This window comes from Aythya marila (genome assembly GCF_965140915.1).
Source record: "Aythya marila genome assembly, chromosome: 21".
Classification (NCBI taxonomy): domain Eukaryota; kingdom Metazoa; phylum Chordata; class Aves; order Anseriformes; family Anatidae; genus Aythya; species Aythya marila.
The window spans coordinates 13,496-251,059 of record NC_139062.1 but is presented as its reverse complement, the minus strand read 5'-3'; the positions used below and the strand labels follow the sequence as shown (position 1 = coordinate 251,059).

The 237,564-nt window shown below is 39.0% G+C and overlaps 9 protein-coding genes across 24 annotated transcripts; 6 read left to right on the top strand and 3 right to left on the bottom strand.

Annotated features, from left to right (window-relative positions):
- Window positions 1-2,898: 2,898 nt before the first annotated feature.
- GABRD (gamma-aminobutyric acid type A receptor subunit delta) lies at window positions 2,899-18,831 on the bottom strand. Of its 2 annotated transcripts, none has more exons than XM_082776819.1 (9): window positions 18,341-18,831; window positions 10,221-10,333; window positions 9,595-9,662; window positions 9,136-9,356; window positions 8,332-8,414; window positions 6,455-6,592; window positions 5,380-5,535; window positions 4,575-4,786; window positions 2,899-3,803 (listed from the first exon to the last, which is right to left on the bottom strand). In XM_082776819.1, exons 1-9 carry the CDS (start codon window positions 18,406-18,408, stop codon window positions 3,504-3,506), a joined length of 1,359 nt encoding a protein of 452 aa, XP_082632945.1. In that variant the 5' UTR covers window positions 18,409-18,831; the 3' UTR covers window positions 2,899-3,503. The 2 variants fall into 2 exon arrangements, with proteins under 2 accessions (XP_082632945.1, XP_082632946.1); XM_082776820.1 differs by having other exon boundaries at window positions 5,380-5,532.
- Window positions 18,832-25,067: 6,236 nt separating this feature from the next.
- Window positions 25,068-66,353, top strand: CFAP74 (cilia and flagella associated protein 74; the record flags this gene model as incomplete). Its single annotated transcript, XM_082776843.1, has 37 exons — window positions 25,068-25,191; window positions 26,126-26,216; window positions 27,499-27,636; window positions 28,286-28,384; window positions 30,258-30,362; window positions 31,508-31,681; window positions 32,209-32,319; window positions 33,463-33,565; window positions 34,275-34,432; window positions 35,608-35,818; window positions 36,460-36,621; window positions 37,656-37,829; window positions 39,212-39,330; window positions 40,909-40,975; window positions 41,351-41,440; window positions 42,220-42,421; window positions 42,690-42,799; window positions 43,559-43,681; window positions 45,846-45,967; window positions 48,823-48,951; window positions 51,968-52,055; window positions 52,655-52,828; window positions 54,150-54,283; window positions 54,894-55,170; window positions 55,658-55,765; window positions 56,431-56,585; window positions 57,883-58,017; window positions 58,455-58,564; window positions 58,939-58,994; window positions 59,350-59,469; window positions 59,799-59,951; window positions 60,810-60,939; window positions 61,357-61,511; window positions 62,552-62,690; window positions 63,959-64,086; window positions 64,658-64,792; window positions 65,923-66,353. The coding sequence occupies 37 exons, from the start codon at window positions 25,068-25,070 to the stop codon at window positions 66,034-66,036; spliced, it is 4,923 nt and encodes a 1,640-aa protein (XP_082632969.1). The 3' UTR covers window positions 66,037-66,353.
- A 2,984-nt stretch (window positions 66,354-69,337) lies between these two features.
- TMEM52 (transmembrane protein 52) lies at window positions 69,338-74,679 on the top strand. 2 transcript variants are annotated; one of them, XM_082776918.1, is made up of 4 exons: window positions 69,338-69,451; window positions 70,244-70,288; window positions 71,773-71,942; window positions 72,597-74,677. In XM_082776918.1, exons 2-4 carry the CDS (start codon window positions 70,257-70,259, stop codon window positions 72,914-72,916), a joined length of 522 nt encoding a protein of 173 aa, XP_082633044.1. In that variant the 5' UTR covers window positions 69,338-69,451; window positions 70,244-70,256; the 3' UTR covers window positions 72,917-74,677. The 2 variants fall into 2 exon arrangements, with proteins under 2 accessions (XP_082633044.1, XP_082633043.1); XM_082776917.1 differs by lacking the exons at window positions 69,338-69,451; window positions 70,244-70,288 and adding an exon at window positions 70,641-70,750 and having other exon boundaries at window positions 72,597-74,679.
- Window positions 74,680-95,975: 21,296 nt separating this feature from the next.
- Window positions 95,976-113,700, bottom strand: LOC309886206 (uncharacterized protein; the record flags this gene model as incomplete). Its single annotated transcript, XM_082776842.1, has 3 exons — window positions 95,976-96,639; window positions 112,962-112,996; window positions 113,662-113,700. 3 exons carry the CDS (start codon window positions 113,698-113,700, stop codon window positions 95,976-95,978), a joined length of 738 nt encoding a protein of 245 aa, XP_082632968.1.
- On the top strand, window positions 96,494-141,019 carry GNB1 (G protein subunit beta 1). 6 transcript variants are annotated; one of them, XM_082776913.1, is made up of 14 exons: window positions 96,501-96,639; window positions 102,525-102,684; window positions 103,581-103,613; window positions 114,748-114,799; window positions 121,572-121,679; window positions 125,466-125,504; window positions 126,810-126,916; window positions 128,161-128,224; window positions 130,228-130,390; window positions 133,032-133,098; window positions 134,578-134,779; window positions 135,289-135,505; window positions 138,788-138,895; window positions 139,316-141,019. In XM_082776913.1, the coding sequence occupies exons 5-13, from the start codon at window positions 121,623-121,625 to the stop codon at window positions 138,892-138,894; spliced, it is 1,023 nt and encodes a 340-aa protein (XP_082633039.1). In that variant the 5' UTR covers window positions 96,501-96,639; window positions 102,525-102,684; window positions 103,581-103,613; window positions 114,748-114,799; window positions 121,572-121,622; the 3' UTR covers window position 138,895; window positions 139,316-141,019. The 6 variants fall into 6 exon arrangements, with proteins under 6 accessions (XP_082633038.1, XP_082633042.1, XP_082633037.1 ...); XM_082776914.1 differs by lacking the exon at window positions 103,581-103,613; XM_082776916.1 differs by lacking the exons at window positions 102,525-102,684; window positions 103,581-103,613 and having other exon boundaries at window positions 96,498-96,639; window positions 139,319-141,019.
- A 17,048-nt stretch (window positions 141,020-158,067) lies between these two features.
- On the top strand, window positions 158,068-180,330 carry NADK (NAD kinase). The gene is made up of 12 exons (XM_082777244.1): window positions 158,068-158,222; window positions 162,530-162,743; window positions 168,070-168,153; window positions 171,566-171,695; window positions 171,907-172,015; window positions 172,258-172,343; window positions 172,651-172,753; window positions 173,586-173,737; window positions 174,269-174,368; window positions 175,026-175,183; window positions 176,288-176,370; window positions 176,991-180,330. The coding sequence occupies exons 2-12, from the start codon at window positions 162,571-162,573 to the stop codon at window positions 177,130-177,132; spliced, it is 1,320 nt and encodes a 439-aa protein (XP_082633370.1). The 5' UTR covers window positions 158,068-158,222; window positions 162,530-162,570; the 3' UTR covers window positions 177,133-180,330.
- Window positions 180,331-189,275: 8,945 nt separating this feature from the next.
- SLC35E2B (solute carrier family 35 member E2B) lies at window positions 189,276-201,195 on the top strand. Of its 4 annotated transcripts, none has more exons than XM_082776904.1 (11): window positions 189,276-189,400; window positions 190,271-190,409; window positions 192,125-192,365; window positions 193,661-194,173; window positions 194,891-195,026; window positions 195,915-196,042; window positions 196,919-197,039; window positions 197,812-197,865; window positions 198,251-198,323; window positions 198,973-199,118; window positions 199,779-201,195. In XM_082776904.1, exons 4-11 carry the CDS (start codon window positions 193,849-193,851, stop codon window positions 200,023-200,025), a joined length of 1,230 nt encoding a protein of 409 aa, XP_082633030.1. In that variant the 5' UTR covers window positions 189,276-189,400; window positions 190,271-190,409; window positions 192,125-192,365; window positions 193,661-193,848; the 3' UTR covers window positions 200,026-201,195. The 4 variants fall into 4 exon arrangements, with proteins under 4 accessions (XP_082633030.1, XP_082633027.1, XP_082633028.1 ...); XM_082776901.1 differs by lacking the exon at window positions 189,276-189,400 and adding an exon at window positions 189,665-189,800; XM_082776902.1 differs by lacking the exon at window positions 189,276-189,400 and adding an exon at window positions 189,665-189,800 and having other exon boundaries at window positions 190,271-190,423.
- Window positions 201,196-201,342: 147 nt separating this feature from the next.
- Window positions 201,343-218,125, top strand: LOC309886238 (cyclin-dependent kinase 11B). Of its 5 annotated transcripts, XM_082776896.1 has the most exons (20): window positions 201,343-203,678; window positions 203,766-203,898; window positions 204,558-204,673; window positions 205,198-205,322; window positions 205,923-206,061; window positions 206,572-206,702; window positions 207,852-207,974; window positions 209,153-209,248; window positions 209,358-209,489; window positions 210,248-210,313; window positions 210,912-211,087; window positions 211,484-211,574; window positions 213,602-213,723; window positions 214,065-214,170; window positions 214,772-214,893; window positions 215,057-215,164; window positions 215,692-215,808; window positions 216,090-216,238; window positions 217,141-217,330; window positions 217,710-218,125. In XM_082776896.1, the coding sequence occupies exons 2-20, from the start codon at window positions 203,788-203,790 to the stop codon at window positions 217,800-217,802; spliced, it is 2,313 nt and encodes a 770-aa protein (XP_082633022.1). In that variant the 5' UTR covers window positions 201,343-203,678; window positions 203,766-203,787; the 3' UTR covers window positions 217,803-218,125. The 5 variants fall into 5 exon arrangements, with proteins under 5 accessions (XP_082633022.1, XP_082633023.1, XP_082633025.1 ...); XM_082776897.1 differs by lacking the exon at window positions 201,343-203,678 and having other exon boundaries at window positions 203,743-203,898; window positions 210,918-211,087; XM_082776899.1 differs by lacking the exons at window positions 201,343-203,678; window positions 207,852-207,974 and having other exon boundaries at window positions 203,743-203,898; window positions 210,918-211,087.
- Window positions 218,126-218,255: 130 nt separating this feature from the next.
- MMP23B (matrix metallopeptidase 23B) lies at window positions 218,256-233,196 on the bottom strand. 2 transcript variants are annotated; one of them, XR_014318904.1, is made up of 9 exons: window positions 232,532-233,196; window positions 229,273-229,421; window positions 227,319-227,458; window positions 226,279-226,446; window positions 225,112-225,276; window positions 224,121-224,231; window positions 223,006-223,132; window positions 221,720-222,305; window positions 218,256-220,917 (listed from the first exon to the last, which is right to left on the bottom strand). XR_014318904.1 is itself a non-coding variant. In XM_082776907.1 (8 exons), the coding sequence occupies exons 1-8, from the start codon at window positions 232,703-232,705 to the stop codon at window positions 222,131-222,133; spliced, it is 1,209 nt and encodes a 402-aa protein (XP_082633033.1). In that variant the 5' UTR covers window positions 232,706-233,196; the 3' UTR covers window positions 218,256-222,130. The 2 variants fall into 2 exon arrangements, 1 of the variants encoding a protein (XP_082633033.1); XM_082776907.1 differs by having other exon boundaries at window positions 218,256-222,305.
- Window positions 233,197-237,564: the final 4,368 nt, after the last annotated feature.

Sequence of the window (237,564 nt, the reverse complement as noted above, 5' to 3'; positions counted from 1 at the left end):
GAAATCTCTGAGGTTATTTTGATTTTCCTTATAATGCCTTTTATCTTTCGGTTCAATAGTTGGAACATCTATTTTGTCTGCTTATAGAAGCTACAATTTCCTTATAATCTACACTTTATTAACACTTCACATTTAGAATGATCCCATTAATATGTACCCCACTTTCTTTGTCACAGACACACCAGTCCATAGAGCAGTACTCTAGTGTGCTGAAAGGAACACAAATACTCTCAGGTACAGCACAGAAACAATTCCTTCTATGCACTGTTTTTTCCTCCTTGGCATTAGTACAACCTATGCAAAGCTTGGATAGCCTTCAGCAGATAGCAGATTTAATTTAAGTGTACTATAAAGTTAGAATTGATTAGGGTATTGGTTTTGGATGTTAACACTGCATTATGGTTTTTAAATAAAAACAAAACAAAAAAAGGTAAAACACTTCCAAAAGTACAGAAGCTTCAGGTTTGTGCAAAACTCCAATCATTACAGAATGCTCCTATACTGAAGTTCCTCCTTAGAAGAGTTTGTATGGCATCTGACTTTTATATCTCTGGGTTTGGAAACTCTTTTTAAAAAATGCCACTCTTCACAATGGAAGTGTTTTGTCTTGTGCTGCTCATGCAAGTACAGTAATGGGAGCTGAAACACCTGTTCTCCTCTCTGAGTCACCTCATTCCTGGAATGGACACAATTGCCATATGTGTGCTCACATTCTGGCTTCCTGAAATATTCTGAGTTGTGTATATATATATATATATATATATATATATATATATATATATATTAGGTGACAGCCTAGCATTCTAGCTTTGGTTTTGGGGTGGTTTTGTTGTTGTTGTTGCTGGTGGTGGTGGTGTTTTCTTTGAGGGAAGGATTGCTGCCACCTTTTACTTTGATCAGTCACAAGCGCACCTTGAAGATCTGCAATCAAACTGCAGAAAAATTCTTTGAATATATCTTTTGAAGAAGTCAGCAGGGCACGCAGCCTGTGACTGTCTCCCAGATGGAGAAGCAACTAATTTTGTCCAATAACCCCATGTGATTAACTCACTTGGTTTCAGGGTAAGGAGTGATGTCAGGTGCATGATTACAAACTATTACTGCTGAAATAATTAGATTAGACATTGCCTTTATAATATATGTGGCTGCCTTTTCACTAATTACTCTAAATAACCAGCCATTGTACACTAGAGGGACCGGGTCACTGTTTTTTCTCTGTTCTTCAATAACTTTAATCCCAAAATCATGGATTACTTTCTTATGATTTATGCTCCTTGGAAACTTGCTACAAGTATTTCCTCTGCTGGATTTAGTCAACAATTTCACTTGTAGCAGTAATTCCTGACCCCAAAAGGCAATGAATTAAGCTAATAGGTAGACAGACCAGCAGGATACAAAAAGGTCAGACTGCATTCACAGCAGTAGTTATCTACTGGTATTAAAAAAGGATTATTTCTGATTTATGCAAGTATAATAGACGAGTAAAGCACTATGACCTTTCTAAAACATGCTGTAGTGATATGGTTCAAAGTGCTGAGCAGAATGTTTCAGACATGCCCACTACATCGCCTTGCCTATGAAAGTGCACATTTAAGCTTCCTTTGCTTCAGAGACCAAACAAATAGGTCAGGTGTAAATTGAAACAGCTCAGTTCCAGTGGAAAGGAGGCATAGAAAGGGGAGGCAAGATAAGTCAAGGACTTGACCCAGGAACATGGAAAAAGCAACAGCTTAGTAAGGAGAAGCCATTATAAAGTCACACTTCTGCTGTTTGCATCCCACTCTACTTAATCATAAACCAGTAAGCGTGATTGAGAAGAGAACAGAAGGGGTTGCAGCTCCAGCTGTTGAACTTTCTTTGGAAGAAAGTGATCTTAACTAAGAATAAACTTAGAAAAAAAAAAATGGTGTGTTTCTGTAATTTAACATTTCAACACCCTGAACAGAAAAAATAAAAAAGAAGGATGATAAGCTGAGGGGAGAAGAGAACCCTGATTACCTTAATTCATTAAAGCTTTCTGGATAAGATGAAAATTGCGTGATACAACAAGTCAGTGGCAAGAGCTTGGAGCAGAATCCAGGTGGCTCAGACCAGGGCTAGGCTGGTAAGAACTTTGTGGAAGAATGATGGCTTGATGTCAGTTTGTGCCTCCCAGCACACAGTTGGCAGAAAGTTTTTCCATTACAGCAGAAACTAACGATCCTAACGGTGAACCTAAGCCTGACTTATGATGGGAGCATATTTTCTGTTACAGCTCAGTTCAGGATCATTAATTTTTTTTCAGAGCATTCTCTTTACTTCAGTGATGTTGAACAAATCTCGTTTTAAGTTATTAATCTGTGTTAAAATGCTCTTTCAGTTCTGGTCATGTGAAATCAGACCATGTGTCACAAATATATGTAAGGCAGGAGGAATGCGTGCAGTGCACTGTGATTAAATGCTTGTTTCCTCCTCAGTGCAATTGCAACTACCACTCAGCAACCACTGCATTCAAGATACCCATCTTCAAAGCCCAGCACAGCTCTTCTCATATCTACATCTTTTGTCTTGTTTAATCTTGCACCTTCCCATGCTCCCTTCTTTCAGTCACTGCCTTAGTCAGATGCAAAAAGGAGATTTTCAGAGGCACAGATGGCAAACTGTCCCTGGAAACTAACAGCAAATTCTCAAGTCCTTCCCGAAATCAGAGTCTGAGTTCTTTTGTTACCAAGCACCTTTGAAATTTTTCGCAATCCAACATAGAAAGCTTGCGTTTCTAAGCCACTTTTGTCTACTTTGGGGCATATTAAAGCAATAAACATTACTTTGCTTAAGTGTTTAAACTTTCATTAGTGTAGATCTGAAATGTAATGCAATCATTATCAACAATTGTGTAGAATTCCGTGTAGTATATTTTATTTCATGCTGTGACTAAGAGCATTTAAATGTTTTCAATACTTGTATCCAAGACAAATAATAATTCAAGAAGAATCCTCCACTCACCTCTATTCCCTTTTTACTTTGATCATGAGATTTTTATGATTAAAATCTCCAACTTTACCACTAGTGTTAAACCTGGCCCATCTCCCAGAAAGCAAGATGCAGAAAATCACTTGTGAGGAAGTGAGGAATTAGCTGTTCCATTAAGAAAAAGGAAATGCTCTGAGTGTGAAAAGCTAAACCTTCATTACTTACCAACTCTTCAGGTGGAGGAAAATCATGGTAATTTAAGATTTAAACATTTGCTGCAAATATATACATATTAAAAACTGTCTCATGGCAAGTGAGGAAACAAAAGGAGCTGGGACTATTTGGCAGAGTACTGTTATTAATGTATCAAATCAGATCCGTAACAAATTGTTCCTCTTGCTGCTTTTAGTAGGAATTGATTGTAGGAGTTTCTTGACTAGAAGTGTCTCAAGCTCATCAGAAAATATTTTGAGAAGAGATGGAACAGTACAGTTTCAGCAAGGACTTTTCAGTGTGTAGGTATTGTTCAATTTGTAGCTCTTCATATAGTTTTTTTACATTGTGTAGGCAACCCAGTATATAACATTGACTGCTGCAAAGGCTGCTGGAAACACTGCTCTGGCATATATGTCAATGGTATCAGCATCAATGGGCTTAAAGAGGGACTTCAGACCACTCTTTCTATCCAGTTTCATTTCTGGCCGCAGTTTTGTCTCTCCAGTTTCTATTTCTATTGTGCCGTATGATCCAGGCAAACTTCTGGGAATGCGGTGGTGCCTGTTGGAAATGGCCAGTTCCTGGTGCACACCAGCTATGGAAAGGGAAAACAGAACGATGGCATTCTTCACATTTACCTGCAAAGGAAAGAGGAGAACCTGTAACAGTAATTTATAAGGCAAAGGTATTTTGGCCAAGCTAGACATCGCTGAGACAGCACGTTGAGGCACTCCTGACTGCATATTGACTGTCTTCGAGATGAAAGTTATATCACTGTGTGGCCAAAGCTAGCAGGCAGTTTACAGGCTCTTGTCAAAGCCAAGAGAATGTGGAAGTGGGACAGAAAATGAATGCTGATCAGTCATATCTGCTACAGTTTCCTAAAACGAAGTAATAATAAGAAGACTACAAGCCTACTTTTCTGTTTTTGCAATGGCTGTAGAAGACCTAAAAGAGCCTTAGCAGAAGAAACTACGAAATAATGTTTTGATAAAAGGCTTTTCTTCCCCATCTTGTATAATAATGTCATATTGATATTGCCCAACCCTAAAGGAGTAACTCTAGGTTACCTTAACTTACACCGAGGACTGGACAAATATCAAATGCTCTAAATATATTCTCCAAGTATAAGATGTAAAAATCTGGCTCAAGAAATACTTTGCATCTCCTCTTACTCATTCTCTCTTATTCTCCATTTTCTATCTGAAATACAGCAACAAATCATGTAAGAATATGTTGCATTTAGTGTAATGCTAACCATGCTGCATGGGAAAATTAACAGCTGCTTTTAGCTGCTTGTTATATTAACGTGACAGAAGTGTTAAGTAAGAAATCTTCCAAAGAAGACAAAAGTTGTAATGCAGAGCCATTGCTTTTGCAAATCTTTTCACAGTATTTAACTTACTGACCTCTCCACTCTGCCTTCTTGCCTTGAGCTTGTTCTTTTGCTTTTTCATGTAGTCAGCATTGAAATGTGCAAATGCGTATTCTACAAGTGCAGCGAAGACAAACACGTAGCATATCCAGAAGTAAACATCAAGTGCCTTGATGGCAGATGCTCGTGGAAGTGAAGACCGGGCACTGACCATCAGTGTAGTCATAGTAAGAACAGTAGTTATACCTGCAGTGAGGTGTGAGAAAGTTCCTTTAGTATACCTGACTAAGCATATTTACTCATCTGAAACTGAGGAATACTTTTCACAGTAGGAGACCCTTAACGGTATGGTTTCTGATTTTCCAAACGGGATTTAAAGAGCTTGTAAAGACTGTGGATTTCTATGACTAACACAGCTTTGAACATCTTATCCTTGGTTTTGCTCTAGTTCTGGACAAACAAAGCCAGAAGATTTAACTTGTCTCAAAAACATTTGGATCTGGACTTGCAACCCTTACTCAGACAAACGGATTAACAAGCTCTAGGAACACTTCTGTCACGGTTCCAGTTCCTTCAAATCAATTATTTCATACAACTGCCTTATACTCACTACTGCTTTTAACCACCTTTAGATGTTCTTTATTGAGGCAGCTGCTCTGATAGCATGACAGAAATCAAAGCACGAAAGAAATATTTTAAAGGACACTCCCTTCTGCAAATTTTAACACAGCATTCATAAATGTACATTCATAGAAAATGAGTTCTATTAGAAAGCATAATTGTATAATTACAATTTCAGCATAACCTTCCCTGTTAATTCCCCAAACTATCTGCTTTACCTAATGACACTCTGGCAGGCACCGCTGACTGGCTGATCCAGAAGGATACCCATGACATGGCCACTAGTAAGATAGAAGGAACATAAGACTGAATGATGTAAACTCCTCGATTTCGCCGAAGGTGGAAGTGGAGACTGAGCCTGGGAAACTGACCTGCTGATAAAAAGAGCAGACAAAGAAAGATTTTGACTGTGTAAATTGCAGTTAAACTGGTATTTAAAATAACATTTCCTATAATGATGCAGAGTGACATTCTTAAACAAAATTATTTTGGCTAGGGATCACAAAAAGCTTCTATGCATCTTTTTCAATTAGTCCTCATAAACCCGGCACGAGGTAGTGCGGTTCTCATCAGCACAGTTAGCTAAGAATAGGTCAAATGATTTGTCTCAGGTCATATCAATGCCAGATCTGAAAATAAAATCATGAGTCTTCTCGAATAACAGTATTGCTTCAAAATGTGTACTGTCTTATCATCTGCTGTAGAAAGTCCTCCAGATCCTAAATTTAGATTTTTTAAAAGGCCAAGTTAATTTCAAACTCAAAAAAGAGCTTAGAGGAGATGTGCAGCATAAATGAGGATCTGAATACATGAAAGAGGATGAAAAATCAGCAGGAAAGAAATGACTCCAGTCTTTTACAAACATTGCAATAAAGCCAGTGATATGCATACACACCACTGACTTCTACTGGATAGAATTAGAATGATCTGACTGTACGTCATAAGCCTCATAACATCAGGCCTAATGGAAATTTTTCTTTATCCGAAGTTGCAAATTAGGTCAGGAAAATGTGAGCTATACCTCAAGTGTTTTTTGTCAAGTGCTGTCTGGCTATTCCATGCAGTATTTTATCAAGCACGTAGAGCTAAAGGACATAATATGCTACAGTGGCTACCTGAAAGTACAAGGTTAGAGTTTTTTACAAGTATGAGCTAAAAAAAAAATATCAGGAACCTGAAAGATTATTTAAATTAGTTACTGAAGAGGAAGGATTTTCTATTATACATATAGGAGGCTTCCCCATGCAGGAAAAGATCTGCTACTGTCCCTGAATCGAAGACTGATCCTGTTACCAGATTTGAAGTTCATCATTTCTGTTGTGAACTGGTAATTGGTGATTGTGAATTGAGCAAGCTGCAGCTTATCCAGCCCATGGATTTCATCTTGGTTTTCTGACCAGTGGTAGACAATGTCCTCTGAAGAATAGCCATCTGCCAAAAGAAAGCTGAATAAATACAAAGCTTGGGGAAGAAATTAAGAACCTGGGAGGCTCATTGTGGAAGTCTTGTAGTTCCTTTGCTACACTGATTTTCATTGGTCCCAATACAAACATACTGTGATTCAGTCTACATAATTCACTATCCTGGCAAAACCAGTGTTTCCAGGATCCCATCAAGAGTAGCTTTCCTACAGGGAGAATAATCCAAGTTGATTCACACTGACTAACACTATGTGGTATGGCACAGTGCACTTCAGTGTCATGAGAAATATTCCAACTCTCTCAAAAAGTTTCTTTGTGTACAAGATGCAAGATTCTTGCAAGTTTGGTAAGAAATGGTGTGTTGAGAACAGAAAATCAAATTAGTGCATCCAGTAAGAGAAAAGATTATAACACAGACCCATGTCCATTCTGAGATGCAGAAGCTAGGTTGACAATCACCATGTATATTGACCTATAATTGTTGCAGTTTGGCATGGGTGGCAGCTGGCAAATAACTGCTAGGGAGAGGTGCAGGGTACCAGGGACATGAGAGAAGGGTGGGATATGCAAGAGTGGATTTATATAACATGTAAATCCATGGGAAATCAGTCTCTGCTAGGTGTGATTTTTGTTAATGCACAACTTGCTACTAAACCATTCATTGGTTTAAAGAGGCTTTATTTCAACTTTTATTGTTGCACTGAAATCAAAATCCTCAAATTCAATTAAAAAATTCAACCACCATCAAAATTCCCTGCAGAACTTGCTGGGAGAGAGAATTGATCACTGCTTCACTGTCTGCTGCCTCTGCATTTGGTGATTACATAAGTGAAACTGTAGATTGCTATTTTTGACAGGATAAAATGGTATTGTGGTTAATCACCTAGCAAACAAAGTCCTTGTTAAAAAAGAAGAAAAACTTGCATCAAAGGCTCATGCTTCTGGTCAGAAATTGCTGTTCACAAATCTCTGGAACTTCCAGGACCTCTGAGCCCGGACCCAGAGGACTCCCAGTCTTGCAGACTCCTTCTAATATAAAAATCACAAAAAGCCAAATTCATTGCTAGTAATTGAGTGTCCCCTGCTTCTGTCAGTGAACTTCATTCAAAAGTATTAATGCTCATGGGAATGCCAATCATACATAAAATACAGTTTGGACAAAATATAAATTAATTCTTCACTCACCTTTCTGAGTATAAATAAATTTAAGCCAATCTCTGCAGTATACTGACTGATTTTGGTGTAACATGCAAGAATGCCTAGGCAAACTAAATGGCTATGCAAGAGTTAGTCACAATCTCATTCATTAAAAACAGAATTCTTTCTTTTTCCTATTTTCTCACAAAGGAAAAATAGCACACCAAATTTTGCCTGTGGGCTTCTTTACTTCTACTCACTGGATTTGGTGGAAACCTCAGTAATGCTACTAAAAAGACTGTCACAGTTCCTCTAGGTTTTACAAGCACTAAGTTCCAGACATCTGTCATCAGCAGGACTGTAGGTTGTTCATCTTCGCTGGATTAAATCCTACACTTTTGAATTGGAACAGAGCTGAACCATCATTGAAACGTCCACAATCTAATGCCCAACAGAGAATGAAGGCATTCATGTTTGTACCCTTTATTTGTAAATCCTAAGCACCCCTTACATTTCAGTGACTAAAGCAGAATCACTCCAGCGAGCGAAGTACCATATATGCAAGCTTTAAGCAACATGTAGGTTATACAAAACACTGTATTCAGCCCTTACAGCTCTCCAAATCCAACATGCATTCTTGCTCATCCATTGGGTACTTGGAAAGGTCCATGTCGCAGGCCACCGTTGAGGTAATCCTGTCCCAAGCAAAATGAACAGCAGTTAGCTGCGTGCAGATAGAGCTGTCGACTTCATTTTTTTCTCAGAACCCAAAGTCTAAATGGAAAACTGAAAACCTTAATAATACTAATACAACACACTCTTTCCAAAATTCTTAGGGCTATTGTCTTTGCTAAGAATGTGGGAAACCCAAAGATTGGGAGGGGACAAGGAGCTGAAAAGTCAAGTGACTTGTCTAATGTCAGAGTCAAGTCTGCGTGCTGATAAATGGACTTTTCTGAGCCAAGTTTGGTCCCTTCCACTGTCTCTAAGATCATAACCAGTATCATAAGGATGGCTCTGGACCTTCTGCTTTTTCTGTTCATAAGATGCAGAAGCTGAACCTAAATCAGACTCATGGTTCCCATGGAAAACACCAAGAAAGTGGAGAGCAGAATCTTTGCACTCAGCATCTCCCTACGTGGTGCCCAAATAGTTATGAGAAGCTTCTTTTTCATTTTGAAAAGTAATTAGTGGTTACTCAGTGGAAAATCTGGTAGTGTTGCTGAGGATACATTTTGGGCAGTGTAATCCTTGTAAAGCAAAGGGATCTTTCAATAGTAGTGAGCAACCAACTTGGTTTTGCTTTGAATTAGTAGTTATTTTATGAAATTATTGTGGGAAAAATGAAAGAGTACTTTGAAGTCTGTTCAAAAAGTTAATACATGACCAATTACACTTGCACCCTCTCTTGCTCACCTTATGCTGTATAAAATGACCCCATCTGGCTGGAGCCTGATAAGTTTGTTTTCCACAGTCACATCATGGAACCAAGCAGACTTGGCATTGACTATGAAAGTGTCTGGCAGCCAGAGCTTGTCCACAAACCGGCTGTCTAAGCCCAGAGTTTCATTGGTGTGGTTGTAAGACAGACGCTCATCTCGCCAGCTCTGGTGCAGAAATACTGTCATGGTATATTCCTACGCAAAGAGAAATCCCAATTAACAAGTAATGCTAAACAAACACAATGATGCCTTGGGAGGTGGTCAAAAATCATTGGATTGGTTTAGAAATGTCCTAGCTGTTTCCTGTGCACATTTTATACTCAGCCCATTTTAATTTAAACAATCAATTACCTCTCTCTTTAGTTAGCCACCTTCACTTTCTGCCATTGCAGTACTTATGGTCACAACTTGGTGAGTTTAACTCATAACGTACCATGTTCACCTCTGAGATGTGGTCGATGCTGGCTACTTCAATTGCAAGAGCAACGTTAACAGGAGGACCTAAGAAAAAACATTTGAATAGCATGATGTACATCATCAGAGCAAGTTAAGTATGTAGATGACCAAGGACTGTTAATTCTTTCATACGGAGTGAATTCGTCAAAGTGTTTTCCATGGAAAATTGCACTTTCCAAATGAAATCCGCATTAAAGCAAGAGACTCCCATCTTCTGCAGACTGCATCCTCAGTTTTCAACAGAACACCTCCCTTCAGTGATAAGGGAAATGAAATACAAGCACAACTACTGAAACTTGTGGAATCTCTTCTGGAAACCACGTCCTCTGGCTTAATGACTTCAAGCAATTGCAGAAATTACTGTCACGATACAATCCAAAATGACTTCAACTTAGTTATCAGGCATCTAAGAACTATATTAGCGAGAAGACTGCATTGCTAATTGTGTTGTACAGCAGAATGGGCAAATTGCTGATTGTTACTTTTTCCAGTATCCAAGTATAAGATAACTACAAATTTTTAATCATGTAGAAAATGAAGTTCTGATAAACATTAGAGGGTAGAAGAATTGCAAGAAATAAAAGACAATTCTCAGTGTCTCACCTCCAATCCCAGGCCTGAAATTCCGTGCATAACCTTTCATCAAATCATCTAGGTTGGGTAACCAGGATATTTCGATGTTGGAGCCTATGTAATCTCCAATGTCAGTCATAGCTCTAGGTAAAGAGAGTAAATATATTTTAAAACTTGCCTGTGTTTACAGACATAAAAATAACAGAAGACAACACCTCTTTTACTCCAGAGATCACCGACAGTGTAATCAGCTAAGCATGACTGGCAGTTGAGTGGAACAATACTGTATATAGATGGGAAGACTGTTTCAGATATTTCTGTTTATATCAAAACATATTTCAGGCAAGAACACCGCCTCTTTCTGAGATAAAAGCACGTACTTTTTTTTTTTTTTCTTAAAAAAAATAAAGTTTTAGAAATGTAAAGAAAGCATAAGGAAAAGCAGGATACTTTGCATACTGCCTGAAATGCATGTGTGGATGCTGAAATGCAGCTACCTGGTAGCAGGACACAGCAGCTGTGACAGCTCCTAGCACCACTATGGAACAGTCGAGAACAAGAAGGGACGTGTGTCTTCAAATGTGATGTGCACAGTCTGCAGCAGTGAGCTGTCTGTCAAACCAACACATCTCTGTCCCACTCCACCTTCCCCCAGGGGCCCCAGAGCTCTGGGCACAGAGGGACGGTTCCATCATTCTGGGAGGCCCCCAGCTTCTGCTGTTCTCCCCTTGCCAGCATCAGGCAGCACAGGTGTTTGGCCTTATGTCCTCAGGTCAGGAATGTGGGATGCTGCAATGGACATGTCCTTCTGCAGTCACTCTTGGGACACAAGTGGTCCACCAGCAGTCAGTGGGCTTTCCTGGGGAGGTGATGTGCTGCTGCCACATCTGTGCAACATGCCACAGGCCCCCTCCCAGAAACAAGGCTCCTTCTCTTGGGTACAAGGAATACACTTCTTTCTGACCCAGTGACACTCACTGAAGATATTAGCATGTTTTTTTGTTGCCTTTCCAGCACCTGGCACATACCAGCCCCTCAACCCCCTGGTAGAAGGAGCTATTCCGTAATCTCTTAGAAGCAAAGGCAAACTCAAATTGTCTTCATTAACTGTTTAAACTGAGCTAGCAGACTTCCTTTGGAGCAGATCTGTGCCTGCTCACATAAATCCCTCTTGCCAGCACTGTGATTGACATGACAGGAATAGATAAGGGAAGGACTGTGACAATGTCTACCACAACTATTTACAAAGAGGAATATTGCTAGTGGTTTGAAAGAGGCACGGATCTGAATGCAAGTACTACAGTGGAGCTGTATGAGCACTGTTTTAGCAGTTTTTTCCACTGAGGCCAGCAATAAATGTGGCATTTGAGAGATATATGTCACTAGTAACAGAAGAGAAGCTTGTTAAACACTGACGGAAGACTGCAGAGTAATATACCATAAATATATTCTGCCTTGGTACTTACATAACTTTCTTATAGTGTTCATGTGACATTGACCCACATAAAGCACGTGTTTTTTCTCTCCAAAATATGCCAGTCCGGGCATTCGGCTTAGCCCCTGCAGTCACTGCTAGCACGGTAACAGAGTATCCTACAATAACCAACTCTTCTCACAGGGAACTGAAAGAAAAGTCTTTGATCACCCTGGTGATGAAATTCTTGCCCCATGTGTATGGAATCAATTATAAAAGGGAGGAGTTGTGGGATAACAATGTATAAATGTAAGTCCTGAGCAGCTGAGACACTTAAAATTTGCATTAACAAAGTTGTTAATGCCTAAGTGACTTTAAATATAGGGACATGGCTCATGAGTGAAACTTCGTTAGCTCACTGCAAGATGTTGAAATTGGGGATATATATTAAACACATTTGTAACACTGCCTTGCCATAAGCAGATTGCTGTTTGTTCACCTAAAATGACAGTCCCAGACATTTCTCACTTCTCCTTGTCTCTTCTGAGTACGGATCTTGGGAGACTCAGCCATATTCTCAACTATATACATTGGAATAACATAATTGATTTAAAGAAAAGCTTTGAATATTTATAATAGGTGTCGATAAAGAATTTTCCTTCTTCATTGCATCCCACCAACTGTATCAAACACGTCTATCAGACTGCCATTTCCTATGCTCTGATCTTCCACATGTCAGTTGTAACTTAAAGAAAATCACTGTTTCATAATCCGTGACAAGGGCTAAGGTATGGCTTTCTTCTGCAAGACCCTCAACCGCTGCAGTTCAGAAATCCTTTAATTTATTTCCTTTTACATCCACCATCCTATTTCTGGAAATACTAAGGCTGTCAGTTAATGCAGAAAACAAAGAATTATTTAAATTAAGACCTTGGCAAATTAGAGAATGAGACCATCTTTAAAGTATTTTGTTTAGAAATGTACTCATTTATAAGATGTAAGTCTCAGCCATAGATTTAGTGGTATTACTAATCAGTAAAATATATAAACCTCTTTTATAGGCAGATACACCTGAATGAATATACACTATCTATCTGCCAAAAATCTATTTGTCTTTTCAGTTGAAGACGGTGCTTTTTGATGTATCTTTCTAAAACTGCAGCCAAGTTCCTCAGAGTGTTTTTAAAACGACACTTAAGTCAAAAGGTGGCTGCAGTACGGTGAGCTGTGAGGGTGGCAGAATGTAACTTATGCTTCCTCCATACACAGTGGCAGTGCTAGATACAAGTTGTAAAATTAGAATGCCATGAGTAATCAAGCTGACAAAAATAATAGAAAAAAAATCTGCTTCTCCCCTTCCACATTAGGTATCTCTACATGCATGCATCAAGAAATCATTCCCAGATAAACGATTTACAATCAGTCACTTGCTGTAAGAGAAATAATGCCATAAGAACTGCCTCAAACCTCATCTTTTTTTGTTTGAAAGTGCATTTACAGTGTGCAGCAATTATCCTGTGCCAGTAGTCTATTGTAATGGCATTATGGAGAGCCACAGAGCTGAAAGCGAGTTCAGATGACAGAGCTGGGTTAAAAACTGTGGGCTAGAGCTTGCCATGTGTTTTAAGCAGATTACAATCTAGAGGGAGTTTTACTTAAATATCCATGACACAATTAAAAGAATCTTGTTTCTATTATTAATAAAGCCTTAGGGTCAGATCATCAGTGTAACAAATCTACTGAAGTTAATAGTGCTATATGCACTTAATACCAGTGGGGGTTGTTAAAAGTATTACAGCTGAAATAATTTTATGGCTAGATTAAACATTGTTTATGTTTATACTGCTGGTTCATTTTTAAATTTCTACAAATGGGCAGCAAAATTCCTCAGTTACTGCTGTTCTCACACACTGGCATGGTGTTGGCTGAATAGCTTCTAAATACTCAAAGAGAAGCTGGGAACCACAATCACCTACAGTTGCATTTACAGACAGCTATCAGTGAGTTAACAAAAGCTTTTGCTAACATTAGGCTTTTCCAGGAAGATGAATACGGGACTAGAGCACAGCAACAGACACAGGAGGGATGGATCCGGGGCTGTATGCTTGGGTGTGTGATTCAGACTGGTGGAAATGCGTCCAAGTCCTGCTTGTGTCAGCCTGAAGTGCGCTCCTCATGTCTAAAGTTATCCCGGGTCCTCTAGCATCATAGAAATTTCCCATTCCCCTCTTTTTTTCCCTCAAGAATATTGAAGGGGAAGAAAAAGACCAAATTCAAAAATATTCTACATATAATCTGTTTTTGGTTCTTGTTTTTTGTTTTTTTAATCTGGTCAGAAAGGGTGACTTGGAAAGCAGGCCTTCAGCTTCACGGCACTTTACAGACCAGTCTGGGGTAACTCCACTGAGCTAACGCTCTGTACATCACACCCAGTGCTTTCAAGTTACATGAAGGATGGTGGAAGAATGTCATTAATCCTTGATAAGCAGTAGGGATTATAATGGCCTAAAATACTGTTCATGTGTTTTACCTGAAAAAGCAAGACCAGCATATAAAATACTCATTGGAAGGGATTAACTTTTTGTAATGTAAGCAGTAAAGATTAAAAGAAAGGAAACTATTAGTGGAATTAGCAAGTTTGCTTCCTGATGTAGGCTGCTCTAGAGCTTGTTTTAGTAAGAAAAGGAATTTCTAAAATTAAGCTATTGATTTGTTAAGTTCAAGGGGTGTAACAGCTCATCAAAAGCTAACCTTTACTTTGCACCAGGCCAGAGCGGGGTGCCTAGGTGACCTAACCACAGTATATGCTGTTCACTAATATCTCTCTGGAAATCATTCCCAAATCTGAAGCTGAGAAGGATGTTTTTTTATCTACATTCTCACTCTGCACCCATCTCATTTCAAGCAGATATTTCAGAGAATGTATTTTCATCCATCCACATGTGGAGTTTCAGCATTTTGAGAACTTCAACAGAGCTGGTTGTTAACAGTAGAAAACTAATTTCTGCTGTTCAAACTCTGAAAAAAAAATAATTTTCTTGCATAGTAGACAAAGTAAAGAGGAAGCCGCCACTGATAATCCTGGGAAGGCTGTAAAGTTCTTCTTTGCCTAACAGAACTGTCCTTGACACAGGTTAGGAAAGCAACTCTAAGCAATGGATAGTGAACGACAGAGCAATGAAATCCATCTCCTTTAGAGCTCAGTATTGTCAGTTCTAGAATCAAAAGTAGGTATATCCTAGAATCATTTCTATTCAAGCTGACACCTTTCTCCCAGCTGCTGTGGCACCAAGGCATTCTGCTCATCTGGAATGCTCTGGAGGAGAAGCATCGATCAACTCGGACAGCACGTCTCAAAGAGGCTTGTCATGCAAGCGAGATGTTAGCCTGTCTTCACTGTCTTCAAGAACACTGCTTGAAAATGGTTGCTGGATATTTATCAACATTACTGGAAAAAATCTGCTAAGTCTTTAAATTAAACCAATGAAAGAGGCAACCTATATATTCTGTGTGCACTACAGCAGCTGAGTAAGATACAACATTAGCAATATTATTTTTGCACAGCAGTGCCAAAAGCTCTAACAGCAGTGCCAACAGCTCAACAGCATCTCTGAGTTAGTGGCCAATGAGATACCGATTTTAGGTCACACTTGTAGGGAGAGTGTGCTAACCTTTTGACAAATTTATACTGCAGCATGATGTGGAAAGCGACTTTTTGCATCTCTGTTGCTTCTTTAAATCTGCTAGCTTGGCTGATTCTGTTTGGGGAGGTGACATAGATGTTGTATGAATCTTTTAACCTGGAAGATGGAAATGCCAGTTCGACTGATGCTAAGGACTGGGATGGAGTACGATTCCTCTCCTTTGAGATAATCTCTTTTTGGGGGCAAAAGTCCCAGATGTCACTGCCACTCAAGAAAACCTTTTCTTGAGAAAAACACAAGGAATATCCAGCAAGGTCAGTGAACAATCTGGCCTCTGTCAAGCTCCAGGATTATCCAGGGTAGCGTGTGTGTCCTTCCCATCTGCCATTCCAGACTCCTAAGTGAAGCTCACTGTAAATATGCTCTGTATTTTGAAATGTAATTGAAAAAGCATTAGGCTAAATTCATGGCAACCTTTTGAACATTAAAGCCCCATCAAAGCACTAAAATTCGGTGAGTTTTAAGCTACAGAAAATAGACCACTCTTTGCATATATTCACGTGTTAAAGCTCCTCCATTTCCATGACTAGAAGTAAAAGACTGAGGGAGACACAGTACAGGACAATTTTATGCGAATGTATAAAAGCCATTTAATATAGTACAGTCTTAAATAGAAATGATACACCTGTTTTTAATTAAAAAATCATTCTTCTGACATTTTTGTTATTGTGACACCCACAGCATATCAAACTGATAAAATGGTCTTTGCCCCAAAGAGCTCTCAATCATATAACTGCCAAATTTCTTGCCACTAATCACTGACAAAAGCAGACCAAAAAGTACTACTTTTATAGAACTGTTTACGTGAAAACAATATTGGCATAAGTAGACTGTGCTGACTTAGGTTGAATTTGGCTCATTCACTTCAGTCAAACAGCACAGGACAGAGAAATTGCATCAAGTACAGCTCTTTTAAGCACCCTCAAAGGGTACTCAAAAATGCCATGAGGAAGCAGGCTGCATGTGTTCCTCACTTCTCTCCTCTGCCAGACCTTAGTGTTATTTTAATAGGTAGCTTACCCTTTGGAACATCTTATGTCATACTACTGAGTTCAGAATTCTCTGAAATATTCCTCTTTTTTGATACGTTTTTGCTTACAGCTGTCAATATACAGGCTGTAGAACTCATGGTCAGAGAATTTTGTGGTTTTGGATTGCCTCTGTCATCATAACTATGAATGACGTTACATTTAGAAAGCAAAATCAGAGCAATACCAATGTAGCTATTGGTAGTTTTGCACATTATTCTAAAACCACAGTATTTTACTAATACTGCTCTTTGTAAAAGCACCTCTGACCAAAAATGTCATCTTATAGGACTCCAAGAAAGAAAAATAAGAGTTAATGTGCTTCTTGGGCTCTTAGAAGGGGAATTATTTCATAGGTCAAGAGTCATCTGTGTATGAGCAATTTTACTGATGCAAGGGCAAAGTTTTGTTTTAATTCCATATAATTAACTCATCAAAAGTACACATGCAAGCAAGCTGACTCAATTTTTACAGGATTAAACAATATTCTCCCATAGCCTTGCTAAATCCTGAATCTTCAGAAAGCTGTGTTGTACTAACCAGTGCAGCTTGCTTTGAGCACTGCATGTCTTACACTTTCGCATATTTGAAAAACTACTAAGAACCAGGCAGTTTGAATTTCACAAGATAGAATTTGCCTTTCCTTGCTTTCTGCCATGAGTATATATATTTCTAACAAACAACTCGTCACTATTGTGCAACTGGAGGAAGAAAGTCAAGTAACTAAGCAATTAATCCAGTGACAATTTACCTAAAAAATTGCAGGTTGCACATATCCTGGCAGTTTCTGTGCCTAGAAACAGAAGCTGAGAAGACTGATTGTTCCATAACACTCTTTTTAAAATTATGTTTTACTCCAACACTACTTTTTAACCAAAATAGTGAGTGCTAGCCCAAGTGCAGTTAGAGAAACAGGACCACTGAAATTAGGGGCAAGATATTTATGCCCTTTGGTTATAAGCAGTATCTTCTTCTCTGCCTTTAGAGTTCTGCCTTTAGATTGTTTCAGAGCATGAAGGTGGCAGGATCTAGCCCTGGTTAACAAATTCAAGGTCACAGGATAAGTCATTGTGCCAGTCCTGGATAAGAGCAGTTGACTTGACACTTCCTCTAATGCAAGATCTTTTTTCTTCCCAGTGAAAAAAAGAGCTCACGAATTAATTCCAAAGACTGCGACCGCAGTGTTGTGTCTTCCTACAGTAATCGCTTTGCCTCTTCTACTCCTCTGAAGTTATTAGCAATGTCTATAAAGCAGAAGTAGGAAGACCCCTTTAACATCACAGCCACCTCTGCTCTGGATGATGTGGGCATGTTTTTCCATGCAGCAAGTCCTTTTTTACTCCCCCTTCTGTTTTCATTGCATAATCATGGCAAGCTTTCTCCACATCCAGCCTCCAGATCTGTACAGAATATATAGAGAACATAGCTGGTTGCCTAGCTAACACCTCCTGAATAAATGCGACTGAGGATCACAAACATTTATCTTTGAATTTGATTATAGAAAGAAATGGCTGGTGCTCTTCAAACTTCCTGTAAGATCTTTGCCAGGCCCATCCTCTCATCCCAGGTCCAGGAGCCATCCCGAGCCCATCACCAAGGGGATGTCAGTGTGGGGTATTGCCAGAGGGATGTCGGTTTGGGCTTTGTCGCTGGGGCAGTGCCCTGCTCCTGCTGGGCTCTGCGGGCTCAAGCGGGCACCCTCCGGGGCTGCTCCGGGCTGCGTGGAGCCACCGCACCCAGCGATCGCCCCCCGCTTCGGGTGGGTGCCTCAGGAGAAGTCCTCCAGCGGCGTCCCGCTGAGAACACCCCTTCCGTTCCCTCCGCTTGGTAGAGGAGCATCCTCACGCGGGGGAAGCAGGGGTCCCTTACCCGGGAGGACCACGGGTCCCCAGCCGGCAGGAGCCGGGGACACGGCACCGGAGCCCGCGGTGCCCTCTCCCCGCCGAGCGCGCTCCCCCTCGGGGCAGCCCTCGCCGCTAAGCCCGCGGAGCGGCTCTGCCTTACCTGATGCACCTGTGCTGCTGGGTGCACAGCAGGACCAAAGCGGGGAAAAGCCAGGTGAGAAATTCCATCTTAGCGCCGGTCGTTAGGCAGCGGAGCACGGCACCCAGCTCCCCCGGCTGTCCGTCGGCACCCCGCGGCTCTCCCGGCGGCTCGGCAGCCCGGGCAGCGCTGCCATCCTCCCTTAAGTTGCTGCCGGCTCCGTCCCGCCGGGGACAGCGAGGATCTCCTCGCAGCCTGCTGCCCCAAAACGGCCCCCGAGCTCCCCGGGCTGGTCCCGAGGCGAAGTGGCCCCCCTGGGGCGTCCTGCGCGGCCGGGCGGGCGGCAGGAAAATGGAGGGAGGGCGGCAGCGCGGCCCCGCCACCTCAGCCACCTCAGCTCGCAGCCACCTCAGCTCGCAGCCACCTCAGGCGGCGGGCAGGGGGCTTGGCGCCGCCTTTTACCCCCTCACACGCGCCCCAACGCCGCCCCCGGGGGGCTCGGAGGGGCTCCCCGCTTCCTCCGAGCTCGCAAAGTTGTGCCCGGCCGTCTGCCGTCGCTGAGGGGCCCGAGGCAGGCAGCGGGAGCGGGCTCAGGGAAGTTGGGCGCCGGGGCAGGCTGGCTTTTCTCCTCCGTGTCCGCGCCTTCCTCTTCTCTCCTCCTCCTCCTCCTCCTCTGCCTTTTGCTGCCGCTCAATCCACAACGGCAATTTTAGAAGCAGCCCACGAAGGGAGCGCCGCGGAGGAGACATTTTAAAGAAATTGTAAAGGAAAAGTGGATGTGCAGATACTTAAAGGATATGCCTGGGGTAAAGTCCTTTATCTTTTCCTGTGCTCGATTTGATCCTTACTAATTAGTACCAATATTTTAAATGGCAACAAAGGGCTGATGGATGAGGGGAGTAAGAGAGTGCATTCAGGAGAATAAATGTACAGATTGAATGAAGGAGATTAAATGTACAGATCTGAACACAGGCTGTGTGCAGATGTAGTCAGTACATGAACAAAAGTACATACACACATACAGAAGTATACGTCATAAATGTCTAAGACTGAAGTGGGCTTTCATTTTCTTTCTGATCTCTTCCTTTCTCTGCACATTCCAGTGGTCGTGCCTGCACCTAGTGCGTGCTAAGGAGGAAAAGACCTGAATTTAGTCATTGGGTTGTTAGATGAAAACTGGTGGTGGTGGAGGAGGGAAACCACAAGATCTTTAATGGATTTTACAGGATGATACAGAGAACAGAATGATTTTGCCTCTATAATAGAGCAGATTTACGCCTTTCAGGATATTTCCAGTTGACATTTTTCCAACTCAAGGATGGCTTTCCAATGAGCTTGTACCTACTCTGAGAATTCCTTGGTGCTGCTTTTCAGCTGTCATCTCGTTCACTAGTAAAATATGAACACAGATTTCTATACCTTTAGGATACAATTGTTAAAATAGCAAAAAAATAAGTGAAGGCAATTTGAACATTTAGAATGAGCGTTGGTATATGTATGGTATGTAGCCAAGCGTGTGAATATGTGTATTTAAGACCATGGCAGCATATGCTCTAAGGGGATGGACCTTGCTAAGAATTTGACCATGGAAACAAGTGAAAATACAATGGGGATTCTCTAAACTGATCATTACCAAAATAATCATATTTCCACACCAAATACACTTTCCTTACTGATTGACTTTGCTTCCATTAAAAAGTTCTCTGATGTCAGTGGTTCTGATATTGGGGGAAAAAAAGAAGAATATCATGTACATATTTTCTCTGAAATAATTAAGCAAGGTCTTTTTCTTACTTCTTCACCTACCATTTTGCTCCTTTTTCAGCAGCTCCGTAGCCAAAACTGGTAAGTAACTGCCCACAAAATCTTCAATGGAATTGTGATAGGAATGTGTTTGTGTTCAGGAGTGTAATAACTTATGATAATCAAGGTATATTATCAGGGTTCTGATTATCCCAGGAAAAATTAACTATCCCATTCATATCACTGGGCATTGCATACGGATATTTATCCATTTCTGTAATCATCTTGAATGATCAAGGTCCTATACTACAGATTTGGATTAATAATGACAGCATGAATGAGAGCAATATACATGGGGAGTCTTCCAGCATCACCATGATAGTGCCTGGGCTTAACAGGATGCTGTGTTATTTTCACAAGACTGATTTAGCTGCCACTTTGTGTCCATATTTCAGAAAAAGAGATGTTCTAAGATTCATTCGCACAAAATCCTAAAATAAACGTGTAACTTCTCTCAAATAAGTAAACTACATTTGATGTAAATGGGCCTTAATTATATCATCTGTATTATATAGAAGAAGGACAAATGCTAGGTCACTCAGCCTTGGGTTTAATTGATTTTGCCTACAAATACATACTTAAGCAAAATATGCGATTTTCATATATATATGTATATATATATATATACAACCCACTCAAAATAAGTAATTCCTCTTCGCCAAAGGGAAGAGAGGGGATAAAATAATAATGATCAACAATATATTTAATTTCCTACAATTCTAGCAGAATATCCCAAACTCTTTACAGTCAATGACAGATTAAAATTGCTTGAGAGATTAAAAAACAATTAAAATTGCTATTAAAACATCAAAACAAAAACAAAAAAGCTCCCCAAATCTTTCTCATCTAATCCTCTTGAACATAATTGAAGCTTTCCTTTAGCTACTGGCTTGTAACTGTCCAACAGTCTTAAAAAGATGGCCCATGATAGCACATTTTTCTTAAGCTTTTGTGTCATTCTGCTAAATTGCTAACTCTCCTCCATCCATATGGCTGCAGGCACTAACTTTTATTAAAGTATTTGTGTGGTCTGACCTTGCATATGGAGTTCAGACAGATAATAGGACTGCACGGTGGTCCAACAAAGCCAGGTTTTCACTTCAGAATCTGACAGTTTGGAGCTGCCTTCCACATTTGCTGTTGTACTCATGGAGAACCAGCAGAGCTGGCCAAGCAGTGTGGCAGTGACCAACGTGATACCCAAGTCAGTGTTTCTATCCCATCGGACCATGTCAGTCTATGAAAAGTTGGTGGGCTCCTCCCATGTCTGCACAATTTTGCAAGTAAATATAATTTAAGCCATTATTATTTATTAAATGTTATTTTTGCTATGTTAATAATAAACATTTTTACAGTATTTACATTTTCTCAAGTAGTAAGCGAAGATCACAACTTTGAAATAATATTTTGCTATAATTGAAAATTAGAAGCCCATGTTTCAAAAGCTGTCAAGTTTGGTTTTTTTTTGTTCCTGAACATGTAATGTGTGCGACTCCTTCCTGACTATAGTGCTCAATTCTTTTGTAACTGCTGCTGTAAAGTAATTTATTGGAGAGCATAATTTGGTGGGATTCAGAAGAAATATGCTCAGTGCTAAATAACAAGTTTTCATAGTCCTTTATTACCTCACAATTTCGGGAGCATATCAAAAGAACATTATTTAAATTAATTTTACAGTTGCACTGCATTACCTGATATTCTTAATAGATCATTTTCTAAAAGGGACAGGTGGTTTTGCAGCCAGCAAAGTAAAGATGTCATATTGCCATATATAATTTTTAGAGGCAAAAAAATGTACCACATGGATAATTAGTTTCATTCTCCCACGATTCCACATAAACAGCTCGTGAAAGACTGTTGTGGCAACGTCGCCAAATGTCTCTAGATATATAAATTACACACATATGCCTATTTTTATAAATGAGATTTGGAAATAACGGTAGCAATCATATGGTGGAAATATTTAGCTTATTTCAGAGGTTGTACAAAAATGATTCTTTGTGCTGTATCAATGTCCCATGGCCCCAGCACAACTGTGTCTGTATTTAAATATAAGTATAACCACAATATTATCGTTCCTTTCACCTAAAGCCCAGGATCAGAAACAGAGTTTTTAACTGCTTCCAAATGTTCTGCAGAACATCCAGTTCCTTCCCAAATCTGTTTATATTTTTTTAACACTCATGAAGTGCAGTGTGGCCACTTGGCCCTCCTCTTCTCTCCTCTGTGCAGAAGACCTGGGACAACATTCCCCACTCTCCCCCAAGCCAGGGCTAGCTCCAGGACTGGAGATGGTTCCCTCACTGCAGCTGTGCTGCTCGCAGTGCTGCGCTCTCATCCAGTGGCATCTGGCTGTCCTGCTGTGGGGTGCACTGACAGATGTGCCCCACTCAGTCTTCCTCGTAACATCTGTAGCAATGACTCATTGGTAAGGTGCTTGTCAATGTTTTGGCATTGTTTACACTCAAATGTTGATCTGTATCATAGAATATGGGCAGAGAAATTGGTTTATGTAATCTGATGAGAGCCACACTGCAAAAATTAAGATGCCATTATTGGCATGTCTTCATGCCTAAATGCTAGAAATCTCCATATATGAGCTGCTGTCACCTTGGAAACGTTCAGAAAAGAAATACCAACTGCCTGAAGAAGCACAGTATGTAGCCATATAGCAAACCGAACTGTCCAGTTCTACCATTTCAAATTGATCATGAGTTGCTACTAAAGTAACTTCACTGAAATGCCTCTAAATTTAATTTCACAGGGAGAGAACAGCAGGATCTTCATTTATACGTGCTCACTTTTGTACCCAAATTCTCAGAGGTGTATCACTGGTGGTCAGTGCCTACAGGATCTAGAACAGCAGCATCACTGATGCCTTTTTTTGTAAATCTCCAGGAGCTGAAAGCTGGAACAGATTCACTGATTTCAAGTTGATAAACTGTGATTTGGGAGATACAAGCTTGTCTGGGGAGGCATCATTTAGCACCTTCAGAGGAAGTGCAGATATCTCCTCTCTTCTCGCATCTATGTGTGAGAGGAAAATCTAGACTACCTTGCCCTGGTGACAATTATTCACCCGACATAAAATCACAACCGGCAGCGTGGCTAGGAGATGGTGCAGTCAGATATAACGGGTAGCGTGCCCTGAAATGACCGGTGCTGATGGGAAGGGGGCTGTTGTAAAACTTAATAATAATCTTTCACATACTAATTATGAGAGTGTGAGAACAGGCGGGCTTAGAGTTAACAACAGAATCTATTCTAGATCTGCAGAGACATCTATACAGTTAATCACTGAATATTTTTAGCCTATATCTTGTAGCTTTAATCCTGCAAATGTCTGGAGGTAACTTGTTTCATGTAATAGGAATAGATGCCATAAAATCAGCAGTTCATTGTATTTTGTGTAAAGAGGTAAGAATGTCCATACATTGCTAAAGAATGAGGACCTGTAGCACAATTGTAGGAAAGGAATTGGTGGCTGTGATATGTACTGTACATGTTAAATATGTAAATTAAATACTTAAGATTAGCAGCATGTGCTTTCATGTTTAATATAAAAAAAAATGACCTTCTCTTAGCAAGTATAGGAAAACAAAGAAATATTGCCTACAATGGAGTAACATTTTCAATATACCCTAAGTAAATCTGGGAATGCCTCATGTACACAGCAGTGTTTATTCCAACATAGAGCATTGCTCAAGGAACGATGTCCCAGTGTTTCAATAATTTAATCACTCTGAAACTTTGATCAGCTGCACTTCCATAGCATGCCTAGTGCCAAGAGTAATGGGACAAGATTCTGCTTTTCTGTGAATTTAATGGCATAATTCTTTGACTTTGTCCAGATAATATGTGGAATAGAATAGGAAGGAAAGTTAACTAGTTAACACTCGAAAACTAAAATCTGGCAACTGAGTGCCTGGTAGCAAGAACGCAGGTTCAGATGGTTCCTCTGAGGGAGTATTCCAACTGGGGCACATTTTATGAATAGTGGCATTTAGCTTTACTATGCAAATTACTCAAATATCATCTAAACACTTTTCCACTTTGTGTTTTTGTGCATTCGTGTAACGGTTATTGAGGTGTTGCAAGTGTCCTCCAGGTCGGCAGTTTCTGCTGAAGCGAGGGGAAGCGTTGAGAGTGGGAGATTATGATGGGCTGAACGATCACTACGCGTGATTTTTGCTGTAATAACCTTTAATTAGAACTAACGGTGAAACCCTATTGTCCGACTAGGACACGCTTATTCCCGAAAAGACCGAAAACTCGGACGCCGAGGACCCGCCGCCTTCCAGGACCCAACTCCCTCAGGCGCCGTCCCTCCCAGCTGCCACCACCCGCCCAGGCACGCACCACTCCGCGGGGTTGGGGGGGGTCACGGGGCGAGCACCGCCGGACGGCTCCAGCGGCTGCAGGGGGGGCTTCACGGGGGCGCCCCCGCGACGCGCCCCCGCTGTGGTTTGCTCCGTTGCCGGGGCAACGCATCCAACGGGCGCGCAGAGCGGCGGCTCTGAGGGGACGCCCTGAGTGGATGTGGCGGGGCTGTGAGGGGAGGCGAGGACCCGGGACCAAGAAAGTGTTCAAGGACGCTCAGGATAGCTGTTTTTTTGAGCCATTCCTTATGAATTTTAGGTCAACTGGTTGCCTAAGTGGAGAAAGTGTGTTTGGAAGGTGTGTTTTATTACTCAACTGCTTGTTATATAGATATATATAAATGCTTTGGCAGTGTGCTCTATAAGTGATTTGTTGAAGTTAATACCCAAAATGTGTGTTTAGTAGAAAGCCATGTGATGGTTTCCAGTTATTTTGTGTGAATTAAGTACTTACTAAATGCTATTAATTCATCTGGAAATATAGTCATCACTATTGTGAGTTCTTGGAGATATTTGTGTGTGTAAATATGGACTCTTGTCTTTGTTAGCCTGTTTTTTAAAGAACCATGAATATTGAAGATAGCAAGTTCAGTGATAATAATGAAGAGGACCAAAAAACTCCTTTACCATTTCTGGAAGAGGAAGAAGACCAGGCTGGTCAGTGCTCTGATGTGAAAGAATGCTGGAGAGGTGAAAATGAGTAATCATATTGATAATATACAAAAAGCCTCAGTTCTAGGAGTGACACGATATTCCAAATAAACGCAATTGTTCCAGTAGTCTTTTTTTTTTTTTTTCTTCTAGTATTACACTGCATCAGGTGTAACTAGTTCAAATCTAACCTTTTTTTTTTTTTTTTTTTTTTTTTTCCTGTAGTATTAAATTTTCACCTTAACTCTGAAAGGCATTTTTTGTTCAGAGTAATTGATGGTGAAAATCAGTATTTATATGGGTTTGATTCAGCCACGAATACATTAGGATCTAGAGCCACTTGGGGTGCTCTAGACATCTAGCATAGTGGTGGCATAGGTCTTCCACTGATCCTGATCCAACTCTGTGAAGTGGCCGGGTGGATTCAGATATCTAAGCTGACAACAGCTGCCTGTCAATAGGCAACTGATTTCTCTAATTGCGTCCAAAAGTATGTTTATGGATGTTATATCAAGCAAAGTATCTACCATTTTATGGGTTATCATGTGTGGTATAGAGCTGGATACAGATTTTTATGTTAAGAAAGTGTTCTTAGGCTGTTCTTTTTTTCCCCTGTCCTTTTCTTGACTACATAAATATTTAACAGTATATAAATAATACTTATTAAATAAAGCTTAATAAATACTTCTATCTTCAATGCAGATCAGAATAATGAGACGTGGAGCAGGGTGTTAATGTAAGATAAACATAGTAGACTTGGCATTCTCTTGCTTTGGTTTCGAGGTGTACAGTAGCAGTCCTGTGTGGTTGTTTTGTGTTTTCTTTTTTTTTTTTTTTTGACATATACTGCAGTAATGCTATAATACATCATCCCTGGATCTCTACATATTTTGACTTGGCAGCAAATAGACGAGAGCTTTGCATTTTGAAGCTCAAAGTCTCTTTATTAAACTGTTGTTTTGTTTTCTATTAGAATACCAGCTTGAAGAAGAGTTGGCTGATGGTGGTAAGATGTGGAACAAGGTCACTTCTGAAGGAGCTGGAGACAAGTCTGAATCTAGCATGTAAATAATTCATTGTTTTGTTAGCAGCTCTAACAACAGCTTCTTTATAGTGGTAATTTACCTTTTCCAGAGAAGGTTTGGTTAATTCAGCTGTATTTTTTTGTCAAATTAGTCATAGGCAATATGCATTTATCTAACACAGTGGTTGCACTACGTTCATGTGGCTTAATCATCTGCCCTTAAAGGAGCAGTTATTAGCCTGGGTGGTTTTATACCAAGCAATTTACACTTGTAAAACCCAGCCAGTTCTCTGTAATAATATGCTATGTTCGTATCCCTATAGAACATTAGGAGTTGTTAGAAAAAGAGGATTTTGTCTTATGAAGAATATCAGTGTTGGATTGTAAGTTTCTGAATACATACGGAGTTTTGCACCACTGTGTAAAGTGGATTAGCATAGAACTGGTGAGATGATAGGTTGGTTTTAAAGAAAGTGATAGAGCAGTTTTATTCCTGGTGAAATAAATTTACACGTAACAAAGGTCACGTATGAAAAATAATTCAGTGATTTGAATGTGGCCTTAAGTAGCTGCTGCTTTCTTGACAAAGAAAGATCAAAGCACAGTTTGGCCTACTTTGACAAGACTCTTGATCTCTGCCCTGGAGTGACCTGGCACAGGGTTACAGAGCATGATGAAAAACTGAAATAATGTTTATTAATATATGTATGTGGGAAGTTGCATAGCACATATGCCTACTGCCAGTACATGTTGACAGTGTTGCTGTACTCAACAGAGGAAGTCAAAATATGCCATGATTTTTAAAAATAAACAAACATCAACAAAACAAATAAACAACAACAAAAACCCACTACCTTCAGCCCTTTTCTTTCTGGATGTTTAAGTAGACCAAAATGGTAAGATTACCTCACTTGCAGACTGAAGCATTCTGTACGATGTTCTGAACTAATTTAGAATGTTCCCTTTAAAGTTTAAAACTACCGTTCAGGAAAACTGGAATTTGAAAACCTTAGGTATAATCAAGAGGAACTACAGGCATTTAAAAACAAAGACGTGCAATTAATGCATTAAATGTGCGAGTAAACATTCAACATTAGATACTTAAGTCTGGAAAATCTTGGCTTAAGTGCATGTACTCAAGCTTTTTGTACTGATTACCTTCATTTTTTTTCTTATTATATTGATTATATTTGTATCAGTTTGCTAGAATGAGTAAAACTGAAATAAAGAACCCATGAATGCATAAATGGATGATGCACAAACTTTGCATACCTTTTAAACTTGTCATGTTTTCATTATTCATCATGTCTTTCAATTCAAAGAGAACACTGTTGGAGTGACGTTAATGATATTGGGGCTATGAAGTATGCAGATAGAATTTCCATAGTAGCCTTATACAGGAACCTAAAACAGCTCAACAATGTAGCCAAAGAAAAGGAACTTGTGGTCACAAAAATCAGGTTAGTGTTGAAGCAAACATAAGGCATCAGCATAAATGTGCCATCAAATGCTGGGTTACTTTACCTGTTTTGCATATGGTTATAGTAATAATAATTTACACTTTTCAAAAAAATAAAACATTAATATTGATATTAAAGAAGAGGGGTTTGATCTGGAAGAATTACATGTTAATTCCTCTGCTATGTTTGCACAATTCTGTGGGTTCAACAGTCAGAAACAATAAATGGAAAAATCATTGTAAACGTTTTCTTAACTGTGATGGAAATGTTACATTGGAATTGGTGAAGTTACTCACCTACTTTAAAATAAGCACCTGCTATGAGTGTTTTGCTGTGTAAAGGTCAAAAAACTTTCATTGGCAGCAAATGTATCTGAAGAAGGCTAGTGTAAAAGTGCTGTTTATGCTGTTGTCTTTTTTGGTAATATAGATGACGTTAGACTAAACTCTTGTTACTCTTCTGGATTTTTAGAGAAAATAATTGAAATTAACAGGGGCTTCTAAAGAACCTCATAGGATGTAAACGTGGGATGGTAGTGGGGAGTTGGGGGGCTTGAAGGAATCCCAGCTGTGATTCTTGACCTTCAAAGAGTTTAATGGGACAGAGCAGAGAACTTGGAAAATGTAAACAATCTGTTTATTTGTTTCAGAGACGAGCTGACTACCTGCCAGCTGCGGATCAAAATGCTAGGAAAGCAGCTGGAGTACATAGACGTTGAAATACAAAAAGAGAAGGAGGCTGGCAATGTGTAGGTAGAGAATATTTCTAGATGCCAAAGACATCCATATAAAATCCAAAATAAAGACATCCGCTGTCTTTATCGGTGTGTAATTGATGAGCTAGTTTCCTTTTTTCACCGTGTCATGTTGTTGAAAACCTGATAGAATATTTAAGCATGTACAATTGAGATATTGATTGGTCAGTGACAAACCCCCAAAGTGTTGCATCTTGTGCTGAGAATGGCAATAGCTTGGAAGGCTGTTGTGATACAAGCTCTGTTGTGTGTGTGTTCAGCCAGCCAGCAGAGCAGTGCGTTCACTCCCAGCTTGGTGAATGCTAATACTGCAGTCACCTTCCAGGTGACTTGGTGTTTTCAGCAATAGCTCCTCCTTCTGAAATAAATAGTGGTGCATTAGTTGGGAATCATCAGTCTCTTTGCTTTCAGCTCTAGAGGTAATATTTGGTTAGTTAAATCAGAGTGCCATAAGAGGTGGGGATTTACAAATGGATAGGGAAGAGGTATGTGTTTTGAAGTGGAATCTAGCAACAACTGGTTATTAGATCAGCCTCATTCATTAATCTCAGTTACGTTTATCAGTCTCAATCAATTCTGTTCAGTATAGTCAACCAATACCAGTGTGCTATGTCACTTTGAGAGGTCATGGTTTTCCTTCTGATAGCTATTCCAACCATGGTTTATATGTATGCTATTTTAAAAATTGTTTTATGTTGTGAAATGCACGAATGCCTTTCAGGAGTGGTTCTGCATGCAGGAGTTGTTCTAAAACACTTTTGCTAGGAAGTAGGAGGCAATTTACTGTACTCCTCACATTTGGTTTAAATAGAAAGAAGTGGGTGGCTTGTGTACCGGGAGCCAGTGTATTGTGAACAAACTTTGCAGCTGCATTTTCTGACCTGTGTTATTCTTAAAGTTAGTGTATCAATGAATGACAGAATAAATAAAGGTAGGTTAATTGCCAAAATGGAATGGAACAAAAATAATGAGTTGAGTGCTAATGAGACTTCTGTGGTGGGTGCTAGTACTCCCCGTTCAGGGTATCTCAGACACTCTTAATAAGGAAGACCAACAAGAAAGACTGAAAAGCATTGTATGAGGTTTCTATACTTATGACAGGTCAAATTGTGAGGACTAGATATGCAGGAAAATACCACTTTTTGCATTCTATTATATTTACCAAATTAATAGTGAAGAAAGAAGACCTTGTAAGTTTCTGGCTTCTGAAGCTCAAATGCATCCTCTTTTAATGCTAATGAAAAATACTAGCTGCCATTAGCGTTACTGACACCTAGTACAAAAGTGTGAAGTTAGAGTAGTAACTACAGGTGGAAGATCCATTTCCAGTTTTTATTTTTGGGATGGAGTTTGTTAATATAGTCAGCTCAGTGCCTGTGGATGCTGTACTATCTGTGCACTAATTTTCCTGTGTAGAAAAGTCCAAGGGAGATAAGTGTGTTGCTATACTGCAATTGTAGCCAAAGTGTAGGGAGGATTATATTGCCATTTTAAAGGTGAAAGCAGTCATGGTTCTCTAGGTTTGCCTAAACTTAATAATGGTACTTCTTTTATTAGTTTAAGAAATCAGTTAAGAATTAGTTTAGTTGCTTCAAACTACTAGTCGGTGCTTTTTAAAGAAATACTTTTCTGTAAATTTCAACTGATGTGTAATAGTTTAAAGAAAGCTATGCCTTTGAAGGAACAATGGACACTTATACAAAGTCTCTTACTTTGCTTTCTAAATTAGTGGAATTCTAATACATAAATGTCAACTTCAAGCCATTATTTATTGTTGCTGATTTCATTGGGGGAGGGGGGGGGGTTCTTTCTTTAATATTCATTAGTTCCATTTTCTTTCTCATTGTTTCTTTTTTTAATGTACCAGTGCAGCCCTGTTCCGCCTACGGGCAGTGCACAGGCGACTGTGCACTGAACTGGAGGATGAGAAGGATTTTGAGTTGAAAATTGCTTTGATGCTGAAAGAAAACATGTAAGTGAGGGAATGAGAAAACAGTGTGATGGGAGTCAATCTTTATTATGCTCTTCATATGGTGTTTAGAGAGAAACTCATGAATCCATTAGAAATTGTTTGTAAATACTAACTTATGTGATTTGAGGTCATGAGGTTCACTGCAAAGCCTTTTAGCTTAAACTGTTTCATTGCTTAGGAAATGGATTCCGTGGCCCATGTCCTGAGTTTGTTTTTCACACATAAAGTATTTATTTATTTATTCACAAATTGTGGCTCTAAACAAGTCCCAGTTTAACTGGAAAATAAAATGGATTAAAGGAGACCAACTTCTGAGGAAGCATAAATACTTCTAATCTATGCTTCTTACTGGTTCTCAAAGAACATAAAGGAAAAGGTAGAAATTGAGAATGATGGAAATGATGTAGTAGTACTTTGTATCTTTATGCTAAGTTGATACTGCCACTTGCAACTGATTGCTCATACATGCTACGTTATTCATTTATATGAGACTTGGTAAAACTGTCTTCCACAGAAGGTAACAGGCAAATGTGTTTGTATTTTTGTACTAGAGGTACAACTACTGATGCAACTACATTGGAGAAGATCATAAGCATGAGCTTATAGGCACATTTAACCAAGTGATTAACAAGACTACAGTACATTCTGCTGCAATGTTGCATAATAGCTTTAAAATGCTTGACTATTTATTGTGAGATTAGTGATAACTATATTAATCTGTTTATATGTATGTGTCATATAAATTCCTGCAAAGCATGGAAGAATAAAAACTTACAACTTGTCCTTGAAGCTATTTCCTCTTGAAAAGGGTGGCAGAGAGAGAGGAGGGGAGCTGTTTCTCTGTTTTTTTTTTTTTTTTTTTTTTTTTTTTAATATGTTTTCTGGGTGAATGTAAAAGACAGAAGAAGCTTGAACTTTTTTTTTTTTTTTTGACCAATGTTTTTGATGTCTTTAAAACTAGATATGCTGTTACATGTGAGCCTTAGTCTGAAAGGTACAATTCCCAGGTAAGTAACAGTATGGTTTAAAACATAAAAAATGGATAGATTGTCATGGTCACCATAGAGCCTTAGCTACTCAGTAACCTCAAGTAAGTGAAAGAATGCCAATATTTTGGTGCAAACAGATCACACTTTGTTTTAAAGGCTTGAGATGTGGCGGATAGAAACTGAGCAGGGAAAATATGAAGCCCTCCATAAACAACTTCAAAAAGATGAGGAGGAGCTAGAGACTCAATACCAAGAAAAAGCAGAAGCACGGATTCATAAGGAAAAAATAGCAGCACTGCAAGCAGAAGAAAATCAGCTGTCAAGAAAAAAGTAAGCGCCTACCAGTCAGACTCTGCTTCCTTTCTCTCTTTTACTTTTAGCTAGTTTGTTATTTTTAGGAGTTGAAAAGATTAGTTAATGGAAGTAATAGTGGTATTGTGTTTCTGAGCCAGGTGTTGGCTCTGAAATATTGTTACGAGCAGAAAGAATTAACATAAGAATTGCTCACGGTCTTATAGTTACACAGGTAAAGATTTCTGACATAATCAACTTACTAAAGAAAAAAAAGAATGACTTTTGACTAAGGAAACCAAATTTATTAGACCAGACTAACTGCATATGTCTGCATTATTGTTGGATGCTGGGACCTTCTACATTTGGGATCAAGTTCATTGAAGCCTGGAGAGAAAATGGACAGCAGTTTAGCAATTTGTATGGTTTCTGAAAATGAGACTGTACAGAGGGCAGAAAACAGGCTGACCCCATTTAAGTACATATTGATAGACTCTTCAACATTAAATATCATGATGATGGGATAAAGGTTTCCTTAATCCTGTTTGTTTGCCTGTCTTTTGTAGAAAAGAAGAAGAAGCCCAGAAAGAATGTGAAGAAAGGCATAAAAAAATGCTTGAAGTAGCCAAAAAGAACCGTGAAAAAGCAGTCTCTTTCCTGAGAAAAAGCATGGCAAGGTAATCATTAACTCCTCCTCCCCCCTCCCCTCCATCATTGTTCTTTCTCTGATGTACAACTGTCTACCCTGTAGTCTTTGAGAAGTCAAAATTTTTCTGCTAGACGTGTCCTCTATGTTACGCTTGGGAAGTTTCTTCCCAGCACTGGCACAGTGGCAGCCCTCAAATCTTACATGGCACAAAAGGACGTTTTTGATGAGATGCAGGGGCTTCTGACCACGTGTAGGCATTACAAATTATTTGAAAAACTTTTATATGTGTGTGGGTTATTAACTGTAACAGAATCCCAGGTTTGAAACTTTGCCAGGTGTGAAAGCATTCTGCCTTTCTATTATTACCTCTGAAATGTGGTAACATAGCTGTCTTGCTGTCTGGCAAAATAGATTCATATGGCATTTCTCTGTGTTCCTATTCTCTTATGGAGGATGGCAAATTAAATGTTTCCTTCATAGGTTTTTGTTTATATAATTACTATGATATTAAATTATTTTGCATCTAAATAAACTGTAAGCATTTGTTACTTTAACTTGTATATTAGGACTTAATTGAAAAAGTGATTGAAATAATTGTGCTGTTTTTATGGTAGTTTATTTTTCTTTAAATGACATGTACAAACTCACAGTAATTAAGATAAACAAACTGAACCAAATCAGCTGATCTTTTTTTGCTGAATAATGTATCAAATATATACGTTAGTAATTATTTTCTAGTTTACCATTAAATTAACTTGACTTGATTCATGCTAACATATTTCTAGGTCTTACAGTTTCTAGGGTTTATTTTTAGCGTGGCTACAAATGGTTGGCTTGTATAAAGTTCAATATGTAATTGTTTAGATGTCGATTATATGAGCAACACCTGTTTTCTAGACATATATCATAATGTGAAACGCATTCTTCGTATTCAAAATTTGAGTTGTTGAGCAAAATGGTTGAAAGCCTGTTGGCACTTTTAATTTGAGTGATACTGTATATAGAAGATTCAACTGTTCCACTTTACCCACACCCAGTATCATAGTAAACACAGAGACTTACAGAGAGTATGTTTGGTGGTGATATACACAATTACTATCTGTCAGGTTAAACATTCTAATACTAAAATCTTCCCAGGATTTGAGCCTGAAAGATTTTACTCTGCTTACAGAATTCATGAAGAGAATGCAAAGGAAGAAGTGAAAACTCAGGAGCATATGGAGAGAAGGATACAAGCTGTGCTCTCCCTGAAAAACAGCATAACTTCCAATAGGGTACTGCTGCTGTGGCTTAGATGGGGAATGAGGAAATTAACTTGTTAGACTGTGAGGTTTTAGTGAAAGTAATTCAGTTTTCACTGCAGAGTTGTTATGTGATGATGCCGTATTGTAGACCAAATCTCTTTTTAAACAGGAGAATTTAACTATGGGAGTAATGATGTTAGTATGGGCAGTATTAGTATTTTGACACTTCTACTTACAGAGTTTATTCTGTGAACAATCTAGCTGCTGTGGTAGGGTAACTTTTTTGAAAATAATGCATACTACAGATCATTCTCTAAACTTGGCCAGAAGTGTGCCCAGTTATTTAGATCCCCAAAGAAATACTTCATATGGAGAAAACAAATGGAAGAAAAACAGTTACTTAAGAATTTAAATAATGTAAATTAAGAATTTTAGAGCTAAGCTACCTCCCTCACATGTTTGTGTTCTGTAGAATCTGAGGGAGTGATCTTAATTTAATGCTGATCTGACAGGAGCTGTAAGGGTAAAAATGTAGCCCTGACCTAGTCAGAGCTTTCTGCATCTCCAGCATATGCGCACTACTGACAGCTTACTTGACTATTGTGTAGATCAAAAAGGAGTAAGTTCTATTTCAGAGAAAGCTATCACAAATTTCTACTTGGAAAAAGGGACCAAATTCTGTTTGATTTTCTTCAATATGTGAATCAAATATGTAACTGTGGTTTATTTGGCTTCATAGGAAAAACTTCAAGCACTCCAGCCTTGGAACAAAGCAATGGCCCTTGAGGCTAAGAAAGAGGAGTTGAAAATGAAGGAGGCCACCTTAGCAGAAGGAGGCAATGTTGCCAAGGAAATTTTTCTCCATAAACGACTGTTACAGCATGAAAGAGAGAAACAGTAAGTATTCATTCTGATACCGCTCTCCCAGTTGCTTACTGATGCTCATGCAGAAACACATTGGATCTCTTAATCAGATTCTGAAAACATGACACACATAGTACTGTCTCAAGAGAGAACTCATTCTTGTACTCTGCATGTGTGATATATGTGTAGCCTGTTTTAAGCAACTTGAAATTTGAGCTTATGTATTATTCAGAGAACCAAAGTTTGGAGCCTGTGTTCTGATTACTGCAAAGGAGATAAACTACCCCAGGAGGGCAATTCAGTGAATCTAAACTGGATGCTTGAAATAACTGTACTTCTGTGTTTCCTGAACACTGTCCATATAAACACTGAGTGGCTTTCTTAGGCTTTTACAGACCAGCTTTGGAAGATTGCACTGTAGTAAGGTCAGAAACGATGTACTCTCCTTCCTGCTTTTTTTGGTCAAAATCGCTCTTCTGCCTTTTAGCACAATTGACAGGAATGTGCTTGTATCTCCTCTGCTCTAGTGCAAAGCTTAATAATTTCATTAACTCCATATGAAGATGAATTTGAGCTAAGGTACTAAACAGAGACTAAATAAGGCTTCGGTTTTGATAGCAAAAGTGGTATTATATGCATTCTAAAAATCCTTTTCATAAAACAAGTGGATCAGTTTGTACAGATCTGCAGGAAATATTTAACTCTTCTTAACTTTAATTTTTTGTTTCTTTTCACTTTGCTTGGTTTTTCGCTTTTACTGTTTCCCTTTGCAGGCACAGGGGAGACAAGGTTGTTAGTCTTAATGTTAGCTGTGTTATGTGAAGAGGTGAAAGTCTGTATTAGAAGGGATCTTTAGCCTCCATAATATCTGTTGCAGAAAATGGTGTGTTAAGCTGCTGGTATTAAAACAGATTAAATGATCTGCCAAGTGTGTCACGGAAGTATAGTCATACACAGCATTGAATTTCTGTCTTCCAAGCTCAGTATGTATGGCCTTACCTTTTACCCTTCTTTCTCTCTTTATTAAATCCACTGGATTTCAGATAGGCAATTTTCTTTAAACTGCTAATTAAGTTTGGAAAACTTTTTTTTTTCAGTAATGATGACTGATATGTTTGAGAACTCCTCAACTTTTAAAATGTTCTAATTTAATGTTATTAGTAAATAACCATGGTTGGTTTAATGTTTCTTAAAATATTTTATTACAGAGCATTTAGAGAACAGCAAAAGTCAAGAAAAATTGAGATTGTATCTCGAATTTTACAAGAAAAAGCATCTATTTGTAAGCAAAAAAATCGTCAGTCATGTACTAAGGCAAGTAAGAGTGGTGGTAAACTTACGGATTCTTTACCGTGGAGAAGGAAGACGTGGCACTATATTGAGAAGACCTGCGGACATCCAGCTGGAGCAGTATCACAGGTAAGCAAAGGTCTAAGAATAACCATCTTTTTAGTGTTTTTTTTTTTCCTCTTGTTTTTGTTTTTGTTTTGGTCTGAAAGATAGGAAAGTGAGGTTTTCTTCTGCCTCTGAATAGCACAGGCTACAACCAAATACCAGACAGTAAAGTGCAAGTGGAGGGTAATTTCTCCCATTAGATCTCTTGATGGTTGCTAATCTCTCTTTTCTAGTATTTTTATGAGATAAGCTTCCTGTTTGTTTTTTGCTTTTGTTCTAATTGATTTGTACAATATTAGAGGGAGTACTGGCCTGGAAAGAAACAGTGGTATGAATTGAATCCCCTGATGAAACTAGTGGTCTTCAGGTGTGTTTTAAAAAGGGGGAGAGGGGAGTAGTTGGTGGTGGAAATAGCAAAAAAAAATTGCACAGCTGTTATTCTTGTGCCTGAGGTCTAGTTTCTAGCCTCCTATAGATGTTTGCTACTATAAGATTTTGTTTGAGTTGTGTGCTTTAGGAAGGGATTGACTTAAGTTGTCCTCTTCAGCCCTGAAGGTTTATAGACCAGTCACTTTGTATTAAAAGATGCCATAGGAGGCTGTTAAAGTAATTGTCCTCTAATAATTTTTAATGATATCTTCAAAATTTATTTTCTCTCACAAAAGTTAAGGTGCTCACCAGCTGAGGAACAAGCTTATGGAGAGAGAACTGCTTTTGTAGGAGATGATGTGCTCTGTGAAAGTGTTGAAGATGAGAAAGAGAAGGACAAGACCTTAGTAGAACCAGAGTTCCCTGGACTTTGGAGTCAGGAATATGACTTGCACAAGGTAAAAGTTGTGATATCTTCCCTTAAAAATCAGAAATAAATAGATGTGGATATAGTTAATAGATGTGGATAAGTTAAAGTCTATAAAACTTAGAAATTATTTTTAAAAACATGTTAATGGATTAGAAAACTCTCATTTCCCTCTCTAGTAGTTATACATATCTGAAGTAATGATACTGGTAGCTGCTGTTTTATGAACCTTGCTTAAAAATAATTAACCGTTCTTGCAGTTAAAATGCAGTCTTTATTACTTAAATACAGAAATTCGGACGTGAGAATGTTATTAGGATACTTGCTGTTTGACGCTATCTTTGTAGTTTTCTCTTAAGGAGAAAACAACACTTCAATTTTAGTTCAGAGATACGTGAAGACATACATCACATCATATTCACTTGTTTAAGTTTTAAAACAAAAGAAAACTGGATATGACTTTCTGTCGAATTGGCAACACAGATTACTTTATGTGGAAACAATCTTTTCTATCCCAAACCAGACAAAGAAAAGTATATTTTCTCCAAACCAACAGTATTCTGTGCTTTAAACAAAAGTAAATAATAAACAGGTAGAGTGGAATTTTGTAGTTACAATCTTAAATGTTATTCCAAGGTATCCTTCCGTATACTGCTTTTTTGAGATGTTGATCTTTAAGAGCAGACTTCAGAATCCATCAGAAAGTAGCAATGTCAGTATGTATCCATGTGCTTCAAATGAAAGAAGCACTGTACCATAACTGAAATGTTCCAGGGAAGTTAGCTGATTCTCTCTGAATGTTTGTTCAGGAAGAGGAGAAAATAACCCATTTGCTGCCATTAAAAACAGAATGTTCTGGTGCTGGATGAATATAATACAAAACAATTGAAAATAAATTAACTTCTTCATATACAAGTTGGGAAGCTGAGTTTGATCTGGAGAGTAGCAAAGGCTGGCCAGGTACTTAAAGATTCTAATCACAGGAATTTCTACCTTGATCTACCGATTCTATGATCACAGTTACTTCCTTAGGTCACAGTGGTTTTTATTGATGCTCCTTATTAGGTATCCAACAAAGACATGGATACAAAGCAGGTGGCTCTGAGTGCAATGAAAAACGAGAATTGTGAGAAAAAAATGGAGGAATTCCAAACTACAGTTTTTCACAAGCAAATAGTGTCTGGTCATGAACCTAAGGGACGTACTTTCTATAGAAAACCAAGCTACGTTCATTTCAAGGTTAGTGGCCATTCTGCACAGTGTCTAACCCTGCCTACCAGGGATAACTTGGGTAGACAGCTAAGCACCACACAACCACTTGCTCGCTCTGCCCTCCCCCAAGTGAAATAGGGGAAGAGGAAAACTTGTGGATTGAAATAAAAACTGTTTAAGTGAAGTGGAAGAAGAGAAAGAAAATAAGCAATCCCAAGGCAAATGCTCAGTACTCCCCATGTGTAGACTGATGCCCAGCCAGTTCCCAAGTGAAAGGTGGCTAGGCATCTATTGCTGAGCACGATTATATGGTGTGGAACGTCTCTTTGGTTAGTTTGGGTCACCTGTTATGTCCTTTCCCAGCTTCTTGTATTCCCCCCAGTCTATTCACTGCAGGGGCAGGGTGAGAAACAGGAGGCCATGACTCTGTGTCATGTATTGTTGGGCTGTAGCTGAAACGTGAGTGTATTATCAGCATGGTTTTGGTCACAAGTTTAAAACACAGCACCATACCACTTGCTATGAAGAAAAACAAGTCCATCACTGCCAAACACAGTGCATTGAATTGAACATATGTTTAGTCAAACCTGAAACAGTGCTTGCCTTTTTCTCTAGCAATCTGTCAGGGAAGTTATATAGTCAGATTAACTAAGATACTTAGTTTTAAATACAAAATAGTTCCTTTATTAAGGAAATTTAAATAATGTTGGAAAGATGAGCAAATGAATGGAGCACGGTCTAATGAGATGTTTCATCCTTTTAAAAGGCAGTACAACTGTTACCTATGTATTGTTTGTAGATGCGTTATTAATATAAGATAATCAAGAAGGCCATGACTTCCACTATGAAGTGAAGGTTACAGTTAGCAAGTGATCGTAATACTACAACGGTCAGGAAGAATCTGAGTTTATCAGTTTATTCCTGTATTATAAACTGCAAGCATAAGAAAGTACAGTGTTCTGCCTGGTTTTTCTTCGCACTCAAAAAGGCTGCCAGTGCAGCCAATCAGGCAGTAACTGGAACTGTCAGAGACACGTGCTGCTGGGCAGACAGCCTGCAAGGCTTTGCTTGTCTTGTGGTAGTGAATACCCAGTTACACAACTTTCATGGCAGGAAAATACAGACCAGCTTGGCACATTAGCTGTGCATACACCAAGATAATGTTGCCATGTCTATGAAGTATGAGTTACCAGCTCTATAGGTTGCATCTTTGAATTGGATTTGTTTGGAGCAGGGCAGTGCTTTCTGGGTTCATACAATACTTTGCACTATAAGCGTGACTGTGGTAAAACTAGTTGCCTTGGTCATTACATGTGTACGTGCTACTCACTGTAATTCACACCTTGTGTGATATTCCTTTATAGTGTGTTATTCCTTTATATAACATACCTTGTGTTTGATATTTCGAGGATTTTGATGTTGGTAAAATCTACAAAAAGAAGATAGTTTTGACAAATGCATCCTACAGTGTTAACTTTTGCAGACTGGTGGGAATCAGTGAATGTCTGAAGGACTTCATCAGCATTCAGTAAGTAAAACTGATTATAAACAAGTTGCTTCTTTTACCTTTGTATCACAACAGGAGATATAACCAAGTTCCGTAGCAAATTAAGATAGATAGATCTTCATTAGATACACCTAAATTCCATCCTTGTGTGATGTGGAAAAGAACTGTGTCTCAGAGCTGAGAAGAGACTTACAGTCTGAGCTGTATGTCATTGGCTCCTGTAGTGGTGAGAGGGTGCAATCCCTAATCTGTGGGAGGCAACGTACACCCGTGGATACTGCTAGCCCTGAGCAAGTAGAAAGCTTTCTTCAGAAATGTCAGACCTATTGGAAAAAAAAAAGAAAAGGATCTACTTGTAGGTACAAAGAGGTAAAATACTTCTGCCAGGTACCTAGCAACAAATAACCTACGCATATTTTGAAAATATCCGATATATCTAAGCTTTCATGGTGTCAGCTCTTTATATCTCTTGCACAGTTACAGACATAACATTTGAGAACTTATTTCAGTTGACAGATGCTCTGTTTTCCAATGTAGCAGTAATATTCTAATGCTTAAAGAGCATTATTACATCTCAGTGCAATGGCAATCTATAGCAATTTGTTCTTAGTGTCGTGTGTCTATGTGTGTTTGTATATGTAACCCATGGTGTTTGGCAGCACATACTCTAAATCAAACTTTTATTTTATCAAGGTAACATTTGAAATAGAAGGGGCTATTCCTTCAGGTCTTTCTCGGGAGAAAATGTTAAGTGACCTGTTCTGAAGCTCAGCATACAGTAGCTTATTTGCCTGTCTGCTTAGATTTTACATTTCTGTATTGTGAAAAGTATTCCATTTCTGTTTGAAAACATTTTCTCTTGGTTTTGTTGTTTTTTAGTTCTGTTTTAACACAACTGTGATTAACATATATATTGTGTTTCAGTGTGGCCCAGTTTGCTCAGGTATTCCCATGGCTAGCAACATCCAGTTACCTGTTTTCTCTAGCCTGTTTTCATCAGGCAGAATAGGGCTCTAGTTGTGCCTTAGTAATTTCATTTAGAGTGCAGCTGTGAGACTTCTTGTCTTCTGATGGGCATTTTGTTTGCATCCCAGAGACCATGAAATGAGGCATTGAAGTGACTGGCGGTTGCTATTCAAGATAATTTTGATGCTGCTTGCAGCAGGCAGCACGTTCTCTGATTATCTGCAGCAACCTGCTTTTTTCCTCTTCATTTCCTTTTTGGATAGTCGGGATGTTAGAGTAGTCCAAATTGATAATGGAAGACTGCTTCCTAGCTGTTTGAATAAGCGATTGCTCCACAGTATTAGTAATAACATTACTGAGCTACAGCTTCACCAGTTGCCTTGTTTGTAAAGTGACTGCAATAATTCTTTCCTTTTAAAAGCTTTATAAGACTTTCTGAGTAAAACCTCAAAGAATCAGCCTTTGTTGTTTTACGGTTACACTAGAGTTCTGTGGTTCTTCATTAATCCGTCCCTCGTGATGAGACTTTCTGGAGTAATAAATTAATCCAAGTGGAAAAGTATTATATAAATATTCTTTGTCATGTTTCATACGTAGGTTCAGTTTGGAATTTTATGTTGCTTATCTCCATAGGTTTGAGCCACCTGGCAAAATGTCTCCTGGAATGTCCTGTGAAGTAGGAGTAACCTTTAAGCCAGCGGTAAGCGCACCTAAGTGATGATTACACTAGGATTCTCATCACTGTGTAACTCACTAGCCTGATTAACAGTTTAAGAAAAATATTTTTATCAGGAAAACAAACTACAATTCTAGAACTGTGTGCATGTTCAAGCGCTGTTGCATTGTAATATGACGTTTTCTAAGGGTGCATTTTAGAAAAATGCTTATCAAAAGATATTGTCCAGCTCAAATTAGCCAGGCAGTTAACAAAAACTGTCTTGGAGTGCAAATGTAGAATCTGTAGACATGTATTTCAATATGTTAAAGAATGAGTAAAAATATTTTTCATCAGACTTGATCAAATAGACTGAATCTTGCAAATTATTTGGCTGTGGTTTTTGTTTTTGTGTTTTAGATAGATGAAAATCTGGAAGGAGAAGTCATGTTTATGGCCCAGACAGGTTCTTTTTCTGTTCCATTGAAATGTACAGCCAAGACATGCATTGTAAGTGACTGCTTAAATATTTTCAAGTCAGCGTAACTGCAGAAAACTTAAGATAACATAAACATTATTTAAAATATTTAGTAAGAGGTATTTATATTTCTTTTTTTTCCTGTTAAATGGATAGTCTCTTCACAGAAAACAATTTCTTAGCTTCCAGTAAGACCTTCCCAGTATTGGGAGCAGGATACTACTAGCAAGTTAACCAAGTTGTCTGTCTGTTTGGTGCTTGAGCTTGAATCGTATGCCTTTTGTTATCACATACCCAGTAACAACACAGTTGGTGAAAACTGGGCATGAAGTAGCATATTACTCTTTATACTGGTTGTAAACCATGAAAGCTCAGAGAAACAAGATAGGCATGGTAAAAACTGATATGTAGTCACTGTATGACATTGAATGCTTGCTTGGCAGCCTGATGCTAGTAAGACCATCTTACTGTAGTACAAGAGTAAAAATGTTGAACTGTTCTGTAAATGTTATCTACCTCCAGAGTAGCTACCTGAAGAATGAAGAAAGCTGCTACTATGAACAAAACTTAACCTGTTGTTCCCACTCTCGTATAGTGGACTGAAATGCAAGTGGCTCAGTTTAACGATACGTTTTTCAAATTAGTTGGCTTCTACAAAAGGACAGAGTGCCCATAGTTTGTCATTATTTGATACTGTCTTTGAAATGATAACAAGAACTTTGAAGTCCTATTCTTGAAAAGGTGGATGCTTATTTAATTGACATGGCTGACTATCTAGGATAGTAGTAATGAATAGTTTATCTTCCTACAGCTGGCACTAGATAAAGTGCTCATTGACTTTGGCACTCATGTGGTGGGAGAGACAATTTTACGGACCATCAACCTGACAAACAACGGCGCTTTGGGAACAAGATTCAAAGTTCAGGCGTCAGCAGGTGACAGTAGTACACGCAGAACAACAGCAAAATCTTCTCCTGGAAATACTGTTCTTAAAACCAAGTTTGAGCTATCAGGTGAATCTGCATTTCTAGGCATAACAAAGTCCAATACATACATTATCCTCCTGAAGCATTGTTATCCTGCAATGGGAGGCTTGGTGCCTAATATGGACTTCTGGACTAGAATGAAGTTGTATGGCTAAATAGAAGTTTCTTTCTAGACATTTCCATTTTCCCTCCTCTGGGCTATGTTCTTAGGTTTGCGGTATTGACCAAAATCAATGTATTTGTGCTGTTTGTTTAGTAAATAGATGCACAATTCCCATATTTTTTATTTTTTCAGAACAACTTACTCAAGGTGCATCAAGTTTCAGATCAGACCTAGACACAGATAATGCACATAATTTAATGGAACCTTCTGAAGAAACACCGCATGAAATTATGCTGGGAAAGGTAGCAAATATCCTGAGTTACAAGATTTTCGGTAATCTAAGCCTCCATCAAAGGGAATTGTCTTGGCTCTAGTGTGAACTGCTTAAGTACACAGTCTATTTCAAGCCCAGTATTACAGTTAGTTGTTAAAATGAAATAGCATTACATATTAGTCCTTTATTTTGATTTATAAAAAATATTTGAGCTGAAGGAGTTTCCATATACATTTACATTTCCTATAATTTAACTTTTTTTGTAGTCAAACTGATTTTTCTGCACTGTCAGTTCATTGTTATATGAAGTCACAAACTTGAGCCATATTGAAGAATGTGGGTATAAGAGTTCAGATACTAGCTCTTATTAGCATTTATAGCTTCTTCCTATCCATAAAAAAGCGGGAGCACTTTACACTGCAATCAGCAGCCCTAGGCAGATTCTTTATGTATCAGGTACATAATCACCAGTATGATGGAAACACTTCACTTAACTACATAATCTACCTGTCATACAGAGTTTTGCAGTAAAAAGGAGCTCAATAAGATTCTGACCATGCCTGGCTGTGAAAACATGTCATCCCAAGCTTTTCCCCCCACAACAAACCTTGTAAGGAGTTACGGTACATTTTTCCCTTGGGCAGTTTATTCCATCTAGTTACAAATGAGGTGTAGTTGTGTGTTTGTATAGTAAGAGCATAAACTCCTTATTTATTTCATTACAATGTAGAGCTAATGACAGTAAGAGAATTTGACTTTTATTAAAAATGTGTTACTTCCTGTTTAGGTTACTGAAGGGGAAATCGGACCCTTCAGCTCAGTCAAACTTCAGATTATATTTATCCCAGCTATCCTTGGGGCAGTACAGGCAGAGTTTGTGATTGTGTTTGACAACTCAGACTGCAAACCAGTAAGTGAATTTGTGTAAGACTTGCTTCAAAACACTGCTGAAATCTTACTTCTGCTTCCAGTAAGAATTACAAGAGCTCAGCTTCTATATTAGAACCAGGAGAAGCAGGTAGAGGACAGATACGTTTATAGATGTAAGAAATAACAATGAGGGCGTTTAGAATTACAGTTCTGTCAGAGCTGATGGTAGGTAACTATAAATCATGTCCCCATTTTTTCTGATGTGCTGTGGTTGTCAAACCTGTTGAGTCTCTCAAATTTCTATGCAAGTCATCCCAATATTCCCATTTCATTAGGCATCTGGAAAATATCTAGTGTCCTGGATATAGAACTGAATGTATTTTCCTTTATTCCCAACCCACACAGTTTATTTTCTTTCTGATACATCAGCATTGGAATTATCTAGCATGCAGTAGTGAAACTGATGTGTGAAGGCTGGGACAGATGACAACTTTAGTTACCGCTTTAGCATATTTTAATTCTGCATTTTAGTGAAAGCCAAATTCTGCCTGGGAACAGTTCACAGAAGCTTGCCAAAAAAAAAACCCCACCACCTTCCAAGAAGCTCAGTAGGCCAGTCTTGGCTCTCCCCGTGGTCTACAGATGGAGTAGTCTACAAAAGGAGCTGCAGAGGCATACTGCAGCTTCCTGTGGGTACCCTTTCTTTCAGCCCTGGCAGGGAAGGGTCGTTTTTCTCCATGTTTGAGTTATGTGGTTGCTGAGGTTTGTGGTGATTCTGCTTGAGTGAGAAGCCGAGCTCCACCACAACTGCTCTCTCACTCCCCCTCCTCAAAGAGGAATGGGGAGAAAATATGATGAAAAGGGCTCAAAGGTTGAGATAAGGACAAGAAGATCACGCAGTAATTATTGTAACGGGCAAAACAGACTCTGCATAGGGAGATAGTAAGATTTATTGCTTATTACTAACAAGCTAGAGAAGTGAGAAACGAAAGAAACCAAAAGCACCTTACCCCCCCATCCACCCTCTTCCACCTCCTCCCCCCAAGCGGCACGGGGGAATGGGGGTTATGGTCAGCCTACAGCGCTTCTTCTCTGCCGCTCCTTCTCGGTCACTCTCGTCCCCTGTGCTGTGGGGTCCCACCCACGGGATGCAGTCCTTGCTGAACTGATCCGGCGTGGGCTTCCCACAGGCAGCAGCTCTTCAAGAACTGCTCCAGATACGGGTCCGTACCACGGGGTCCATCCCTCAGGAGAAAACTGCTCCAGCCTGGGTCCCCCATGGGCAGCAGCTCCTGCCAGGTCACCTGCTCCTGCGTGGTCTCCTCTCCACGGGCTACAGGTCTGGCCTGGAATCTGTTCCGGCAGGGGTCTTCCACAGGTGGCAGCCTCTGTTGGTGCAGGGCCACCTGCTCCACTGTGGTTTCCTCCACGAGCTGCGGCATGGAACCCTGCTCCACCGTGGTACTCCATGGGCTGCAGGGGGACAGCCTGCTTCACCATGGGCCTCACCACAGGCCACAGGGGACTTCTGCTTTGGCACCTGGAGCACCTCTCCCCCTCCTTCTTCACTGACCTTGGTACCTGCAAGGCTCTTCCTCCCTCCTCTCACTCTCCCAGCTGCTGTGTGGTGCAACGTTTTTTTTCCCTGTCTTAAATATGCTCTCACAGAGGCGCAAAACAACATCGCTTATTGGCTTGGCTCTGGTCAGCAGTGGGGACCTTACCAAACATGGGGCAGCTTCTAGATCCTTCTCACAGAAACCACCCCTATGGCCTCCTGCTACCAAAACCTTGCCATGTAAACCCACTACAAGGTTAAACTTAAGATCTTTATAGGAAACATAGTACTACAGCCATTATTGTATTTCTTTGCTGGATAAAATAGCAGCAGTCTCTTGAATTTCTGAATTGTAGTGCATTCACTTAACACTTTAAATATTTCTTCTCAATATCTTGGGCGGCATGTTCTTCATTTACATTTTCTGGCAAAGAATCCAAATGGAAGTGTAATTAATTGTTGTTCTGTGGCACAGTGATACCTAGGTTTTATTTTGTGAATTATTTCCATCAGTTTGTCTAATTAATGTACCTTTAATACATATTTTAGTCAGGTGTAGTTTATAGCAAAAAATCTTGCTCTATCTAGATCAGTAACAAATGGAGACTGATAAAAATAAATACACTCTTGATTTGTGTATTAACAGTTGTGCTTTAGTGCCATTGGAGTTTCTATTGATGTGCCAGTTTGGGTGCCCAATCCCAACATTGATTTTAAGATCTGTATGTATGACCGACTTTACCAGGACTGCGTTGTCATTCAAAGCAGGTAAGCTGCCTTCTCCAGCTAATGAATGGCATCTTACATCACTAGGTGATGCACTGGGCTTCCACTGTGTCAGACACATCTGGTTCTCACAGGAGGCTGATGAGCAGGTTTGTTTGTGTTTTTTTTTGTTTTGTTTTGTTTTGTTTTTCTTGGCCTTTCAGAAGGACATCCTGACTACAAGCCCTCTGAATTCTACACTGCTGGGGAAGTTGAAATTGGGTAACCTGTGTTAGATCCCCAGGATCAGCAGTAGCTGTGAAGTACCTGGGTTAATTCATGCCTTCCCACTCCTGTAAGGTCCCCTGTGCTGTGCCTGGTCTGTGATGTAATCATTAAGTCCCTAGGGAATAGCAACCCCGCTGAGTTTGATCATGTGCAGTTGCACACGAAATATGCAATAAAGATAAATGTGTCTAAAGTTAAGTGCACAGTGGGTATAATTGATTCAGCCAATGAATTTTATGAAGAATTTTTATTGTTCTTATTTTTTTAATTTCTCACTTATTCTATGTTTAATTAACATCCATGGGAGACTTAAGAACTAGAAGGCAACCTTCTGTCAACTGTTGCTTATTGAGAAGTTCAATCACCAGTCTTTCCAGACTTGGGATATGATGCTGGATAAATCATGCCAGTCCTTTTGCATTTCCTATAAGATAGGAAAGGTGCAACTTTTCCTAACCCATACAGGTATTAAGGACTTATTATATGTATTTCCACAGCTTGGATCAGTAACGTCTGAAGACTCCTTCTGTTTGCATGGTAACAGAAGGATAATGTTTCAGCTCATCGTCTCCCAGGCATTTCTTGCTGTAATGCTCTGTTATGTGAACTCTTACTCTGTTAATTGTCTTCAGGTGCTGGGTGTCTTCACTCTAACTAATGCAGTCACTATACTGTTCCTGTTTTACCAATCTGCATATTTTAGGCTCTTTTTAAACAAGGTTGGGGTGGGTTTGTGGGAGGGTGGGGGAGAGGTTGGTTCTGTAGAAGGCATCCATTCTAAACCTCTTACCAGAATTGCAGACTGCAGAGATTCTTCACAGTTGGAAAGAAATGAGTAAAGCTGTTATCTCAGAAATTCAGCCTACAGATATGAGAAGCACAAGTTATGTAAGGGATTTTACTTGGTCTAGATAACCCAGGGATAAAACTTAAAAGTATAGAAGCAAAATAACTATCCTAATGAAAACATAAGATTTCAAAGGGGTCCCAAAGATAGAAGCTGTCAAAATGATGATTAGGTCAAAATTTCTTAACTGAAAGAAAAATCAGCCTACTGATCCTCTCTTAACTTGTGATAAATTAAGAGCACTTAATAGGTAACATGCTGCCCTTAGTACCTTGGCAAATCAAGTCTTTGATTTATCCCACTCTTCTCTCTAACTAGATGGGGAGAGAAACAAACCTAAAAGAGAGATGTTCTTTAGCTTTTAGGGTAAAATCTGTCCCGGACTTGAGGGAGATGATGTGTTAGAACATCCTTTTATTCACCACCAGTACACAGAAACATCTAACAGAAGCAGAACAGAAGGAACTTCTGTACCTGGCTGTATCATTGCACTGCTGCTGCAATTTATGATACTGTAGTCTGTAGCGTAGGTAGAAGATCAGGTTTTCAAGGTAGGTAAATAGCTTTGGTACTTGAAGTGGTCCAGCAACCTCTGTAGAATTACAAAACTTTTTTTTTTTTTTTCTTTCTGGTCTCATAGAGTACAGTAATCGGGAAGCATTATGCAGCATAAAGGGTGTCTCACCTGAATGCTCTCCAATATAAATCACTTTGAAAAGTAATTTAATTGGGGGTTATAACATGCACTGATGTAAAGAACTAGCATATAGCTCTCTTAGACTGTCAGCAGCCAGAAATCATTCCAGGCTCCCAGTACCTCACGCTGTGGTTGTTGATTTAGAGCAGGCCATCTGGACTGACAGCTTGTAAACCAGTCCAAGAGAAGGAAAACGAGAAGTGAAATATTTGTAAATTGCTTGGCAATTCTGCACATAGGCATAAAATTCCAAAGCAGGGTATGGTTTGTGGCTGTCACCCTATTGTAGTATGGCCAGAATTCAGTAAACCGGGAGATGCTTCCTAAGCTTCCAATATGCCATTCGTAGGGCAGATTGATCACAAGTAGTGTACCAGAGGAACTGGTAGCAGCAATTTAGCCACAATAGGACTTCTAGCCCTATAGAATCTGCTTCTGGAGGTAGAGGAGACGTTATAAGAGATCTGTGAATTCACACCTATTAAGAAGTCACCACAGTTTTGGGGAGAAAAACACAGCAGTTCTGTCGGTACGTCTCCTGACATAAGAAACACCCCCTAGGACAGCTGAACTTGTGTAATTTTCCCTACCTGTACAGACTTAATTATCTATGGTGAAAGTTTTGAGATGATGTGGATGAATGGAATTCACAAACTGGGTCCTTGTTGGTGGTTTAGGTATATCATGGCCTTTCAGGTTCATTCTTTTGATTCTTTTGACTGTGTAGTGGGACGTTGGTCAGTGTTGGTTAGCAGCTTACGCAGCATTTAGTCGTTTTTGTCCCCACATAGCGGTTGCTGGTCTTCATTTTTCTGTTTCTCAGAGTATCATTGCTTGAAATACAGCTGGGTTTACTTACAGTAATTCCAAAATCTTGTTTGCTATACTTAACATAAAAGACGACAAGTGTGTGATTTTGCTGTAGCAGTTTTACACGCCCTTCATTTTCAAAGGAAGCTTGGAATAGTTATAATTGTAATGTAGAGCAGAGATGCAAGAGGGGGAGAGGGAACCAAGCTCCAGCATTGCCAAGATAGCAGTACCAGTAGCTTCGAAGCCACCTGAGCATGTCTGATCTGCTTGCAGAGCAAAAGCTACACTGCGTCTGAAGTTTGAAGTCTGCAAAGAATTGAGTAAGCATATGGAACTGCTTCCGAAAACAGGTTACATTCAGGCTCAGTCATCCTTCACTGTGCAACTGAAGTTTTTGCCCAGGTAACCTAAAAACTTTGGTGTTTTTGGCCTTTAAGATAATGTCTGTAGGAGGCTGTCTGTGCAAAATCTGAGCAAATAAAGTATTTTTTCTTCCTTCACATCTAATGACTGTAGCAGGCTGGACTTCACACTGCTGGTGTCAATGCTCTCTTTAAAAAAGATGCCAGATGCTCATGGAGGAAATTAACTTGGATCACTTACCTGTGAGGAAATGCTTTTCCTGTGGCGATGACAGCAGTGTGAAAATCTAGCAGTTGCGTTCCTGGTAGAATGTTTCCATTTCTGTGGCGAAGCTAATCTTACACAAAAGAGAAGTTTTCAAGGCAGGTGGCTACTTCACGGATCAGTGATTAAATCATTTCTGGATAAGCACTCCTGCCTTGCTAGGTAGAGTAGGAATGGTTGGACTTATGTCACCTCTGTATATTTTCTCTAAAATAGGAATGTATTGATCTTGAATTTCATTTGGCAATTTATATAACATCTTCAAAGATGCTAAAAGCATTTTCTCAGCAAGTTTTTCTTTTCTGTTTCACAAAACATCTACATATACAAACATAACTCAGTTATAGAAACAATGAATTCCAGTTCTAAAAATGTAAATACAATATCTCTTATTCACCATTGTCAATTATATTTACTGTTCCATTGTCACCCTAAAGAATTTAGCAGGACATTTCTCTACAAATATAAATTAAATGATAAATATTCTGGTGTACAGCCAAAATACTTCAGTGGCTTCTGCAGTGATTGCTGCTGCTAACCTTGCTGCTTTTTTCATAGAGGTTATTACTGGTGTGTGTTTGGATTTTCACTGATGTGCTCAGCATCTCTGGAAATCAGGCCCAATTGTAAACTGAGAGTCTAAGCACAGACATCAAAGTTCTCAGCCAGGTTAGCATTCAAGGAACTAGAAGTATTTACAATTCTTTCAACATATCAAATCTTATCAGATTACAACAGTAACCATTACAATGACATTCTTCTGTTCCTACGCTTCAGAAGCTGTAAAGCACAGCTATACTTACTGAGTGGATAGAAGCATAGCTTAGATTTAGAATATTAATCTGCCTTTTGAAAAATGAGGAAGTTTCAGAAGGGAGATTTGAAGAGATTAAGGCCACAAAATAAGTATCTGACTGTTTCACTATATAGATCATTTTAAAAGGCCTAACACACCAGAGAGTATGCGTATGGCAGAGAAAGATGAGCTTGCTCCAAGCTGATGTAAAGTACTGAGCTAGTGACACGTTTCTGCAAATGCCTCCTCATTGACTTAAGCTCCGTTTTCTCAGAAGAAAGAGCAATTGTATTAAAAGCAACACAAAAGTAAGAAGTACTTATTCAGCAAGCCCAAGAGAACAGACAGATGACTGAAGGCCCAGGAAGCTCTCCCAAGTATTCTGTGATGCTGAAATGCTTGGTCAGATGTTACAATACTAATATAACTATCTGGGTGCTTGAAGCAAAGACATATTTTCTGCTTATTTGAAGGCAAGTTCTCTAATCTGCTGACTTTCAGCATTCCCAAATACTGCATCTTTTACTTTTTCTGTATTTGGAAGTAGTCCTGCAGATGCTGACAGTCTAAATCTGATTGGTCTCTTATGCTTTTCTTTAATTGCTTTAAAGCATGAAGATGCCATTTTCAGTGAGCTATCTGAAGGATTTCAGTACCTCTTCCCTAAGGCGTAGCAGCTAATTTAGAACCCATTGCTGTGTACGTACAGTTACAATTATATTTGTCCCTCTGGAATATTTCATTACACGTGAATTTCTTCTGCTATTCTGATGTCCTGTGACAAAAGGAAGCTGATACTTTATTCCTACTTTATATTTAATTCCGTTTTTTTATTTTCACACAAGTTAGCAATCCATTTGAGGATTACCTTCTAAAGTCACATTTCAGACTTGCAAAACAAAAGCCAGCAAGATCTCAGATCAGCATGATGATTGTGAGTGGGTGGTGCTATTTATTCCTTAACATTTCTTTAATAATATATTAAAAAACCTGCACACAATTCCAATAGTAGTAGTAGGAATATTATCTCTGTGGAGACCTAAAAACAGGAAGCAATTCACTCTGATTCTGTAAGACACCAGAAATAGACCAGCAGAGCTAAAAATGCTGGAGCTTTTGTATTGTCCTGGCTTGAAGCTCTGAAATTGAGCTTATGATAGCAAGATGCTTCAGCAAAAGAGAACTCGCATATTTCTTATAAATGACTAATCTGGTATATAATCAGACCCTATTAGTCTCCAAGTTTGTTTCACTTTATTTATGTCGCGGTGCTTTGTGATCCAACCGGTACTGCCTCAATTGGCTGGTAATTAACTAACATTAGTGTCAGAAGGAAACAATTGCCTAGGTCGGGCTGGTTATGTGCTGTGACTGCAGCAAAGATGCAGAAGGCTAATGCTCTGCTTGTGAAGTAAGCTTTAATTTTTTCAGAATTTTAAATGACTGTTTGGATTATGTTTTTAGAAGAGCATAAATGGGTGCAGTCTTTTGTGACTTGCAGTGACTCCCTTAAAATCCTGTGCTTCCAAAATTCCATCTTTTAAAAAAAATTACACCATTGATATATAACTTCATCGCTAGATACCCTTGTAATCCATGCACACCTGCTCAGAGCAGATTGTCTGGATGTATGCCATTCTATAGGAAATCTGTGACAAGTCCATAATATTTCTGATATGACTGTGTTTCTTTTCTTTTTTTGGGGGGAAGACAGAAGATAGAACTTCATAGGTCACTTTAAGGTCTTGATCGGAATTTTCTTTTACCATTTTCCCTAATACTTGTTTGTGTAGGGCATACAAACTTTTAGCTAGTCTTGACATTATTGAAGCATCAGAGTTGGTACTTAACCAGAAGAAGAAAACTTGTAGACCTTAAGTAACAAAGTTTTTTTTCAGTTGGTTCAGAAATGCACCCATCAAGAGTTTATTATTCCCCTTAGCTAGAAAATAGCCCAAATACTTTTGAGATATTTTTTTTGTTTGTTTACTTCAGGCACTCTCTTCCTCAAGATGCAGGGAGCTATTTTAATGAAGAGACGAGTGTTCTGGAAGTTCCAGTGACAATTCTGATTGCAGATAAGGTTAGGAATTTCATTTCTTATGCCGGTTATTCAACTGACAATAGATGTAAATCTGTTATTGTAGTTAATGTTCACTTAATGATACCTAATCTTACTTTACTAATTGAAGTCCTATGATGATAGTAAAAGGTGCTTGCAATGATAATACAGATCTGATGATATTTTTTTCTTGTCAGCATGTTTAGAATACAGAAAGCTTAATCTTTTCTAGCTAGCAATCATTTATTCCCTAGTACTTTCTTCTGTAACGGAGAACTCTCAGATACCACAGCACAATTTCTTTATTCCTTTCTGTACTGCAGATGTAGCATATTCTTTGAGTTTGTTTCCTGGAGATGCAGGTGTGATTCCATCCTAACATATGGAATTTCAGTATGAACTACTACCGCATGGTGGTTGTTTTTGTTTGTTTGTTTTTGCAAATTGATTATTTTTGAAGAACAATGAGGCTGAAGTTCAAGATAGATATGTTACATTTGTAACTGTCAAGGAATATAGTAGAACAGCTTTTTTGTAGTACCTTTTTCAATGATGTTTCAATTAAATCCTGTTCTCGCAATGCTACAGATATTTATTCATTGCTCTTCCATTTGTCTCAGACTAAACAAGTCAATTTTACTGTCCATGCAATTGTTACTACTTCTGAATTGGAAATTAGTCCAGCAGAAATTGATTTTGGATACTGCACAATCTATGAAGCTGTGCAGACAAATGTCACACTAACAAACAAGTCCATCTTGCCACAGGAGTTTGGATTTGTGGGACTTCCAGAGGTAGGCGGTTATCCCAAACACACCTCTTCTTGTATTAAAATATAGTTAATTATTATGAAATGTTTCAATGAAAGTGTAAATAAATCAAGACTGGTTCTGATAAACTAGTGGAAATATTTCTGCTAGTGGTGCTGGGGAAACATGCAGATAAGTTCTGTTACTGATATATGGAAATTTGGCTTTGATATACCATAAACATTTTCCAAGCAGTATAAATTTCTTCAACAAGACTTTACTAGCCTTACTTACATAAGATTAATAATTTTATCCTGTTAGAATGCCCTTTTCTTCCACCAAGAAATTTACTAACAGAGTATCTGGTGTCTTTTTTGCACAGTTTATGTCCAAATGTCTAAACTCTTTGCCCTCAAAGCAGAATGGCTGTGTCCAAACTGCTTATTAGGAATCATCCCATGAACCATGCTTAAGCATTTCCCAAGTGACTGTAAGTTGATGAGAAAGCTAAATTAACCACAGGAGCTGCTAGTTTCCTGAGGGCTTGGTCTACTGGATTATTATTATTATTATTATCATCATTATCATTATTAGAAAAAAATAAGAGTTGTTCAAGCTTCATAATGGCATGACAACCACAGTACAAAATAGTTTGATATGCTGGAATTAGAGCTAGAAGGAGCCTGACATTTAATTATGCATTCTCCCTTTCTCTGCTATTTTAGGGATTAAAATCAAGTAGTTAAGTGAATGAAGTTTGAATCTTTGAAAAGCTTTAAAAAGTAAAGCATTAAAGCTTTATTTTGAAGGATGTGTTTTCATGATTAAACTGTAATGGTAAGACATTCCTGAATCATTACCAACTAATATAAACACAGAACAATGTACATTTGTAGATATTATACTGGTACTTGTCACCATGGTATCTGCACATCATACAAGCATCAGCTCTTCAAAGATACAGGGGAGCAGTTGAGATCTTTATCATATTTCGTTCAGTTCTCTATGAATAGTAAGTAAACACCATTAGAGAAAGGTGATTACCATAGACAGTAGGAAGCCAGCGAAGAGATTCTAGTGAAGTATGAGTTAATAGATTTAAATTTCAGCCTTTCAAGTTACTCTGAGATTAGAAATTGGCAAATAATAGTCACTAACTCCCATGAAAGCTTCTCACTAGTAGAGTTCTGTTTTCCTGACATTTGTACATTTAATAACAAAGTTTTCTTATCTTGACTATATTTTCTTGTTAGTCTTATTTTATTAGTACGTTTAATTTAATCAAATTAATTCAATTTAATATTATAATGTTATTTGATAATTTATTATTCTAATAACAGTAATTTCATATTTTGCCATTTTGAAGTTTGTTGAAATTCAACCAAATGACGGCTTCGGTGTTCTTCTTCCCCTTGAAAGCCTGACACTGGAAGTAATCTTTAAAGCCAACAAGGCAAAAGAGTATGGCTTTGAGCTGACCTGCAAGTCAGAGAGTAATAGGTATGTGAAGAAACTGGTCAAGTAATAGGTAATGTAGAAGCCTAAATCACGCTTAATTTCTACTGTTAAGATAAGTCTGTCCAGAAGTGAAATCTCTGCCTGCTAAGAAAAGGTAAGGCTAAGATAAAGCTATGAGGCAGGTGCAAATTCTTCAGTTGGTAAGAGTTGCTCATTTTAATGTTATTTTTTATCTGTTAATTTTATTCTTCATTTGTCTTCTGCAAGCTTGCCCCGAGCTTTCTAAACCTGCAATGTTCTGCTTGCTTTGTTTCAGCAGAACTCCCAACGAATTTTGTTTGAAATTACTTGTGTGTATGTGTGAGAGAGAGGGAAAATGCTTCATACATAAAGCTCATGCTACTAAAATAATGATGACAAAAACTTAATGATTTGACCGGGTGTATTTCTAGAAGTTCATAGAGGAAGAATTCAAGTAAGGACTAGCCAATTGAGTATTAAAAATAGTATTATTGTTCATCTTTAGGCAAAATTCCCATTGCAGGCTTGAGAAATTCAGCTTAAATAGGGACTACAGGATCAGTTCCTTATTTTCTGGGCTGATGAAGAGACTATTTTATGCTGAGACAATTTATCATGTGTTTATTTTTAGACGATTCAAGCTGTCATGCAGAGCAGTTGGAGTCCACCCACCTCTTGAATTGTCTCATTCCTTAGTTCAGTTTGCTGCAACAGCTCTAAATGATGTGTCTACAGCAACACTGTATGTGATGAATTCCCATGTGAGTGTCAACCACTTTACTCATGCTGTCCCAAGAATTGGCAGTGGGGAAATTGCCCATGTTGGACCCACTTCATTTGAATTCTATGTGCCAGAAGACTGTCCTGTGACAGTCACGCCTTCTGTTGGAACTGTATTGCCTGGGAAGGTAAATTCACTTTAAATGTCAAGTGTTCAAACAAGTCTTTTGATCATTCACATCTCTACAAGTTCTGTCACTTGTATATGAAGCTGAAAACAGAAATTATTATTAGCATAGCTGGAAGACTTTGTATTGCTTGAAATAATTTTAAATTGGACTTGAGTGGTTAACCATCAAATGTAGTTAATGATCGATGCGAGCTGTCACTCTGAATGTTCTTTCCCCAGTATTATCATGATTTATTTGAAGAAATTTCAGATATCAAAAAATACTGGTCATGTAAAACAAGCCCACTGTAACGTAGTGGACTTGCGGAAAAAAAAAAAGAAAAAAAAAAGCTGTAAGTGAACTTTGTCTTTAGATTCATTTAACTGGGGAAAAAAATACTAATTTTTGCTGTCACATATATGCTCCTATTGAGCTTTGTAGGTATAATACATGTATGAGGGATGAATTCTGCCTATCATTCTTGTGCATGCTCTCACACTCCCAGAAAAGCTTGATTCAAGTGTCCTTCAGACCAACATTGTCAGATCAGCTAATCAGAGAAGAGGCAGCTCGGAGGCTTGGCAGAGCAGCTGCAACAGGGGCAGAAATACAAGTAAGGAATGCTAAGAACTAGCACGTGCTCTTGGTCTATTACTTCCAGATATTTCTCTAGATGTATTTTTATCATTAAACTATTTGCATATTAAATGAAGCCCAAACTTATCATTGATGTAAGACCTGTCTATACAAGAGTGTGCGTGTGCTACTGCTCTTACTGCTTGGTGAACAGACCACACGTCAATTTTATTTCATTATAACATTTTCAAAAGCATTTGCAGAGGATTTTTTTTTTTTTAAATGTTAAGTGCAAGTATTCCTCTAAAAAGAAAAAAAAATTTACTCCACTTCTTACAGATTGATTGCATACATGGACTTCATATGTAATGCTGTGGGTCAGTTAATTTATGTGAGTGCCTATGGTTTTATTTATGTGGTTAAATAGGTAAAATTCCAGTGAGCTGTACAGTATTTTTACTTTTCTGCTCCAATAGGGGAACTCTTTTTCAAGATGGGGTAAAATAGGTCCATTTTAACGTAACATTATAGAGCTGTTTGTGATAACTACTGTGTCTATGGCTTGTTACTGTTATCCATACACTGTACCGTGTTGCCTCTTCGGTTCTGTATCCTTGGGCCATGGACTGAGTATTTGTAAACAGATGTCAATTGCGTTATCCGTGATCAGTCTCAGTGTATAATTTTAGTGTATATTTGCAGAAAAAGAAGAAAGATGAAAAGAGAGGGGGAAAGAAATTAAACGTTCCCATTACCAGACAGCATTCTTCCAGACAGTTTCTAAGGGACGGAAGCAGCAAATACCCGAGTTCTTCAAGTAGTTCTGAGCAACCAGAATCCAAAGAGATAAAGCCTGAGTAAGTCAGCAAAAGCATCTTCTACTAATTAGACAACATTCTTTTTATGAATGCTTAATAAATCTACTAAAACCTATAGGTAGACAAGAAACCAAACTGTAGTGAAGAAATAACTTCAGCTATATTGCAAAGGCTGTTTCCAAAATTAGTACTGCTTATAAGCCATGCAGCTGTAACCTCTCATGTAAGGCAACAAATCCCTTTGTATGCATCAGAGAAACTGAAGACTTCAAAGAATATATCAGAAAGCATGAGCATGGCTGCACTGGTAAATTTGGCTGAACCAACAGGAGTATTATTTTAAGGAGCAACTAGAGAGCTGAACTTCATTACCAAAAGAAACTACGACACAATATACCTTTTCTGAATAAGTGGAACAGGGCTGAATAAATTCAGCCCAGATGGAAACTATCTGATGGTCTGTATCCGTGGGTATGGGTTAGTTTGTTTTTTTTTGAGAGCTTAAATAGTCCATCATACTAGTCGTGGCTGTCTTCAATCTTAGAAATCTTACGATGCCACAATATGTATGTTTTTGAATAGTCATTTTTTAATATGTGTCTCTCACTGAGAATTGACATTGACGCGTGCTTGCTAGCAATTTGGATACTTGGATACAAAATCTGCTATTTGAGGTCCCTTGTTTAGCATATAATTCAACTTTTTAGAACCACATTTCTGCTCGCCAAATCCTGAGGAATTTATAAGTAAATGTTTGGAAGTAAATACGTGCTTAGACACGTTGTGCTGCACCAGGTGTTAGATTTTTCACTAAAATTCCAGGTCCATTGTGAACCATTGATTAGAATTTTTATATACTTTCAGTACAGGTCATAAAAATACAATTTATATTTGAAAGCTTCCATTTAAAAGTATTGGTAGGCATGCTGTGTTAGAGAAATGTGATGCATGTGTGCATGTAATTGAAACGATGTGCAAGTACTGAAAGGCACGGCAGTACTTACATATTCAACATAAGGGAATTGTATTGAGGATTTTGGAGCCTTTAGTAGGGCATCTATAATGTGGGTTGATAATTTTATTTTTGACCAGAAAACCAAACCATTTAGTAGGGTGAATCCATTGCTGTGCATCAAGACAGTCATTTTGTATCACTGCTCTATTGCATTTTGAATGTACGACAAAGTAAACACAAATAGCTCAGTATATGAGTTTTGATTTTTTTTATACTTGCTAAGCATAAACTCATACTCACTTGCTATGTAAAGCATGAAGTATAAAACTTACATGTATACTCACTTGCAAAGATGATTTATATTATTCCTGCATTTTCTAGTTCAGAAGCTTATATGGAAGCCCAGGCTTTCCTGATGAGGAATTTCAGAGGGAGGCTTGAAAAATACATCATACCATGCTTTGTTGCAAGTGGAGATATTGATGAAAAGAAAGACTCAGAAAGTCTCACCTGCAGGTATTCTAAACACAAATGACTTGAAACAATATTTGGAACAATGCACAGTATTTGCAATTTATGATACTTCAGAAATTTCATAGGGAAGTGGTAGTGATGTTAATTTATTCATCTGAGGAGAAAAATTGTTTTCTTGTCTTAATTATTTCAGTAGTCAGTGGTAGAAAGGTGTGCTTACGCCCCACTAGTAGGATAAGAATCTAAGACGTGATTATCAAAGCAGCTTGAAAAACAATTGTATGAAAAATGTAATAGCTAGATGTAGTCCATCTTTCTGCATAGGCAATACACAAAAAAAGCAGCCACTAAGAATTGTTTTCTTTTGTAATAGCATTTTAATGAAACCCTGTCATGTGAACAGAATAGGAACAGATTTCAGACAATAGCTTTTTTTCCTGTGTGATGTATGAGCAAATATTCTTTTACTGTCTCCTCAGCCCCTATAACACCTTGTATTTGGAGTTGCACTGTCCAGCTGTAGCACCATCTGTTGTGGTCACTTCAGATAATGGAAAAAACACAGTAAATTTTGGTGATGTTGCAGTAGGTATGAAATTTGAATTCAAGCTTTGAGTTTTTTCTGTCTGATCTTAATTTATTCAAGGTTGTGCATTTTATTTTTACATTCAGTGGATTTTTTAAAAGTCAGTATAGAAATTAGCCCTGTAAAAGGTGTTCAGGAGGAAAATTAGGAGTCTATCTGGACAGCTGGAGCATGTAAAAAGCTGACCTAATCCTGAAACATAGAATCAGGAGCTCAATAATTGACTGTCCAAATTTGAAAAAGTTTGATGAGTTCTACTGTATATTAGCCATAGAAACAGAACAAATGTTTGGTGCAAATAGGAGCAGGAGTTAAAAGAAGTGGTAGTGTAGAGTGAGCTTCATCGTGTTTTTGAATTTTGTTTTCATTCCTACCAGGCCACACAATGATTAAGCAAGTTACAATACAAAATATCTCCCCAGAAAAGCTGGAAGTATCCTTATTTGGAATATGTGAGTTAATCTGCCATTCAGTTACAGTTTAATTTGAGTCTTCATCTGTAGGAACTGTTTGACACTAAAGTAAGGAGGAGGTAGCAGATTTCAGACTTAATTATTATCTTTCAGAGTGAGACAGGAGGTGACGTGAAGCTTATTTTCCTGAGGATATATAACCAATATATTCTTCTTCTCTCTTAGTTACTGATCTCTGGAAGAGCTTATGAATGGTTGATTTACAATTTTTTTGGTCTGAACAATACTTAGAATCTCTTTTTTTGTTTGTTTGTTTTGTTTTATTTTATTTCCAGTTTCTGTATTAACTTTTTTCCTTGAGTTGCACTGTTCTAGCTAGGATTCTCAGTTCTGAATCCCAGTGGTCCCTTCCTGTTGGTCAGACCAGTTAGAATACTTGAGCCAGGTGAAAATAAAGCCCTCATCATCTCTTTCTCTCCAAATGAGAATAAATTGGTGAGTAAGAGATACAGCAGTAATGGGGAAAAGAGAGACAAAGAGGGAAATAAGGGGCGGTGTAAGAAACACGTATTAAATACTGGGATGTGTCTGTAGCAAAACTTTGGTGCCTGTGCCTAGCGCCTTTCAGCATTTACATTGCTGTCCGTGCACTGTGTCCAGGAGTTTTGCAGTAATGGCCCACGGGAGCTGGGGGAGTAGGGGCAGAGTGGGGAGTGGCCGGAGGGGAGGGTGATTTGGAGCCGGTGCTGCTTTTGTGGGCGGGTGCGGGGTGGGGTGGGGGGGTTCATTAAGCAAATGAGCTAGCGCCAGCTTCTTCTTGGCAGTTTTTTGAAGCGCTAGACATCCGGACAGCACAAAAGAACTTAACCCTAAGTATCACGGGGTGTGGGGTGATGCCATCAATTGTTTGCTCTGTGGAGGAAGTACTGGATATGGGATATGTCCTTGCCAGAGAGAAGACAACATTCACGTTTGAGGTAAAGCCCTCTATGCTGATCCAGAAGGCACGTCAGCAGTTGTTGTAGGTTGGAAGAGGAGCTCTGTAGTTTCCAGTCTGGCAGAACGTGAGGCTGAATAGCAAGCTGTAGACAAAAGAACAGCTTTAAAAGCAGCACGTCTGGCAGAGTAATCTGAGGCTGAGACAGTTTTGGGCTAAAGGTAACGTGCTGTGCAGGGAGGATCTTGTTTGCTAGAACTGTGCTGCCTGCAGGATTCTGCCTGTGCAAATAACAGGGATGCAGAACCTTCTGTACAAGGAGAGAAAGGGTCTGTGTGATCTCTCTCATAGATCTAGCTGATATGTAGACATCTGTGAAGCCAGAAACAGCTTTGCTTTCAGCAGTGTTAGAAATATTTGCCCTCTTTCTTTATTCTGTCCATTACTCCCCTCACAGTTAAGGTTGCTCTGTGTCCACAGGGACAGAGATACATTGACAGATACATTGGTGAAATGCAAAATTGTCCTACAAAGAGCACATGGAGGTCTGCCATGGTACAGTGTAGGGAACAGTTTAACTGATCACTCGTTCATATATTGCAGATTTCCACAAATTCAGAAACAGGACAAGATTTAGGCAGAAATTTTCTCCTCTAAGTACATCAATAATCAAAATACATTACTTGCTGCAAGACTTAAAAGGAGGCTGGTCCCTATTGCTGAGGGGTAGGAGCAGATGTTGCACGTGGATGGCAGTAACGCATGCTGTGTGTGGCATCTGGGTACGCAACTGTGGAGTAATGCAGCAAACTAAATTCATCCAGTTTACAAAGTATGGATCCTACAGGCCTGAAAATCTTCTTAATGAAAGTGCTGTCGTGTAAATTCGTGTTATCAGATACAGAACACTTCTACACTGACCCTGCAATACTCCATCCAACTGGATTCACTTTCTCCAACAAGGAACAAAGATCAGCAGAGACTTCCATCCTTTCTTACGTCCTCTTTGCAAAGAACAGAGATTGTTGGTAATTTTTTTTTATTTTTATTTTTTATTTTTTTTAAACAAAAAAGGACTCATGAAATATCTAGTAGCAGCAATACTTTGTCCTGGTAGATCTATTCAAGGTTATGCAGCCTGAGCAGATATCCACAAGTAAGGAGACACAAGCGTTTGAATCTGAATATGCCCCTACTGCCTTTTATATAGTATTTATATTAAAGAGTATATTTGGGGATATCCATCTCTGTAAAAATATGCTGGAGAGTATAGGGAAAGGCTGGTGATGCCTCTTCAGCTTCATTAGAGATGAATGCATTAAACTAAAAAATAAATAAATCTAAATGAAATTTAGACAAAACAAAAATGAAATGAGTTTAAAAAAAAATGAAGAAGTAAAACAGAACTGTTCTTCTGTACTCATATCATTATTTCTGTTTACCAGGAACAGAGAACTATAGTGGTTTAAGCGTGTTCAGCATCTTTCCGACACAAGGAGAAATTGCTGCTGGGAAGAGCCAGGATTTTGTTGTTACTTTCAGTCCTGATCATGAAAGCCTGTACTATTTGGACTGTCTCAAGGTTGTGCTCTTTGGCAAGGTGGGGCAATCAAGATACCTGATAATGAAATGGAACTCTAAATATGACCTACAGTTATTTTTAGCAGCATGGGTCTTAGTAGGAGTTTCACATAATTATATCCAGTGGACGGGATTTGTAGGCAGAAATATTATCTATATTAAATTGATGGGGGTAGGAAGTGAGAGTTTTGGGGCTCACTGGCTTTTTTCAGGCTTTAAATTCTCAGTTCCTAATTCATACCAATTGTGACTTGGGATTCAGTCCTGTCTTCTAACCAGCTGTCCACACTGTGTACACAGGAGGTGATGGGAGCCAGCTTGCTGCTGCACTGCTGAGCACAGTTCCAACCGGGTTCTCTGCAAGCAACATTTAATTGTAGCGGAGAGTGGAAATAAGACTGCAGAGTGCAAACTGGCGGGTGCGCTGAGTACCAGGAAGCTGCTTCTGCAGTCACTCAGCGTGAGGGAGGAGGTTTCCATCTGTAGAGCAGCAGTTGAGCTTAGACAGAGCCCAAATCAGGATACACAGGCTGGCAGCATTGCAGGTAGCTTTGTGCCATGTTCCAAAAGAGATGGCCCAAAAGTTAATGAAGAGTGCCAACTAATGACTGTCAGCAGGCACTGCGAACAGTAGAAACTGGTAGTGAACATGTAAGTACTGCTGCTCTCCTTGCAAGTTTTGTATCGCCAGGTTATCTTTGGATCTGCAAGTAAGAATGAAAACCAGAGTAAGATGAATAAAAACTGTCCTAAATTCACAAACTTGAAGCTCTCTTTGGCAACAGATAAATTTTGCCCATTTTAGTAGCTTTAGTATAGTTTGTCCAGTCTCTTCCTTTGGCACACTGCCCAAGAATGAAAGGCTGTAGAAAAGAAAATTCCTTAGTGACACCCAAAAGACAAAGGTAAGATGCAGGATCCTTGTGATAGTGTGGGGCACCTCTTGGCGTTAATATAGGCAGATGTAATTTTTAAGAAGCTGAAGCTGTTGTATCAGTATTGCAGTTACACTTCTACTTAAGCTGTAACCTGCATCTAAAGCGTTCTTGTCCTGTATAGAAAATAGCCCGTGTAATCCAGCTAAAGGGTGCAGCAAGAGAACATCCAATGTTTGTGGAAGGTGGAATTCCACTTGATGTGCCCATCGAGTCCTTGGCTGTAATGTTACCTGTGTCATCGCAGGAAGCACTCAAGGAAGGTAATGTGCTGCCACGTTATTACAAAATAAAGATAACCTTTCAGTATCCAGAATGAATAAGCATTATGGTGTAGCCTATATTCGTAACACACACACACACACAAAAAAAAAAAAAGAAACCTTCCCTTAAGAAAGGCTTTTATCTGAATTCTAACGCAATGGTGTCTTAATATAATCTATCTGTGTACCTTACCTTGCAAAAAGCTATTGTAATTATTACTAAGACAACAGAGAATTAGGGTGTACTTGCTTTCTGCTACTTCTCCTACTTGCATTAAATATTTATAAAATTATTTCCCATCTAATAAAAAAGCCTGGACTCCCCTGACTGTACTGTTAAGAAGCTGACATGCTTTCAGGGGTATGAATTTATCCTCCCTTAATTTCCTTGGACAGGATTTCTGTTCAGAGATGGTATGTAAGCACCTTCTAGCTCCTGAGCTATAAATAAACACAAGCACTTACCATACACAAGTAGGACTATAGTACACACAATGTATATGCCATGGGGCTAGAAAACAAACATGAATTAGAAGTGATGGTGGTGTAGTTTAACCCTGGCAGACAGCTCAGCACCATGCAGCCACTTGCTTGCTCTCCCCCCAGTGGGATGGGGAACAGAATCAGAAAGGTAAAAGTGTGAGAATTTGGGCTGACATAAGGACAGTTTAGTAGGCAGAGCCAAAGCTGCATACACAAGCAAAGCAAAATAAGGAATTAATTCATTATTTCCTGTCAACAGGCTGGTGTTCAGCCACTTCCAGGAAAGCAGGGCTCATTGTGCCCAACAGCTGTTTGGGAAGTCAAATGCCATCATTCCACAAGTGCCCCAGCTTGTCCTGCTAAGCAGGGCACCTCGTGGTGGGGACATCCCCTTGGGCAGCCTGCACCCGCTGTCCTGGCCCCCAGCTTCATCGCTGGCAGGCAGCAGAAGTAGAAAAGGCTTTGATTCTGCATAAGCACTGCTCTGCAACAACTCAACAGTAGTGTGTTATTGCCACTATTTTCATCAAAATCCAAAACACAGCATGATACGTGCTACTGTGAAGAGAATTTACTCCATCTCAGCCAAAAGCAGGACAAATAGAAAACTTGGTTTTGCTTGATTCTTCACTAACTCTGTAAGAGGGTTCTCCTTATCTATGCCAACTCATGAATGTGCCACATCACTTTGTTTTGAGCCATCTTGGCATAATTTATTTCTGCTCTAAACTGATAATCCTTCAGTTTTGACGGTCTCAAAGTCTACCTGATTCATATTTGTTTAGAGCTACAAGAACCAGTGAAATCCATTCTCCTGGTACTGGAGCACATTGAGGGAGAGAATTCTCTGGTGCCAGCAAAGACAGAACTGAGAGTTGGAGCTATACGGACAGCTCAGTTTGCAACTAAGAAGGTGAAGAAAATAAGAAATTTATGTCAGATGCTGCAAAAATACTGATAGAGTACAAATGGTTACTAGTTCCTTCTGTCAAAAATTTGCTCTTTAAATTAAAAATACAATTCTCAGGATCTTTAACAAACTTTACATTATAAAAGAATCAGCATATGAAAGCAAAAGGTGTTTTTTTTTGTTTGGTTGGTTTTGTTTGGTTGGTTTTGTTAGGTTGGTTGTTTTTTTTTGTTTGTTTGTTTGTTTGTTTGTTTTCAGGGTTTAATGAGAGGAATTAGCATTATGGTATTAAAAGTAAACAGAATTCAATTACCAGTTTCCTTCCCTGATACTAAAATACAGAAATTTGAGCACAGAACTGAATGGCAGTTCTGATCCTCTCATTTTTTATACCATATTTTATGACAATATATGACAGCAAACAGGATTGGTGTTTGCAACTTCAAATGGCAGAAGTAGTTTGGCAAACAAGGGTCATATATAGCATCTGTGCGATGTAAACTTTAAGAAACAGTGACTGTGTGTGAAGATGTTGAACTGGCTGTAACGAAGATGCATTGTGTGTCTCTTGTAGAACGTGGAGTTCAGTTTTGATAACCTGTCACTCCTGCAGAAGAAGGGATTCACTGTTGAATTTGTCAAGGGAACCGTTGATTGTGGTCAAGTAAAATGCATCAGCGTTTCTTGGGTGCCACCTGCTGACTTGGATGTAAGTAACAGTTGCACACTGCTTCCCAGACTGCAATACAAAGGCTGATGATCTTTGAGATGTCAGCGTACCAGGCAGCTTGGGCACATTAGGATGATGGAACACTTCACCTAAGAGAGTTTAGGTTGGTATAAACACTGGTATGGGAACAAAGTCCAGGAACTATAGGTATGATTTTGAGCCTTGCTATCTTGTCTTAGACTTCAAATCATGTGTGATGGGAAGAGCAAGCATCATTCACTTGCACGTTATAGGATATAAAATAACTTTTTACAGGCCACCGCATTATATACATATAGTGCCAAAATACTGCTGCTGTTCACTAAAAGACACTGCTTTGGTGACAGTGATGAAGTGAGCTTCTTAATATCCCCCTTTGCAAGGAAATTTGCAGTCCTACTGACAGAGAACTGTTTCCATGGATCATTCTGCTCTGGGGTCCACACTTCTGGCTGTGAGTGCCTCTTTTTTGGAATATTCCTGGAGGTCAGTGAGACCTGTTTGATTTCCCACCTCATGAACCTTGCTTCTGCCTTTTTGTTTTGCAGTCTTGGTGAGAGTTTGAAACATCCCTACAGGGCTGTAATTGCCCTTCCTGATTCATCTTCATGGGATGGAAAGAATTCACTCTGCTGCTTTTTGTTGTCAGCAGTGTGTGGGATGGCAGAATGAGTGCTCTGATGCAAAATTACAAGGATGCTGTCGTCATGTGTGGAAGGAAGGAAGGCACTAGAGTTCCTGGCATGACACATGACGTTGACATAGTGGCTCTTGGTAACCACGGGGTGTTACACAAGATTTAACGCTAGCTCATGGCTAACAGGACCCATCTCTTCCCTAACCCTCACTGCAGCACACTCGTGTCGCTTGCCTTGCCCAGTTGTGGTGGTAATGTGGTGACAGTATCGGCAGCACTCTGCACGTAGAGCACTTAGTCATTGCTGCTTTGCTTACTGCAGTGTGAGTGTTGCGTGAAAACATGAAAAAGCCAACCAAGTAGGAAGAGAGGTAACCAACAGCTTTAACAGGCACCTCTTACAACTGAAACATACACTGCTTTAGACCTTGATCAACTAACCTGCTCTGTGTGCGAAAGAAATAGGTTGGTTTTGTGTGTGCATTTTTTGTAGACCACTGGCCCTGTGATGGAGACAGCCCTCCTGACCTTAAAGGGTGACGTTAAGGAATCTTACCGAATCATCTGCATGGCGAAAGTTATATCAGCGTGTGCTCCCAGTAACTGACGGAACCAAGCTAAATGGGAAGGAAAATGGAGGCTTATATTTTTGGGGAGGTCTTTGGATCTCAGCTGGAACATGAAAAGATTTTGAGATTGTTGCAGATATGTAAGGGGAGGTAGGAGAGAGAAAGGAAGGTAACTTGTACATTTTCTGCCTCTTTTTTTTCTTTACAAAATTCTGTATAAACTCTGTTTCCAATAGTTTTATTCTCAGACAGACTGTGACAATAACCTTGTAGTAGAAGGAAGAATTAATATGAGGGGCCACTTGGATGCATCTGCTGTTAATCCCAGTGTTTTCCAAAGGTGGGAACTCCCTCAGGCATATTTTTGTTGAATTTCTAAATGTGTGAGTTTCAAGCAATGTATCTTTTTCTGGCCTCATTTTCACATATGTAGAAAGTCCCTGATATTTTTTTTCCTGTTAAGACTACAATAAAGCTTTTATTTTTAAGTCTCCTCCAATTCTCTTGGGTAGTTATTTTCACAATACAGTGTGCAATCATCCTCATGACACATGGTCAAGGCTACAGTGACCACACTGTGTACTGAATCACTGAATGTGCTTAGGCATTTGATCTAGATCATGCCTATCCAGGAACTTTGTACATCTGTTTTTCTCTGAATTTTCTCACTGAGAATAGATTTGTGCCAGCTGCTGGGGAAGCTAGAGTGTCCTTCCTCAAGAAGCAGTATCCAGTTCAGGGAAGAGCACAGAGCAAGTATAATATAGAGAATAATGTGTCAGTCAGACCGCAGGAAAAAGCAGTAAAACACTTGTCCCCAGAAATGTTTTAACTATTTTTCCACTTTGTGTAGGAAACACTTGTGTAACTGATGAAAAAGAGGAGAAAAACGGATGAGATTCCTGCAACTTGTTTCAAGCCACATGAATGCTGAGCTGTTCAGCTGGTCCTTGGGCTGTTGATGTTTATAATGCATACAATACAGAAACAGCAGCTAGAATCAAATGTGGATTCTCCCTTTCTGATTCTGGCTCTGCTGTGTCAGGCACCAGTCAAAGACAACACAAGTAGCTTTTAACATCATCTATTTTTCCTGTACCAGGCTGAGCTCTGTGAACTACGTTTTGTCTGTGTACTCCTTAATACAAAGGATCCTGATTATAGTTCCAAGCTGTGGCTTGTGATGCATATTGTAGTAATATTCTGGAAACGTAAATGTTCCCAAAATACGCATAACATCTGTTAGTTATTTCTGGGAATGCTTTCAAAATGAGCACAGGATTATTCTACATTAAGGTTTTTTAAAAACACTGTGAGCAATGGGCCCACTCTAAAACCTGGGTTCTCCCACTACAGACAGCTGCAGATCTCTAATTCTTCACCAACACCAGAACGGTTCATGATATGGCCTAACGTCAATGATTGGAAAGAAGGAAAAAAGAGGCAGTGGGAAGCCAAGACAGATTTGCTCCCAAGCACAATTTGAAGAGGGAAGTGCCACAACTGAGCAAATTGATCTTCACAATACAAAATTGCAGTTACCTGAAAAGCACACCATAAGGCTACTGAAAAGTTAGGAATTATATGTGGATGCTCCTACCTAAACAATTGTTTTATATAATGGATATGAAAATACAGGAAATGGAAAATTGACTGACATGAGTGACTATAGGAAACAATTCTGCTGCCAATTTAGACACATCAAGCTGAACTAAAAATTGCGGGTTTGTGGGTAATTCCTTGAGGACATCAGGTGAAGACAGCTGAGAGCCCTATTGCATTACATTTGCATGGCTTCATGCCAAGCTCACAACTACCAGAAGCTCAACACAGCAGCTTAAGCCTTCATGCAAGTTTTCTCTTGAAGAAACAAAAAATCCTGTTCAGTGCTGGCCAGCAACAATCATAGTGCAGTTGGTATCAAAAGTGCCAGGAGAAACTCAGTGTGATCTGATGTTCCTGTTTCCATGTTGTAAGACTCCAGGAAGGATGGAGCCAGTGACTTCAGAGATTGTTTCACACTTATAAACGGAGCTTTTCCTAAGTGACCAATGATCCCATGACCCTGGGTGGTCCTGTAGGAAAGTAGTCCAGTCACCAACACGTGACATTACTGATCCTCAGAGCACTGGGCTTCAGCCCTATCAGCTGGAGAAGGAACCACTGAACCCAGTAACTTCCAAGCTACTGGGTCTGGCGTTGTTCCCAGTGTTTTGGCACCAATCCATGGCTCTTGCAGAAGAAACCTCTGTCAACCCAAGTCCAAATACATTTCCTCCTGTTGCATTAAAATCTCAGGGAAAAATAAGTAAATATAACTTGTGCTTTGTCACACTAATTACTGGAGGAGATTTTATACAAGCAGCCAAATACAAACCACTGAGGCACCTGAATACCAGCAAAATGCTCTTTTATTAGTTGATCTTCCCCTTTGTTCTCCAACTAAAACCTTTCATAATCCATTAATTAGTTCCCTGCTTTTTAGCTCTAGTTGTCTTTTTTTGTTGCTAACCAGCCACATAGCACGGCCACTGTGACTGATCATCTTTCACATGGGCTGGCAGGAGGGGTTTTGGCATGTAACTGACCTCTGCTGTATCGGTGCTGGCAAGGTGTCTGACCTTTAAGTCACCTACTCTGAAGCAGAAATAAGCCGTGTTCATTCATACACAGTGGATGTGGGTGACCTTTGATGGATGTTTTGCTCTTCCCTGATGAGGGCAGGACTGCTGTAACCAGCCAGGGGAGTGTTTTGATGCGATGGGCTGCGTGCAGGGCTTCACCATGATGGGAACTGCAGAAAAGCTGTCATTTAGAAGGGGAAAAGCTGCTGTAATAATTGCTATAGTTGAAGTAATGAAATAGTTTCTGGAAAGTTTCTACCAAATAGTATCAACACTATTGCAAGGCAGACATAACAACATGAAGGTCCTTAATTTATACATTTGAAATGTTGAGCACGGTTAAATTATTTTGGAGCAAGGCCATTTCCAGGGAGTAGATGATGCCTTTTCATTCATCTGTGCGTTTTAAAAAGGCTTTCTACAAAGGGAAACACTCTGCTTTCCCAAACCTTTTTTATTTATTTATTTTTAGTATTTTCGATCCTTTTCCACGACTCCTCCACCATCTCTCGCACGCTGCACACGCAGAAGAGTGTCCAGCACACGAAGCCGCCGCCGGCCTCCCGCGAAAAGCGCCGAGCCGCAGCCCCGCGGCCGCCCAGCCGGAGCCGGGAGCGTTGCGCACCCCTCGGGGCCGGCGCCCCCGGAGCTGCTCCCGCAGCAGCTCGGTCCCGGCCCCGCCTCGGCGGCTCCTCCCCCGGCGCTGCCGCCTCCGGGCCCCGCTCGCCCTTGAGGCGGTCCACGGCCCCGCTCCTCTCCTCTCTGCTCCTCTCCTCCTTTCGGTGACATCGCTCCGGGCCCCTGCCCGCGGCTGGAGGCGCTCCCACCGGTGAGTACCCAACGCCGGGCGAATCTGCGCCCACCCCGCTCCGGTGACCTTAGCGGAGCAGAGGGGGACTCGCTCCTGGCCGCCCAGTGCTGCTTTTTTTATCCCCCAGACCCGCACCGGCTCGCAGACGTGGCCCGGCTGGCCTTGCTGCGCCTCCCCAGGGTCTTCTGCAAAGGCAGCCCCCTGCCACCTGCAGCTCTGCTGGGACGCTGCACTCTGAAACGTGTCAGAAGCTGTCCCCTTTTCTTTGTACGTAGGTAGCTCTGAATAAAACATTCCCGGAGCTACGGAGTACACGGAGCTGTGAAGCACTGAAGCTTTCATAGCACTGGAGCTATGAAAAAGTAATTTAAAAGTATCTGGGAGAAGTAGGAAGTTAGGCTGGGTTAAGGAGCTGGACTCAAAGATCCTTGTGGGTCCCTTCCAACTCAGGATATACTGAGACTCTGTGAGCGTTTGCTGTGGCACTTCACCCTTGTTAAGGTGAAATAACTGCCTCATAGTTCTGAGAATCCAGCACGTGTAGTTCTCTCTCCTAAGCAACAGAAAAGTTCCACTTTGAAAACAGTTCTTCACCTAGGACCCCGCTTACACAGTGGGATTTGTGTGCTCACAGCTGGAGTAATGTTACAACCACGAGGAACAGTCCTCTGAAACTAAATCAGGGGTGTTTTTGTTCCATATCCCAGATGATTGCTTTTCCTTTTTCAACTCAAAAATGTGTTCCCTGACATGTATTCCCTGCTTGAGTGCAGATACTTAAACCAGTGAATTATCCACCTTCCTTCACAGATGCCCTCAGAACATGTCTGACTGGACAAGTCTGTGGTATGTCTGGTAAGTCAATTGTTAATCTTACTAACCTCGGAGTAATTTGACATATATTATGAGCAGTAATTGCAGTAAAGCAATGGGAATGCTCCTTTCAAGACACGATGTGGGAAAGGGTTTCTCCTGTTTTATGAAAGCCACCAGTGGAATGACTGCATCGCAGAAGAGATACGGTGTCAGGCGGGACGGAGCATTCATCTAGGGATATGTCATCTTTCCATTCTGAGTACACTCAAGTTCAGCCATAGCGCTTGTTTGTTCTTCCTAAATAAACAACTTTGAGCACAATGGCAGCTGCCCAGAACGGGCTCGTTAGGGCTTGGCACTGCGCTGCCTCCCATGCAGTCCCCAGCTCGCTCCCTTTTATGGGACACAGCACCGTTTTGTGGCGCGGGTTTGTCATTCTGAACTTGGGATGATTTTACAAACCTGTTCCCTGGCTGCTTGACTGAAAGGGGAAAAATAATGGTGAGTATAAGGCAAAGGGCTTGCCACAAGTGGGTTGGTCTCTGGCCTAGGCTGTGCATTGTACGTACCCTAACATTGGAGTTTGCATTCTGTCACATACCATTAATTTTGATGACATACAGAATGAGTTGGTTACTTTTCATTGTCATTCTTTGCTTTCTTAGAATGTGTTGATATAGAGCCGTTTAAAAATACATATTATACAATGTATTTTAAGGCTTCTGCAATTAGGCAGCATTGAAATCGTGAAAGCTAATGAGCCAGTGCTGAGACTGATAGCACTGCGATACCTTTCCATAGGTGATTTCTGCCTCCATCAGAAGGCAGTGTGTGAGGGCTCACAATCCTTTATTTCATGGCACAATAGCGGGCAGCTCCGGGGTGTGAGGACTTAAGGATTAGCTAGTGCTGAGGTAACGCTCCTCGCGCTACAGGGATGTTTCATTGCAAAGTTCTAGTAGGGCAGCATGCACTTCTGGCATGTGGTTTTAAATTCCCTGAAAGCATTTTTCTAAAACAGTAATTTGCATGAAAATGCATGAAATTTGTGGAAGTTTGAGGCCCTCAAATCTAAACTTTGAGTGCAGTCTGTGTGTGCATCTGACTCATGCTAAAGAGAAACATTCTCTCTTTAAAACCAAATAAAACAGTTATTAAATGAATGTTTTGTTTGGAAACATGATTCTTACGGACAAGTACTACCTTTGGTTTGGAAAAAAGAACAGAATGCTACTGAGGCCTTTTCTACAAACCCTTGCCATTGAAAGTGGAGCCGTTCTCACTGCACGTAACCCAAGGTAATTAACATCACAGCATCTATGAACCAGAAAGAATTGTACCAACAGTCAGTAGCACTTCGATTTGTGATTGTTTGTGATCCAGTACCCATTCAGAACCGCGCCTGAGAAGGTTTGGAAGGTTTGGCCTGTCTTTCACCCATTTAGAACAAAATTATATTCAGCTCTAGAAGAAGCAAAACGTAAGCACTGACTTTACGATGTTGTTCTCCATCTGCTTTCAAGGTTAATCTTGCTGACTATGTTCATGCTCCTGCTCTGTGGGATCACAGCCAGCTGCATCAAGTTCTGCTGCCGGAAGAAGAGGCCTCCAGTTCAGCCCTTCCCTCGGCACCCCTACGATCTGACTGGTGTTGCTATTGACAGCGACAGCACAGCCCACAGCACAGTGACCTGTAAGTACCCATGGGACTCAGCTACTCAGAGTGCTCAGAGTGTCCAGAGTGCTGTGCTCTGTTCTTGCAACAACAGGAACTTTCTGAGCTCTTCTCAGAACATCTTCCAAAACCACAGGGAGGGCATGGGAAAACTGAGTGTCATCAGGGCCACGCAGTAAGTAAATGCAGATGGCAAGTAGGATTTAATGGTGCAGAAGTTAGAATAAAGTCTGTGGGGGGTTAAACTCTCGCGTGTCCCCTCTCACATCTGCTCTAATTCTCACTGCTCCATTTGTTTTAGCTCTTTCTGCCCACCTCACTGCCCAACTATTTCAGACCACGTTATCTCAAACCCTAAGATGTTCCCAGCTGTTGGTGTAGGAACCCAGCTGGAACTGCCTCTGTTACAGCATACACCTACAGTGTCACGTGTTCTTCAGTAACAGCTGGATGGCAATATGCACAGACATTTTCTCTTCTGACAGCTCTTTTTTTGGACAGTGTACAGATTACATAAAGTAACTCTGTAGTGGTAGCTTTTAGTTTACAGTGCATAAGTTCTGCAAACAAAAATTGAGTCCATAATTTATTGGAGAAGAATGGGATTAGTCTTTTCTATATCAGGGTTCCATGCAACTGTTTAATTTTTTTTTTCATTCCTTTTCTTCACAGCATACAGCTCATTCCAGTACCCTCTGAGTGTCCCTATTCCTTCATTATTTGTGGGCATGGACAGGAGCACTGTGTCCCCTCCAGCTTACAGTCCCTACACAATGGAGTTGCCACCTTCTTATGATGAAGCTGTCCAAATGGGTAAACAATACATTGAAGTAGCACTGGTCAGCCAGAAGCTCAGTGACATCCCTGAACAGGTGACGCCAGGCGGGCTGAATTGCACCCAGTGTTCACCTGATAGAACCAACAGAGATCCGGCAACACAGCCCAGCTCAGAAAATTCAGAAGATGTACCACAAGAACAGCCTCAGCTCTAGCTCATTTCACATTTGGAGTAAAGGAATGCAAGGCGTGAAGAATTTGGTTTTATAAGACAAGTTTCGATGAAAAGATGTTTCCTCCCATGCAGTTGTAATGATCTGTCAGAAGAAATGTTTTCTGCTGTAATTTCCTGGTTAAGCTTCTTCAGGGATATGAAGGGAAGTAAAAGGGCAGCAGTTTAAAAATACCTGTACAAGTGGAACAGGGATGCTTGTTCATCATCTCCTGATTAAGAAAAATGATTCCCTGTGCCCAGCATATGGCAACAAAAAAAAGGTCAGGGCGATTTTGACATCTTGGAAAGAACGAGCAAGTTGTTCAAGAACAGAACCTTCCCAAACTGGAGTTGAAAGCAGAATCCTACGAACTTGTTCTGAAGAGTCTGTGATGCTCAGATGCTCTGTAGTTTCATTTATTTTGGGAACTTTAACTGTCCAGCAAACTGCTGAGGTGCTAAACTTGTTGCTACACAATGGCACATGTTCCTACACTGAAGGAAGATGGCAGGAATGTATTTGAAGGAAATGTATGATCTTGTGTTTCCCAACTAGAATCATTAGTTATGAGACTTGACGGTGTTTGATTGTTGTTGTTGTTTTTAATCTTTAAACTTCTATTTTTAAGATGCAGTGGCTTGTGTGGGATCCTTTTACAGAATCACAGAATTTCTAGGTTGGAAGAGACCTCAAGATCATTGAGTCCAACCTCTGACCTAACGCTAACAGTCCCCACTAAACCATATCCCTAAGCTCTACATCTAAACGTCTTTTGCTACATATTTTGCCAATTAAAGTACAAATTAGTTTTGGAGGAATTTCTGCACATCGTTAAGTATTACTAATGTTTCAAATATTCAATTTCTTTGATGATTAAGCCTGGTGGATTTGAAAAACACCACAAATTGGAAAACGTCAATTGTTTCAGATAGCCAAATATATATTTTCTGTATTTCACAAGAATATGATACTGCCATCATCAGAATTTACCTTAATTATCCCTCCAAGTGAGATTTTGTAATGTGAACTTGACAAACACTTAAACCTCAGGGGAAAAAAAGGCTGAAATAAATAGCAAGATAACCCACATGGCATCAGTTTAAAGGTTTATGAAAAACTATTAGCTATTCAGTTGAATTATATTACCTGCCAGTGTCAGCAGCAAGTTCATAATGATTTTCTGCAGTGTGAATTTCTCCCAAATAAAACATTTATTTCTGTATTGATAATGTTTGTTTGCATTAAACAGGAAAATCCATAGTGGGGGAATTAAGGATGAAAGTAACATGTACCGGGGCAACTAAAAGAATAGTTAGTTAGGTGCTAAGCAAATGTTTGCATATAGGTTTGTCCAAACCACATGGAAGTTCTCAGGGCAGCAACAAACTTTATGTATTTGGAGAAGCAAGATGAGAGCTAATGGATCATACAGAACAACAACAAATACCAAGAACAATAAAATGAGATCTTAATGATTTAGACAGAGGGTGAAAGTTACTTTTCTGACTGCTTGTGGGTTTGCATCTGTACATATAGTCACCAGCACCTGAATAATACATTGTTAGCCATTAGCTCTAGTGTAGCTCTATCTATGTTTCAAAAATACTAAGCTATGCAAGACTTCAGTATTAGTAGCGTTTATCAATGAAAATGTATTTCCTGCTCACCTCAGATATCCAAGCAGATAAGAAGCAAGTGTTATTTTTAAGTGAAACTAGATTAAATGAAAAACTAAGATCACGAGATACCCATAATTTCTGTATAATGTCTACTCAAGAATAGGATGGCACTTTGATTTCCTCAAGTAAACATGCTTTTATTGCCATCTACTGAAGGATCAGCTGAACTGTGTTGCATTAAACTGCTGTGTAGTGACCACCACTCCCTTAACGCTGATCAAAATCATCAAATAGCATGCTGAATTGCCTTCAGGTGCATGGTTTAGAAACAGGCTTTGCTATAAAGACGAGTGTTACAGAAACTAAGCATCACTTACATTGTTGTAGAGAAACTGGAAAGTACCCTGAAACATGATCACAGAGTTCACTTTCTAGTCCTCTTGCTACAAAAATAACTTGCTACTTGATTGGAGAAGTTGGTGTCAGCTGAAATCATATGTAATGCCCTACCTTATGTAGCCACCAGAGCTGTCTACTTACTGGCTTTCTGCATCCAGCTCATCAGAAGTAATGTCCTCGTAAGATTTTTGCAAAGACCATCCCCACTTAGCACTTCTGCACATTTTGCCTAACTGGCAGTTAGCCAACATGGTATCTCTGTACGTTTTGTCTTCTGTCTTGTCTAAGTGATAACTATATGTCTGTATTACTCAGAATTTCCAATTTTGTTTCTTACCACAGCAATTAATGGGCTAAAACACTGAATTCTCCAAAACTGTTGAAGGGAAAAGGCAGAGTGCTCATTCACTAATAAAGACAGGAATATAACATCAGGCAAATGAAAAGAACAGTGACTGACACAAGAGGGCACTCCTTCACTTCTCAGTGTGTTGCTACATCGCCACTTGTAGCAGCTTCGTGAAGGATATCTCGGTGTTGCCAAGAGGTGAGAGCGGTTTTGAGGCTGGGTTTTGCTCAGGTCTGCAGAGCTCACCCTGCAGTGCAAGGACTGAGCTTGCTTGAGGAGTACAGGAATAAAATCACAACGGTTTGACTTCCCTGCATGCTTTTGCTTTTACAACACTTCTGTCCTGTGAGCTGCCAGTAGTACCTGGCCGACTACCTACCAAACCGTGAGGAGATCTCTTTCCATTTGGTTATGGGGAATGATAGTTCTGTTAGACCCAACATCAAAACACGAAATGCTACACACTCACAAATGAGATCTGACTCTTACAAATTCCATGTAAATACCTGCAGCAAACAGAGCTCTCTTCTTACTTTGGGGATAGCTGTATTTGTGTGGAAAGTCCAGGCCGTCAATTAGAATCACTCCTGCACGTGGGAACACAGTGAGAGAAAATAATCACTTAATTATCTATGTTGGAAAAAGAATTAAAATGGAGATAGCCTCAATCCTGCTCTACAGATGTAACAGCTTGAAAACAATGTTCCCATATGCTTTGCATTACCCCAAATAGCAGGAAGTAGAATGGAAAAAGAGTGTCCATTGATCACCTGGGTCTCATCTGATTAATCGGGCAAGGCAGATAAAGGCAAAAATTTCTTGTTAACGTGTATAAAATTAGGTTCAGGAACCAGCTCCTGTTTAACCTGTATTTTTGTAATAGGAATAGAGGAGAATATTACAGGTTCTTAACCCTCCTATGTGGTAAGTTAAAATTAATTTATTTATTTCAATTAACATTTTAAAACTCATCTAGAAAATATGAAAATGTGGAATGGAAATTAGTATTGTTTTCACTTCTATTGCCGCTTTTCACAAATGTTTCTTTTCTGATTTTTGCTTTGTGTTCTTGCTAGCTCTGTTTATCTCTGTGGGGGATCTGACTTTGTGATTCTAGAAAACCTTGTAGTATTGTCAGTGCCTCTTAGTGAGGCTCAAGCAGGAACAAAGATGCTTTCAGAAACTCCCAACCTAGACAGACATGGTGTTCCTTTATTTCCCCTACTGAGCCCATGAAGGGGAATGGAGAATAATGGATTCTTCTTACGTTTCAATTGTTCTCATGTATGATGAGTCTGGTTTCATCAGTGAAAGCATTTGGAATGTAGATAACTAGTTTTCTTCTAGAATTGGATTCTGTACTAGTAGAGGACATACAGTAAGCATCAACTGCAGAAAAAGAGCCTAGCTTACATTCAGTTTTGCTCCTGTTTCCAGCTAGGTATAACATCTTGATTTTTGGTCAGGAATCTTACACAGTGCTTCCTTTGGCTCTTTGCGAGCCATCAGAGAGCAACTGGAAGCAGATGCATATCAATGAGAATTAAATTGATGTCTATCTATGTATTATTTATAGCCAGTTCTTAAAAGTATTCTGAAGCTTCAAAACAAGATGCTATAATGGATACTATTTATTAGTGCTATGGTGGTCTTAAACTGTGAATTTCTAAAACAAAAGCCTTTCATGAGAAATGCGCTATCCCTGGTGGTAATATAAAAGAGCCTTTCAGGAGGATCCAGGATCAGCATATTTCCACTTGTAAAGAATTAATCTGTACATTTGCCCTCTCTAAAAATGCTTTAATTAAACACTTTAGAAAAAAAAACCCAGAGCAGAGAAGTGAAGTTGAATGGACACATTAAAGGTTTCAGTAACTTTTTAATCAAGCAGTCAGTCAAGCATATCTACATAATCTTAGACGAGGCACTTAGCCAAACAGGAGTTCACTCACTGTTATCTCTGCTCAGGGTTGGTCTGAAATCACTTGTCACTGACAGGTCTACGTTACAATACATTGTTCACACAATGTGTGATAGACGTTTCCCTTCATTTGACCTTTTGGGTAATAAATAAATCTGCTGCTGATACCGATTATCGCCTGATATTCCACTGAGCTGGTATCAGAAATACCTTTGCCACTGGCAGGGGTAAGAACAAGCCTTGTACCAAAGACCAAGATTAGTCTGGTTTATGCAGGAGAAGTCTGTGAATCCTGCTCAGGATCGCTTACGCTAATTCAGCTCTATGGTACTGGCAGTATTGGGAGCCATGATCTAGACAGCTGATGACCATGATTAACTCAGTGATGTTAAATACAGCATCGTTCGCTAGAGCTATGTTGACAGCATTGGTGCAAGTGGTTGTGTCTTACTGTTAGTATATCAGGCTGCTCTCACCTGTTGTAGGAATGCACTGAGAAGTGTGGAGTCCTGTCAAAAACACTGGTGTTGAGTAATTCGCCTTCATAACGCTGAAGTTTGCTATTCCCTGCCTAAGGAAATCTGCTTGCAGCTGCCTGTGGGTGTGCTATTGTCATGTTGTGTATAGAAGTCTGTTCAGTGACCTTCACAAAGCTGCTTCCTCTCTTATGTCCCTGTTTCTTTTCCCGTCCTGTTGGTTCCGTGTTTAAGGTGTGTGTCCTTTGACATGAGAAACTCTCCCACAGTGCCTACCATAGTGGGAATCGGTTCTTAGAGGGGAAAACTTATATAAAAAGTAATTAAAAAAACCAAACGCATCTGAGTTCTTTGAGTAGCAGAGCAAATAGAGCTTGGTTTTCTATATATTGTGAGAAATTCTTAACACTTAATGGTATGTAAACTGCTGTAGAAGCTTTTCTTATAGTTAGGACATGTGTAAGATCTTTCTTGTGTGCGTCCTCCAGTGCCAAACAAAGGTGAGCTCATGCTGCAGTCTTTACTGCAATAAGAGTATTAAAAGATCCCTCTTCTCTGCCCAGCTCCTGTTTTTGTGAATCTTGCAGGATCTTTATGTCTTTGAGACCTCCAGTTCTCCATCAAACTTGGTAGAAATTGGTCAGTGGATTCTGAATTATTAGCTGGGTGTGGGGAATGGGAAGAGGGAAGGTGGGACAGAGTGAGTGTGATTACAAAACCTCACTGTCTTAGGAAACCAGGCTCAAACGGAACACTGAGCAGGAGACTTTAGTCACACAGCAGGCTGTAAGCTTAGCTGGAGGGAGGATCTAAGAACTCTGATTTGTCAGTCCAGCATTTTCACCATCGCTAGATCTGCTGAAGTCTGGCTATATCCACACAAGTTTTGTGACATCTCTAAGGCAAAAGCTCCTCTCTGTAATAACCTAAAGTGCATTTTTTGTTATGAATTGAATCTGGTGCTCATTTGGCACTGTTGAACATGCAATTCCTCCCCTGTTTGTCCAAAATAGCAGAAAATAACTGCCAAAACAATTATTTGCTGGCTGTGTGCAAGAGCTTACAATGGGGAGATATCCTGCTGGAGCAACTCAGCGTTTCTATCACTGTCAGCAGTTTGCAGTCCTGTCGCTCCTCTCTCTCACACATGTGCTCACCGTGAGCACTTGTGCTCAGAAGGAAAATGCAGGCTTGGAAGTAAATTGCCTCAATAATTCATGGGCTTTATAGCCCAGAGCAAATTATACCTTGGCTCTGCCATGAAATTCAGGTTGCAAATCCCTTTATAGCCAAGCTCATTAACAATATAAGTAAAGTGGTACATCTATAATGGCTTTTATGATCAATGCATTATAATCTTTGGAGAGTAATAAGTGGTAAACTTGCAACATCAAGAGTGAACCATCAATAGGGTCTGGATGTAGTAAGAGTTGGAGAAAAGCCATTTCTTTTTCTGCCTTGCATTTGCCTTTGTCTGCCTCGCTGCCCCAAATACCATTTATTCACCGTGCAGTATGTGCTGTACTACCAATCAATAAAATAGATCTTACTGGCCTGAGGGCTGGTTTGCTGCATTAAGCAGCAAGTTTGAAATATGTAGACAGTCAGGAATTCCTGCAGGTGCAGGGATCTTTGTTACCTCTTCCAATAGTGTCTGTGACTTGGTCCTAGGTGTTACAATATTAATTAAAAAGGAGGAGGTGGGGGGTGTATCAGCCTGAGGGAGGAGATTGCACTTAAATGGTTTAATCTATGGGAGTTTTTTTTGCAATTGCTTTTAAAACCTAACTCATGTTAGTTTTATATTAAAAAATCATTTGTCATTCTTCACTGAAGATGAGGTACGCCCTGGTGAAATGGATTCAATCTTGGTTTTGACTGCCACATGTTGAACCTATGACACCACCTTTGTCAGAGCATGTATCACAGAACAGGGGGTTGCTGGCTTCCAGCACAAATGGCTGTATACTAGGAGTAGATGACCTCAGTGTACATGCATGTAATCCAGAAAAAAAAATAGTTTTTACTTTGTTACAATCCTAATACTAGAATAGGCCTTCAGCAGAAATAATCCAGCACTGTATTACTGAAGCCCCTTATTATCTGGTCCATCAACTGGTAACTCCAGGTGAATAAACATTTGCACAAAATAACTGAAGAAAGACTAAATGTTTGCTGGCAAATAATAATTCTCCCATTTCTTACAAAACAGAAATTAAAAACTGATTTAAAAGAGTAAGATCTGGCTTCTATGCTATCTGTGAGTCTTGAATTCAAACTGTTGGCTAGTTTTCAGGACACATGTTAGTCACATCAATGTTTATGAGTTTTGCTTGGCGGGACCTGACTACTGGCTCAAGTTTCTAATTAAAACTTTGGTTTTGAAAGTTAGAGTTCAGAAAGTTATAAGTTGGAAAGAAAACTTTCAATTTTTCTAACTCTTTCTGTAATTTCTGCATAAACCTGTTTCTACAATAATTATGTTTTTTTTATTACCCTTTTTACTACAAGATTTATAGACGTAAATGAAAAAGGGGCCCTGATCTAGGCAAACTAAGTGTTATGATCTGTCGTGGGTTTTGTACTTCAAAGGCTGCATATGCCTCATATCAGTGCTGGGATTTTCGTTTTGTCTGTACTGCTTCAGAAGAGGGTCTTCTGGTATTAGAATTGCTAAGTAACCTGCAGCAAACATGGCCAGCTATAAAGATCTGGCACGTATGCTTTCTGAGAACCGCTACCAGAAAGTTTTATGTTTGTGGAGCATTAGCTGCTGCATCTGCACCATACTACAGCTTTCTATGTGAAAACACTGTTACCTTAACAGAAACAAAGCTAGACGTGTTGGTTCAACAGAAAGGTTTCACTCTATACACATGTATCCCAGTCCCTAGTTTTGCAGTTTGCTTAACAGGGGGCTAAAAGAGCATAGAAACTGTAAAGTTAGTAATCACTTGAATACTAGAAGGAATAAATGGCTGGTCCAAGATGTAAAGGTGAGAATTCTGTGGCATCATTTCCAGTTCTTTCCCTACCTTTTCAAAGCAGTTGGGAAATATCTAACTGCAAATTCAAACAACGGGAAAAGAAACAGACCGTGCAGTGTAAGCAAAGCACAGCCTTTGAGATTCGCACACTGGGAAAGTGCAATACCCAGCACAGCTGTAACTACTGGAAAAGCTGCTTATGAAAATATCCTCCTGATCATCTTCCCTTTGTTACCCATTTTCTTTCTAGAATATGTAAGTACTAAGCAAGTAGCTATGGACATGTCAGGTAGATGCTAGTCGCAAGGGAAGGAGCCTTTAAAGCCAGTTTTAAATAAAGGAGTAACTTAGAGAAATCTTACTTAAATTACTGTCAGGGGAAATAGACTACGTGATATTGAAAGTTCCCTTTGGGTGTCTTGGATAGAAGACATAACTTTTTTCAAAATGTACAAATGCCTGAATCCGCACTGAAGCGCTTGGTTCTTACCAGACTCTCCTCTTCCTTGCTTTCCCAAGTAGCTCAAATCAAGTAGTAGGATCAAATGTCCTGCAAGATGCTACCTTAGATGTAAACACTAAAGAATACTACTCCTTTGACAGTTTGTACACTCACTTTTTATAATTTTGCTCATTTCTATCTTGTTGAAACTCAGTCTTTACTCTTTAGTCTATATATAATCTTCAGTCAAATTCAGTCTAGGTCTCTGGAGTCTGCTTTCAGCCCCACACTGTATCAGGTCAGACCAGGCAAGAAGCTTTGCGCAGCTCTGAGGGGCAAGAAATGCTGTCACTTACCCCCTGGACAATGCCTCCCAAATGGATGCATATCTTGTCAAAAGGCAGTTTGTCAGAGACACCCATGTCCTGTGAAGGAGGTAAAAGGAAGCTGTTCTGCACTGCACATAAGGTCACTTCAGCTCTTTTTAAAGCATGAGGTGGCAATACCATTGTGACTAGCTAGCTAACCAGAAGGCCATCAAAATAAATATGCCATGCGTATCTGGAGAGCTGGCCCTCCAAGCCCGTTACTCCACCTAAGCTGCTTTTTTTTTTCCACGAGATGGCACCAGTGAGCCTCAGAGACCCCGGTGAACGTTGCTTTTTCAGATTAGGTGCTGGAAAGTAACATTTAACTTTCTCATGAAATTTAATTAACTTTGTTTGGAGGTAAAAAGAAATATGCTTTTTACTGCTTACTTTAAAATAGCACATAGTGAGATCAAAAAGCCTACTAGATACAATGTCCTCCATACCTGCTGTGAAAGCCTGAAGTTCAAGTGACCATAGGGAGAATAAAGAAGTATATACTTCGTTATTTTCACTATAATATTCAAGAAACATTCTGTGCTAATAGGAAAGGCCATCTTTCAATCTAGAAACATCCTGGAATGTGACAGATTCCAGCTCTACCGCAGATATTCTGGGCATCTATACACACACCACTTTAAATGGCTTTTCCCCTACTTCCCCTTGGCTAAATACAGAAGTTACAGAAACATTGAACAGTTGAGGTTGGAAGAAACCTGGATGTCACCCAGCCAAACCCTCCTGCATGCAGCAGGGTCAGCTAGAGTGGCTTGCTCTGGAGCTAATCTCCCTTTGAAGAATTCAAAGTCAGATTCCATCTTTCTGAGCAACCTGCTCTAGTGCCTGACCACCCTTACAGTAAACGTAGCTTTTTTTGAACATTTGAGTGGATTTTTTTTTTTTCCCATTTCAGTTTGCTGCTGCTGCTTCTTGCCCTGTCAGTGGGTCACTGAGGAAATTCCTCCTCTTCCTTCTTTATGCTTTCCCATCAGGTGTTGTATACCACCATTGGCATAATCTCACCTGAGCCTTGAGGCTAAAGAAACCCAGCTTGCTTGTCTTCTCATCATATGTCAGATGCTTCAATCCCGTAATTATCAAAATCTAATGACATCTTCTTTCCAAATTGCCTAGATCCTATCATTTAGGAATTTCACCTGAATTCAACTGTGACATTAAATTTATTTCTACCAAATGTAGGCCTAGAATAAATAGCTGCATAAAGCAAACCATGGGAAATATCAGGTGAGCTGGATACCTAATAATCCTGTTTACCTCTTCACACTGTGCCGGCAGGCTGTATGCTTTGATGCTACCTATGCAATGCTTTTTTATTGCGCTACTTAGAGTGGCATTGCATCATCTCATACGGTGAGAGTTCAGCACAGGCTTGTGATTACAGCGGTCAGCTCAATGTGCTGCTGATTTGAGTCCCAGTGGTGAGAAAACTGGAACAACTAAATCAGACGGAGCAGAGGAGATGCTTCTACAGGACCTTTTTAATTAATGGTGAGCTGCTTGAAAGCACAAAAAATAAATGCAATCTACCTACTGCTTTGCATGGTGCTTTTGGGTGGAAGATGCTATGCAAGTACCCCCTCCTGTGGGAGATGTTTAGACGTACAGGAAATCACCTGGATTAAAAAAAGAACATGAGGAATAATGCTGTTGCAGCTCAGAAAAGAAAGAGATCTTCCTTTTCTCCAGTTTCTCTCATTGTCATCAACAAGAAAGCTGTATTTCATCAGTGTATGTTCTTGTTCCCATAGGTTTCAATCAAAATCATCAGCTATTTGGAAAAAAAAATGTTTTCTTAAGGGAATTGTAGCTAGTAATGCTGTAAAACAATTGTTTAGTGCTATGCTATAATAACAAAAAAAAAATCTAAGTTTCATATTGATTCCTACCTCTTTTCAAACATATCTCACTATTGTAGGTCTGAAATTTATAATCCCAAATCTCTAAGCTTTAATCAGTGTGTGAGATGCTAAGTAACACTAATATAACTAAATAACAGGAATCCAAATCAGGATATGGATAACTTGGTAATTTATAGGATTCGTTTGGTGATATCTTCATTTATAATTATAAAATATAAAGCTGCAAGTGTTAGTTAGCTGAGAGTTCTATTTTCCACAGTCCCTCTTACTTTTTACCTCCCCTGATTGTCTGCTTAGACCTGGTCCTGTAAGATGGCCATTTGGTGCCCATTTTTGTTTTATCTCAGCTTGTGCAGTCATTTATCCATGTGCCCATGATTAATCCAGATGCCCAAATTAGCTACTTCATAAATCTGAAACAACATTCAGAGAAACGAAACTACAAAGAGGGAGTTTCTTCTCACTCTGGAGATGGGGTGGGGGAAGAAAAAGGCAACTGCTAGGTCTACAAATGAGTCAGATTGTTTCTGTTATGGATTTACAAAAAACACATGAATCCCTAATCACAGTTGTGGGGTCTTCCTGGCAGACAATCAAATCCTGCATGTCTGCAGTTCTAGTGATTCATATTTTAAGCTGTTGCTGCATTGTTTTGAATTCAGGGAAGGCTCTAGTATAAAAACTCTGGCACAGGAAGTTCAGCTTCCTCTCCAGATTTCCTTCCTCCACCTCCTTATATGCAGAACAGCAGGGAATATATTTAAGCCTTGCCTGTGCTGTGTGGAAACTCAGCTGACTGTAGAACAGTTAGCCTTTACACCCAGTACCTTCAGCTGCAGCGTACAGGACAGGCAGCACAACAGACCAAGTGGTTCTTAATGACAAGACTTAATCCCCAAAATATTCTTAACAGTTGAGTTGCATTTTCTAGCTGTCTACAAAGCTGAACCTAGTCCCTAAAGCAAGCATCACCAAAGTGTGTGTCAAAGGTGACTGTTTTCACCATTCAGTCCTACTTCTACAGCAAACCAGGCAAAACCTTTACTGATGACAGTCGGTACTTTGCCATAATATAAATGTGCCACAACTACAGAGTAAGAACTACAGGAAACCAGACCTGGATCAAGTTGTCATCTAAGGTAAAACTAATTTTAACAGGCTAATCTCAATTGCTTGATTTTTATCTAGGTTTTGGTGTCCTTTAAAAACAACTTGCTAGTTTCTGGGCTGATGGCCAGTCTGCTTTAAGCCTCAGATTGAAATAGATATGGGGAAAAAAAAGTACTACAACAACAAAAATAAAAACAAACAAACAATGTGTTATAACTAAGTTCTGGCAGCACGTTAGGTGTGCTAGGAGAACAACAATGCACAAAGTGTGACACAACATTAAAGACCTCTGAGCTAGGGCTGTACAAACTGGCACTACCTCATGGCATTTGTGTACGTGCCAAGGTCCTCGCCAGGATGGCAGAGGTGGCACAGCTGTGGTATGGAAGCGCTGTACAGCTGGGCTAAATCCAGGTGTGGCAATACACAAAGGCAGCTTCTGATGCTTTCAGTTCTGAAACCTGCCTGTAGAGCTATCTCTAGGGTGTGTGGCTGTGCTACTAGTGCTTCACTACATGGTGAACGTGTTCCCTACAAGAATGCTTTCTGGGTATAACAAAACCAGCATGAAGCATTTGCAGAGCGGTTATGACTAAGCTCGACAGGCATAGTTTATTCTATCACTGACCTACCTCCAGAACAGAACATGCTATGCTGGGGAGAGGAACAGCAGCAACACCTGCTTCAGTACCTTTTGCTAGCACAGCCAGAAGAGACAGCAGTACAGCAGCAACATGAGCAGGGGGGGAGAGGCCTGAGCGGCTAATTGCTCGTCATGTGTTGCAGGATGCAGACTCTTCCCACTAGTTACAATAGGAGGAGGAGGAGGACAGGAAGAGCTACAGCTCTCTTACCACCACCCCCTGCTCCAATTGAATCTATCCATTCCTGAGACCTCCCCTCGATTTTGTTATCACCATACCTGTGGGCAGAAGTACACGGGGCTGATTTAGCTGCAGCCCAGGTTAAGCAAGTGTGGTGTTGGAAATAAAATAGTGCAGTCCACGCATAGCAGAACACTGCCCTTGGATCAAATCTGACAGCCTTGTGTTACTAACGTGCAGCTTACTACCAGGCTGGCACAAAGCATGAAAGCATGAAACTGGGACTCACCTCAGTGCCAAATGCAATCGCTTGCTTTGGAGAGTGGCGAGTGTTTAAAACCCCTACCACATCACCCACTTGCTCATGCATATGTACGAGGAAAAAGGACTCACAGAGCTTTGGCCACATTCAGATGCTCACAGTAGCAGATTAATACATAATAAATGGCAGTACAGTCAATAACAAATGCCCAAGGGTGATAGTCTATCTAGATGTAGACCTGCTGACTAGTGCGTACTAATAAACCACATAATGCTTTTAGCTGAGACTCCAACATTAATTTTGATAGCAGAAAAAGATTTTATTAAAAATGCTGAAAATGTCATTCCTGGTTATTTGTATTACATTTCTTATGAGGATTTAACACACACATGCCCCCAGTAAAGAAATATAGGAGATGCAAAAACTGCAGTTGACTAATCTGATAAAAAAAACAAATTAAATGCAAAAAAAAGCAAACACATTTTAAATTGTGAGAAGTACATTCGCTTCTTGAGTGTCTAATACTATAGGATGTTATGGATAGGAACTGTTTTTTGGGGTGTCTTTTATTTTTTTTTTCTCCTCTGACATATTCTTTAAAACATCTTCAGGCATATTATCATGGTAGTCCATAATCCATATGTCCAAAAATTTAAGTAAAAGGTATTAACATGGAAAAATGAAACTACTTGATCACTTGTTTTCTTTCCTTTGAATTTAGTATTTTAAAATGATTCTTAAAAACACTGCCCAGCAATCTAAGCTGTTCAAATAGTGCAGTAAGTTCACTTATTTGAAATTGTCACCATATATGTTGTGTTTTTAATTAAGTGATGAATAGCATATTGCTGTGTCTGTCTTTCATGGTGTTGTTTTTTTCTAGTTCTAAACCTTTCAGGAGTCACTGAAGTTAGTGGGGAATTTTACTGACTTGTAGGCCTGGATCCATAACCTCAAAAAGGAAACTTCAACAATTCTCTAAATTGTTCTGCTGCTGTTATATTACCAATGCAAATCCCTACTGGTACCACTGTGGTAGAAGATACAAAAGATACAATAGTCTTTATGTTTTATTGCATTAGCATAATACACATCAGTAATATAACAGCATAACTCAGCCTAAACACACACAGGAAATATTATAGCTCTGTTGCTGAGCTTTCTTACGTAAAAAAAAATTGTTACCATGTTGTTCACAGTATAATATAAAACCTGGTTTCCAGCTGTTACAGTTTACAGGTAAAAAATGTCTTCAATCAAGCATCAAAATTTGGCACATAATAATCACCTAAGAATAGAATTTATCCAAAACTATTTTGTTCAGCTAACTGAAAGCTACAGCTTCTGGAGAAATAACTAATCACATTGCTTGTTTGTGGGTTCTCTTCCTAGTTTTGTGCATGTTCATGGAGACCTGTTATCAGTGGGAAAAGCCTGTGGTTTATGTTACTTTGGCTATCTAGTTTGTGAATGCTTGCCTTAACCCTTTAAAACACTAGTCCAAATCTGTGTTCTAAGATTTTCAAAATATTTTCCACCAAAATTGTTTTCAATAGTTTTAAGCAAATGTATACATGTAGAAGGGCTTAATTTATTCCATGATGTGTAATTTGTACAAGAAACTAGTTTTGCCTGCTGTTTATTTACTCACACATTAATTCTTCCCGAAGAGAGACTTCCTGCTGGCTCAAGCACATATTTCCACATGTGAATCCCACCAAAAAAAACATAGTAACTTGTCCCATATCCCTGCCAATGGATTTCAAATCCTATTTCTAGAACTGACAAACAGAACTCAGTAACAGCAGCAACAATAGCTACAATTTCTTCCTTTCTTCCAACCTCCAAAATCTCGAAATATATTGGAAATGTTACTGTTTTAAGTTTGCAATACCATTGTGCATGATTATGTCCATTCCTCACTGCTGCGCATAAAACGAACTAAACAATTCATCCAAAATCAGACTCCATACCTAAGCCAAGAATAAAGCTGAAAAGATCAGTCTCCAACTCCAGAATTTCAAGTCCTGTGACGTTATGGCTCTGTTAAGACAAGGGTAAAACTCCTGCATGTCATGTAACTTAAAATCTCCCCTGAACTCTTGGAATAGTACTGCTTGGCCTCAGAAAATCAGACTTTACTAATGAGGCCACTGCCTCTGTCAGTTCCCCTGACAGTGATGTTTTACTTTGTTTGGCTTGTTGCTTGGAAACATGAATTTTATAAGCACATCTTTTTTGAACAGGTGCTCACAAGAAAGGGTCTTGCAGAATTAGGATCTCTGACAACTGGTTTGAGATTTGGGATGTTTACTGTACCCGAGTCTCAGAGGTCACAAGAAAGTTCTCTTTTTTTTTTTTTACTAAATTAGAGGACTTGCTCTCATGTTGAAAAGATATGAATTTTTAGAGAGCTAAGGAAGTAGATTTGTTTCAAGTCTTTTTTCTTATCAGCAACTGAACAGCAACATAGATTAGAGTCCTGCTTGCTAACATCTCAATTCTTTTTAGCATTTTTAGGAGAAATTGTCATGGTCTACAAATATCCTCTACGAATCTTCTATAACATAACAGATTTTTTTTCTTCTGAAACAGTAAGATTGGTGTATTTTTATTTTTTTTTTTTCTCTTCACTGAGTTCTCTTCCACTGCATTAACAGAGTGGTTGGGCTGAATTCAGTTGCCAATTTTGCTTGACATGGATACTGGAAGTTACCTATTTTTCAGACCATTTTGCTCAGTTCCAGTATATTTTCTGAAATAAATGCTTACTTTTGCAATACGTAAAGTAACCATTATTGAATCTGCTCATTTTATTATCTCTTGCAATTAAATGAATAACTACTGAATTTTCTAAGCATGCCTCATCCTTTTCCTTTACCACAAACAGGCTTTGTTTGGCTAAACATAGATTCTCCAAAGAGAGTGATACGAGTCCCCTACTCCAAATACTTTTGCCTTATGAATGCAGTTTTTGTTTACTGCTGCAGATTCCAGAACTGAAGCTTTACTGCAACTGCAGCAATGAAATAAATATAACTCTTTTTGAAAGTACAGCACCCTGCTCAGTAATTCAACATTTGGTAGCTATTTCACTGTGACACCTGTGCCCACTTTCTGAACTGTTATGTCACGGATTGAAGAATCTTCTACAGGAATCTGACATGTAGCTAGATAAGCAGATTCTTTTTTGTACTTGAAGGTATTTCCTGCAGACAAACTTCACCACAGGTCTGATGCATCTGACATCATGGAAAGTTTAGTAACTAGGCTGAAATCTCAATGTGGATTCTAAATTCTCAGCATCTCCAGGGTACCAGTTGTTTTCCTGTTAGTTGCCCAATGAGACAATTACACCCTTGAGGAAAGTCCCTTTAAATGGAAAAATAATAGGCTTTAGGCTTTTACTCAAATCGCTTCTTCTGCATTCATGCAACTGAAAAGATCAGTTACTTAAAAGTCTGTGTACAGTTAGTGTGTATGCATGTGTATTTACAAATAGATATATCCATATATGTACAGACCCTGTAGAATCTTATTTCTAAGACTGTAACAATGCCCTTTTGTTACTATTATAGCTGCAGGATGGGTGTCCATACAAGAAATATGTCCATTTACTTGCTCATTAATACCTGTTCACTTACTGCTTTGGATCCATCTCACCTCCAAACAACCTATGCTGGGTGTGTGGTAAGAACTTTTTAAGAAGATGCTATTTTATATTCTATATATTTTAAATTCTATATTCTCCCCTGTTCTGTTTGCTGTGATTCAAACCAGTGCAACGTTTGTTTCATGCCACTAAGGGATTTCATCATGTTGCAAAACATCATTTGCCCAGAAAGGGCAGCTTTCCAGTCTCTTTGTCATGTTCCAGCACCAGAGGACTTTTAAGAAGTTGATTTATGGCTTGCTGAGCTTCAAGATATAAGGAAAAAATAAACAAGTAAACAACACACATTTGAATATGAAAGAAAAACAGAACAAGATCTCCTACAATCACAAGGACATGGAAAAGATTTCTGATACAGTTCTGGTTGTAGGAAAAAAAAGCACAAAAAATATTCTTCTGGCTCGCTTCAAAAAAAAGGAAAAAAAAAAAAGCAGTTAAGTGTGCAAACAGGCTTGGACCAACCTTGAGACACTCATATATGCTTCAAGGTTGTAAGCTGAACATATAGGAAAATTCAGAACAGAGCTTACTCCCAGCAGATGAGCTCTGTTAGTTTGTAGAACAAGTATAAATATAGATTGCAAAATTATATATTTGGATCACTCTGTATGATTGTATCACAGTATAAAATTAGTATTCCTTGTAGTCAGTGCCATAGATCCAGGTTCAAGCAGCACTAACCTTTCTTTTCACTTCTTTCCATAAACTGCTAGGTGGTAGCGGCTAAATAATTTCACATGGTTATCCATCAGTTTTCTATGTCTAAGACAAAAGTAGTGATATATTTTGGCTTTAGGAAATGCTTCAAGATCTGCTAAATATAACAATCCCATTCAGGAACTAGGCAATGATTTTTTATGACTGCTGAAGTCAGAGATGCGTAGCGTTGATCTTAATTGGGTCACAAGGCGACAGGAACTGAATACGTTTTTTCTCTAGAAATAAAACTTTCTCAACCAGAATTTATGACAAAACAAAAATATGCATAATTCCTTTTTGGACATATGCTTGTCAGTGTGTACTGTCCCCGTGTAGCTTATTCTGCTTTTAAGAATGAGATTTACTGTCATATAATTTATATTGTCGAGAGGCAGGAGACCTTTTCTCCATTAACACTACTGACAGGACCTGCGGGAACGGGGTTAAGCTGAGGCAGGGGAAATTTAGGTTGGATGTCAGGAGGGGGTTCTTCACAGAGAGGGTGGTTGCACACTGGAACAGGCTCCCCAGGGAAGTGGTCACTGCACCGAGCCTGTCTGAATTTAAGAAGAGATTGGACTGTGCACTTAGGCACATGGTCTGAACTTTTGGTTAGACCTGTGCGGTGTCAAGAGTTGGACTTGATGATCCTTAAGGGTCCCTTCCAACTCAGGATATTCTATGATTCTATGATATGCTTATTACATTCACAATAACACACGCATATGCAGTGGAATTAAATCTATAGGATAGTGTGGTCCTTCAGGACTGCTCTGCTTGGCTTAACACGTAGATTTTTTTTTTTTTCCAAAAGATTTTAGAGCAATTTTCCAAGTCTCTCAACAATTCTGAATTAAGTATTCTTGAATCAATTTCATAGATGAACCACAATAATCCATACCATAAGTTCAATATCATCTTCCAAGACTGTACTAGTTAAGAAACTTCCTGCCTTTTTGTGCTAAATTACATGACGACTTGCAAAGCTAGTTTATGCTACTTTAAAATCATGTCAATTATATTATATTCTCTTCTGACTAAAAATGTTTTGTTAATTTCATGTTTTGTTCTCAGAATTCATTTTAAAATAACTTTTTAGTTCCATTGTAATAGGCAAGCTGAAAGAAACTGTGAGACTGCAGAATGTAGCTAAGGAGACTCAGTTACTCCTACTTTTTCCTCTGCCTGGACTCACTGAGTGTTTCTGTTCGGAAAGCTTTTATTTATTCCCTTTAACGAATCATCTTGATATTCTGCTACGTAGGTCCTTCCTAGGAAAGCAGCAGCATGATTTTAACTTAATTGTTAAAGAACTGGCAAAGAACAACAGGTTGAACAGTTACAAATCGGTTTAAGAAATAAATCAGAGTTCCTGATCCTCAGAATAAACTTGGGAATGATGCGTAGCTGAGCTGAAATGCACTGTGTCGTTTAATTTTGGTGGAAAAATAGGACCAAATAGGTGAGAACTTGAAGCAAAATCAAAATAAGTGAATATTCTATGAATCTCTGCAGTTTTTGTAGAACGTACGCTATTCTGCCTACTAGAAATCAAGGAATACAAAGGCAGACAAAATACACTGCAATGGAAAATCGTGTTGGTGTGATGATACCAGAATACAAGGTGCTTTCCTGAGTTATTATTTTGGGTAAATTCATTAGAAACACTCACCTGGGATGTCACAAATGGAGAAGTAGGCAAAATAAATAACTTTCTATTTCTCAAGTATTTTTATACCATCTCGGGTGCTACACAGTTTTGGTAAGTGCTGGGTTTTGCCCTTTACAGTGTAATTTATACCTGTTCGGTGACAATTACTCTTTCAAAGTCCAGGATCATCTGAAGTTACCGTAAGAATCATGCAGTATATTTACTCAGACAAGAATATGTAAATTTTGATTACAAAAATGCAATAACAATGCTATTCGTATGCAAAAATGAATTGGATTCTAAGCAATTACAAAAATACTGACAAAACATTCAATAAAACATGAATGTAATATGTTTCTAAGCAGTATACAAGGCAATTTCACTTGCAAATAAAACTTGTACTCATTAATACTTTCGGGACCAAGTTACATCCTTGCTCTTCTTGTTTAACAAGAACACCTTCTCTCAGGACTATGTAATATCCGTTCTTCTATCTTTCTGCTTTTGAACAAGATTTCCTACTCCTGCAGTCTAAGACAAGCAACAGTTGTCTTTTTAACTGTTATATTGATCAAGATCCAGCATGGATTCCTCCAAAAACACTGTTCTATACATAACAGCATCACTGAATGAGAAATTTAACTGTTTCTAAACAGTTTCCACAGCTTTCAAAGGCCATCCCATGGCATGGTTACTTGTCGTATGAGCTTCTGGACTCAGAAACTCAACTGCACCTTCCAGCTCTGTATTTCTAATTGCCTTAGTGGTAAAGATACAGCCATATGTTTGACAAAAGGTATAGTTGGGATGCCTGAAGCAGTTCATTAACGCAATCTGTCTCATCCACACATTCAATGAAGGTTATTACCTCTGCAGCGGAGATGTCTGAGTAGGATGCCTGTGGCCATCTGAGCCCCCAAGTTGCATGGTGTGGTGTCCTGCAAATGTAAAACAGAATTTTACAGGTCTGATGACTATGATACAGATGTGAAAAGACCAGAAAGTAAAAAACATTCTGGGATTTTCCCTCCTAGGCAGTACTCCACCCTTATTTTCTAATTGCAAAACCATCTTAGATCAGGGAAGAAAAGTGGCATTTTTTTGGTCATCAAGATTCTTAAGTCTATTTCACAGGTATTTTAAAGACTCTTAGTAACCTTTGTTTTTATCAGTGATGGCAGACATACATATATAAGAGGGAAAGCAGATCCTGGGGGCTGGAACCAAAAAGCAATTTTATATGTGTATGCAGTAACTGGCTCTCTTTAAGCAGATGTCCTATAAATCAGGAATTGATAAAAAATATAAATTTGTGTGGCATAATCGTTTCCTGTTTGGAAAAGTTTCATAGTATATATACAGTATTTACTGAGGTGGCCATTTTAACAACCACCTCTTTTGTGTTCAGTGAATAACTTGAAACAATGATATTCCATAGCTTCACCAGTGTGCTGTGGTGCACTGTAACATGCAGGTTTTGAATGACAGAGCAGCCTGCAAAAACAGGTGTTCTAGCAGCACACCAAATACTATAGACTTGGGCTAGTTTTGTCTTCATGTTTGAAACAATTGGAGACACATAAACCAGTGAATCTATCTAAAGATTTATCTAATTTGGCATGCTCTATAAAAGGGTTAATACAAGACGATTGAGAAAAAGGTGCAAGAGATTTTGCAACTGAGAATTATGGAGCAACCTGTTTACGGGAGGTTTTCTTCAGATCTAAATCAAGCTTCTTGAGGAAAAAAATCTCTTTTTGCTTCAGTTGACCTACTCCTAGCATGCATGGAAGCCCCTGGCATGAGAATTCTCACTCTTTTGTGAAATTAACGTGAGTTACATTTCCTATTTATTTCAGGTCTATTGAGCTACCTCAAACTGTACTCTTTAAAAAAAATAATAATAAAAAAAAATCGTTAATTATGTGTATTAGGTCTTCAGGTATTAGCAGCTAATTTCAGCTAAAATTTTAGTTACCAACTTTTTTTAAAAAAATCTAAAATGGTAATGTGACACAGAAACAGATAAACTCATACATGGATTAAGTCCAGTTATTTCTGGTGACTGTTGCACACTTGCGCCAAATACAGTCTAGGATGGGTTTTGTATGTATCTATACGCACATACAAAAAAAAAAAGGTTAAAAATGAAAAAAAGTATTAAAAATAATGTACATACAGTAGCTTCCAGGATGGGACTATGTGAAGACACCAGAATGAAACATTCTGTGCATTGTGTTGCACGTAGTTATGTGCGATTCTTCAGGAAGATTTAAAAATGCAGCACAACTGACTTGTCCAAACAGATTTACTAAGAAAACCCCAATACAATCAAACCAGAAAAAAAACCACACCACCTCAAACAACCCTCCACCCTGTCAACAACAATTTCCAGTCTTCATAATCTCTTTTCATGCTAGTAGTATAGCTATATATCAATCAAATTTTTCACTGGAGATGAGACTTAATTAAGACACCGGATCAGAAACAGGAACTACTGCACAGTTGCGTTTTTACAAAAGAATAGGTGTGGTGAAAGAATTAGTTGTCACTCAGCAGATAATCTCTATTTGTCCTGTCCTATTTCCTTAACCAAACTCCACAGATTTTAAGAGTTGGTGTAGCACAGACCTCAAGACAGGACATTACCTTTAGCTCTCATAAATCAGAGAATGCATAGAAAATTAGAATGAAAATTAAATTAAATATTCCTGGAACAGGATAAAATTATGTATATTTTGCTTTAAAAAAAAAGTTTAGGTACTATAATTTTATTATGATATAGACAATTCATACAACGAATCTTCCAGTTCAGTAACAAAATCTCAATACCAGAGCTCTTAGAGAAATAAAATGTTATTTACTGTTTGTTATGAACTTCAGAAATCTATGTTTGTTTGTTATACATGTTTCTTCCAGATCATTCAGTGTTACCTAAAATTTCCGCAGTCAAAAACAACCCATGGACACAAAAAACTTGCACTTCCAATTTTGACTATTGGACTTAAATATTGTAGCAGCATGTACAACTGCTTTTTAGATCTCTAAAATACTTTGTATGTATCTAATAAGCTTGTTGTGTTGTTTCTTCAGTAGTTCAATTTAATCTGTATTTTGCTGATTGGAATGCAAGACAAATTTCTACCTCCATTCTCAAGCATATTTACATACATCTCCAAGTGCCTCCACAGATTTTAAGAGGGCAATTCCTGTTCATGATGAACACACATGCCTATTTCTTGGAGGGGATGGAAAAGAAATTATTTCCCTATGGCTGCCAAACAAAATAGAAGCAATTTGCGACTATAGGTAATGAATGTTTTATTCTAATTTCAGTAAATTTCCTATTTTGCTACTTGGAAATCTCAGGGCAAAGAACTAAAGCCTTAACAGAGCACATAAGTTATTTAAAAACAAACATTTGATTATTATAAAACAAAGGTTTAACCACACCAGGTTATAGCAGTTGTTTTTAACAGACAACCTGAATAATTGCTAACCCACTTTCCTACAGTTTAATTGACAAACCTATGCTTTCTCTTACTAATTACAGGTAACCAAACCTACCTTTCTCAGAAAGCATGATGGCAAGTAGCAGTTTTTTTGTTTTAAATTCTGCTAGGCTGGAACTTTGCAGAGAAAAAAAGTGGACTCTTTAACCTTTTTAAAATTAAATTCAATTTTATTAGAACATAATCTTTCCAGATAGGCTTTTAAGTATCTCTTCAAATTTTTTTTATTCCTAACTTTTTATTTTAGCTTTTTCCTGTTGTATGAACAAATAGTGGGAAAACAGATATATGTTGATAGGAAAAAAAATGATGCAATACTATGTACTTACTTTCTATTAATAAGTAATGAAGTTTTAGTGTATGAGCACTTAAGTGAAATGAATCCATATTGGTAACATCTGTCCTGCCTGGGTTACGTGAGGTCCAGTCTGTAAAACAGAAATTATTATTTTTTTTTCCACATTCTGTTATTTTTTGATTTACTCTTTTCTACAATGCCTTCCAGAGGAGAAATGGATGCTTATCCTGGAAGTAGAATATGAAAATAAGTCCCTGGAAACTTTGGCCCTGCAAGTTCTCTTGAAAGTGATACCACAAAAAATAATTATGAAGGTGCAAACCTACAGAGCTGCCATAATCTTTAAGTCCCTGACAGAAATATGGCGATACAAAAGGGATTTAGTACTTGCTAGCAGCTTTTTAAGGCCTCAACCCCCCACCTCCGCCATTATTTGTGCGTAAAGCCCCACAATTCTTATGTTTAATATCCTCACACGCCAGTGAAAAAGGTTTCTCTGCTCTCCCTCCACGCTCTTTTTAACCGTTTAGCGCCACTTTCGGGGCTTTTTTTTTTCTTTTTTTTTTTTTTTCCTTCTTCTTCTTCTTGTTTACGCCGGGCTTTTCACCGCCGAGCTGGCGTCGGGCCTGGGCGCCCCGTGAGGGCGGGAAGCGAAACCCGGGCAGCCCGCGCCCTTTGTCCGCGCTGAGGAGGCAGCGCCCGAGGACGGGGCGGAGGAAAGCGACTCCTCCAGCGCCCTTCTCGACAGCAAACCCCCTTTTTTTTTGCAGCCTCCACACGCTTCAGAGGGGCTAAGGGAGCAGAGCACTGCCTTAGGGGAACGAAGGAAGCCTTGGGCGCCGCCGGGTTGGGTAGCGGGGCGGCGCCGTGCCGGGGGCTGGCTGTGAGGAGGAGCCGAGCCGAGCCGGGGTTTCCCGGCCGAGCAGCACGGGCGGGGCGGCTGGGGGGGGAGGTTAACCGCGCCCAGGCTGCTCGCTTCCCGATGGCTGCGGGGAGCTAAGCGGGGACCGAGCGTGCGAGGAGGAGCCGAGAGCCAGCGACACCCCTTTGCCCCCCCCCCCCCCACACTGCTCTCCGCTTCCGACTCTACGGCCCGAGCTGCTCGCTGCCTCGGCGGGATCGGCCAGACCCAGCGCGGACGGCTGCCTGCCTCCTCACCATCCTCCTCCTCCTCCTCCTCCCTTCCCCTCCCTAGGCCGGCGGGGACGCGGGCAGGAGCCGCGGGCGGCCGAAGCGGCCCCGTTAATGAGCAGGTAACCGGCCGCGGGGCGGGTTGGGGCGGGTCGGACCCCAATAAAGCCTTGCCGGCTTTCTTCAGCCCCCTTCGCCCCCACACAGGGCTCACCGAGCCCTTCGTCCCCGCCGCAGCCCCACCCTGAGGCCATCTTCCCGCCGCCCCCCCTTTCCTTCAGCTCTCCCCCTCCATCCCCGGTTCCTTCTTCCTCTGCGTGGCTGCGCCCTTCCACCCCGCTCCCCTCCCCCGTTCTTCCCCATCGCTGCCGCACTTCTCTTTTCCCTCCTTCCTCCCCTTCCTCTGCTTCTCTCAGCCTGCCCTGGTGCCCCCATTTTTCGCCCTCCCCCCAAAAAAAAAAAAAAAAAAAAAAAAAAAATTCAGCCCCCCTTCTCGCCTCAGCGGGCGGGAAGGGTGGCTCATGGCGGGGCCGCCTCAGCATGGCGGGGGCGCCGAGCTCCCCTTCCCCACCTCGCCCCTGCTCCTGCCTCCCCTAAAAAAGAAGTGTGGTTGTGGCTGGAGGAGGAGGAGAGAAAAAGGTGGGGGTGGGACCCTTTCTCTCTTGGAGGCTTTAAGGCGAAAAGGGAGGGGACGCTGGGTTTTGCGGGGATCCATTTTTAATTGGAATTACGCCGCGGTGGTCTGCGTTGGGGGGGGGGGGGGGTGGAGTGTTTTGTTAAAATACAAAAGGTGGGTTTCCAGAGAAATCAAGCCGATAGAAGGAATGCTTGGAGAAAACACTCGAGAGAAAGCTATGGTGGGGCTGCTGTAATGGTGGAAAGCTGACTGAGAGGAGAGAGGGGCGAGACCGACAGGGTAAGGCTGCCTTCAGCACCCCCTGCCCGGCGGGGGGCCCGGGGGTGTTTTCTTCTCCTTAAGATCACAGATGAAGATGCATTTTGCTTCACATTTATCGTTCGCCCATCTGTTAGGGTGCTGCATATTTTTGTGCGCCTGTAGCAGCGGTAATGGAGGGTGTACAATAGGAAAAAGGAGTTTCCTCCTTGGAAATGTTAAAAATAATATTTTGGTTCCCGTTTAACTACCAAAAAGGCTTCAGTATTAATTTAAATGTATATATATTATATATTTTACCCGCTGAACGGATACCTAAGAGGTAGGATTTTTAATTCCTACACCTTTGTATGAAATGAAAAGATAGAAAATCTTGCATGTAAAAGAGATATTTTATTTAAAAAAAAAACTAGTCCAGAAGAAAATCAGAATTATATAGAAGTTATTCTAAGATGTCAATTTATCATTCCTGAAGCTGAGGTGAAATTTTAACGAATGTGATACTTCATTATTCCCTAACAAAGTCATAGGTGGGACTCATTTGAAATTAGGCATCCTTTTTAGGATGCCGAGTGCCACGTTATTATGTATTGTCCCCACAGTAGAAAATGGGAGGAAAGGACTGTGAATACAAGGTTTTAGTGGTTATTGAAACAGCTTTTGAGAATTGTTGGCTGAAGTTGGAGGGGGTGATTGAAAATCAGAGAATTAAACGTTTCACTGCTGTAAAATATCTGTCCCTAATCATGAAAGTTATCCCATATTTTAAGCTGATCTGCTCAGCACAAGGATGTGAATAGAGACAAAATGCTGTCGGCGCGTGTGAAATGCATGCAAAAAAACAGGGAGATTATGTTAAGCTTTAAATTTATTCTACATATAAAGTATCAGATTTTTTTTCCCCTTGTGTGCTTTAGGAGAGGAGAAAGAGAAGGGCTGATAATCGTGTAGTTGTTTTGGTGGCTGCAGATTAGCCAGGGTGTGTGTTTGATTTTCTTTTTGCTGTGAATGAATGGATCTCTCTGTGCCTGGGCCCAATAGCTGCAACAAGATGGCGTTTGCAGCAAGGCAGCTCTCATTTTTCAACTCCTCCTCACCACAGCTTTGCCAAACTAGATCTTATTTCGTAATTGTATTTAGATTTACTTTCTCGTTTGGTTTGCTTGCTTCTTTTTTTTGGGTTGGGGTAGGAGGAGCGTTGGAGAGATTATTGAGAGAGGTCGGTGGGTTTTTCTTCATTTTTGTGAGCTCCTCCAGATAGGAACTGGTGGGAGGAGTAACTACTTGTATTGAAATGTTCACATCGGCTGTCACTGGATAAAGGGGTGACATGATTTTTTTTTATACCTCACAGTGACGGCTTAGTACCAACAAAATGCTCTTTGTTTTTCTGAAGCCTGCTGCTGAAAAACGGCATTTTAAACCTGGAAGGCAGGTATTGGGAGGCTCTGCGAGGACTGTACACGGCTGCAGGCTCTCTGCTAGTCAGGTAGTAGGCCCCGTGCAGGCAGGTGCCTTCCTGGGGCACAGAGGAGTCACCTGGCTGCTGCCCAGTGCTCGCCACGTCTGGCAGCTCTTTAAGCTGCTTCTGACCTGAAATTATTGTCATGCTTCATGTAATTGTTCTTATGGGGAAGAGCGAGGAAGGGTTTGGGGATATTAAAAAGGTTCTGCCTCTGCGAGGTATTGTATTTTAAAGTAACAATGGAAAATTCTAAAACAATTTATATATATTTTTATATATATTTTTAAATGGACTTTCCCTTGGTAACTTTTATGATCTTTCACTATAGTGCCAAGCTTCTTAACTTTGGTAGCCTAAATAAAATAGCTTGGTCAATATTTGGTATACTAGACTTTGGCTTAAAATAATATAGTACCCAGTAGGAACAATGAAGAAATGGTTGTTATGTCTCCTCTATTCAAATGACCTCGAAACCCTTGGTAATATCAAGCTTTTTAGTAGTGTTTATGCATGACTTTGTGTATAATCAGGTGTTTGTTACTTTACTGTAATAGCCTAGCTATAGTGCGTAAAGAAGGAAGGAGGCCCAATTTGCAGTTGAAAGTTGTGTGTGGTTTTTTTTAATTTTCATTGGGGGTGGGGGAAATCTGAGATTAGCCAAATGTGTTTTGGTCTATACAGATCCTGTCAAGGATATAGATTTGATCCTGTCAAGATCAAATTATTAAACAAGAATACTTGTCCAATAAATGGTTAGTTCAATCTAGTAGCGCTATTAATGTTCTGTTAAACTTGAAATGAACTGTACATTAAAAAAAAATAATAATAAATGGTACTATATATTTGGCCTTTCAGTATAGGATCAGAAAGGAGTAGGATGAAATGGGATCCTGTAGTGAGTAGGAGAAATTACATTTATCCTTGTTTAGTCCTTGTAGCTGTTAGGTCATTTAAATCTTTGTCAAAATGTAAAATTAGAATTCCACAATAAATCCTAGCAAGAGCAGTTTTTGGATTTTCCCTAATTCATGGAAATCTGAAAACGTGTTTAGACATAGAATTTCTGTGTGTAAGTAATCAATAAAATGAGTGTAATTAGGTAGTATGTAGAACTTTGTGTAGCTTTGTTCTTAATATCATTCAAGAACGAATTTTCCACAGCTATTAAAACTTGAAACCAGAGCAATTAACACTAATCTACTTAGAATGAGAAAATTTTCCAATTAATGCAATTACTTTTGGGATCCTTTAATTATAGCAGAAATATATATCTGTTGTATTTTTTAGGGTGCCTTTTCTTGAAATTAAACCAGATGACGTTGGCTGCTGTATGTAATAACTTCCTGGTGCTTTTGAGCCTTTGGTTTGGTCATGTGGGAAACAATTCTGCTTCTTCTTAGGAGTTGTGATTTCTCAATCACAGTGCAAAATGAGCTACCAGTTCATGTGGAAGTAGCGTTGTTGCTCTTGCAGATGCTTAGTAGGCCTTTTGCTGTAGTTAGGAATATTAAGAAAGCTTTGAATTTACTTAGTTTTGTAGTCACCATGATAGGAGATTGGAGTTCCTTGCTTTCTGTGCAAGCGGCAGTAGATTTGTCTTCTGTATGTCAGGCCTGGCTCATGTTTAGTATCTGAATTGGATTAAATTCTTACTGTCTGTGGATTTTGGCTCTCAGCATTAGTGGATTGGTAATTGATATTCTCAATTTTAATATCCAGTTTTAGCCATATGGCATACCGTATTGTTTCAAGAATTCCACTTAGCGCTAGTTTGCTGCTGGGAAGTCGAAATGAGAAATCACGCGTTCATGTGGTTGAAATACGCTTAGGTGAATCTTCTTTGGAGCCTCTAATGCCTATGTTCATGCCAGCATTCAGGGTATTTATTTTATAGTATTTTACTGCTGATGTTGGAAAAAAACTATAACCTTGACAGTAACTACCTTGTGTTGGCGAAATGTTAAACATTTGATTGAAGATAAAATGGACTATTTTTTAAGGGAGTCTCTCGAATGATCAAAATGAAAAGAATACATACTACATTCAAAATGTTTTTTTTCTCCCCACTGATAATGTTGGAACTTGTATTAGCCAAGGTCGAGATAAAAAACAAAAATACCCCCCAAGCCTCTAAGTTTCTATTTAACATGGAATCTCAATTTATTATTTCTTCACAGGGTGTCTAGTATGCTAGGGATTTGTGTGTGTGGATTTGTTTTTCACCAAACAGAAATGTATGCAGAATCCATAGGTACTTGAGCCAACTGGTAGTTCAGCAGAATGTTAAGAGGTTTTTAAGAGCATTGAGCTGGCTACTAACAGTACCTTTGCTTTAGATGCCAGAATAATCAATGTAAATTACTGTGGAAAGCTTCCTAGTACAAGAATGTTGATGCTCCAGAATAGGTTTTCTAGCAGAATATTGTGTTTTTATTAAGCAGTAGAAGACTTAAGTAGCAAGGATATGGTTTGGCCTTTGAATAAAATTACACATTCAAATTTGGTGGGGAGGTTGACATACAGATATTTTATTGGTCTGCTTTTAACAGCTGTCCTTTTAAAATGTGTTCTTCACAATTAATATCTTGTAAAACAATGTGTATTAAATGTTTGTGTTAGTAGATTTGCTAGCGGCATAGCATGTTATGATAAGTCAGTCTCTGCTTATCTGTGAGACTGCAGCTGGAACCCTGAGTGTACTAGGTGGAGGGGGAAATGTTTGCCCTTCCCTGTGTATTCGTGGGTGCCCAGGGCTAGTTCGTCTTGAACCCAGCTAGAGAGAAATGACACAACAGCATCCATGCCTGCTGTCTGGGAGCAGCTGAGACCTCGTGTGGCTACAGATGTCTTACAGCATCCCCAGTAACACTGAGCATAATTGGATGTCTACAAGACAGCTTGTAAGTGTAAGCCAAAATATATTTTGGGGACATCACGGGGGGCTTGGAAATAGCTCTAAATTCTGCCCAGCGTTTTTATTGCTGACCTGAACGCTCAGTTGTTTAGGTTTTATAAATTTTCAAGTTGCAGGAAAAAAGGATACCACAAAAAATGTTCCACATTGCTCTGGTTTCTGAAATTACAGTTCATTGGTGGGGGAAATCAGTGACACAGAGCACAGGAGTAAGTGTGGGCTTGGGAAAGCAGTTAGGAAGCAAATGCTTCAGTTATTTAGATCTTGCCAGATTAAAGTCCTGTTGAAAACCAGTACAAGTAACTGTAGCAGGTTTACAGTAGCGGTGCTTCACATGTTGCAGGTGTCATTGGAAGACCTGGTTTTGGATTAATGAATAGGTTAGCCTTGTCAGCTGATCCGTGGTAATTATCTGTGTCTGCACTCTTAAGGTAAATACAAGGTTATTAAAGTAAGTATAGCCCTTATTTTATGGAGGTCCAAATTAATCCCAATATCTCCAACTCAGCGTAGACCTAAAGCATGCATGTAGGTGACTCTTGCAGGGCAGCTGGCATCGGGAACTTGCTCATGAGCCTGGGTCTGTTTGGTTTGTGGGCAGACAGAATCCATGTAGGATTGCTGGGATTTCTTACTGACTTGAAAATTCAGGTAATCTTATTCTAAAAATATTTTTCTAAATATTTTTAGCTTAAGAATTGTTGAAACAAAATGTTTTTGCCTATTGTCACAGGATTAAGAAGAGAAGAACTACAGTTATTTTTGATTTGGTGGCATTGAAGAGCTAAAACTTGATTTGTCTGCCGAGTCAGTTTTGGAATCCTAATGTATAAATGAAAACAAGTCTGAAGAATTAAAGAAGGTGATCTGAGGGAGCTTAAAGGAGGTGATGGGTAAGGTGGCTTTGTAACCAATGGTGGTAAAGACAGGCTAAATCTTCGAATTATTTTCATAGGTAGTAATTAGAACTTGAATACAAAAAAATGAGGAATCAAAGGGAAAGAATTATTAAAAATCTATTTGCTGTTACAATAAGAAATGCTGTTTGTTGCTATAAGTGGTTAGTGTGAAATTGCTTCATTAAAAATGTTTTTGATTAATTAATATTTCAGCCTACCAAATCAGCACAATTTCTAAAGGTTCTCTGTAGAAAAGAAATACCCTTCATAAATTACAAGGATTAATTGAATTTTAGATAGCTAAATACATTTTTTTTTTTCTTACATGTTCCTGCAGTGGTCTGAGAAACAGGAAGGCTTGCTTCAAACTTCTCACCAGTTATGTTTATCATGATGAGAATATCATTGAGCTGTCTTGAAGACTACAGTAATGCCTGCCAGCTCTCGCAAAAAAAGAAAATATTAATTATCCATAATTAGATGGATTAGATAATTTTTGTAGCTTTATGTAATGCAGAACTATATTAAAAACTATGTGAAGATTTTTGTCACTATTTACAGCTTTTTTTTACCCTTGCAAAGGGAAAAAAGAAAAAAACACTTGGGTCTGGGAACTCCAGCATACAGTCTTTCAGACTAGTTGTGAATATTTTACCAATTCAGGTCTCAGTGATGATTTTGCTCATCCTTACTCCAAAACCAAACTGTAGCGACTGTAGAAAACAAAATAAGATGTTCTGCAAGGCTCTCTATATGACTTTCAGAAAGGCAAATGCCCACAACATTGACATTGCTGACAGGAAAGCAATGCCTTGCTTCTGTGGCTTGCTTTTTCTTTTGTTGCATTAGGCTTAATTAAACAGCTGGTACCGTTTATTGTCTTTGTACAGAAAGAACAAGAATTTCTCCTTAAATGATTTCAGGTGAGCTGCTAACTATGCATTTTTATTGTAATCATCCTTTTCTGTCCTTTTTGGCTTATCTTGGGCAAGCTGTAAGGAACCATCTTAGAAGTCTGTTCATTACCACGTGCTTTGCGTTCACCCTGATGTTTTAGGAAATCAGTCAATAAGTGGAGGTTATCTAGAATTATTTGCAAGACCCTGATGTTATGTGATGAGCCGGATGGGTTTTGTTTTATTTTTGTGACATGTTGAAACAGATTTCCAGTTCTATCCTGAGAGAAGAATTTATAATTGTTCACTTCAAAATTGCAGTTTAACTTTAGAGGAAGCTGAAATATAAGCACCTAGTACTAACAGTGTGCGCTTTACCTTAAGGACTTTCTCATTCTTACTGGAACATGTGTGGTAACACGGTATGGCTTACTAGACTTCCTTTGCTGAGGGTTACTGAACAGGCTGTTAAGCCTACAAATGTTTTTGGAGAGATGTAGTCTGCTTGTATCTGTCCAGGTGTCAGGCATTGCAAACTACTACCTGAGGCGCTGAAATCCTTTTGTAATGGGTGGGGGAGATTTGGCTTTCCTTGGAAATTGGAGGAATTGAACTGCCCTGCTACCTTCTGTTTTAAAATCAGAATACTCTGTATTTAGTCCACCCTTTTGGGCAATTTCATTTAACAGTGTTTTACAGAAACGAGCAAGGGATGGATGGCAGGTCGGAGCTCCAAGATTGAAAAAGGACAGAAGATATCCACGTGCATTTTTTGTTAATTCTGCTACCTTAAAAGTTGATGCATAGTTATCTTCAGTAGCGAAATACCAATATTTTCTAGTAAGATCTTTTGGTTAAAACTAGTGCGGTGAGTCTCTTTCTGCCATAAATGTAATTAGTTCTGTTCCACTTAAGTTTAATTGCTGAGCTGGTATGTCTTGGTTAATGCCAAATGATTTGAGGTATATGTTAGATAGCAAACATAGTAACGCTTTAATCTGAAAAATAAAGAAATAAGTAAACTTAACTTCCAGTGCATAAAACATCATGACTTACAGTTGCATAATATGAAACTTAGCGTTATGTCTTCAGTAAATACACACGTGGTCTGTTGAGTACCATTAGTTGGTGTGCTTCAAGGTGCTGAGAAGAAAGGTGATTATTATCCTATGGGATTTCTCCTGTTTTGTTCCCAGCGTTGTTTTCTCCAGCTAGCCTAACAAATGTGTTTGGGGGGCGGTGGCAATTTTTTCTGTTTGTCTAGAAAAACAAAGTAGATGTGATAGTCTGCTGAAACCTTTGGTACTCAAAATAAGATCGTGCTGTACTAATTAAAGAACTCTCTTTGTTGGAGCATATGTTTGATATTCCTGTTGCATGTTCTTTGTGAAGTGGTAAAATGCCGAAGATTTCAGCAGATATGCTGCTGTCTAGCAAAGGTGTTGTCTGTACGAAGATCAAGAACAGTTCGCTTGGTGCTTAAAGTAATTTAATTGTGCTTTGGGTTATGAAGTCCTAGATTTTGCTACAAGTTGCCAGATCCTATCTGGCCAGTGATTTGTAGATGTGTTGAGCCTGAAAACCTGTAGTTAGAATTGCTCTTCTTGCTTCTCAAAACCCAGTAATAACTAGTCTGATTTTTGTGGGTGAATGGTGCATAAATACATCATTTTAAGTTATACATTCCATGAACTAATTTTTAAATAGTACATGTTGAAGCCATAGTCTTTGTGAATTTAAAAAAGTTAGAAATGATATTTAAAAAAAAATCCTCAACTGTAACAGTCATTGACTTCTGCTGTGATTGTCTAGAGTAAAGAAAAATTGTCTTCTAGGTATTTGAAATCAAATGGCTGAAATGCCTGTTTCCTCCTAAAATGGGTACTTCAAGGTTGCTCTGCAGTCTTGGTGAATTTCTTTGTCTTTCTGTGTAGGTTTGACAGTTAACAGATGAACTTCTTGCACGAAGCACAGGTTGGCCTTTCACTACCGCACATAAATGCGAATGGTATAGAAAAGCAAGGTGCCATTGGCCAATGGCTTTGTCATGAGCTCTCTCACTTAGTAGGACAAGAAATGTTTTGTTATTGAAATGGGATTTCTTTGTAGATGGTTCTGATATGAGAGAAGCTTTTTTCCCATGAAAGCTTGGTGTTTGAAAGAACTGTACAGGAATACAGAGCAAGGATATAAAATAGTACCAGCAATGCTGTACTAAGATCAAGCGATGTTTATAAAACCTGTGAATTTCATCCTGTGCCGTGCACAGGCATGCTCCTTGCTAGATGAGTGTGTGTGGGGGAAATAATGGCACATCTCTGCTTTCAGAGTATAAGCAGGGTAGCAAAACTAACTCACTATTAAGGTATTTTGCTTAAGAAATACATCACCTTTATTGGTATTTATCTATCGCATTAATACTTTTGGCTTCTGTTTGTGCAGCTGTTAAGTAGTTTCCTACATATACAGGTTCTTACCCTAGAAGAATTGGTGGTGGCTTTTAAAACTACCTGCAGTTGATTGCCCTTGTTGCAGACCTTACTGTAGAACTTAATATGCAATGTTACGCAGTTAAAAGACTGTGTGATGCTTCAGGTGAAATAATGTAGAACAGGAACACTTAAAAACCTTTGGCTTTGGAAATTATACTTTTTGTTTACTGCTCTGGGAATTGAGCATAATGCATTAAGCTGTGTCAGCAGTGACTACCTGTTTTCTGGATATGCACTATGGAGAATTCATTCACTTGGTTCTGATTTCTCAGTCTAATTTATCCTGTAATAGTTTTGTTGTTGTTACTTTTCCTTATCCTTGCAGTTGAGTTAAACTCCAAAGGGCTCGCTCTGGGGAAGCCAGTTATTGCTGCCCTCTGTTGCAGATGGTGGCACAGACATCTGCTGTTCATCTGCCTCACTTCACGATCTAGGCTGTTAAAGAAACCCGGATGGCAAATAGTTCTCGGCCGTGCACCGTGCTGTAAAACTGATAGTTCAGCTTCTAGTTAATGAGCAGCCCAGCTCTTGCAGAAGATGACGGAACTTAGAAGCAAACAGGGGGAAGCTGGAGCTGAGTACAACTGCAATCATGTTGTTCACAACTCAGTCGTTAATATTCTGTGTGAGGCTACAAATATCCCTGCTTCTATTTGTAAAGGACCGTGATGATTGGTGCATTGTCTGCTACAGTTGGTGTGTTTTCTTTTTTAAAAACAAGCTCAAAAACACCTTTTCCCTCACCTTCCTCCCCACAAAAAACAAACAAACAAAAAACCACACAGTTCTGCACAACAGTAGTGTTCAGTGACTCCAAATAAGCATGAAACAGCCATTATGTAAAGTGTGTGTGCAGAGGATCAGGAAATAGGTGCAAAAACGTGAAGGGTACAGGTCTTTGTTAAACAGGCTTTACTTTCCTCACCTGGCACGTATTTTTGTCTTCTGATATGTCCAGTTTTCTTTGTCTTAGTTAATTCCCACCCTGGCCTGTAATCCCAGCAGTGCTTTACCTATTAATTTTTTTTATTACTGTGTTTTCCTTTTTATTTTGATCACTTACCCTGATTCATTCTATCTAGAGGAATACGACTGCAACCTAACCTGATGCCAGTTTTAAGAGGGTTAATGCAGTACTGTGGAACAAGGAATGTCCAAGGGTGAAAGCAAGTATTTCCTGTTGTACCTTTGTGCTTTCTCTGGCGGTGCTGTCCCTGGGTTGTACTTGAAGTTTACGTTCCATATCGGCATTAAGCATTGTTGCATTGTCTGTTCCTAAAAACCCCTTTCAGTCCTACTGGCTTTAAAGTCTCCTGTGTTACCCTACTTTTCAGTCCATCAGCCTTGTTTTCCTTATTGCTGTTCTCCTGTACCTGAACTGGTTTTATATCAACGGTACACATCAAAATACAGCAATTGCTGGGAGAAATCAATGAGCTACTAGGAGGTATAAATCATTGTTATCAAAACTAATGGAACTGCTTGCGCATTGACTAAAGATGGATTATGTTGATTGCAGAGCTAGAGAACAAAGTATTACTCAATCTATTTTGGGTAAAAAGATTATGGAAGTCATGCTATATTTTAATCTCTACTTGAGTATTACCTCATGCATATAGCAGATACAAGATTTTTTTATTGGTTTTAAGTATAAATACTCTTTTTTATCTTCAGACTGGTGCTGGGAAGTGGTTATTTTTGTAGTATGCATAAGTTCTTTCTAATAATGCTTTGTTAATCGAGATCAGTGCAGTTCAATCATCTAAATTTTTATTTCAGTGAAATAAATGTACTTATTAATTAGTAATTAGAAGCTTGGTAAGTCTCTAACATAGTTGTAAAGAAGAAATATTTTTCTTATGGTTATGATCTCTGAGGCCATGTAGTCTGGGTAGCAAAGGCACAAAGAGAGCAGACAGTTTGTTCAAATGTCCTAACTACCTTTTTTTTTTTTTTTTTTTTTTTTTTTTGTTGAAGCAGCATGTGATAATAGTTATGGTAGTTGTTAGTAGTTATTAAATCTTAACCAGCCTATTTAATAACTATCTACAAGATGGGGGTACCTTTTGCTTTTTTTGTATTTCTCATTAAGATCTTAATAGGGTAAAGCTTGTTTATTTTCTCAGAGTTGATCTTGATGAGAGTACAAGGAAGATTCGTGTTACTGAAGTACTTTTCCAGGACTGGACCCTAACAATTAAAACCATTTTGGGGGGGATGCTCTTTGGACTGTATGATAAAACACAATTCTGATGTAATAGGTTTTAAATTAACTTTCTGCTTCTAAAAACAATTGTTTTTCATTACTGTTCTGAGGACCTCACTGTCCCATAAGACAGGTAAACTTGTGAATATCTTGACTGAAATTGGTGACTACATGCTTGGAAGAAAGGAGAGTGCTTTCAGAAGCAAAACTGACTGTCCATAAAAGTCTGCCATATATCTGTAAATGACTTGCTTAGCTCAAGGATAATAACTTGCTAATTAGATTGGATCTTGCTACTTATTTTAAATTGTTTGACTTTTAAGGATGTAAAAAGTAATATTGCTAAATGTAGCATCCTGAAAGTTGGTTGGTTACATTCTTTAAAGGGTGAAAATAGGAAGCAGCTCATTCTCCTTTGACTGAGTTGACTCTTTACTAGCTGGCATTTGTAGGATAAAATGAATGATTTGGCTTCTGTTGATTAAAATAGTTAAGCTGAAGTTCATGGAAATAAAGAATGCAACAATAGGAAGTTCTCATTTTTGGTGCTCGTACTTGTAGAGTCTTACTGATTTCATTTTATTTTCACTAGTATTCATTCTTTAGGTTGTTCTTTATTGTAAATAAGTGATCACATGGCCCGTTCCCTCCTCTAATAAAATAAATATTGTAGAGAAGATCCTAATGTACCTCCTGATGTCTCTGTAATGGTAATTCATGTGTTGTTTCACACATTTTAGTAGCGTTGAGAAGATAAATTGGAAGATCATGCCAACCTATCCCGATAGAAATGTGCTGGCAGCAGAGTTGAGAGCAATATTGTTTAGGCCTTCGGAAAATCTGTGCTCTTGTCTTACACTGTAACTGTCAGTGAATGTCAGTTTATCCACTTGATGGATTTTATTGTAATCTTAAGGATTTTTGGTAAGAGGAGATGATGTAATTGCCTACCTCTGTACCGGTTTTTGCATCTAGCCATTCATATGCCTGTTTGACATTACCTAGTTGCATGCTGTGCTCTCCTGAGCACCTGCTATGGAATTGCTGGGGGAGAATTTGAAGAAATGATCATGATAAATACGTCAGTCTTTGTGAGGATTCATTGAACGCACTTGAAGTCACAGAAAATGAATTGAAAACCTGCTGGAAAATTGATATCTCGAAAAGACTTGTGCTAGTTGTGTGTTAGGGAGATGGTGTTTGGATCCAGTAATACTTGGTTAGATATTGACCCCTTTAGAGCTGCTGCCCTGTTCGTGGCAATAATTCTGACTAGCAAGAAAATCTGTGAGTGTCAGTGGTGCTACTGTTGGTGTAGGATGGAGATGGCTGTATTGCACATGCTCTGCTGTGCTCAGGTACACTCCGGTCAGTTTACAAATGAATTGAAAATGCTCCCCAAAAACCTGGAGGTTAGTGGTGAGAGTCAAAGGAAACAATGAAAGGTGATGATTGAAGTTAGAACCAACTGTTTGGGTTCTGTAAGGCTCTGCAGATAAAAGCCTATAGTAATAAATGCGTAGTCATCTCTGTGTTGGTTAATTAACAGTAATATATTCTTCATCAGTGCTGACTTGGATTTCTTTTTCAGTGTGAAAGAGAGATGACGGGTAATACATGGCTAAAAAAAAAAGTGCTTCCTTTTGGATAAGGAGATATTTTATTACATGGTGGTTTTCAGAAACATTTTTTTCTGATACAGCTAGAAATTTATGTGCAAACAGGTTCTAAGTTTTCTTGACTACTGTCTTTCTTAATTGTAAGGTCAGGAAAGAGGAGAGGTAAAAGTTCCCTGACCAGTTTGATGAAGTTGATGCAGTTTATTGATAGATGTGTTGCTCTTCAGAAGTAATTGCATATAGATAACTTTGAGGGGGGAAAAAATAAAACTGGAGTGTTTTGGCTTTTGGCATTCTCAATTTAAAAATGTTTGTTGAAAACTGGTACTACACATCAGTAATTTTTGTTCTTAAAACAAGTTAGGTTCCTATGGCAGCCACTTAAAATACTTTTAAATGTGAATTTCCTCCAGAACAATGCAGAAAAGATGTACTTAGAAAGCCTTTTAACTTGGATTGCTAAAGCTACAATAGTTATTGATATCAAACTACTTTAAAGATCTCATAAGAACCCTTTTAGGAAAAGTATGTTTGCAATAGTTCTTCTATTTGTTTATGTAAATTCAGTGTTGTACCTAGAATTAAGATTTTTAATAACGTACCTAGCTTGCAGATGAATTTAGAAAGGATTAATGAAATGACCTGTTACAGGCCAGATTTTTATGCTTAAATATTGCATCAGTATGATTTTTTTAAATGTAGGTCATGGGATTAGCATCTGGAAATGTGAGTATTTTGGCAGTAGGGCTCTTGTCTTCCGTGAAGGCAGCTTGAGTTCGTTCACTGTTGGTGGCAGGAGCCAGGCCGCTGTGCTGCCGGGCTGTGTTACACTGTTTTCTGCCCATCAACGTTACGTTTTAAGAGAATGGCAAACTACCCTCAAGGCGTATTTTCAAATACTGCTTAAATATAAGGAATGATGACTCCTCGGGTCTTAGAAAATCTGGGCACGCAAGCAAAAGCTGGTGGATTATGCAAAGCAGATAGAGGTGGAGTTGGGTGATCATTTGGTAGATGTGCTGTGCTGCTGTACAGTGTGGAAATAGCCTGTGACACATGGAGTATTTTGCGTGTAGAAGTTAACTTTCTTATGAATCAGTTTGTAACACAGTCGGAGGAGACAAAGGTAACATTTTCTGAGACTATTTTAATTTGGGACTTTGAATGTAAAACTGTGGTAATGAATGTGGGCTTTGCAAGGCATTACAAGGTTTCCATACTAGTTACCAGCTGGTTTCTACCATGAATTTTCTGAACTAAAAGCGGAATTATTTTTTGCTGAGCACTAGAAGCTATGTATGATGTTTTTTTAACAACTATTATTGTTAGATACTGTGTGTTAAAACTGCTGCCCTCACAGCTTATTTGAAGGCAGACTGATTGAAGGCCATGTTGGCTGGTCACAAACTGTTTTGTGTAGACCCCTTCTGTCTGGGTTTTCCTGTTTCATGTGCTGAAAAGCAAAGCTCCAAGATGAAGGAATGTAGCCAGAACTGCAGTGAGGCCCTAGAACCTAGAGGTTGCTCTGTTCCCTACCCAGTGATCTTCCAGTGTTACATGCTGCTTTGAGTAAAAATTTTTTTTCCTAATGCAATGTCAGTAATGGAGGAAAAGTGCACAGATCTCTCCGGGAGGAAAGTGTTTCCAGATTTCTGGAAACAGGTAAGGAAAAAAAGGAAATGTCACTTGAAATGTTAAAGTTACAGCTGGCTCTTGGAGGAGCAACATCCGTGCAGATATTGACATCCTTCCAAGCTTTTTGCTGTCTGATAAAGCTGCTTTTATGATGAAAGTTAGGACCAGTCCATCAAACCGAGGGTAGTTTTGTGCGTACAGAATAGCACTGAAACATAGCTTTACATTTCTGACTTGTAGATTCTGTTTCCTGGTGGCATAGCTGGGATTTTACATTGTTGGCAGTGATTGGGAAAGGTCATGTAATCTCTTGGGTTTTAAGATATTGTTCTGTGATAGTAATCAGCTGTGTAGTGTGTAAGAAATAATTTTAATAAAAAAGCCTCCCATTGCTAGTGTTACTGCTGTTATCTCTGTCATGTAGCTTGATACATTAGTGTGGTGGTAAGTGTCGGGTGCCTGGCACGAAGCATCCTAAAGCAGTGAACGTCTGCCCAGGTCCAGCCCTCCTTGCTGAGCGTCCCCCTTCACATGGGTGGGTGTTGCTAAGGGAGATGAATTAGATCAGCAAAGTGACTTCACTTGAAGTTTTTTTCTACCTTAATAGTAACACTGATGGTTGCTAGCAGTCTTCTATTAGTTTAGATTTGTTTTTTTCCTCTAATGGAATTGTCGCTGGCTGAGTACCTTGGCTCACCCAAGCTTATGTGCCAGTCTTGTAGGAAGATGGTTTATGTAATAATTTAAGATGGAAGTGGCATGATGGTTGTGGAAACTCGATTTTTACTAGTATTGACGGAGATCTAATTTAAATTATGTTGATAAAACCCCTCATCAGCCGCCTTCAGGCTGAGCAGCTCTCAGCACCTCCTCATCTGAGCAGTGCTTCAATCCCTTCTTCATCTTCATGGCTTTTGGCCGGAGGCTCTCCAGTAATGTGGTGGGTGTTGGGGTTGAGAGAGTTTGAGGCGAAGTTGTCACCTCCGTGTAACTACTTCAATACATTTAAATTAAAAACTATGAGAATTGACAGCAGTTAGTGAGTACCTGTAGGGAAGCTTTACCCAGAAGTTATGGTGCTTTTGTCCTCTGAGAGTTGCTGCAATCTTTTCCTTTTAGTCCAGCCTGCTATGCAGAGGGCTGTGGGCAAGCGGACCCTGGTTGTTTCCCCAGTCGTCTGTGGGGCTGGCTGACCTCCAGGTGCATTGGTGTAATGGCGTAACCACTTGAACCATGCCTGAAGCATTCCGCGGTACTTTGTTCTCTCCTGTTTTAGAAACCCCAGTTCCTGATGCTGAGAACCTCAAGCTGTCAGCTAAGCAGGGCTATAAGGGCTGATTAAGGCACTGTACGAAGTACAAGAATTTCTTTTTTTTTTTTTTTGCTGAGCCAGTACTGTGGTGTGATGAATGAAGTAGCCTGTAATTTACATGTTGCTTTTACCAGGCTACATTTTATCTAAAAATGGAAAGCTGTGGCAATTCAAATCTTTCTCTTAAGTGGTTTGTCTACTTTTGTTCTTAACTGAGTTCCATCTGTAATGTAGAATTGAAGATATCTGAGTGCCGGGCTTGCATTCTGCAGGCATCAAAGGATGCTTTCAGCATACCTAGGTGAAAATCTAACCTGATTTAAACAAAATAAACTGAATTTGGAAAAGTTTGCTTTACAATTCCTTACTCTTCTTGCAGGCTGCTTAAAGTAGCATTTTTTGTTTGTTTGTTTCAGAAAGCATATGAAATCTGCAACACATATATTAATGAGGGTGCAACACAGGACAATAATGGTGTGTGTTTTGGCCTTTGCTCTTGTGTATTCTATGTGCTGTTCCAGTGTAATTTTACTTGTTGATCTTTCAGGTAATTCTCTTGGAATTCCACTAGATTTCATGATGTTTGCAGTGTGGGTAAACTACCCTGTGAACTTTTGGAAGATGAGTTGTGGATCTTTTTTTCAGATGTTAAAACAGCCATGTCAGACATGTTTGTTTCCTTAGGGATGCAGGGAGGGGGAAGAAATTTGGCCTCCAAGCGTGAGTTACTGTTTTATGTCTGGAAGTGTGGTGTTCTGGCAGTAACAAGCAAAACTGCTTATGCTGGGAGTTTCATAATCGCAGTACTAACCTGTTCATCTATAAATGGGCTTGGATGAGGACGACCCATATCCTAAGTAGCTTAACCTCCATACCGAGCACTGAAGTAGGTGGTAAATTTTTCAGCTAATAGTGAACTGTAAAAAGCAGAAACTTGCGTTGCATGTAAATGGTTCAGCGTAAAGTATGTCAGGTTGTAGACTGGCCTTCTGATTTAAGATTACTTTGATTCATTATTCTTGCTTTATGCTTAAAATCATCTTTTGCTGTCCTGATGCAGTGGATTTGAAGATGTACACTCAGGTTTCCATTGACGTGACTCAGGGCCCTTGTCTTGCTCTGTGATAGGAGAGATCCCAGCTCTTTCCAATGTATGCATAGTTGCGAACAGTCCAAATCATGGGGTGAATGATAATCATTACTTTGTGCTGCCAAAGGAAGAAGTTGGAAATTTCTTGAAGCCTTCTCAATTTGCTGTGAAGCCAATTTGTATGTTGTGTTATTACCGTCTTCCAGAGTGCTTGTTAGTTATTTAATATGTCCATTTTCACTCTTTCATATACTCTGTGGTTAGAAGTTGTTGCTCTTCTGGAGGGAAGTGTGTTGTGCTCTCACTTGAGCACATTAGTAGGAGGTTTATGTAACTTCTTTTGATAAAATTGATATCTTGATATTTAACTGTGCTTAGAAAGCAAGCATACCTCAGGAACAGTATTGAGCAGAAATCCTTTCAGTGCTTTGAAAATGTAGATTTTGCAGGGTGCTTTGTACAGCAGAGAAAACTCCAGTGCTGTATGAGTGTGAGACCGTGTTCTGTCATAACCCTAAACACTGTAACAGTAGAGAATTCTGTATTCCTAGCAGAGGGAAGAACTAGTGATCTGACGATTGCAAGAGTTTTATTTAAAAAAGAACATTAAAAACTTCTTGAGCAAGTCTTTTGGTTATGTTAATATTACTGAAGCAGTAACCTCTTCTTCATGAACATAAGCCAGCTGTTCACATTAAGTAACAAAAAATATCTCTGCCTTGATAGTATTTGAATTTCTGCTAAATTTGTTAGGAAATTGATGCAATTTGTTAATCATTGGACTCATTCTGATGTTTTTCTTTTCAGAATTTACATGTTTGACAGCAGAAGTTGGCTTTCTACTGTAGTAAGAGAAAATGTAAGTAGAAGAATAAGGTAGTTCCTTTTTTTCTAGTGCTTGAGAAACTTGTACTATTTTTAAAAAGTGGCTAACCAGTTTTTTTAGCTATTTCTTAGTCTGTGCAAGTCTACCTATTTTCTACTGTAGTATGCGTGCTCTTATGTCAACAGGAAGGATTTTAAAATGGCCAGGAAACTTGCTAAATAATAGATGTTAGTGCCTGCCTGCCTTCAGAAATGGAACTGGCAAAGCAGAGGGAGACCACAGATGAAACTGTTTCATCTCAGTGGGGCAGGGAACTGTAATAAATAAGATGATTAGAACAGTTATTCTCTCATGAATGAAAAATTACTTATCAGCCATGTTTGACAAAACAAGGCCAAATTTCTTGTTAGCGAAGTGGTTCTTTGTGATTCTTTTTAGTCTTTCTGTATTAAAGCAGAACCAAGAAGTTTCAGAGTTTATATTCTGTGTAATTGCTACTAATATTCTTGGAAAAGTGGAAGTTTCATTACCTTCCAGACTATTAACTAAAAACGTTTCTGCATCTTGCGAAGCCCTTTAGTCTATGGTGAGCATTACTGGTTAGTTGTGTGTTGAATAGAAAGGAGTTTTTCAGTTAGATTTTTTTTTTTTTCCATTACTGGATACTCCGCTATTTTTCAGCAAGGGAGCAGCAAGCTAACCCATCTCCTGAGGTGTTCTCTAATTACGTACGTTGGTCAACCCTAGACATCTTCTGTGTTCTTTTTTGGAGGTCTGGAAGCTGAAAATGAACTCAGTGTTCCAGGTGTGGACAAACTGTTGCTTTACATGATGCCATTATGATATTGCCAGTATTTTCTGTCCTATTTTCTGTGTAAGCTTTTGTTCTGTTTTGACCAGCATGCTGTACTAAGCCAGTGTCTATGAGCTATCCAGCACATGCTTTTTTCCTTCAAATAAAGCTTCTATCCCAGAAGCTTGTGATCCTATCCCTTTCTTATATCTGGAGATGTGTACTTGGGTCAGAAGGCACCTCTAAATGTTTGTCTTCTATTTGGAACATGCAAATGGTAGAGTGAACACCACAAATTTGTCCCACAAGCGATTCTGATCTTATTTATTGTGTTTTCTGTGGAGTAAGAGTCAAACAGAAATCAACATGTACTTGGTTTAAATAACAAAAATAAAAACCTACAGCTTTTCAAAGTCAATATGATGCCAAAACACTGGAACTATCAGTGGATTGCATATGATTCCTTTGTCATTGTGAAAATGTACAAGCTGCTGTGCATGTTACTAATAGGATTTATGGTATCAGATAGATTAGCACAGCTTCTTTTAATCAGATGACCTGCTATGAGACTGTTGGGTAGGCATAATGTGAAGTCACTGTTAAAGCTGTGAAGTTTTGGCTCTGTTTTCACAAGTGATGCGTGTTTTGTGTTTTGTTTTTTTTTGGCTGTTTCATACATACTGGAGTGATGTGTATTAGCAGGAAGGGTGTTGAGGGAACAGATACCAGACAGCGTATTCATGTGTGAGAAAGTTGATTTAGCTACCCTTATGAAATGACTATGCTTGGGTAATGCTTCAATGATATAAATTTCCTTTGTGTTACCAGACTTCACTTCAACAATGTCATGATGGTTTTACTTGTTAGGTAGTACTCAAGGGGTAGACCTTTCTAAATATTTGACTTAGCTGTGACTTGAGAAATCAGTGGTCTCTTAATCTGTGGAGGTTGTTCATAGGACAGGACATTTAGGAGAGGACTGAATGTTCCATCTTTTCTATAGGAATGGTGTGGGAAAGGAAAATTAAAATGAACTATGTTGTAAGGTTTGCTTCATTGCTCTTATCAGGTAGTTTTAGAGAAATATCCCACTCATCTAACTCAAGGATATGTGTTTGGGTGAGCTCTTTGGAACTCATTGAACTCAGTACTTTGGATGAGTAGAGGTAAGCATTAGCCTACATACAGAAATTATGGTATTAATGATATCTCAGTTCCAGTAACTGGGCTTCATTGTATAAACAGCTTGAGATCTGGAAAGGATATTAAAGCTGTAGCAATGAAATGAGTGGGTTTGAGCTCTTCCTTAGCCCTTTAATTGTTGTACTGTCACTGTTTTCTGAGGGTTGACCTTTATCTTTAAATGAGAGTTGTTACACTGGTATCCTAAGCATATCTCTGTTTGCAGGAAATATTTGCAAGTTTTGTAGATTTCATAAAGTTTTTTATTTTTTCAAAGATTCTGTGCAGAATATTGTATTGTTCAATATATAATTGACTGCCTGTCTTGTGTGGCATAGAGAAAAGTGAAAATTTAAATTTGAGATGAGTGATGTGATAAATTCTTTTGACGTAACTGAGTTGCAAAGTTTATAATGTATGAAGAGTAACAAGTTAGCTGTAGACAATGCTTGGTTTTCCTAGGTGGGATACAGGGAAAGTGACTCTTCTGCAGGTAACTTGTAAGAAGAGATTAGAGACTTGTTATTTGGAGTGGTGAGGAGTAGTAAACTGCCTTGCAAGTACGCATATGATTGTCCCTAGCAAGAAGAGAATTATCTACAAGGTACACTTGTCAACAAGATTAGGGGGAATTATTAGGCTTAGAGCAGAGACACTTAAGCACTTCAGCCTGTGGAAAGGTCTTGAGTGAGTTCAGCAAAGTGAAGGTGTTATTCTTGAGAAGCCTGCCTTCAAGAACACAGTAACATATTCAAAGGAAAGTGAGGTAAGCGTGAGCTTGACTGTTACCTATTTCTTCACATCTGTGGTGATAATTTAGAAAAGAGGATTGTGGAACTTAAGTAGTGACTTCTGGCACGAGGCTGGCTTAACTTGGAAATTAAGTAACTTCCTTCAAAACACTAGAAATAGAAGCATCGTCCTTATCAAACAGTTTCTCTTGGAAACCTTATTTTAGAATGTAGTTAAATGCTGTTAGAACATGCCAAGGAGCAAAAGTGTATTATTCCGTGATGCTAAATTGTGCATGTTTCAGGTGAGCCTCAATCCTTTATCGAAGTTCCTGCTGCTTCGGTCTGTAATATGAATAAATCTGTATAAATGTTTCCTTTGTATCAAGAGTGTCAATAGATTAAAATATTTTCCCATACAGTTAACTGACCTTACCTGTTCCTGCTCTTTTAAAGGTTGTAATTTCTTTCTCTTTTTTAATGCTGGGTACTAGTAATCTCTGCTGATTTACTCTACAGCTAGTCCAGAAATTCTGATGAGGATGAAAACCACGGGTCTTGTATTTTTGGCATAAATTTAATTGCATAAGATTTAGTGTAAAAGAAATGGGGAAATGGCCAAGTTGATTGGCTGGTTGACCCATAAATTTTACGGTCTGCTTCAGAACACTCCTATATTTTGATGCCCTTGGCTTCATTAGGATTTTCATTTCCTTACTGTGAGTGAGTCCAGGCAAGTTGGCAGGAATTAGGACTTCCTGTTGATGTTCAAGCAACAAAGACTACAAAGAGAATGTGGAAATTGGGTCTAAACAATTCCTATTGATGCCGTGTCAGAAATGCAGTTCAGAGTTTGGAGCTGCTCGGAATGCTGAAATGTTAACTTAGAACATCAGATGTGGAAGTGTATTTAACTTCGCTTTGCATACTTTTCTGTGGATACATGGTATTACAGGTCTGGAAAACTTCCAGGGTTATAGGCAGTTAGCTACAGATTGTCATCCAGCAAATACTGATGTATGAGTCCTAGCAAGTGACTGGAAGTTGAGATCCATGTACGTATGTCTGGCTAAAGGCGCTTGTTGGTTGGGTTCTGTTTGTTTTTATTCTTAGGGGTTTTGAAGGGGTTTGGGCTGTTCTGTTCTTCCATTAAGTGCAAAGAAAATGGAGGCAGAGTCCTGGTGCAGAGTGCTGTCTTGAATTGGATGTGAGAGGTGGGAATGGAGGCTCCTTTCAGTTACTGTATTAGACATTGCAAGATGTAATGCAAGGTTTATTTGTGTGAAGAAAGGCATGCATCTGCCCACGTTATTGTGCCATCCTATCAACTGCAGGCTGTGCCTGATTTCCTTTCGGTTTCTTACATGTCTGTATCAGCGTCGCTGCTTCAGTGCTACCACTGGTCAGAAAACACCCAATACAACTGGGCTGCTTCCTCTGGCTTTGCCGCTTGTAGTGCCCATCTGTGCATGCAGTATTAAGCAATGAGGCACAAGCATGAAATAAGCTTCTCTGACATGGTTTGAACTCCTGTGTGTATGCAAATGACCCGCAATGAAACTACAAGGTTCGGTTTCTGTCAAGTGAACTTTCTCAATTTTTTTTGTTTGTTTGTTTGTTTTTTTACTAGGGTTAGTGTTCATCTCCTTAGCCTTCTTTCTGTTACATACAAAGATGGTTTTTGTTTGTTTGTTTTTTTACTTAAATGTGAGAGGATTTTATTGCATAGCGCACAAGTTCTGGTAAAAATAAATTGGCATTGTTTTAAGCTTTCTGTTACATGCAGGAGGACATAACTGCTTTGACTGACATTAGATTATTCACCCTATTATATTTTTAAGTAAAGCTGCCTGTAAATCTTCAGTGTAATTACCTGCAACTCTGCAGCTGGAATTCTGTGTCCTAAATCTTTATCTTAATCCTGTCATTGAGTTGTTCTGACCTTGAGCAGAACATTTAAGTTTTGGATTGGAACTTCCTTCCCTGTAATAGGGGTGATGCCATCTTTAAAGTCTTGGTACTCTGCCTGGAGAGGTTGGTATTTGTTTAGTGGGAATGGGGCTATTTATTAACTTAGGGTATGGCAGAAATAAGATATTAAAAAGCTGAAAGATCTGGGAATTAGTTGCAATTTCTTTTTTTAAAATAGTTTAATTCCTTTGACAGAAGTAGTTCATACTAGTCCATAGTAGGGCTGGACTACATAGGAGCTGTAGACTGTCATGAGCCTGTGCTTAGAAACTGCAGGCAGACCCAACTGTAGGGTGTTTTGTCTTAAATTTACGAGGAACAAAACATCTTGAGAAACAGATAAACATTCAAAATAAAGGTGGTTAGGGGATAATAAAACACTCTTGACAGGTTTTGTCTTAACTGGATTTTGGACTAAGCTGAGCAAGCAATCTTAACAGGGCTTAAAGATGACCCTGGAAGCAGAAGAGAGAAGGAGACCTAGTTTCACAATAAAGTGAAGGGCTTTGAAGTTGAACGAATGGAGGCTTTGAGACAAACTAACTGAAATTGCTTCTCTAAAATATTTGGGGTTTCAGCCAAGAGTGTAAATTTGTAAATGATTATATGACAAGATAAGGCTTGTAAATTCCTGAAGGTCCTCAGTTCAGTATACTAGCAAAGAGAGTTTGGAGTTGTATCTGGTTGTGTGGGATAGCACTATTTAGGGAATGCCAAAGCTTTAGCTCTTGAAACTGTTTTCTTAGATAGTGATGTTTGCTCTACTGCTTTAACTTGCCTTCACAGTATGTTCTCTCCTACTCTGATTAGGTAAAAATTTGGAAGTTATCCTCATCTTTCCCCTTGGGAAGGACTGCTAAGAGCTTTAAAAAAACAAACAAACAAAAAAAAAACTCATGCTTGCAAAGATAAATAAGCTGATTAAATCTTTACAGAATAATATGTAAAACTGCTAGCAAAGCATTTTCATTATTTAATAGTAAAGGGTCAGTTCTAATGTTCTCAAATAACTACCGGCAGCATATTTTTTATAAACTTTAGGTACTCTGTGTAGTATTTGAAAATGGATCCAATACCTTGTTTCACAGTAAAATGTGAACTTTATTAGCATGCTGCTTCTTCAGCTTTTTATATTGATGTCAAGCAGAGCTTTTTAAATAAAAAAGTTTAGGTACTGATTAGTTTTATTATAGAACACTAGTGAGAATGCCAACATTTTGACAGTGTGAAAATGCCAGCATCTTTTTTGGAACATACTGGGTGATACCTGTATGGGAAAATGGTCCAATTATTGAGGAACTATATATGGAATATTTGGGAGGGGTCAGTAATGATTGCTTTATTGAGCCTTCATGTTTTTGGCTGCAGAGTACAGTGACAGAGCGATACGTTAGTGAGTAATCCGGAACATACCAATGCTAGGAAAATCGGGTATTGGTGGGAAGAGGTGGCTGTTGGCAGTAATTGCTCAAACTCCTATCACCCTAACATTCCAAAAAAAAAAAAAAAAAAAATCTGACAAAACGTTAATGTCAGAATTCTGTCTGGGAACTTTCAGGGTGATGTTTTAGTAATTTACAAGTACAAACTTGGACAACATTAATGAACTACCTCCTTCTATACAGATGTCAGAACAGCATTTCTTATAACTGCCATGTTTCAGACAGAGTTCAAAAAAGGCCTTTTTACAGCCTTTTGCAATTGCTTCTGTCAGTCTCTAAATACTTCCAATTCTTATTCTTTGATAGTGGGATTCCTTACTCTATTAAGTCCTACAGAGATACCTGAATTTTGTGTTTAACCTTTGTATTATCTGCTGGTAAAACTGAGTTCAAGCAAAGTTAAAACATAAAAATATGAATGAAAGAAAAGATGCCAAAAAGAGCAGCCTGGAAGAAAAAGGATAAGTCCAAATTGTATTTTATTTATTGTGTCTGGAAAACTAAGCATGCTCTGTGCTAACACCGTATTGTGAAGAGTTTTCAGGGAAAATCACTTGTATTTCAATGCTGATAAACCAATCACTGCCCTTTTAAAGCACTATTTGAGATAAATGAAAGGACTGTCTGCTTTCATAATTTTAAGTTGTGACTTCTACTAATTCTCATTCCTGTCACCTGTCTTTCAGATTTCCGGTTGTCTCAGAGGTGGCAGCGAAGCACACCTTTAGCACAGGAAAATGAGTGAGCTTGACCAGTTACGCCAGGAGGCTGAGCAACTGAAAAACCAAATCAGAGTATGTATTGTTACACAAATCATCGTTCATCTGTACTGTGAATCTTGAGGATGGCAGAGATGGAAAGAAATGATGTATTAAGCTGATGTGCTTGATGTTTTCACAGTGTTCAAGTTAGTCATGGATATTTAGAAAGTGCAAGCACATAGAACTACTTTAATTTTTGGTTCTTGATATTGCTCAGGAAATGATAGCTACACAAATCCACAGAATGTATTAGATTAAAATGAACAGTTACTGAAAATTTTCTGAGCCAGATCGTAACAGTTCTTTCCCTTCCATTGGGATGTTTATTTCACGTTCTCTTTTCAAGTGTTTTCAAAGAACAAATTTGGGGCAGTAAGTCGGTTCCAGATATTGACCTTGCGCTAAATAGTTAAATGGTAATTCAAAAACATATGCCTTGTTAAACTTCCAGTAACCCTGTGAGAAAACAAGCTGAAGAATGAAGATGATGAAAACTTCCTGAGCATGGTTAAAGGTTTACATAAACTGTATCTGTGGACTGTCTTGTGAAATAGCAGTATTTAGATGAAGATTATAGCAATGTAGTACATCTTTCTGAATAGATGGTGTCTGCTCATTTTCTGTTACTGAATAAAAGAAGTAGAGGGAAAACAGTCTATTTATTTAAAAGGACTATGTAGTCCAAATGACATTTGTTTTAGTTTTAATTTGAAAAATGTATTATGGAATGTAACATGAACTGGTATGTTGTCAGTATTGTAATTAGTTGTGAAGGGGAGCATGACGTATGCAGACCAAAGTTAGATCCATTTTTCAAAATTAATTCAATGATAGTAAATGATTTTAGTACAGACCAATTTTAAATGTTCACTGATGCTGAGATTCACAGAGACTTTGCTTGAGGTCTCATGCTTCTGTAGGAGGGACGTCAAAGACTGAACAGCTGAAACTGCCTATCAGTTATTTCTTATTCCATGTGATTTCTCTGTATATAACTAATATGTCCTTCTGTGAAATTCTTTAGGAACTTGTTCTTTGAAGTAGGTTGATGGTAACAATGCTCTTACATATTGAAAGGAAAAAATCCTGTACAAAAAAACTATTGATTGTTTTTGTGCATCATAGGTTGAGATGTTCAAGACAAGCTCTGAAATACAGGCTGTGACAGAGGATTTTAATTAGTAGACTCTGGCTAGACTCTGGCTAAGGTTATGTCTGGTACACTTTCCTGTCCCCTCTTGCATCTTCCTTCCATCAGTCTGAAGCATCTGTTCTCTGAATAGCCAGTCGTATCTGGTAGTGATCTGTTGCATAGATCTGGGAAGATACAGTACAACAATAGAAATAAATAAAATTTCTTTCTGCTGTTGTGTTTGTTCTGAAGTCCTAGTCTTTAATCTAGGAGTTGTCAAAACTAAGTAGAATTATTGTCTGCCTCAGGCTGAGTTTGTAGTACATGCCTTCATTGTTCCCTTTCTGTCTCAAGCCTTTCTCAAAACTTGTAGTGTATGGGAAGTATCTTTTTTTATTGCTTTCTGGCTAGCCAGCCAACAGGAAGCATCTAAACTGACTGCAAAGCTCAGATTTGTCACTGGTACCAAATGCTACCAGTCTCTTACTCCACAGAATGAAATCTGTGTGCTGCAGTACCATGCTTACAAGTCTGAGTATTTGTTCTCATGGCAGTGGAGTAAGTAGGGACAGAACTCACACGCAATGTGCGTAGTCCAAGACATGAACTCCCTGTTCTCTGACAAGTTTCTTCACACCCTTCCACTTTTTCCCTGCCTGTTTCTCCTTGCTTGGGGGAAAAAAAAAAAAAAAAAAGGTTCCTTAGATGGTAAGAATTGTCTAAAGCTAGCTGTGTTGGTTCAGATTTTGCCAAAAGTTCTTCAGTTATTTGTCCATGGCAAGATCATAAGGTACTTGCTTAGCGTATGTCAGTGTAGTTGTTCAAAGTGTATTTGCATGTTCACCACGTGAATACAATTTAAAACTGAAGTGTATCCTTGCCAAAATTCATGAGGCTTTGATTTGAACTTAACTTAGAACAGGTGTAAAGCCATCTCACCCAGACACTGGCTCTTTTCTGGTGGTTACTATTTCCCCCAAGAGTGAAAACAAGGCATCCTTTCTTTTCCTGTAACATTCTATGGGGAGAATGTGATACTCAGGCACTTCTACGGCTTCTTGTCCTCTAAAAGCACGAGTTTCCATGTTCCAAGAAAAATTATAATGTTAAAACCTAAGGCTATGATTTCTGAAGTCCCATTTCCACTGAGAATGCAAACTTCAGTGAGGCGCACAGTAAAGGACTGGAGACTAGTCTGCAGTCTAGGACTGGAGACTAGTCTAATGGGTTTATGTACTGGCTTTTTTCTACAACTATATTTATTATCCCAGCCCCTTCAGACATGAAAGCTGTATAGAAAAAGAGAATATAGTGTATTTCTGCATGAAAACAAGCAAGAGCGCTCTTATTACGGAGTAGCATTCAACCTGAAATGAGCATAAATCAATTTATTAGTATGACAGTTTGTTTCGCTGCTTTTAGTTTTTGTTTAATGCTTCTTTCAAGCAACTATGCATATTGCTGGTTACAGCTTAAACTGAGTCCTGGTACAAGGATTTGCATATTCACAGATGTGCATGTGGGTGCACACATGCACACAGAGAGAGGATGTTTGCATGTGCTTCTCGAGCAGAGTTCAGGCAGGTGCTGATAACTACAAAACCATGTGCACTTCACAGAATATCTGCACAAGCCTCTTCAATTTATTTTCCCCACTGCTAGCCTGGAATAATTCTCTGAAGTGTGTGTTCCTAGGCAGAAAACAAATCCACTAAGTCTGAACAAAAAGCCCCAAAGTATTTCCTCTGGAAAACTATTCTATTACCCAGTAGTTCTTACAGCAAATTTGAAGTTACTTAGCTTGTTTTCTTTTTCTTAGATGTGTTTTCTACTTCCTTCTATGGTTCAGGAACTTTCCTCTCAGATTTTCATGCTTTCAGATAGCAGTTTTGTTGTTTTCTCCATTTTTCTCCCTTGCAGTTGCATATACTTGTCTCATCTGTATCAGTCCACATTGAGTTTTTGTCAGATTCTTCCTGATTTATCAGTTTTTCTGGTAAAGAGAGATTCAAACGGCTAGAAAGCAAATGGGATTGCATCAGATCCACATTAGGAAAAGGAAATTCAATATTGCTGAGCAGAAGATCCAAATTTTTTGTTTTTCCCTTTAATAGTTTTTCTACTATTCGTCTGAAAAAAAAAATCCAGTTGTACACTTAGTGTCGTTAACTCTTCTGTACTGCTTTTAGGTTGTAATGGAAAGGCTTTGTTTCTCTTTAGTATCTGCTTAAAATGATTATGGTTATTTAGAGTTGAAATTGAAAAATCTCACATAACTAAAATAGATGACCCCTCTGAGCTGATTCTGTTCAAGCGAGGTGCTGTTGTCTGACAGTTTGCTAACAAAAGGGTAATTTGTGTAGCTAACTAGTTTGAGAAATGGATGCATCTCCTGTATTCTGTATTCCATATTTATTTATGGAACATAGTGAGTGCTGCATTTCATTATGTCTGGAATCTTTTGTTGGGTAATAGGTTTCATGACAAGGAAGTTTCAAATGCTCAGCATATTTTGACAGCAGTCTGTCATGTTATGTTCATGCTGGGGTTAGGATGGGTCCTCTCTGAATAACAAGCCAAAATGTTCTCTGAACCCTATTTTGTGAGGACTTGATTAACTTTACAAAACAGAAGTTGAGTACAAATAAATGTGTAGAACTTCCTCTGATTTCTTTCTTCTGTTGTAGGATGCTAGAAAAGCATGTGCAGATGCCACCTTGGCTCAGGTAAGCATTTATTTAAGAGTTTAAATGAGAATCGGTCTCCTTAATGAAAAGGAAATACAGCGGAAAAAGATAAGTGAAGTAAAGCTTGAAATCTGGGGAGAATTTAGACTGCTGCAGATGTCTTTGGCAGAGGTGGCTAGTATTGGCTTATTTTTCTACATATATCACGTTTCAGTTTATTCTTCCTGCCTACTTCAGTCTGTTTACTTGAGAGTTTGTTAATAATCCATGTGTCTGATTTAAATGTGTTGGTACAGAAATGATTGGCAGTTCATTTGTTTAAAATGTCACCAGAATACCAAGTAAAAAAGAGTAATACCAACATAATGTGAATGTATATCTTAGTTTGTGAGGTACAGTGTTCCAGGTTGAACACACAATTTTCCAGGGTGAAAGTATGCAGGAAAAAGTCCAACAAACTGGAAAAACAAACAAACAAACAAACAAAAAAACCTCCCACCAACCTCAGTATTACTAATAGGGGAGGTCCATCACGAGGAGTTCTGTAAGGGAAATGCTTTTACCCGTTCATTTAAGATCTGAACTGTTCTGATGGTCTTTGAAAAGAAGCAGAGACCCTTGCTCAAATGCTCTTGCTAAATAATTCTGCAACACGGAGACACAAGAAGTATGCAAACTTTATCCATAAAACAAATTTGTAAACTCTTGGATTTGTTGTGATGTGTACTCGTTACATATTACTGGAAATGTGTGCTGTTTTAACTGGTATTTTTCTCCAGGCTGGAGAACTTATTTATGTTAAACTTAACAGCCAAAGGATGGCTAAACTAATTACTTCCTCACTTTGCTATCCGCTTATTCCAGATCTTGCTTTTATCTTCCAAAAGTTAAAATAAAACAGGAGTACTCTGAATTTAATATTCCAATATTTGGAAGGAAAGGTTGTCTGGCTCTGAAAGCAAGTTATTCATCCAACAAAAGTAGAGGCATGTTTAAAGCCCAACGTATTGCACTGCCATGTAGAAAAAAAATATCCAAAAGGAGAAACACCCTCCATCACAGAACTGAAGTTTTAGAGGTCTAAGAAGATACCACCAAAAGAAAGTAGTTTCGGATAGTTTCTATACATGCGATAGGCTACATCTAGAGCAGATCTTTTTGCTTGATAAATAAGCAAGTACTTCATAAAATGAAGTAACTACTAGGCATTAAAAATCAGTCAATATTCAAAATGTAGCACTGCCTGATTTACATTGCAATGCTCATTTAAATGTGATTATTTACGATGTGTTACTTGGAACTGTGTAGTCAAGAACTGAGGGTATGACACAATTCTAATTACAGATCACAGCCAATATTGACCCAGTGGGGAGAATTCAAATGCGCACTAGAAGAACACTCCGGGGACACCTGGCTAAAATTTATGCAATGCACTGGGGGACTGATTCCAGGTGGGTATTAGTGATACAGAACTGGATCATTGGGCTTCACTGTGCTTTGGAAAGTTGAGTGCACAGAACTGTTATTTACCTGTTCTACCACTAGGAACCACTAGTTCCAAGAGAATTTAGGCAACCAAGAGAAAGAATTCAGAAGCTATTAATATCACTTTTTTCCTCCTGACTTGCATGTTTTTTTCATGAGAATAAACTTGTTGCCAGAATGCCAGTTATGTTTGCTTGCCCAAAAAATGTAGTTGTGGTACCCTGTGAATTCTGAGGAAATGTGGAGATACAGCAGGTCTTATCATTTCCTCTTTTTTTTTTTTTTCCTTAAATTCTTCTTGCTAACTGCTAATACTCAGTCCAGAGAGACGCTAAATGATGCCAGTATGAGCTACTTTCATTTTCTTTTCTTTACAAGAAAAGATCAAAAAAAAAAAAAAAAAAAAAAGGCAAAGCCACTGGAGCACTTCGGTGATTGCACTGCACTTTTCAGCTGGAAATGGTCAGAGAGGAAGAGGTGTGGAACAAATTTGAATATTGTACTGGACTATTGTATCTGAATTTACTTAGAAAAGACCAAGACTGAGCAGATGTTTCATGCCACTATTCCTATTTATCTTTAAACATAGTACAAGCACGTAAGAGAGTTCTGAACAATTAACTAGTACCTTGTGTCAAACAGTTGCTGAGTGTGGAGTGAGGTGTTGATTTAAAAAATAAACTAAAAAAAAAAATCTTCCTAATGGTACCCCTTCCATTAGTGATATCTTCACTGCATTTCATTTTTACTTCCTTTGTATTTCAGTGCTGACATTGATTCAGGTTTTTTGGACCGCTTAGAACAGGAGTTAAAATTCTACAAACAGGAAAAGGGAAAACAAGTTGACAGTACAGATTCCCAAACTCAGTGAATCTGAAGCCTGTGTCTAGAACACACAAGCATCAATTCCATGTGACTTTTCTGCCTTGGTTTTCATGATTGAGATGCTTGTTATGTGGCTACTGTCTTTCTGAAATCTGAGCATGTGGACATGTTGGTGTCCCATCACATATTTTCACAATATTCATCACTTAAAATTGATGACATCCAAAATAATCTTTCTGGTGCTAATAACTAGAATTGAGTAATGACATGCTGTACTTAAATGGTTTCAAGTACCTTAGTTCTGATAGTGGAGACAAATGCCATCAAAATATGTTCCTCTTTGTCTTCCTGCAATGATTGTGTTGACCTTCTGTTTCCTCTCTAGGCTTCTAGTTAGTGCCTCCCAGGATGGCAAACTTATAATTTGGGACAGCTATACTACAAACAAGGTAAGACTAACTGGTATGTTGCTATATAATTCAGTTGTTAATAGGAAGGCAGGAAGTATCATCTGTCATGATTTTGGCTGCATTATTTCTGTAGTCAGAAGCCTAAATTTTGACTTTTCTAAACCACTAAAGAGTATAGCAGTGTCCTAAGTGTGTTGTGTATGAAAATGTGCACCACAAACAGAAAACAACAAAATAGTCCAAGGAAATGCTTTGATTTATTTTGATGCCACAGAATCACTGATCAACAAAGAGCAAGAAGTAATCAGGATGTTGCACAAAAATAGAGGTTTAAGAATAGCCATGCTAATTTGTTGTCTGCAGTGAAGGATTGAAAGACCTGAAATATGTGAGTCGTTATTTCCTGGCTGCAGTCATATGATGCAGACGAGAATTACTTCTACTTTCACATGACAGTGGTTGGTATTTAGTGGTTATGTTTACAGTTAAAAGGGCTAGCAACAGTTTACATGCCGCCCCTCTGTTGGGAGCGATACTTAAGTCTCTGGGACACAGGAGCATGGAATTGACTTTTTTGAACAAATTCTCCTGACTTAGTTCATATCAGAGCCTTATAAGCAATTTTGCCAATGTGCATAAGCAAATGGCATGCTACACAGGGGAAGCAGAAACAAGCACTTCCAGTAGTAACTCCTAAAGCTGGGATGACTAGAATCTGTCAATTATTGAATCTATGGCCTTACTAATACTGTTTGCAAAATAAAAGTTTCCATTTTTTGCTTTCATGCTTAATTTTTTGACCCTAACCTGAGGGTAAATATATTCTAAATGACTGTAACACAACTGAAAGATGCTAAAATAATCACTGTGCACCATTATTTCTGTATTAGTATCTCCTACTTTGATACAAATGTTAATTAATGCATGGCATCACCAAGAGGCAGAGAGCAGCTGTCTTATCTAGATGGAATGGAATCAGAATTTGGTACCAGACAGATATTTTTTTTTACTAGAATCAGAGATGGAACTCCTCAGCTGCTGGAAACATCTCCTCCATAACTGTTGGCAAGATTGGTTCAGTGAAGTAGTGACTGAGTTGTGTGGGTTTTGTTGTTCTTGCTCTGTTTTTAAACAACCAAACAAAAAAACACCTGGAATTACAGCTAACAAATAGCTTGGTGTTAAAACAGTATTAAATTTGTCTGGGTAGCACCTGGAAGTAGTTGATGCAAAACATTTGAACGATAGCCTGCAGATGTTTTTTGGCCATTGCAGCACAGAGTGGAAGTAACACAGCTGTCATAAAAAGATCTTTTCCGCATGATAAGTGACTCAAGGTAAATATTCTAGGTAGTTCCTTGTTAGAAAACTTCTGCAAACGATCTGGTCATGTTGTTAGCACAGTGTTCTCTAACCGTTGATCGCTGCTGCATCACCACTAACTGTAGCGGTGGAGGAACAGACCCTAGTTTTTGCTATTTACTTCAGAAATGTGAGAAGATTGTGAATATTGCATGGGAGCTTCACGATATACATAAGGATATGATCCCTTTCTCAGAGATGTTACAAACAAATTTGAAGGATGAATGCAATAAATTAACAAGATAGAAAATGTTTGGTTTCAATATTTTTTTATAAAGTTTTGTTGAGCACAGAATGACAAGGAAACATGGGGAGTTATTTAAATACAAAGTCTGATTGCTTGCAATGGATTTCCAAAGGATTTAAATGGCAGCGAGAGTAGCATTTTCCTTACTTGTTCATTCATAGCATAGCATAGAACCTGTTACAAACCAATGGTAATCAGAGCACTGAAATGAAATCATTTAGTTTTTACCAAAATTGCTGATTAAACTGAATTCAGGAAAGGCAAATCCAAGGTTTTAATTACATCATTACTCGGTCTTACAAGCTATTTATTTTTTTCTTGTGCTTTTGACCAAAAGATGTGTGGCTTGAGAGAAAGGGAGATGAAAACCTCCTGATAGGGAAGTACTGAATAAGTTGTTTTGCAGTTGAAGGATTTAATGTATCTGTTTCAGGTGCATGCTATTCCCCTGCGTTCATCTTGGGTCATGACTTGTGCGTATGCTCCTTCTGGAAATTATGTGGCTTGTGGTGGTCTTGATAACATCTGTTCCATCTATAACTTGAAAACTCGTGAAGGGAATGTACGTGTCAGCCGTGAACTAGCTGGTCACACAGGTGAGTGCCTACTCAGTGATCTAAGTTACCTAAGTACATGGTGCAGATTTTCTTTTTGTAATCTATTCAAGTTTCATTGAAATGTTATTTTAGTGCCTGGTGTAGCATGACTTAGTTAATAAGTTGTTCAAACTCTTCCATGTATTAATCCCTCTGCCGTGTTTATGGAATTCATCAAGAAGGGAGATGTAATTACAAAACATGCTTTCTAAATAACTTTCTAAATAATTTTCTCTTGCTTCCAGCTTTACTAGCTGTCATGCTGGTGCTTTTAAAAGTACCTTGAATTACTTGTTTGGTCCTTAGCCACTGGTAGTCATAAGCCTTATACACTGTCTCAGTTTTAACTGTTTGGATGACAAATGATTTTTTTCTCCTTTTTGCCTAAAATACAGTACCCTAATTTTTACCTTAAGTTTCTGTTTCTAAGGTGGACTGCCTTGTGAGTGAGGCAAGAAGGGTAGCCGTGTAGGCTTTGCCAGTTTAATTAGGCTGTAAACAGCAGCTGCAAGGTTCTGTTAGTGACAGATGAAGCAGAATTCATCTAGCTAGATAAGAAGGACTAGAGAAACACAGCAGTTGCAAAGGTTTTTGATTTTTTTTGTGTTTTTGTTTTTAGCTTAGGGGATGAGTTGAAATTTTTTCTTTCTGATCCAAGAAGCTTATTGTCACAAACTATCTTTTAAAAGCAAAATTGCTGACTGAAGATACTCTCTGCTTCCTAAACAATGCAGTTAAGGGAGATGAGCACCTGCCAAGTGTGAACTGCTTTTGTATGTTGTCTGATAATGGACATCTTGCTTTTATTCCCATGATTTTTTATTTTTTTTTTGAATGGGATTGGAAATTTTTCAGAGGAAGAGTAGGAGGTAGGTGGGTGTTTCTTGAACTCCACTGGAAATGAAAATGCTGGCTATATGTGTGTTCTTGTATCTTATAGAGTTCTAGTAAAATACTGAGCCTACAAAACACATCAGTAGTTTGCTTTTTCTGTGGAATCAGTAATTCCTCCAGCAATCTGAGAAAAGGATTCATCTGTAAGGCTGCAGTTGAGAAGCTGCGCATCATTTTTCTTGTCCCTTTGTTTCTACAAAAAGCATAATCCAAAATGCAGCAGAAGAAACGGACACGGATTACTCTAGAGGTTGCCAGCTTGGCTCTGGAGAAAACCTTTAATGGTTCCTTTGGAGAAAGTATCAGGTGGATTCTGTGTCTGGCTGTTTTTTCTGTCTCATCAAACCTCTAGTTACAGGGTAAAGAAAATTGTATGAAGACTACTCTTTGAAGGAAACTAAAGTTACCCAGAAACAAATAGTTGTACATTAATGAATTTTTATACAGAAAAAGTTGACTGTATGTTAAAGTGGGCTTACTGCTATTTAATTTTCTTTCAGTGGGTTTTCTTCTGTGGTATGATTCATGTAATTTAGAAGAATTCTGTACCCTTGGGGTGGGGTTGAGGGTGTGGGAAAGCATGTTGATTGGACCTCCAGATAATAGTAGTGGTTGTGATGTGACCACTTAAGGTGATTTATTAGGAGGTCCTCTCCCCACCACACAAACCCCTTTCAGGGCGCAAGGAGAATTGGAATGATCTTTGGACACAGGGAGCTTTGGCTTTCAGTGTGTGGCCTTGTGTATGTATATAAAAGGCTTTAACGATAAAAAGAGCATTATTTCTGTGGTATTCCAGCAATTTAATGTTTTTTTTTAAGGTTATACACTGTATTTATAGCTGGTAAGACATGGATTTTTGCATAACACTATGCAGAATGTCACTGTAAGGCAAGGGAAATCGAGAGAATACATTTGAGACCTGACCGATTCATGTGCAGTCTTCTCAAAGGAGCAGTTTTAATGAGCTGCTTTTCTTTTGGTGAATTGCACAATGCCTATAGCTGGAAGCTGATGTTTACAAATTTTCCTAGTTTGCCATAGCTTAAATTTTCAGAAAATTGATTGTGCTTTAGAAAACACACTGACATAGAGATGGCTGGGACAGGCTGATCTTGTAACCAGAGTTACTATGTTGATAGCTTGGCATCTGGTCCTTCAGTAGAAAGAAAGTTCACAACATTCAGATAATTCTTTGCTTCTTTGTACTTCCAAGAATGTAGTTCATTTTTTTTTTTCAATAGTTGTATGATCCAGTCCATGTCTCAATCATTTGTTCCTCCTGGATGTTGTAAAGATCCACTTTCTTAGGTTCAGTGTACAGTGCCAGATAACCTGTACTTCCGTCCAGGTTGGCCAGTGGATTTCAGAGGTTTGCATCACTATTCCATCTCTTTCTCTCTCCCCTTCTCCTCCTCTGCCCACTTTGTACCAAAAGAAAAAAAAAAAAAAATATTTTCAGACCCCCTACTTCAGTAATTCTCTTCTGTGTTTGTTTAGATCAATTTGCTGATACTAGTGTATTACTGTGCTTGTGTAATGGTTGAATTGGGCATGGCCTGTAGAGAGCCTAAATATATTTTGTTTCAAACTTCTGAGGTTCCCATGTAAAAATTGTCCGTGGTGTATTTTACATATAGTAGCAGTATCTTACAGCACCTCCAGGGGAGGAAGAAGAAACATTTAAGTCAATATGCAGTGTAAAGAGTAGTCTCTGATTTTATTGATCAACATCTTTTGCTTTCAGGATACTTGTCATGCTGTCGTTTCTTGGATGATAATCAAATAGTTACCAGCTCTGGCGACACCACTTGGTAAGCAGTAAAATTGTGACATGATTGCTAGTAAAGACTTTTCTTCAATAACAGAGTTTAAATGCGAAAACCTAATTCTTCATAAAGCTGATAGTCATCCAGAAGATTCAACATGATTACTGCTCGTATGCCATGTTTTTACTAATAATGGAAAACTTGGTCTTTCAAGTGTTTTAGCTTTGGCTGTTCAGTTATGCCCATGTTCTGAAGAGCCTGACCTAGTTCTTTGTGAGAAGATGGTATGTGGTAATTTTTAATATAACTATTTGGCTTTCAGAAATGAATATACTAGACTCTTCTCCAAGTACTTCAGTATTCAGTTTTCATTACTTTTTCTTGAAAGTCATACTTGAATGTTTTTAATACAAAATGCTACTATTCAGAAGAGCTCCTAGAAAATATTCTACAGTGACAGCAGATGGGTTTTTTTGAGGAGAATGTAGGTGTTTGTCTTAATAAATACTAGCTTCGGAACGAAAAAGGCCTCAATCTTCTTTTCATCAATTTTTCTATTATATCTGCTGCCTGGGAGAGCTGCATTGCTTTTAAGAAGCAGATTTTACAGCAAAGGTTGTCTAATATATACCTCTCCTACACAGTGTCAGTCTCTTTGAATACCCATCTATTAGTCCACTGATTTTGAGTAGCTATTGAATATAGACATTTGTTTTTATATTTAGGCTATATTATATTCAGTATAATTTTAATTAAAAAAACAAACTAGCAAAAAAAAAAAAAAAACAAAAAAAACAGGATCTGTTAAAATAAGGCTCTTTTAAAAGATTATACAACTGCTTCAGGTGTTATCATAGTAACTTGATGGTCGTCTGGATAAATTTGTCCTTGATAGCACCTCAGATCAGCCAGGCTCGAAGTACCATGATCTTTTATTTGTAAATCTGTTGCTGATGGATTTGACTTGCTGAGAAATTAGGCAAATTGAAAGAATAGTTGCATTGTTTCACTCCTACGTACTCTTTGATCAGAGTAGTAGTGATTTTGCTGTCTTGGGGAAAATGATGTGGCTTTAAGACAACAAACGTAATTCACAAAGTTATACATTCACAGCGATATTTTAAAAAGGAGGCTGACTCAACTGCTGTAGCCATACAGCCGCTACTTTATCCACTGGACAGTGAAGTCATTACCATGGCTCAGGAGCTCTGTTTTTAAACAGCCATGAACATTAGTCTTTTTTTCCCCTTGTTCTGCATTTTAAAAACACCAATATCTTAAAAATTGAAGATGACTTTTAACATCCGCTATGTACGATTATTGTGTAACATAGCTAAGTAGTTCAGCAAAGAATGTCTTTTTCTACTCTCAATATATTTTTTTTATTAATACTTCATGGACATTCGCTTTTTAGAAGAGAGAAATTAACAGGTTTAGATGAAATCTGCTGTATAGACTTTCTAATGGAGCACAAAAGATAACATGAACGTGTTGATTTTTGCCTTTTTAATTATTTTTTTCAAGCGCTCTCTGGGACATAGAAACTGGTCAGCAGACAACTACATTTACTGGGCACACTGGAGATGTCATGAGTTTGTCTCTTGCTCCTGATGCCCGGTGTTTTGTTTCTGGTGCCTGTGATGCCTCTGCCAAACTGTGGGATGTTAGAGAAGGAATGTGTCGGCAAACCTTCACTGGCCATGAGTCGGATATCAACGCCATCTGTGTAAGTATCAGCTTGAACAGAGGACGTGGGATCTAAATCTGGTTTTGTATTGCTTTCATCTCAGCTATGAAGCATGTACTATAAGCTGTAGTTCTCCACAGGTACATATCCGTTGTGGTAAGTGGAAACGGTGACTAAGGTAGTGTTTCTTCACTTGTTACTTCACTGTTTTTGCCTATATGCCAGTAGCGGAGAGGGGAACATTCCTTATTGCTGCTTTCCTTTCCTACTTGGTCTGTACAAAATAATATAGTCAAAAAGGCAGACATCAAGTCCGACCTGGGAGCTAGGGTAAAGTTCTATTCAAAATGCACAGCTGTGGAGTACTTTGGAGGTGATGGGCTCTATGCTTGAATGCCAGATGAAAAGCTCTTTGTTAATTTTGTAACTTCTGTGTCTTCCAGATATAATGTATGTGGCAGCTTTTGATTAATTTGTCCGTTTTGTCAGCTACTTTGAAATTAATTTGCAATCTTTTGTCTTTTTTTATTCCTATACCCTCATTGAAGTTCTTCCCCAATGGCAATGCATTTGCCACAGGCTCTGATGATGCTACATGCAGGCTTTTTGATCTTCGGGCTGATCAGGAACTTATGGTTTATTCACATGATAACATCATCTGTGGCATCACCTCTGTAGCATTTTCCAAGAGTGGACGTCTCCTCCTAGCTGGTTATGACGACTTTAACTGCAATGTGTGGGATACACTGAAAGCTGATAGAGCAGGTAAACAGTTGGTTTTAAATATTAGAAACAGTGACATACTGAATGTGTGAGTTGTGACATGTGCAGGCTTGTTAACAGTCCCAGTCTCAAGTTCAAAATTCAGTGATAGCCTGTTTTAAGATGACCAACAGTGTAAATATGGCTTAATGATGGTAACAAATCGATTGGAATACTCCTGAATGATAAAAGGGAACAATGGATGGTTGAGAACAGGAAGACTGCCATTAAAAACAAGGTTTTGGAGATGGGGGGCTATATGTATTTTTATTTTATTTAGCCCATGGCAATGTCTTACATATGAGTTGTTCAAAGCAATTCTACATAGCGTCTGCCATCTCCTCTATGGAGGTCTTACTGTTGCCTGACCTCAGCAATTGACAGAGCAGCTTACAGAAATACTACAAGTTGGAAGTTGGTAAGCTATCAAATCCCATCAAATATTTCATATTGCAATGAACAGTTGCATTGATTTTATGGTATTGTAATTGTCAAGCAGCAGTTTAGGTTCGTTGATTTTCATTATTTCCAAAATTATTTGTACACTAAACACTTCTGCCAGAAAGGTTTTACTGAAATATACTCATTAGTTATTTTGTGTTAGTTTTTAAAGTAGAAACAAACTGGCTATTTAGCATGGACTAATAAAAGGATCGTTGAAGATGTTGCCACATCAAGCAATCTACCTCTTTTGTAAGAATTTTGCTACTCATCAATGTGGCTACTTAAGTAAACATGAGATTTTTTTGTAGCAGTAACTGTAGGGACAGCGGAATAAAAAGATTGTGCAGATTCACTTTTGAGGAAGTGAATAGGAATTATATGCCCAAAAGTTCAGGTAATTTAACTGGAGTTCTTTAAAATCAAAGCTTCTATTAGAAAAAAGGAGAAAAAGTACACGTTATGTCATGAATGTGTTGCTTTTTGCATCAGAACTGGGGATGATGATGGGAGCCTACTCCGTTATTGAAGTGTTCTTGGGCTTTTAAAATTATGTAGGTCTGCTTTAAAAGCAAACAAAAACCACCAACCAAGCAGAATATCCCTTTGTGTAGAGTTGGAAGGGTTAGTTCCAAGTACATTATTTGGTGCAGATTGTCTTACTGCTTTGAGAGGATTGTGTACTAAAGGTAGAAAATATGTAAGTATGTAACCCTGGACTATACTGAAGTAATTTCCATTTGATTTCTTAATTACTTTATCAGCTTTCTCTTAGCGCTCAGATTTTACTTCTTCTTCCAGAATTTATGACAGTTTTCTACTAGTGCTGAGAAATTGGAGCTGTGGGCACAGTAGCAGCATTTGGTTCTATTTGCAAGTTAATGATGCCAAATGCAATTACAGAAATACTGAAATGCATTTGTAGAAATCAACCTCACCCGTGTGAGATTTGTAGTTCAAGATTTTTGTACTTTAATTATTGAGACCATAAATGTGTATGTAGGCCTGTATGTATCTAAAACTTGGCAATGAATTGAGAAATTGCTCTCCATTAATGTTCAGATTAGTTTACAATTAGTTGTAATTAAGTACTGTGAAAATAAAATATTTAATGCTTTATTAAATCAAATTAGCAGGTAAGTCCTTTTACGCAACTAGCAGCTAGATTTAGGTTCACAAATGGTGTTTCACATGCTCTGGAAATATCATATATGTGATGGTATATGACAAAGTACTGAGGGAGATGACCAGGGAAGAGAATTTTGTCACTTACTGAATTGTTTTGTCCTGTATTCCTTCTTTGAAATTACCTTATGAAGACAAAGAATGGGAGGGGAGGGAATGATCTTGCTGACTTGTAGAAATGAGGAAAAAAATTTATACTAATCTGGATTATACAGTCCACGTACTCATGAAATGCAATTTTTTTTACTGCCAAATCTTAAACAGATTTAAACAACTGCTTTAAATTTTCTGCTTATTGAAATGTTCAGAGACTTAGATTGCTGAGCAGAATTTACACTTCTCTAGTGCCTGATTCTATATTAAACACCTTTGTAGCTGATGTGTTCAGAACAAATTGTGTAAGCTTTCTTGGCTCTCTCTCTCTCTCTGGTTTATCAAATTGCAGCACTTACTGATGGTGGTGGCAGACTGTCAGTTCTAATGCATTAATGCTATTTCCCAGCAAATTCTAGGTAACTCCTAGGCACTTGCGTCAGCTCTGGCAGCTGGCTTCTGTATCATGCTGAATTTTTGAAGATTGTATCATCCACTTCAACACTTAAAATTTGGTTTCTGCTGCAGAAGTGCAGAATTCTGTGCTGAGCTTTAGACTCGTATACAGATTTAATAGGCTCTGGAGATTAAGGGTATTACAGTCTTACATTTCTGATATACTTGATAAAAGCAGTTACATTTTTCAAACATCAAGAATCCTTGTGTAGGAAGTAGCGATTTTTACATTGAAGTAAGAGTTAAAACAAACAAACAAACAAACAAAAAAAAAAAACAAAAAAAAAAAAAAAAAAAAAAAAAAACACTAATTCTTTAAACGTACTAGCTTGTATGTGAACTAAAACTTCCTTCATAGTAAATGAAGGGGAAAACCCCCCAAAATATGAAGGAGGTAAGTCCTGTGCAGTGTAATTTGATGTAGAAAGATTAATCAGTCTGTTATGCAATCTATCAAGTATATCTTAGCTCAGTGCAGTGGGCTGTGTAGAGCTCGAACATAAGCAGGTTTGGTTTTTACCTCTTTGAAACAGTTAAAGGGAATAGAGGTAAATGTTGGCTCCCTTTTTGCTGTTTAGTTTAGTGTCTTGGTTGTTTTATTTTTAATGGTACTATAATTGATTTGCAGCAGGTCTCCGTATTGGCAAAAACCATGTAGGTGTTGAAGTTTTGTAAGTGCCTATAAACATAGTAAGATAAAAATAGATGGAAAATGCTTCAGTGTTCAGAACATAATCCAGCTTCTTGTTTAGTGCATTAAGAATTTTGCAAAATCTAATTGATCTTAACCACTGCGTTAACATGACACTGTTGGCAGGATTTTCAAGGCAATGATTTCACAACTCACAAGAAAGCAGTAAGGTCATAATGCGGGGTATATGCAAAATCTTGGAGTCAGGCATTTTCTGCGTTACTGTCTTGCAAACCTACCCAGTTATTTCTAAGTTTGTGCCTGAAAAAGCAGAAGCATTTACAAACCTAAACCACTAGTTCAGAATTTTTGGATGTATAGGGTGACTAATCCAAACATGGCTGCCTCAGAGTTACTTGAACAGAAATAAGAAATCATCAGAGCAATGTAATAGGTTTGTTGCATGTTCTTATTTATAGGTGTCCTTGCCGGTCATGATAACCGTGTCAGTTGCTTAGGTGTGACTGATGATGGTATGGCAGTGGCAACAGGATCATGGGACAGCTTCCTCAAGATCTGGAACTGAAGTAAGTACACAGCAAATTAATTAAGACTGTCCTTTTTTTGGTGTTCAGATGCTTTTTTCCAGGTCCAAGCAGTGCTTTTTTTTTATTATTTTTTATTTTTGCTGATGCTGTAAGCTTATAGTTCAAGTTAAGAAAGTCATGGGGGGAAAAAAAAAACTGTAGCGTTTTGTTTTGTTTGCTTTTAGAAGGCTGTTTGTTTAATGTACGCAATGACGTTTTTGTGGTCAGCTATTTATGGCAGATTTTATTTTCCTGGTATGGATGACTCTATGGTCTTTTGAGTCTGGGTTGGTAAATAAATGGTGTTCTTGAAAATGGGGAGATAATGGCAGAATGCATCAGTGGGTAGCAAGAGCAAAACTTGAAACCTGACTAGAATTTATCAAAGTGCAACTCTTAATACATTTTTCTGTGTGTCAGAAGTGCGGCGGACTCCGTGACTGGAAGAAGTTTCCAACGATTGAAAATTAAAAACGATAGCATATCCAATCCAACCATACTAACTTGGACCCCCATCCTCCCCAACTTCAAAGGGCAAGATCTTTTCCGTCTCCTGTTGCTGAAATGAAGAGCACAATTACCTTTCCAAGAAGAATTTCTGTGTTGTAAGCAAAATGAAATTGTGCATTCCTTTTGGGACCATTTTTTTTGTCTTGAGAATTTAAAAATCAAACACTATCATAAAAGCATGACCAGAAAATATACTTGAGCATAATTGTGAAACAGTTAGCTTTCACTGTAGTTTCCAAGTCAAAGTTAAGGACTTTATCTCACTCACTTACAAATTTTAAAGTCATGTTTGTAGCAGGATTTTTTTCAAGTTTCCTTTTTAAATACATTTGTTTATGTATTTAATTGAGCAAAACAAGGGAGTCCTAGCCCAGAGCATCTGGGGGTTATTAACGCTGTAAATTTAGTCCCTATTTTTTTTTTATTTTATTTTCTAGTATCACAAATAATTGTTGCACAAAACTTGGCATATATAGGGTAATGTTAAGCAGTAAGGTAACCAAGCACATGCTGTACAAGGTAATGAATGCTTGTTTAAAGAATCCTTTCACCTTTTATGGATAACAAATGCAATCCTTGGTCCCTCCTACCCCCTCTTCTCACCACACTGATTTTTTTAATCTGTTTTGGTTTTGTCCACTTGAAAGGGCAATTTATATATCCTAACACTATCCTGTAGTCTCAACAACCAGGAATCTCTGTTTTCAAAAGAGACCTATCCTACACTTGGGTATTGAGTCAATTCTTTGTGTATGAAATGATGTACAAATCAATGTTTTGAAAATAATGATCTTGAACTTTCTAAGTTAAACAAAAGAACCTTTTTTGATTGTTTGCCATATTGGGTGGGTTTACTCTTAGAATCGCATGCTGTAGAAATGCTAAAAAGTGCATATTGGACTAAGTCCTCTAGATGTTTTTTCTTTGAAGAAATAACCTGTTTAAAAACTGTAACCATTGTCGCTGTATTCATTTATTGTTGCTACTCTGTGCATAAATCTATAAAGAACTCAAGTACAAAGCTATGCACGTTTTGGAGTAGCGTGATAAGTCACTTTTTTTTTATTTTAAAGAAACGGCCTGTTCAAACAATCGCTGTCAAAGATTCTGGGGTGTGGGAGGAGGGAACCTAAACCATCTTCTTTATAAATCAGTTCCTCGCAGCCAGTTCCTCTTGTAGGATGAGTCCTTTGCATCTGATTAGAGTCATTTTTGTAATGAGCAGGTTTTCCTGGCTTTCTTTTCAAATAAAATGTTAAAAGCAGCAGTGTTTGGACAGCGGATTGTTCTGTTAAACTTTCCTATCTTCTCACTGTATCCAGAAATGCTCCTTCCTAGCAGCAGTAGTAGCTTTTCTCCATTTTGTTTTTTCTGCAACATTCTGTACAAAAATGTGCTGTAATTGTGCGTTAGGCCTGGATTTGGCATAAAAGATGAATTCCTTCTTTCTCTCTTTCATGAAACTACTCTGTAGAGCTTTTTCCACACCCTGTATCCCTCTTCACCTTTTGTATTTAATTTTAAAGTCAGTGTACTTCAAGAAAGCTGGATGCAAGATAGATACTATATTAAAATGTAATGTTATTTAAGATGTAATAAAGCAGTTTGACATGAGTTTTGACTGATCTGTTTTGCAGCTTATTGTTCTACCCACAAAACTCCTTCTGGCAGAATTTGAGTTACGGAACAAATATGAGAGAGATGTATACAGCCCGAGAACAAGTCTTTAATTGTTCAATATTTTAATTGGGCAGTGTATGTGTTGTTTGAGAAGGTTTCAGCTCAGTGTGTGACGAGATGCAGGTTTAGGTTTGTGGGGTTTTTGTTTTGTTTTTGAAACTAAAACCAGTTGCAAGATGAACTGAAGCCCTCATGGGTTTTGTTGTTGTAAAATGTTTAAAAGTTACCATCAGTATTTGAAAATGTATGTGTAAATGTGAGATACATGCTAATGCAAAATTTAGTAGAGATGTGACACGTACGTGGAGTGTAGTGGCTGCAGGCATTTTTCCTTCTCCATTCTTAATTAAGATGGATATTTATTGGTTTGATTGCTAGGGCTTCTCAAGAGCTTAATCAAAAACAGCTCGTAGAGCTCTCTTAGCTCAAACTACAAATGAAAATAGCTGGTGTGATTCATGTGGTATACATCCCAAAAATTCTTTATGGAATGTGTGAAAGTAGAACACCTGAAATAGGAAATCTCAGTAAAATGTTCAGTAACATTTTAAACTTTTGTGTCCTTTAATAGGAAAACAGTTGAGTTGAATATCTTATGTTCTTGCCATTTGAGGATCTGGCCAAATAAATTGTTATTAGCTGTCCTTTACTGTAGGTATTGAGAAGGGTAAGTAGTTGGCATTTTAATGCTCAATAAGAAAAAAATCTCCACGAGGCAGTATTATATCTAGAAAATAAAAATTTTTTTGTACCTACAGGAGCAAATTTCTCAAGTATTTAGAGGTGTTGAAATGCAGTTGATTTAACAACTTGGTATTCGTCTGTTTGAGGGCATTTCATTTTTTTTAGTGGGTATAATCTCTTTTTGTAACCTGACTTGAGTGGATTTTCCTTCATTTCACATCAACCAAGAAAAATTCCATTGTGAAGGCTTGTTTTCATACCAAACTTGGAAATTTTCAGCCTCCATAGAGAAGGTTTTAAAGGCTGAGTATGGAAAATATGATGGTGGCATTACTGAACTAGTAGTCGTAACTGTGAGCTTTGGGTTTTTGGACTGCAGAGCACTGGTAAGTAGCTTGTGGCTGGAAATGCTTAAAATTTTGGAATTCATATTTAGTCTTTTTGCAGTTCCAAATGGTACAGCTGTTTTTCCACTCTTGGTACATCTTCATTACAATGGATGTTTCGTATGTGACTGTCTAGGCAATAATAAAATCAATACAGACATGGTCTATATTACTTCCCTTAATTTCTATCTATATGTTCAATTAATGTTTCCTGTCCGTGCTGAGAGTGTCTTTGCTGGCAGTAAAATACCAAGGTACTTTTTGTGTCAAGAGGTTAACATGTAGGGTGAGTAATTTGAAATGCTAACAGTTGTCATTTTCTTTATTACGGACAGCGCTTGTGTTAAACACAAAGCTTTAAACTCAATTACTTAGATATCTGTATTTTCACATGCTTCGTAATTCAGAGCTGTTACTTGAGACAAATGGGTGTCCAAAGTGAGAAGCACTGAGCTATTGCATTTGTGACACGGCCAACTCTCAGAGTCTTGAATGCTTCTAATTTTAAGTGGGCTTGGATCTGTAGCTGAATCAAAATGGCTTATGTAATCTTGAGTCTAGCAATCATAGTGGCATCGTAGCTCCTCTGATAGGCTTTGAAACGATTTAACTTAAAGATAATACTGGAATGTGGTTCCAAAAGAGCAGCTTCACACTAAAGTGGTGGCATATTTCTAGAGCAAGGTTTCTTAAGCTGCGATCAGTGATGTTTGTGAATGGTCTGTCACTGCTTAGCCTCAGTGACAGCCTCTGCAGCTCCGTATTTGTTGTGGGCTCCTGAGTATGTGTTAAATATATGAAGGGGTGAGGAGTGGTGGCTTTGCAGAGAAGAATGGAGTAAAACTCACAAAACGTGAAGCTTGTTAGATGACAGGAGTGGACAAGACCAAGGGATCTGAGGTATATGGATAATGATTGGGTGTGGGAAAAGAAGTTAGTTATCTGGACCTGATTTGGAAAGGGTTTTGTGGTAATAGCATGGACATCTGTGGGTTTGGAAATGTTATTTGGAGCAGGGGAAGCAGGCATGTGAAAGAAGAGATACCAGGTTTTGCTATCTCAGTACCTAGTGATGAGTTTTGTTTTCTATGTCCCTACCAGGCCTTTAATTTTTTAGTAAATTGACTGTATTTTAAAAGGTCTGAGGAGCTACTGCTAGTAAAAGAGCGGATCTGAGCTGTTAATTTTAAGTGTTGGCCATTGAGAAGTGCCCAGAGTGTATGTTTTAAATTAGCTGCGAAGCACACTTAAAATTGCTGATTGAATCATGCTCTGTCAAGAGCTGAAAATAGAATGATCTAGTTTCTGGGAAGTGGAAGAGTAAATAAAGAATAATAAAACTTGTCACCCTGGCTGAGTTCTGTGCAACTTGGTCTGAAACAAATGAGGATTGTGTGTTATTATGATTAATGCTGCTTTTAGTGTAGGTGTAATACTGAATTTGAATTAGAGGGGAAGGAATTAAAAAAAGAAGGTAATGAAGGGGTTCAAAGAGCAGTAAGTGATTTCTGTGTAGTGATGCTCATTTTTCTTTCCCTTCATATAACCTTCAGAAAGTCAGTGGTCCTAAGTTGCAGTGGTCATTTTGTGTCCATATTAGGTTCCAAGGTGTAGTAGTTCTGAAATGTGATGGGTTGAGGTTTCTTTCTGTTTAAGAGTTGAAGAATAAAGTTCGGGAAGAACAAACAATAGTTCACTGCCATTGTTTCAAAACAGGGAATACTTAGCCTATTCCCATGTCAGTTGTGCTCTGACTGGCCATCTCACGTGGAAGTCCCCCGTAAGCTTGGTGATGGAATCACATCTTGTACCCTGAAGGGCAGCTGCTTGTATCCGATCAGATGCAGTGTTTTTCTGGCAGTGTTACTTGCTCATTTCCATACTTTAGTTCCATGTTCCAGGCAAATAAGAGAATATTTTCTGGCTCATCCTCTTCCAATCTTCTCTTAAGCATTACTGGATGCTGTCTCTTTACTTTCTTACTGTTCTTGTGAAACCCAATCCTCTTCCCCCAGTAAATTAAAATCCTTGGGCATGCTATGTACATCACTTGGACTGAGAAAGAGGCACAGATTCTGATTTGGCTGGATGTTGTTCCAGGCTTTACTGCTTGTGTTGACCCGTCTCTCCAGGAAACACTGTTCAGACAATCTGCTGCTCCAGTTTCCTGGCAGGAGATGGTACATGACAGGCAAATTTCTGGCCATCTAACTTCCAGACCTCAGGGTTGGATCTATACTTAGCTGCCTGCTGCTTTGTTACCTGGGCATTTAGGAATGTTGAATCATAGGCCAGAGAGTTGTCCTTACCGTGGCACTGTCCAAACTACATTCAACAGGCATATTGAATATCTCTGAAACTTTTTCTTCAGATGTCAATGATAAAAGTGTACACATAGAGTATTTGTAAAATTACTCAGTATGTATTTGTACATGGAGAAAACATCAACAACCATTTAGAAACATGAATAAAAGCTGGGTGAGTTTCTAGTTTGTTAGACAGCTGGCTGCTAAAAACCCACTCTTTGGAAGCACCCTGCAAAATACTTGAGTAATTGCAGGTTTACACCAAGTCAAGTTTGTTATAAATTACAACAAGTAGTCTTTTCTTTCTTTAATTACCCACAAGCAATTTGCTCTAGATGAGTGCAGTGAGATGTGGTTGGCCCTGAGAGGTAATCGCCTATCCATGTGGAAGTGGAGAATGAAAAAGGTATTTGATGTAACAGATCTTTTTTTTTTTTTTCTTTTTTAAGGCAAAATAGATAAGGTAGTCTATTGAAACTGTTAAAAGGCATGAACTACACAGGATGGTAAAATGCTGAGTTCTCACTGAAGTTGTTTATAAATATACAAATGGTACAACTCCATCTGGAGGTATAAATCATAAGTTGGGTGGTCAAGGTAGACAAAACATAACCCCTCCTTTCTTATACCTTAAGAGATCACTGAAGATGTTCCGATTTTCTCAAGAAGGAAAAGCTTGTCTTGTTTGAAAGCATTATGGTTATTTTTATATGGACTCTAATTTTTTACATGAAAGCTTGAGGTGGTAGAGGTGGAGAGGTTAAAATCAGGCAGTATTGACTGGAGCAGAATCTCTTAGTCAACTCTGATTTAGAAAATAATGGCTGGAGGGTACCTCAGTAATTCTGTTTCCCTCCTCCTTCCCTCATACACTTCTCAACTCCCTCTCAACCTTTTTGACACCTTGTCACAAATCTACTTCCAAGTGCTAGCTCTTCAGCTTTCCTCCTCTGCTTTAAGGAGGAATTGGGATCTGGAGTTTCTAATGAAGATGTATTGATTGACAAGATATTTCTGCTAAGATCAGACTAAGGTGATGCCTGCTTCTAGCAGTGTAGAAAAGTACCTTCCTGCAGTGGAAAGGGCTATGATATGTACTGTTTGTGTATCTGTTGTAAGTTTTAAGTCCATTTAAAAAAAAAAAAAAAAAACAGAACTACGTAACTAATATTAAACTTCTTGTTTCTTTTACAAGCAAGGATTCATGTTGAGCAAAGAGCAAGTAGGCAGCAGCAGATCCTTTTCTACAGTGGCTGGTACTTGACAGTGAGTCATGCTGTAATAATATGTGACTATTATACATTTATTTAAACTTTCACTGATTTTGACCATAGTTCCTTATTTTTTTTAGACAGATTTACTTTCTGTGATACTGTAAAGAAAATGGAAACAAGGACCAACAGGAATAATCATGTTCGATATAACAACTCCCCGAAGTTGGTGATTTTACTTTATGCCATCAAATAATGCAGTAAGAAGAACAAGACAGGATTTACAGTGGGTGATAGACAATAGATAACACTTAAAATTACTCAAGTTTTATAACTGAAAGGTTTTTACACTGTTTTCTCTCATACACTAAAGGTGCTCAAAAGCATGCTAGTACCCAGAGGACACTAGTGGGATAGTGGATGAAGTGGTGTTAGATACGATTTACAGTTCACTCCATGAAAGGTTATTTCAGCCTTGTCTTCACATCAAACAATCGGTTTCTGTGCTTAGTTTTTATTTAAGTGCAATCTGTAGTTTGGGACTACAAATCTTGAATGCACTCATGTTACTTGGAGAAAGCTTGGGAATGAAAACCTCTTCAACCTGTTTCTTTCACATCGCGTTCTTCAGAAGGGATTAGGAAGACAAAATTCACCTTCTGGCAACAGGAGAATGAAAGCGCCAAGTTGATGGTATTTGCAGGATCTGAAAGCTGAACATTTTCAATTGTCCATCTGTCAATGCAAATTCAAGCCTATTCTGATTGGTATTTTATTTTTAAGTATTTAGTATTTTTCACGTTTGTTTCTTACACGAGGGGAGAAGTCATAAGTTAAGACTTTGAGCCCCCTTAAGAGCACCAGTTTCACCCTCCTTTGCTTCTCCTCCAACTGTTCTTGCAGACTATAGGAGCTATTTAACTATTAAACAGCTGCTGTTCTTTGCCTGGTGGGGACCTGAGCTCTTCAATGAACAATAAGTATTGAAGCAATGACAGCTCTGGGAGTGATGGACACTAGTTTGCACTAATAGAGATCTGGGAGCTTTTCCAAGAACAACTGCATTATGTAATTGAACAATTCTATATTTTATCTGTTGCTTGCATCAGATGTGTGGTTAACCTACTGCATTCTGAAGAGCTTTGCGGATCTTCTCCCAGGTTCCTTCTGTCAAGTAACATGACGAGTTGTCCAGGTTGAGATATTACTGAATTGGAAGGCCAAAGAGCTAAGAAAATTGTGTGGAGGCTAGGTTTGATGTCAGTGGTAATTCTAAAAAGTGATGTTGGAATTTGAAAAATAAAACTGTCTTCCTCTTCCCATGGCTTTTTCCAATCAAGTGATAGCATCAGACATGGTGACAGGAAATGGAGCAGAAGTCAGCAATTACAGATGGACTTCAAGGAACAGTTTTATTGGAATTGAAGGTTAAACTTCAGTAAGCAGAAGGATCATTCTTGTTCTTGTCAGCTTGTCACAAAAAGTAACGTAACCAGAAATACCAGAGAGGAGCCAGCCAGTCTTTTGACCTCAGTTCTTATCCTGGTAAAAGTGAAAGTTCCTCACCAAGTTGCATAGCTTAAATTAACAGGGCTAGCTTCTCTCTTCTCTCTCTCTCTCTCTCTCTCTCTCTCTCTCTCTCTCTCTCTCTCTCTCTCTCTCTCTAGCCCATTTTGTGGTGTGACAGTTGTATCCCTTTTGTCTTTGGATTCCAAATTACTCTGTTCAGCACTGTAAGCATCTCCAATTAATGTGCTACATACTGGATAGAACATGTGCAATGAGGGCTAGTAGCTGTACAAATGTTATAAACTTCCTTTCTCCCCGTGATGGTTCTGAGTAGTTTAACTTGTAGCCTATTTTTAATGCTTTACTCTTTTGCTAATATTTTGAATGGCAAGGCAGTTTAGCTTTCTTTTACAGCTATATTGCAGTAGCATGATGTTTGCAAAGAAGCCTCTATCAGAAACAGTTTCTACTTTTTTAATTAAAAAAAAAAAAAAAAAAAAAAAGAAATTAAAGAAATCCCTTCCCAAACCTCCATGTGCCCTTTTGTATTACTTTTGTCAACTTGATAATGTGATGCCTGCATGTCTCACTCCAACTAATGAGGCAAAAACCTCCCAGTGGACTTAATTATGCTCCTGGGAAAGTTGCCTCCATTTCGTATGCTGGGAGTCAGGAATGGAGATGCTTGCAATTTACCCTTCTTGTGTAATGGCTGAGCTGGAACATGAACTGGCTCCCTGACCTGCAGGTCTGTGTTGAGCGAGAAGAGTATTCCTTTGCATTTGCTCTTCCTGCCTGACATCTGCTCGCTCAGGCTGACAAGTCTTGACAGTTGCCATCATTTTCCGCCATGCAGACTGGCATGCGTACTGGCACTTCAGCGCACACAACTGCGGCTCGTGCTGCCACCTGGTGTTCGTACCAGCTTCTCCTGGGATCATGTCACACCGATCCATAATGCTTTGCAAGAGAAAGGGGCTTTCTCAAGGTCAGGGTGTACCCCAAGGGCAAGTAAGATCGCAAAAGATAGGATGGCAGCAGCTGTTGCCTTGTTATGGCTGGCTGCACTACCCTACTGGGGGCATACCAGCTCTAGATGCTTTATAATACCACAATGTGGTCTTTTTTTGCTGTATTACCACATGAGAACATGCATATCTTTTCATGATGCACCTTCACAACAAGGTAAACTCATGAAATGTTTCATCTGTCCTAGCCCTGTTGTGATAAGCACCTTGTCAATGCATGTAATACAGCACTGAAGAGCATGCACTGTAGCTATCGGGAATTTTTGTATTTTTATTTTTTGCACTGTGTTACTATGGTTTGTTCCTGGAGAAAGCCTATTTTTTTCTGCTCCACTTTACAGATTATAAGAACGTTGTTAAAAGGGGATATGACGTGGTGTTCTTGAAACCTATTCTTCAGACCTGTCAATCAGAGAAGGAAGCTTTACAAGAAATTTTCTGAAACATGAGGCTGCTTCTATTCATCCAGTATGATAAAGCTGCTGGAAAGACCAGCTTTTAATTTCTTGAGCTCTTTCTGAACTCATTAATGTCATTGGAACCTCATGCACTGCTCTTTCTGAATTCTAACCATAAGCCCTGACTTTGTCAGCCTTTTCCCTCTTATTTTTCCTGACAGGGTCTGATTTACATAAACCCTGGAGAGAGAGAGAGACTTTTTTTTCCACAACAGTTTCTGCCCACCAATTCTAAGAATCACAGGGGCTGACAACTTCCATGAGGACCCCACAAAAATATTGCAAACTTGACAAGCTACTAGTATGCAAGAAGGTAAACAGATTTGTATTCAAGCTTAGTATACCATTAAGGCTTCTCATGTAACCCAAGCTCTTCTGTTGATATAGTGTATTTTTTATTATATTACCTCATTAGGTCATTTTTGATTACAGAAATAAGCAAACTAAACAAAGTCATAGACCTGTTAGACAGTTTTTTACTCCAAAATAGGAGCGCCAGCAATTATACAGAACCTACTAAGAATGTGCTGTTTATTAGTGACTTCATAGTGTGTGTAGTAGGGTAAAATGCATGGTGATTTGCCTCTTAGCTGAAAGATGGCAAGAAAATGCTCAGGCCAGCTTAATTTTTCCAAGACAAGACTTGCCCCAGGAAGTGTGTCCAATGGCATGTTTTTGTGTTTCATAATGGTTTGTAGATATATATCCCCTATTAGGGAATACTGAAGCAGACGATACTCTTTTTTTCTAAAACTTGAAGAAAAAAAAAAAAAGCTATTGCTTCTGTCTCACTAGATACTATGGCAAAACATGCTGTATTTCTGGATCTTCTAGAGATGAAGAGTGATGAGGCGATACTATTTCTTCTGCACCCTCAGTCTTTGCCGCCAGTGTGTAACAATACCACAAAGCCAACCTTCTGGGTGTTCCAAACTGGGCTAGCCTAAAGTTACTTGCAGGAAACTGTCTGGGGAAGAACACACAAGTGAGTTTGTTCTGGCTGATGGCCAGTCTGCTGTCACAGGGGTTGCGTAAGCAGCACTACTGAGCTTAGTTTAAAAGTTCCCTTTTTGTGCTTGAAACTGTTGAACTTTTTGAGCTTAATTTAGAAATTCAGTTAAGACCTTTGCTTCATCTCATAAAGGCTAGAGGGCGCTGCCTCTATAGTGTTTTAATTGCAAGATCGAATAACTCTTATTGCATTTTCCTTCCTGGTAACTAGAACTGAGTGGTTAGTACTCCCTGTGCATTGCTGTGATGGTGTCTTGCAAAAGGGGGATGGGGGGAGGGGGGTGAGATAGGAGCAGCAGCACTTGCATTTTTTGCCACTGCCTGCGTCACCTCCCAGTTCCAGGCAGACCCAGTTCTGGGTACCCCTGCCCTGAGGGCAGAGTTGCACCTCCTGTTTTTGTACTGAAGCAACAGGGTTCCTCATCGCACAGCACATTGTGTTGCTTCAGCCTGTGACATATTTGCTGAGCTCTAAAGCAACTGGGACTCTAGGAATTCCAACACTAGATTCCCCAGGGAAATTCCAGGGCAAGTAAAGAATGAGAATCGGTATCGAGCAAATGCATGCAGGGTTACATTTATGATTACAGCTTGCTGTATTCACTCACATGTACAAGCTCAGTGTAAGTGGAAGCAATTACAACCATATTAATAAGCTGGCAGCATTGCATTTTGTCTGCTGATGTGTACACATTAATAAGGTTGTTGTTACTGATGCTGGTTTTGCACCCAAGAAAACTCTCTGTGGCAAGTCGAGATCAGTTAAAAACTGTTGCTCAAAGTGTTTGAAAGGAGGATCATTGATTCTAAAACTTCTCACGTATTTCAAATACCTTCATGTTTTGTCTTAACAAGTAAATGTCTTCAAAAATCAATTGCATTAAAAACAAACTTGCAAAAGATGTGAGGAAAATCTTTATTACTTAGTCAACTTTGAGTAGATGATATGAGATTGAAGGGGACTATAAATATGCTGGAGCATGCTGAAATCTGTAATGATTAGGGTGCTTAGAGAAATAGTCCAGAAAAATTAGATGAACATTGGTGGAAGAAATGATCCTACACTTGGGAAGAAATAGTAAAATGCAAAAATACAAGCTTGAGAAGACAAATGTAATTAACGGTGCTTCAGACAAGATCACAGAATTAAAACGGTCCCAGTTAAATATGAGTTGACAACATCATGCTATTACAGAAAAGACTAGCATTATCCTTGGTTGTACAGATGGAATTATTGAAAGCCTTATAAAGTAACTTTCTTTTCCAGTGCAGTGGTAGTTCCTTAGGCAGTTTAATGGTTGCAATTTCATGTGCTAATCTGCAGGGAAAAATAATGGGAATTTAAGTTGCATCAAGAAAGACTTTCATTAGAAAATGTTATTAATGCAACAGTTCTAAATAACACTGAAATATATTACATTCTTTATTCCCTGAGGTCGCTGTAGTGTTGCTACCATCAGAGATCCTTAAGAACAATTTTTGTAGATTTTTTTCGGTAGATGTGTGCTGGACATGACATGGATAATATCGATCTTGCCTTGGGCTAGAGGAATCTTGAGGTCTCGCTAACTATTATTTTCCTATGATTAGGGGCTGTTCTGTAATAGACTTCTAAATACAACATCGTTGACCTGATTACTGAAATGTTTTCTGAGTGACTAACCTGCTGTCTCACAACAGGTGAATATTGCGAGACAAAACAGGAAGTGAAAGCATGATTCAATGTCAGCCATGCTTACTGGAAATCTGAGTGTTGATGGAGGACAATGCTCAAACTGGAAAGCCTGGAAAGTTTGTTCCTCCAGAAGCTGAAGAAATGATCAGGCAACACAGGAAACTAAAATTTATCTTTTAGGCCTAAAAAGAAACACCTGTCTTTCAGGAGTAGATGACAGTCTGGGAGACTGAGATGGAGACATAGACCTAGTGGGAGATGGCAGTATTTGTGGATATTTTTGGATGATATTTGAATCTTAAAATAGATGTCTCACCACTGAATTAACAAAATCGCCTCTAATTGAAGGGGACGTAAATTGGTGCCTAGGTTTAGCTAGTTAGGACTGATTTGTTCTCATTATTACTATAAGAACAGACATGTGCTTCCTTTTGGTACTTTTTCTAGTGCAAACATCTTACAGAAAGGTAGGCTTCACTGGGGTCCATAGTTAATCTAATCCTTCTGTATGAGGTAGTAGGACCAGAAATCCTATCCAAGCTATTGTAAATGCAGGTGCAGACCTCTTGAGTGTGTCAGTCTTTTATCTGAAAAATTACCTCGCCCTTTGCTATGAAGAAGAGGTTCATTTAACTGTAGAGCAGGCTGGTTTTTGGGTTTTGTTAATATGGAGTGTTTGGTAGGTACGTTTTCTTTTGTGCAAAGGAAGAGGATACCTTCACCTTTCTGTGGCTTTCTCAGAACTGGAATAAAGGTTTTGAATGGGAAGGTTTTCAAATACATCTGTGATCTGAGCATCTTCAAAATACAACAGAGCTGAAAACATAAAAAGAAGAACATTAATAATGCTGGGGTGTCAAGAATTCTAATGCAAATGAACCAGTAGTTGGCAGAGACTAATCTGTTCTCATTTCTGTTCTTGACAGAAGAATGCAATGTAAGGCTTTTATCCAGAGTTAATCCCTATCTTAGATCGAAGCATTTGGATACCAAAATGGTTTTCTCTGCATTTCTGTTGCATTGATCATATCAACTGTTTTATATGCTTCTGTTTCCAGAATGGCATTTAAGTTTTGCCTTTGCACAGGTTTTCCAGTGGTTATTTCTGTCTCTGCTCCATGTTGCATTGATATCGGCCTTAGTTTGGCTTACCTCTTGGTAAAAAGAATACTGGTTCCCTATGACCCATACCAGCAAATCAGGATCTGGACACCATAAAGACTAGGTTTAAGGGGAAGAAGTGTGGGGGGGAAGTCACAAGATTACCAAGGCACTGGATGGAATTCTTTCTTGTGCTATTAAGTAACTAAAAGGACAGTTCAAACCTAGAGGTCAAGGGAACAAAGAACTTCAGTTACAAGAAAAAAAAAATGAGGAAGAGTAATCTTTTTAAATCAAGAAACCATTTAAAGGAGAAAAGAGGCAGTATTTACTACAAGAATGCCCTTTGTAAGTGCTATGATAAGCCAGCCACTACAAAGCAGTGCTTACTTTCAAGGATTTTAGAGCCATATAGTAAGATATCCATGACTTTGCTGCCTGTGGACTTAACAACAAAGCTCTTGGCGTTAGAATTGCAGTGTCCCTGGGCTGCAAGAAACTGTTTCTTAATGGCCAAGCTGCAAATTGGGTCTGTAGTGACTTTCAAAGCAGAAATTTGAGTTTTAAATCATACGGAGTTGAAAAGCAACAGCTGCATTGCAGTAATGAATGTCCATGTTTGCAGTGCATCGTGTGAATACTTTATCTCATACCAGCTCACTACAGTAAGTACCAGATTTTGTTGAAGTTACTTAAACCTAAGTCAGAATGTTTCAGTTACATTCTCTTTAGAAAAATAACAGAATTTCATTTATGTACAGCACCTAGACAACAGCCTGCAATGGTAATGCTTTCACTTGTTGACCCTTGATAGTGACAAGAACAGGGTTTGGCCATTTTAGTTTCCATGTCATTTGTAACTCATGCCTCTTGCTATATCCACAGTTGCATAATGGTCTCCAGATGTCACCGTGACTGATAACACATGACAACAAAGAGGAACTGAACACAGAGGAACCCTCTTATTCTGTTTTTCTGCTACTGCTTCTCAGACTGTTTTCGAAGTTTGGGCATTATGAAAGCTTGTGAACCAACTTCCTCCACTATTACAATAAGGTGTTTATCTTATCTGTTTGACTTGGATAGTTCCTGACAAGTAAAGGACCAAGAACAATGTGCATACTTGACTCTCAGAAGCCTGCTAGTAGCTGAAATTGGACTTCTAATATTTCAGCTTGTCTTTTCCAGGTCTCCTATGAACAATAAAGTATGGTGTAACAAATAGACCTGTTTTTTTAATTCATATTTGTATTAGGGTAGCAACTGCAAATCTTTAAAATACTGACTGTGCACTCCTCAGGCACGTGCAAAGAGGTAGTTCCTGCATCATTGAGACAACAGTCTTGAGAAGATTGAAAAAGAGGGAAGTAGTTGGTTTTATCTCTACTTTGGAGGCAGAAACACAGACTGCATGAGTCACACAGGCAGAGACAGGAGCACCTCCCAAAACACCCCAAGCTGTAGCCCAAGTCCTTCTCCATAGTTCTCTCCTGTATCCTGCTGTGAGATAGGGGGTAAGTCCCAGGTGTCTATTTTCATAAAGAATAAGATATATTTGCATAATTGTTTACATTTATTTTCATATAGAGAACAATATGGAGGTGGGAGAGATCTTTGCTTGGGATAGTTCTTACTAGTGATAAGACAAAATAAGTACTTTGCACTTGCTGAAACTTCCTCAGGGTTGATGACTTCCAGCTGAGGCATAATTCAGATGCCAAGTATAGTTCAAGCCAAATCATTGCTCATCAAGATAGAACAGTCATCTTTACTGATCAGACTTAGTAGAAATCCTCAGTTGTGGATGTTGCTCAATACTGGTTAGAAATTTTGGGGGCAGCCCAAAGCCATGGATTGAATCAAACAGCTGCGAACATGTGTTTCCAAAAAAGAAACTGCCTTTAGTTACAGACTTACTCAGTTTAGCTGCCCTCTGCCATAATCATTGTACTCTTTGGGACAGGAGAACTTTTTGAAGCTGAATCCTCTGTGTTTTCATTCCAACACTGAAGCCTGTCAGCAGTGAAACTGAAAAACAGGCAGACATGCTCAGAATTTGCTTAGGGACTCTCAACTGAGCCTGCATCAGCTGATACAGTTCACACAGTAAAACTTATACAGGAGAAAACAGGTTATTTTGGAGCTTCCCAGGAGAGTATATAGTAGTAGAGTTGTTGTTTCCAATAGCTGAGCTATTCATACTGCCTTAGGGAAAGATTCAGGTGTCCTCTTAATTTCAGGTGCTCCTCCAGGGTCCCTTTTTACCTGGCATCCACTTGTTTCCTTCAGACAAGAAAGCTTTGACTACAGCTATCGGATTCCAAAGGAAGATTCAGAAGTGTAAGTGGCTGTTGGTCTTGTACACTAACTAGCAGGAGCAGGTCAGTGGTACAAACCCATTTTCGTCCCATAATCTAGCGTGAATCTAGATTGTATTAAGTATAGGGTATTAACTTCAATTGGATGACCTTGAGATTTATGTTTAGCCACCTGTTTTGTCCAAAAACTGAAAATGTGGTCACTTCGGTCTCATCCCTGTTGAATAATCAAGTCCAACAAGGTAATCAGGCTATCCAATGCAGTGCTGCTTTTTGCAAGTCTTATCCCTAAGTTGTGTCACATGGCTAGCAGGCCATCTGAAATGTGGCTTTATATTACTTTTATTCAGCCATTAAAATTTCTCCTTAAACTCTTCTAAGAATATTTTGTAGTGAATAAGGTTGTCTAAAAATTGTTAAAATGTATTCAGAGACTATGAAATCTGTAGTCTTTGTTAACTGGAGCCAATGCACTTAGAACAATCTGGTATGTTTTTTCTAGCTAGCTGTTTTGTATAACAGGGCTAAATTTTTGGCCTTTCACTCACTCAAAGAATTTGCACGTTTCCACTTTACAATATTCTTTGCATGTTAGATTTCTCCTGCTTCTCTCCACTCTCTGATACCTACACATAAGTTTTCTTTACTGTCTGCCAGCAGCCCTCAATCCTATCCTTGCGTTATCAAAGATGGTTTATATTGTCAAGTGGATTGAGCATGGGGCTACATGCCAACATTCCTGATTGCTTATCTCAGCTATGGCACAGATTTGTGAACCCTTCTGCAAGTCAATTAATCTAATTTCCAGTCTTTAAAGTGGGGATAAAGACATTTACATAACTATTGGAGCTATTTGTAACCAGCCTGAATAATGAATGCAGTGCTGTGGCATGCATTACTCTGTCCTTATGTCAGTAGATCTGTAGTTTGGCACATTGATAATAGCTTATTTGTCACACTCATGACACTGTTTTCATCAGAATTTAAATTTCTTGGTACATTTTTTTTTTTTTTCTCGTGATTCCTCAGGAATTTTGAATCATCAGAGGCAGTTTGAAATGAGGTTCAAGAGGTAAGAACTATGTTCTTCAACCCTCTTAGGTGTCACTGAAGAAAATGTGTTATTTTTTTCCTGTTCAGTGGAAACACCTTTTACTGAAAGTAGGTTTGAGTTGTAGATGGAGACAGAGCAGAGCATCTTCATACCTAGCACCTTCTGTGCAATGAATTGGGCAAGCAATAGCATTTTTGTTAACTTACCTCTTTTGTTAATCTAAGGCCAGTCAAATGTATTTCACAGAACTGAAAACCCGGTGGGGGGGGATTAAGAACGATGTTGTTATGCTTATTTCTCAGTCTTACTGTGGATGTTTCTTTAATTCAGTTTCTCTTGATTCAGTCTTCCCTAGTGTTTTCTCTGGGAGAAAAGAAGCACAACCTGGATAATGAGCTATGCTGTTCTGATTACGTTCCTTACTGAGAACGTGCTCAAAAGTGATGTAAGACATCTATTTCTCATGGCACATCAATCTGTATAGAAGGGAAGAGGGGTTACCAGTCTGTTACATGCATCCAGACCAGCAAGTAGAGCTGCCAAGATCATTGCTGAACCTGGGCAGCTCAGTGCTGCTATTGTAACTGTAGCCCTTTTATAAATAGGATAGGCTCAGCTGATTACACTCTTGTCTGATCTCTATCAGTTAATGAGGATAAGTGTTCATCAAGTCCAGAGTTCATGCATCTTGCAAAATGTTGCGTACCTGTATGATGTAACTGTGCTTAGAAAAAAACTACCACTTGGAAATGTTTTATAACAGCCAATATGTATTCTTATGGGAAACAGGTCTAGTGGTACTTTTATCTTTCATCTTTATGGATTTGGAAAAATCCCCCCCCATAGCCAACTCAAATGAAAATTTGCTCTTTTGTTAGCTTTTGTAGATGGTATTTGGGTATGGTCAGGCATAGTTAACAAAGGCACTACATCAAAGCATGTCTCCTGCTGGAACATGTTTTACTGCAGCTTTTGAGATAAATGCCTTGACTTTGTGCAACTTAGTGCTATATTCATTCCTGATGCCATGTTCTGTTGTCCCTTTGCAGTTTGAACATCCCTTTTAAGTACCTGAAAGACGCACGGCTCCAAGCTATCATTTTCATAGAACTGTGTATTGTCTCATTAACTCCTTGTAGACTGGGTCGTTAGTACGGCCTAGAAGGAGGAATAAAGCAAAAATTTGACTCAGAACACTGGGTTTACTTAAAAAATTAAAAATAAATTAAAAAAAAAATTAAAATGATATAACATTGGCTACACTATTTCCCCGTATGAGGCAACTATTTCCCCCTTTCCAAGTTTGCTCCTTCATTTACTATCACTTCTTTGCAACTCCACACCTATATTTATGCATCAAGGAAGAGGAAAAAATCTAACATTAACACATTCTCAAATTGTGTAACTTGGAAACACTGGAGGTTTGCCCTGATATACAATCTACTGTACGACCTCTTGAAAATTGTATTGGTAGAAAATGCCATCTAGACATTAGAAAACCTGCTTCTTTAGCAACCCTGAAGGATCGCTAAAAAATTAGTCAAGGACAGAATGGAAAATAGTTTTCTGTATTTTAAGAGCTTCTGTCTCTTGTTGAGATAAGTTACCTAAGGAAAGATGAATGTCCAAATCCAAAACTGCTGTCATACAGCAGGTGTGTGTGAGCACAACGTGTGCAGGTCATGCAGGAGTGCGAGGTGTGGCATGAAGTGACCAGGGCCAGCTGGGTGCATAAGTCTGTGCCTGTCCTCGGGCCAGCCCAGGGAACAAGGAGGTGTGTTACAGATCCGAGGGCTGTGTGTGTGCATTTAGCTTGGAGCTGCCTGCTAGGGCTGCACGTCAGGCAGCCACAGCTGTGTAAAGCTTCATTTGCTGGTGTCCTCTGAGGGCACCGAACCCGTAGCTGTTCCACAGTTCCTGTCTGTGTGTCATGACGTGTGGGGTGGGCTCTTTTTTTTTTTGCCTTTCCTAGCCTTTAGCTGGGGACTAACTCTAATTACAGCTAATCTCTAATTGCAAACAACAAGCAGGCGCTCTATAGCTCAGTGAAAACAACTTGTGCACGGGCCTTTCTCCACACAAACCAACAGCTACCACGCTGGCTGGCACAACACCCTCAGCTGGGCTGCGGAGCTGCAGGCAGGGCCCGCCCGGCCTGGCTCCACCTTAATTAAATTGACTCCGGTTAATTACACTTGCCCCCGGGCCGCACCGCCCATGCGCAGCCGTGGTCGGGCCGGCGCAGGCGCTGGGCGGGGAAGAGACGATGGAGGTGCGCTGGGGCCGCCGGCCCCGCTCCCTGCCTTGGCACCGCCACAGCCACCACAGGCAGAACCAGCGCCATAACCACCGCCACAGCCACCGCGGCCGGCCGGCCGGCCTCTGAGGGAGCCGCGGTGAGCGGGGGAGCAGGGAAGGGAGCGCTGAGGGGCGGCTGGGCCGGCGGGAGGGCGAGCGGTACCGGGACGCGGCTGCCCGGGGTGCTGAGGGGGCCGCCACCTCCCGGCGGGGACACCGAGCTTCGCCGCTGTCAGGGGGAGGCTATGTGCTGGGGTTTCTGGAGGGGAAGGGTTAAAGAATAGGCTTGTTTTCCCCGGGTATTTAACACGTGATGGTCATGCTATCTGTGGTGTGGTGCGTTTTTTTTTGTTTTGTTTTGTTCTGTTTTGTTTTTTGTAGAATGTAAAAAAAAAGATGCCACTGAATTTCAACTGCTTCCAGGCAGCTGGATCTCAGTACGGAATATTATTTATGTTTTTCTTCAGACAGAGGGTAGTGTCCAGGATACGAAGATCTTTCTTCACACAGGGTAGTGTCTGGATTTGAAGGTTTTTCCTCACATGCAGGATAGTGTCTAGGATATGAAGTTCTAAACTTAAAGAAAAAAGCCTCATCTATGTCATGCAGATGTTCCTTCTTTTTCTAGTTTTCTAGGTGAGAGGAGGTTTAGTGCCATGGGGATGGAGTCATGTGCATGTGAGCTCTATTGGAGTGATTTGTTCAGTAAAATGTAATAATAATACAAACTGCTACGGAATTAAGTGATTAAGTATAGAGGGGTCTGTAGCAGCAGGGCAGCTGATACCAGTTTTTGGATACAACATCCTTCTGTCTGCAGTGATAGAAGAGCTGATAACATGTTACAGAACGAAGAGTTTCTGTGGGCTTATACAGTTTCCAAGAAATTAGGGGAATTGCTACAGTCTCAAAGGCATGTTAAAAGTAGTGTATTTGGTTGGGGTGGACCCTGCAGTAATCCTCTCATTGTGAGGATTTAGGGTAATGCATTTCACAGAGGAAAACTTTGTTACAAAACAGTAGCCAACAAGCAAGCTCATGCAAAGAATGGTTTAAATTTCTGGATGATTTGCAGCCTTCTGTGCATCAAAAGTGCATGGTTCTCATGCTATGTTCGGTGTGATCTAACAGTGGTGAATGTTGCATTGTAAGATGAGTGCATATGATTCTTTCCAGGCTACCAGGACGTGGTTTACATATGTATGAAGGCTTAGTGAAATTGTTTCAAGCTTCTTTTATAGCTAGAATTCTTAGTGTAGGCCTGGATTCCTTAATAACAGTTTAACTTGTGGAATGTTATGGTAGCACTTCCTTCCATCTAAAGGTGGTTTGACAAAACCTGTGTCGAGTTCTGGTTCATGGGAGTGTTCATTTGTAATGATGGAGAAGTTGAAGATGGGATAGGCTGCAATAATATATTTATTTATTTATTTAGGACCAAGGTGACTCAACTTGCTACTTCCTGTCATTGTAACAGGATTTTTATTGTTCAAGTGTTAAATCTCTGTCAGTTGTCCTTCGTTCTGTAATGCTATGCTTCTAAATCTTTTCTTTTTCTGTTTTTCTTAATTTTGGATGTGACTTAGACCAGAGCAGCCTTTTCACTCGTTTGTTGATTTGTGCTTCAAGTTTTTGGATCCAATCCTGGGAGCTGTTCAGTGATAGTTTTGTCCTTATGTCAGGTCTGCTTATTTAATAAAGGTCTTGTGAGGGGATGTTAATTAAACAGTACATGGTGTAAGCTGTAGTTTAAAACATCCTGAATTGGAAAGCATTACATGGGAGGAATATCAAGTTCTTAGGCTGTATTTAGTAGTAGATCTGCGCAATGTCTTTATTCCAGTTTTGTGCTAATCTAATTCTCTTCTCTGACAGCATCTGTCAGATCAAGTTTTCTCAAAGTCACTAGGAAGCACACCTAATTTATTACTTTTTATATAAAATTATTTTTCTCTGCACCTCTTAGTTAATGATGATACTGTGGAATAGGATGGGTTCCACATCCTGGGCTGTCAAATTTTTGTATGTCTATCTTTAGTGCAGATTTTTAAGAAATAATTAAAAATTGTGACTTTTGAGCATGTATGTGCAGGGGATATATATATATATATATATATATATATATATATATATATGTATATATATATATATGTATATAAGGAATATATGAATATCTTTGAGGAATGCCCCTCTGAGAATAAGTAGCGGATGATGAGGGACTGCTCACTGCTGTTGGCTTGAGAAGCCTGTTCAGACCCCACTACACAGATGCATTCAACGCAAGAGTAATCTACTTGTTATGATTTCTGGTTATAAAGAATGATCCTTAGATTTAAAACTATAAAGTATTGTGCTTTTTTTTAATAGTCCAGAAATTATAAGTATGTGGTATGTTTGAATATCTACAAACAGATGGTAAATTAGTGTCAAGTTTTCTAACTTCCATTATGGCTTTTTCATAAACCTGATGAATAAAGTGCTCTTTGTTAAAATTCAGAACTCAAAATTTTTTATTCTTACTCTATTTGATGGGGAAAACCATTCAGAATCCAGTTAGCCTGTAGGGGGAAAAATATAAATAAAACACGCATTCAAGACTTTATTTCAGAGGTTACAGACAGTGAACTAGTTTGAGATTATGATTTCAAGAACAAACATAGTAAGAACTTTCCTCATGTGCACACAGATGCTGAAAGACCCTTTCCAGACAGATACTGAGTATCTGATAAAGTCACTTCTTTTCTGAAACTTAGATATCTAAGCAACCTGTTTTCTGTACCTGGTTCAGAAACAACAGCCAAGGATGTATTCCTGAAACTTGATGAGGCTGTGATTACACATAATACAAATTAAAATCTAATAAAAATAACTTCTGTTAAGTCAGATTTTACAATATTTTACATACGTGCTTGCATGATTGGAGAGAATTATTCACATGAATCAACTGGTCAAAGATAATGGAGCTACATTCTTCTAATTTCAGCTGTCAAAAATATGTTGAAACAAGTATTTCCTGAGTCATGGTCACAGGTAATACTAAGCAATGAGTAACCAACAACTAAGCATTGATATCTTTACAAGCACAGGATCTTATCAATTATTAATGGTTGGCTCTAATTGTACCTCCTTGTAGTCATGTTTTTTTAGCGTAGGCATGAGGTGTAAGAGCAAAATAGATTCTAATGTGGTTACGTGGTGGTTCTGTCTAATTGAGTAATCAGCCAGTATTCCTTACAAATTACTACATTTTGTCAAGGCCTTTGTTATCTAAAAGTTGAGATGCTGTGGAGCATAGTACTTGTAAAATTATTCAGATGTTATCCTCTTAACTGTACAGCCAAATACCATTATTCCATGAGTATTTTCCAGAGCCCAAGTCCATTTTAACAGTTACAGTAATGTCCTGATCCATTCTGTACAGGATACAGTAAGAAGCCCATCCAATGTGCTAAAAGCTGTTTTAGAAACATCTGCAAAAATTTAATGAGCCAATATTTTTTCCTGTGTTGAAATCGTTGGAGGAATGTACTGTTCCTCTAGACTTCATTATTTCAGATAATGCTTGTATACAGTTTAGTGTTTCTTTACACGCTGAAAGTTGCTTTCTAGTTTTGTGACAAGGCTTCTTCTATTCAGTTCAAATAATGATGGAAATTTAGATGTGTTTTATTTTTGGGAAGAATGGATATTTAAATTATTTCTCTTTTACTCCTGCAAAATTTCCTTCTACCCAGCTGCTCGTTATCTTATGTTTGTGCTGATTATTAGTGGAAGTGAAATAATTCACATTTGTCCTTATTTCATCTTGTTTGGTTTGGACCATCTCTTCAGTTTGTCACAAATGATTTGGGAATTTCAGTTCAGTCAGAATTCTGACTTGTTTTTTCTCTCTTCTCAGCTTGGTTTTAATCTCATTTTAGTTGAAAACTGAGGTTTATTAAGATTGTCACTATTTTTTTATTTTTTTTTTCTCTTTCACATTTTTTCTATTGTAGCTTATCCTAGTTTTGTTTGATGTATGTATCAGTTGGTAGGTGACTTTATAGATACCCCCACGTTCTTGATTCCTGGCAAATAGCTAAAGCTCTTTTTCCTCTTCAGTCTCTAAAATAAATTTATTTTTGGTGGATTTAACTGGAGACGCTCTGGTCTTGAACTAAGTGTTCAGCAGCTTCATATGGAAACTGCTGTAAATCTGGGAACATATGAGTTCTAATTCTGATCTTTTTTTCTTTCCAGCATCTTCTGATGATTTTGAAGAACTTCTCAATTGCCTAGATGCTTTTGAGAAGTGTCTACCAAATTGTGTCAACTCAGTGTCTGATACTTGCTCTATTAGCTTGCTAATACTGAGATTTTTCTTCTCTCCCTTCTCTGTCCCTTTTCCCCTCATATTTTTCCACAGGAATTAAATTTGTCCCTCTCTGAGGTTCTTCCACTTCCAGTATGGAGGTGAATCGAGAAAAACTGTGCACCGGTAAGGCTGATGTGAACGCAGATTCTGCATATCACTGCTCAACGTGTCATGATGATGAGGAGTGGAGCAGTACTAGCAGGGGACGAGCTAAGTCACGAAGCCTGTCTGCTTCTCCAGCCCTAGGAAGCACCAAAGAATTCAGGTATGGCTCTTGTTTCTCCCTGCTGTACTATTTAAATAAATAAATAAAAATTAAAAAATGTATATAGGTTTTAGTTTTTGCTCCTCTTTTTATATAACCATAGTCTTACAGCTGTGTTACCTGATAATGAATAGAAAGAACAATATGCTTTTGTGGTAGCAAATGGGGAGAGAGACGATTAGAGAGCCATCCTGTTGTGGTCCATGCTGGATTTCTGAAGTAGCCGTGTTTGTGGTCATCTCTAAATTGGTGTTCGTGTGACTAAGTTCTGACTGGTTCTCACAACTTGCTTGTGATTCAGTATTTCTTGGTAGATATTAAACTGCTTTTTTTGTAGATGTGTTTCAGCAACATTCTGCATGTGCATGTATGACTTCTTAAAGCAAATGGCTAATGTGTTGTCTTAAAGCTTTCAATTTGATTGATGTCTGAAATCAGTACGTCAGTCTGGATTCAAGGAAGTGTTTGTGTTTAAAAATGGATAAGGGAAACATAAGAAATCCTTGTTTTGAAGACAGACTGCACATGAAACTGCTATCTATAGTGTTATGTGTTGAAAGTCTCTCTTAGTAGAGAAACTTAGTTAACAAACTATAGGTACATTTCCAAGTGAAGGAAGTTTTTAAAATACTGGAGTATATTAATACTTGACTTCCAGTGTCTTGGGATAGGCTTGAACTTTGAATACTTAAGTACATCATATTTCGACCCAGCTTCAGAAGCTTTAAGTACCTTCCAGAAATAAAATGCAAATGCATCTTTACTGGGTGATGTTAATTTATAGCCTGATAGTTGCTCAAGTCACAGCAAAGGAACAGTTTTGTTTGTAGTTCCTGATCTTTGACTGGTTGGCAGAGTTTTGCCTCTTGCTCAACCGCTTGCTTTTTTTTTAAGGGAACTTTAAAATGCACTTTAAAGGGTTGTTAGCCTAAAACGAAATGAGAAATTTAAAAGTGGGGACTAAACTAGGAACAGACCTGTGATCAAAATGGCAAGGCTGTCAAAGCAGGTATCTGCAGTGTTTGTAGTGTCAGAAATAATCCGTGAACATTAGAGTGACTTCTGTGAGCTTTTATAACTGCCCTAGCTGGAGCTGTTGTGTGCTGTGCATCAAAAACCTGTATGAGAATTATGGTTAAGGTAAGGTGACACAGCACAAAATAGGTTGGTGCTTGCAGATGGCATCACGACAGTGAGAAATGTCCAGTTTTTCTTGGAGCCAAGTTCCTAATCTAGACTCAAGGCTCTTGTCACGTGGACAACTTGGACAGATCTTTCACTTTTGTGATCTTTGGACCCATTGTAAATATCAAATGGCATGCTGTGGTAGCTGTGTGTCTAGACCTTGTGGGAAGTGTAGCAGAACTTCCTTATCTTGTGATCCTACGTAAGGCTGAGGCATGGACAGAATCACAGAGGCATTGCTCAACAGGTGAAATTCTCCAGAGTTACAACTTTGCTGGCAGAATTGCTGTTGCAAAGCAGAGCATATGTGGGTGAGACCTGAAGATCCCAGGGGAAGCTTTATGGTGAAGGGAGGTATAATAAAAGGCTTTCATCTCAAGAGGCTAATACTTGGAAATACTTGTTTTGCATACATAGTTCAGTCTGTATACTTTAATGTTTTTGGAAAATGTTCGCAAAGGACTGTGCTCTGACTGTGCTGCTCTAGCTGCTATGCTCTGTACAATAGTCAACAGGTAAGTCTTTACACTGAAAGCCTGCTGTGAAACTAGTGTGGTTTTCTTTCTCCACTTCATCTTTAGAACTGAGAAGTTAGGGTTATTGTTTACAGCGTTTTTTCATTAAGATGCTCTACATTAACTGTCTGTCTTCAAATTAGTGTAAAATTGTCACGAGGCATTTTGTAGAATGTCAGACAAAAAGTGATCTCAGGTTTGCTGTGCAGCATTCAAATTGAAGTAGAATCTGCTTTGAATGGGCAAGTACATCTTTCTGAAAGACGTGTAACTTCCAGTGCATTGCTGCTCATTCTTAGCAAAGGCCATGTTGAAAAAAACAAGCAAAATCTTAACTAAATCTATCCAAATTATTAATTGGAACTTTTTGTACACACATCAATAATAATAATATGAATTCTTGCTTATTTTTCTCCTTGAATGTAAGTAAGAAACTTTATAACACATATAACTGATCCAGACAGATAAGAATATTACCATATCCAGATTTATAAATGGAAAAAAATATTCGAATAACAGCTAGGTACCACCTCTATGTATGTGCTGTAGGAGACAAATTTTAATTATCAGTATTCAAATCTTGCGGAAGAATATTTTCTTGGACATGGAACAAATGAGATGTTGCTGCTATTTCTGAAATTTATTATAATTTTTTTTTAACCTGTCATCTGTTTTTGATTTTTAGTAGATGTCTGCGGTTTGTTGTGGTGTTTTTTTTGTGTGTTATGACTGAGTCATCTGGCTGGTCTGAGCTACTTTACAATATACACAATAAAAGGCAGTGTGATGATGATTTATTACTTGCAAAGAATAGGTTAGTTACCAGTTCCTGTGTTAATTGAATTAAGCACAAGAAAGGTATATTTCCCACTTGTTTTTATTTAAATAATTCTAACAGCTTTTATGTAACATTTCAACAGTTGCGTGATGCAAGCTAGTTTTACTCTCTAGCATACACAGATTTGCTGGGGGGGGGGGGGGGGGAGGGGGTAAGGCAGAACAGTTCTGACTTGCTCCAGATAATCTCATCCTAGGGCTAAGGGTAATCCTGTGGTTTGGGCGGGATTTAAGTTTGAGGATAAACGACTCTTCAGATCTCATCTCTTGGAAGACAAAGTCTGTATTAACTGTAATTGGATAAATGAAAAATTAGCAATTTTTCTACCTAATCCAAAAATACTTATTTTGAAGATTGAAGGCAATGATTTTTGTCTACATATCTTTTAGATTTATGTAGGAGTAAGCAAAGAAATTTAAAGATTTATATCATCTTTCCTCTTCAGAATTTATTTTGAGATTTTTTAGTAATGAAATCCTGTTAGTGTCCTGGTAATTCTGATTTACTTCACAAATGTTAGGTATTAGCAGTATTAAGACTGTCATAGCTCATGAAAACTACTAGAAAAACAGGCTTCTTTACATCTATCAGCTAGTGAAGTGGAAATCTTACTATTGAAACCTTACTATTCCTTCCTTCTCTCCCTGATTGCTGGAGTTTCTAATTCAGGGTCAGTGCTTAAGGAAGTTGTAAAATATTTAGAGTGCTGGAAAACCATGCCCTTTTACAGTCCTGTGTGATTGGCCAAGGTACACTTCCTGACTGCAGTAGTACTGTTAGCAAGTCTGCTATGTACTGGAAGAGGTGAAGTTACCAAGCAACCTAAAAGTAGTTTTGTGAAAGTGAGGTGTGGAGGGTCTATTCTATTATCAGTGTTTCCACTTGCCTTGGAAGTGGCAAGATGTATGCTCTGTGAGATTGCAGTGTGATCTGTTTCTTTATGTGGTGGAATTCATTCATGTCACTAAACGGTAGAAGGCAAAACTGCCTGAATAATGCTTCATTGCTTGTTCTCTTAAGAATTAAAAAAAAAAAAAAGTGTTAGTCTCAGGCCAGGATGTCTTCCATTTATCTTTCAAGGGATTAAATTAGCCTTACAAGCACTCCTCTGTTAAATAACCTATTTTAGAAAAGTCAAAAGCCTTGTGTTCTCTGAGGGAGGTGGAAAGAATTGGAAGCTGTTTTTAACATGATCAATAAAAAGGAATATTTTTTTTTTAAATCAGGTAATCTAACCTATTACCTAATAAAATGTACTGAATTCTGATGTAGCAGATACATATCTCTGTATGCCTTAAAAATTTAAAGACCCATGTTTGTTAATTTATTAATCACAGAATCACAGAATTTTCTAGGTTGGAAGAGACCTCAAGATCATCAAGTCCAACCTCTGACCTAACGCTAACAGTCCCCACTAAACCATATCCCTAAGCTCTACATCTAAACGTCTTTTAAAGACTTCCAGGGATGGTGACTCCACCACTTCCCTGGGCAGCCTGTTCCAGTGTCTAACAACCCTTTCAGTAAAGAAGTTCTTCCTAACATCTAACCTAAAACTCCCCTGGTGCAACTTTAGCCCATTCCCCCTCGTCCTGTCACCAGGCACGTGGGAGAACAGGCCAACCCCCACCTCACTACAGCCTCCTTTAAGGTATCTGTAGAGAGCAATAAGGTCGCCCCTGAGCCTCCTTTTCTCCAGGCTGAACAAGCCCAGCTCCCTCAGCCGCTCCTCGTAGGACTTGTTCTCCAGGCCCCTCACCAGCTTCGTCGCCCTTAAGTACAAAGATACAAACTAAAAAGCAAGCTTATGCAGTTGGGACGTTGTTACTATGATAGACACACACAAAAAGAGTAACAGCAACAAGAAAACCTGAAGGTCTTGTCCTGGTATTGTGAGATTTTTTTTTTTTTTTTAACTGCTTGTCAAGACTTACACTTTTTCCTTAAAAAAGGAAAAACCTTAAAAAGCTGTGTTATATGTCTTTATGCTGGATTTAATCATTCTGCATTTCCTGTTCTAAAACTGTATGCTCCTAGATAAGTTGTAGTTCTTCAGGAAATGCAGAGAAGACAAAACTGAGGAGTCAAAAAAGTGAAAAATGTGTTCTTCAGTTATTTAAATTCTTTTTTACTCTAACTTTGGAAAAAATACATATTTTAAAAAGATATATTACATGTCTAATTCTGAAACAGGAATTATTTGTACTTGATTCCATAAATGTAGGATTTTTCCTTTTCACAGTAATGAGACCTTGAAAATGGTTATGTTTTTATAATTTGAGATTTCTCTACTTTTTTTGTATCCCTGAGAGACCAATGTACAGTTTCTGTTTTGTACTGCCAAGGAGAGTTGTGACTAAATAGAAACTTTGCAGGCTTGCAATGAGTTCACAGAACCAGCTTGAGGAAAATTTGGCCATCTCTTATTAGAGGCTGTGGTGCTTCCTCTATGCACAGTGAAGTTTAAATGAATGCAAGAATATGTGCCTAGTACTGCCACTTAGGCTAGCATTTAGTTATGTCAGGAGGGCATAAACTGAGAGTGAGGTTTCAATTAAAATCACTGTCAAGGAAGTAGGTACAGGAGTTAAAATTTAGCTTTGAAATGTGTGAGCTAATATGTGTAAAATTATATTGGCTACCCAACCACAAATGTAGGTTTAAGAAATGGACTTTGTCCTTCATTGCCTAACGTGACTCTTTCAAAGATGTGGTTTTGGTGGTTGGGGAACTAATAATACCTAGTTTGACATAATGTTTCTTTTACTACTTAACTTTTTATGTCCAGGAGAACACGCTCCTTGCATGGACCATGCCCAGTGACCACATTTGGACCAAAGGCCTGTATGCTGCAAAATCCTAAAGCAATTATGTAAGTACTTGTCAAATGAATGCTTTCGTGCTTATTCTATGTGAAATAAGTTTAATTTTCTACTATTTATCCCCAAATCAGCATTGTTTGTATTTTACCTGATGTTCAGAGACTTCTACCTTGCTTGATTGCCAAGCTCTAGGGCGTGCATTGCAAAAATTGGCATGCCGTTTATATCACATGGTGATCCTTTGAAGAGTCTGAGAAGAGAACGTACAGCACTGCTGAACTGGATTCTCAAGTAAAACCAATTAAACATGTGTTACCTTGATCTGCATATTAAAAAGTATATATATGAATGTCACTGGTTTTGTTTTGTTTTCTCTGTGTTATAATAGGATAAAATCAGTATTTGTCTGTATGGACTTCTAGTAATCTTGCCAGTTGGAATATTTCCCTCAGGATAACAGACATAAAACGGAATTAATTTTACTTTTACCTTAGTAATTCACGTGATGTTCTGAGGCCCACAATCCACTATCTAAACTAATGGAGTTTACTCTTAACCCAATGTATATATTTTGAAAAGAAAATGAACCATTTCACATTAAAAAAAAATAAGACAGGGCATGCAAATAGTATTAAATACTGAAGTTTTGTTTAGACATGTTTTGCATAATCTTCAATCCTTAGTTTGTGGTCAACAGTGGCAACGGTAATAAAGCCTTTCCAACAGAACCAGTAAACTCCATGTGTATCAACCACCCATACAGCAATCTAATTATGGTACAGAGAAGCAATGGGTAGCATTTTACTTAGTCCACAAAGAAAAGTGTTTCTTTGTGAGAGAAAAGCAAATTTTTTTACGGACAGCACAAGGCAGAGGAATTGCTCTGTGTACTGTGAAATCTCAGCTGAGGAAAACCTTCTTCCTCTTGGTATCGGGCATTTGAGCCAGTGGTTTGATCTGTGGCACTTTCTGTCTGAGTGTCATCAAGGCAAGTTTTTGGTTTTTTTAGCCTGCTGATAAATTTAGTGTGAAAGTAAGGGTTCATTTGTACTCCGCAGGCATGCAAACATATTTTCTCCTTTTTAAAAGTTCTGTTTTATTGTTTGGACTTTACACTTAACATATTTGAATTAAATATTTATTTCCTTAAATCTATACCTAAAATAACAGTGGTTTTCCTCTAAGCAGGTTGGTGGTATCTTAACTTCTCCTACACAGGTGTGGCGGAAATCTTGCAGTATGTGGGAAGTCTGAACTTCCTTATTCTTTCCACCTCTTCTAACGTTTGTGGCTTGCTATACTGCCCTGCATGTTTACCCACCTGATCCTGATGAATATGCTCCTCCCTGTGGGCTGAGCCAGCACTGGGCAATATAATAATAGTGTCAAGATCAGTTGAGTACAGAGGCGGTAGGCAATCCTAAATGCACGCTACTTGCCAGGGAAAAGCCTGCTTATGCAGCGTTCAGAATAGCTGGGGAGATAAGAGCATGCTCAGGTCATCAAAGAATAGGGCTATTTGACAATCAAATTGCAAATTACTATTCTTACTACTTGTAAGATTTTTTCTGTGACTTCTTGTGGCTTCTAAAAACAAGCATATCCTTTTTGCTTGTGTTTTTTCTTCTCTACTGTCACTAGTAATGTGAAACTCTCTTCACTGGAGAGGATATAACAGAAAATCCTAGTTTTTATCTTTGGGCTTCAGTTAGTCAAGGGCTTGGTGTCTATTTAAATGTTAGCGTTGAAAAAAACTACTTTCTGAAGGCTGTATTTTTTTTTTTTTGAAGTATATTTTCTGAACATACTTTATATAAGGGAATTTGCTGTAAAGCCTCACAACGTTTTATTGGGACTGGTTGAAATATTTAGCTGAGGGGAAAAGAAAAACCTTCAAGGAAAAATGTTTTCTTTTGAAGTAGCAGTTTCTTAGGAATGTATTAATGCCTCAGCCTTTTTTTGGAACTGTTGCATTTGCCTGACTTCAGGAAAAAAAATGAAGATATTAAAGCATGTTATGAATAATTTTTCATTTAGAACTACGTGGAATTGGTGAGTATGACTGAAGTGGGCAGACTGTCTTTTTGGTTTGAATAAAGACTGTGTTAGTTCTAGGTTTATTAAGTGAAAAGCGATGCTGCAATCTTTAGTTCTCTGCCAGCTTTACAAGGTAGCCTGGTCATGTTGAAATATTGTTGGGGGTGGTTTCTCTACGGCTGACTTTTGCCTTTTAGCAGTATTTAGATTTGAGGAATTATTTAAAATAACTCTTTTCTGTACTCAAGTTTATTTCTTTAGTCACAGTTTGAACTGGAAATAGCATATAAATCTTTGATTTGTTTGCAGCTGTTTGAAAGGGCTAAACAAAGTTGCATTAATCAGTGTTTCATTTTAGTTTTTTATTTTTATTTTTAGCTATTGTCAAGTCAGAAGAAGCCTTATCTGAGATTCAGGGTGATATTTTCGACCAAGTATAGTATTTTTCAAAACTCCCCAGCCCTGCGTCAGGGGCTAGACTCCAATTAGTTGATTGAGGAACCCTTCTAACTTTCCCTCTGTTCTGTGGTCTTTTGACTGTAAAATACAATGAGTTGAAGTATAAATTTGCTGTTGAAAGCCTCTACGTGATCCTGAGTATTTGTACTCTTCTGTGTTATGTAATATTTAGAGAGAGTGTTGGCAGTGTTTGTGAGTAAAGGCTGTTGATATTAGACTATTAGTCTATAGTTTCTGCTGTATTTATATAGAATATAAGCATCTTACTTTTTTCTTGAAAGTAAAAGGAGCAGGTTATGCCACTTCCAGCATCAGCGTCTGTTTTATTTTAACCCCTGAAATGCCAAATCCAAATCTTTGTAAATTTGGCTTGTTCAGCATATATACACTAATCCGCTTTGCTTTACGGATTATATCTGCACCATATGGAAAAGGATGGGATGTCTGTAATGCACAAACTACAACTGTGAAATCATGTAGCTGAGAAGTAAATCCAAATGAAGAAAGACGTTACATCTGGGTATTCCTACATCAACTAAATGTGTTACCGAACAACAAGTACTAAACTCATTTTTACCCCTAGAAAAACACAAAAACAGTTGTGTACATATATTTAGTTCTTGAGATTCTCAAGTCTTTGAATAGTCTTGATAATAAGACTTGTCTTGGTTTTGTGCAGGGAAAAAAAGCATCATAATTCCAAACTATTGTATCCTTCTTTCTGTTGTTCCAGTAAGGCATGTGATAGGATATATTCTTAACTAGCCAGAATGTTGTCAAGGCAAAATGTAGTAACGATTTTGAAAATCTGTGGGCATTGCAGTGTCTCTCTGCTGTTTCTTGCAGTTACTCAATGCTTTTAGTCACCCATTTGTTTCTTTTATAATGACCTTTTCTGATAATAAGATGTTTTAAATCTAACTGTCCTAAATATTTATGTTACATTGTGCTTTTTCTATTCTTTAGGCACATTCAGGATCCAGCAAGCCAGCGGTTGACATGGAACAAACCTCCCAAGAGTGTCCTTGTTATTAAAAAGATACGTGATGCCAGTCTGCTACAGCCTTTTAAAGAGCTCTGTGTGTATCTTACTGAGGTAACAAAAAGTCCATTCTTTTTAAACTGTTACAAGAAACTTTACATCTAACCTGTTTTCAGCTACTGATTTGGTTAAATGTGGAATGTGTAGGACTGTATAATGCAGATGGAGATTTTAACTACTGTTCATACATTTTAAACCAATGCAGATTATAGGCAGAGGCAAGTACTTTAAGAGATTATTAACTAGCTCATTTTACCTTTTTTAGGTGAACAATATGATAGTGTACGTAGAAAAAAAAGTTTTGGAAGACCCTGCTATAGCTAATGATGATAATTTTGGACCAGTGAAGAAGAAATTTTGTACCTTTAGGGAAGGTATGGTAATGACTTCTTAAAAGTAAAATTGGGGCATGGTACTTATTTGTCTTAACGTTTTCTTCGTCATTGAATTAAGTTTGTGATGTTAAGATGTCTCTTGCAAACAGTTGTTAACACATCCTAGTTATTTTTTTTTATGTTTATGAGTTAATGTTGGCATGCTGCACATAATCTATGTTAGGAATTTAAGACCTTTGAAAAATGGTAAATCAAAATTTGTATCTCAATGTTGCTTCTAGATTACGATGATATCTCCAATCAGATAGACTTTATCATATGCCTGGGAGGAGATGGGACCTTACTTTATGCTTCTTCGCTTTTCCAGGTTGGTCTTTATTGGAAATAGACTTAAAGGCCTCTTTTTTTTTTTTTTTTTTGAAGTATTTTCAGATTTTCTTCTTTGTAATCAAGGACTGTGTTTGTTCTTTGTTGTTTGTTCTTTTTTGTCAAGCCTGTTTTACCTGATACCTTCTGAAAATAATGCATATATGAGCTGCTTAGTTTAATTGTAGCTTTGTTTTTTTATTATGAATAGTTGAAGTTGCATCAATAGTCAAAATATTTACAGGCAATTAGTTGAAGTATTAATTGCTTTTATTCAGTAGCTTTTAAATTCTTTTCTTTATTGATAGGGTAGTGTACCTCCAGTTATGGCTTTTCATCTGGGATCCCTTGGATTTCTTACTCCATTTAATTTTGAGAATTTTCAGTCCCAAGTCACTCAGGTTATAGAAGGTAAATTTAAGGAGACAAGGTGTGGTGTTTCTTTTTGTTACATTTTCTGTAGCTTTTTCCAAGACTGGTTAACCTATTAACCAACTCATTTAGGTAGTCCCATAAGACTGAGTCACAAGAAATATATACTAAACTAAAGTATTACATTATATTGACACATTCAGTGCTGCTTTCTATACTGTTGTGTAAAGGAAAATGGCTAAGAAATATCTTCGTCTGGTGTGGAGTAAGCAAGTAGAGGAAGATGCAAAACATACATTAAAGGACAGCTAAACTAATGAATAGAGTATAGCTGTGAAGTCTATGGTAGTTTGTTCCTCTAAGAAGTGTGGTGATTAAATAATGAAAGGTCAGGCATATGAAATAATTGAGGAAGGAAATAACCTGTTCCTTCAGTAGGAGGTAATTCGAGTTGCATCCGAAGTAGATTTCTGAAAAGATGTATAAAATTCTCACATTGCTAGAAAGCTTTTTTAATAGGTGTTTCTAATGCAGTAATTTTCTTCAAGCTAAGCTTTTGTCTCAGTGTAGATCACTTGAGCCTAACGTTGTTTTCTAATCTTGATCATATCCATATAGAGCTTAAATATACTTTTTACTTTATAAAGAAAGGGAGGAAAGATAGGGTTCAAATTTGATTTTATTTTTGCTCATTACTACTAAAAATCAGTTTGGAACTTTAATCAAATGTAGACAATTCTCTTGTGAATGAAACTGGGAACATTGCACGGGAAATAGATGAATGATATTTCATTCAGGTTGCTAGTCATTGCAGTTTTCTTTAATACACTAGCATAACTTTCTTGTACTTTCTCCTATATTTTGCTTCTAGGCAATGCAGCACTTGTTCTGCGAAGCAGGCTGAAAGTGAAAGTAGTAAAAGAGCACAGAGAGAAGATGACAGTACAAAATGGTATAGAAGAAAATGGAGTGGCACCTACAAATATAGAGAAAGAAGTGGGCAAGCAAATTATGCAATATCAGGTTGGACTGCAAAATAATCAAAGGAACTAATATGTGCCTTGTAATTTGCTTTATACGTTTTATTATTACGTTCCCATTTTTGTTAATTTACTACGTTGTCCCAGTAGTGTGGGACAGATCCATATTGACATAGGGCGCAATGTGCGCACTAAATAACGAGGAAGTGTTGCACCTCATTTCTTTCTGTAACCATAAGTGCTAATATTGTACTTTCCTGTACAAATATTTTCCATCTCTTTTGAAAATGAGTAGCTCTAAAATGGGATTTCCCAAAGACCTTATAAGTGAAAAGCCTTGCACATTGCTAGTGACAGTCTTCTGCAAATAACTCTTAATTCTTAACATCCTGTAAGTAAATAAATGAAAACTCTTCAACTGGCACTTAAGGAAACAAAATTGTAAAGAGAATCTATTTTGACAGGTACCAAATCAGTATAATTTTTCAAAGATCTGGAAAATATGTTTCTGCTTGTCATTTAATCCATTGCCAAACCAGCAATAGCAGACTGCTGATACTTGATGTCATGGCAGGTCCTAAATGAAGTCGTTGTGGATCGTGGTCCTTCTTCTTACCTTTCCAATGTAGATGTCTTTCTAGATGGACACCTGATAACAACAGTGCAAGGAGATGGTGAGTCTTTTTCTTGAGCTAAAGCACTTGTCAGTTCATGTGTAGACTGTTGCTGTTGTACTGGACAATGCTTTTTCTTACATGGAAACAAAACCTCAAGCTCCTGTTCTCTGTCCTGGTGACAGAAAACATAAGGCTGTAAAGAACAGGCCAGATTTTTAATTGTGGAATCCATAAATTATCAAGGAAGCCTTAAACGTAAGGGTTTTTTTGTTTGTTTGTTTATGGGCTTGTGGAGGCATGTGACAGCTTCTTTGTGTATGATATTTTAGAGCAAAGGGCAAGAAGTACCTCAAAAACTTGCTTGAATATCTGGAATTTGCTGAAGGGCTCAAATATAACTGATGAAATACAGAAGCTCTTAATTCTCATAATTCTTAAGCTTTAGAGACAAATTAACATCTCTGTTCTAAATCCCAGGTTACACATATTTCTAAGTTTACACCATTTATGTGAGCCTATAGGACAAACATGTCGTACCAGGATCAGAAGAGTTTCTGACTTCTTGTGTTTCACAGAAGAGTTGTAATATAATAAGTCAATGTATTGATATATTCTCTGTTATATTTTCATTAGCAGTCCTAATTCTTAGTCTTCTTCCTAAATAACAGCACTGATTCTAATATTAAAGGAAGTGAAATTTTTGTGCTTCCTCAGGAGTCATCGTCTCCACACCAACTGGTAGTACTGCGTATGCAGCTGCTGCAGGAGCTTCTATGATTCATCCGAATGTTCCTGCAATAATGATCACCCCAATCTGCCCTCACTCATTGTCTTTCAGACCTATTGTTGTTCCTGCTGGAGTGGAACTCAAGGTTAGCTTATATTATTTCTCTTTCCAAATTAAAAACTTTCTCAATAACCATGTGAACCTGACCAAAACAGAAGAGGTCAGGAATTACTGTGTGTATCCTGCATTCTTTCATTTGTAGGAGGACCAGATCAAGTCTGGTCGAAGAATGTATCTTTGTTTAAAATAATATGCCCAGTAGGAGAACACTTTACACTGCTTTCTGCTGGATTGCAGTTGTGTAAACTTCTGCAAAATGGCAGTACATACATCTACATTCGGGCAAAGAAAATTTTAAATCATTTCTGCTAAAGCACATGTAAACCAGTAGAGTTTAAGGGAATGAAAAATTCTACTTTCATGGCTAAACAACAAATGTTCTAGATCTAGAGTATGTTAGTGGTAATACTATCTGTAAATCCCTGATCAATTTTGTTTATGCTGTTGTGCAGAAAAAAAGGGCATATAAAACCTGAATATAAAATGGACTTAATGGGTATTTTTAACAAATGCCCATGGGTAAGGAAGAAACCCTTCCAGCTTTCAATCTTCTGTAATGATAAGATAATGTTCTTAAGGGCTATAAGGGCTCTCCGAAGTATCTTGAAAGATTAGGATTAACAAGTGTACGCTGGGGTTTATGTTCTTGTTTTATGAAATAAATTGAATATTTTATTTGAATTTCACTTATTTCCTCTTAATAGGAATGCATGTTAAATATGAGCAAAACTTCCTAACTCTGACAGATTTAGATCCATTACCTATTAGAAATGTGTATTTCTGGATTAATTTAATATACTTTCTCAAAATTGATGCTAAGTCAACACATGTAACTGGGTTAAGACATGCACTGGCTGTAGCTGGAAGGTCTTTCTGTTTTTATAGCCTTGGTATACAGAGGGGTTTTTATTGCATATAAAAAAAATATGTATATATCCCAAACATTAAATGAACGTTTGGAACTTGTGTGATATGCTACTGCATTGCTGTAAAGGACAGCTTACAAATTTTTGTGCAGCAGTAAAATTTGAGGTGTAAATTCTTTACTACTAGGGAGGATGGAGAAGGTGTTCCCTGCTCCTTGAAAAATGAGGTTTGGGACCTGAAGGTTAGTTTTTCTCTCTTTCAGATAATGCTCTCCCCAGATGCCAGGAATACAGCATGGGTTTCATTTGATGGAAGGAAGAGGCAGGAAATATGCCATGGAGACAGGTGAAATATTTTTTTTGATTGTAGTACTTCTTTAAAAGTGTAGAAAATACTGACCCCTGCACTTTTTTTGACAGTCTGAGCAGAACAAGAAGGGTTGCAGGCAGTGAAGTAAAAAAGCTTTTATAAAGCCTAACATCTCTTTAAGCACTTTTAGCACAGTTTGTGCTTTATGTATTCATATGAGTCTTTTAGATCTTACTATGAAAGCAAATGAAGTATTAAGACAAAAGCATGTAACATTGCATGCTCAGAAAGGAAGATGGACATGTCTTGACACTCTGTCATGAACTGTCTGTTCCAGACACTCTGTCTTGAACTGTTTTATTTCCTCTTAGGTTGAAAAGTACATAGGTCAGATCAGGAGACTAGTAGGGAGTCAAGCATCACATTTGGCATTTGATCCTTTGTTATACACTAGACTCCTTAGTGATGTCACTTATTGCTAAAACTTAAAATTTCAAGGCCAAGGTAGTAGCTTGAATTTTCCTTTGTCCCAGTGTTGAGCTCATGATGACCAGCAAAAGAATGTGGTGCTAGGCTGCGTAGTGATTAGAAGATTTAAAAAGTAAATTGCTGTTTATTGCCCTTGACTGACCTGGGATATTCCTGTGTTGTTGCAGTATTAGCATCACTACCTCTTGCTATCCCCTTCCTTCGATATGTTTCCAAGATCCTGTGAGTGACTGGTTTGAAAGCTTGGCCGAGTGTTTACACTGGAATGTTCGGAAGAAGCAGAATAACTTTGTTGAAGAAGAATTTTGAGAGTCTACATCTAATGAATCATGGGAATGGAAAATGGCAGTATCCCTTTTATATGCTTTTAAAGTTTTTGCTAACGTGTGTGGTCACCATCTCAGACACATATATAGTGATATACTTTATATCTGTCTGATCTGCTGATGGCTGGAAATATTGTGCTGCTTCCTGTTCAGCAGGAAAAGAAATTGAAGAAATGAGGCGGATTGTTATAATCCACTTTGATGAATTTCCTTTAAACGAGCAGTCAGAAAATGGGTTACTTCAGATTGGTATTGACAACCACATCTGTAGGTTTGATTGTAACACAACTTACCAATAACGTGGTAGGGTGTATGTAGATAGATAATAGAAAAGTGGCAGTAGAAAAGAGGCATGAAAATAGTCTGTTCAATTTGTTATAGATGTAATTCCATTTGTTAAGACTTATATGCATATAAAAGCTCTAAAAAAAATTTACTTCAAAAAAACAAAGCACTTCTTTTTCTTTTTTGTTTTTTAGCTTAAATACACCTCCCCCAGAACAACTCCCTATCAAGACAACTTAAAATACTTTCTTCTTACTTGCAAATGTGACAAAACCTGTGAAGGAACACAGCTGTTTTTATGAATAGATAAAAACAGTGTTAAAAAAAGTATATGTATCTCCATAAGATATGTAGTGCTCATGAAGAATGTTTTTTTTGTGAATAGATGGAATTAGTGAAAAACAAATAACACATGCACAAACACGCACACACAGTGCCCATTTGTTTGAACAGTGTTTGACCCTTGGCTGTGATCACTGTGTAAATATCCTCCGCTAGCATGGACGAGCATTTGCTTGTGCTGCGTTGGTTATTTCAGTGATCTTCATTTTTGCAGCTGAGCTAGTTTGTAGCTCTGCAGTTCCTGTTAGTGGGAATCATCAGCATGTTGATTTTATTTTTGTTAATTTGCTAGAACAAATGGTAGTGTTAGGGACAATATAGTAAAAAGTAAATAAAGTAAAATCTCCAGGTATTCAGGAAGAATCTGGACTTCGCTTACTACTATATTGCATAGTGCTACTATTTTCTTGAAGGCAATAGTGTCCTGAATGCCCTTAACTTCCACAGGTATCTTCCAACTCTGGGTGCTGAGTAATACAGAAAGGGATACTGCATTGGTAGGCTGATAAATGAGAGGACACATTCCCAGTAGAGTAGCAATGGTGCCTTCAGCACATTAAAGATATTCTAAGTCTCATATATACTTTTTTTAAGATGCTTTCAGATGTTTCTAACTTCTCTGTACATATTTTATTGTATGTGCTTTTCTGACAAAAAATAGTTTGGGAAAAAGAAAAGGGTTTGTACTGTACTTTAACTGAAAAAATCAAACCCAAGAATAATGTTTACATTTATGTTCTCTGTGGTGCAGTCTCATGGTCATACTACCCAAACTTCAGCATTTTCACAGTGTTGCTGTGTTGGCCTTTGAAGGAGTGGACATTATCAGTTAAATTTAAGGCTATGTCATAAAACTGCGGAAGAGATATTTTCTTACTGAAGAAGGTGGGATTTCCTCAAAAGTGGAGTGAGAAGCTGTGTTAACTTTTCATGATTGTCTTATGTTGTTTATGTGGTCCAAAGTGGTAACGGGAAATGTATTAATTTCTGAACTCTGCCTAACGTTCTGTGCTCTAATGGTTTAAATAATGTCTCTACGTTTTGGATGCTGCCCTAATCTGTCTAATTGTATTAAATCAAGATGAGAGCACTTTTCCGTAAAAGAGGAGCAAACTCTTAGTTAATGATTTAAAAAAAAAACACAATGAAATGGTGTTAATATAAATGAATATTCATTTTGTAAATTTTGTAGAATAGAATATTGGTTTACTTTGGTCTAAGCAAAAAACTTTCGTGATATCTTGAGAATGTCAAGATAGCTTTTGAGATTTATCTTTCACTTGAATCTGCATTAATTGTTTTATCACTGTTTTGAAGCTGCTTACGGGTTTTCTAAGATGGGGGTATTCAGTTATTAAATAGCTGTTTACTTTTTGAGCTATGAAAAAAGCATCAAACTTCTTGCTTTGAAACTATTATTTTATTTAAACATGCAATAATTGAGAAGAGGAACAGGGTATAGTGGCTAAATAAATATATTGTTTAGTGAAAAATAAGCAGAATACCAGGCACACTAGAAGGTGGAAATCATTTCGTGGAGGTGAGGTGAAATTAATGAGCCTTATCTATCTAGTATTTTTGTAAAGATAAAACTATATTCAGCACTTTTTATTTATGCTTTTATAATAGTAAAACTATCATTTAATAAATTGTAGAAGTTTAATTTGCAGAGTGCATAGTTCATGTAAACAAAACTTACCTATTTCTTCTAAATTAGATCTGCTGGAGTTGTCTTTAAATTTATCACGTACTGCAGTTGAATTACTGCCTTTGAGGCTTCTGCAGTTTTGCTTGTACAACTTTTCCTGCTTGATAACAATATTGTTTGGATCACTGCTCAGCCTAGTAGAGAACTACAATCACTGACCACAGGAAAGTAAGTCATATGATGGCTTTAGTCCTTTGCTTTTTCTTCAGAAAAGCTCCTTTGATTATAATTGTACCAGCTGCTTTGTATCAAAATGCAACACAAATTACTTGTGTTAATACATTACGAATTGATTGAATTGTACAAAGTCTCTTTTCAAGGCCTTTAATCTGCAAACCAGCAATTCGCAAGCAGGCTAGTGAAGTTTGATCAGCACTCAAGTTTTCTTCATATTTAACTGCTTGAAGTGTGGGTAATGCGTTCAAACTACATCTGAATGATAAAAGCTCTAATGCAGACTGGGTTATATTGGAGGTAAAAGCTTATTTTGTTGATGTAGCTTAATCAAAGTAGTTTGAACTGTATTAGTAAAACAGAGTTTTGCTGATTTATTTTTATTTTTATTTTTTAATATGATGGTTGGAAATATTACTGTACCTGTAAACACTTTCCAGTCTACATAGGGCCAAAATGGAAGCTTGGAAATCGGTTTAAAAAAAACAGTCTCTACTAGAGAGTTCAAGTTATTAAAAACTGATGTGGTGTGGTATAAAGCAGAGTGTACTAAATTTTTGAAAGAGGAAAAATCTTGTTACATATTGTTAATGCTTTGAAAACTTGTTTTAAATACTGTTGAAATCAAATATTTTTCAATCCTTTCAATAAAATCTTTTTTGTAAAGTTGCATTTGTTTAGCAGCATTTGACTGAGACTATACAATTAGGTATACACAATTGCTTACTTGGAAGATGAATATCCAGTGTGGACGTTATCTCATGGATGGTAGTTTCTGTTTTTTAGAAATATATGTAAGGCTATTGTGATTGTGTATGTCTGATACAAGTCTTTTCTCAAAAGTTTCGAAATAAAAGTTTCTGGATTTAATGTGTACATTGAAACAAATCTTCCCTTCAGCTAACTGGGCTACATTAACTAGTTTTTTGAAGGTACAAAAGTGGAAATATAGCTGCTTTTAAATGGAGTTCATTTGCTTCTTTGGGTGCTTTAGAAAGAGTTTTCCATCTTCTGTTGCCTGCATAGCTAAAAACTCTTGCTGTCCATAGCCAAAATGATAACCCAGCATGTCTGTGACAATGGCACTCAGTGGCCTATGCAAGAAGCAGGGAAACAGTGACACCGAAGACTGGACTCTCACTTTTACAAGTAAGATGATTCTTTTGAGATGATTTATATGCAGTCTGCTAGTCCTGAGTTGGCCAAAATGGGCGTTTCTTACTATCCACATGAACTAGTTCTAGCAGAGGGCTGCAATGCCAGGGTTTGTTTAATCAGTGAAAAGTACTCTCCACCTCCCAGCACTCTGGTCTTTCCCTGGTTTTTCGCAGCTGAGGAAAGTACTTACACAAGCATTAACTTCACTGACGAAACTGGAATGTAAGAGAACTTGTCCTCGTCTGATACCTACATGGACTTCATTGAATAGTTTAAGAAAAAAAATAAAAAAAAACAATTGCACTCTTGGCAGTGCAGTGTGTATCTACATAGAACTTGCTGATTAGCATGCTAGCTAAGTATAGTACTACTTCAGTATTTGTAAAGACCTTGTGAAGAAAGAACACATGGATTTCCAGAGGAACTTAACAAGACCTTTGTCAGGAATAAGAACGTTTTTCTGTGAAAGTATGAAGCTTAATTCCCCAAGGCACATTAACACAGTGCTGTTTTTGGGGAGATAAATGTTTGAATGTGATAACATCTTTTTTTTCCCCTTCCAATGATACAATTATTTCTGCCATCCCCTTGCTATGAAGACAAAAGGAGCATAGCACAAGCCTGCTTTCTTCAGATAATTTTGGCCAAGTACATGCTTCTTCCAGATTGCAGTCTTCCCTTATTGTTTCTGCTCTAGGCGAGACCTGCTGCATGTTTGCTTATTTTAGAAAAGCATTGAATATGCTTAATTGTTTTCCTCCATTTCTGCAACAATACATAGTCACATTTTGACTTGTGAAATGAAGTCACAGTCATCAGCTGGTACTCTCGTACTTTCTCTTGATACTGCCAGCTGTATGCGGCCTGACCATAGACATTTAACCTCTTCATGCCTCTATAAAATATATTTGTTTCATGTTGGAAAGATTAGGATGAGAAAAATACTTATACAAATCTTGAGATCTCTGTAAATTTCCCTACTAAGCTACAACAAACTATTTTGACTACATTTTGCAGTATGTGGGTACCTGTCACTTAATGATGTAGCTGAAGAGGAATATGATAGCAATGTTTACAGTATATGTAAATTGCAATTCCACTCCTACCCAGGGTAGTGTGAGAAAGCAGGTACTACAGAGCTCTTGGGACCTCCAGTCAACACCACCAATGAGAATGAAGGTAGGGCAATCCACTTCTAGCCTCAGTAAGAAAAGTCTGACAAGCAAATTATCTTTGTTATGCTGGTGTATTAATAACACCAGCATTTATATTAACCATGTGCCCCTCTCACATGCATGTCATGAACCTTCTGCAGTTCCAAAGCAAAATCGGGAAAAGGAGTGAAAGCTGTGTTGTCCTGTCAGCAAACCCCCCCTGAATGAGAGGATTACTCTTGATTTCCTGAGCACACTTTGTTTTATAAACTGTTACTAGCTGTTCTGCTCTAGTTCCCTAGCACAAAACTAAGAAATATAAAGACACTTCTCTGAACAACTTCCTCTACCTCTGTGAAGCTGAACCCTTATCTTATATTCTGAGTGCAAGTACTCAATCAGACCTTTCCCAGTTATGATTTCACTCTGTAAGAGCTGCAGTTGGAATACAAAGGGGATATTCAGGAGTTGATCCTTCCATAGGAAGAAAACACTGTGGGAAGAAAGGAAGAGGCAGATCAGTCAGCACCAATGCCTATCAGTGTGCATCCTCCTTTTAAAAGGTTTGGGTAGTTTAAGATCAGTAGTTCTCTAGGTCTATTTATTCTATCTCTTAGGTACTAAACATTAGATATTTTTACAGAATGATAAAGAAGAATTACCTGCATTTTGTATAGAGGAGACCTTCTACACAAGTCTATTTCTCTGGACAGCAGCAACTCCTGTATGGGTTTGACATACCAGTTTTCTTCAGGAAGATCTCATGCATGTTCCAACCAAGCTGTTGAACTTTCTCAGGCCAGTAAATTCCAAGACTGCAATACTGCCTGATGTCCTTAGGGATCTGCCTTTTATTGTGATCATCCCTAGCTGTTTTCACGGCTTGGCAAGTTCTCTACTTAATTGTGATCATGAAACAATAGGCTACAACCTTCTTAGTTAACTTTCTTTAGTACTTGCTTCTTTCTCTCAGCCCCTGCCCAGAGCTGCAGTAGACGTGAATCAACACCCAAAACAAAACAGATTTACTTACAACAGAAATGCAAGAGCCAATGATGAAAGCAGCTTCCAGAGTAAGAATTCCCCTTGCCCTGCTCTTTTATCACCTGTGGGGAAAAAGGAGACACATGACGATCAACACCTAGTGCCCCAAATCCTGGAAGCCATAAAATGCAATCAATCACTGAATTTCTGGATGAAGCCACATGATGGTAATTGAGAGGGAAAAAAATGGGTCACTTTTAAACTTTCTTTCCTGCTTACATGATTCTCTGGCTGCATACCAACTCTAGCAAAACTGCATTATACTTTCTGATCACTGTCGTGTTCAGATTGAAAAAAATAATTATAATAATTAGAAACAACACTTATTTGTCTGTATGGTTCTATCAGTTTTCCTGTTTGTACTACAGAGGGCTGTTAAGTAGCTGCAAGATAGACTCAATCTACCATTTTTTCAGAGCTGAAGTTATTAACGGTAAGTGCAGATTACTTTTTTTTTTTTTTTTTTTTTAATCTTTTAGGTAGTCAGATAAAAGGTGCTAAAAATGATTGGTTTGGAGAAGTGACTGTATTACATTTCTCTGGTAGAGAGGAGTATTGTCTTGCATGACAATGCCCTCATTTGCTAGGCACTCCTATATTTTCCTTATTGGTATGCAAAAGAATAAGGAGATTTAGCTATTTTCAAGTTGCTACATTGCTCTTGCCTGTATTTTTCTTCCTAACTGCAATACAAGTAAAGTATAGCCACCAAAGTCAGTGTGGTCCTTTTGTGCTTTGCCAAAGCAAAGAGACCTGTGAACAATTGGAAGAGCCTGATTTGGCTGCACGATTTCATAAATAAAACCACGAGGACTTGGATGACTGCAGGCACTGAACTTTTATCAGTTTCAGAGAATATTTATGTGAAGTAAGAGAAACACTGGCTGCTATCAGCGGTTGGGCCCTTCCCATGATGAATAATCTTTGCCCTTCTTCCTCACCCCCTTTCACATGTGTTGTGGGAGCTGCTTGGGTGCCCCAGTGATAAATGCTTTATCACTATTACAATGCTAAAAATGCTAAACACTGGGCTTTGCTGGGCTTCCACACTCTTGTTTTGCCTACGTCAAGATCAACAGCTGGGAGTGCTACCTAGGAAAAGTCCTTAAAACATGACTTTAGACTCTGCAGCTGGTCAAACTGCCTGGTACCACTTGGAGATTTCTTGTGAAGAAGAGGAGGCATAACTAATTTGTGCTGGAAGAATTTGTTTTATTTTTTCCTAATCATTCTGGGTACGGTGCCAGCTGCAGAAAGCTCCCTCTAACTAATCAGTTCAAGAGCAATTTGACATAGCTCTTGTGTGGGAAGTTGATCCCAAAAGATGTAGGATGTGCCTGCTGCTCTCATTGATTCTAAAAGGAGCTACACTGAAGGTGTATGCTCAGGAACAAGGCACCATGTTTTGGGCCTAAGGATCCAGCAGCAAGGTGCAAGCCTCCAGCTTTAGTGTTTTCCACTAAGCTGGGACAGGAGTGATGCTGGCGAAATCAGAACTGGTCATTTTATGGGCACATCATGATAGCTGTGTGTGGTTTGAGCTATCTGTGCATCCTTTTGAGCCCTGCCTTCTAATGCTTCTAGTACAACTCCCATCTAGCTTAAATGGAGAAGCAGCTCTCTTCTAGAACAGTTGCATCTGAGCTGATATACTTTCTCTTTGGGTACACTCAATTTTTTTTCTAGCAAATTAATGTTTTCACAGCTGACAGACTAAACATGCTCTGTGACTTCTTCCCCCAGCTTTCTTTCTTCTACAGGGAAATAAAGTCAGTGAGAACTAAAATGTAGGAAAAACAAGAGGACTTAACCATCAGAAAAACTGAACCTTAGGGCTTGGGAAAGAAGGAATGATGGGCTGCTTTACAGCAGGCAGCAGCTTTCAGCAATCCTTAACAGGAAGGGCAGGTCTTAACAAACCAAAGAAAAACAGCTGAGTCACGATGAATGAAAGAAATGACTGGGCCAATACTACGATAGGATTTGATGCATCTGATTGAACACAGATTCCCCCAGAACCAAGACCTTCTGCAATTGTCAGTACATGAACCTCTACAAAATCATTAAGAGAACTCTCCTTTCCTTAAGGGAGCTTGTCTTTGCTCTGCCACCTGTACTACTGTCTCTGTTTTCTGCAATATTGCTTAGTGCTCCTCTTAGGATAAGACCAGACGGAGAACACAGGCTGAGAAATAATGGGGTATAGGGAACCTAGGAAACTGGAGGGGTGAAAGAGAGAACTTAACAGGAGAAAAGATAGGAAATATTATGAATCCTAAAATAAATAATGCAGTTATGAAAAATAATTCCACTGAAGGAAATGGGAAGGCATGTACAAGAATGAAAGAAAAATAGTGAATGACGTGAAGTGGCTTTGTGAAATGGCATATGGCATCAACCCAGAAATGAGGGACCTTGAGGTGAAGCTGTGCTTCCAGGTGCTGCAGGTATGGGAAAAGACTATGTATGAGGCGCTCCCAAGCTTTCCTTTCTGTTACGCTTATTTCCTTCTATGCTATATATTCTGGGGGATTTTATATGTCTACACACCTTTATTACACAACACTTCAATGGCAGGTGCAGTTTCTGAGAAGACTGATACATGTTGTAGTACATGTAGGTACAGTAGCATACCTTGACTGGATAAAAAGTAGCTTTTGAGTACTTCTGATGCAGGCAGTCTTGAACAAACAGCAATAATATGTATTTACCCTCGGACATTTGCTATTACTAGTTGAACTATTAAGAAACATGTTTGCTGTTGCTGAAAGCATGAGGAATATCAGGTGTATTACGACATGAGGCCATCTAACTGAAGCATCGCTTTCTTTACCTAAAAGAAACACTGCCTCTTTTAATGCCTATGGGAGAGTCAAGAACAAGCAAAGAACTCAAATCTGTGAAAGAGAGTTTGTCAGATCAACTTTGTTTCTGATGGCGGGGGGAAATAGTGGAAGGTTTCTATGTTTAATCCTCATAGGATGACAGAAAGTTCTGAGTGCTCCCTTCTTTCCACACCTGAAACAGTTTAACTGAAAGCAAAGATCCAGTGCCTTGAAAGGGTATGTGAGGAGCTCCTACAAGGAAACTAAGCTATAAGATCCCTATCTGCATGGCTGAGTGTCCACAGTTCGTCCTGTCTCCTTTTTTCACTACAGGATCAATAGTAGTGGCTACAAGACTCCAAAGTCCAGGAAAAAGATGAATCTGCAACTTTTCACCTGAACTTTTTTTAATGTTGAAAGCCCAGTACTTGGTGCTGGCTCCATTTTTAGCATGGAAAGCAAACAAATGTTCAGAAAGCTCTATTTCAGCTGTCAGGAATTTGGCTAAAGCAAACAACCAATGAACCTTAAAACAATAAAAGTAATAATAATAATAAAAATCCCCCTAGCTCTTTCCTGGTAACAGGATATTCATATCTGATGTGCTTTGGCACTGGTTCTGCAGTCCTTCTTAATTCTTGAGATTTCAGAGGGAGTTCATTCTGACTGACAAGAAGCACAAGTCCACAATTTCAAGTCCCACAAATCTTTATATTAACCTGAAAACTATCACTCACCTTTAAAGCTGCCCCAATAAAGGACCACTCATCTTTCTGGTGTGATTTCCTAAGGATATAAGGCCTGCGTAATCTCACTGTGTCTGTATATCCATCTTCACAATAATTAGGAGGGCTGTTGCCAATTTCACCTGACTTTGTCAGAGAGGTAGAAGTACTAAAAATATTGTGATCCTGTGTGTTTCATGAATGTAATTTTTTCTTGTTTAATATTTAAACAGAAGGCTGGGATGCATACAACAAATTAATCTGCATCTCTGATGCCTGTTCCTTATTGACCCAGTTTGCTGTAGATATTTAACTAAATGTATCATTAATATGTAAGTTGAATAGGCAAATTCTGCTTTACTGTAATCTTCCTAGCTTGGCTGGCCTCTCTTCACTCCAAAAATAATGTTTGGATGACTTCAAGGAACAAGGAACCTCCTTCTCACATTTGTGATAAGAATGCAACCATAAAAGGGAAAGACTTCTAAGCAGCACAGCAGGGGGAAGTTAAACTACAAAGCTTAGTAAGATGCAGAATACAGTCCTTGTGTTACATTTTATGGTTGTGAAATACAAACAAGATAATCTGGAATGGCAGTACCTCCCTTAGCACACCGTATCCTTTTGTTTCCTTGCAGCAGGGTATCACAACTCTCTTAAAAACACAATGCTGCACTTACGGATGTTATGAGAGTGGCTAACAGCTGTGTCATTGCATCCAGACTTGAGATTGCCATTCCACTCATGGGTTAGATTTATGTGACTTTGGGACAGTTGTTTTATGGATGGAAATTTGATGTAGAGTAGGTAAAGTGAAGGTAGTAATAGTAATTCTGTAGTAATCCTATGCAAGTAAAATTATTTTTTATTTATGATACTTTCAGATAGTGTCATAAAGAAACCCACAGAATCACAGGAACACATTTGTCATTGTGAAGATGCAAGTTTTGTTATTTGATGATAGGAATAATTTTGCCTGATTTTTCTCATATCAGAGATGTCTTTCTAAGATTTTCACATCCAAGATTTGGAGGAAAGCAAAGTTAATTAAAGTCAGGAGACTAACCAGGAGTTTTGGCTTTTGCTCAGCAGAGAGAACTGTGAAGCTGATGATGGATTGGAACATTGCTAACAATAAGCAAAGACCAAAGACAATGAGCTCCTGCCCATTCTCCTGCAGGATTCCTCTGGTCACACAGTATACACAGAACACTGGGAAGGAGAAGAGAAAGGTCAGTTACAGGTGAACACTGATTGCACATGGTGCTATTTTTCAATATACTTGATCTAGGTGGCAAAATGGAAGTATCAAGACTGGGCAATATTTAGTCTAGAGCATATTTTCATTCTTACCAAGAAGCCTGGATCTGATACTTCAAGTCAGATGCTGTAAGTACTCTTCCCTGTGTTTAGCATACAAAGAATGAATTATATCATTGGACTTTTAAATTACTTGTGAAGTAACACTTCAAATATAACAACATATTAGCTATCCAAACTAATTAACAGCTGTGGTATATTTTATTACATGAATACTATACTGTTGAACAATATATTTGGGTTAAATGAAGCAAAAATATTTTTATTTTTTTAAAGAATTGAAATGACATAATTTTTCCAGTGAGTAATTCAAGTGACTAGCAAGGACTGTACTACACATATACATACAGTATTGTTTGTGTGGCTTTGACAGCTATGTGTGTTGAAATTTACTTAGACTGGATTCATAACAGTTCATTTATGTTGGGGAAATTTTGAAACACACCACCCACCAAACTGCAGTCCAGAAAGACACTGGTTCAGGAAAGTTCTGAGGTAATGTTTTGTGAAATACATCAAAAACCACCACACAGTACCACAGTCAGCTGTCACTGTTGAACTCTACAAAGTTTAAAGTCTTTCCTTTTATAAAAACAGGAATCGGTGCTTTGTTCCTATGTGGGATGCTCCTGCAAACACTAGCTCATTCTTACCATAGACAAAGTAACAATATATGTATTTTTTTCCCCAGAATTTTACTTCCTGTATTCTGCACATGAAGTAATCTAGTTTTTCTAGCCTGGGACAAAGGGTCATAAAAGTTTTCAAAATAACATAATAACTTCAGCTGCTCTAAACAAATTTTAAGGTGAATGAACTTCCTTTTTCTCTTTCATTAATTACGAGAACTGAAAATGATTAGCAAACTGAAAGTGAATTGTGAATTTTTTGCATGTTATGACCTCAGGAAGACCTGAAGGATGCAGGACGGTATTTCCATGTTTTGCAATTTTTCACACTGTTCACACATAAAGGTGTTTTGGATGACAGCATATCTCTTGCTGATCCCCTCCCTAAAATACTACTGGCAAAAACAGCAATGGCAAAAGTATCTTACTCCTTAGCAGAAGATTCTATGTGTAATATATCATGCCAGATGGAGAGAAATAAGAAACTTCAATCACTCCTTAATTACTACTTTGGTAAAAAAAATGTATGTTTGGAAATACACTTTGTTTCTTACCAACTCTAACTAACTGTGTAAGAGAAATAGTGAAATCTTCCTCAGTTTGTGGAACAAGTGTCTCTATGGTTAGCCCTGTTACCCTTTACAGAGACAAAACAGTCACAGAAATAGATCTTCCTAGGAAATGATAGCTCTGAACAGGGCTTTATCTGCAAAGGAATAATATTTTTAATCTCATATCACAGCATGAACTGTTTGCTCTTCCTAAGAAACGCATTAAAGCAAATAGGTAATTGACACAAGTGCAGGGTTTTCCTGGGAAAAAGAATAAAAAATGTTTTACAGTGGAATCGAAACTTCAAAACTGCTGAGGAAGGGAGAACTCTGTTGGTAAGTGATCTCAGCCTAGATTTTTCTGATTTTATCCCAAAAACCCGCATCCTGCTTTTCCATCACAGCACACGTGGTCGGCACGTAGCTTTCTCCCAGTAACTCTTCCCGAGATTTTTAGAAAACGGGAAAGAAAGGGGCACGTTTCTGTGCGATGCACGAAGGATTCGTGCCTTTTTTTCCGAAGGATTTGAGGTGGGTTTTTTTCTGTTTACTTTTTGTTTTCTTCCGGGGGCGGCGGGGACGTCACTTCCCCGCCCGTTACCGGCAGCTCCCGGCGGCGGAGCCCTGGCTCTTTGCACTGGATCGACTTATTTATTCTCTCCTTTTTACCCTAAAACCGCCTTGATTTACTGACTAAGCCCTATCCTGGGCTGCGGGACCGGTCCCGAGGTACAAGGTGGGCAGGATGGGGCCACTGGCCGTGCAGATGGGCTACAAGGAGGGCTTGGGCGACCTCAGCTGGTTTGGGCATCCCTTTGTGCAGGAGGCATCAGTGCTTCTAGATTGTGTTCGTGGTCTGCCTTTATAAACGTCTTGGGTGCTGTGATTGTCATTTAGCAAATCACTTAATATTTACTGCTTCCTGGGAAGGAGGAATTGCATGGCAGTTGCTGCAGGCAGCGTGTGGGTGCTTTGTGTGCTGTGGCTGTAGGCTCCGACACGCACACTGACCTCTGCTCATTTTTTTTTTTTTTTTGCAGTCAGGTTAGCCCTGCTTTCTCAAATACTTGCAACTTTTTTTGATGTTTTCTGTGTGGGATATAGGACTGACCTTGCAGAGGTCTTTCTGGATATTCTCAAAAGGTATCCGTGTATTAACAAGGGGTCAGAAGAATCATAGCAATGACTTTTTATCTTCCCTGTCAGATGGTGATCATTCCAAAGTCCAGAGCTCTTCCAGTCATGGACGAATGAGTGTGATAAGGAACCAGCGGTGTCACGAGCAATGGTGATAGTCAGAAACTGCTTTGCTGTATAAGACACAATGAGAGCCTCTGACTAAAAGGTATCTGCTTCAAGGTCAGCTCTATGAAAAGCACAATTTTATACTAAATCTGTAACTGTGCTAAGCTAGAGTTGCAAGAGTTAGTTAAAAAGCACAGAATCTGTAGTGCTGGAAATGTTATTTTTTATTTCAGCAGTGTCTAGGCACAGTACATATAACTTTTAAAAGACACCATATTTCCTCTTTCACCTGCCTAATTTGTTTCTTATCACTGTATGTGTTAATCTTTAAACAATTTTAGCCTTTCAGTTCTAAGGTAAGACTTTGGCTATATTGAACAATTGTGTTATTGCTTTTTTTATTTTTGACAGTTTCTTAAAACTGCATTGTCTCATGAAAAGAAACCTAAGTGAATACTATTATGAGGATTTTTCGAGCATGCCTGATTATCTCATTGAAACAATTAATATCCGAGTTGTTTTTTTTTTCCTCTTGCCTTTTGGTTTTTATAAAACATGGCTGAACATGTTTTCAAACAAGATGAGTGGGGGTTGTTAGAATTGGGTGAAGGCAGCCCAGCTGACTGCCCTTCCCTAATCTGCAGCTCTGGTAAAAGCTCAGCAAAGGCCAGCTGCAGAATGTTTCAGGGTCTTGTTATGTTGCTTAGCACTTGCAATGGGGTTTTCACCAGCTGCCTTGCACTTGTGGCTTTGCAGTTGTTCTTTTTTTTTTTTTTTTTTTTTTTTTTTTGTGGGGTGATGTGATACAAACCTGCTCTTCACCAGAAAAGGAAAACTTATTTTGCTTGCTTGTAAATTGTGTTAGACAATTTTACTGCTGTAAAACTTTACATGGGGTTTATTTCTTGTTTGTTCTCTTACCTACTTCAGTGTGGAGTGTTACAGTTGCATTTAAAAACATTTTTATGAAAACTAATGCAAAAATGCAGTGTGCACGTTCTTGTTAATTTGTGTTGCCTCTGCATTTTATTTTCTGCAAAACATGAGGTGTCTTTCTGTAGTAAACTATTCATGTAGGCTTCATACTGCTGTCACAATGATGTGGTTAAACTGCATAGGTGTGGATTAAGAGTAGGTGATGTGCACTAATCCTAGCAGGGATTAAGAGCAGCGTTTTTTCCTGCAGCCTTAAGTTTCAGTGGAGAACAGCTTCCGTGGTTTGGTCCAATACTCATTTATTGTAGGAGGAGTGAGTGAAGGGGCTACCGTGTATTACAGAAGCTGTGAGCTGGTGCTTTTTAAACTGTGACACCACTTCCAGAGAAGGTGCCATATAGAAATGACAGCTATCTGTATATTCATGCAGTCTGGCTGGCAGCAAAATAATGTTTATTCTTACAAAGGCCACCTGTACACAATAGAAAATAGTGTAAGTGATTTAGTAACCAAGCCATGATGGACTGGGTTCAATTTGATGCGAGTATAGGAGTCAGTGCTGTTTTTCTCATCCAAGTATGACTACTCTGTTAAAAACTGAGGGAGAGTAGTATTTTTTATTAAAATTAGATGCTTGAAGACATTAGCTGCATGTGCATTTATTTATTTTCTTCACTCTTAAAAGTTCCTTGAGAATAGGTTTTTCTCTGCTCCCCTTTAAGTTTGAAATGAATGCAGCCCTAAGTAAACTTTGAACCTTTGAACTACTACAAGTAGTTACTTCTTGTAAATCAAAATTTGAGGCTTTCAAAGTTTATGCTCTCTGTGTTTTAACCTTTAATGCTTTTTTTTTTTTTTTTTTTTTAATTGTTAATATAGTTGAAAATGGGAGAAGCTGCAAGGAATAGTATAAAATGTGCAGCATGCTTCTCATTTTTGTGAGCTGGAAGATTCAATGTTTGCACGTAATCCAACAGAAACAGTCTACCAACTACTGCCACGTTTTCATCTATTGGTAAACATCAGCTGCTGGTTGCTCTTAAGGGAGGATGATTGAATTGCTTCCAGATGGAGAACTCTTTCAGCCGATTTAAGATTTCCAGTTGATTTAAGGCAGCAGGTCAGTAATTTAGGGGTGTGTTTCTTCTTATTGCTGTCTTGTTTCCTGCTACACGTGGAATCTGTGATATAAAATACAAAAATGCAGTGCTACTGAAGGTGGAAGTTTGTTGTGTGTAATTGCTTTTGTTTTTAATTGAGTAGTATAAATAGAAGAAGTATTAACAAAGTTTTGGTAGCTTAACAATTCTAAAGGTATAGTTTTTGGTTTTTTTTCCTCATTTCTTTCTTTCTAAAAGACATGAAAAAGGACAAATAAAGAACCAGGTTTTCATAGCAAATTATCGTAAAAAATGCATCTTTTCTTTTTTCCCATATTATCCCAGTTTTGTTTTAAGCTGGATAACACACTTGTGTGTATATGGTCTAGCATGAATGTGTCAAGTGTTGTACCTCGATGTGCTGCTAATGTGATTCTCTGATAAATAGAAAGGGATAAGGTGATGGGGTGGAAGTGTTCTGTGCGTGGCTATAACAGAAATAGAGCACACAAGGAATGGAAAATTTCCATGTAAAGTAGAATATGTCAACTGACATCATATAATTAATTCTTAGTGCCTCTTTATGATTATTTTTTGTTGTTGAGATGCCACATTGGACACTATGAAAGCATGAAGAAAATAGTGTATCCTGTTCACTTATTAACAAAACCAGGGCAGGTGCAGTAGCTCTTGTTTAGAACCCTTGTATTTTGTCTTACCATTGATTATTTCCTGTGCTGTCACTGTTTGATGCGCTGTAGTGTTATGATCTTATTTCAGACATCTTTTCCAGGAAGTCCAATGATTAACTATCCATACAAGAACCTCTTTATTTGCATAAAGCCCACCATATTACCTGTCCAGCAAATGTACTTTTAGATTAAAAAAACACAACATTTAAACTCTAATTTCCCATAGTGCTTATTTGTTGAGGAGCAAAAGACTTTCTGTTACTTCATTCTCATCTGATATTTTTTTTTCTTTTGCTCCTAAAATAGAGAATGCAAACTAGAAAGCTATAAATCCGACCACATATTTTAATGTTGCAGATAAGCTGCTCAAGTGTTCTTTCTTTCTTTGGACTTTGTTAGCATTATGATACCAACAGACATTACATAATTTAGGAAAGGTAAAGGTCATAGCCACATTAACAGTGCAAAATTCAGCCAGAAAGACTGAAGACGAGATACTTTTCATCTTTCATAAATGGCAAGTAAAACTGTGGTATTTTTGTTGTGTTAGGGATTTAAAGTGTCATTATGTTCATGGCTAAATTTTGTTTTCTTTCTGTTTTTTCATTCTTACGTGGAAAAAGTGGAACGGAGCACATGAAGAGGCATCTGAAGTTTACGCAAGATGTTATTTGGAGGACCAAATGTGCTTTTAGAGGCCATTGGAGATGAAAGATTAATCACATGATATTTTTGTTCGCTCAAAGTGCTGTTCTGTGCTAAGTCAATGTTGTTTTGTATTAAGGACGGATACTAGTTTGTTAATGTCATCATGTCAACTGCGACAAGTGCTGAGATACCGGATGAACCCAACCCTCCCCTCCTTGAAGAAAAGCCAAAGGGAAAACCACTCTTTCATTTGGGTTCACTCTTTGCTAACAGGAGTGAAAAATTTGTAATTGCAAGGAGTGATAGTGTACCAGAGGAGAACGTTCTGAAAATAACTATCACAGAGACTACAGTCATTGAGTCAGACTTGGGCATCTGGAATTCTCATGCTCTCATCTACCTCACTTTGTGGTTTTTCTTCAGCTTTTGCACTCTTTTTCTTAACAAATACATTCTTTCATTACTGGAAGGAGAGCCCAGCATGCTAGGTAATCCTACCTTTCATTTACACTTCAATTCCAGTAACGTATTTAACAATAACAGCTCCTCCTATATAAAGTTGAGGGAGTAGATGGTTCAGCTGAAGTGAAAAGGACCTAGTTAGGAGATGTGGGTATGGATTTTGGGGCTCAGAACTTGTAAATTGTAATCTCAGCTTTTAAAGGAGTTTCTGATGGTGTCCTTTCCTTCTCTTATCCTTCCACTTGCTGGAAGACGCAATGAAATTTTGTTCATAGAGAAGCTGTAAAATGATACTTGAGAAATAAGAATTGGGGGGGGGGAGAGAGTGTAATTAAATTTTTGGTTTTCTCTGCAAGAGGGTAGTGTGGGTTCTTGAAAAATGTAATAAAACTGAGTAAGCTGTTGATAGTCTACAGAACTGATTAACTTGTTTGATTAACGAGATAATTAACAATATTAACTTGTTTGTGTGTAAAAACACAAGAGCTGCCTTCAAGTGGGCTTATTTTTCTTTTTTTTTTTTTTTGTTTGTTTGTTTGTTTAAGTGCAAACAAAAAGCATTTTAACTGTGATCTTGTTTTATTCTGCTGCCTTGATGGTAGATGTAGAAGTAAAGGGCTTTTGTGAGAATCCATAAAGTCTAGAAACACTGCAGATAAGTTTATGTAAGAAATTTTCTCATGATGCTTTATCTGACATTCCCATTGTCTTCTGATTTATTTTTTTTTCCCATATCTTTTTAGGTGCTGTTCAAATGCTTTCAACCACCTTCATTGGCTGTATAAAAATGTTTGTTCCGTGCTGCTTGTACCAGCACAAAACACGCATCTCTTATCCACCCAATTTCATCATGATAATGCTGTTTGTTGGATTAATGAGGTAAAAGGTTAAATTAGAGATATATCCCATTTGTTCATTGTGTTCCTCTGAACAGAAGCTATGTTTTTATTCTCTCTTCCTTTTCTTTCTTGCTTTCATAGAAAGACTGGAAGGTGTTTGGAAAAGACTATTCATCTTTCTTCCCCAAAATCACAAGATAATCTTACTTTTAGTTCCTATTGGTAAATGCTATGTTAATTTTTCTGACTGTCAATTTTTGGCTAGCTTTGTCTACCACCACTTTAACCTCTTTCATGACATACTTCTCTTCATAATGCTATCTTTCCATTTACTTTCTTCCTCTTCTCTTTTGAGGCTGATATTTGTTTAGTATAGTAGTATTTCTTATGACATTTCTTTGTTCTGTCACCTTTTCCAGCAATTTGCCTCAAGTGATATGGACTTAACATTTACCTTCTAAAAGTAATTATTTGCTGTGTGCCGGAATTGCATCCGTCTGTGGTCTAGGAGATAAAAAAAGACATGTAATTAGGTTTTCTCAGCACTGCACAAATGGTAATAGGATAACAGTGCTAAAATTAACCATCAGGGCACCATTTATTAAGTCAGAGCAGTTTTATTGTGATGTAGTTGTTTAAAGTATAGGTAAATATGTAGCATACCTAACTTGCAGCACAGGTGGATAACTGCAAATGATGTAATTTCCTTAGCAGGTGCCGTGGAATAAAGCTGAACAGTTACTGCAGTTCAGTCAAGCTACCACAATTTGATAACTTGATTGTTAGTTATGCCTCCCCATATTCTTAGTTACTGCAGGTAAAATTTAGAGAAAGTATAATGCAATTCTTTTCTGTGCTAGATATCTAAGAGCAACTGTTAAAGTATTACTTTATTTTCTACTTAATTTCATTTGGTTTTCAATTACAGATTTGCAACAGTAGTCTTGGGGCTTGTCAGCTTGAAAAATGTGGCTGTTTCATTTGCAGAAACAGTTAAAAGCTCTGCACCTATATTCACTGTTATCATGTCTAGGATGATATTAGGGGAATACACTGGTGAGTACTGTTCTCTGTTTAAATATGATTTTACAATCATATTTATATCTTGTATAATAGCGTCCTTTATTTGGCCGTGGACAGGGAGATACCACTGAAATAATGTAGATCATTGCATACTGCTGAAAGAATTGTTCTCGTTGAACACAGTATGTTGATAGTTTATAAGCAAAAAAAGATTTGTTTTAATGTAGCTGTGTAAGGGCAGTGTTGCTCTGAAGTTGTTTTTCTGTCAAGAAACTGTAATTGGAACATTAAATAATTGAATTTCTGTGTGTTTCTTCTGAGGAGGACAGCTTGCCTCTCAGAACTTAAAAACCTTGAATTTATTTACTGTGTTCACTCTCTTGCTAAAAACTTAATAGCTGGCTTACCACAGTTCAAGTCCCCAGTATAATTTCTTTGTAATTTGACATGCAATTGCATACTATTTGCTTGAAGAGATTTTGCTTCTAGCCAGCTATAAATCACAGGAATTATACAGAAGCAATGTATAGGTTGCTTTCTGATGCAAAACTCAAATGGCAAAAGGCTGAAATGAGCCAGAGGAAGAAGAGTAATCCAATCACAGAGTAAACAGGGAGAGTATAATTTTCTTCTGTCATTTGTTGAGAAAGATTAAATGAAGACAGTCAGTCCATTTTTCTTCTCCAAGACAGATATTTTTATCAGTCAGTGCATGTCCATATTGTTCGCAAGAGCATATTGCTGTTAACTGAGATCTCACTTTACAACCTCTGAATTTTAAAATGCAATCAAATAAGTTGCTTTTACTTTCAAATAAAGAAGTTAAGGCCAAATTTAAACTTCTAAAAACTATATACTATATTGTCCTTGGGCATGAAACTAATTAGAACTTTTTTTTGTCATTTTCAGGACTGCTGGTTAATCTCTCTCTCATTCCTGTTATGGGTGGGCTAGCTCTGTGTACAGCTACTGAAATCAGTTTCAACATCCTAGGTTTCTCAGCAGCGTTATCTACTAATATTATGGACTGGTAAGGCTTAATGACAGGTAACTGTGTGGAATAAAGGGGGGGGGTTGGCAATGGTTTATTTTTACTTAGTTTATTTTAGGGTTATTTAATTTAGGGTTCTAATTGTTTCTGTTTCAGAGCAAAGACTAAATGGTTCTGAAAGTTGAAACTTAGGGTACATGAGGAAATAAAATAAGCATTTTTCATGTGCAGTATATCAACATTTTACATTAAGTCACAGAGCTGGTTGCAGTTTTCTGTGTAATAATCCTAAAAGAGCAGGAGATGAATGTAAAATACAACTACTTTGAAAAATGGTCACATTTCACCTTGAGAGTGGTGGTGGTATGATTCTCATGTTCTTATTTAAAGTAACACTTTGAAATAATGTATTGACTTACTCTTCTCATAAGGAATTTACATATAGAATAAGGCATGACAGCATGTTAAGACTGAGTATGAAATCTTCTAAAATATGCTTCAGAACTGTTTTTTTTTTTTTTTTTTTCCAAGAGAGGTGCACTAGAGTAACAATGGTATGTGCTAGAGCTTTTTGCCCCATTAATATGTTTTTCTATCCTTTCAAACTTATCATACTTTAAAATATTTCATTTAAATCTATGTAGTATTTAGAAAAAGGTAAAATTTAAGCCTAGCTTTGGTTGGAGATTGGGTGAGAGGGTGGAATGTGTAGAAGGTATATCTACTTATCTAAGGGAAACAATTGTCTTTCTCATGGTTTGTTTTGTTTGCTGCAACTAATATCTACAGGTAAATGTCTTTTTTTTTCTAGTTTGCAGAATGTCTTTTCCAAAAAATTACTCAGTGGAGACAAATACAGATTTTCGTAAGTATTTAAAATTTTTCAGATTTGATTATAGATTGACATTGGGCTGCATAAGGAATCAATGTATTTACAATTATGTTGGAGTAAGCTGCCAAGAACTATCTGAACTTCTGAAACGTAAACTTTACCATAAAATTTGACGGCTTGTGTTGGTCTGGAAAATGCTTGCCTTTTATACTTCAGTCCATTTTGGCCGACACGGAACACAAAACACTACCTTTGCAAGAGATTGCTGAATGTGTTGTTCCCAAAGCTTGGCACACAACTTTTCTTTATTACTTATTATTGTATTTACAGACATCAAGGAGGCCTTTATTTAAATTTGATGCAGCTTTCTTCAGCTCTAAGAAAAAGGAAATTTTTTTTTTGTTTTTTTCCTTTATAGGGCCCCAGAGCTTCAGTTCTATACAAGTGCTGCTGCAGTGGTCATGCTTATTCCAGCTTGGATATTTTTCATGGTAATTTGAATTTGCTAACACAGATATTTTTTTTTAACTTATGCATATGGATAACCTTAATTTTGCTTTTAATTCCTCCTTTTTTGTTGTTGTTGTTGTTTGTATGAGCTTTGTGGGTAGAGGGGAGAATGTTGAAAGAGGTGGTTTGTCACAGGCCTGATTTGACAGGTAACCCAAAAAGCATAGGTTTATTTCAGGATTTCAGAGAGGAAAAATCATGATCTTGTCTGACTGTATAAATGCATTTAAAGTTTTAAGTAAGATTTGTATTTCAAATCTTTATGTATTTGTTGACTTTTTATCAATATTTATGTGGTATGCAGGAATACTAACTCTCTAAGAGCGAAATTGAGGTAAGTAAAATGTATCACAATAAATATGTATCCTTTGTATTTTGGCATTTCATTGCCATGCATCACTGTTCAAAAATACCTTGCTGGAAAGCTGAACACAATAGAAAATTCAGTCAGGTAAGAACTCTTTCTAATCTTTTAGGAGTGAAAACTTGGAGAACGTGAATGTCCTGTATGTTTTACATTTTGTTTTGCTGACATTTAAATGTAAGACTAATATCTTATTAAAATAATGAGGAGGGTGAAAATTCACTTTTAGATCTGTGTATAAATGAAATCCTCTTTTTTGCATTTAGGATGTGCCAGTGATTGGGAAAAGTGGAAGGAGCTTCAGCTACAACCAAGATGTTGTTGTACTTCTCTTAATAGATGGAGTCTTGTTCCACCTGCAAAGTGTTACAGCCTATGCCTTGATGGGAAAAATTTCTCCTGTGACTTTCAGGTAAAACTGCCTTTTCATGTCAAGAACTCATTTTTTCTTAGTATTTCTGCTTAGAAACTAGGTAATAAATCTTTTGTGCAAAGAAATAATGTAAATGCAGAAATGTACCAAAGGTAAGAAGAAATCTTTTCACATCCAGATGACCAAAACTTCTTGGTTTGTTCCCTCATTAGGTTTGTTCCTCAGTGAAGTTAGTTTTCTCTACCTAACAGGCTATAAAAGCATGTGTTTATATTTGTGTACACAATAATTCTTGTTATTATAATATTGCTATCCTTTAGATACTGGTTCTTTTTTGCTTATACTACTATATTACCTGCATAGTAACAGCTCACTAGTGACCGATAGTTATGTTGCTGGTGTTGTGTTGGTATTGTCTGGGTTGTATGTTTTAGCTAGAATTGAAATTCTAATGCTATAGAGCATGCTTAAAAACAAAACTCTGAGATGACTCATTAATTCTAATATTAAGATGAGTTTAAAGATAGTAGTGCCAATATACAACCAGTTTGGCTACAGTATTATGTTAAGTAGGAAAAGTGGAATCTGACTCGGTGTTTTAATAGTAAGCAAAACAGAGACTCTACTGCATTAAGGTGTGATCATGTGTGGGATATGAGAGAATTTTCTTTGGCCCTAACTTCTGTAATTCCTTTCCAGTGTTGCTAGTACTGTGAAGCATGCACTGTCAATCTGGCTAAGTATTATTGTGTTTGGTAACAAAATCACAAGCCTTTCAGCAATTGGGACTGTTCTAGTGACAATTGGAGTTCTGCTCTATAACAAGGCAAAGCAGCATCAGCAAGAAACCATACAGAGCCTGGCAGCTGCAGCCCCACAACCTGCACAAAGTACGACTGATGATACTGAGCCACTGATTTCCAAGGATTTGAAACCATATGATTAATATGGTCACTTATTCTTACAACTTAGTGCAACTCAAAGGAGCCCTTCCTGAAAGCGGTTGTTTCTTCAGCTGTTGATGCTGATGTGGTTCCTTTGAATTCACAGCAGGTCAGACATGGGACTTGAAGCAGAGAGAAAACAGTGAGAAGAACCCAGTAAGCCTTGATTTACTGAGAAACTGAAATACCAGAGGAACTACTGTCATGTAATGTGGTAAATGTGGGTTTTTGATCTTTTTTTGACTGCAAATAACACACAAGTCTATATTAGAGAAGGAACTTCTGTGTCTTGTAGGAAAATGATTCCATTCTCCTTACCCATCAAAATAACGTGAAAACATTGCCCCATCCCTGTATTAGGTGTGCAGTGAAATGAAATTGGTGCATAACTGAAATTTCAAGTTGTTGGTTACTGTGTGCCACATCCTCCGTTATTTGTTTGTGTTGTAGAGATGGAAGGTGAACCTCCCTCTCTTTCCCCCACCCTGTTCCTGTCTCAGCAAATGACTTATTTTGGTATAGCTTTAGTTGAAGTAAACTGTAGAAGTGAGTCCCAGCCCCAAAGAAGTGATGAGGAGCTATTTCCAACTACAAAGCTAGCAATGAAACAGGATTTTTCTGCTAAAATTTAACATGCAACCAGAACGCAATATTTCTGTATTTAAAATACTGAAATGCAACTATACATACTGACACTATATAAACAGTGTTGGAATAAATATGTGCAGTTACTTACAGATTGCCAAAATTTCTTTTTTTTTTTTTTTTTTAATAAAGGAGCCAGGATCTCTATATTTCTATCAGAAACCATTTTTATATACTTTTTTTTTTTGTGTTTTATGTATTTTTATGAGGATTTTTTTTTAACATTGCTTCCAAGACTGCAACAAAAATGCTGCCTTTCAGAAACTCGGGGTTATTACCCTATGTGCAAGGTATTTCTGTCATGTCTGGTTGTGTGAAGAATCTTGGAGGTATCTGTGACAAAGGTAACTAAAGGGGACCATAAACTGAGGCTGATAACGAGTTCTTTTTTTGGAGAAGTTTTGTTTCATGGTTGATCAACGATTAAAAGCTTTTGTCTTTTGTTTAAAATAATCTTAAATATTAGTAATTGATTTTGATTTTTTTTTTGGGAAAACAAAAAAAACCAACACATGTACCTACAAAAACCTTCAAGTGGACTTTTTGGTAATAAAACTAAACTAACAAATAGAGATGATTTTTCAGTAGTTGTCTCTGTTCTAAAAGATTGCTTGGCATTAAAAGTTTAGATAGTGGTAAAAAATAATTATTATTTGTAATAGGAAGTTACAAGTGGAGTTCTTGCAAAACTGAAGCTTGTGCTTACATTTCCGATGTGAGGTATTCTGTTAGTTTGAGTGAACCATTCCTGTGGAGGGCAAAAATGTGTTTGTAATACAGGCAATCTGAAGAAGCCTGTCTTTTGGTTTTGTTTGAATAGCGTGTGCTTGTGTGTCTTCTGCTTACTTCAGGTTATGTTCCTGTACATGACTGGGTGCCCAAGGTATATACCCTGAAGATTTCAGTGGGAGGGAAATGCCATTTTTTCATCATTGTATGATGTCTGATTTTATTTTGTCATTGCTTGTATCTACTTGCAAAAAGCTGTGGACTGTGAGGTGGAGATCTATTTTTCAGGTGTTTTTGTTGTTATACTTTCAAGAATCTCTGTATTTAGCAGACAGCAGTCTGTTTTGTACCATGTTTTTACTCTTGTGGGAGTACAAAAATGTAAATGGCTTTCTGGTTGTCTTACTCAGTTGTCAGGTAATGCCTTTCATCAACTGAGCTCTGTGAGCTAGTAGACTTGCATTTTATATTATTTCATAGTAGTGGAAAACTTTTGTGAAACCACAGCTGAGAATACTCTGGAATTTTAACTTCTAACACAGCTGGGTTTTTTAGTGCCTGGTTTAGCCCTGCCTGTTTGGTGGCAGCATGATAATTTAGTTTTACTAGGGGGGTTGTTTTCCAGTGTTTCTCTTGTGTACTTTTATATGCAGAGTTCTTGGCCTTTATTTTTATTGGACTAGGTAAACCAGACATTTACTGTCCACTTGTAAGACAAACCTCTTCTTTCCCCAGTCAGACTAGTGACTGTTAACAGTTCTTCCTGTTTGGTAAAAAGGACCATTTTTTTCCATGTTGAGAACCCATTACAGTGTTATGCCTGAGCTCTCTGCCTTCTAAATGCTTTTTATGATGGCAGTCATACTGCCCAATTTCTTTTGGAAATTCCTTTCCAGTAACACTCTACGTTTCTACTGGAATTTAGCACAGCCACATTCCTGATACTTGTGCACTAATCAAGACAAGCTCCATGACCAAGAGTTAAGTGGATTATTTATTTTACGTTTGCTGAGTATGTTCTTGTAGAAACAGCACACCTTCCTTAATATGATGCTTCAAACTGTTGTGCAAATGGTAGCAGATATTTTGTCATATCAGTCTTCAATTTCACACATTATCTATTAAACCAAGGAGTTGACTACTTTGCACAGAAGCTCTTGGATTCTGGTCATTGTCTGGGTTACAAGGCAGATCTTTGAGATGTATAAAATTTCAACAACAGTTCTCTGATTAGCCTTCCCCTTGGAAATCATGGAAAACTTCAAGTTTCCAAGAACAAAAACGTATCCACAAAGTAGTGGAAGGACATTGTTAGCTACTGCAGAGGAACATCTGTGCATCAGCTTGGATATAGAGCTGTTTCTGGAATGCCATGCAAATCTCAGCATACAAATACCTAATTAATTAAATATGACTCCTGGTAACGAGCAGGATTGCTTCAGGTTTAACAAACAGCACCATTAGGCTTGTATTATTTCAGCATTTAGCTTCTGGGAAGAGGATGTGTCACTTCTCAAAAACAAAATAAAGCAAGGAGGTGAGATTTTGTTTCTTCCTGCAGTGTTGAGCTAACACAAGTGCTTGTTGCAGAATGCACACCCTGTGAGATGTTACCTGCAGTGGTTTATGGCACTAAAATGACATTATTTCCCAGCTCAAAGGATGGACAATAAAGAAACTGTATATAGTATTTCCTGAGATGTGATGTATTGTAATCTTTTTATGGTTACGTTCCCTAACCACATTAATGTGTTTCAAGTTCTAGTTGTGTATGGTCTTAAAAAGAGAGCTGGTTAGGAACTGCCCTCGTCACACTGGATTGCTGTAAATTCTCCTTGTATTAGTTTTGTTGCCATTATATGACTTGTTTAAGCGATCTTTGGAATCACGCCTTACTCAGAGGTACAATAAAATGATTTTTTGTGTTTTTTTTTTTTTTTTTATATATTTCTTTATTTTTTAAATGTAACTATAAAGATGGGCTTCAAGAATGCTACACGCAGACAGTTACTGGGTATTTTGTAAAAAGTGGTAAGTGGGCCGGGTATTTTAATTAGGCTGAGGGGGCTGAAGCGCTGTAGGAAACCGGCGCTGCGCTCCGCCCCTTCCTTAGCGACCTGCGCTGCCTTAAAGCCGGGCGCCAAAATGGCGCCGCCGGCCCTCCTCCACACGGCCTCTCGCGGCTCCCGTGTTCCCCCCGTTGCGTCATCAGCCGGCCGCGGCGGGCGGAAGTGACGCACTCGCGTGGCGCTGCTCGTCCCGGGGCCCGGCGGCGGCGGTGGTGAGGGGGGGGCGTCGGGGGGGGGGGGGAGGGGCCGGGGCCTGAGGGGCTCGGTAACGGAGCGGGGAATTTGTGCTTTATCCGCAGGGATTTGGGCTCGTAAACCCCAATGGGTGATGAAAAGGATTCTTGGAAAGTGAAAACTTTAGATGAGATTCTGCAGGAGAAGAAGCGGAGGAAGGAGCAGGAGGAGAAGGCAGAGATAAAGCGCATGAAGAACGTAAGCTGACGGGGGGGTCTCTGCGATCCCGGGGGGATCCTCCGTGATCCCGGGGGGCCTCCGGGCTCGTACACACGCTCTATGTGTGATCTCTGTGTCCCCCCCCCCCCCGTGCCAAAGATTGACAGAAAACCCCGTTTTCCTCTGGTTTCATTTAATCTCTTACATGTGTCATTTATATCATTATTTTATACAATAATTACATATAACACTAATATATATTAATAATCGTTATATGTTTCTTCATTTCGTTTTTGTTTGTTAGAAAAATTAAGAAAAACCAACAATTTAATGGCAGCAGCACTTCAGCTAAAAGCCTTTTCAGAGGTTTTATACAAAAATGGAGTTAAATATTCTCAAATAACTTTTACGTTACTTTCTACAGCTTTATACAGAGTAGCTTTACATTAAAAAATAGTACTAGTTAATGTAACTGCTTAATAGTTGTTTGATCTTGTCTAGTTACATAGCTGAAGTGTTATAAATGTAATCTAGCTGCATTTAGCTGTGTACACTACAAAATCTCTCATAAGTCAGCATGCTGGACAGCTGGAGATTTTTCTTCCAAAAATGGAAGAGCCGAGTATTATTTTATTATTCACTGTAACATACAAATTATTTCCATTTTGTTTTTTCCCTTTCTTGTGTTTGTTTGGCAGTCGGATGATAGGGATTCCAAGCGGGATTCTCTTGAAGAGGGGGAGCTGAGGGATCACCGCATGGAAATAACGATCAGAAATTCACCTTACAGGAGGGAAGACTCTATGGAAGATAGGTAACGAGAGAACAGAGTTCTTATCTTAGAGCGTGTTGCTGAGATGAAATGGTAGAAGTACCAAGGAGAATGTTTAAAAGTATCTTAATGGGAAAAAAAAATAGCTTTTTGAGGAGGTTGGTGTACCATCTTACCTCCTGTTACCAGAAGATGTCCAGATATCTCTTTGAAGGGCTGATTCAGGCTTAACAATATAGCGTGGTCAAATTTTGGTTGCTATCTGAAATATTTTGCTCAAGATGTTAAAGGCATGCTGAGTTCATTTCAATGCTTAATTCAACCTCAGTTTGCTTGTGTGTTAAAAGTTCGTGTGTAACAATAGATTAACATTTCATCCATGTGACTACAATTTTCTGTAACTTACTGTTAATGCCTTGATTCATGAGTATTATAGAAATTAATATTAAAAAAGAGGAAAAATATGCTTTATATAATTTTATAATATAAAATTAAGATTAAATAACACAATTTGTTAGACAGTACACATAACCTTCCTAAGCTTATTAATTTGTGTCATGTTTTAGAGGAGAAGAAGATGATTCCTTGGCTATAAAACCACCCCAGCAAATGTCACGGAAAGAAAAAACCCATCATAGAAAAGATGAGAAGAGGAAAGAGAAGCGTAGACACCGTAGTCATTCAGCAGAAGGTGAGTGTTAGTTAATACGCTTGCCTAATGCTTCTTGTAGCTTTCTGAGGTCGAGCTGAACAGGCGATTTAGAGAGTAAATAACAACAATTAACAAACAGAGAAAACACATCAGATGGATATGACAAAGGAAGTTAAATTTGTGTTTTTGCTTTGATTTTGTCTAATGCCCTTCAAAGAACAACAGGTGCATGTTTATGTTTGAGAGGACAGTAACCACTTTTGTCAGGGACCCAGCGTCTGCTTTTGCTCTTTGAAGCCTGTTGTGCTTCTTTCTGGCTTCGCTGAGTCAGGGCAATGAACTATTTTTACCCGACTGTAGAGAGACAAATATCCTTTCAGTATTAACTAGTCTGGAAACGTACACTTTGTATTCCTGTTACAACCTTTTCTTGGTTGTTTTCAGTGCGTTTGTGCAAGATCTTACAATCTTTTAATTTTTTAACACCCTTTCAGATCAGGATTTTTCTATAAACGAAAGTATGGAGAGCACAGAAATAGATTATCATAAGTTTCATCCTTTCTACTTTTACTTTTTGAAAACAGGAGCATTAAATGTTTTGAACAGTAACACACCAAAAATTAATTTTTGCTTGTTTAGGGAAACATGCCAGAGTGAAAGAGAAAGAACGGGAACATGAGCGTAGGAAGAGACATAGAGAAGAGCAGGATAAGGCCCGACGTGAATGGGAAAGACAGAAACGGAGAGAAATGGCAAGGGAGCATTCCAGGAGGGAGAGGTACATCTACCCGTGGACAGACTAACAAAGAGATGAGCTGATTCCTCCTCTAAAAGTATCTCTAACCTTGCGTTGCTCTGAAATGACACAAATTCAGAGCGAAAACTGGTAAGGTCTGGTGACAGTACCATGTTCCTGTGAATGTTGTCTAACTAAAGTGGGTTCTTGACTTTGATTGCCTTTGTAAGTGACTTTATTACAGGAGATGTTTCTAAGTGAAGTCATTTTCACTGTTTTACTGTAACAAAGAAAACAGCAAACCAGTTTGGCGTAGTAGGATTTATTGACTGAACTTCTTTACTTTCTGTTTAAATCCTGGTAAGGGTGTAGAAGCTCACGAGTTTTCAAGCTAATTTCTTTGGCTGTTTTTAAAGGATCAGCTGAAAAGCTCCATTGCTGTTGTTGCTAATGAAATTGAACAGCCCTGTAGCTGGTTAAGAAGAACAGTTCATCTTTTGAATTTGTAGTGAACTGTAACATAACAAAAAAATAACAAAAGTTCTTTTCTAGGGATCGCCTGGAGCAACTTGAGCGAGAGCGAGAGAGAAAAATCAGAGAGCAGCAAAAAGAACAAAGGGAGCAAAAGGAACGTGAGAGGCGAGCTGAAGAAAGACGTAAGGAACGGGAAGCCAGAAGAGAAGGTAACCGTCTCTGTATAAATGTTGTTTGAGCTTACTGTCTGCCACAGTGGTGGAACAGAGGTGTAGAAAGCAGCTTTTACTTAGGTCAGTGCCAGAATTAACAAGAAAAAAAAAGAGGGAAAAAAAAAGTGGGAAGTGGGGTGGAGGCTCTATCTGGAAAAAAAAATTCTCTGAAGTTGTACAAAGGGAAATAAACCAATGTCAGATGTCCTGGCATATGGAGTAGTCAATGAGTCTCTGGTTTTCTATAGAAACAAGGTTTATGTAATTGCTGTAGTCATTGTGTGCGTTGTGTGTGTGTGTATCTGTCATGACTGCCGTTGCTTCTGAGGTCCTTGGCTGAGTCTAACCCGATTTAATAGAGGCTAAAGTCTCAGAATCAAGTGTGTTAATGTTTCTGGAAAATAAATGGTAAGGGGATGGGGAGAGACCCTCTAAGTAGTCCAGCTACGTAAGAGACTAATAGGAGTCAAGTGGGGAAGATCTGAGAAATTATCAATTTAAACTCACTTCTATATGAGCTTTCACTTTGCATCAGTTCACTTGCTCTGTAAGTTCAGATCATTTTTGTTTAAATGACCTCTGTTTGTCCAAGCTTTCAGAGGTAAAAACCTGAACCCATTCCTGTGACAAAGATTGCTTGGGGGTAGCAGAAGAGATCATGTTTATTGCTCTTCTTTCTAGTTCCGCTCATCCTGAACAGCTCCTGTGTGCTGGGTATTTATGCAGGTCTTTCTCGATGTCTCTAGCCTTTCATTTCAGCTATTTTTATTGCTCTGAATGTTCTGTCGGCTCCTTAGCTGTTTTAATTCTTTTATGTATCCCCCTAGTCTGTCCACTTCTTTCTCGTGCTTTAAAGCCTCAGGTTTGGGGTGTTTACTGGGTAGGATAGAGGGCATCTTGCATCTAAATACAGCAGCACCTTTCTATAAGCAGTCCAAACCCATACTGTATTGTGCATGAGGTGAATCCTAGTCCTTTGTTCTCTTAGGTATCTTTGCTCTCCTAGACACAGTTAGGTTCCACTTCCACCCTTCCCCATGACTATTTTGTAAGGAAAAATGTGCAAAGCAGGTGGCTGGGGCAGACAGAAGAATTTTAATTAGGGCAGGGAGATTTAACAACTTCCTTCGGTTTTGTTTTCACTAGTTTCTGCACACCATAGAACAGTGAGGGAAGAATATGGAGACAAAGTGAAAATGAGACCCTGGAGTCGCAGTCCATTACGACAGCAAAGAGACAAGCCTGAGCAAGGAGAGAGCAGGAAACCAGGTAGCATTTGCCACCTCGTAATGTCTTTGCCTGGAGGCTAGGAGAGGCGTTCTGGGGTAGTGTTTGATTTGTAGGATATATCCCTTGCGTGCTGTATGAAAAGTGATGTCCACTTCAGCCCTGGTGGCATAACTCTGGAGTGCTGGAGAAGGATGGCACGTGCACTGTTTTCTAAAGCAATGCTTTTCTGCAGGTAATTCTGTAAGTGACAAATTGAATGAATCTTTCCTGTTCAGTAGCAGGGGTAGTCATTAAAAAAGTTTCAAAGCGAGTTACTTCATTCAGTGATGAAAGACAGCTGATATTTTTTCTTTTGACTTCTGTAAGTTAATTTATTTGCAGATTAAAAAGGGATTGTTTGCACTAGTTCCACTTGCATTTGGTGTTAGGAACTAAGTTACTTTAAAAAGCAACCTTAGAGGGAACAATACAGCTTAAGCATCACTAATATTGTCACGTTGTAGAAGAAAACAAGTGCTTAAAGCAGTGTTCTGGTTAGATGGTGAATTTTGTTTTCTAAGCTAGAATGTGGTATGTAGACAGTCCTAACTGTGAGGAGAGAAACTGCACAACTGACAAAAAGAATGTCTTCGTTTAAAGAAGAAATGTTCTGTGTCTGCTCTGTTAATGTGTGTAGCTGTAAAAATCAGTGTAACTATCTGAGGTAAGCTGAACGCCTAGTGCAGTCAGCTGGAATTCCAGGCAGAGGCAGGCAGCGAGTCCTTTGAACTTGCTGTTTAATCGATCAACATCTATTTGTACATGCCCTTTCATTGTGATCTAGAGGGACTGAAGGAGAACAGGAAGCACTGTGTACGTATGTTAACGAGGCTCTGTGTTGTGGTCATGCTTGTTATCATGTTACGCCTTTATTTTTTTTGTAAACATATATCTGACGTAGAGGGGTGTAGGCCTGTGTTACACTTAAAAAAAAAAAAAAAAAAAAAAAAAAGTCAACATTCCACATTTGTAGCTGTTGATTGTGCACCACGGCAGCTCAGAAAAGCTGTCTGCCTTTTGAGGAGAATGTGAAATTTTTGGTTGCTCAGTATTGGATGAATATTCAGCACTAATTTAATGGCCAGAAAAAGTAAATTAGATATCCGGGTATTCATAGTCCTATAAGTAGAAGTGAAATTCAGCTGGCACCCTGTTTTTGATTTCTGTGGTGTCACCAGTGAAAGAAGAGAAACCAGAAGAGAGAGATCCTCTTTCAGACTTGCAAGATATCAGTGACAGTGAGAGAAAAACCAGCTCGGCAGAGTCTTCATCAGGTAATCAAATGCAATGTAGTAGATGCACTATCTAATAACTGTGTTTCCTCAAACAGACAATTGTGTGATTAATTGTATCTACTTAGTTCCCTGTTTTACTATTCCTCAGCGGAGTCTGGATCAGGCTCAGAAGAAGAGGAAGAAGAGTCTAGCAGTGAAGGATCTGAGGAAGAGGGAGAAGAAGAGGAGGAGGAGGAGGAGACAGGAAGCAATTCTGAAGAAGTGTCTGAGCAGTCAGCTGGTGAGTAATGTAAAGCAGGTCCCAGTGTGGGTTTTTGTGTGTAATGGCTTTTCTTTGTTTCCCATCTTGTATTTTAGTTGGATATTTTCCTTTTCTCTTAGTCTAGGATAGGCTGATGAGGCCTCACAGGTCAAAATAGCTGAAAAGAAAAAAGGACAAGTCACATTTTAGTGTTTTATATAAAGGTAATACCAATTATTTGAGTAAGAAGTCAGATAAGAAAACTGAAAGCCATTTGTGACTTCTAAATGGTGTAATGCTAACAGTTTAAATAAGTTTGTATTGGATGGTAACAGGCAATCTGAGAACAATTCTGCACTCTGCATGGAGGTGGTGAGACAGATATATCTCTGTTTTTGAATTGTTTCAGTTGCAAATAATCAGATTTTTTTTTTTTGTTACAGTACAACTGCATGAACATAATAATAATAAAAAAAAAAAGGCATAGTAAAAGAAATCTTACAGCCATTCTCATCTTTAATCAATACAGAAAAAAACCACAGCAGCTCACTCTGGATATTTTTCTTTAAAATCCCTTAGAATTACTAAGCAAACATTCATTAGTCTCCCAACTAATGTTGAGTTGTTGAGTTTGAGGAAGCATTTGTTTTCTAAGTGAAACAGCAAGTATGAGGTCATGAACTAGACAGCAGTAAAGAAGGCACGATAAATTAGGTAAGCATTTCAACAGTGATCTGCATTGCAATCAACTACTGAAGTGCTGAGTTGATTTGGTTGAACTTGGTTCTGTCTTGCAGAAGAGGTGAGCGAAGAAGAAATGAGCGAAGAGGAGGAACGGGAGAATGGAAACCACATCCCAGTTGGTACAATGCAAATACTGAATGTATAAAGAAATGGTTGTCTCGATTTTTGCTGCTAAATCTATTTCTAAAATTATTTTAAAGTATTTTAACTTATTTGTTGCAGTTTTACCATCATTCTAAGGCATTGTGTATTTTGTGTTCTAAGGCCATTCTCATGTCAGAATCAGAAATTTCTTGAAATCTGAACCACGGTCTAGATTTAGAGGAAATCAGATCCTAGTCTAATGAACTACAATTTCCTTCTTTTTCGTTTTGGGTCTCTTGTCTTGGCCTTTCATCAAAACAGCTTTGCAATCAGAACGAGAGATAGTTGGTCACTTTTTTCTTGTGTTCTGTTAAAAATTTATTTTTTTGATGTGCCGTGTTTGACTCAGGAAATTGTATGTACGTGACTGTAAACTGGGATGCTTGAAAGCATCATCTCTGCAAACAGGAGAAATTTGGCTGCTTTTCATTGATCTTCTGTATTCCACCAACAAAATTTGCATACTTTTGCTGTCTTATAATGATCAGTGTTTCTCTTCCTATATTTGTCTAAAGCTGAACCAAATTGTTCCAAATGACTCCCTCTTTCCACGACTGATTCTGACTTTTGAAGTTACAGAGTCAAGGTTTGATCGAGATTCAGCTGGAAGCGAAGTGGAAGAAGAGGAAGTAGGGGAGGGGACCCCCCAGTCCAATGCGATGACAGAAGGAGACTACATTCCTGACTCCCCAGCCTCTTCCCCCATTGAACTGAAACAAGAGCTTCCTAAGTACCTTCCTGCACTTCAGGTAGAGGATCTCTTAGAGGGTGCTTGAGCATGGCATACGCAAGTAGATTTCAGGAGCTGCTTCACTAACATGGTAAACATTTGCAGTAGCGTTCATGCATGAGATAGTTTACAGGCAGAATACGTCTTGCTGACTCAATGTCACAAAATACATGTTTGTGTGTGGAATATTACTGCCTTGACAAGTAAAAGACATGCATGGAGCACAAGTGACTTTTACATATAGATAAGAGTGTAATACCTTTGATTATTGCTAACCGTATTGTTGAATTCTCTTGGTAAACTTTAACTATTTCTGTGAAATTGTGTGAGTTTAACTTAACGTCTTCTTAAAACAAATGAGTGCTACGCTCCTGCAGACACTTCAGAAGTAAATGTTGCCTCTCTCTTTTCTCAGGGATGTCGTAGTGTGGAAGAATTTCAGTGTCTCAACAGGATTGAAGAAGGAACATATGGTGTGGTGTACAGAGCAAAAGACAAAAAGACTGGTTAGTATAAGCGGTCTCCAGTTTTTGTCTTCATGGTATTAGCTAAGCATTGTGTCATAAATATCATCTAATGTAAGAACATTTCAATCAAGGTCTGAGTTACCACGGCAGCTGTTGTCATCTGTGGGGATTGCTATGAATTTTGGGACCTGTAAATTGAAAATTTGCTTATTTGCCTGTTCTTGAACTATGGAATCAGCAGTGTCATGCGTAAGAACTAAACACAAGTTGCATCTAGTGTGTTTTGCATTTCTGTAGATATTTCTGTTGTACAACTGCCAGTGGAGCTTTATAAATTCAAACAACCTTCACAGTAACTGATCAAGGAGTACAGAAAGGGGGATCTATGGCAGAGTCAGAAGTACAGCTCATGTATCTTACTTTGCAGATTGCATTTTAAGCACAAAACTGATACTCCTTTGTACCGATCTTCCTCCCTAAGAAAGGGGAAAGCTGTAAAAAGTTATTTTTTCTTTTAGCTAATTTCTACTTGTGTCCCATACATAAATTTAAGGGTGCAGATATGTGCAAATTATGGTTCTGCATCTACATTGAGGAACAAAACGTTTAAAATGCTTCTTTCTTTTTCGAGGCTAATTATGCTTTTAAGAGGACATGGACTTTGACATATGGGTTTTGCTAGCAGCTATTTGAGTTCAGAATTAATTTCTTTATTGGATGCTAAAACCAGTTAATATGATTTCAGTTTCTGGCCCATTAGGCAATTATTTCTGGTTTGTGATTTGCTTTAGCTAGTTAACGGATTGATTGGGTGGTTGAATTTAAATAAGTGTGCCACTAGGTGTCACGCTAAACACAGCCACTGATGAGAGAATTCATAAACACAGTGCTTTGTGTGTCATAAGTATATACTGCAGTATTTTGTTGTAGAAAGAAATTTCCATACACAAGTTGATTTGTATTTTTAAAATTGAAAATCTCTTTTCTTACCTGGTTTGTAATGGCATGCGATTGGAGGAAATTATTGCATTTCCTATGGATGGTGCAAGAGTCAGGTCATTCGTGTTCCTCTTCCATGCTGATTTCTCAAGTGAAAGAAATATTTGCTTGAATGCTTTAGCAAAAACTGTGATATTAGTGCAGCTTTTCTTTTTCCCTAGAAAAAGATAACGTAAGATACAATCTGCTCTTTTGGCTCTGACCTCTCTTTATTTCCCTGTAGTGGTCCCATCACTAGTGATACGTTACTGTCTTGCAAGCTGGTCATTTGCAAAGAGAGCTGTAGCACAGTAAATTAAATATCTGCAGTTTTCAATAGAGGTGGCAGATGGTGAAGAGAGCTTGTGAAAATAATTGTGTTCTAGGGCAGACATAGAAGTTATTGTTATTCTCAGGTTCCAACTGACAAGCTGTGATTCTGCTGACAGTTAAATTCTGGATGTCTCAGTTTCTCTGATTATTTTAGAATAATATGACCTTTTGATCTCCTTTTGGGGAATGAGAGTGTACAGCCGGCATGGTTTCTCTGACTTCACTCATGTACTGGATATCTGCCATCAGCTTCTTCTTCTTTTCCTTATCTATCTTGTGGCATTGGCTCAGAGGCTGACGTAGCCATTATTCTCTACAATATCATGCAAAAGCAGATTTATTTAAATTGTTCACTTTGGAAATGTTTTGAGTTGGGTCTTAAAAGAGACATAAACTGTATTTGAGGCGTTTCTATCAACTCTAAACCCTCAGAGTTTGGATGAAGTGAATTAACTTTTCATTTTAATCTCTTTTGGGATGAGTTATCTTGGAATATGCTAAAATTCATGAACTAAACTTTGGATTGGTATTCCGTATTTTCTTATTTTTCCTTAAATTTGGCAGTTTTTTGTTTGTATTGTTTTGTTTTTACACTGCTAATGCCAGACCGACTGTAAGTTCAATATAAAGTTACCTGTAACAGTTTTCATTCAAATGCATTAAAGTAGTAAAAGAACACTGAGGGACCTCTTAACGTGAATTTTGTTAGCTCCATGATGGGCAGTCTGCAGTTAATACTTCTGCTTTTCTTGCAGATGAAATTGTGGCACTGAAGCGACTGAAAATGGAGAAGGAAAAGGAAGGCTTCCCCATTACATCTCTTAGAGAAATAAATACTATTCTGAAAGCACAGCATCTAAATATTGTCACTGTCAGAGTAAGTCCAGAAACCTTCTATTTCAAAAAGATTTTTTGTTCTTGAAACATTGCCTCTTGGTTTTTAACATGCCTGATGAAAATGTTGGCATTCCTAGCAGAGCTTGTTAATATAAGCAGTTTTATACTACCCGTAAAACTAAATAGTTAGTGTTTGTCTGGACAAAATCTACCATTTTGCAAAAATAAACCGTTGTCTTGGGAATCTAATTTAGGTTTTCTGTGAATTTTACTAATGGCAGGCTGTGTTTGTAATCTTGCCAAGTAAATTTCTAAAATTCATTTTGGCATGCTATTTTTAATAGTGTGTGCTTGTTTTGATAATTTGTTTTTGTGTTTTAGGAAATCGTTGTAGGTAGTAATATGGATAAAATCTATATTGTAATGAACTATGTGGAACATGATCTCAAGAGCCTGATGGAAACAATGAAACAACCATTTCTACCAGGTATGGTTTGCCAGAGTCTCCTTTAATTGTCAAAATTGAAAAATTGACCTCCAAAAACCCCATTGTCTTTGGGCTGTACTGACATCAGGGAGCTAGCTTGTATGATGGTGTATATTGCCTTGGAATGTCCTCTGAGCCTTCTCTGGAATAGAGATTTCACTGCTTCTTCTCTGTCTGATCTGATTCCACTGACAGCAGATAAGATAGGAAGGTAGGCCAGAAGTGCTGGTATTCATAGAGATGTTTGGCTGATGAATCCAGTTTGCGTGCTGAGGGTGAAACAGGTTCAGATGTGAAATTAAGAGGGAGTTTCCTCTGTGCTAGGCTGGAAGTGAACACTGGGTTTTATTTTTGGACACTTTGTTGAGAAGCATTAATTTCTGAGCATTACTTGGATGCATTCCAGCTATCCAAGTCCATTTTGCTATACTGACAACTCTTTGGGTTTAACCGTTTTTGTTCTACGACACATTTTTATGGTACAATCGATGGTGTGCTTTTAACTTGACATCCCTTCCCCTTCTCCCCCTTTTCTCCAAGCAAACAAAAAAATGAAGACAGATTTCATCTTTTAAATGTATTTGGCTTCTTTTCTCTTCAGGTGAGGTGAAAACCTTGATGATTCAGTTATTACGAGGAGTCAAGCATCTTCACGACAACTGGATACTTCACCGAGACCTGAAAACTTCCAACCTGTTGCTCAGTCATTCAGGCATTTTAAAAGTAAGAATTTTACGAAATGTAACCACATTTACAAAAAAATCTCATATTGCAGAATTACACTGCATTGTAGCTATGTTAAGAGCTAGACAGAATGTTTTGATATAATAAGAACTCTTTCTTTGGGTGGAAAATGACTTCTCTGTGGGGTTCTCTTTTCATTCAGGTTGGAGATTTTGGACTAGCCCGAGAATATGGATCTCCACTGAAGCCTTACACACCAGTGGTTGTGACGCTTTGGTACAGGGCTCCAGAACTGCTGCTTGGAGCCAAGGTTTGTGTCTCTTTATTCTTCTGGGAGCTAGTGAAATGACTTTTCAGACTGTTCATGAATTATAAAATCAAGTTAAAGTATAAAGAAGCCCTATGCTATCTGTCAAGGATGGTTTTGTGAAAGGAGATAAAGCTACATTTAAGAGAAAAGATGTATCGTGGAGATCAAGCTTTGTGCCCATAACCTGAGACTGCTGTTGTGGGAACATAAGGGGTAAGGATATCTGTGAAACACAGGGCAAGTTTAGAACACTTTGCTAGCTGTGATGCTGTTTGAGTGAAGCATTGTGGCAACTTTCACGCTTCATCGTGGTGTATTTTTGTATATATGTGTGTTTATGGGTATTACTCTGAATTCACTGCGACTTTGACTTTTGAATAAATACAGTTGAGGCCCATGTCTTGGGTATTGGGATGACTGTACATATTCTGGGTAGAGCAGATTCTTCTTTTTTTGCTTTTTTTTTTTTTTTTTTTTAAATCTTATTGATTTTATAAGGTACCTTCTTTCTTTTTTTTTTTTTTTAGGAATATTCAACAGCGATAGACATGTGGTCTGTAGGGTGTATATTTGGAGAGCTGTTAACTCAGAAACCATTGTTTCCAGGGAAGTCAGAAATCGACCAGATTAACAAAGTCTTTAAGGTAACGCTTTTAACACCTCTGGATTCTAATTGACTGCTTATAGAGGCAGCTATAGGAGAGTAGTAGGAAAATGAAGGTGCTTGTAGCTCTTTCACAGAGATTCGGCCTTAATAAAAGGCTCACTGCTTTGGGTTTTTGTTTTACAGTACCAGTGCTAGGCTAGGGTTATGTGTTGTATTTTATCTGTTTTCTCTGGAATTTATCAACTCCTGTAACTGCATGATGAGTAAGCAGAAGGGGTGCACTCTGCAATGCATTTATTAAGACATTTTAATCTATAGGATCTGGGTACTCCAAGTGAAAAAATTTGGCCTGGTTACAACGAGCTGCCAGCAGTAAAGAAGATGACATTCACAGAATATCCCTATAACAATCTGCGCAAGAGATTTGGAGCACTCCTCTCTGATCAGGGCTTTGATCTGATGAACAAGTAAGTGCTAGCTTCTAGAGTATCCTTGGGAAAATGTTTTCACTTGTATGGTAGTTGTGGAAAATGACTTGTAGTGAAGCATGGTATTTCCATGCATTTAACATCTTGTCAAAACATGCTTGAGGGTCTGTGATATTCTTTCAGTGCTATTCCTCACTCACAACAGCTTTGTTCAGTGTGCCATGCTCTTTAACATCTGCTATTAAACCTCAGTCCAAGATTATTCTTGGACGCCTATGTCATAGAAGATCAGAAAAATGTTTTAGTAGTAGTTTTAGCTCATTCATGTTACATTTAATTTTGTGGTGAGTCAAACTATTGTGCAGTCTGCTGGAGGATCTTGTTAAATTATAATTGAAAAAAGGAAGAAAGAAAAGTGTACAAAAGGCAGTGGAACCCATTCCATGTACAAAGCTTGGATAGTCAGGGCCAAAGTCTGGTAGAATGAACAGTACAGTAACACACGTTTCTGCACTGTGAAATGTTTAAAATAGTTAACCACGAGCTGTACAGTTATGTGGTGTATCTATATAATCTCTGTTGTCTTATTTAAAAAATAAATAAATATTTCAATTGAACCATCTTGGATCCCTTTTGAGCTGTGTCTGACCCCCACAGTGCGGTGCCTCAATGATTTACACTTACCTAAACAGATCCCCAACAAAGGCTCCTTTTGGTATGAAGTTCCATTAATTACAGGTTCATGGGGGAAGCATGCTTTTAAAATTAGTTCTCTCTGTTAGTCCTTTTATAAGCAGTTATGCTCGTTAATACAATTCTTTCTTAGAAAATGGAAATTTCTAAAATGCGTTTCTGAAGAATTTAGACTTTTGGGGGTTACATTTTTCTTTTTTCTGCCTGACTCCCTTCTTCCCTACTTCGTCTTTTTAAATCCTTTTCAGTTTTTTGACGTACTACCCAGCCAGAAGAATCACTGCCGAAGATGGTTTGAAGCACGAGTATTTCCGAGAGACTCCCCTTCCTATTGACCCCTCCATGTTTCCGACCTGGCCAGCAAAAAGCGAACAGCAAAGGGTGAAACGTGGCACTAGCCCCCGGCCACCTGAGGGAGGCCTTGGATACAGCCAGTTGGTAAGCACGGCGTGTCAGCAGCTGGCATTTTTTGCTGTCCTTCCTGCCATGGGCTGACAATGTCCTCATCCTGATGTGGGAAATGTGCACATGGACTGTGTTCCATTGGCTTTTCGGGGCCTGGAACTCTTAGACTCACCTGGACTTGCCTGACAAGGACAGCATGAAAGCCCAGCTTTTGCTCTGGTCCTTTTCAAATCCAATTTCTGTTGGATTCACAGAATCATTATGTCAACACATAGTCAAATGTTTATTGATCTTCTCTTAAAGATACTTCAATTTTTATTTAGATTAATTTTTTTTTAAAAAGTTTGATTTTTGTGTTGGAGAGATGAATGCGTGTGCAGACACTTACTGATATTGTGTGTGTTTTTCACAGGGTGATGATGATCTGAAAGACACAGGTTTTCATCTGACCACCACAAATCAAGGAGCATCTGCTGCAGGACCTGGTTTCAGCCTCAAGTTTTAAACTCAGAAAGAAGGGGAAAAAAGGAGAACTATTCGTGTGAGTGGATTTCTAAGTGCCCCAGTTCTGTTCTTCCTGTTAGGGAGAGCAGATGTTTTTTGCAGGGGAAATGCCATCACAGTTTCAAAGGCTCTTGCTGGGTGTGGAGTATAAGTGCTGCATTCCACTAGAGGACTGGAATTAACGTGACAAGCCAAGGATCATTACAGAATTTGACAAAGGAAAACTTGAAGTACAATCCTGGAACAGTTTCTGTTTTTTTTTTTCTTCCTCCTTTTTTTTTTTCCCTTGTAAATTTGTAGAATTAAAATACATTTTTAATTGTTCATCAGTGTGAAGGATTTCATTTCTTCACATGCAGCAAACTTGGTTGTTAGTGCCGTCTAGAGTGGAAACAGGATTTTTTTTTTTTTTTTTTTTTTTATCCTCTCCCTCCCCCAGTCTGTGCTGACATTATTGCAGTATATGATCAGCCCAGGAAAACAACTGTTTTTTTTTTTTTTTTTTTTTTTTTAAAGTACGCTTTATGTGTCCGAATGCAGTTGTTTGGGCAAGAAATCATAGTGCTTATGCATTTTCTCTCCTGTTGTCTCACTTGGAGAGGGCTGGGCCAGGCTGAGCTTAATACGCGTTGACATTTGGAGTGCACTGCTGGGCTGACCACTGTTCGATGTGTTGTATACATGTATTTATGATGGCACTGGTGCAAAAGAAGTACTATATTGTTTTATAAATCAAAAAGATTTAATGTGCAGACTTGAAACTTTATTTTCTATAAAAACTTCTTTTAAATATGTCCTTTTTCCATAGAAAGAATAATGTTTCATTTTGCTGATTGAATAATGCCGTATTCCAGTTCTTTCTCATAAGGGAAATGTCCAGAGGAATTAAGTTGGAAGATCACAGCCTTCTAAGTCTGTAATTTATAATGCTGTCATCCTTTTCTGGGATAGGAAGATTTGGAAAATACTGGGGTATTTGTGCAGTCAGAACTGGGCAACAGTTAATAGGCTCAAGTGATGAGCATTCCAGTGTATTTTCAGAGGTTTTGGTTTTCTTTTGGTTTGGTTTTCTTTTGGTTTGTCTGTTTGTTTGTTTTTTATGGGATGAAGGGTTTGGACCTTAAAAATCCGGATTACTAAAATTATGGTAAATTTACAAAACCATTTTTTGTGTGGCTAAATGAAGAACTGTTGTCTCTTCACTGATTGCCTAGTACTAAGGAGAAAAAGGTTTTCCACTGGTTTGTTAACGATGCATGATTTCAGCAAGACTTGTCTACGCTGGGGAGGAGTGATGATCAGGAACTCACTGAAAGCAGTTTCTTTGTTACATCAGTGCAGCGTACAGACAGGGAGAGCTATTTTGCAATGGCCTGTGCTATGCTGTGAAGGCTTAACCATGACTGAGTACTTTGTATTTCAGGGTGTACAGTGCATTTTGCACTTGGTGACATTATTTCCTCTTAGCTTCCTTGATGTTGTTGCAGGCAGCACTGGAAGAGGCAATTTCCTGACACAAAGGGTTATTCATCTTGGTCAGGATATTTTTAGTACAACAAAACCTCATGCTGCATTACAATGGAAATGTAATATGGTTATGAGAGATATGTGTAATTTTTTTGTTCTTTTTCTTTTTTCTTTTTTGTAGCAGGGAAATACCCGTTCTCCCTCAGTTACTGTATTGCAACTCCTATTTTGGCTTAAACGTCTGTTTTTGCACTGAGTACTTGCCCGGTATGATTCTGAGTTTAACTGTCCATGCACCCATGCATTTTTGAATTCTATTTTATCTTTATATTATAAGGTAATTCTGATGGTAAAACTGAATCCAAAGCTTATTTACTCATTAAATACATGAGAGGTGAAAGGGGACAGAAATCCTGAAATGCTAACAGTGCTCTACCCACAATGATTACTGATCTTTAACTACTTAACCAGGTGTCAGATACAGCTGGAAGGCGTTCTTCTTTCCAACATGGGCTAACAAATCTGGACTTCTGACACTGATGGGAGTTGTTTGCTTTTAATCATACATAAGTTACGCAAAGGCAAGTAAAGAGAGAAAATATTTACAGGTCTATTTCACCAGGAACAGTACTGTAGCGTTCAATTAGTTTGAAATCATGTTTTTTTAAATAACTGATTTCAACCAACCATGGATAATCTGCAAAGATAAATCATTTAGAAAAAAGTGGAAGTTCCAGTGCATGAGTGTGCAATGGAATCACAGGGGTGTTGTAGTTCAGGTGCATATTTTGTTGTTATTTATTTCAGTTTTTATTTTTATAAAATCAAATTGTAATCCAAGAGAAGGTGAGTTTTGTTGCTTACCTTGAAGAGCTCACCCAGTCTGTGAAGTGTTTTCTGTCCCAGCAAATCTACGTTCCAGAAATGGAAGCTGTCATGCAATTTTCCTGTGCAGGCAACAGAGAGAGTATAATTTGTCGTTGTTGCTGTTGGCTTCTTTACAGAAATTTAAATCTTTTTTTTCTGAGTTCCTTGACCATTGTGTGGGGTGATGAGCTAGCCTTGAAGCTGTAGCCAGAACAGCTGTACGCACTGGAAGATTTGTGTCAGTGGCATCCCGGAGGAGTGACAGAGCGGGGCAGTGGCCCGTTGTCTTAAACGTGCAACTTGTTTCGTTGGTTTCTTTTCCCAGTGGCCTTCAGGTCCACAGACAGTATTTGAAGGTGGTTAACTCCTTACAGGATGGCGGTGGCAAAGCAGGTCCTTAGCTAGCAGCATTTACCCTGCAGCTGCTTTCAGTTTTGCCTGGGCATTCCTTTATTCCCCAAACTCCGTCTTGGACGCTGCCTGCCAGGAGCATCAACTGGAGAGTACTGCAGAGATAGCGGTAGGTTACTGCCACATAGGTAAACAGCAGTTAGAGAAATTGCATGAAACTCAGTAATCATAAATGATGTTTTAGAAAGTGTTAAGCTGTGAGATGAAGGGCTTCGGATCTGCCCTAGGATTAAGCATCTGTGCAGCTGAAGTGTTGACATCCCCTTGTGCTATATGACGATCAGCTCATTGCTCTCGTTTCTCTTCTCCAAATCCTGAAGACAGAGCTTCCTTGAGAGGAGATGCTCAGGTCCACGTGGTGTTGCTCTGGTCTGTTAAATGAAGATGTGCAGAGTTCGTGCTAAATGTTTGCCAGTAAAATGACTGTCATTGCAATTGTACCAGACAAACCATTCTGATTAGTTTCTTACTTTTCCCTTGTACTTATGCTGTCCTAATACAGAGAGCTTCCTAGAGTGCTGACCTATAATGCAACCCATGAGGTGCTTTGCAGTTTTGGTGGTGCTTCAAAGTAGGAAGAAACTTCTGTGAAGAGGCTAAGAGGACGAGTAAAAATGGATGAACCTAAGCAAAAAACTATGTAGGCTGCTTTAATACTGGATAAGGATCTTTCTTTTGTGTACTTAATGAATGTAAGGACTATCAGGGATTGCTAATTGTGCAAATGAATCCTCCACTGATACAGGCATTGGAGTGTGCTGGGCTTTGCCGAGTGAGCTAATGTTATTTTTCTGTTAGATGTGCACATTCACCTCATCTCTTAGTGACTGGGGGTGACACTAACGGAAATTATCTTACCCCTACTGAAGAAGCTGAGATGTTTACTGACCAGACACCTAAAGGACAAGTTATGAGGAGCTGCAGATGAAAGTAAACAGTATATGGGCTACGGTTATACAGGTAATAAATACAAAGCACAGGACAGCGGTTGTTGTGGGGGGGAAAGATGTTCTGCGGATACCTGAACTGAACATGTTGAAATGTGGAATAGAGTAGTTAGAAAGGGGTTGTTTAAAAGAAAAAGTAATATTAGGTCTTTTTTGTTTGTTTGTTTTTGCAAGTGCTTCTAGTACTATGTACCAAGATCTGAGAAAATGATAGCAAAACACTTACAGAGCATAACTGGTCATTTTCCTTCCCACAATAACTGGTCATTTTCCTTCCATTGCAACACAGCTGAGCCATCAGTGTTCCTCCATTGTTTGATGAAGGGTTATGGTCTTGTTTTTCAGCAGTCTGCAGTGATCCAGGTTAACTGCAAAATCTTACGCTTGATTTTTTTTTTATAATTTTTTTAAATTCTCTGAACAGCTCGCACTCAATGAATTATTTACCATTAAAGCTAACTTGGAAAAGTTTTGTTTTCCAGTAATCAAGTCCCAGAGTCTTTCTTGCCCAAGGTATGGAAGCGGCTGATTTAGAAGTTCGTTTACACTACTGAAGATTAAATACAAAATGCTAAAGAACCATACTGAATTTGAAACAGAACTAGCAGTAATTGAAGTTCTTATTCCAGAGCCCTCGTTAGTGTCTCAGTCTGATCCTCCAGGAATATGTGGTCAAGATTCTTTCTTTTTTCTTTACTATACAAGTGTAAGTTCCTTCATTAATTGCATTTGCAATGATGCTCATGTGATCGTCATTTAAGGATAAGTAACCTGGATATGAGTATTCCAGAAGCTCCTTATCTTTATACCAGCTGTCATAAGAAAAAACAACAGACATTAAACTATAAAATATCAAGTACAATGCAAAACATTTGTTAGCTGTCCTCTCAGCTAATAAGTTTTGTTCAAATAAGTGCATTGCAGCACAGATGGGACTTGAACAAAAATGACGTTAAGTTTTACTATCTCTTTGAGGTAGATGATGGCAGATTTAACAGTGCATTATCCTGAGTAATCTACGAGTTGGAATCCTATTGAAAGTGAATGGGAAATTGGGTTCTGAGTCTAAACTAACCCAGGGACTTGGGCATATTTCTCTCAGTTTTAGATACATCTAGAAATAACACACTCCTATACTAGTAAGAGTTAGCAAGCTAGTGAATGGATAAACATAAGACAGTTTTTTTGCAGAATATGGGCCAGTAACTTTGACTTGCCCAGAGTTATCCAATTAAAATTAAATATCACAGTTATCCAAATAAAATATCCAAAAATAATACTTCACAATGTTATAATACTTCACAATGTTATAAACAGTATTTGCACATTCCCTTCTCACAGTTAACGTGCCACCCCTCTTTCTACTCAGAGTGCCAACTGAAAGAGTCACATGCTGCAGAAGACAAATGGCAGTCTTACGAACAATGTTTTGTCATACGCCCTCACTCTTCCTCCTTTTGTTATGTATGCTGCAAAGTGTCCTAAAGGACTGAAATAAATGACAGCACTTACTAAACTTTGCCTTTTTTATGAATGATCTTCTTTCCACAGCGGAAGGTGACATTCCTGCCTTCGGAAACAGTCTTGGTTTTTGTCCTTGGTGGGGGCAGAGTAGGAGGAACCGTTGGAAAGGGGAATTCTGTCCACCGAATTTGAGAGAAAGAAATGACGAATGTTAGCACATCTCATTACCAAGATTCAGTCATCCCCAAACACTTTCATAGCATTATGTTATCACCTAAGGAATCTTAGAAGTATTTGTTAAAAATACTTCCTATTGAACAGTTCTTGGATAGACATTTAACCTTGTTCATATGCAAAGATAACTAGCTTATGGCATGTAAACTGACACAGATGGATAAAAAGCAACTTGCTCATTTCATATACAAGGAAAAAGAAGTTCTGTTTATGAACAATCACCTAGAATGCATGGGTTTGTAGCTATCTTACTGCATTTTTGCATTATTCTGGTCTAAAAAACCACCTCTGTACTGGTGAGATACTAATTTTATATGGTGCAACTCCTAAAGGGCAGCAGGTTTTATCTAGAACTCAGTTCCACAGCTGCAGTAAGTTCACATGATCCTGTATTAGTTCCTTGTCTGAATTAATAAAACTGAGAGACTAGACAAGGTTAACATATTTTATCTCCTTTTCTGTGGAGCAGCTCAAGTCCAGCTGTGCTTTAGATGTCATTTGTTTTGTCCTTGTCCCATCACTGCATCGGGTACTGTACTGCATCTCTTATCTCTCAATTTAACACACCAGCATCACTTCCTCAGCTAGGTCCAAACGGGAAGCAGTCTGAGGCACATGGAGTAGTTGTGTGTTCAGAAACTCCCTAGCATTGGTTCAATTAAACTAGGGAAGAACGGGACAGTTCAATGGTCTAGTCCACAAATATTTCAACATAATAACCGAGTCCTAATTCCAAGCCTTGATTTGGCTCAGATGCATAGGAGGGCATCTCTGCTATGCTTCTCAGAGCTGGGTGGGGCTAGTCACTTGCATCGTCTGGTCTCTGGTGTAAAGATCCTGCCTACCCCTGCAGCAAGGGCTGCTAAGCTTTACCTCCTCCCTCTGCAACCCCCCCCCCCCCCAAAACCCCAGAAGAAAAGTTATGGTACTGTAGCAGAAGTCACAGGTGGAGGGACAGTGCTTTTTCATCAGCTTCCTGCGTGTCTCGCAGAAACCTTTTCGTGCCCATGATGGGCACATAAATAATCTGTCTCTGCATCCTGGAACAGAAAGAGACAAGGCATTAGAGCAACTGGTGGGACAGACTGTTCCCTCTCCCTCGAAGAAATAATAAAGTGACATTTCACCAAAATCAGATTGCTCAATGTAAACGATAGTGCTGAGAGGGGAAGGGAACTAAAAAGGGAGTAAAATAAATAGAGCAGGAAGCCTTTACTAGAAGAACGGGGGGTAGATACTGTGCTACTTTAGCACAATACCATCAGTGATAAAAACAGAGCAGCGTTTGAAGAGTGGCAGGCAAATGTTCTGGACCTCCAGAGCATCTTCCCACAGCCTGTCTGGATTGCAGAGCTCTGTTATGTTCTGGTAACAGCCCAATCCAGCCAAGAGAATAATTGACAGCTGTTTGCCTTCTCCCTTTCTTTGCATGCAAGCTTTTCCCTTCCCTTCATGTTAGCAAATGTCCAAAAGCATTGTCGGGACTCTCCATGGCTAAAATTAGCCTTTTGTCTTGGGTGACGCACAGTACAAGGTACAAAAGCAAGGCTCAGAGTATGTGCCCAGAGGTGGTGCTGGGCTGCAGCACAACAATCTAGATGTAAGGAGACGCTGCGGTGCCTGTGCTGGAGTTGCTCAGCGCAGGCTGAGGATGTAAGGTTTGAGGGGTCAGTCAAGCGGCTTTCAGACCTGCTGTGGGGGAAGGTGGGAGCATGAAGCCTGCAAGATACCCCACAGTAACGTATTTGTGGCTGGCCTTCTGTCTTTGACATGTGAAACTATCAGTGCCAGAAACAGACAATGCTACACCTCCTTTTAGTTCCACTTTGCATAAAAAAGGAATAGGATTCCTCCTGGATACTGCTCCCTGGCTTATAGCCTAGTCCTGCCAAATCCCAAGCACAACCCTGCCTTCCTTACCATAAAGCCTGTGAATACCCCAGACTTCATCTTGAGAGATGGTCTTTTTCCCAGTCAAAGTGGCATTGATGTGCATGAGGGCATTGGGGTTCAGGGAGTGCATGAGTCCTAAGGCATGGCCTATCTCATGAGCTGCTACGTGTACCAGATCTGTGAGCCAAACACCTGGAAGAGAAATGGAAAAAAAAAGCTGACTGTGGTAAAGTACATTTGCTAATCCTGGTGTAAAACCAGAGGAAATATTTTAGCACTTAGAAGGTGTGGTCTTAGGAAAGGCTGCCCATTTTCTTCTCTGTAGCTGCTTGGGTGCAGTCAAGCCAATTATTTATACGCACTTCTAATTTGATCAGCAGTTCTTGCCAGACTATAGGAGGACTGCTCTGAAAGAGCAATGTTTGAAATGGGGCCAAGTGCCCTGTAATATTCACATCCTCCTGGCAGCTTTCTGCTGCTTTGTTCCTGCAGCCCTGAGTTGTAACTGGAACTGACTGCCTGGGGGTGAGGCTGCTAGCTGGAACGCTCCAGCTTAAAAAAGCCTCCAGCTGACTTCTGCTTGTGGGGCTGAACCGAAGCTTCTCGGTAGCACCTTGAAGTCCGCTTCCAGACAGGATGGATTTTAGCTGAAGGATGACTCAAAAGAGGTGCTATTATTACTGACACCTATCCTGGTATCTTGCATAATGAGAGGCCACAGCAGTATCGCACAATTCCTGTGTTGAATCCAACTGCTTATGGAAAGAGAGCGTCTGAAGGGGGTAGCTTGCACATGTGCTTAACTTATCAGCACATTAAACAGGAATCCTTAGTCAGTGGATTTTTTTGGCTCTTAAAGACTTCTGCTAAATCTCACTGACGTGACTTGGAAGAACAATAATTTTATTCTACTTTTTTTCCATCCTTTGAGCCAATACCTGAGCTAGCTCAGCTTTGGGCAGAGATGCAGTAACTGGAACGAGTACTACTAGCCCCACATTCGCCTTCTGAAGTCAGAAGTGTTATTACTGTTTTACAGAAGTGGCTGAATTGTATGCAAATCAGCTGCTGAACTATCTGCAATAAAAGCATGGAATTGGGCTGCTATGGTAGAGAATCTGGCAGAACTGGCACTCAGGACAAAGGTCTAAATCTTAGAGGCATCATCAACGTTCTCCCTGAGATACATAGTACCTTTTTTCCAGCTGAACCGGGTATTTCCCAATATCCAGTATTCATGGTCATCAAAATGGATTTCTCCGTTGGGTGGGAAGAAGGCATGGGCAAGTTCCCCTGTTGTTCCATCGAAGCAGTGGTGAATGAGAGACTCTAGACAGTCTGTGTGATTGATGGAGTAGAAGCCTATGAGAAAGGAAACAGATTTAGTGTATCTAGCAGGAAAGCCCATCCAGGACAGAGACATGTAAACTTGTGGTTTACTAAGAAATCTGTTGCTGTATCCCACTTTTTTTTTTTTTTTTTTTTTTTCAACTTACAAACACAACAGGAAAAATAAATGCAAAGAAACTGTTGTGAGGCAAACTAGGCTCAGCCCAGTGATGACCTTGGATTTGGAGCTGTCCCCAGTGCACACTAAGGAATCTATTTTTCAGAAAGGAATGCTCAGTGCTCTTTGCAAAATCACAAGGAAACTTTGTTTTTTTTTTTTTTTTGAGTGAAGTTGGACAGTGTGATGATAACCCCAAGATTCAGGACAGCGAGATGATAACCCCAGGATGCAATCATTCAATTTTACATGCAAACGAACAAACAGCCTTACAGTTGCAGCTGCTTGCTGACTTTTTGCTAGCACCACAACAGCTTCACAATGCACCCTGTGTCCACTGGCATGGGGCCACCTGGAGCTCGCAAGTGGTAGCAGGACAGGCCCCTGGGAAGATTTATCATGTGCTTGGAAGTAGCCTCATGCAACAGCAGACTGAACTGCTTATTGCGAAACACTGGAAACTCTTCTTGTTACTTCAATATTGCTGCCATCTGCACAAGAAATAATTACTGCACACAGGCCATAAATCCCAGGGAGAATGTACAGCTGGGTTTGAGACGGAGCAGATAGGAGCTCAGTGCTAACGTTCTTCTAGGCCTGAGAAAGTCAGGAGGTGACTTGTGCGTGGTGGTAGGGGCAGAAGGACAGGAAGAAGAGGACAGAGCAGCAGACAGACAGACGGCGCACACAACAGCCTCCTGTCAGTGCAGGCAGCTGTGCAGCTCACCTATTTTCAGGTCACTATCTATGTGGCGTGGCACTTCTCTGAAGCTGAACGGTGAAACCTCGCTCCACATCCGGAACGCAGCTGCTAGCCCCTTGCGTGTGTCCCTGGCATTTATGAGGTTTCTCGGGAAGGAGAGGATTCTGCAGGGACACAGAACAACCTCAGGAAAATGCTTGTCCCTCCCCACATGTGAGACAAAGGCTCTCAGGGCTGCATCAGGCAATCAAGTCTTTCCATGCACTCTAATAGGTTCACACAGGAGTAGCTTGGACTGGATATTAAGAATATTTTAGACAAGGTTCTCTTGGAAATCCACTTTATCCTAACACCTGTCTGTGGTGCAGCGCTGCTGGAAGAGAAAGCAACTGCCTTCCAGCATCAGGTAACAACTCCTCCCATCACCGCAGTTACAACGCACACGCACGTGCTGAGCTATAATGCTCTTAGGCAGAACTTTTGAAAGAGGGCTCCAAAGGTTTGGGAGCAAAACAAGAGATTTCCTTTGAAAAATCTCATCACTTGGGAGAGAAACTAAGGCTTTCGCTTAGGCTGAAGGTACAGATACAGCTGAACTGTAAGAAAATCTAGTGAAGGATGGCAGAACCCCTGTCTATACCACAATAAGGTACACAAGGCTCCTAGAAACCTACCTTACCCCAAAAGCAGATCTGCATTCAGCAAATTGCCTGCAGTGCAGCAATTGGGATGCTTTCAGGAATCTGACAAGACCTGCCAGCCCAGCCCTGCTGCCTATCTGCTGGGGATGGCGGCTCTCCCTCGAGAGCTCTGTTTGGGGCTTGCTCTGTACTTTAAAGGAGAGGCTGGAGTCAGCAGCCTCATTAAAAAGGCCTTTGTTAGCACATTAGGCATTGGGAAAAAAATGATTTGGCACCATTGTTTCCCAGAAGATGCATGGCTCTGTTAGCCAGCAGGAATCAGCTGGCCTCTCCAGTCAAACTTCCAGGACTCCTGACAGCCTGAGCTTTACCAGGACAGCCCCATTCCACCTGCCAGGGCTCGTCTTCTGAAACTGCTTCCAAGGGGATTCCCAAACCTTGCTCTCTCTGAGCTCACACTAGCTCTCCTGAAAACATTCACCAATGCCATAGATATTTTCCCAGAGAGAAAAATCATCTGTCCAGGATGCTGCCACCACAGCTCAACAAACAGTTTCAGGGGCTGTTCAGCCACTGTTGAATGCAGGAAGCGTGCTGCCCTGAGGCTAAGCACCACACGGGATTTAACAAATCTAATGCTAGCAGTACAGCCAGGCAGCAACGTGAAAGTTCAGTGTGAAAATCCACAGCAGTCCATTAGGTCTGACTCTGAGTAACAGCCTGCTCGTTGGTAGCACCAGCACTACACACACACACAGCTCCACCGCTATGCTCAACAGCCACTTTCACTGGCAGAAAAGTCTGAAAACAGTGGGGTTAGTATTCACTCACCCTAGAACTGCCAAAGGCTTTTTATTGTTTATTAGTAACCTGAGAGTTGGTGTGCTTTCCGGAAGACAGCCGGAAGAAAGTGATTCCTAAAAGCACTCAACACTAATGGAGCTCCATCCTCCTGAAATCACAGAACCTTTCAACAGCAATTTCCCTCAGTGATGACTTAGGTTCAGATGGAGTTCTTCTAAAAATAACAGCACAGCAGAGCCAGTTTCAATTCCTTACCTTCTGCGGGCAGCCCTAGCTCTGGGAAGCCTCAATTTGCCCCCTAACAGTTTTACTGTTAGTCTCAGCTTGCTGCCACATGTGCTACTTGCTTCTAACACAGTGGGGATGCTCAGCACACAGCCAAGGTGAGAGGTGGACATTAGTAGAAAAAATTCCTGCTTTAGAGCACCTTTAGCAGCTATCCACTCACTGACAAATGGATTAGCAGTATTCGTATGGTTAATATCATGCCCACGGTCACTTAGAAAGATGTAAGGGCTGATGCAAGTCCATACTTGTAGGTCAGGTTGAAGTGATCCCACTTCAAGTGCCCCGGTGTGATCGTGTATCGCTTTCTCCGTGCTGGAGGCTGAGGTGGGAAAGCTGGGCTGTACAAAGCAGAGGTGCTTGCTCCACGAAGACCAGGTGATGATGTGGCACCTTCCTTAAAAGACAAAACAGGAGGTTGAAGGAGGTGGGAGAGACTGCAGGATAGAACAGCACAGAAGAAAACCTACCAAGTGTGGGGCACGTGGTGGCTGGGGAACACGGGCAGCCCTCCCTCATGGTGTCCAGGAGAAGGGACTGGCACACCGGCTGCTCAGTGCCTGTCAGAGCACACTGAACAAAACCAAGGCAGAGCAAAAGAGGGGCTTTGCTATGAATTCCTGGGGTATCACTAAGGTGCAAGAAGGGAGCAGCACCCCTCGGTGCTGGCTCCCAGAGCATCGGTGCTGTAGGTTCCCCTGAGCTGTTGCATAACTCCAGGACAGGGCACTGCAGCTGCTCCTCTCCTGGAGAGCAGCGCAGATGGAACAGAAACAAGGCCTCAGACAGCTTCTGGCCCCAGCAGAGCTGCAGCTCTTCCTGAAAAGCCCTCGTTTCCTTTCCACTTTGCTGTTGCTCTCCAGCCTAACCGCAGAAGAAATGAAGCACCGGATAAATGAGTCAAACAGGCAACCCTTTGTGCGAGAGCTCTTTATAAAGCTGGGCTGTGGATCTGAAATGCTTTCAAAGTAAATTGGAGCCCTGGAAACCCTGGAGTGCATTTAAAGCCATCACACAGTAAAAGACATCACATTTGGTGGCATGCCTGACTCCACCTACAGCAGCAGAGGTAAAAGAATGAGACCAGCATAGATCCCTGGAAGTCCACCTGCTCTGCTTCCTTTTTCAGGAGGAAGACACCGAATGTCTCTGGGTCATCTTTGCTCCTGAGGCACCGAGACCAACACTGCAGTATGTACAGTGGCAACAGTACAAAAGCTGCACCAGTCTGAGTTTGTCCAACCTCCCAGCACATCCTACAGAAGTCTGCATTTTACACATGGAACAGCTAAGGCTTGGAGAGGCAAAACAGCAGATCCCTATCCTACAGCAAGCCAATGGTAAGGAAGGACAGGAAGCCAGAAGCTGCAGCTGCCAGACACTGCTCAAATCGCTCCATGACTGCAGCTAGTCATGACTGGAGAAAGGCTGAGGGACTCTATCCCAACAGGAAACCAGTTTCTTCTGCTAATGTCTGCATGCTGCACTGGCTTCTGCTTGCTCTAATCTCAGCCTCTTTCTTTTCTGGGACAGCCTTCTATTGTAGCCCGTCTGTCAGCACAGCCAAGGGCCTGACTCACAATTTGGGTTCATCAGAGCAAATGTAAGGCATGCAAAGGCCACACAGTGTCACCTATGGCACAGAGAGACACTAGCTATCGTACCTTCAAAGCTGCAAGCTTTTGGCAGGGCATTATTTGATCACAGTTCTGGGAGCCTTCCAATGCCAATTTGCTCTTGAACGAGCACTCGGGGTCACTTCTCCCTTTTAACCTTTGTCACCTAGTTTGCTCTACGCTGGGGCCTGTCTGGATAACCTGTATTTCTTGGTAGGCTCAGTTCTGCTGGAGCTGTAAGAGAAGCCTGGAGAAGATTAGCTCATAATTATGGGATAGTAAGGTATTATCCTCCTTTTTGCAACTCTTTCTAGTAGGGTAGAATTTGGCAAATCCTACCTTATGTTCTTCTGTTCCTTTCTCTTTGATCCCTTGCCAGCACAGGGCCTGACTGCACGCTCGTTCTGGCATCACCAGCCCAGGACTGCTGGTACTGGGAATTCCTGCTCTGTCTGCAGGCTCTGACTCAGGAGTCTTGATAAGGGGATGAGGTCAGACATTAACACCCTGTGGTAGCTGTCTGTTTGTGATAGATCCCCCTGCTCCTTAGCAAAGCCAGCAGAACACAGATCATTTCTTTCTGGCCTCTGTATGCACAGCCCAACTGGTGCTATTTCCACTTTGTGATAGCACTGAGCCACCAGCTGCAGGGCCTGAGTGATGAGCACTGCTTCTGCCTTCTCTGCCATGGGGCTATAAATTGCACCAGTGTAGGGTATAAGAAGACAGTCAGCTTTTCAACTCAGAACCAATGCCTAACACACATGCTGCAGCTCAGGTTTAAGGTTCTGACAGAAACGGGAATGATCTAGTTAAAAATTACACAGTGTAATTTGGATCAAAGGATCTGTCTGGATGCCAAAGAGCCGAGACTATGGGAATATTCAGAACTGGAGAAGAGGTCAGCAATTCCCAGGAGGAAGCCCACTCGACTGTGGAGTAAGGTCTTAAGTATTCAAAAAGTTTGGGACATGCCGCAAGAAGGACAGATGTTTCAACTCCCTCAACAATTTCAACAAACACTAAAATATACACAGATAAAGGCAGACACTGGTCAGCATCCCTCGTCTATATTGTTCACCCCGGGCAGTCAGGCCTCCATTAATTTACTTCACTGAACTGTAATGAATGTAATTCTTTCCTCTCTCTCTCCTAGTTGTGCAGTTCCCCACTCAAACTAAACAGCAACACAACTCTGTGGCTCAGAACCAAGTTAAGAAGAGCCCTGAATACATGATGCAAATGAGGGATGCTACTGCCAGGGTCATCATAAACACAAACAGCAGGAAGTGATAAAAGCTCTTGAATTGTTTCTTTTTATAAAATTGAAAGAGGAAATTAAGCTAAAAGTGAAGATTAAGATCAACCTCTGAGAGTCCCAGAGTCCTGCTACAGCTCCACCCGAAGCCGAGTCTGTCCCAGCTTATCTTATTAACAGATAGGCCCTGAAAGAGTTAACATAGCTACTACCTTCTGTAGGTCCAGCACCAACTCCCAGTTTCAATCTTACACCATGAGCCCTGCCTCTGGAGTTCCTAGGAATCTCAGCTGCTGCAGAAACCAGAATGTGTGTGTGCCACATCACAGTGGGCTGGGAGAGCAGAGGTGCTCAGGAGAGCTCAAGTTCTGAGGGCAAACACAAAGCTTTTGTGCAGGCACCACTTGGCCGTCTGCAAGCTGTGTACACACCTCTAGCAATCTGATTTCATTTAGATGCATCCTCTCAGGATCCTTTGCAAAAAGCAGCTTGAATAGACATAAATCTGGTTGCCTTACTTACACATCGGTTAGATTGCTTCCTGAATTTATCAGTCTTCTAAAAACAACACACACACACACACGATATCCCCACTCCCCTTCCAAGCTTTTTACAGTGTGATCTTTTCCCTACCTGACTCTTCTGAACAGCAGCTCCAGCTGGATCTCCCATGACAGCCAGCAAAGCCACCACAGGGAATATGCACAAAAATCCCACGAGGGTCCGATAGCCATTGCTCTTCTTGTCCACTGAGAGGAAGCTGAAGCTCTTCTTTCTGCTTGCAGAAAGTTGTTCTATTTGTTCCATGTCAGTCTTTAGTACTTTTTAGAGGGAGATGAGAGCTCCTAAGGCATCCCCTTTGCAGAATGCATTGCTAATCCTTTTGCTCACAGTTGCATCTGGAGCATTTGTGAGGAGTCCTGCAGCTACTGCCAGAGCTGTGCAGAACCACGAGAGTTTCAGAAAAAAAAAGGAAAGGAAAAAAAAAAAAAAAAAAAAAAAAAAAGCTGACTTTACATTAAGCCTCTTTCCAATGTGCCAAAAATTCTCATTCTCTTAGCCTCTGCCAAGCAGTATCAGATTACTGCAGCTGAAAGTTGGGCTGGTGGGGAAGGAGCAAACTGAAACAAGCTGGGATGGACATGAACTCTTCTCTTTAACTGCCTGTATAATCAGCAGAGGACAAATCTGCAGTTGTCAGCTTTATGTAATGAAGAAATTGGGGGAGGGGGCAGAAAAAGGAATCCAGAAACCAGCATCATGCCCGCGGAATGCTTGCTCACAGTGCTCTGTGGTAGCGGAGCTGTCATTTGTCACAGCCTGGCTTCAGGAGCAGAATGAAAAAGGAGATGCTGGGCGAGAGCAAGAACCTTTTCTCCACTCTGGAAATTTTGGTCGGGGAGTTTACAAACTCTGATCAAAGTAAACATCAGCTCCCTCATCCATGAAACTTGGCAAGTGACTCCTGCACATTCCTTGTGTACTTGGGAGTGACCCAGTAAGGGGTGTTATGCTCAGAGAGAGGAATATTCATTCACAATCATGCTGTTTGGGGTACCTCAGCTCAAGCACCGCAGACAGACTTGGAGAAGGAAGGTGGCCAGTTTGCCTAGAGCAGCTGGAGCCTTTAAGACACCTCTGGGTTGTGGGCTTGAGTCAGTTTGTGACTTTTTAAAAGCTTACTCAGAAATTCTCAGGTCTTCATTTCTGCCTGGTCACGGAGCACTGGACACTTGGCACTTCGGAGGTGGGGTCCTCAGCTGGACAGCTCTGACCAGGCAGAGGAAAGGAACTCACTGCCATCTCCCACCTCCAGCAAAGGCAGGGAGCGGGCAGTTCTGGTGCCAGTAAGAAACATTCCTAGGACATATCTGAAAGACGGAAAGGTTTCAGAAACCTCTTGTACATTAAGTAATTACAAATAATCTAATTTGACATTTTTTTCCTAGTTCATAATCGGGTTTGTGACGTTTCAGAGTGTTCACGTATTTTGGGACTAAAGCTGGCCCAGACTTCTTAAACAACTCAGAATAAAGATGACCAAAGAGCCCGTGCGTAGTTCCATGAACATTTTCTTTTCCAGTTTTTACCAAACTCCCCCCCAGACAAGAACCACGCTTTCTGCAGAGTGGGCAAAGCACAGGAGTTGTTCAGACACCAGGACAGAAGGAGCAGTAACACGGAAGGCAGTTTCACATAGAACTGGGAGGAAAGGGCAGAAAGCAAGGGGACAGGGCTCTAACACCTACAGACCAAAGCAGCTGAACTGCATCAGTCTGAAATCCTGCCTCATCTCAGCTGTTAGCTGCCACTTTGCAGGGAGTTACACCGCATCCCAGTAGCACAGCTGTGGAACGGGACATGCCTGTGCCTGAGCACCCCCAACCCGTGCTTTCTTTGGAGCCCCCAAGTGGTGCAAATGCACCTTCGATGGCTTTTAAGACCAGAGAATGAAGCAAGAAACTGGTAACTGAGCAGCTCCGCAACTCAGCAGTGTCTCAGGCACCTGAAGCGGTTTCTGTAAGTCTGCAGACTGCAGACGACTGATAGAGAAGGGGAATCTTGAAGCAGAGACCTGCCTTGGAATGTGACTGAAACTTTAGCCAAGAACTTTTCTCCAGTAAAGTAGTACTGGCTCAGAAGAAATACTGCTAGCAAACACAGTTCTGGAAGAACATTGAGTTTCAGTCATGCAACTGCACAACAGCAGTAAGTGCACTTGCCCTTCATAAGGCTCGTACAAGTCAGCGCTGTCTGAAAAATGTACCCTGTGCAGTGTTACGTGTAGCCTCTCCTCCTGCCAGAGTGTCTGAGTGTCTCAGTCTCTGAGCATTTAGCTTCATATCTGTCCTGAGGGCAGGGCAGCGCCGTTATCTGCACCTTACCTGCACTTGTGGTCAGTGCTGAGACCGCAGCACTGTGTAGGAGGCTTTCTTGTGGTCAAGCAGGAATCTCACAGAGCAGGAGCCTGAAACCAGGACTTCCAAGCACCCCGTTAGTGCCTTTCTGGTCCTGAAGATGACAGGTGGACCTGGGTTTTAAAACATGAATTGAGAACTCACAAACACATAGCCTGAGGGACCTAAGAATTTCCTTTGTCCCCCTGTAGAGAAAGCAAAGGTTTTTATATGATACATGTCTTGGTTCAGATCCCCCCCAAAAGCTACGATCTAGATCTTTAATAAAAGCACGTTCTGGAGAACCTCGCTGTTTCTGAAGCCTTTCTCAGGTGTTTCAGACAACTCCCCAGACTCATTCCTAGGAACAAGTGTTGCTCCATGCCAAGGGCAAGAGGACAGTCAAAACTCAAGTTTTACCTTTGGTTCTTTAAAGCTGAAAATATTCTCCATGATTTATCAGGCAGCCCGACCCATGAAAGGACTGCCTTTATACAAGGGTGGAGAAGTGCAGTTGTGACTTTGGAGTTCTACTGAATTTTGCTGGTCTCAGGTTCTGAAGCATGGATATTTGGCTTGGACTACAGGCAAGGACTGTCAGCCTGACTATATTTGGACAGGAAAACATTCCTGGCTTTGGCTTCTGCACAGCGTCGAAGTGCAATGGAACACTTTACAGTCTGAGGGAATCCATATGGTGTAATGGGGAACAGGAATGGAAGGCGAGGGACAGAGCGGGGTTGGTTTGCTGTCAGCAGCAGTGATGAGGACATGGATACCATCTTCAGGGAGCTGTGATTTTCTGCACAGTTGTGGATCTTATCTGGAGATCTCTGCATGCAATAAAAGTCACATGAAAAAGCAGTTTGTAAACAGCTGTCAGAGGGGAACAAATGCTGCACCAAACCTACGGTGTCAGCTGGAGACTTGGGGGAAAGAAAGAATCAGATCATTTGCCCCACACAACACAGCTCCCTTGTTAAAACACCTCAGCCTCAGTTTGCTCCTTTCAATCTTAGTTGCCAAGATGTTCAGTTTAAAATGAGCTGCCATATAACGCACAATATTGTGTTGGGTCTGTCTGAGCTGGAGTCACCTTTTCCCTGCAGCAACCCACACAGTGCTGTGCTCTGCACTCGTAGCTGGAACAGCACTGATATCACTCAAGTGTTGTGTCTATTGCTGCATAGTGCTGTCACAGCATCAGGACTCCTTCCAAGCCCCCAGGAGGCTGAGGGTGGGCAAGTGATGGGGAGGGAACATCGCCAGGGCAGCTGACCTAAACCAACCAAAGGGATATTCCATAACACCTGATGTCACACTCAGCAATAAAAAGGGGGCTCTTAGGGGGAGGGGGCTGTTCCTCCTGAACAACCACTACACGTTTTGAGGCCCTGCTTCCTAGGACGTGGCTGAACATTGCTTGTTAATGGGAAGTAGAGAATATATATATTTTTTCCCTCTCTCTGTGCTTCCGTGCGGACTTATTGTTTCTTTTGTTTCTTTTTCTTCCCATTCCCTTTCCCTTTAATTAAACCTTTCTCATCTCAAACCTCGAGGTCTCTGTGTTGTATTTTCTCTTTGAGGAGAGGGGGAGTGAGAGAGCGGTTGTGGTGGAGCTCGGCTGCCCACTTGAGCGAAACCACCACATGGGGGCACTTTTTGATGGGAGAAAGTGGTTCCGTACGCATTTTCTGAGGTCCTATTTAAAATTCAGGTCAGTGTTCCGGTTAGGGTTACGTTTAGGGTTGTTTGGAAAGAGCAAAAACAGAAAGTCCAGTGGCATGTGGGGCTGCGTAAAGGCTCCCCTGGGGAGTTCAGGTGTACCCAAAGCCTTCCGTTGGGGGCACTTCTTGATGGGAGAAAGGGGCTCCATACTCGTTTTCTGGGGTCCTATTTTAAATTTGTCTCAGTGCTCCAGTTACAGTTACATTTAGGGTTGTTCGGAAAGAGCAAAGACACAGAGTCCAGTTGCATGTGGGGTTGCATAAAGTCTCCCCTGGGGAATTAAGGTGTACCCAAAGGCTTCCACTGGGGGCACTTTTCGACTGGAGAAAGTGTTGTTGTACGTGTTTTCTAGGGTCCCACTTGGGGTTTGGCTCAGTGCTCCGGTTACGGTTATATTTAAGGTTGTTCGGAAAGAGCAAAGACACAGATTCCTGTTGCAGGTGGGGCTGCTTAAAGGCTCCCCTGGGGAGTTCAGGTGTACCCAAAGCCTTCTGTTGGGGGCACTTTTTGATGGGAGAAAGTGGCTCCGTACGTGTTTTCTGGGGTCCTATTTAAAATTTGTCTCAGTGTTCCAGTTACGGTTACGTTTAGGGTTGTTCAGAAAGAGCGAAGGCACAGAGTCTGGTTGCATGTGGGGTTGTGTAAAGGCTCTCCTGGGTAGTAAAGGTGCACCCAAAGGCTTCTGTTGGGAGCACATCTTGATGGGACTAAGTGGTTCCATATGCGTTTTCTGGGGTCCTATTTAAAACTTGGGTCAGTGTTCCAGTTAGGGTTACGTTTAGGGTTGTTCAGAAAGAGTGAACACAGAGAGTCCAGTTGCATATGGGGCTGCATAAAAGCTCCCCTGGGGAGTTCAGTTGTACCCAAAGGCTTCCACTGGGGGCACTTTTTGATTGGAGAAAGTGTCTCTGTACATATTTTCGGGTTCCTATTTTAAATTAGTCTCAGTGTTCCGGTTAGGGATACATTTAGGGTTGTTCAGAAAGAGCGAAGACAGAGTCCGGTTGCATGTGGTGTTGCGTAAAGGATCCCCAGGGGAGT

Bases quoted from the DNA above. Each gene is read 5' to 3' on its own strand.
- GABRD (XM_082776819.1), bottom strand. From the start codon at position 18,408: ATGGAATTTCTCACCTGGCTTTTCCCCGCTTTGGTCCTGCTGTGCACC. The intron at 10,334-18,340 runs GTAAGGCAGAGC...CTCTTTACCTAG, and splicing joins CAGCAGCACAGGTGCATCAG to AGCTATGACTGACATTGGAG. The intron at 8,415-9,135 runs GTGAGCAAGAGA...TGCTTGGGACAG, and splicing joins GTCATTTTATACAGCATAAG to GATTACCTCAACGGTGGCCT.
- TMEM52 (XM_082776918.1), top strand. From the start codon at position 70,257: ATGTCTGACTGGACAAGTCTGTGGTATGTCTG. The intron at 70,289-71,772 runs GTAAGTCAATTG...TCTGCTTTCAAG, and splicing joins ACAAGTCTGTGGTATGTCTG to GTTAATCTTGCTGACTATGT. The intron at 71,943-72,596 runs GTAAGTACCCAT...TTTTCTTCACAG, and splicing joins AGCCCACAGCACAGTGACCT to CATACAGCTCATTCCAGTAC.
- GNB1 (XM_082776912.1), top strand. From the start codon at position 121,623: ATGAGTGAGCTTGACCAGTTACGCCAGGAGGCTGAGCAACTGAAAAAC. The intron at 128,225-130,227 runs GTAAGACTAACT...TATCTGTTTCAG, and splicing joins ACAGCTATACTACAAACAAG to GTGCATGCTATTCCCCTGCG. The intron at 130,391-133,031 runs GTGAGTGCCTAC...TTTTGCTTTCAG, and splicing joins TGAACTAGCTGGTCACACAG to GATACTTGTCATGCTGTCGT.
- NADK (XM_082777244.1), top strand. From the start codon at position 162,571: ATGGAGGTGAATCGAGAAAAACTGTGCACCGGTAAGGCTGATGTGAAC. The intron at 171,696-171,906 runs GTAACAAAAAGT...TACCTTTTTTAG, and splicing joins TCTGTGTGTATCTTACTGAG to GTGAACAATATGATAGTGTA. The intron at 174,369-175,025 runs GTGAGTCTTTTT...GTGCTTCCTCAG, and splicing joins AACAACAGTGCAAGGAGATG to GAGTCATCGTCTCCACACCA.
- SLC35E2B (XM_082776904.1), top strand. From the start codon at position 193,849: ATGTCAACTGCGACAAGTGCTGAGATACCGGATGAACCCAACCCTCCC. The intron at 197,866-198,250 runs GTAAGTATTTAA...TTTCCTTTATAG, and splicing joins GGAGACAAATACAGATTTTC to GGCCCCAGAGCTTCAGTTCT. The intron at 199,119-199,778 runs GTAAAACTGCCT...ATTCCTTTCCAG, and splicing joins ATTTCTCCTGTGACTTTCAG to TGTTGCTAGTACTGTGAAGC.
- LOC309886238 (XM_082776896.1), top strand. From the start codon at position 203,788: ATGGGTGATGAAAAGGATTCTTGGAAAGTGAAAACTTTAGATGAGATT. The intron at 214,171-214,771 runs GTATGGTTTGCC...TTTTCTCTTCAG, and splicing joins GAAACAACCATTTCTACCAG to GTGAGGTGAAAACCTTGATG. The intron at 216,239-217,140 runs GTAAGTGCTAGC...AATCCTTTTCAG, and splicing joins GGCTTTGATCTGATGAACAA to TTTTTTGACGTACTACCCAG.
- MMP23B (XM_082776907.1), bottom strand. From the start codon at position 232,705: ATGGAACAAATAGAACAACTTTCTGCAAGCAGAAAGAAGAGCTTCAGC. The intron at 225,277-226,278 runs GTACTATGTATC...TTTCTCTTCCAG, and splicing joins CCGGTTCAGCTGGAAAAAAG to GTGTTTGGCTCACAGATCTG. The intron at 224,232-225,111 runs GTAAGGAAGGCA...TTTCTGTTCCAG, and splicing joins GGGTATTCACAGGCTTTATG to GATGCAGAGACAGATTATTT.